The sequence below is a fragment of the Callithrix jacchus genome, chromosome 1 (assembly GCF_049354715.1).
Source record: "Callithrix jacchus isolate 240 chromosome 1, calJac240_pri, whole genome shotgun sequence".
In the NCBI taxonomy this organism is placed as follows: domain Eukaryota; kingdom Metazoa; phylum Chordata; class Mammalia; order Primates; family Cebidae; genus Callithrix; species Callithrix jacchus.
This window is the reverse complement of record NC_133502.1, coordinates 169,014,932-169,296,104: the sequence shown is the minus strand read 5'-3', so window position 1 is coordinate 169,296,104 and position 281,173 is coordinate 169,014,932. Positions and strand designations below refer to the sequence as shown.

The window sequence follows — 281,173 nt, the reverse complement described above, 5'->3', positions numbered from 1 at the left end:
GGGGCAGAAGCAGGGATACCTAACCCAGCCTCGGGAACCCAATCTTTCCCCACCCCTGCAGGAGAGTCTTGGGGTGAGTTTTGGGAGTAAGGACCATCCAGCCACATGAAGAAGGTGAAGGAAAATCCCCATCAAGGCAAAGATAGTCCAAGGCTCTGAGGATCAAATTTCGGGGAGAGGGGTAAAGGTTGTCTGGTCACACCTGGGTCAAAGGATCGGGTGGGAAGTAGGAGAAGAGGCCACACAGGTGAGAAGGTGTCAGATCACAAAGGGTTTTCTATGCCAAACTAAAGAGATTGAACTCGCCAGTGAAGCTAGGGAGACCCTCTGGAGGGTTTTCAAGCAAGGAGTCGTGCAGATGAACAAACCTGTGATGGGCTGGGGTTACCAAGGAGGGCTTCCTGGAGGAAGTCAGACTTGAGCTGGGGGAGGGATAGGATTTGGAGAGCTGACATTCGAGCTGCTTCAGTTAAAGCTGGCGAAAATCCTTCCCTCCCCCATGCCCTTTGAAGACATTTGAATCACAGATTGCGTGTGTGAAAGATGTGTTTGTTATTTGAAAGCTGTGGTTTCTTTAACAGATTCAGGGCCTCATCTTTTGACTAGGAACCAGGAAGGAATTAGGAGCGTGTCCTTCTGCCCAGAGAGCTAATTACTGAAATTCAGCAGCCTCACCAGGGTGAGTGGCGTCACTGGTCTCCATCCTCCAACAGCTCCTTATTTATAACTGGTCAGAGTTAGACATTTCAGTACATTTTTATGGGCCGCCCAAAGCCAGCTGGAAGCTTTTTTTCCATAAACTCTCCCTGAGACAAGTAGCCAGGTTTCACATATTAAAATGAAAACGTCAAAAGTATTGTTTAACAGGAAAAAAAAAAGCCATTTGTGAGGCCTTAGCTCACAAAACCTGAATCAGGGTCCAACAGCATCTGCCCGTTTTTCTTCTGCAAAGCTGATGGTCAAGTTAGAAGGATGATGATAATCACTTGTTTATCCATTCACTCAGCAAACACTTACTGGGCATTTGCTGGCTGCCAGGCCTTGAGCTGGGCACCGAGATGAGAAGCTGCCTGAGGCATGATAGTCCCATCCCCACTGCCCTCCAGGGCTCAAAATACTTTGTAGTTTACAAAGTGTTTTCACATGAAATTTTGTGAGCTGTGGGTGCCATTATTATCCACATTGCTTAATACATGGCAGAACTTGACCTTAGGTTATCCAAGTCCAGATTCCAAGTCCAAGTCCAGTCTAGACTCTAGAGCCTGTCTACTCTTTCCTTCCTTCCTCCCTTTCTTTCTCGTTCTTTCTCTCTCTTTCTTTCCTTCCTTCTTCTTTCCTCTTTCTTTCTTTCTTTCTTTCTTTTTCTTCTCACTTTCTTTCTTTCTTTCTTTCAAGACAGGGTCTTGCTCTGTCACCCAGACCAGAGTGCAGTGGCACAATCATGGCTCACCGAAGGCAGCCTTAACCTCCCAGCCTCAAGTGATCCTCCCAATTCAGCCTCCTGAGTAGCTGGGACTACAGGCGCCTGCCACCACACAAGGCTAATTTTTTCATTTTTCGTAGAGACAGGGTTTTGCCATGTTGCCCAGGCTGACCTCGAACTCCCAGGCTCAAAGGATCTTCCTGTCTTAGCCTGCTAAAGTGCTGGAATTACAGGCATGAGTCACTGTGCCCAGCCTACATATCTTGCTCCCTCCCACCTTTTTCCTTTTTTTTGAGATGGAATTCCCCCTGTCACCCAGGCTGAAGTGCAGTTGCGAAATCTCGGCTCACTACAACCTCTGCCTCCTGGGTTCAAGCGATTCTTCTGCCTCAGCCTCCTGAGTAGCTGGGACTACAGGCACATGCCACCACGCTTGGCTAATTTTTGTATTTTTGGTAGAGACAGGCTTTCACCATATTGGCCAGGCTGATCTCAATCTCCTGACCTCATGATCCACCCATCTCAGCCTCCCACCCAAAGTGCTAGGATTACAGGCGTGAGCCACCGCATCTTGCCAGCTTGCTCCCTTATTAAGCAACATCATCTAACTGTTATTGGCCTAAGTTGGACAATAGCTCCAAGAGGTTTATCTGTCACTTATGATCTGCCCAGCATCCACCCCCACCTTAAAATTCTGGTTTCCTTTTTGGAGAAGCTCCCCATTTTGAGGAAGAATAAAACTAGCACCCACCTTCCATGGCCACCATCACTGTGAAATCCTAGTGGAGCTAAATCGTTTCACAGCATCTTATCCTGCCTGGCTAGTGGACAGGCACACGGAAAATGCACCACTAGCCGATCAGATGCTCATTCTTGGGGCGAAGTATTGAGTGAGCAGTGAGGAGACTCTTGGAGATCACTTACCCTCAGTAGATGATCCTGGATCAGACGGTGCCTGCAGCCTTCTCTTGGCCAGAATTCTGCTCTTGGCCCTGCCTTTTTTCCAAGCCCATTCTCCAGCCTCTTGTTCATTCTGTGTACCCTCACTACCCTCCAGGGAGTCCCCACTTTTGCTTTGGATGGACGGAGTTGCTCATAATCAAGAATTCCAACTGATACAAAGTCCTAGGTCTCCATCCTGTTTACAGAACTGACAGGAAATAGCCACCTCCCATGGTGCCACGAACACTGACCAAGGAGTTTCTTCACTGAAAAATCATTTTTGGGTGCCATGAAAATATTGGCATAGCCTCTCTTGCCAAGGCCTGAGAATTATCACAGCAGACAGACCCAGTTATCCAGGCTGCTGCCTGCATCCTGAAAAGCAGATATAAGCTCACGGCTCACTGCTGGGTTCCACACCTCTCAGCTCTTCGAGCTACCACCAAGCTTGTTCTCCTTGCAATTCCATTCCCATCTGGGAGCTTCTAGCCTTTTAAGGGTCATCAGTATGAAGAAGGATGCTGGGCCAGGCGAGGTAGCTCATGCCTGTAATCCTAGCACTTTGGGAGACTGAGGTGGGCAGATCATTTGAGGTTAGGAGTTTAAGACCAGCCTGACCAACATAGTGAAACCCTGTCTCTACTTAAAAAAATCCAAAAATTGGCTGGCACAGTGGCTCAAGCCTGTAATTCCAGCACTTTGGGAGGCTGAGGTGGGCAGATCATGAGGTCAGGAGATCAAGACCATCCTGGCCAACATGGTGAAACTCATCTCTATGAAAGTACAAAAAATTAGTCTGGCATGGTGGTGCATGCCTGCAATCCCAGCTACTAGGGAGGCTGAGGCAGGGAATCGCTGGAACCCGGTAGGCAGATGTTGCAGTGAGCTGAGATCATGCCACTGCACTCCAGCCTGGTGACAGAGCAAGACTCTGTCTCAAAAAAAAAAAAAAAAAAAAACCCCAAAATTAGCTGGGCATGGTGGTGCATGCCTGTAGTCCCAGCTACTTGGAAGGCTGAGGCAGGAGAATTGCTTGAACCCAGGAGGCGGAGGTTGCAGTGAGCTGAGATTGCACCACTGCACTTCAACCTAGGTGACAGAATGAGACTCCATCTAAAAAAAAAAAAGAAGGCTGAAGTAAAAGCCATGAGTGTGATCTGCTGAGGAGGGCCGTGTGGGGACTTTCAGGAGGACAAGGAGTCAAGAGACCCGCACAGGTGTCATTAGGTGCTCAGGAGAGGAGCTCTGGTCTCAAGGACTATGAAGGGAGGTGGGTCCGTCAGTCTCTGGAGAACAGAACCAGTGAAAGATACAAGGGATATGTATACAGATGCTTGTTCACTTACAATGGAGTTTTGCTCTGAGAAGCCCATCTGAATTTGGAAATACCTAACCTACCAAATATCATAGTATGATTTCTACTGAATGCATACAGGTTTTGCACCATTGCAAATCCAAAAATTTGTAAGGCAAACCATCATAATTCAGAGACCATCTCTGTGTGTGTATACATGTTTGTTCATAAAGAGATGTCTTTATTTTAAGAAATTAATTCCCATGATTGCAGGAACTGGCAAGTCTGAAATCTACAGGGCAGGCCAATAGGCTGGTGACTCAGCAGAAATTAATGCGACAGTCTTGAGACAGAATTTTTTTCTCCAGGAAACTCAGTTTGTTTTTGTTTTTGTTTTTGAGACAGAGTTTCCCTCTTGTTGCCCAGACTGGAGTGCAGTGGCGTGATCTCGGCTCACTGCAACCTCCACCTCCCAGGTTCAAGCAATTCTCCTGCCTCACCCTCTCAAGTAGCTGGAATTACAGGCATGCACCACCATGCCCAGCTAATTTTGCATTTTTAGTAGAGACAGGATTTCACCATGTGGTCAGGCTGGTCTTGAACTCCTGACCTCAGGTGATCTGCCCACCTTGGCTTCCCAAAGTGCTGCGATTACACGTGTGAGCCACTTCACCCAGCCAGAAACCTCAAATTTTACTCTTAAGGCCTTCCATTGATTGGCTGTGACCCACCCACACTATCGAGGGTAATTTTCTTAAAGTCAACTGATGATAAATGTTAACCACGTCTATAAGATGCCTTGACAGTGATACCTAGATAGATGTTGGATTAAATAACTGGGTATAATAGCTTAGTCATGTGGACATATAAAATTAACCATCACAGAGGGGTCAGCCCAGAGTAGTGCCTTTTGTGACTGTCAGAGGGCGGTGACTACAGGCTGCATAGACCAGCCATTGGAGTGGGAAACACTCCAGCTGACATTGGGTCACTGGCTGTGGAAGAGAACTCCATAATCACACCAGGAGTGCATGGCCAAATGCTGGGGTTAGCTGTGAAGGATGAGTGAATACTGACTCATGGTTTGAGCCTGTGTTCTTCTTTGCTTTCCCTGTGACCTGCACAGACCAAGCTCCTTGCTGCAGAGGTCTGTTCTTTGCAATGCTTCCCCCCACCCACTTTTTGTCTAGCTGCCTTGACATCTCTCTATTTTGGTTTGATGTTCATACAAACACCAGCCTCATTTAACTCCCCAGAGCCTCTTTCCTGCACGCTGACTGTTCAGATTCCCTGCACACACATACCCGGGGCATGTCAAAGCCTTATGGGTGAGACCCAAACCCCGATGGTTAGAACCACATCTGGAATGAAAAGCTCTCAGCTCACAGGCTCCTACCCCGAGGCATCTCCTACACAGCTGGGCTCCCTCCGTGCAGCTCCAGCCCAGATGTTTCCTCTCCTCTGCAGGGGGAGGCGTTGGGACTTTGAATTGTAATCTTGGAAGAAGCAGCTATAAGACACAGATCTGAATGGTCCCAGCTAAACCTCTTGGAACTATTGCCCCAACCTAAGCCCAAAGATTAGGGAGCAGAACAGACAACAGAGAAAGACCAGGCCTGAGCGCTCCTTCTGAGAGCTATAAAAGAAGGAAGATTAGCTTTAAAGAGCCAGGGAATTCTGGCAACAGAATCTCTGCCTCTCCAAGCTGAAAGAGGTTCTGAAGGTCACTTAGACATTCCTCCACTCAGGCAGAATTACCTCTGAAATTCATAAGAAAGTCACATGCCACAGGACACTCAAACAGAAGGGTTTTTAAATAAATTTTGGCAATTAAAAAACTCAAGAGGACTTCTGGAGACCTGACCAAGTGGCATGACATACATCTCTGGGCTGGGGAGGGGGCAGAGGCCTTGACCCACTTATGGCTCATGAGCTGATTCACTACTTGACCTTGAAAAGGTCTTTCCTGCATGGTCTTGGCCAGACCTCTCCTGCTTTCTAGATACTGGTTTCTCCATCTGAAAATGAGAAGTTGGGTGACTTGACTTGGAAGGTCCCCTCCAGTGTGACTACCTGATCATGAGTCTCATGCCTGACACTTCCTAGCAGCATGGCCTTGAGAACCTCACTTAACCTCTGTAACCTCAATGTCATCATCTACAAAATGAGGGAGTTGGAAGCCTTGCCTTGCACAGCAAAATTACCGTATGGATGGGCTGAGAAATGCACTTCGTATGCACTCCAAACAGCGATTCATGTATAACATATTATTGTAACATGGAACACCATTTTGTGACATCTGGGTATCTTAAGCTGAGTAAAGATCTATGAGACCAAAGAGCTATATTCACAGGGGCAGAGGGCATGTAGTTATAGGCTGTGGAGCCAGCTGCCTGGGTCCTGGCTCAGCCCTGCCGCATTTACCAGTGTCCTCTTGTGTAAAACGGGATAATAACGAGGCATGGGAAGCTCAGGGTGGTGCCTGGCCTGCGGTGTGCTCTCTGTGCACATCATGAATGTTCTCCAATCACAAAGCAAGGAAGGCCGATTGGGGCAGTGGGATGGGCATAGACTACTGTGGGCTTTGTTTAAGACACAGGTCTCACTCTGTTGCTCAGACTGGAGTGCCGTGGTGTAATCATAGCTCACTGCATTCTCCAATTTCTGGGCTCAAGCAATCCTCCCACTTCAGCCTCCTGAGTAGCTGGGACTGCAGGTGCATGTCACCAACCCAGCTAATTTATTTTTATTTTTGGAGATATGGTCTTGCTACGTTGCCCAGGCTGGTCTTGAACTCCTGGCCTCAAATGATCCTCCTGCCTCAACCTCCCAAGTAGTTGGGATTACAAGAATGGCTGGCATTTGCTTTCTTTCTTTCTTTCTTTCTTTCTATCTTTCTTTCTTTCTTTCTTTCTTTTCTTTCGAGAGCTGAGTTCACTGGAACTTCTGCCTCTAGGGTTGAAGCGATTCTCACGCCTCAGCCTCCAGAGTAGCTGGGATCGTAGGTGTGCACCACCATACCCAGTTAACACCATACCCAGCTAATTATTTTTATTTTTTTGTAGAAATGGGGTTTTGCCATGTTGGCCAGGCTGGTCTCAAACTCCTGGCCTCCAGTGATCCACTCTCCTTGGCCTCCCAAAATTCTGGGATTACAGGTGTGAGCCACCATGCCCAGCCTGGCATTGGCTTTTGAATACACCCTATCAACTGGGTTCAAACCTCAGATCCACCAATACTAGTTGAATCATACAAAACACCCTTTTGTATCCACTCGTTTCTTATTTGGTCTCCTCTGGTTATATCTTGGGCAGCTGGTTATATCTTGTCTCCACGAAATGCTCAGCAAGAGCCTTGGCTCTCGGGAACAGCTCTCATACATTTCCTCTTTCTTCTACACACCCAGCTTGGGACCAGGAGCTCAGCCACCTCACATGGATCACTTGTGGATTGCTTGATCCCAGAAAAGATGCCTTGTAAATATTGGAGCTCACTAATAAAATAGCTCCTCTGTATTTTAATGTGGGGAAAACTTTAAAGATATCTGAAAGTATCTGCTATAAAATGGCATAGATTAATTAATTACCCAGTGTTCTTACTTTTGGCAAGAATTCTATTAACTATCTAAGTCTGTCTTTCATGATCACACTGTTTTAATCATATCAATCCAAAGCTCGAATTGAAAATAGTATGTAGACCTAATTCATAAAAAACATGAAGATAAAATATCTCTCAAATAGTCAGTGCAGCATTTGGTGGGTCAAATCTTTATATAAGATCATTTACGAAGAATGACTGGGAACAACTCATTTGTTCTCAACTTCATGTGAAGCCCTGTTAAGAGATGTGACCTATCGTAGGTTACCCAGTGAGGGAAAAACAAAGCTTAGACTGAGTTCATAGAATCAAATAATTTTGTCATCAGAGGCACCTTAGAGGTCACTGTGGTTTGCACAGAGCTGATCACGCCTTGTCCTGACTCCTTCCAACAATTATCTATCGATCTGTCTGTCCCCCTATTCTACCCCCTAGCTCTAAACCAGGAGCTTCTTCTTCCTTGTTTTTTTTTCTTTTTTTAAGACAGGGTCTTGCTCTGTCACCCAGGCTGCTGGAGTGCGGTGGTGCTATCTCAGCTCACTGCAACCCCCACCTCCAGGCGAAAGCAATCCTTCCATCTGATCCTCCCAAGTAGCTAGGATGTGCCACCTAATTATTGTATTTTTGTATTTTTGGTAGAGATGAGGCTGGTCTCGAACTCCTGAGCTCAGACAATCCACCTGCCTCAGCCTCCCAAAGTGCTGGGATTAAAGGTGTGAGGCACCGTGCCCAGCTGGACCCGGAGCTTCTTGAGGTTGAAGCCTGCATCTTACTCATCTTCATGCCACACCTGTCATTCCTAGCATGGAGACTGCCTGCAGCACAGTTCCCTACGCACATGCAGTATGTTGAAAGCATGAACAAACCTCCACTTTATCTTTAACAGATGGGGAAACTAAAATTTAGATAATGGAAGGGTTCCTTGGTTCCACAGCAAGCTGGCAAGGCAGGGAAATAGGATCTCCAGTGTCTGGTGAAGGCTCCATTTTCTCTTCTGTATCCTCTGGGCTCACAGAGAAGGCGGGCAGACTTCTCCCATTTCTCCACAAAAGCCACAGGTAAAGGTGTTTATAGCTTGGCAGCTAATCAAGGCCACAGGCACGCCAACAGGTCACAGTCTGACCCTAGCAACAGTTTTTTTAAAAACTGGTGTTAATAACCAGCTTTCTACTATAATTTGAAAACTCTCTGCACCTCCATGCTGAGGACATGATAAACCATCCTCCAAATTCAGGCCATAAAACATGGGCTCATCTAACTGGTGACCTGCATAATGATTATTTCCAAAAGTTATATAATAATAATTATTATTAATATTTGTGAAAAGCCTTTTCTGTGTAAAGCAGTAGAGCATTCTCTCTCTCTCATTTTTTTTTTTGAGATGACATTTAGTTCTTGTCGCCCAGGTTGGAAGGCACAATCTCAGCTCACTGCAACCTCCGCCTCCCAGATTCAAGAGATGCTCCTGCATCAGTCTCCCAAGTAGCTGGGATTACAGGTGCCCGCCACCACACCTGGCTAATTTTTGTATTTTCAGTAGAGACAGTGTTTCACCATGTTGGCCAGGCTTGTCTTGAACTCCTGACTTCAAGTGATCCGCTCACCTCGGCCTCCCAAAGTTCTGGGATTATAGGCATGACCCACTGTGCCCAGCTGTAGAGCACTTTCATATAGGCTAACTCGTTTGGTATTCAAACAAGTATTTATGAAAGAAAATGATGTTCTCTCAAAATAGTGACTGTACATTTAAAATAGGTGAATTTGTCATATGTGAAATGTACTTTGATACATCTGATTTTAAAAGTAACAGTGAAAATTGCAAGTGACTTTTATTTTCTTCCTCATGCTTTTTGACATTTTCCAAATTGCCCTTACTTGAAAGAAAACATAGAATACCACAGCAGAAGGAAGAGGATGGGTTACTGAAAGGCAGGAGACCTTGTCTCAAGGCTCTCTGGCCCTTTGGTGATCTCCCCGTACAGGCAGGTGCTGAGACACCGCTGAGCAAAGGGGACGAGCCCTGACTCTATTGCGTGTGATGCTGAGTAAATCATTACGCCTTTCCAAACCTCCGTTTCATCCCCTACAAAATGGACCTGATGCCTGCCACACCTGGCTCACCAAGCTGTGACAAGCCTTAAAAGAGAAGGGTGGGCCAGGTGCAGTGGTTTACGCCTGTAATCCCAGCAATCTGGGAGGCCAAAGTGGGTGGATCACGAGGTCAGGAGTTCAAGACCAGCCTGGCCAACATGGTGAAACCCTATCTCTACTAAAAATACAAAAATTAGCAGGTGTGATAGTGTGCACCTGCAATCCCAGCTATTCAGGAGGCTGAGACAGGCGAATTGCTTGAACCTGGGTGGTGGAAGTTGCAGTGAGCCAAGATTGTGCCACTGCATTCCAGCCTAGGTGACAGAGACTCCATCTCTAAATAAATGAATAGGGTGATCAGGTCCATGCATGAGGGGACACTGTACTATAACCACCCTGCACACCTAATAAGCAATGCTGTCATCAAAACCTCTGCAGCAATCTCCTCATAGCCTCCCTGCCCCTCCCATCTTTAAAATCACCAATATTTCAAACAAGGAAAAGGTTTAGACTTGAGAAGAAGGATCAGAGAGAACAATATAGATCATCCACTGTTAGTGGATGACCAAACACTTGGTCATATTTGCCTCAGGTTTTAAATTTTTTTCTAAGAAATATGACATACAAATAGAATTAAATCCCCTGTGTGTGTCCTTCTGATCTCATTCTGTCCCTCCCTTCCCAAAGTTTACTCTATTCTAAATATGGGGTCTTTCATTTCCCATGCATGTTTCAATACTTATTACTAACTGACTGGAGCCCCAGAATATCTACATACCTTATTTTATATTTCTTTTTGTGTGTGTTTTTTATGTTTTTTTGGGGGGGAGGTGGGGGAACAGTCTCTCTTTGTCACCCAGGCTGGAGTGCGGTGGCACAATTATGGCTTACAGCAGCCTTGAATTCCTAGGCTCAATCAATCTTTCCACCTCAACCTGCCAAGTAGCTGGGACTACAGGTTCATGTCATCATGCCCAGCTAATTTTTGTATTTTCAGTAGAGATAGGGTTTTGTCATGTTGCCCAGGCTGGTCTTGAACTCCCGAGCTCAAGCGATCTTCCCACTATAGCCTCCCAAAGTGCTGGGATATGGGCTTGAGCCATGGGGCCCAGGTGACTGTGGTAAGAAACATTTTGTATCATTTGTGGTACACTGTACCTAACTAACATCTTGATGTTAGTTTTTTTCCTACAGTGTATCTATGTTGAGGCTACAGACTTAGTTTATTTTTACTCCTAGCATATTATTCCATTGTATGACTAGATCACAATTAATCTATCTGGACTGCTATTTTTGTGTGTGTTTGTTTTTTGAGACGGAGTCTTGCTCTGTCTCCCAGGCTGGAGTGCAGTGGCATGATCTCGCCCACTGCAACTTCCGCCTCCTGGATTCAAGCAATTCTCCTGTCTCAGCCTCTCAAGTAGCTGGAACTACAGGTATGTGACACCGTGCCCGGCTAATTTTTGTATTTTTAGTAGAGACGGGATTTCACCATGTTGGTCAGGCTGGTCTCAAACGCCTGACCTCAAGTGATCCACCAGCCTTGGCCTCCCTAAATGCTGAGATTACAGGCGTGAGCCACAGTGCCCGGCCTATCTGGGCTGGTGTTCATGGATAATTCATTAATTTCTAAATTTTCACAACTATATGTTGAATGACTGGAGCAGAGTCATTGGATTGTAGCCGTGAGAATCTTCCACTTTCTTACATGTTGCCAAACTATTCTCGAAAATTGTTTTACCAGTTCATATCTCCATCAGTGGCATTTGAGGGTTCCAACAGTGCAACTTGCTTGCCCCCACTCCCCTATATTGACAGACTTGACTCGGTGCCGGTCTGGTGGATGTGTAATAGTGTATCACACTCTCTTTATTTGCATCTCTCACCTGCCCAATGAGGTTGAACATCTTTTCACATTTTAGGCTATTTTAGCCATTTAGGTTTCCTCTTTTGTGAATTGCCTGTTGATATCGTTAATCCATATTTTTAAAATTGGATTGTTGGCCAGCCCATTAAACTCCCTCCACCTGGCACACCCACCTCCCTATTTCCGCAGCCTAACTGAATGCCACCTTTTCAATGAAAGGTGTTCTCTTCCCTCAATTCAAAGTTAGAGTTGCCTCTAAACAACTGCTGGTCACACTGTACCTTTCTTGTGGCATTTATAATTTCCTGTTTTGTAGTGTTTTTACTTCTTATTTTGCATCCCAAACGTTTTAGTTTACAAAAGCACCTGCTCCTTCATTATCTTATTTGAACCTTTATGCAACAGCCCCATCAGATGGGTAGTATTATTGCCCCCTTTGAAACAGATAAAGACACATGGTGTAGGAGGGTCTAGCTAACCCAAGACCCCACCCTAGCTCAGAGGCAGAACTGGACTGGAAGCCAGGACACTCCAATTCCATGTCCAGCTCACAACACAATCCCCTCTTATTTATCTACGAGTCAACACTGCCTCCTCCACGAGATTGCCAGTCCCTTGTCTTCCATCCACCTGGTGTCATACATCCCCCAACTCTAGTCCCACACAGTGGGGCAATCAGGATTCTGAATACAGAATTTCCTAACAAAGTATTAAGACAATGATCACTTATTGCATACCCACTGGGCACCAGGGGCTTTGCATACATTAACTCTAACCTTCCCAAGAAATCCATTTAGGTGAGGACAAGGAAGCTTAAGAGTTGACGTCTTGGGAGCAAGAATTGTTTCAAAAAAAAAAAAAGAATTGAAGTGACACACTCAGGATCCCATGGCCAGTAATGGCTGCAGCTGGATGTAGCCTCAGAGGTGAGCTCTACCCTCTGTCAACTCTGTCCCCCAGCATCCTGAAGGCAGATCCAGCCAGCTTAGAAGCTAGTGGGAGTGTTCTGCTCACATCATCAGCCCTGCCCACATTGGACACACATTCTCTTGGCAGAACATAGATAAGTAGCACAATCCTAGGGCCCCTTTGGGACTTGAAAATGTGCTCCCCAGGATTGGGAGATTTTGTGCCATGGGGCTGCTCTCAGGCTTTCCTTCCAGGTTCAGGCAGAGGTGAGGCAGGTGGTCAGCACTGCTAGGTTTTGCTGTGGTGCCAGGATTCAGAATGGGGCAGTAAGGCAGGTGAGAGCTGGAGGATCAAGGGGCAGAAGGAAGTGAGGAAGGAGGTGAGAGGACTCCTGGATCTCTGCTGAGAAGGTGAGGCGGAGACTGCACAGATCATGCTCCAAGGCCAGGAGGCAGAGCGCCCAGAGTGAGCAACTGACCAGGAATAGGGAAGGCTCTGAAGGAAGGTGCTGTCCACTGGTCACACCCGTGAAAGCACATATCCCTGTCTGGTGGGGATGTCTGCAGAGTGGGATGGTAGCCACAGAGGTGGGCGCTGTGGATTAAGGGCAAGGATGCAGGTGAGGGTTATTGGTAAGTGTTCTTCCCCACTTCCCCCAAGAATGAGTCTGGGTGGGGCCATGTCTGTCTTTTCCCCCCAGGGCAGGGACCACATGATTGGAGCTCTGCCTACTGCCTCCATCTGCCATTCCTATGACTCTGCATGTTGTCTTTCATTGTGTGCCCTTTATTCACATGAAGTGTTATGTATGCGGTATATATTTGCGATTATATCATATATTTCTGTGCACTCTTCCTCTATGCAATTTGTTATCTAGGACTATTTCAGCCATGTAGGTTTCCTCTTTTTTGATTTACCTGTTGATATCCTTAACCCTTATTTTAAAAATTGGATTGTTAGCTCACTAAATTCCCTCCAGCTGGCACACCCACCAACCTATCTCCACAACCTATCTGAATGCCACCTTTTCCAGGAAACTTGTTTCTCTTACGTGTCTGTGTTGTTACCGTGTTGTGGCTTTATGTATTACGTCCGTCTACCTTAAATGCATGTTCTGTTGTGTGTCTCTGCTGTGTAGTGTATCTCCCCTTGTGTATCTATGCCCATGGCCGGTGTGTACAGTACTTCTCTTTGCGGTGTGTGTCCTGTACATGCTATGGTGTGTTATGACCTGTGTCTGCCCGCTGTGCACTGTGTTGTGTCTCTACATTCCGCTCGTGCTGTGTCTCCGTGCCGAACGCCTGTGCTGTGAGTGCGAGGTGTTGTGTGCTTCTGTTTTGTGGCCCGTTTGGCCGTCCTGGGTCTCTGTCTGCGTATGTCTGCGCCAAGTGTCCGCGCCGCCCTGCTGGGTGTCTGTGCCAGGGTCTGCCGGTGCCTGCGCGCAGAGCTGTTTCCTCAACAAGTGTGCGAGCCGCAGTGTGCGCCATGCGCGCTGCCTGGCGTCTCCGTGTGCGCCGCGGTGTGGCCGAGCCTCGGCTGGGGGCCCATGTCCGGGATGTGCGCGCGGTGGCCGCGGAGGATGCGCGCCAGCGGGGCGGGCGGGGTCGGGCGGGGGCTGGCGGCGCTGCGGGGCCCGGCGGCCCCGGGCTCCAATGGCGAGGCCGGCGCGGCCCCCGCTAATTACATAAGCGGGACGTCAATAATTCGCGGGAAAACGCGAAAAAGATGGCGCCCCGCGCCCGGGGGGCCCCTTCCTGAGCGCCCCGGCCCCTCCCTCCGCCGCCTCCCCCTCCTCCCTGCGGCGCCCCCGCCCCGCCCCGCCCCCGCCGAGACCCCGACCCCGGCCCCACGGGCGGACACTCGGCCGGGCAGCCGCGGGCCGAGCGCAGCCGCCTCCGCCGCCGATGCGCCTGGTGGCCAGACTCCAAGTGGGACCGGCGGACACGCAGCCTCGCGGTGAGTTCTGCTCTGCAGGGCGAACTCCCCGCCACGCTCTCCCCTCCCAGCCCTCATCCCTCTCTTTTCGAAATCTCCCTGAACTTTGGGGGCCCGAACGCCTCCGGGGGCTGAGACTCCTGCGGAGCGAGGCGCTCAGGGGTGGGGACGGGGGTGGAGGGTACCTGCGGGGCAGAGAGGCCCCGGGGGGCGTGGGTGACAGGTCATTCTTTTTCGCCCCCGATCTTTAATTTTCCTGTCGGGGTGGGGGAAGGACAGACGGGCGTTTGGCATTTCGCTCACGTCCGAAGTCAGGCTGCGGCAGGGGTTGGGATGGGCAAGGCTTGGCGTCTGAGCGACTGAGGAGAGGAGCGCTGAACGCGAAAGGGGTGCTTCTGCAAGTTTTTTCCCCCTCCTGAACACCCTTTTTAAAAAGCCAACGGCCGCCCTGGGAGAGGCCCCGGCGCATGAATCATTCTCGCTTCCTGCCCCCGCCCGGCCCCGCGCTCCCGGTGCCGCGGATTTGAACTGGACGCAGACGGGAACCCGCAAACAGGCATTTCTTTGCAAATGGGTTTGAATCAGCCAATCACAGCCCGCAGGGGCCCGCTCCGGGAGGACGGAGGCGGGGGCTGGGGGGGCGCCACCCGGGGGCCCCCGCCCGGCCAGGGTGGAGGGGGTGCGGCGACTCGGCCGGCTCCCAGAGGCTCAGCGGGGGAGGAAGTGTCAGTTTGTGAACCTGCAGCGGCCCCGGCCTGGCCCCAGGCAGGACGGGCGGGGACCTCGCAGCGCCGGGGGAGCCAGGTGGCAGGGAGAGGACAGGGGTTCAGAACGTATCCCCTGCCTGGGAGCCTGTGCGCTCTGCGCTGGAGAAAAAGGAGATGGAAGTGGGGGTGGAGAGGGTCGTGGTCACGCCACCATCTGGGGAACTGAGACCCCTGCAGTGCCCCGCTCGCCCCAGGGCCCCGCACATAAACTCGTACTTAGCTTCACACACTCCCTGGCACAATGCCTTGGACATCATCCCACCCAGTCTTACAGGAGTACACACACGCACCACACAAAAACAAGCACTGGACCCTCTCCCTGTGGACAGTCATAATACCAGGTGCCCAGCGCCGTGGCCACAGGGAGGAGACCCGAGTAGGCGCGCAGGGAAAGAGCCAGGCTGTGACTCTGTAGTGGAGAGTGTGTGGAGGGGCATGGAGCCAGGTGAGTCCAGCGGGGAAGGGAGCGTTAGGGATGGCTTTGAGCACCGGTGAGGGCAGTGGAGAGCCCCAGAAGGTTTCTGGAAGGAGATTGGTGGCCCTGAGGAAGAGTCTGGTGGAAAGGCAGGAATGCAGGAGCAGCCTATATAGCACTGGGTGCTGGTAGTACCCGTTCCCCAACCCAGGTGCCTAGTGGAGGTGAACACAAGGCCCAGGAAACTGTTATTGAGTGAATGAGTGAATGAATGAATGACCCAAGCAAAAGATGAGGCCTGAACTCAGACCAGCATGGGAGGATGGAAGCTAGAACCGGAAAGCCAGAAGTCATGGCACTTAAAATGGGCAGACTACGGCAGCTCATTGCTTGGAGGAGTTTGAGATGCATGGAGGCAATGCCACTAGCAGGGAGAGAGGAATCCATGGGCAAACTGCATGCTGCTGAAAAGGATGGTGAGAGACAGGTGTGGAGAGGTTGGCATGGAGATGACTTCACTGCTTGGAGCAAATGTATATCTAGGTGAAAGCATAAGTGAGTTTAAATGTCCCAGAATTGGTTTCCATTAAATCATCTCGTAATTGACAACAGAAGGGGGATTACAAAAGACAGATGACCCCTCTACACTAGTTACAAGCCACCCAGGAGTTTTCCTTTCTAGGTGAGTTTTCTCTGGACAGATCGCAGGGAAGGGATGGTTGCAGGGGTTGGGGTTTAAAAAAGAAGAAAGAAAAAAAACCCAGCTGCTCCCCTGGATAAGACCCTCCATCCAGAGTACATGGAGTGTGTTTGCCTAAGGAATAAAACCTCAGCCTCCTGAGACAGGGAGTATGGTTCAAGCCCGCTGGGTAGGGGACTTTGTTCTGTGTAGGTTGAGAGATCTATTCACTTTAAAAGACAGTGTGGTATGGGCCGTGGCTCTGCCTTTGGCACATCAGCCTCTTCTCCTTGCCATACCTCAGTTTCCCTGTCTGTAAGATGTGAATAATATCTTCCTCATAGGATGGCCATGAGGAACCAGTGAGATAATAAACAAGCCTGGCTTATAGCACAGGATACAGAAATGCTGATTTCCTTCCTTCCCCTGATGGGCTTTCTGAAGCAGGGAAGCAAGAAGTGAAAACTCTGTTCTTTCTCTCCCAGTGTCAGGGGAAGCTGATGGAGAATCGAGCTCTGGATCCAGGGACTCGGGACTCCTATGGTGCCACCAGCCACCTCCCCAACAAGGGGGCCCTGGCGAAGGTCAAGAACAACTTCAAAGACCTAATGTCCAAGCTGACAGAGGGCCAGTATGTGCTGTGCCGGTGGACAGATGGCCTGTACTACCTCGGGAAGATCAAGAGGGTAAACCCATCCTCTCTGGTGCCTGTTCTCAGGCTCAGCATCTCTCTGCTCATGTTCCAGCTTGGCTCTCAGACTAGGGGCGGACAGGGGGATTGCTAGGGAATTCCCTTCTTGTCCCTCATGACCAAAGCTGGTGGTGGGAGGGACCAGAGCCTGGTCTTGCAGGCACCATCCAACCAGTTCTTTAGAAAAGTACTTGGAGGCCAGGCGCAGTGGCTCACGCGTGTAATCCCAGCACTTTGGGAGGCTGAGGTGGGCAGATCATGAGGTCAAGAGATTGAGACTATCCTGGCCAACACGGTGAAACCCCATCTCTACTAAAAATACAAAAATTAGCTGGGCTTAGAGGTGCACGGGAGGCCAAGGTGGGAGAATTGCTTGAACCTGGGAGGTTGGGGTTGCAGTAAGCCAAAATCGCACCACTGCACTCCAGCCTGGCAATAGAGCAAGACTCCATCTCAAAAAAAAAAAAAAAAAAAAAAAAATGAAAAGTGCTCTGAGAACCTACAAAACCAAAAAGTCAGGTTCGAGAGGATCACAGAGGACCATCTGAATTGTGCTTTGGTCCTCAGCGTTCTGACCAAGTTGTCATCAGCCAGTAACTGGCTAGGAGCCTACCATGTCTAGGAACTGCTATCATCCTTCCCCTTCTAGCTCTGCTTTCTGGAGCATAAGGAGACAAAAATGGGGAAGGAAGACTATAATCCAGGTTGGCTTTTCCCTAGCCCTTTCTCACTTGCTTCTTCCTATCCATGCCCCAGGTCAGCAGCTCTAAGCAAAGCTGCCTCGTGACTTTCGAAGATAATTCCAAATACTGGGTCCTATGGAAGGACATACAGCATGGTAAGTTTTCTTAAAATTTCGAGTAGCCCCCAACCTCCCCAGCTTTTCTCTGCTGCCTTCATTTCTTCCTTCTTTCCTTCCATCTCTTACTCCTGGCATCTGCCCTTGTCCATGAACCCCAAGCCCACCTGAGGTGATGATCAAATCTGGTTGTACATTGACTTGGCAAGGTACTTAGGACATGAGTCGTCCCCTTGAGAGTTCATACACCAGGAAGGAGGCTGGGCAGGTGGAGAAGGTAGCTCAGGGAGGTTCTTGGAGGGCCAGGACTGGGCCTCAGGCCTGTGTTTGCTTCCTGGCTGCACTGTATCACCAGCTGCTCAAAGCTCTGAGTCCAATAATTGCTTTCCATTTAAATGTCCCAGAATTGGTTTTATTTAAATGTCCCAGTCTAGGCTAGAAAGCGAATGTGCCCAGGTAATCAGAATTGTCAGCTCTAGATGCAAGCACAGTGTCCCTGATTTAACATGGGAATAAAACTAGTGGAAGCAGCCGTCTCCACGGGGCAAGGAATTCGCGGCAAATGGGAGAAAAACCAATAAAGCAGAGATGAGCCAGGCAGAGTGAAGACAAACATGCCTGGATGGAGCTAGACCAGCTTTCAGGGCTGAAAGGAAGCTGGGTTGGGTACCATCCCTGTCCTTAGAAAGCTGACATCTCTTCCTTACAGAGATGGCAAATCAGGGCCGTGTTTGCCACCATTATCCCTTCCCATGCACACAATAGATATCAGGAGTCATTGACAACACATGTGCACATGTGCTTTCAACGTGGAGTCCGAAGCAGCTACTACCTGTCAATCAGAGTTGGCATGAGAGGAGAAACCTATTTGCCATTTATACTCTAACAGGAGAAGAGGCACGGCCCCTAGTGGGGGAAGAAGCAGGTTTTAGGGTCAGGTAGACCTTGAACCAAGTTCCAGCTTTGCCACTTACTAGCTGCATTTGCCAGAGCAAGTAATACGACCTCTCTGGGTCTTAATTTCTTTAGGTGAAGGAAGGTGATAGTGAAAGTACTGGCTTCATAGAGTGGTTGGGAGGCTTAAGTGAGCTAATCCATGTAAAATGCTTAGCTCAGTGCTATTGGTTAGAGAGAGGCTGTTAATCAAGAATTTGTTACTAGCCAGGTGTGGTGGCTTATGCCTGTAATCGCAGCACTTTGGGAGGCTGAGGTGGGTGAATCACCTGAGGTCAGGAGTTCAAAACCAGCCTGGCCAACATGGTTAAATCCTGTCTCAACTAAATATACAGCTACCCAGGAGGCTGAGGCAGGAGAATTTCTTGAACCCAGGAGGTGGAGGTTGTAGTGAGCTGAGATCGCACCACTGCATTCCAGCCTGGGCAACAGAGTGAGACTCCATCTCAAATAATGATAATAGTAATAATTTGTTACTGTAAGAGATGATTCCAAGAAGCCTGCCACGTAGAGGCCACAGAACCCAGCTGGTTAGTAAAGCTTTCAAATTGCCCCTTTCTCCAAGAAGCAGTGACCAGTGGAGACCGATTTTTCTCCAAATCCTGAAATGTATAAAGATCCAAAGCAATGAGGCTCTTCTCTCCTGGTTTACCTCCTTATTGAAAGCACAAAGAGGCGGATGGAGAAGCCCATTCACCTTAGCTAACCTATGTAGGCCCACCACATGCCAGGCTCCATGGAGGTACCACAGTGATCAGCTGAAGAATAGCTTTACTCCTAGCCAGAATTGCCCCTTCTGGGCACCCGCTGGCATCTCCCGAGGTGAGAGCATAAGGCTGAGCACAACTGTAATTATTGATCCATTGCTTCATTAGGCCAATGAGGACTTACCGAGACACACTGTGGGCACCATCTTCCTGGGAGCATGTTCAAGAATAAGAGGCAAGCTTCCTGCCTGGCCATATTTTCAACAAACTTGTCTTTGAACACCTGTTACATGCCACACTGTATGAGGTCCTAGGGATACGGAGATGAAGAGATATCATTTCTGCTCTCACAAAACATTTAACGAGCTGGGGAAATAAGTTAGAAACACACATCAAAATGTGTTTAATGTATTCATACAAACCTTTCACACATAAAAACGTAGTCTTCAACCAAAATAAAATGCAAAGAAAAAAGAGATGGAGGGGGGGCCTCTTTTAATAGATTAAAAGCAATTGTAAAAACTTCAGCCAGTCACCATGTATGGACTTTACTTGGGGATCTTGATTCAAAAGAACAGACTTAAAATTGTTATGGCATTTGTATTTAAGAGACAGTTGGAAATGTGAACGTTAACTGAATTTGTTAATGAAATTAAGCAATTATGTTAACTTTTAGGTGCAATAAAGGTGTTGTAATTATGTTTTCTAAAAAGAGAGTCTTGATCTTTCAGAAATACATATGGAAATATTTATGAAGAAACGATTGGGTATCTGGGACTCAATTTAAAATAATTACAGGAAAGAGATGTAGGTGGGAATATAGCAGAAATGAGATTGGCCATGAGTTAATAAGTGATGAGAAGATGGAGTTTCATTATAACATTCTAGACCAGGCACAGTGGCTCATGCCTGTAATCCCAGCACTTTGAGAGGCTGAGGCAGGTGGATCACTTGAGGTCCGGAGTTTGAGACCAGCCTGGCCAACATGGCGAAACCCTATCTCTACTAAAAATACAAAAATTAGCCGGGCGTGGTGGCATGTGCCTGCAATCCCAGTTAGTCAGGAGGCTGAGGCAGGAGAATTGCCTGAACCCAGAAAGTAGAGGTTGCAGTGAGCCAAGATCACACCATTGCACTCCAGCCTGGGAGACACAGTGAGACTCCATTTCAAAAAAAAAAAAAATCCCATAATAAAGTTTTAAAAAATTACTTAACCATTTAACAAAACAAGTTAAATCAAGCGGGAGAGGCAACACGATGTGGTCAAAAGAACAAAGGGTTTGATGTCAAACAGCCATGGGTTTGAATCCCCCCGCTCTCCTACTTACTAGCTAAGCAAGGGACTTAACCTCTCAGAGCCTCAATTTCCCCATCTTTAGAATGGGATAATGATGATAGGCATCTCAGAGTGGTTGGGGAGATTCAGTGAGGGGCCACGTGGGGCCCAGTGCTAGGCTTAGCAGACAGTAGAGGCTGGGCATCTGAACTGTGAGTGTAAAACTTCTCATTCCTGTGAGCTGGACCTGACCCTCGAGGGCCTCTCTTTCAGCTGGCGTTCCAGGAGAGGAGCCCAAGTGCAACATCTGCCTGGGGAAGACATCAGGGCCGCTGAATGAGATCCTCATCTGCGGAAAGTGTGGCCTGGGTGAGTGGAGCAAGCAGGGCCCTGAGAAGGCCCCAGCCTGTGGGTCCCCACACACTGGCCCCTGATGGGTACTGCTCCAGCCTGTTGGGGCCTCAACTGGCTTCCTGTTTCTCTTGGCACTCCAGGGTGAAAGGGGGCCAGTTGCTGTGAGGGTTTGGGAGGAGACCCTGGAGAAAGCTGGGAGAGTATGCTGGGGTCCTGCTAGATGGAGAGGATGGGTGGGAAAGATGGGGCTCAGGCACTGAAGCCAGACCTTTGTGTGCCACCCTCCACTGGCCAATGCTGTCATTTAGTCCCCAGCCTGGACACTGACTTGGCCACCTTGGTGGGCAACAGCAGCCAGGCTCCTGGCAGCTGGCAGGCAGAGCTCCTAGGATTTCCCTCAGCCCTCCCAGCCCTGCCTCTTTTGGGCCAACTGGCCTTGGGCCACAGTTTCCTTGTGGGCGCTCACCGCCCCCTCCTTTGCTGTAGGTTACCACCAGCAGTGCCACATCCCCATAGCGGGCAGTGCTGACCAGCCCCTGCTCACACCTTGGTTCTGCCGACGCTGCATCTTCGCACTGGCTGTGCGGGTGAGCCTTCCATCCTCCCCAGTCCCTGCCTCTCCTGCCTCCTCTAGTGGGGCAGCCCAGAGACTCGCCATCATAGAGCCTGAGCTCTAAGCAGAAGGGCCACACCTGGGCTTTAGAGACAGATGGCACCTCTGTCACTATCCTTGACCAGGATTCATAGATTCCCTGAGCCTCAGTTTCTTCAGCTGTAAAGTGGAGATGGGTTTGGTGTCGGGAATAACAGGACCAATAAGTGATGCTTTACTATTAAAAGAGAAAATCCATGTAAATACATCTTGGTAATTGCTGCCTTTATTGTGCTTATTACGCTTAATATTTTTATCAGCGGAGTTCCTTCTGGGATAGAGGGGATGGATTTGGAATTGATGAGAAAAAGCTCTTTGCTTTTCTGACTACGGTCGAATATCTGCGGGTCCCCCAAGCCCTGGCAGCACTTCCCTCGATAGATAGCTGTGTGCTGACTCGCGAGGTCCACTCGGATCTAGTGGTTGACTGGGGCCCTCGTCTCCCCACAGAAAGGCGGCGCGCTGAAGAAGGGCGCCATCGCCAGGACGCTGCAGGCCGTGAAGATGGTGCTGTCCTACCAGCCGGAGGAGCTCGAGTGGGACTCGCCTCACCGCACCAACCAGCAGCAATGCTACTGCTACTGCGGTGGGCCCGGAGAGTAAGGCGGGGGGCGGGGTCCGCCCGTAGAGAGAGAGCCTGGAGTGTCAGCGGAGCGGGAGGGACCTTGAGGGCGGACGCAGCGAGCTTTGGTGTGGGGGCGGGACCCTAAGGGGCGGGCCTGGAGTGTCAGCCGCAGGGGTGGGGCCTCGGGAGGCGGGTCTGGAGTGACAGCCTCTGCGGAGGCGGGGCCTCGAGCGGGCCCGGAAAGTTGGACCTGGGGGCGGGGCTTCGGGAGGTGAACTCGACAGGTTAGACCTGGGGGCGGAGCCTCGAGGGGCGGGCCCGGAAGGTTAGACCTTGGGGCGAGGCGTCCGGAGGCTGGCCTGGTGGGTTAGACCGCTGGAGCAGGGCTCCAGGGAGGCGGGCAGGTTGAGCAGCACCCTGTGGAGGGGTGGAGTGGGAAGGAGGAAATAGTAAGGCCTCGGGAATAGAACTTGAGGAGGCGAGGGCTCAAGGGGCGGTCCCCGAAGGGAAGGCCGAGGGGGCAGGACCTCAATGGGAGAACCTAGGGCGGTGCTTAGCGTGGCGTCTAGCACTGTGGAGCAGGGCTAGAGGGCGGAGGTGTTTCTTTGGAGCTCTGTAGGAAACGAACTATTGAAGCGTGGTTAAGAGCCTGGGGCGGACACAGTGCGGATTCTCCCAGGACGTCCACGTCCTGGCTCTGCTCCTTACCACCTGTACAGCCCCTCAGCCTCAGCTCTCTTAATAGTTTCCCCATCATGTGGTAATTATGAGCAGAGGGTGAATTACATAATTCACGTAGAGGTTCACATAGTGCCTGGCACTTGGTAAACACTTTTTGAAAATGTGAGCTGTTACTGGTGGTGGTGGTGATGCATGAAAGTCAAGATAACTTTTTCACCATCAGAGTCAGTGGAACCCGCTGCTGGTAAGATACTAAGATCCTTTTCCTGCCAGGCACGGTGACACACCCCTGTAGTCCCAGCTTCTCAAGAAGCTGAGGTGGGAGGATCACTTGAGCCTGGGAGATGGAGGCTACAGTGAGCTGTGATCCTGCCACTGTACTCCAGCCTGGGTGACAGAGCAAAGACGACTCTGTCTCCAAAAAAAAAAAAAAAGAAAGAAAAGGAAGATCTTTTTTCCTGGAGATGTGCAATCAGGCATGGGTGGGGGCGCTGGGGGGGGCAAGGCATGCTATGTTGGGGCCACTGTGAAGGGAATTCTTATATGCGGCAAGAGTCTGATTCTTCCTTGCCGACCTGGACCTCTGTGTAGCCGTGTCAGTTCTCCCTTGGGCTGAGTGCACCTGGCATCACCAGAGATGTAAGAGGTAGGGTCTCTACCCTCAGTACATTCACCCTTCAAGACCTCCTGAAGTCCTGAATCTCAGCCCCAAGCTCCAGCTGGGTAATTTGGGCAGTGATTGAACTACTTCATCTCTCAAATGGCTTAACTTCAGGCCCATCAGCTTCCCTAAGTATTCCCTAAGTATGCTTACGGGAAACCTTTCCTGCATAACGCAGTGCTTCTCAATGCATATGGGCAGAGTTACACAGGATGCTTGTTAAAAAATGCATCCCAGAGGCTTCCCTAAAGATTGAATAGGTTTGTGGTGGATCAAGGAATCTGTATTTTAATCTGGACCTCATCTGACAAGGTGTCAAGAAAGCATTGAGCATTTCGCTCTTCTTATTCCATGAATACTTGTTGGATGACCATCATAGGGCAGATACAGTTGCAGGTCAGAAAAGCCAGATGTAATCTTGCCCCCATGTAGCTTACAGAAACCATTATTCTCCCATGAAGTCTCCAAGGCAAACATTTTCCTGTCAGCAGTGTGTGTGAAGCAACAAGTCCAGAAATGGTGCCCCGTTGTGGCGTGGCAAAAAGAGCGCAGCTTTTGAAGTTAGGGAGACTAGAATTTGAATCACCATCCTCCACTTGCCTTCTGAGTGAGCTTGAGCAAGCCATTTCACCTGTGACTCATCTGTAATATGAGGACAGTGGTCTATCTTTTACCAAGTGGTGAGGTCAAATAAGATAGTACATGTCCAACTCCCAGGTCCTCCCTTGGCACAGCCTAAGTGCTCCATAACTATAAATTCTCTTCCCTTTCTGCCAGTGGAGGGCAAATTTAAGTTGGGAAAGGTTGCCAAGGCCCACACCTGGCTGGGAGTGTGGTCCTGGCTGACCTTGGCTCTTCTGTCTCTCCAGATGGTACCTGCGGATGCTGCAATGTTACCGATGCAGACAGTGGTTCCACGAGGCCTGCACCCAGTGCCTCAATGAGCCCATGATGTTTGGAGACCGGTAGGTGCTAATTTGGTCCAACTGGGCCTTGGGCGTGGTGGGGAGGGACCAGGGATGGCAGCAACAACTCCTGCAGGTTGACTGCCAGCCCCCTGATAAGAGGGAGGCTGTGACAATGTATGCTTACCTGTTTACTGGAGGCAGCTCAGGGTAGGGGATCCCTCCAGCTATGCAGGGCCAGGAGGCAATAAAGAAGTACGCTGGCTGGTCGCAGTGGCTCAAGCCTGTAATCCCAGCACTTTGGGAGGCCGAAGCAGGCAGATCATGAGGTCAAGAGATCAAGACCGTCCTGGCCAACATGGTGAAACCCCATCTCTACTAAAAACACAAAAAAATTAGCTGGGTGTGGTGGCGTGTGCCTGTAATCCCACCTACTCCAGAGGCTGAGGCAGGAGGTGGAGGTGGCAGTGAGCCGAGATCATGCCACTGCGCTCCAGCCTGGTGGCAGAGCGAGACTGTCTCAAAAAAAAAAAAAAAAAAAAAAAGAAAAGAAAGACAAGAAGTATGCTGGGCCACATCCCTAATTGCCATTGATTTGTGGAATACCTTAGAAAAAATGCCTGCCTTCCCTATTCCCCAGTCACTTAAGTATCTGGGGTAGAAGGGGTGACAGTCTTTGCACCAGACCTGCCCAGGGTTGTTGTGGGAGCCACTGGGGAAATGGACAGCTTACTGTGGCTTCTGGCCAATGGAGCTAAGCTAAAGGAGTCATTAGGGATGTCAAACCAGATGTTATGCATCTTTTGGTTGGTGTCTCATGTCATTTGTGGTGGCGTGTGTGTGTCTGTCTCAGAGGGGAAGAAGATGACCATGGGAGCCCAACCTAGCTCAACTCACTCTCTGTGAACTCAGTTATGCTTCAGGGCAAGATTTGGGAAGGAGATTTAGGGTAGGAGTTAGAAGGATTATGAGTGGTCCCTGTCCTCCCCTGCCCTTGTCCCCAAGTGGCCAGCAGCAAAGATTAATGGAAGGCGGGTGGGGAGTGAGGGGATCAGGGAGCTGGACAGGGGGGTGTCAGAGCCCCTCCCACCATAGGCCCCCCTCTCTACCCACCCACAGGTTTTACCTGTTCTTCTGCTCCGTGTGTAACCAGGGCCCAGAGTACATCGAGAGGCTGCCCCTGCGATGGTGAGAGGGTGGGGCTTGGTCCAGACCCACCACTGCTCCTCCCAGCTTCTCCCCTCCCTTTTCCCTCCTGGAACAATTCCATTTCCAGCTATTGGGTCCCAGCCCTGCCCCTGTCTCAGCCTGGACCCAGAAGGCTGTGACCTTGGCTGAGCAGGCTGCCACCTTACCTGGCCCCACTTCCTTACCCCCTTCCCCAGGGTGGACGTGGTTCACCTGGCCCTCTATAATCTGGGGGTACAGAGCAAGAAGAAGTACTTTGACTTTGAGGAGATTCTGGCCTTTGTCAACCACCACTGGGAGCTCCTGCAGCTTGGCAAGGTATGCGGGGTTGTGGGATGTCAGTGGCAGGAGGCAGAGAGGTTTGCCCAGGGCCAAACAGTGCAGTACTAGTATTGAGGTCTGTGAGCTCTCACCCTTGAGTTGCTGCATCCCTGAGTCCAGGCCTCTGAGCCTGTGTCCTTTAAGGGCTGTCCTAACCCCAGATTTTGGCAGTGGGCAGGTTGGGGCCTCTCCAGCTCAGTGGAGGGGAGCTGAGGGGCCTAGGTCAAGCCTGGCTGAAACACAGCTCTCTGCTGAGTGTTTGACCCACTCCAGATTTCCTGGCTGGGATGCAACATGGAGTGGGTCTGCCTGATGCTGATCCTGTGCTGAATAGTGGGTCATCAGGGGCCTGGGAGCCTCAGATCCATAGAGTGAAGTAACAGAGACTTTCAGGAAGTCAGAGCTAGAGAGTGACTTGCCTGTGGTCAGCAGAGCTTTTGGGGCTGAGCCAGAGCTGGAGCCAGGACCTCCCTAATCACTCCCATGAGTGCTGTGTCTTTTTTCCTAAAGACATCCTTAGAATCCTCTCCATCACATACAGAGTGAGCCATCTTCTCTACGGACTGCCCCAAATTCTTCTTTGATGAAAAGGAATTATTTTAAAAATAACCTTTATGCTTTGCAAAATACATCTTCTTTTACAGTATTTGATAATTTTTTTAAATAGATATTATAAAACCTTAAAAGATATGTAGAGTTGGTATTTTTAAATAACTTTTCTTCTGATTCTTTTTTTTAATTGTACGTATTCCTGGTGGAAAATCTTTAAAGTACCAAAAAGTATAAGGAAGTATACTTTTTAAAAGACCCATATCACACCACCCAGAAATCACTAGAACTAATGCATAGGTGCATTTCCTTTCAGACTCTCTTCTATGAATATTTTTTCTTTTTAGTGATTTAAATGATATAGTATATACAATTTTAAATAATTTTTTTTTAGTATACATTATACTTTTCCATATTATTAGAATCTTCATAAACTATTTTTTTTTTTTTTGAGATGGAGTTTCGCTCTTTCGCCCAGGCTGGACTGAAGTGGCGCCATTTCGGCCCACTGCAACCTCTGTCCCCTGGGTTCAAGCGATTATCCTGCCTCAGCCTCCCGAGTAGCTGGGATTATAGGCGCCCACCACCATGCTTGGCTAATTTAATGGCTGCATTGGTTTCTGCCATAGTTTACTTGTTTCCTTCCTGTTGGGCGGTTTCTTTCCCACTTGTCCACCATTAGAAACAATGCCACCATTTTGTATGTAAAGTTTTGTTCATATTTCATGTTATATCTGCAGATATATAGATTCCTTGATAGATTCCATAGAGTAGCATTACTGGGTCAAGGGTATGGACTTTTTAAAGCTCTCAATATAGTTAGATCAGGAAGTATTCTCTCCATTTACAGATGGGAATGAGCTTGGAGAGGTAAAAAGGCATATCTGAGATCCTGGAGTGAGTCAGTGGTCCTCACCTGGAGGACTCAGAAGCATCAGGAGATGGGAGGGGAGGGAGTAGGGGCTGGGGCCTCCCCACGCACCATGTGCCCGGGTCTGATATCCTGCCGGCCTTCTCTCCCACAGCTCACCAGCACCCCCGTGACAGATCGAGGACCGCATCTCCTCAACGCTCTGAACAGTTACAAAAGCCGGTGCGTGCAGGGAGGGAGGGTATGTGGTAGGGCCCTCTACAGGTGACATTTCTTCTTACCGCATTGCCTTTGCTCAGGCTGTGCTCCCTGCCTGTATCCTCCCCTTCTCTATGAATCATTCCTATTCTCCAAGATCCAGGGGACAACCCACCTTCTTTGCACAGCCATTCTGACCACCCCAGCAGCCTGCCACATTTTGGTACTGGGCTCAGCTCTGTAGTGGGGGGCTGTACCCCTGCTCTCTGAGGGCCCCTCCTGTTCTAGATATCTAGGGCTTGTGGGCCAGGCACTGAGGGATGAATGCATCATCCTGAGTGGGCTACAGCCTCCTGACCCATCCCTCAGCCCGTCTTCCCATCCCGGGTTCTCAGCATACACAGCTGGCCATGTCCCTCACCACACTACAGAGGCATGCCCAGGCTCCTAGGCCTGGCACCCAAGGCCTTTGAAGATCAGGCCATGCCCACGTCCTCTGCCACTGCCCCTTTACTTTCTGTATTCTGGGTGCCAGCCATCTTGAGCCCTTGGTTTCCCACCCGGAACTTTTGCTTATGCTCTGCCCTTTGTCTAGGATGTGCTTCAGTCTTTTTCACTTATTTGTTCCATCAACAAGTATTCATTCAGTTGCTGCTCTATGTTGGGCCTGTCTGGGTGCTAAGGTCATGGTGGGGAATAAAACAAGGTCCTCATCCCTGAAACTCTTCCAGACACCTCTAGGCAGAATTACCCACTCTCTTCAACATTCTCATGGTTTAGGGCCCAGACAAAGCCCTGCTCTTCATTCAGTATAAGAGGCCCCCTGCCTTCCCAATGGACAGATCCCAGATCCCCAACTCCTTTTACTTCCATTGGGAGGGCAAGGGGCTTCTTGTGCTAAAGAGGGGAGGGCTGTGTCTGAGTCACTTCTGCAGCTTCAGAGCAACTCAGCCAGTGTTGCTTTCAGTCTTCTGGGGAAACCAGAGAACAGAATGAAGTAGGTTCGTGTCTTGACCATAGGAGTTCCATTGTGAGCTGGAGGAGGCCTTGCAGGAGATGGCCTTGGGGCTGGTTGAGGCAAATAAAAGGAACAAGAGCAGCAAGAACCACACTCACTCATGCAGGAGGAAGCACAGGGAGGAGGCACCAGCTGAGTTCTCAGCTGCTACCCGGAACTCCACATCCCATGGGCTTTGAGGAAATCAAAAAAGATGTTCTCCAGAGGCCATCCAGATTTTAGCTCTGGGTCCAGTGAGGCAGAGAAGCTTGTGTCATGCTTGACCCCACCCTCCAGGAGGATGGACTGGCAGACTCCAGAGCTTCCTCCTCCCTCTGCCCGCCCCCCCCCCCCCAGGTTCCTCTGCGGCAAGGAGATCAAGAAGAAGAAGTGCATCTTCCGCCTGCGCATCCGCGTCCCACCCAACCCACCAGGGAAACTGCTGCCTGACAAGGGACTGCTGCCAAATGAGAACAGCGCCTCCTCTGAGCTGCGTAAGAGAGGAAAGAGCAAGCCTGGGTCAGTGCTCGGGGACCCAGGGGCCAGGGCTGCAGCCAAACCTGGTTTCTCTGCTTCCAATCAAGCAAGGAGGACCGGCACCCAGAGAGTCCCAACTGTAGGACCCTGAGAGGGCTAGGTAGTGGCTGAGCAAGAGCCCAGATCCCAGATCCCCAACGGCTTTCACCACCACAGCCCCCTCATTGCCTCACAGGGAGGAAAAGCCAGAGCTGAGGACCCAGCCCTGCTAGATTAGGACTTGGGCAAGGAGGTGAAGGGGAAAGCAGAGTTTGAGGGGTCCCTCACTTTCCTGGCTCAGCTGAGCCCCCTTATCCTGACACTGGGGGGCAGAGCATCTGGATGCATGTGCCTGGGGAGGCACCTTTTCTTTTTCTACCTACTATACCCACTCCACACCCTCCCACCCCTGCTGCCCCCAGGACTCTCCCTCCTCCCCAGGCCTCCCTGTGAAGGTGCAGCTGTGTTCAGAGCCTGTCTCCCCAATTGCTGTGACCCCCGCCCCTGCGGCACCTCCCTCTGGGCCACCCTAGGGCCCTCAGGCTCTGACGGGGCCACCCTCTCCCTTTTCTGTCTCCACAGTTTGTTGCCTCACGAATTCCAGCAGCAGAAAAGGCGAGTTTATAGAAGAAAAAGATCAAAGTTTTTGCTGGAAGATGCTATTCCCAGTGTTAGTTCCTTGTTTTCTTACTCTCCATTTTCACACACAGGGTCAGCACATATTAGGGCTTCCTGTGCCGAAAACTAAGTCCCCCAGGCCCAGAGGACTCTCTAATGGCCCTAAAAGGAGAAGCCAGTCCCTATTATAGCAAAGTCAGTCACTCCAAAACCACTGCGTCATCTCCCCCCAAGTTCTCCCAAGAACCCAAAGTTGGGGGGTAAGGGCAGGTAATAGTCTTGTCCCCACTGTCCAGGTAGGGACATTAAGGGAAGGGTGGGGCAGTGACTTTCCCCAAGACCACACATCAAAATGGCAGAGCCCAGCCTGGAACCAGGGTTCCAGAGCACTTTCTTTCCTCCTTCAGTAAGCATGCCTCCTCCCTGAAGCCCTCCCTGTGGGCAGGAATATTAATAATGCCTCATCTCCCAGCACTTTGTGCTTTATAAGCATTATTTAGTTGTACTGCACTTCCTGACGTCTCTAAGAGTGAAGCAAGGCAAAATGGGGAAATTGTCCCCGTTTTGCAGTTGAAGTAACTGAGGTCCAGAGAGGTGAAGGTCGTATAGTCAGCTAGAGACAAAGGCAGGGCTAGAACTGGGGTGGCTTGGCTCCCTGGTCAGGACTTGGAATAAAGGTGATGGTTTTACCCTAGGGAGGGCCCAGCCCTCAGCAGCCCTGGCTGGACAGGAGGCAGCCTGTGTGGGAGGCAGATTTCATACTCGTTGTCTGACCCTTCCTCTCTCCTTCCTGTTTCCACAGAGTGACTTCACCTCAGCCTGGAGCACCAACCACCACCTGGCTAGCATCTTTGACTTCACGCTGGATGAAATTCAAAGTTTAAAAAGGTATCCGTGTGGGACCTACTGGAGAGGTCTTCTCTGGAGACTGGGAGGGAACCAAACAGAAAGCCAAGCCCTCAGTTAAAAGGATCCCTGCTGCACAGGTCTGCCTGAAGGGGCTTTCTGCAGCAGAGCTTTCAGCATAACATCCCTGTTCCCAGAGCACCACAGCCCTCCCCACTTCTCCAACCCTCCTCTCCTGCTTCTCCCCGCCTCGAACCTTGGTATCCACATTCACCATGCGGTTTGATGCCTGCTCATCGTGGCTCATGTTGTTCCTTCTGCCTGAAATACCCTTTGCCCTGCCCTAGCCCATCTGAAAACTCAGGGCCCTGCTTCTTCCAGGAAGGCTTCACTCACCCCAGGCTGCGCTGGACGCCCTCCTTTGTAGTTCCATAGTGTCCCTATGTTTAAGTACTCCCAAGGGAGGAACTGCATCTTCCATCATTTTAGTTCCCAAATTATTAAAGGTAATTTAGTATTTTCCTGAGGACATGGAGGAGGGCTTTAGAGTCAGACCTGAGCTCCAGACCCTGCTTATCTTCCTCAGCTATTTTCCTCAAACAAGATAATGCAAATGAAAGCACTTTTGACCTGTCAAGTGTCACACAGGTGCCTCCAATCATGCTCATGGAGTTACTGGCACCAGTGCTTACGTCACTGCCAGGGGAGGGTGCTCTGGGGAGCTTTTCTTGACTTCTTGGACTTTGAAAGGTAGATTAGTAGGAAACAGACAGGTGTGATGGTGGGAAGCTCAGCTGTGGGAAGATGGGCACCCACTGGGATGGAGGATGCATGTTAGGGGCAGAGAGATAGCTACAGAGGTCCCAAGAGATCCTGCGGGCCAGGTTGGCAGGATCTTGCTGGGCCGGGTCACTGCAGGCTCACCATCTTGCCCCTCTCAGTGCCAGCTCAGGCCAGACCTTCTTCTCAGATGTCGACTCCACCGACGCTGCCAGCACCTCTGGCTCTGCCTCCACCAGCCTCTCCTATGACTCCAGGTGAGCTTCCTGGCGGTCTGACCTTCACATTTTGCAAGGACCATCATTCCTCCCAGCCCCTCCACCTCCCACTTCTGTCATGTGTGGCTCATTCTGTGTGTTCCAGTCTCCAGTGGGGGAACCTGGCCTTCTGCAATTGTGAGTCTGGCTCTCAGACCCTCTGGTTCTGAGTCATGATGGGACCTAAGTATAGGCATTCAGGCTCCTGTCGTTCCCTCCCTTTGGAATGCTTCACTTGCTGCAGAAGGTTGTACAACACCACTCACTGGGCGATTCCAGTTCTTGGGTTGTTGGATCAGAAGTTCTTTCACTTTTGGCCTCTGCATGCCATGACTTTGCATGTCTCTGCCTCTTGGACTGCAGGGTTCCCTGATTTTGATTCTTGGCTGTCTGAATAATCTGGTGTCTGTCTTCTGTGGTCTCTAAGGGAAAGAGCCATTTATTTAGAAGCCTGACAGAAGGGAAGACGGAAGATGGCATCCTGTAGGATGGAAGATTTAGGAATAGGAACAGAAATCCCTGGTAGCCTATCTTCAGTACTGCTGGTCTGTCAGCAGCTGGTCCTCAGCAGTACAGGGAGTGGTAGAGCAAAGGGATTTCCTCTGCACTCAGGCTGCACTGTATTTGGAGATACTTGACACCCTTGCAAAAGTAGAATTAAAAGTATAATGCCTGGCCGGGCACGGGGTCAAACCTGTCATCCTAGCAGTTTGGAAGATTGAGGTGGGCAGATCGCCTGAGGTCAGTAGTTTGAGACCAGCCTGGCCAGTGCGGCGAAACCCCATCTCTACTAAAAATATAAAAAAATTAGCCAGACATGGTGGCACCTACCTGTAATCCCAGTTACTTGGAAGGCTGAGGCAAGAGAATCACTTGAACTGGGGAGGTGGAGGTTGCACTGAGCTGAGATTGCATTACTGCACTCCAGCCTGGGTGATAGAGTGGGACTCCATTGCAAAAAAAAAAAAAAAAAGTATAATGGTATGACGCCTGTAGAGGTCTTAGAGTCTGTGTCTCTTGACCTCTGTTTAGGTGTCCTCTGCTGTTGCCTCTGTATTTTTATTTCTTCCTGTGTGTTGGTTGGTTGGAGACAGTCTTGCTCTGCTGCCCAGACTACAGTGCAGTGGCATGATCTCAGCTTACTGCAGCCTCCACCTGCCAGGTTCAAGTGAGTCTCATGCCTCAGCCTCCTGAGTAGCTGGAACTACAGGCATGCGCCACCACACTCAGCCAATTTCTTCCTGTTTCTTTGGCTTTCACCAGCACTTCAGGTCTTGGTTTCTGTCTCTAAGCATCTGAATGTATGCCTTGTCGTGTTTGTCTGTGTGTCCATTTCTCTAACACTTCCTCACCGAGGCTCTGGGGTACAGGCTCCTTCAGTTCCTAAACCCCAGCTGTATGTGACCTATCTAGCTCCATGAGTCTAGTGAGGGGCAAGGCAGGATAAGCAGGGCCTCTGCACTGCACGACCTCAGGAGGCTCAGTGAATGGTGCTCTCACGCTTGTGCAGTGCTGGGATCCTGGCTGTAAGATCATGTGTTTAGGAGTTGGACATTCCTAGGTTTGAATCCTGGCTCTGCCACTCCTTAGCTGGTTTTCTCCTCTGGATCCTCAGTTTCCCTCCTCACAGGACTCTCGTGAGGATCCAGTGAAATAATCTATGCCCAAGCACAGCGCCTGGTACTAGGGATGGGCTCAGGGAAAGGAATTTCTCTCTCCCACTCCTGATCATCTTCCTCTCCCGCTCCTGATACAGATGGACAGTGGGCAGCAGAAAGAGGAAGCTGGCAGCCAAGGCATATATGCCCCTGCGGGCAAAGCGGTGGGCAGCTGAGTTGGATGGACGCTGCCCCTCGGACAGCAGTGCAGAGGGCACTTCGGTTCCCGAGCGGCCAGACGAAGGCATTGACAGCCACACATTTGAGAGCATCAGTGAAGATGACTCGTCCCTATCCCACCTCAAGTCATCTATCACCAACTACTTTGGTGCAGCTGGGCGGTTGGCCTGTGGGGAGAAGTACCAGGTGTTGGCTCGGAGGGTCACACCTGAGGGCAAGGTTCAGTACCTGGTGGAGTGGGAAGGGACCACCCCTTACTGAATAGCCCCCAGGGGGTTCCAGGGGCCCTGAAAACCAAAGGAGGTGCAGCAGAAGCCATAGGCTCCCCAGCTTTCTCCAGGCTGGGATGGGAGAAGGAAGCAGGACAGAGCTGCAAGTGCCTGGCAGAAGGCCCTGCCTGCCTGCCTGCCCAGCCAAGGCCTGCGTCTCTCTTGTACCAGCTCTGCTCCAGGGCCTCCTCAGGCTCACCACCCCTACATGCTCCACACCCCCTCAGACTCTGTCTCTTCCTCTGACCTTGTGTCCCCTGCTCTGGGACCCTTCCTCCTGAGGCCCAGGTCTTTGTCCCAGTTGTGTGCCTTGACCTCTCTTGCCCCTTTTGGGTGTGTTTGCACATCTTGTGTGTGTACAGCTGGCCCACCACTGGATACCCTTCACACCTGACTCATGGGGCAGCCAGTCCTCCAGGGACCACATAACAGGTGCCTTTGGCAGAGCATAGGAGAAGATGGATGAGGATGCCGCTCAGTGCTTTTCTCTTCCACTTTCCTGCTACTCCCCACTGCCCTTGGAGAGAGGTGGCGGGGTGGGAGAAAGCCCCTTTGAAAGCCTGCAAGGATATGAAGGGTAAAGGGCTGTGTCTGCCTCAGAAGGCACCAGCTCCAGGGCCCAGGTATTAAGGCTGAGAGTGAAGGCTGCCAGTGTCAGCTTTGGAGGTTCCAGAAGTCATCTGTTCCCCACCCCCTCTCCCCTCAGTTGCCACAGAGCTGGGCCAGGCCTTGAAGGAATGGAGACATCCTTCAAAACCTGGGGGAACAGAGTGGAGGGTGGTAGTGGTGGGAGGAAAACCATGTCATGCTAAACCCGACTTTCCGGTGCCTCCCACCCCCAGACCCACCAGACACCACCCAGCAGACAATACACACCCACTCCCACAAGCTTCCACCCATGTGTGTTGTACTTTATGCCCTAAGCACACACACAGCCACTAACCACATGCCCAAGTGTACACACAGCCACACAGTCCCTCTGGGCCTGCTGGCTCCACCCTTGTCTTTCCCATGGCCCTCCATATGGAATGTGAAAGCTCTGCTCCCGCCCCTTCTTTTAGCCCATCAACCAGCTTTGGTCCCATAGGGAAGCACAGGGGACTCAACCTCTTTCATATCCCTTGCCCTTCCCTGAAACGGACAATCACTTTTTGGGATAGGTTGCGATTTTTAAAGGGCCTGCATCATTCCATTTTCCTCAAAGAGAAGCCCTTGCCAGTGGGGGTTTGAAAGAGAATTTTTAGAACCAGCATTCAAATTCTGCCTCATCTGGAGGGAAACCAAAATTGGGAGGAGGAAGAGGACCCCTCATGTTTTGCTGCTTCCAGAGATATTAGAAACTGACTCACTTGATTGGAAAATGGACAAAAGTGCCTTGAGGTGGAGGGTGGGCACCAGATGGGGACCAGCCTTGCCAACTGCTGCTGTGGCCTCCAGCTTGGCTGGTTTTGCAGGCCACCAGCAGGAAGGCGAAGGTGATAGTATAGCAAGAGGCACTGGGGGCAGCAGGCCTGTAGGGGCTGTTCTCCATTACTAGGCCTGCCCCCTCTACCTATGAGCATTCCGAGGGTCCCTGAGATAGTTTAGATGCCCATCTTAGACCTCAGCTCCCACAGTGCCTTCTAAGAGGGACCTCACCTCCTACACACAGCCCACCCACTTTACTCTGCTTCCCTGGCACAGCCCAGGCATAGACGAGCTGGCATTGGACCCAGTCTTCCCCCTTCTCAGCCCCACAGCTGCTGCTACAGGGGCCAACTGGGGCCAGGTGGAAGGGGAGCTAAGAAGCCAGCCCCTAGCCCAGTGGTGCTGTGGGACCTGGGATCCAATCTAGCTTCCTGTCTGGCTTCAGAGAGCCCAGCAACCTCCTAGGCCTGCTTTCCAGATTTCTAAGACAGCCTGGGATGAGCAATCCTGTTACAGTACATCTGGACCTTCTCTACCTGGGCTCCAGAGAGGCTCTGGGCTTGGAGAGGGAAAAGCAGGGAGGGGGTGTGTTCACCACCTGGGAGGACAGCACAAGGCCTAATGAGGTCACCCTGACTCCCCACCCCAGCATTTCATTCATACCAGATAATAGCTGCATTACTGCCAACTGACCTTATAACCCTCTGCACCTTCAAAAAGATTCATGGTTTTAAATTGCTGCTTTTAATAACATTTGTTAAAGTTATAATTAGTGTGTCTGATTTATGATTTAAAAGCTCCCTTTGAACAATCACCTTCTTCCCTGTAGTGAATTAGCTGCTGGGTAGCAGAAGGAGTTGGCTCTCATTTGCTGCTGGTTTACTGGAGGTTGAGGAGGAATAGCAGGACCCTGTCCTCTGGCCACCCGGCCACTCCTACCACTGCCAGCAACTTTCTCACCCTTACTGCCAGAGAGAATATGGAATCTTTTGTGAGTACTCAACCTTTGGGGGCAAAAAACATTAGTTGAGGGCCACTGACAGGTAAAAGATGAGAAATGAACTTAGAAATTTACCCTATTATAATACTTAGGTCCAGGCACAATAAAACTATCAGTCACACAACTCCAGACATCGTCACACAACTCCAGACATCACACAACTCCAGACATCGTCACACAACTCCAGAAATATGAAATGAGTTCTAGGCCTGACTGCTAGTTCTAACCCACGCCACTTTAGTCAGATTCCTTTCCTTCAGTTTTCTCACCCTTCAAATGCCATTAATAATCCCAGCACACCTGCTCCCCAGGTGTTGGGACAGACTTTGCTGTGTGTCACTGATTATTACTTTAAAATAAACTTCTAAATTAAGGGTGGTTTGGAGAAAAAAAAAAAACAGGATATGTGAAGGGATAGGAAAAAGTCATCTAGTAGGGAGGTAAAGGCCTTGGATTCCATTGAATTCTACAGTTTCAGGGGTAAAGTGTAGCCTGTAATCCTGAATGAAGGGCTTAGTGGTATTAATAATATCTGCCCTTAAACATCTTCATTCACTGGCTCCTGCTTCTTTCTGCCACTCCTTCGGCTTCAACCTTTTATCTGTCCTCAGAATAAAACTCCAGTGGGAGTTGGGGGTTGTTGGTAGCTATTCTCTGGACTGAAATGAATGGAATGAAAAGTGCACGACATCAGGTGTCAAAAGACCTGGGTGTAAGGTCTACAGTAAGCAGCTATATGGACCCTCCTAAGATCAATGGGCCTCCCAGGCTAGAGAGTGCCTGCTTCTCTGGAGTCTAGTATTTCCAAATTCACAACATTTATCTTTGGAATTTAGGGACAAGGAAGTAGAATTCTCAGAAATCCCCCAAATCGTAAGTTATTCTTAAAATACTTCATTCTTTATACTCTTCCTCATTATTATAGGTATCTGGAAAAACTTTATTTTCTAAGTAGACATATTAAGTTTATTTGTACTTACAAAGAACTGTGGCTTATAGAGAATATTTAAAAGGAAGATGCCAGGGAACATATATTGGATAGCATTCAAATAAATTTAACAATTGAATATCCTAGAGCAAGGTAAACAGTATATAGAATCAATTGTGTCCAGACTGTTAACTTATTTTGCTTCCGAAGTTTATTTCTCGGAACACCATTCATAAGATTTATATCAAGTATGCTAGGTTGTTTATCAAATCATTTTATTTGCAAGAAGAACTCACCATTAGCAGCCAATAGGGCCAGACATACACACTTAGTGACATCACAGCAACCAAAAGTAAGGCTAATTAGATGCTGATCATTTCCCTCGGCTTGCTCCCGTCTCTGTTCTTGTAGCCTTCAACTCAGTATGTTATATTTGATGAAGCTGGATTCTTTCAAACCAGTAATGTCTCTATAATGGTGTTAGTATTCACAGAATAACTATAATACTTCTCATTTCCTCAACTGATTTTTCTAGGGATTATGGATTCAAAAAACATACATTTCCTAAGAAATACTGGGAGGGAATTCCCACATGGAAACACTGGTCTGGGTCCTAGCCCTAGCCTCTGCAGCATCATTCTGGGAATGATAGTATGTAATAGTGGCCAAACTACATAAGTTGGAGTTAAAGGCAGACCATAGAGATCGGTGAACTGAAGATCTGTCGTGAGTAATAAACAATACTTTTTTTTTTTTTTTTTTTGAGACGGAGTTTCGCTGTTGTTACCCAGACTGGAGTGCAATGGCACGATCTCAGCTCACCTTAACCTCCGCCTTCTGGGTTCAAGCAATTCTTCTGCCTCAGCCTCCAGAGTAGCTGGGACTACAGGCGCACACCACCATGCCCAGCTAATTTTTGTATTTTTAGTAGAGATGGGGTTTCACTTTGTTGACGAGGATGGTCTCTATCTCTTGACCTCATGATCCACCCACCTCGGCCTCCCAAAGTGCCGGGATTATAGGCGTGAGCCACCGCGCCCAGACTGTAAACAATACATTTTTAAGTGCCAGACCAACTTACCACATAGATGTTTTAAGAACTAATAACTTTACTGTTGGCTGCAGCAGCTTCTCTGGATCTATGGCCTACAAAGAACTCAGTGAACCTCTGAGAAAGTAAGAGCATTAGGTTTAGAATCAGAGTTGGGTTCACATCCTAGCTCTGCCACATACTTTACGTGTTTCATGCTCTCTGATTTCAGGTTTCATCTGTAAAATGAGGATAGCAATGCATTATAAGGATTAATGTTAAGGAACCGAGGACAATGCCTGGCAGAAATGGCCCTCTCCCCTCCCATTTCCTACAACAGTCAACTTGACACCAGGGAAGAGGAAGGCCACCAGGAGTTTTCTGATAACAGAAAACCACCCAATCAAGGCCACAGACAGAAAAATCTCCTTTGGAATTAGTCTTGCTTTAAGAATATTCAAGGAAAAAAGCTGAATTTCCTAATTCCATAAATCAAAAGTGACTATGTGCTATAGAGAGAGCTTTAGTTAATTGAATACTTAAGATATCCACTTGCCAAACAGGTGCAAGAGATTAAATAGATTCAGACATGCCCCTATCCTCAAGCAGCTTACAACCTAGGAATATAAAGCTGACTGTGATGCACAAAGATGACAGAATACCACGACAGAAAAGATTCCTCCCAATCACGGAAGCCAGGCCATACAAAGGAGCAGCAACATTTCACAAGCATTCATGCAGAAGGGCATTCTGGGCAGAGGGGACAGCAGGAACACAGGAATAACACCACACAGTATAGTGGAGCCATCCATTTCCCTATGTGGGAGAGGAGATGCAGGGGGTGATGACGGAAAAGGTGAGCTGAAGCAAGGTTATAAAAACCAGACCTAGAAATTGGACTTTCTCCTGGAAGCAGTACAGGCAGTATGTCTTGGGTCCCCAGGACATTTAGGTAGGGTCTACTTTACACAGATTTGCATATATATCATGATCTGTTGTAAAAAGCAAGGGACATCACCATTATCATTCTCTTTGTTCTTCTAAGGCAGTCCCTCAAAATCTCCATTGGAACCCTCTGGAACTTTCCAAGGGCCTCAGCCTAAAGACCCTACAAGATCTTTGCAAAGGACTCTCAGAGATCCTCTTCCATTTGATATTTGGGAGCACCAAGATCCAAGAAGTACAGTAATTGTCAGAACTACAGCCTGGCATTAGCCCTCCTGCACACCCTCCCCTCAAGGAGAGACCCAGGATATAACAGCTATCTGTAGACCCCCACCCAAACTGCCCATGGTCTCCACAGAATGGAGTTACCTGATGACAGATTCAGAGGGGTTTCTGGGGCAAATCTCTCTTCTTCTTAGTCCATGGGGCTCAGCAGGCCACTGCCTTCCCTGCCCTCTTCCACCACAAACCCATGGAGCAGGTACAAGAGAGCATGAAACAGGATGAGCAGCCCAGGTTGCACCACCCTCTTTCTGGGCCTCCATGCAGTTCAGTTTCCTGAGTAATCTATAAAATGAAAACTGGCTCAGAGGGGTGGTTTACAAACCTTTAACAAAGCTTTTTAAAAAATCCCCATGCAGGGAGCCTCCAAGGTACCTTTTGTCAACCTCTGGGGCTCTGTGAAGCAAACCTGAAAGACACGGGTCTGATTCCTGGGGCTGCTTGTCTGCTCAAGGGAAAAGCTTAGTTTGGTGGGCTCAGAATCTATATCTTCACTGACAAAGCACCAGAATGACCTGATGTCTGTCATTCAGGCCAGGGAACAGCCAAGACTTACTCCCAACCCATGAGGCTGTGCCAAAGTCCTAATATTCCCTGAATTATACAAAAGCTCATGGAGCCCATTCCTAGTCCCACATTGTCAGAATTCAGAAGCAACAAAAGCTTCTTTGGCAAGGAGAAATAATCCTGCTGATCCATGAAATTGCACCATGAGCAATTTATCCTTTTGATAAAGCATTTGCCAGTCCCCCTAGGAGGAGGCATTCATCCCACACCCTTCCAGGTGAACAAGGTCACTGGGGCCACTCCTCCCCATAAGCAGCAGCAGATCAATTACATCCTAGGCACTTCAGGTAGGCCTAGTGACTCCAGAAGATGACAAATCTCACCCTCACTGCCTCTTGCCCTCAGTCTCCACACAACCATCCTCGTGCCCTCATATCCCTGATCCCCCTTAACCGTGAAGCACTCAGAGACAAGTTTCACTGGGTTCTTGCTTGGCCTGACTGGCTCAGCCTTTTCTTCCAGCTTCAGGAGCCTCAGACCTTCAGCCTCCACAGGCCATTTAGCTCCTCTGCACTGACAGGAACATGGAATCCAGAGATGCTGGGAGGTAGAAGAAGGCCTCCTCTTCCCTAGAGTGCAGCTGATGAAGGCTGGAGGCAGCTAGCAGCATGCACAAAAAGCTTCGCCCACTCAGCCCTCTTCCATGCCTTCCTCAAGCCACTTTAAATAGTACACATCTCCTTGATCTACTGGGAGACTAAAGACGGCTGAGATTTCAAAAGGATGTACAGCCTTTGGAGAGAAAGCAAAGCCATGTGAGCGACTATGATTAGAATCAACTCACGTTATAAAACCCAACTGGCCAGCCTCACTGGAGGCCCTCTGCAACCTGCTGCAGCCCACCTATCCAGGCCCATGGCCTGTCACTCTCCAGCTTATGTTCCCCATCTGTCAACAAGTGATCAGTTAGGCCAGATAGCTTTAGAGTCTCATAGACATGGGCTCAAATTCTAAGGTTGCCCCTACTAACTGTCTGACTATGGACAAGTCACTTAGTTTCCTTTAAGGCTCCTGTAAAACAACAAATAACAAAAAGGCCCTACATGACTGGACTGCTGGGTATTAACTAATACAAGGTACACAAGGACTTACCCAGTACACCAGGTGGCACTGTATGCCTTCATTAAATGCCAACTATTTTTATTGTGCCATGTACATCACTTCCCAAAACAAACTCCCCTCCCCCAATATCTCTGTATTTTCTTGCCCACCTGGAAGATTCCACCTACTCCTGCTGATCAGTCAAAAGCCTCTCTATTCTTGCTTCCAAAAAAAAAAAAGCCTCTCGATCCCTGAAGGCCCAATTCAACCACTGACCTTTTCCAAGTGATCTTCCCTGACAACCCAGGTCTACAGGAATCTCTCCTTCTCTCCCGTTTCTTTCACCTGGCCCTTGTCAAACAGTGCAAGTTCTCTTCACTTTCCAGACTGAAGAAACATGAGGACTTGAGCCTCAGTGTCCCATCTGTCAAATGGGGATTATAATCCTCTGCCTCCATTCTGCTGAATGAGGTATTTTAAAGTTCCCATAACATGCTTAATAAATCACAGTTCATCATTGGATGAACAGGGTTGTCAGAAGCAAGAGAGGGGCACAATAGTGGCCCCTCTGGAGTATCCTGTAGCTTCTTGAGCCTCCTGGGGCCACACCTAAGCCCTTTCACCATACCTGACAATGTCTCTGGCAATTTTCTCATAGGAACAGTTGACAAAGATGATGCAGTGAGTGCCAAAGACATAGCTGCAGGTCACAGGTGAGTGGAGCTGCACGATAAGGGCCTTGAGCATGAGTTTGGGGTGTGTCAGAAAAGAAGCTGCCAGGATCTACATGAGGGAAAAATAAAAGCACGGATCAGTGACATCACCAATTCAATGCCTCCCAGCTCAAGCAGATTGGAAACAAGCCTAGGGTCATTTTTAATCCCCATCCCCTTCCACAGATTAATTCCTGAGATCTGCATTGAGCTTTAGTGTTTAGACCGTTTTCATATCTATATGTTTCCCCCGGCATTTCATAGATGAAGAAAAAAATAGAGGCCCAGAAATCAAGAAACTTGCTCAATATCACATAGCTTTAATTGGTGAAGCCAGGATAAGGACAAGTCTGGATGTCTTGGAATCCATTTTTACTGCACAAAACTGCTATTAGAGGTAATATCAACTGGCATCCACTGACCTGCCATCATCCTGTGGAGATTATTATGAATGATAAACTATTACACCTACTGATGTTTTAGGAAGTAATTTCACCTGCATTCATTTGTACATGTACCAGGTACTATGTGCAGTACTGAAGAAAATGCAGCCTTGTAAACAAACTTAACACCCTAGTTTTAAGTAATCTAAAATCCCCTGAAATTGAATGCAACTTTCAGTTTATCTGTACATTTTCTTCAGATGCAAATCCACAACTTCTACAAAACTACTCAGGGAGACCTAAGATCCCCAAAAAGCTAAGGTCCACTGGTTTGTGCCAATTTTTACAGATGAGGAAATAAAGGCCAAAGAAGGGAAGAAATCACCCAAAAGGTGAGCAGCAAAGCTGAGCTAGAACCCTGGGCTTCTGATCCTCGCCTACAGTTCTTTCTACCCCCTCCACCACCTGGAGTTACTCTGTAGTCACTTCCAACCTTAACACTTTGAGATATTTCCAAGATGAGAAAAAGCCCTAAGAAAATTACAGAAAAATGAGATGGTAACTACAATAGACCTATTATGTGATGCCTGGATGAGAATTCACCAGCAGATACCTCTTCCCCTCCTCCATCAAGCAAGACACAGCCCAGTCACTCCTCCCCAAGATGCCGGGAGTGACAGTTTCCCAGTAAACCTAGAAAAACACTCCACAATCTGCAGGACACCAAGTGGTGCTTCCAGAAACCAAACTGTTCACTGCCCTTACCTGGCTGCCTCCAGCGCAAATCCCCAGGAGCCTTAAAGAGAAATTTGTCTGCCTTCTCCCTTCCTTCCCTTCCCCTCAGTCCTGAGGCTGGGAGTTTAGGGATGAAGAAGTCTGTAGTGTGCTGGCACAGGGCACTCACCAGGAGGCACATGAGGACAGAGAGCCGTGGGCAGCTTGGCAGAGGACACCATGAGCCCAGACTGTCTATAGCATCACAGGTAACATAGCCACACCATGGTAGTGAATCGCAGCCATTGACAAAGGTGCTAGTGGGAGGGCACTGAGGGCCTAAACTGACCTCTCTCCCACCACCTACCCCGGCTCCTCCCTGGCCCAGTCTGCCAAGCTTGCCAGAAGGAGACCAGGAGAGAGACAGTGGAGGAAGCAGCAAAGAGAGGGAAGAATTTCCACTGGACACCCTTCACCCTTGAAACAACGCAAGCACCATACCAGACCTACAACACCTGCAAAAATACACTATTTCACTTTCCATTCAAACAATTAAAAAAAAACATAAAATCCCCGAAGATATCCAAATACAAAGACATAAACTCTTAGAACACAAAACCTTCAGAATCTACAGCACACAAACACTAACACACATATACAAAATTCTTCCACTTTAGAGCAGCCCAACCCACCAACAAAACAAGAGAAGCACGCACATGGCTGCCTCTCTGGGTCCTTCCTCCCAGAATCTCCCTTCTAATTCTCCTTGGCTTAGAACACTCTTGTTCCCTACCTGTCTCCTTAGTGAACTCTTTCCTGGCCATCCCAAAGATTCTCCCACAGTCCCCTGCCCGTAAGGCACTTTGCACACATTTTTTTTGAGATGGAGTCTTGCTCAGTCGCCCAGGCTGGAGTGCAGTGGCACAATCTCAGCTCACTGCAACCTCCAGCTCCCCGGTTCAAGCAATTCTCCTACCCCAGCCTCCCAAGTAGCTGGAACTACAGGTGTGTGCCACCACACCTAGGTAATTTCTGTATTTTTAATAGAGATGGGATTTCACCATATTGGCCAGGCTGGTCTCAAACTCCTAACCTTATGATCCACCCACTTCCACCTCCCACAAAGCTGGGATTACAGCTGTGAGCCACCACACCTGGCCTGCACACTCTTTTGTGGTAGCATGTGACAAACTATGGGGAGCACTAACAAATAAGAAAAGCAGCAAGCTAATGATTGACTGTTGCCCTTCTGAACACAAGTTCCACTGTTGTCAGAATTAACAAATTTTTAATCCAGATTTTTAATGTGAAGTATCCTCCTTTTAAAAATGATGACAATTCTGGGGATGGGGATAGAGAGCAGAGAAGTGTAAGTACACTGTTTAAGAGAATTGTTCTATGTTTTAGTTGTGGCGGGAATAACACAAGTGTTTTAAAAATTCAATAAGCAGTACATTTAAGTTGGCAGATTTTATCGTATGTAAATAGTACCTTAAAACAGAGAGGGCAAAATGGTGGAAGCCAGTTCAAAATTGTTTTCAACTAGACAGACCAAACAAAACACATCTGTTAATCAAATCTGCCTTGCAGATTGCCAGCTGACAGTCCCTGCATTTATTGTAATTACCTGTTTACCTATCTGTTTCATTCCCTGGGATTATAAATTCTTAAAGGCCTAACACACTTCTCAGCAAAGTGTCTGACAAAATACCATAGTTAATCAGTTGTAGACGTATTCTTTTCATTTGTATTGTTAGTTGTGCAGACTCAAGGAAGTCACTTAATTTCTGTGTGCTTTCAGGGGAGATTTTTCTCATAAACGAAGGTCTAATATCCCCTTCATAGGTCTGAAGTGAGAATTAACAGAGATTAATGTTAAGAGTGCTTATAAAATATGGCCAGGCACGCTGGCTCATGCCTATAATCCCAGCACTTTGGGAGGGTGAGGTGGGCAGATCACTTGAGGTCAGGAGTTCAAGACCAGCCTAGCCAACATGGTAAAACCCCATCTCTACTAAAAGACAAAAATTAGCCAGGTGTGATGGCGCATGCCTGTAATTCCAGCTATTCAAGAGGCTGAGATAGGAGAATCGCTTGAACTCAGGAGGCGGAGGTTGCAGTAAGCTGAGATCACACCATGCACCCCAGCCTGGGCAACAGAGTGAGACTCCATCTAAAAAAAAAAAAGAGTGCTTATAAAATGTAAGACCATGTCATTCAAGAGCAAGTAGCCTCTTGTCAACTACCAAGGTAAACTCAGAAAACCGCCATTTGTGATTGAGGAACTTACTACCTATAGAAGAAATGTGGTTAGATAAAATGAGGCTGAGTGGTCCTAAGAAAAACCTTTATATTTTAAGTCACTAAAATCAAGACCATGACCTTTTATACCTATTATATTAATAAGAATGGAACTGTTAATGACCATTTACCTCAGATTCTGAGATGATTTCCTGAGCCAATGTCCGCAAGTTTAGCTCAGAGCCCTGCAGAGTTTAAGCTCAATGTTTGTTGAATGACTAAATGATACAGATGTGTGGCCGGTGATGAAAAAAGGACGATGGTAGTTATGAAAATGATGTTGGGGTAACAAGGGAAGGATGGCCTCTGGAACCTCTTTGTCCTTCAATTCAGGTACTTATACTCTCTCCAGATTCACTTCCAAGGTTACATTCCAAAGGTTCAATTTTGCATTAATGGCTTGGACAGTTTCTTCAGACATATCATGACTCAGTGCCATGCTGGAGGTTCCAGGTGTTTCTTCTGACAGCTTCTCATCCTCCATCCTCCTGCTCCTTATCGGATCCTGATTCAGAGTCAGATTTCCCCTCAGACTCAGATTCTGTATCCATCACCTTCACCTAAATGACATCCTTTTCATCACGTCTTCCCTCTCTTTCTTCAAGTCCTTTGCTTTATTTTGAAGGTTCTTTTACATCTCTTTATAAGCAATTTATTTCACGCCTGTAATCCCAGCACTTTGGGAGGCCGAGGCAGGTGGATCACGAGGTCAAGAGATCGAGACCACCCCGGTCAACATGGTGAGACCCCGTCTCTACTAAAAACACAAAAAATTAGCTGGGCATGGTGGTGCGTGCCTGTAATCCCAGCTACTCAGAAGGCTAAGGCAGGAGAATTGCCTGAACCCAGGAGGCGGAGGTTGCGGTGAGCTGAGATCGCGCCATTGCACTCCAGCCTGGGTAACAAGAGCGAAACTCTGTCTAAAAAAAAAAAAAAAAAAAAAAGCCAAGCTTCCATCGAGGAAAAGATCCATATCAATTATAGCATCAGTGAGGTCTGCCGTCTGGCATCAGACAGCATTCAATTTCTTCTGTCTGCAAATACTTTTTCCTATGGACATAGACTCTCAGTTATGACCAAACAATGAAACTTGAGTAGCTCATTAATTTTACTTTCCCTGATATCACTGAATCTTAAACTCATCTGTTTTGCAGACACTAAGATTTTTTTAAGTTCATTAGCTCTAGGGAAACATGCATAATCATTCACACATCCTCCTGAACTTTCCAGCAAGCTTAAGAGTGGCTAATTTTATATTACTCATCACCTCTTTTATCAATACTAAAGCATCAGCAATATTGTACTGTTGTCATGTTTCTTTCAGAGTAAGGTGAGGGATTTTTCAATACAGTCAGCAAAGCAGTCAAAAATATGCTTGGTGTAATACCTCCCAAATGCTTCAGTTATACCCTGACCCAAGGGCTGAAGAAAGCTAGGGGCTCCCTGAGGGATAAACACAACATCAACATTAGAAAGAACAAAGAATAATGAGGCTGGGTGATTGGGACCTCTGTCCACAACTAGCAACATTCTGATTTCCAGATTTTATTTCTCTTAAATGACTTCGGACTTGAACAATAACGAAACCAATCCAAAAAGTGGCCGTGGTGATTCTGGGTGTGATCACAAGAAAACAGGAAGGTGTTTATCTGTTTCCAAAAGACAAGTAGGGGATTAGAGCCTTTGTAAAGCAGCAGTGGTTTATCGTTGTCACCTGAGGCACTGCCACAAAAAATGAGGGAAATCCTGTCCTTAGCTTCCTCTAAGCTTTCCAGATTTTTGTTTTTTTCCCCAAAAGTAGGAAGGCATGCACTTCGAAAGATGGGTCATCTCCTTGGTGTTGAAAACCTGTTGAGGCACACAACCTCTCTCCAGTTGCTTGGAATACTCAGCGCCCACTCGGCATTTAAGGGTCCTTCTTCCCCCATCAACTTCATATGTTGCAAAACAGCAGCGATTTTTAAAGTTCTCAAGCCATCCCTTGCTCGCAAGATACTTATTTGGGTTGTCCTCCCCAGATGTTTCCCACTGGTTCCCTGTAGATGTGTTAGGCCTGGTTGCAGAATGCCTTCCGGGTCAGATGTCGCCCTCTATCATCTGGCCCTCCACCTAAAAGGTTAACTGGGTCTCCATCTTCACGATGTTTACATTATGTTTACATTATACACAGCAGCTTGGAGCAGATGGGCGATCAACTCTCCACGTTGGTCTTTCTTGGTTTTCTGGGGGAGGTGGGTAGCAGGGTCTTGCTCTGTCACCCAGGTTGGAGTGCAGTGACACAATCACAGCTCACTGCAGCCTCGACATCCCAGGCTCAAGCGAGCCTCCCGCTTCAGCCTCCCGAGTAGCTGGAACTACAGGTGCGTGCCACCACACCACACTAATATTTCCTTTTTTTTTTTTTTTTTTTTTTTTTTGGTAGAGACGGAGCTCTCACTATGTTGCCCAGGCTGGTCTCGAACTTCTGGGCTCAAGAGATCCTCCCGCCGCAACCTCCCAAAGCGCTGGGATTACAGGCACAGCCACCGCGCCCAGCTGCTTCTCCTTGGTGGACTGATCAACACCAATAAGGAAGCACACGTCCCTATTACTCACGCCTTCGTCGGATTCCTGGAGAATATTCATCCGGTCTTCCAGAAGCATAACGCTCCACTTCCTCTTGACAGGTGTCTGGCCCAGGATCAAGCTTCCCCTCCAGGCCTCCGCTCCGCTTGGGGCGGCCTCAGCTGCGGCCGTAGCCGCAGTGGCCTCCATAACGGCTGCGATCGCCGTTGCCGCGAGGCCGCCGATGAGGCCGTTTACCTTCCGGTGAGTCCCCATACTCGCCGCTGCGCTGGCCAGGACAGGGCTTTGCCCTCCGCGGTAAACACTTAAGCCGACTGGAAAACTGGCCTCCGCAATCCACTGAGCAGCAACCCCAGATGACCCCAGACTGAGGAAGCCGCAGCCACTGGCTACAGTTGACAAGGCCCTAACGGACACTTATCGCGATGCTTGGCAGCCAGGGAGGCTGTGATCAGCAGATCTCGCGAGGCTCAGGGAAGCGACCCGGGAACTAGGCTGTCGGGCCAGCCCCTGCGTTGGGGGGTAAGATGGCGGCGCAGGCTTTGGCGCTGCTGAGGGAGGTGGCGAGGCTGGAAGCGCCGCTGGAGGAGCTGCGCGCGCTTCACTCCGTGCTGCAGGCCGTGCCGCTCAATGAGCTTCGCGAGCAAGCGGCGGAGCTGCGCCTCGGCCCGCTTTTCTCTCTGCTCAACGAGAACCATAGGTGAGAGGACCCCGGGGGCTTGAGCCGAGGAGAGAGGCACCCCTAAATACGGACAGGAAAGTGGTTGGAGGCAAGAACAGCCCTTTTCCCAGTCACAGGGGAGGTGGAAAGTAACCAATATTTGCAAAGAAGGAAGGATCCTGGGTTCTGAGGCAAGAGACGGTGTTCATGTTCAGCCTGAGAGTGCCCAGGGTCAGTTTTCTCCCGTTTTCTTGATACAGGAATTAAAGGAGGAAAGCAAAGTTGTCCACTTAAAAGGAGCATTCCACATCCTTTTGTACAGGTTCTTGATTTGTTTCCTCTTCCAAAAGGATCCTGTCCTGGCAATGTGGCAAGAACCGTCAGCATTTTAAATTCACATGCCTTTTCATCCAGTCATTCTTGTTACGAAAATTTAATATAGATATACGCGCACAAAATATGTAGTTATTTTGTCCTTTCGAACCCGAGGCTGAAATTGCTCCAAAAGCAGCGGCAGGGGAGTTTCCACAAGGGAGTGCTTCAAGATGTGGCTGGTTGAGATGCCCGAGAAAGAATCACTGAATACCAAGGCGATCAGTCCAAAAGCGTTTAGGGGGAAACTTGCAGAGGGCTGCAGAAATTGCCGAGACGGACACTGGGAGAAAAGAGGTGTTCCTGGGTATGTCCGCCGCGAAGGGGGTCAGGGTCAGTTCAGATGAGAGTTTAAAGGAATTTGGCTCAGGGTTGAGGTCAGTCTCTTTGAGTGTTTTGGGCAACAACCTAGGTAACTTTATCAGGCCTGGGAATGTTCAAGGCCCAGGTTTATGGTCAAGCGTGCTAGGGAAATATGCAGCTGGCTAGGTCAGAGAGCAATCAAGGCACTCTGATTTTCATCAGGACACAGAAAGAATATTTATAGCATATCATATGTGACACCAAAACACTGGAAACAATCTAAATATCCGTTAACAGAGGAGTCCAAATTATGCACTATTACTCTGTAACACTGTGCAGTTATTTAAGATACTGAGGTAGATGTATGTATATGTATGTGGACATGAAAAGACCTCTGTTGTTGAATGAAAAAGAAAATTGCAGGATTTATGAATCTGTAATTTTAATCTGTAATTTTAAAAAATGATTACAATCCTCCCAACCCCCACAGCCTTCTATAACTTATATATAACACTGGAAATATCTGCAAAGGTACACCAGAAACTATTGATAAGGAAATGGGGCTGAAAATAGTAGGACAATTTTTACTTTTGATATTTTACACATCAGTAGTGTTTGATTAAAAAACACTTTGTAGCCGGGCGCGAAGGCTCACGCCTGTAATCCCAGCACTTTGGGAGGCCGAGGAGGGTGGATCACCTGAGGTCGGGAGACCAGTCTGACCAACACGGAGAAACCCTGTCTCTACTAAAAATACAAAATTAGTTGGGTGTGGTGGTGCAGGCCTGTAATCCCAGCTACTAGGGAGGCTGAGGCAGGAGAATCGCTTGAACCCAGGAGGCAGAGGTTGGGGTGAGCCGAGATCGTGCCATTGCACTCCAGCCAGGGCAACAAGAGTGAAACTCTGCTTCAAAAAAAAAAAACTTTGTAGAGCGGGAGCAGTGGCTCACGCTTGTAATCCTAACACTTTGGGAGGCAGAGGCTGAGCTTGAGCTCAGGAGTTCAAGACCAGCTTGAGCAACACAGTGAAAACCTGTCTCTACAAAACAAGGCAAACAATTAATTGGACGTTGCCTGTAGTCCCGCTACTTTGAGGACTGAGGCGGGCGGATGGAGGATCGCTTGAACCCAGGAGGTGGAGGTTGCAGTGAGCAGAGATTGCCCACTGCACTCCAGCCTGGGTGACAGAGTGAGGCCCCGCCTGTCTGTTTTTTTGGGGGGGGGGGGTGGATTCGTGCTTTGTAGCCCAGGCTGGAGTACAATGGTGGGATCTAAGCTCACTGCAACCTCTGCCTCCCAGGTTCAAGTGATTCTCCTGCCTCACTCAGCTTCCCAAGTAGCTGGGACTATAGTAGCTGGACCACCACCACACCTGGCTAATTTTTTAGTAGAGACAGGGTTTTACCATGTTGGCCAAGACTGATTTCGAACTCCTGACCTCAAGTGATCCTCCTGCTTTGGCCTCCCAAAGTGCTGGGATTACAGGCATGAGCTACTGTGCCCAGCAGAGACTGTCTTTAAAAAAAAAAAAAAAAAAAGAAAGAAAAACATTTTATAATTCTGTCTTAGCTGGATTCTGGGTGAAAAAAAGGAGAAAAACCCCATTTCGTATTTGATAATTTAATCATTTAAAAGAGTTTTGAAATGTTTGTGATCCAAAGACTTTAAAATGACCTTACTACTTGAAAAGATTATGAACCAGAGAGTTAACACTGGCTATCAGGGCTTTCTTGGCTATGACCTTCTGAGATTCCTTCCTTTTTTGTAAGTGTTCGCCAATCATCAAGTCTTATCAGTTAACATTTCTCAAGTCTGTCTATGAAATATCTTATTTGTCCCCTCTTTAATCCAAGCCCTCATTTTTTTCCCTCTTGCTAGGTCTGTAGTATTAATCTCACTTCTCATTACCTCTGAAATTCCTTTTCTAGCAAGTCCTTCCCACCCTGTAACCCTAGTGAGCATACATCTCAGGTCAGTTGGTGCTAACCTTTTCCATGGTTTCTCATTGCCTATAGTGAGGTTTTAGAGTGCCATTTGGGCCCTTTACAGTATATTTCCATCCTACTTTTCCCATGTCACCTTTTTCCTCCACTCCACTTTTCATCTGCTCCAGCTACCATGTGGCACCCTTATTTTTTCTGAAGTGTGACTTGCACTTTCCTAACTTTACTCATACCACCCTTCTAACTGAAATACTTCGCTGTCTATCCTGTCCATCCTTATAGGCCCACTAAAGAGCCATCCCCTCCAAAATATTTTTCTCAATTATTCCAGTTGCAAATGACTGCTCCTCAAATCTGCTAAAGGACATTATTGTTATTTCTGTAAATGATACTTGACACTATTACCTATGTTATAGTTCTCTGTGTGTCTATTTCTAGTTTGTAAATTCTTCGAAGGCAGTGACTGCATTTTGTTCATCTCTGCATCCCTCTTAGGGCCCAGCACGCAATGCAGTATATACACAAAGATGAGACTCACAGAGTTTAGAGTGACCACCTAGTCCAACCTCTTCATTCTAGAGATGAAGAGACTTTCAAAGGTCTTACCACAAGTTGATAACAGAAGCAGTAGGAACTGAAGTGAGGGAGAGTTTGAGGACAAAGGTCCATGGGAAGATAGTTTGCTAAATGAAGGAGCAGTGCTTTAGGGAACGATTATAATGGAAATTTAAAGACAGAGTAATTCGGAACTGGATACATAGTAGATACCAATTGCAATTTGTGGGAATAATTCTCTGGACAGTATCTGGCAGTCTCCAGATATATTGCTGTTATCCTGACTAAACCACATAGGTTGCTGCGTATTGGTTCACAGTCTGATCTTGTAGATGTAAATTAAAATCTTGACAGTTTTTTTTTGAGAGAGTTTAAGTTCTAAGATTACTGCTTTAGAATATGAAAATCAAACAAGACTAATTTTAAGCATTAACTCTTTGGCTTGTTAGCACAGAAGGGTCACATAGGACCTAAAACTTGTGCACTGTACAGTTTAACATACCACTATTTTTTAACAGCTTTTTAAGGATATAATTTGTATACAATGAACTGCACTTAATAAAATTTACAAGTTGGCAAGTTTTGACATACATATACACCCGTGAAGCCATCACCACAATCAAGATAGCAAATATATCTTTCACTCCCAGAAGCTCCCTCACACCCCTTGCTAATCTCTCCCTGTTTCAACCAGGCAACCACTGATCTGCTTTCTATCTCTAAAGATGAACTTGCCCCTTATTTTGGCCAAACATGGGAGGAAGGGATCATTTAAATGGAGTCACACATTATGTATTCTTTTGTTTTGTTTCCTTTACACAGCATAGTTATTTTGAGATTTATCTGTGTGGCATGAATCAATAGTTCATTTCTTTTTATTGTTGAGTAGTAGTCCATTGTATGAATGTACTACAATTTGTTTATCCATTCCCCTGTTGGTGAACATTTGAGATTTGAATTGTTTTCTGTTTGGAGATATTATAAATAACATTGCTGTGAACATTCATGTACAAGTCTTTACATAAATATATCCTTTCTTTTCTCTTGAGTAAATAGCTAGGGGTGGAATGGCTAGATGGTGTGGTAGGTGTATACTTTTTAAGCAATTACCAAACTGTTTTCCAAAGTGGTTACACTATTTTACCTTTCTACCAGCAGTGTATGAGAATGGATCATAGACCTAAAATATAAAGCCTAGCACTACAAAACTTCTAGAAGAAAACATAGGGAAAAGAATTTATGACCTTTAGTTAAAAGACTTCTTTAATATGACACCAAAAGCATGATCCATACAAGAACAAATTGAGCTGGGCATGGTGGCTCATGCCTGTGGTCCCAGATACTCAGGAGGCTGAGGTGGAGGCTACAGTGAGCTGTGATTGCTCCATTACACTCCAGCCTGAGTGACAGAGATCCTGTCTTAAAAAAAAAGAACAAAGTGATAGAAAGTAGAATTCATCAAAATTAAACATCCTGTTCTTTAAAGGTCACATACAGTTAAGAGAATGAAAAGTCACAAATGAAGAAAAATCTTTGTGAAGAATATATCTGATTAAGGACTTGTATTCAGAATATGTAAGGAGCTTTCAAAACTAAATAGCAAGAAAAGAAATAACCCAATTTAAACGTGGGCAAAAGATTTGAACAAGAAGTACAGATGGTAAATATGCATGTAAAAAGATATTCAATATTAATCAGCAGGGAAATGCAAATTAAAATTACAGTAAGATTCTACTGCACACTATTAGATTGGCTAAAATTGTAAAAGGCACAGAAGCAACGCAACCCAAGTGTGGAACCAAAGTGTCTATGAAGAGATGAATGGATAAACAAAATGGGGTATATACATATACAATGGGATATTGTACATATTGCCTTAAAAAGAAAGGAAATTCTGACAGGTGAACTTTGAAGACATTATACTAAATGAAGTAAACCAGACACAAAAGGACAAATGGTGGTTGCCAGGAGCTTGGGAGGGGAGAATAGGAAGTGTTCGGTGGGTGCAGAGTTTCTGGTTGGGAAGATGAAAACATTCTGGAGATGGATGATGGTGATGGCTGGACAACAAAGTGAATATACTTATTGCCACAGAACTGTACATTTAAGAATGGTTAAAATGGTAAATTTGACCTACGATCATGTTTTTTTAAAGAGAAAGAAAACCGTACTCATGTATCCCCATTCCTCCTCTTCCCCTTTCCCCCAGCCTCTGGCAACCAGGAATCTATTTTCTGTATGGATTTGTCTATTCTGGACATTTGATATAAATAGAATCATTCTCAAAAGGAAGCCTTTTGGTTCTGGCTTATTTAACTTAGCATAATACTTAAAAGGTTTATTCATGTTGTAATATATATCATTACTTCCTTGCTTTTTTTGACATTGTCTGCACATAACACATTTATCCATTCATCACTTGGTGGGCATTTGGGTTGTTTCCACTGCTGTGAACATTTGTGTACAAGTTTTTATGAAAATACATGTTTTCAATTATCTTGGGTGTAAAAACATTCTTAATACTACCTTAGGTTCAGTTATGCAAAGTGGAATCTTAAATTAAAAGGGTATGTTCTTTTTTTTTTTTTTTGAGACAGAGTCTCACACTGTCACCCTGGCTGTAGTGCAGAGGCACAATCTTGGCTCACTGCAGTCTCCACCTCCTGGGTTCAAGCAATTCTCCTGCCTCAGCCTTCCTAGTAGCTGGGACTATAGACATACGCCACCACGCCCAGCTAATTTTTTTGTATTTTTAGTAGAGATGAGGTTTCACCAGGTTGGCCAGGGTGGTCTCGATCTCCTGACCTTGTGATCTGTCCACCTTGGCCTCCCAAAGTGCTGGGATTACAGGATTGAGCCACCACGCCTGGCAAGGTCTGTTCATTTTTAAGGCTTTTCATTTGTATTATGTAGTTACCTTCCCGAAAGGTTGTACCAGTTGAATTGTATGCTACTATTAACAATATATTAGCCCATTTATTTGTAATGTCTATTAAGAGACAAGAAAATTGTTCTTGAAATATCTTCTGTATCTACCAGTAGTAGTCACCAGGTTCTTTTTCATAGCGCTTCCCTCTTCTCTCCATCCCCACTGCTGCTCCCCTGATTTACTCTATCATCAGCTCTCACCATTAACTGTAATTGAAAATTTTTTCCCTAACACTGGTGTGGAGTGATTTCTAGAAGTCAGATCTCATCATTTTACTTCTTTATTTAAGACCACTTTGTGGCTTGCCATTGGTTTTCTGGAAAAAGTCTAAATTCCAAGCATGATATAAAATACTGGTTAGAATCTGGCTTCTGTGCACCTTTTCAGTTTCAGTTCTTGTCCTTAACCTTACCCTTTTACCTTCTTACCACCTGTCTTCCATTCTGACCCCAATCATACCAAGCTACTTATTCCTTGAAAGTATAACACTGTGTCTCATTCCTCTCTGCCTTTTCATGCACTGCTATTGCTACTCCCTGTACGTGGAACACATTTCTTCTAGATAACTCCTACTTTTTCTTAAAATTTAGTTTAGATGTTACCCTTCTAGGAAGCCTTCTCTGTACTCTCTGTTCTTTTTTAAGCTCCTATAGTTTCTGGCCTTAGCCTATAGCATTTATTTATTTGGATTACAGTTGCCTTTTTTTTTTTCTATATCTTTCATTGGATTGAGCTCCTTAAGACTAGAGAATATATCGGGCCGGGCTCAGTGGCTCACACCTGTAATCCCAACACTTTGGGAGGCCAAGGTGGGCGGATCACAAGGTCAGGAGTTCGAGACCATCCTGGCTAACACAGTGAAACCACGTCCCTACTAAAAATACAAAAAATTAGCCGGGTGTGGTGGCAGGCACCTGCAGGCTCAGCTGCTCAGGCGGCTTAAGCAGGAGAACTGCTTCAACCCAGGAGGCAGAGGTTGCAGTGAGCTGAGATCACACCACTGCATTCCAGCCTGAGTGACAAAAGTGAGACTATGTCTCAAGAAAAAAAAAAAAGACTAGAGAATGTATCTTATTCTTCTTTGTACCCTCAGCACAGGCAATGGGCATAATAGTTACTTGGCAAATGTTTAATAGGTGAGTGAAAGCTGCTGTTTTAAAAAGAAGTCTGTGTCGAGGAGATGCTGACCCAACCTTCAGATATTATTAGGTTGTTACTTCCTACTTGGCAGGACGTGAACTAATAAGATCTATGATATCTCCTTCAGGGAAAAGACTACTTTGTGTGTATCCATTCTGGAGAGATTGCTCCAAGCTATGGAACCAGTTCACGTGGCCCGGAACCTCAGGGTTGACCTGCAGAGGGGACTAACTCACCCTGATGATTCTGTAAAAATCCTCACTCTTTCCCAGGTATGAAATTTTACTAGGAACTGACATTGACCACCTGCTCTGGGCCAGATTCTGTACTGGGACAGAAAGATGAAGAAAGCACAGTATCTCTCTCTCTCTCTCTTTCTCTCTCTCTCTCTCCCCCACTCCCCCTCCCTCTTCTCTTCCCCTTTTCTCCTCTCCTCTACTTCTTTTCTCCCCCCTAGGAAATGTGTGGCCTTTTCCAATGTGCATAGCTAACTATAACCTGGGAGATACAAGCTAAAGAAAGAAGTTCCATTAAATATCATCTGAATCATTCATTAATCAGATACTGAGTTCCTTTTACATGCCAGGCATGGTGCCATATGCTGTTAGAGTTACCAAGATAAACAAAACCTATTACTTTCCTTCAAGGAGCTCCTAGTCTAAAGAAAAAAGATTCCTGTGTGTTCAAATAGCCCTGTGCCATGTTAGATTGTGTTACACTGGATGAACCAAATGCTATTGTAAAGATCACTAAACCAACAATTATCATCCTGGTAACCAAAGCATCCTACTATTTGAGTGAAGAGCTGATGCTAAGGATTACCTTGTTGAAATGGTAGGAGCTAAACAGTTACTCAGTAGATACTGAACTACTGTTTTCCTTTTCTGTGTTTATTCAGCAAAAAAGGGGGCTAGGCATGGTGGCTCATGCCTGTAATCCCAGCACTTTGGGAGGCCGAGGCAGGCAGATCACCTGAGGTCAGGAGTTCGAGACCAATCTGACCAACATGGTGAAACCCTGTCTCTACACAAATACAGAAATTAGCTGGACATGATGGCAGGTGCTTATAATCCCAGATACTCAGGAAGCTGAGGAGGAAGAATCTCTTGAACCCAGGAGGTGGCGGTTGTAGTGAGCTGAGATCACACCTCTGCACTCCAGCTTGGGCAACAGAGCGAGACTCTGTATCAAAAAAAGAAAAAGGGGTGGGGGATGATATCAGTTTATTCACTGGCCATTATATGCCAGATACTGTAACAGGGGCTTTGCCTATTCAGTCTCATTTAATCTTTGTTACCATGCTAGAATTAAATATTGTGTTCCCATTTTATGGATAAGAAATGAGGCTATAATTTGTGGCAAGGTCAATGTAGCTAAAAATAGAGCTGGGTTTGTATTGTTTTCACTCACTGAGCTATCTTACCTCTTTACCTACTTTCTTTTTTCTTTCCTTTCACAGATGTGACTATACCATATGTGTGTGAATGAATTTAGGTCATTTTGATTTTTTCTGACTTGACATAGAGCTGTGACCGCTAACTCCTAAAATAACTGCACAGTAATGAAACTGGACGATTGCGTGTTTACCATATATTGCCCTACTTTAGAAGAGTGTTTCTGATTGTTTTTCTTTCAGGTTGGAAGAATTGTTGAAAATTCTGATGCTGTTACTGAGATTCTAAACAATGCTGAATTACTAAAACAAATTGTTTATTGCATTGGTGGAGAGAATCTATCTGTAGCAAAAGCGGTGAGTCTACTAGAATCATTGACTTAAATGTGCAGAGACATTAGTGTCCCAAAAGATAAAGAAAGGCCTTCTGAATTGAGAGGTAAAGGTTTAGAATGGATGATTTGTGTAATTGAATTTGCAATCTCATATGGATTGTATAAAATAAATGGTTGTCAAGTAAATACCAGTAAACCCCTTTCATTTTCTAGGATACACATATCTACAGTATCTATCATAATTCTATGGGGAATACCATGTGTCTTTTCCAATTATAAATAATAGCTAAGGCCAGGCACGGTGGCTCACGCCTGTAATCCCATCACTTTGGGAGGCCGAGGCGGGTGGATCACGAGGCCAACAGATTGAAACCATCCTGGTCAACATGGTGAAATCCCGTCTCTACTAAAAATACAAAAAATTAGCTGGGCATGGTGGTGCGTGCCTGTAATCCCAGCTACTCAGGAGGCTGAGGCAGGAGAATTGCCTGAACCCAGGAGGCGGAGGTTGCAGTGAGCCGAGATCGCACCATTGCACTCCAGCCTGGATAACAAGAGCAAAACCCTGTCTCAAAAAAAATAAAAATAAATAAATAAATAATAGCTAAAACATAGTGAATGCTCATTAGGTAAGGTGCATTCCATGCACTAATTTTCATATCAGTCTTATGGAGTAGATGATAATTTCTGTGTTTTGGGGACATAAGAGATATTTTCTTTCCTTATAAGGCCATCAAATCCCTGTCAAGAATATCACTAACCCAAGCTGGACTCGAGGCTTTGTTTGAAAGCAATCTGCTGGATGATTTGAAAAGTGTAATGAAAACAAATGACGTTGTTCGATACAGGGTGTATGAGGTAAGACTAAAAGCATACTTTCTCATGCTTACAAAGCAGAATGCAATTTGGCTTACACTGGGAAGCAAGATGGCTCATTGAGTATATAATCTGTGCTTGGCCCTATAGTAGGTGCTGGGAATATAGGAATGCATTTCCAGGCTAGTATGAAAGACAGTCACAAAAAATACTTACAGCCCAGCACTTTGGAAGGCAAAGGCAGGAGGATCCCTTGAGGCCAGGAGTTTCAGAACAGCCTGGATAATATTACGAGACCCCATCTTTACAGAGAATTAAAAAATTAGCTGTGCATGCTGTTGTGTTCATGTCATCCCAGCTACCTGGGAGGTTGAAGTGGGAGGATCAACTGAGCCCAGAAAGTTGACACAGCAATGAGCAAGCCTTGGTTGTGCCACTGTACTCCAGCCTGGGCAACAGAGCAAGACCCTTTCTAAATACATATACATACATTTAGAAAGATACATATTTTGAGACAGAGTCTCACTCTGTTACCCAGGTTGAAGTATAGTGGCGTGATCTCAGCTCACTGCAACCTCCGCTATATATATATCTGTATGTATATATCTATATATATATACATATTTATTATGTATACATATTTATGTATACGTATTTATATCTATATATTTATATAGATATTTAGAGTGCAGTATAAGTACTATGAGAGAGAAGATATTAAAACCAGACTTGAAAAAATTTGTAGTAGTTAGAAGAAATGGCCCTTATTTGTACCAGCTTTGTACTTACTGAGCACTGTGCTAAAATACTCACATACATTATCTTTAATTCTTACAGTAAACTTTGTATGTTCTTATCATTAACCTCATATAGATGGAGCAATAGATCCAAGGCCACAAACTTAATAGGGTACATATTTGAAATGGAATCCTCTATAGTCTAATTCCCTTTTCAGAACACTTACTTTGCATGTTATACCATACTATGCTGCTTTTCCTTCTCCCTCTCAGTTTCCTGGCTCATTATCCTCTATTAAATCTTTAATTGTTGGAGCTTATGAAAACAGTTCCACTGTACTTTATATTCATTCCTAGATAGTTGTGATTCACTTATGATTTCACTTCCCATCTCTGATGATGGCTCTCAAATGTAAAGTTCCAACTGACATCTTTCTTCTGAACTCAAATGTTCATACTCAACTGCTTCCTCGCTCTTGGCCACTTGGACATATTCTAGGCCCTTCAGATTCATTCAGAAATCAAATTCCTGATCTTCCTTATCCACCCCATCTCCATCTAATTAAAAACGAGCAACAAACTGGCCCTGTCTCACAGTCTACTTAATTGAATGTTAGATCTTGGCTCATTCTGAGGCCTGTTTTCCCTGCCACATGTTCATTCGGTCATCATATTGTGTCGATTCTATTTAAACCCATGCTTTTCTCTTCATTAGTACAGTTTCTACCACCCTAGACTAATGTACTGGTATCACTCACCTGGGCTACTATAGTTGCATCCAAACTGGACTCCACCCATCCAGTTTTGTCATCCCTAGTCTGTCTTCACATGCAGTCAGAATGGTCTTTTAAAAGTCCAAATCTGATTGTGTCATTTCTCTGCTTAAAACCCTTCAGTGTCTTCCTATATCTCCCAGTAAGACCTCAGGATATACTTGTTGAACGAGTAAGAGAATGACTGACTGACAGAATGCCTGAATGAGTGAATGGTTTTATAATCCATTTGTTGTAACTGATTCAGGCTTTTGTACCCTGATTGATGTTTGCATGTGTGGGAAAGTGCTGATACACCCTGATATAATGGAACATTTCTTGTGCCACAGTGGCCAGGCATGGTGGCTCATGCCTGTAATCTCGGCACTTTAGGAGGCCAAGGCAGGCAGGTGACTTCAGGCCAGGAGTTCAAGACGAGCATGGCAAAACCCCATCGCTAACTAAAAAATATAAAAATAAATTAGCCAGGTAGTGCGTGCCTGTAATCTCAGCTACTCAGGAGGCTATGGCACAAGGATTGCTTGAACCTGGGAGGTGGAAGTAGCAGTGAGCTGAGATCACGCCACTGTACTTCAACTTGGGTGACAGAGCGAGACTCTGTCTCAAAAAAAAAAAAAACTGTGCCAAAGTAATTTCTTATGTGTTCACTGAAGTTTTTCTACTTAAAGAGGTAGAGACAAATAATGGATTTTTTAAAACTCATTTATAAAAAGTACTTAGTCCTACGTTTAACTGCAAATGAGATCTATCAGGCCTATGGCTGTTTTGACCTTTTTCTTTTTCTGTTTTTATTTCAGCTAATTGTAGAGATTTCTTCTGTGTCACCAGAATCTTTAAACTACTGTACCACAAGTGGATTGGTAACCCAGCTCCTGAGAGAGCTGACTGGTGAAGATGTGTTAGTCAGGTATGTTGACTGAGAGTTCTTAAAGTGAAATGTCCTCTTTTGAAGGGCCGGGAAACAACCTGGGGATGTCTGTGATTTTCTTTATTAAAGACTTCACCCAGGTTGCAATCTCATGACTGATGTGTGTCCTGCAGGAGGGACCTTTAGAAAGTTGCTCAAGTTACGTTGTGACAACATACTGGAACTTGGCAAAGTCCCACATGACAATTCAGCTACTTTCAAGTGACTGTGTTCCCTGTCCCTAAGTCTGTGTGCTCTTAAAAAGTTGCAATTGCATGGTAACTGCCATTTTGTATTACTAATATTTCATCATATGCATTTTTTTGGCATTGTTAAATAGCAGTATCATGGCATGATAGAAAGAATATGGGCTAGGCCAGGCACGGTGGCTCACGTCTGTAATCCCAGTACTTTGGGAGGCCGAGGTGGGCAGATTATGATGTCAGGAGTTTGAGACCAGCCTGATTAACATGGTGAAACCCGCCTCTACTAAAAATACAAAAATTAGCCGGGCACAGTGACACACGCCTGTAGTCCCAGATACTTGGGAGGCTAAGGCAGGAGAATGGTTTGAACTCAGGAGGTGGAGGTTGTGGTGAGCCAAGATCGTGCCACTGCACTCCAGCCTGGCAACAGAGCAAGACTTCCTCTCAAAAAAAAAAAGAATATGGGCTTTTCAAAATAAGGAAGACTTGGCTTGCATGCCTTTCTACTATTTATTAGCTGTTTGGCCTTGGACAGATTATTGTAAGCTTTCTACACCTCAGTCAGTTTTCTCATCTCTCAGATAGAACAATAACTCTGTAAAAAAGATACTGTAAGTATTAAGCTAATTGACCATAAGAAGCAGTACAATGGCTGACATTAGGTTCTCCAAGAAATGTTAATTCCAGTCTCTTCCAGCCCCTATTCCCTCTACTCCCTAAATCCTTTTTAATGTCTTCCAAATGTTCTTTGTTGATATTCCACAGTTTACTAATACCTACTCATTATTAAACAGTTGATTTGTTTCAAGTATTTTGCTGTTATGATAGCATTATAGTTATCTTTGCATATGTAAGTTTTGATTTTTCTTACCTTAAATGATTTTTTGATCATCCTGTGTTCTTTAAACATGGCTGAATTTGTTAAACCTATATGAGTAAATCAGCCACTAGTTACATTGCTTCAGTGCATTTGAGTGTCTCAACCTATGAGACAATTATTTTTGTTAATTATTTGTTAGCATTGTATCAAATTTCATTAAACAGAAAAAAAAAAACCTGTAAATGGTTAGTCAAAACACTTTAGGATCAACTATAAACTGTAAAAATAAATCTTTTAGTTATTTTCTTTGATCATGGTTAGATATGAGATAATACCAAAGACATTATTAATTTCTTAATATGTGGCAATGGCATTATAACTGTGTGAGGAAACATTTGTGTTCTGTAGAGATGCATACTGAAGTATGCAGGGATAAATGGCAGGGTGACTAGGATTTGCTTTAAAATAGTTCAACAGAAAATTGGGAAAAAATGAAATAAGTAAAGCAAAATCTTCATAACCCTAAAATCAGGTTATAGGTATATAGGGGCTTATTGTATTATTCTCATTACTTTTGTGTATGTTTGATACTTCAGAATAAAATTTTTAAAAAATATTTTAGGAAGCAGCTAGGTTATAGTGGAAACAATAGTGGACTTCAAATCAGAAGGTCAAGATTTAAATCAAAACTCTGCCTATAATAACAATGTGATTCCAGATAAGTCACGGCAACTTTCTAGGCCTTAGTGCCTCATCTAAAAAGAGGAGCCAAGACTGTTGACCTTTCAAATGTGGTGGGAAGAATTAAATAAGATAATGTATATGAAAGCAGTTTATAAACTATGCAAATCATGTACAAACTCTCCTTGTTTTTGTCCTTCTGACATTTTAGAGCCACCTGTATAGAAATGGTGACGTCACTGGCATATACTCATCATGGACGACAGTACCTTGCTCAAGAAGGAGTAATTGACCAAATTTCTAATATAATTGTTGGGGCAGATTCAGACCCTTTCTCTAGCTTCTATTTGCCAGGTAAGAAATGCGGATACCTATGGAAATGATGGTGCATGTTTTATTTGTGGTAGGCTGAGGTGGGTGGATCACGAGGTCAGGAGATCAAGACCATCCTGGCTTACGCCAGGTGTGGTGGCTCACACTAGTAATCCCAGCACTTTGGGAGGCCAAGGTGGGTGGATCACAAGGTCAGGAGTTGGAGATCGGCCTGGCCAATATGGCAAAAACCTGTCTCTACTAAAAATACAAAAATTAGCTGGTGTGGTGGCAGGTGCCTGTAATCCCAGCTACTTGGGAGCCTGAGGCAGGAGAATGGCTTGAACCTGGGCAACAGAGTGGATTTTGAGACCATCCTGGCCAACATGGTGAAACCCTGTCTCTACTAGAAGTACAAAAAGTAGTCCGAAGTGGTGGTGTGTGCCTATAATCCTAGCTACTCAGTAGGCTGAGGCAGGAGAATCCCAGGAACCCAGGAAATGGAGGGTGCAGTGAGCTGAGCTCGGGAAGAGAGAGAGAGAGAAGTAAAAATGTCTGACATAATTTTATATTAATATATGTAATAAAGATTTCACAAAAAGCTGTTGAATGAATATAACATCAATAAAGCTACAAGATACAAAATCAGTGCATAAAAATCAGCATTTCTATACTCTAACAGTGAACTCTGAAACAGTAATCAAAGATACATTCCCATTTACAATAGCATTCAAAAAAATTAAATATTTATGAATAAATTTAAAGAGGTGAAAGATCTATCCACTGAGAACTATAAAAACTGATGAGAACACGGGGACACAGGGACGGGAGCATCACACACTGGGATCAGTAGAGGGGAAATAGGAAAGGGACAGCAGTGGGTGGGGAGTTGGGGAGGAATAACATGGGGAGAAATGCCAGATATAGGTGATGGGGAGGAAGGCAGCAAACCACACTGCCATGTGTGTACTTATGCAACAATCTTACATGTTCTTCACATGTACCCCAAAACCTAAAATGCAATAAATAAATAAAACTGATGAAAGAAATTGAAGAAGATGCAAATAAATGAAAGTTATCCTATATTCATAGATTGAAAGAATTAATATTATTAAAATGTCCGTGCTACCCAAAGCACTATAGATTCAGTGCATTCCCTACCAAAATTACCAAATTTAATGACATTTTTCATGAAAGCAGAAAAATCAGTTTTAAAAATATACATATTTCAGAATACATTGTTCACGATAAAGATATATGACTTTTTATTAGCTGGGTGTGGTGGCGCGTGCCTGTAATCCCAGCTACTCAGGAGGCTGAGGCAGGAGAATTGCCTGAACCCAGGAGGCGGAGGTTGCGGTGAGCCAAGATCACGCCACTGCACTCCAGCCTGGGTAACAAGAGCGAAACTCCGTCTCAAAAGTTAAAAGTTAACTTTTTTTTTTTTTTTCCCGCTTCCTGGGTTCAGGCAATTCTCCTGCCTCAGCCTCCTGAGTAGCTGGGATTACAGGCACGTGACACCATGCCCAGCTTATTTTTTGTATTTTTAGTAGAGACGGAGTTTCACCATGTTGACCAGGATGGTCTCCATCTCTTGACCTCGTGATCCACCCGCCTTGGCCTCCCAAAGTCCTGGGATTACAGGCTTGAGCCACCGCGCCCAGCAAAAGTTAACTTTTTAAAAAAGAAGATACTTATAGCCTCTTAATGAGGGGGAATCCATTGCTCTGGGAGCTGTGTAGTGTTGACTTTGGTTTTCTGGAAACATCAGTGCTATTTAGAACTATGCTATTTAGGATATTTTTCTTTTGAAGATCAACGAAAACATAAATGAAAATACTAGTAATGACATTTACAGTATGTTTCACAGATTAATCATGTCTCTGAGTGGGAATCCATATGTATGGTAGGATCTACTCTTGCCATTTGCCATTTTATTCTGGGACATGGTTGATTAGTTGTTCTTGAACACTTAGAAATTGGATATGTATGTCTTCCTTGGGTAGCCTAGCTTATTTTATTAATGAACATACCCATTTAAAAAATTCTTCCTGGTAGTGACTCTAAACTTGCCTTCCTGTAATTTGTATCTACTGATCCTTGTTCTTTGTTCTCCCTCTTGCATGTGACGGTACTTCAATAGCTATTCCCAGCTCCATTGACTCTCTCAGGATCACACATCACAGGTCCTTCAGAATCTGCTAATGGTCTCTCTGATCTCCAGGCATCACACTACTCTAACCTTTCTCCACTTTCTGGCCTGCAGTTCATTTCTGTTCCTATGAAGTCATAGGGCCCACAATTTATGCTGTCTTGCTCCCCTATTAAAATATATTTTTGTAAATCTCTTTAGGATTCGTGAAGTTTTTTGGAAACCTGGCTGTCATGGATAGTCCTCAGCAGACCTGTGAACGTTATCCTGTCTTTATGGAAAAAGTCTTTGAAATGATAGAAAGTCAGGACCCCACTATGATTGGTGTAGCTGTAGACACAGTTGGAATCTTGGGATCCAATGTTGAAGGAAAACAGGTTTTACAGAAAACAGGTTGGTATGACTTGGCTCTGTTCTGGGTTATCTTAATTTTTGATAAGGGTTCAATATGTAAGTTCATTTGCTGGTGGGTTAACTACATTGTAGAAACTATTTTATGGGTTGCAGTCTTGTTAACCATGACCTTGGACTCATGTCTAAAAGTCTAATAATTAAATAATTACTACTGCAACCCCCTCTCCCCCCCCCCCTTTTTTTTTTTTTTGACTTTTCACTGTTTAGGTTTCTACCAATCAGTTTCAACCAAATATTGTTTTCTATTTCCCCTCTACGTCTTCTTTGGCCCGATTTCATGGTACAAAGACCATGGGCTAGAGTCAGAAAGGGCTGGATTCATATCCTTGAGTTTTCTATTCCTTTCTTTTTCTTTTCTTTCTTTTTTTTTTTTTTTTTAAGAGATCAGGGGTGTCTCTCTGTTACCGAGGCTTGCCTCAAACTCCTGGGCTCAAGTAGTCGTCCTGCCTCATCCTCATGGGCTGGGACTGCAGGTGCACACCATTGACTTTGCTTTTGAACTTCATTTACTCACTTCACTTTTCTAGCCTCATTTTCTTCATTTATAAAAATAGCATAACAACTACTTCTTAGGGTTGTTGTGAATATGAAATTTTGGGGGGGTTTGTAATGTCAAGAAAGGAAAATAAAAGTTTTTTAAATAAGATTTTATGTTAAGAGAGATACTTCTGGCTGGGCACAGTGACTCATTCAGCACTTTGGGAGGCCAAGGTGGATGGATTGCCTGAGCTCAGGAATTCAAGACCACCCTGGGCAACATGGCAAAATCTTGTCTCTATTAAAGAATATAATAACTAGCCAGGCGTGGTGCTGCGCAGTGCTGGTTCCAGCTACTTAAGAGGCTGAGGCAGGAGAATCGCTTGAACCTGGCAGGTAGAGTTTGCAGTGAGCTGAGATTATGCCACTGCACTCCAGCCTGGGTGACAGAGTGAGACTCTGTCTCAAAAAATAAAATAAAATAAAAGGCCAGGCGTGGTGGCTCACCCCTGTACTCCCAACATTTTGGGAGGCCAAGGCAGGTGGATCACTTGAAGTCAGGAGTTCAAGACCAACCTGGCCAACATGGTGAAACCCCATCTCTACCTAAAATACAAAAATTAGCTGAGTGTGGTGGCACGTGCCTGTAGTCCCAGCTACTCAGGATAATGTCTTGAACCCAGGAGGCAGAGGTTGCGTTGAGCTGAAATGACACCTCTACACTCCAGCCTGGGCAACAGAATGAGACTTTATCTAAAATAAAAAGAAAGAAAAAAGAAAGATACTCCTATGGAGCATCCATACATCCATGAGGATCAATAGCACAACAAATTATACGCACAAAATAATATGCAGCCCAATTGTTAAAATTCTTGATATGCATATGTTGAAAATTATCATGCCTATACTCCCATCACTTTAGGAGGCCAGGAATTGCAGACTAACCTAGGCAACAACAACAAAAATTAGTCAGGTGTGGTGTGGTGCATGACTATAGTCCAGCTACTTGGGAGGCTAAGGTGGGAGGATCATTTGAGCCCAGGAGATCAAGGCTGCAGGGATCCATGATCACGCCATTGCACTGCAGCCTAGGTGACAGAGTGAGACCCCCATCTCAAAAAATAAAAATTTAAATAGTTTGGGCAAGGTGGCTCATGCCTATAATCCCAGCACTTTGGGAGGCCAAGGCGGGTGGATCACCTGAGGTCAGGAGTTCAAGACCAGTCTGGCCAACATGGCGAAACCCGGTCTCCACTGAAATACAAAAATCAGCTGGGTGTGGTGGCATTCGTCTATAATCCCAGCTACTTGGGAGGCTGAGGCAGGAGAATGGCTTGTACCTGGGCAGCAGAGGTTGCAGTGAGCCAAGATCAGGCCCCTGTACTCCAGCCTGGGTGACACAGTGAGACTCCATTTCAAAAAAATAAAAAATATTAAAATTAAAAAAATTAATATGCTGTTGCGTATCATAGCTAATATCCTTGTTTTATGTAGTTTTCTAAGTGTTTTTACCTATGACATAATCTTTTTACATACCTGCAAAGAACATACTACTGTCATTTTCATTTTCCAGATAAGGTAGATGAAACTTAGAGGAGTTAAGAAAATTTCTAAGTTCATACTAATTAGGGCAGCTGCTACTCAAGTCTAGGTCCTTTGATTCCAGTTTTATAACTTTGCCTTATATGTGCTGTGTTGCATGTAATTGTGTGTCTAGGCCTGTCACTTGTTCTCTAATTACATGCTTATTTTTGTATTGGTCTAGGTTGGTGGAGATCATTGTGTATGACAGCATAATTTTTAAAAATCTCATTTTTCACTTCATATCCATTAGGATGGATATTACTTAAAAAAACCATAAAATAAGTGTTTTATGTGGAGAAACCATAACCCTTGTACATTTTACATTTCCTTCATCCAACATCTCCACTTCTAGGTATATACCAAAAAAAAATTGTACAAATGTTTATACACCCATGTTCATAGCAGCATTATTCATGATAACCAAAAAAAGGTGCAAGCAATTCAATGTTCATTGATAGTGAATCAATAAACAAAATGTGGTATATACATACAATGGAATATTACTCAGCCTTTAAAAAGAATGAGATTCTGGCACATGCTACAGCATGGAGGAATTTGCACCACTGATAACATTATGCCAAGTGTAGTAAGCCAGATACATAAGGACAGTACTGTATGATTCCACTTAGATGATATACTTGGAAGAATCCAGTTCACAGGAGGTAGAATGGTGGTTGGCAGGGGATGAAGGTAGGGAAGAAAGGGAATTATTGTTTAATAGATACAGAGTTTCAGTTTGGGTTGATGAAAACGTTCTAGAGATGGATAGTTATGATGGTTGCACAACAATGTGAATGTACGTAATAGCACTGAACTATGCATTTAAACATGGTTAAAATGGTAAATTTTATGTTGTGTATATTTTACCATGATGAAGAAGAATCTCATTGTTATCCTTCAAAGGAACTCGCTTTGAACGCTTGCTCGTGAGACTAGGTCATCAAGCAAAGAATGCCTCAATGGAGCTAAAAATTAGATGTTTGGATGCAATTTCATCTCTTCTGTACTTACCAGTAAGTAGACTGGGAAATTAATAAAGGACAGTGGGTCCCAGGTGTCCTGATTTCCAAATAAGTTCTTTTCTCCAGATGAATTAACCTTGTGATGAGATTTTCCTTTTCTTTCCTATAGCCTGAGCAGCAGACTGATGACCTTCTGAGGATGACAGAATACTGGTTTTCTTCTTTATCCCGGGATCCACTGGAGCTCTTCCGTGGCATTAGCAGTCAACCCTTCCCTGAACTACACTGTGCTGCCTTAAAAGTGTTCACAGTAGGTATTCTCTTCCATAGGTCCTTCTGGAACCCTGCCAGTTCAACACTTGAGTACTTACAGTGAGCTAGAGCCTGTGCCATCTCTGGGGATGCACAAGTGCAGAGTATAGTTTCTACCTTCTGCTACCTTAGAGACTAAAGAAGGAGACAGATTTATAAACAGATTGTTTCAGTAAAAGATACTAGGTGCTGTTTGAGGTTTGAACAGGATGCTATGTGATCGCATGGTTAATTCCAGAATTTTTATCTGCCATCCTCTGTTGACCTAGTCCTGGTCTTGCTAAGCCTAATTTCCCCTGCTTCTTAACCTCTTACTCTTGTCAAGGACTAACTCAGGTATGTCTTCAGCACACTTTGCCCAGATTGACAAGGTTCAGTTAAACAATGTTGGCTTTCCTGTGTTGCATATATTTATTTCTTCAGCAAATATTTATTGAGTTTCTGTTTTTGCTCAGTGAAGGGCATACAACAGTAAACCAAATATATAAAGACCTTCCTTCCTTTCATGTAGTTTCCTGTCTATTGAAGGAGGCAGGCAGTAAATATAATTGTACAGTTACTCATGTAATTACAGCTATGGTAAGTATTATACCTTTGTGTTCTATTTGTTATATTATGTTGCAAATGTTTATTGACCTGTCTCACTTATTAAGTAGGGTTGGTTGACAGCAGGAAGCATATCTGCTTCATCTTTGTAGCCCCAGCATAGAAAGGTAGTAATCACTTTAGTAATCTTATCAATGGGATCTCAGACAGCATACATGGCCTAGACTAGGAGGGAATAAAGAGAATGGCAGGGACAAATGAGGGAAGGCTTCCTGAGGATGTGATACAGGATCTGGGTATTGAAGAATACAGGTATTCCTACAATCTTCAGAAACAATTCTTTAAGACTGCTTCAGCCGGCTGGACGTGGTGGCTCATGCCTGTAATCCCAGCACTTTGGGAGGCTGAGGCGGGTGGATCATGAGGTCGAGAGATCGAGACCATCCTGGCCAACATGGTGAAACCCTGTCTCTACTAAAAATACAAAAATTAGCTGGGCGTGGTGGCATGGTGGCACGCACCTATAGTCCCAGCTATTCGGGAGGCTGAGGCAGGAGAATTGCTTGAACCCAGGAGGCGGAGGTTGCAGTGAGCTGAGATCGCACTGCACTCCAGCCTGGTGCCTGGGGATGAAGCAAGACTCTGTCTCAAAAAAAAAAGACAGCTTCACTCTTGTATTTATAAGGGATCATTGTATGAGATGGCCATTTTGGCTCCTGCTTAGTATTTTCATTATTAGTTTATTTTGGTTTTACTCTTCTTTATCCTGTGCTTAGTTGGTTCCATTGTAGAAATAATTTTTTTTCTAGGTCAGTGCAAAAGTATGTAGAAATAATTTTTATTTACTAGTTGGGATAACTATTTTTATTCATGCCTACATTCATGCTTGGTTGTGAAGTAGGCCAAAGTTTCTCAAACATTAATCTTAGGAATCTTACTGAAATGCAGATTCTAATTCAGTACTTGTGGGGAGAGCCTGAGATCCTGAATGTCTAATAAGCTCTCAGGTGATGCTGATGCTACTTGTCTGTGGAACACATTTTGAGAGGAAAAAACTAGGCCATAAGCTAGATTGTTACTTCTTTTTCATTAAAATGTAATAGGTTTTGAAAAACTTACTCTTATAATTTGGAAAATACTTAGAATTTTTAAATATCACATAAAGTCATAGCTTTTGGTGCATTTCCTTTTAGTTTTTGTATTAGTGTTTATTTTTGAAATATTTCAAACATAGTCATATCTTCCTACCTTTGCCTAATCCTATTCCCTTTCCTCTGTTCTTAGATAAAATCACTGTCACAAAGTTAGGGTCCATACATGATTTCATATTTCTACCAAATGTTGTATATGTCCTTTAAATAAAACACAGTATTTTAGATATTCATAAACTTTGTAAATGATATCATGCTGTTTGTATCATTCTGTTAGGTTGATGCAAAAGTAATTGTGGTTTTTGCTTTTTTCCCCCTTCAATTTTTTTTTAATTTATCTATGTTAAGAGGCAGTTAGAAAGTTGGTATTTCATTGAATAGCCACAATATATCATTCTCCTTTAAATGAAGATTTAGGTAGTATCTTACAAATGATACTACAATGAACAGTCTTGAAAATATTTGTGTACAATATGAGTATGTTGAAGTTAGTCTTTTCTACTTTAGTTGTTATTTTTCCACTGTGTAATCATGCATTATTTATAATTTGCATCTGCTATTTTCATATAACAGTTTTACTTATGTCATTTCCTATCCTTTGTAAACATTATTCTTAATGTTTATTTTTTATTGCTACATACCATAATTTATGTAACCATTCCCTCATTATTATTTATATTATAACTTTCACACTATCATGAACATCTTTGTATACAAGGATTTTTTTGTATTTAAGATTATTTTATTAGGTTAGATTCTCAGAAAGGAATTTACTCAAGACAAAAGGTAATATTTTTTAAAGTTCATGTTGCCAGATTTCTTTGTAAGTATTGTGCCATCCCACTAACAAACTTAACTTCAACTCAGAGGAATTGTATTCTTTCTGCCTTCCATTACAGGCCATTGCAAACCAACCCTGGGCTCAGAAACTTATGTTTAACAGTCCAGGTTTTGTAGAATATGTGGTGGACCGGTCTGTGGAGCATGACAAAGCTTCAAAGGATGCCAAATATGAACTAGTGAAAGCGCTTGCCAATTCCAAGACAATTGCAGAAATCTTTGGGAACCCAAATTATTTGAGGCTCAGAACTTACCTGAGTGAGGGTCCATACTATGTGAAACCTATTTCCACGACCGCAGTAGAAGGAGCCGAATGATTTCTCTAGAGGCTCATGTGGAGGACCACTTTTTGACCAAAAGTTCTCCTAAGGCATTTGGCTCCATCTGTATTTCACAAAAGAGACTTCCTTCCCCCAAGAATTATCATGAAATATCTGATGTTACTTTGTCACCAACATCGTTGTGTTTCTACATTGAAATGCAAAGTGGAACTAGGGGTTTGGAATGCATTAAGAGCAGGCAAGCTTGGTCATAATAGATTCAGTGTTTTTCAGATTCCTTTCACTGCCTCAATCTTTGCAACAGGATGGAAGGTTTTTTTCTTCCCTCAGAAAATTTTCATGGACCTACAATTTTATTTAAAAGCCTACTTCAGGGGCAGGTGCAGTGTCTTATGCCTGTAATCCCAGCACTTTGGGAGGCCAAGGTGGGCAAATCACTTGAGTCCAGGAGTTCGAGACCAGCCTGGCCAATATGGTGAAACCCCATCTCTACTAAAAATATAAAAATCAGCCAGGCATGGTGGCGCATGCCTGTAATCTCAGCTACTCAGGCGGCTGAGGCATGAGAATTGCTTGAACCTGGGAAGTGGAGGTTGCAACTGAGATCGTGTTGCACATGAGCCTGGGCAACACAGCAAGACTCTGTCTCAAAAATAAATAAAATAAAAACCTGTTGCCAAATTATTTCTGGATTCTCTTCACTACCTTTTTTTCTTTTTGATCCTTTTTCCATTTCTGATTCCACTTTCAAAGTCTTGGATATATTCCTTGAAAAATGAGTAGTGTGTAATATTAAAATTATGTTCTCTGTACTCAATACTTTTTATGAGCTCCATTTTGTTTTTTTTTTGTTGTTGTTACTATTATTCCTTTGAAAAAAAGACTTAAAATCTCTAAAAAATGTTTATAGTGTTCATGTAATGCTTTTTTGCTGTTTACCAATGAATTTTACCCTCTTGTGGTTTGGGGGAGGAAAAGTGATAACATGCTATCCAGAAGGATTCCTAAACTGTCATTTCATTTATTGGTAGGTCATCATTGTTGAGGGTTTTGCTTTGGGTTTTTCCTACCCATAAAGTCAATCTTAAGTTGATCAGAAAGAGGGAAACTTACTCCTAATGAACAGAAAGGACATATGCATAAACAGGACACCATCTCATTAATTTACAAAGGATAATCTTTCTTTTCATTGACAACACCTACACCCACTTGTTTTCCAGTGTTCTTCTCTCTTAAACAGCAAACCCAAAGCACTCTGCATACCAAATCACCTATTCAGAGATTTCTGCATGAGCATATTTCTTTTAGGCCATGGTGACGTTGATAAACCATCCCTACTTTGTAACAAAATTTTTTTTAAGTGACTGGAATTATCTAGTCCCCAGATTGATCATCTCCCTTGGCAACTTGAGTCTTTTGTGTGTGTTTCCATGCCGACCAGTTCCCTACTGTTAATATCACTACTAATTAGGCTACAGCCAAGTCTTTCCTGGCCTGAGAAATATTCTCTTAAAATGACCTTTGCTTTAATCTCATTCATGATGTTGATTATTTGTTCAATGTGGTATAATATATAAAATAAAATATTGTCATAACTATTTTAAGTGTACAGTTCAATATATTAAATATGTTCATATTGTAGTACAACCATCACCACCATACATCTTCAGAATTCTTTTCATCTAATACAATTGAAACTATACTCATTAAACAATAAGTGTCTCTTCCCCCTTTTCCCCAGCCTCTGGCAACCACCATTCTGCTTCATGACATTGATTTTATTCACTAAACAGAGTTTAGGGGGATGCCCTCTCTCCTATATATGGCCTATACATTCTGATTTTTTTAGATGAAATAAAATTTGTAAATCATTTTCATTTAATAACACCTGTTGACTGCCTGTTCTTGGCGTTGGGGAAAGTGCTAGACATTGGCCTAAGTACAAAGTACATCTCATTTAATTTTTATATCTCTGCTTCACAGATGAGGAAACCAAGACTTCGAGAAGTTAAGTAACTTATCTGAAAATCACACAAGAAGCAAGTGTCTTAATAGCGGAAGAAAATAGGTCAATAGAAAATTAATATAAGAAGCACAATAACAGAGGAAACAGAAAACACGTCCCTAGACTTGAGGAAAGGTAAGCGAAGGAAACACCTGAATCTTGAACTAGTAGGAGACAGTCAAGTGAAGAATACAGTGGAGTAGCAAAGCAAAACAGCGTGATCATTTATATTTCTCAATGGGGAGGAGGCCAGGCACAGTGGCTCACGCCTGTAAGTAATCCCAGCATTTTAGGAGGCTGAGGCAGGTGTATCACCTGAGGTCAGGAGTTTCAGACCAGCCTGGCCAACATGGTGAAACCCCATCTCTACTAAACAGCTGGGCATGGTGGCACACAGCTGTAGTCCCAGCTACTCGGGGGAAGCTGAGGCAGAAATGCTTGAACCCTGGAGGCGGAGGTTGAAGTGAGCTGAGATTGCAGCACTGCACTCCAACCTGGGTGACAAAGCAAGAGTCTGTCTAAATAAATAAATAAATAATAAAATAAATAAGTAAATGAGAAGGTGGGGGCCTCTTTGCTGATGTAATCAAGTTAAGATGATGACATTAGGGTGGGCCAAGAGGGAAATTTGGACACAGAGAGATGATGTGAAGTTACAGACAGACAGCAAGCAGTCCATGTAAAGGTGAAGGTAGAGGTCAAAATGACATGTTTGCAAGCCACAGAACGGCAAAGATTGCTGACAACCAGCAGAAACTACAAGAAACAAGGAAGGATTCTCCCCAACAGGCTTCAGAGAGAACAGGGTGCCAACAGCTTGATTTCAGCCTTTTAGCCTCCAAAACGTGAGAGAATAAGGCTGGGTGCAGTGGCTCATGCCTGTAATCACAACACTTTGGGAGGCTGAGGTGGGTGGATCACGAGGTCAGGAGTTTGAGACCAGCCTTACCAATATGGATAAACCCTGTCTCTACTAAAAATACAAAAAAAAAATTAGCTGGGCCTGGTGGTGGGCACCTGTAATCCCAGATATTCAGGAGGCTGAGGCAGGAGAATCGCTTGAACCCGGGAGGTAAAGGTTGCAGTGAGCTAAGATCACACCATTGCACTCCAGCCTGAGTGATAGAGTGAGATTCCGTCTCAAAAAAAAAAGTTACAAGTCACCCAGTTTGTGATACTTTATTATAGTATCCCTAGGAAACGAATATAGGATATATTTCATGGCATGAAATGTGAATTTGTTGCACCCCATCTATGAAGTATCGCCTAAGTAGAACTTGACAAAAGTTAGAGATCCAAGTCTTTACATGAGTGAAGTTTTAAGTTAACATAAACTGGAGGGCTAATAGTTTTACTTGCTGTTCTACCTCCTAGATTACTAAAATGTTTCCTGCTTGCAGACAAGAATAATATTTTTTTTTTTGAGATGGAGTTGCTCTGTCACCCAGGATGGAGTACAGTGGTACAATCTCGGCTCACTGCAACCTCTGCCTCCTGGGTTCAAGCGATTTTCATGTCTCAGCCTCCCGGATAGCTGGGATTACAGATGTGCACTACCATGCCCAGCTAATTTTTGTATTTTTAGTAAAGATGAGGTTTCACCATGTTGGCCAGGCTGGTCTCGAACCCCCAACCTCAGGTAATACACCCACCTTGGCCTCCCAAAGTGCTGGGGCTACAGGCATGAGCCATCAGGCCTAGCTAAGAATAACATTTTATTATACAAATTCCCTTATTTAAGGGTTTTCTTTTAATTCTGAGCATTCACCACCATCACTGAATCACTACTGCTATCACTGATTCATGACAGTTCCATAGAATGATTTTTAAATATCCAAGGCTGGACATGGTGGCTCATGCCTATAATCCCAGCACTTTGGGAGGCTGAGGTGGGTGGATCAACTGAGGTCAGGAGTTTGAGACCAGCCTGGCTAAAAACCATCTCTACTAAAAATACAAAATTAGCCAGGCGTAGTGGCACATGCCTGTAATCCCAGCTACTCGGGAGGCTGAGGCAGGAGACTCACTTGAACCCAGGAGGCGGAGATTGTGGTGCACTCTAGTCTAGGCAACAAGAGTGAAACTCTGTCTCAAAAAAAAAAAAAAAAAAAGAAAAGAAACAAGAAATCTGCTAGTTATAAAGCAAAATAAGACTTGGTTACAGCACACACACACACACGGGCCCTTTCTTCCCTTAGTCCCTGTCATGCAAGTCTGATAGAAGAAGATCTACAGGGAGTATCCCTGGCAGACTGACCAACCCAGGTAGATGTATGTAGAATGACTAGGTTATCCTCAAACAATTATTGGATACTGAAATCTACTTCACTAGGGTAATAAGTTAGGCACAGAAGGTGGTTTGGACCTTTGGAATGCACCTGTAGATTTCAGGGCCTTGTGACTGGCAGAGTTAGAGCATGTTGGGAGCCTTTTTCTCCCGGTTTTTAGGGTCAAAGGGTGGGATCCTGCTGCCTCGTCACTCCAGTGTAGTGTGGGTGCCACAAATGCTTAGGGCTAGGATGCTGCTTCCCACCTATATCATGCCAATTACCAAGGGCATCTGAGGGTAAAAGACTGCAGTGTGAGGAGTTGGAAGGGAGGGGCAGAGGAGAGAGAAATATCTGGCTGATTCTCAGTGGAGGAGGGTGGGAAAAGCAAATGGGATCTGATACTATCAAGGTGTCTCTCATTCAAATTCTGTTAGTCTTCAACCTCCCTAAGCTTCAGAGAACAGAAGAGATGGCCCCTAGTGAGGAGAGTGGTAGTATCCTCCCATGGCCCAGATAGGACACACCCATCTTCTGAAGAGGAAGCCCCTAGGCAGCATATGTATCACCAAATTCATGAAGAAGCATAGCCATGAGAGGCAGAGTGGAGCTGGAGATATAAATGGCTTCCAGGTAGACACAGAGAGGAGGAATAGTGACCATATCATCATGGACACCCAGATGTTAGGGAGGTCCAGGCCCCATGTAGAACCATTTCTGGAGCTGAGGGTTTAGTTGGAATGTACACTAGTGAGAGCCTGCTGCCCACAGGTTGCTCAGCCCCTCCTGAGAGCATCCCCTGACAGAATGACCAACTTTGGTGTATATATACAGAATGATTAGAGTATCCACAAGCAGGTATCAGATACTTGAATGTACTACAGACTTCTGGGTATAGTATCTTTTGTCCTCTTTCACAGGCATCCCCAGAGGTATGGAACATTTTATATAGGATGTTTGATTAGTCCTTTTTGAAACCAACACAGAGAGTCAAGAGAAATGAAGAAACAGGAAAATACATTACAAATAAAAGAGCAAGATAATTGTATGGAAACTAACCCAAATGAATGGGAGATACTGTTTTACCTGATAGCAATTCAAAATAATGGTGATAGGCTGGGCGTAGTGGCTCATGCCTGTAATCCCAGCACTTTGAGAAGCTGAAGTGAGTGGATGAGTCGAGGCCAGGAGTTTGAGACCAGCCTGGCAAACATGATGGAACCCCATCTCTACTAAAAATACCAAAAAAAAAAAAGCCAGGGGTGGTGGCACATGCCTGTAGTCCCTCAGCCTCAGCTACTTGGGAGGCTGAGGCACAAGAATCACTTAGAACTGGGAGGTGGAGGCTGTAGTGAGCCAAGATCACACCACTGCACTCCAGCCAGGGCAACAGAGTGAACTCTTGTCTCAATAATAATAATAACAATGGTAATAAAGATGCTCACCAAAGTCAAGAGATCAGTATAAGAACTGGGAATTTCAACAAAAAGAGAAAAAGTATAAAAAGTACCGTGCCTCTTGCTGCAGCAAGGCGAGTGAGGACACTAGAAGCCCTGGCTCAAAGGGGGATAGCAGGGATTGTTTTAAGAAAATGGCAGGCAAACCAGACATGGGGGAAATCACCAGCTTCGATAAGGCCAAGCTGAATAAAACGGAGACAGAGGAGAAGAACACCCTGCCAACCAGAGACCACTGAGCAGGAGAAGCGAAGTGAAATTTCCTAGGAACTTCCTGCCCCTGTCATCTTCAAGACCCCAGTCGTGATGTGAAGGAAGAGCCACCTGCAAAATGGACATGAACCACAAGCTGCACAGTGAACCTGAGCACTCCACGCTGATGCCACTGGCTCGTGGGTCTCTGAAGGGACCCCCCCAATCAGATTGCCAAATTATCCAGTTTTCCTAGGGATATTATAGAAAATTATTTGTATGAATAATGAAAATAAAACATACCTCTTGGCAAAAAAAGTACCAAACAAATTATAAATTTGAAGAATACTATGTCTAAACTGAAAATTCAAATAGAGGGGTTTGACAGCAGACCAGATCAAGCAGAAGAAAGGACCAATGACCTTGAAGACAGGTCACTGGAAATTATTCAATCTGAGAGCAAAAAGAAAAAGTAATGAAGAGTATAAATAATTTAATAGATTTATGGAACAACAACAATTTGAAAAACTTATGCATTATTGATGTGCCAGAAGGAGAGCAAGAGAAAGAAAGGGATAGAGAATATATATAAAGAAACTAACAGAAAACTTTCCAAGGAAAGAAAATTAAAAGCCAGATCCAAGAAGCCCAAAGTACAGCAAATAATCAATCCAAAGAGACCCACACCAAGATACAGCATAATCAAATTGTCAAAAGTTAAAGACAAACTAAAGTGCTGAAAGCCGCAAGGGAAAAGCAAATTGTCACATACAATGGAACATATATAAGACTATCAGCAGATTTCTGATCAGAAACCTTGTAGTCCAGAAAGGAATGGAATGGTATATTCAATACCCTGAAGAAAAAAAAAAACAAAAACTGCCAACCAAGAATACTATACCAAATAATCCTATCTTTCAAAAAGGAAAAAAATTGAGAGTTTATCACCACTAGACCTGCCTTATAAAAAATGCTAAAGGGGGCCGGGTGCAGTGGCTCAAGCCTGTAATCCCAGCACTTTGGGAGGCCAAGGCGGGTGGATCACAAGGTCAACAGATCGAGACCATCCTGGTTAACATGATGAAACTCCGTCTCTACTAAAAATACAAAAAATTAGCTGGGCATGGTGGCACGTGCCTGTAATCCCAGCTACTCGGGAGGCTGAGGCAGGAGAATTGCCTGAACCCAGGAGGCGGAGGTTGTGGTGAGCCGAGATTGCGCCATTGCACTCCAGCCTGGGTAACAAGAGCGAAACTCCGTCCCAAAAAAAAAAAAAAATGCTAAAGGGAATTCTTCAAGCTGAAGGAAGAGACTGCCAAGCTGTAACATAAAAACATGAAAATAAGGCTGGGAGTGGTGGCTGACACCTGTAATCCCAGTACTTTGGGAGACAGAGGCTGGTGGATCATTCAGTCCAAAGATTGAGACCATCCTGGCCAACATTGTGAAACTTCATCTCTACCAAAAATACAATAATTAGCTGGGTGTGGTGGTACACACCTGTAGTCCCAGCTACTCAGGAGGCTGAGGCAGGAGAATTGCTTGAACCCAGGAGGCAGAAGCTGCAGTGAGCCAAGATCACACCACTGCACTCCAGCCTGGCAACAGAGTGAGACTTCGTCTCAAAAAAAGAAACGAATGAAAGAAAGAAAGAAGGAAGGAAGGAAAAGAAAGAAAGAATGAATGAAAGAAGGAAGGAAGGAAAAGAAAGAAAGAATAAAAGTCACTGGATTGGTTCCACCCTTGATGCAAAACTAAAAAAATAAAGTCACTGGAAACAGTAAGTACATTGTCAAATCCAAATTCTCTATTTCTGCAATGGCAGTGGGTAATGAATTATATCTCTAGTATTAAGTATAAAGATTAAAGTATATAGTATAAAGATTAAATGCAAAACTCTTAAAAACAGCTAAAGCTACAATAACTGATTAAGGGATACAAATTATAAAAAGGTATGAAGTGTGGCATCAGAGTTTAAAACATGAGAGGAGGGGCAATAAAAGCATACAGTTTGAGTATGAGATTAAAATTAAAATTAAGTTGTTGTTAACTTAAAATAGCCAGTTATAAGATGTTTTATGTAAGCCTTAGGGTAATTACACAGCAAAACCTATAATAGAGAGACTACAACACAATAATAGTAGGGGTTCGATACCTCACTTTTAACAATAGATCGTTCAAACAGAAAATCACTAAGAAAATATTGGACTTGAGCTACACTTTAGACAAAATGGACCTAACACATATATACAGAACATTACATCCAAAAGCCATAGAATACACATTCTTCTTAAGCATACACATTTCATTATCCACGATACATCATATGTTACCTCATAGTAAAGTTTTTAAAAATTTAAGAAGATTGAAATCATACTAAGTATCTTTTGTGACCATATTGGCATGAAACTAGAAATCAGTAACAGGAGGAATCAAGGAAAATGAATAAATAGGTGGAAACAAAATAATATGCTCCTGAACAAATATTGGGTCAAACGAATTAAAAGGGAAATTAAAAAATATCTTGAGGCAAATGAAGACTTGTAAGATGCACCAAAAGCAGTTCTAAAAGGGAAGTTCATGGCACTAAATGCCTACATCAAAAGGAAAGAAAGATCACAAAATACCTAACATTTCAGCTCAAGGAAACTGTAAAAGAACAAACTGGCTGGGTGCAGTGGCTTACACCTGTAATCCCAGCACTTTGGGAGACTGAGGCAGGTGGATCACTTGAGGTCAGCAGTTTGAGACCAGCCTGGCCAATATGGTGAAACCCCATCTCTACTAAAAATACATTAGCCAGGCGTAATGACGCACACCTGTAATCCCAGCTACTCGGAAGGCTGAGGCAGAAGAATCATTTGAATCTGAAAGGCAGAGGTTGCAGTGATTGTGCCACTTAGTGCACTAAGATTGTGCCGCTGGATTCCAGCCTGGGCGAAAGAGTGAGACTCCGTATCAAAAAAAAAAAAAAAAAAAATCTTAAGAGACAACTATGAACAATTATACACCAACAACATGGATAATATAGAAAAAATGGATACATTCCTGGACACATACAATTTATCAATCCTAAAATATGAGGAAATGGAACATCTGAACAGACCAGTGCAGAGTAAAGAGATTGAATCAGTAATAGAAAGTCTCCCACCAACAAAAAGCCCAGGATCTGATGGCTTCACTGCTGAAGCCATCTACCAAACATTTAAAGAATGAAAACCAATCCTTCTCAAACTCTTCCCCCAAAATATGCAAGGGAATACCTTCAAACTCATTTTGTGAGGCCAGCATTACCCCAATAGCTGAGGCAGGAGGATCACTTGAGGCTAGGAATTCAAGATAAGCCTGGGCAATATGGCAGGATCCCATCTCTAAAAAAATACAAAAATTGGCTGAACGAGGTGGTACACACCTGTAGTCTCAGCTACTTAGGGGGCTGAGGCAAGAGGATCTACTGAGCCTGGGAGGTCAAGAATGTGGTGAGCTGTGTTCATGCTATTGCACTCCAGCCTGGAGAGAGAGAGAGAATTTATATAAAAATTAAAGACATATAGTATATTTCCAAATAGGAAAGGAAGAAGTGAAACTGTCACTGTTTCTTTCTTTCTTTCTTTTTTTTGAGACAGAGTTTCACTCTTGCTGCCCAGGCTGGAGTGCAATGGTGCCATCTCACTGCAACCTTCGCCTCCTGGGTTCAAGCAATTCTCCTGCCTCAGCCTCCTGATAGCTGGAACTACAGGCATGTGCCACCATGCCGGTCTAATTTTGTAGTTTTAGTAGAAACAGAGTTTCTTCATGTTGGTCAGGCTGGTCTCGAACTCCCGACCTCAGGTGATCCACCCGCCTTGGTTCCCAAAGTGCTGGGATTACAGGCGTGAGCCACTGTGCCCTGACCAAATAACGTGATTTAGAAGTGACCAAAGGCACTAAATAGACATTTCTTAAAAGAAGAAATACAAATGGACAACAGGTATATTTAAAAAAATGCTCAATACCGCTAATCATCAGGGAAATGCAAATTAAAACCACAATATATTATGGTAAACCAATAATACAGCCATTATGGAGGTTCCTCACAAAATTAAAAATAGAACTACCATACCATCTAGCAATTCCACTACTGGACACATATCCAAAAGATATTAAATCAGTATGTCAAAGAGATGTCTGCACTCCCCACATTCAGTGCAGCATTTATTCACAAGATTAGTAGCATCAAGCTTAGGTCCACCGGTGCATGAATAAATAAAGAAAGAAAATGTTCATCCATCCATTTTATAAATCCACAATAAAATTATATTCCACTTTGTAAATGAAAGAAATCCTGTCATTTCCAACAACGGGGATGAACCTGGAGTACATTATGTTAAGGGAAATAAACCAGGCACTGAAGGACAAATAAGTGCATGAGCTCACTTATATGTGGAGTATAACAAAACTCAAATTCATACAAACTGAGAATAAATGAAGGTTACCAGAGGCTGGGGGTTAGGAAAACAGGGGAGATATGGCCAAGAGAGCCAACATTTTTGTTAGACATGAGGAGTAAGTTCAAGAGTATCATACATCATGGTCATGATGGTTAACAACAATATACGAATATACAAAAGTATGTCAGGGGAAATCACTTGATTTAGCCATTCTATAATGTACATATATCAGAACATGTTGTATGACATAAATATATATAATTTTAACTCATCAGTTCATAAAAAAGACTTAGTTATAATAAACTGTATATTGATCGGGCACAGTTCCTCACACCTGTAATCTCAACACTTTGGGAGGCTAAGGCAGGAGGATCACTTGAGCCCAGGAGTTCGAGACCAGCCTGGGCAACATAATGAAACTCCCATCTCTACAAAAAAATACAAAAATTAGGCCGGGTGTGGTAGCTCACGCCTGTAATCCCAGCACTTTGGGAGGCTGGGGCAGGTGGATCACTTAAGGCCAGGAGTTTGAGACCAGCCTGGCCAACATGGTGAAACCCCATCTCTACTAAAAATACGAAAAATAGTTGAGTGTGGTGGTGGGCACCTGTAATTTCAGCTACTTGGGAGGCTGAGGCTAGGAGAATTGCTTGAACCAGGAGGTGGAGGTTGCAGTGAGCTGAGATTGTGCCACTGCATTCCAGCCTGGGCGACAGAGGGAGACTCTTTCTCGAAGAAAAAAAAAAAAAATTAGCCAGGTGTGATGGAACATGCCTATAGTCTCAGCTACTTAGAAGGCTGAGGTGGGAGGATCCCTTGAGCCCAGCAGCGGAGGTTGCAGTGAGCCAAGATCGTGCCACTGCACTCTAGTCTGGGTGACAGAGCCAGACCCTGTCTCAAAAAAAAACAAACACCTCAAAACAATGAAACATAATGTTCTTTCTTCTGAAAGAAATGTTTTATTTTGAAAAGAATCATGCTATACCAACTTAAATTTCTTAAAATGAGATCTCAGTAATTGAGTACACCAGAGCACAGAAAAAGTTTTGTACCTTTGCAAGTAAAATTAAAGATTCAGAGAACCTACATAAAACACAGGAAGAAGGGATGCTTTCTAATAACAGGGTTGAAGGGAACTTTAAAATAATAGATTCACAAGGAAAATTAAATAAATCCTAATCACCAAAATACATGGCATTGTTTTTTATGGTCCCCAGGTGAAAACGTTTAAAGCTGTCAAGGTATGTCAGAAGTTTACAGGAAATGAGCCCATAGTATGTCTCAAACAGTGTACATTCTTTTCCATCATTAATTTCCTTCCATGCCAGGGGCATTTCATCATTTGCAATTTCTGAGGATGTAAAAATGAACTTATAGCAACATCTGTTATATCTAATGTGTCTTTTCCCAGAAAACCTTGAGCTGTGGATGGGTATAAGGCCAATGGACTTAGCACAAATTCCTACAAACACATCAGCTGGCACCATCATGGGTACTTCTTTGAAAACCACATACATCATTCGAGCCACATCTTGGGACATTATAAAGGCCTCACCACTGCAGTAATCTGGGTAGTATTTTTCTGGGTACTCACTAAGAGGGACAAAGTCTCTGTTCTGAGGATCTCTATTGGGTGTAACCTGATGAATAACTCTTCCTACATAGATATCTTCTAAGTGTTCTTTCAGATTGAGAAGATAGTCTACCAAGCTTGGTAAATTGACAAACATTTCTTCATCCACCTTGAGAATGAACAGGGCATTAGGGCAAAAAGTCACAGCCCACTGTATCATTGCAATGATCTTCAGGGTTTGGTTCTCATAACTGTCCAAGAAGATTCCTTCAATTATATCATTATTCGTATGGGACTCTTTGTTGATCTCTTTCTGAGTAGTTACTGAAACAGGCATTCCCAAAGCAAACAGTGTGAGAATGGGATGCCCTTGGAAACTGGTCACATTGCCCCAAGTTTTCCTAATGAGGTCCCGTCTTGTTCCATTTCCTGGGCTACTGAAGATTAGAGACAGCAAAAAAATGTTCTTCCCTTTACACACTTCCGACTGGCTCAAGACATAATATTTGGAGAGATTACTTCTTAGGGGTTCTGTGTTCAATTTTCTTGCCTTATTCTTAATTTCAAGAGCTTTCATATCTATATAAGGCAAAGAATGCAGAAAGTATTCCTCCACAAAGTCAGCCCCAAAAAGCAAGGCATGAAACAGGATGACATTAAATAGAATGAAACACCACTGGTGAGTCCGCAGTCTGCAGAAAGTCACCTAAATAAGAAAAGGACACGTGTTCATTCAAGCTTCATCTCCATTCCTGTTTTTGCCCTAACTGAGCCCTATATGGACCTCTCACAGCATTTAGCAGTACACTCTATTTTAAGTGTTCATTTTGGTATATTATTATTATCTATTTCTTCCACTAGATTGTGGTCTCCTGGACAGCAGGCATATGTTTCTGTCTTCTCCAGTGCTGCTGATTCCAGTATTTGGCACAAAGTGAACACTGAGTAAAGCGTGAGTTTGTTGTTTTCTTGCTTGTTTGGATAAAAGCTTACTTACTATATACAAGGCACTGACTTGGACACTGGGATTACAAAGAAGAATTGGACACAGACAAATGGATATAACTTAACAAGTGGTAGCATTGTGATAAAAATCTGTAGGAAAATACATGATGTTCTTTCTTGAATGGGAGCACTTGAATCCATTTCTTCTCCAATTACAAAAGTCAGGGGCTCTTTTTCCATGAAGTAGCTGCTTTTGTTAGCCATGGCACTCTGGCTACTATCAAACATTTATATTCTTCTAGTATGACTTTCCAATTTAATCTAATACTGAATCACAGTTTGTTTTGACAATGTCTCCTAATCTATCTGACATTTCCAGTTATATGGACAGATCACTGCTATCTGCATAGCACCTCTTTAGGGATGTAAGACAGACCTAGACCAAGCCTAGCCTACCTCATCAATGCAGATGGAAACTTTCTGTCTGAAAGGCCATGTACAGAATTTTAATATAACAGAGCCAGGGAACATTAAATGAGTTAAATCCCTATTTATTGGATCTTCGATCAATAAAGCCTCCCGTAATAACCGTTATCTCCTACTATGCACTTGCCATGTGCCAGGCATTGTGATAAGCACTTTCTGTGTCTTAACTCATTTAATCCTGGTAATATCCCTTTCAGATAGGTTATTCTCATAATTAAGCTGAACATCTGAGCAGCTTAGTAATTTGCCCAAGATCACACAGTGGGTAAGGGGTTGGATTAGGGCATGATTTGAACTCAAATCTGTCAGATTCCAAAGCTCATCCAGGCTGGAGTACAGTGACTCGATCTCAGCTCACTGCAACCTCCACTTCCCGGGTTCAAGCGATTCTCCTGCCTTAGCCTCCTGAGCAGCTGGGATTACAGGTGTCTGCCACCATGCCAAGCTAATTTTGGTATTTTTTTTTAATAGAGATGGAGTTTTGCAATGTTGGCCCGGCTGGTTTTGAACTCATGACCTCAAGTGATCCTCCCACCTGGGCCTCCCAAAGTGCTGGGATTACAGGCGTGAGCCACCACACCTGGCCCCAAAGTTGACTCTTAACCACTGGAGAATCACAACTCCTATCTTTACTTATCCATGTCCTTTATTTTATTTATTTATTTATTTTTGAGACAGAGTCTCACTCTGTGGCCCAGGCTGGCGTACAGTGGCACAGTCTTGGCTCATGCAACCTGTCTCTTGGGTTCAAGTGATTCTCATGCCTCAACCTCCAAGTAGCTGGGATTACAGGCATGCACTACCATGCCCGGCTAATTTTTGTATTTTTAGTAGAGATGGGGTTTCACCATGTTGGCCACCTTAGGTGATCCACCCACCTCAGCCTCCCAAAGAGCTGGGATTACAGGTGTGAGCCACTGCACCCGGCCCCCACGTCCTTTAAACAGTGAAAAAAACAATGAAACAAAACCCCAGCAATTATAATCTGAACTCCTTTCCATTTTCTCATTTACACATAGAAAAAATTTCAGCTTCCTCAAAGCCTGTTTTACTAGGTATCAAATGCTTCAAAGATTATAAGAAACTTACTTGCATGTTGTCTGTGAGTCAATTTCAGGGTCTTAGAAATTATTGAGTCCAGATGCCAAGTTATGCCCAAATGCATCTCAGGATCACTCCAGTCTAACAGCAATTGCAGTAAAGTACTCTGTGACTCAACCTTTAAGGATAAGGTTTCTTGCCAGTCAACCTGAGCTTTTGTCCCAGAATACCTGCTGACTGCATAGGAGAGTGGGTGCCGATCACATTACAGCTAGAGTGAATCCAGAACAATGAATAGAAAAAGCAAACCTCTTCAAATGCTTCCAAACCGGTGTACTTCATAAAACTGACCCCAAGTCTTTATGCCGAGTTCCTGGTAAAGTATGTGTGGAAATTCAAAGAACAGTTACCCAGATCACCTCTCCACAGCATCACTGCTCAAGAAGATATATCCTGTACTGTTTTTTGGAGTGCATCTCAAGAAATGAAACAGTTGGAGTAATGCCTGCTCATACAGTTTTTGCATGTGTATGTACATGCATGTGTATGTATACATACACATGCAAAAACTGTACTAGACATCAAGAAACATTTTCATCTCTAGCGGGTGCATTATTTTCTCCCAAAAAAACATCATATTGTGAGGTCTGGTGTCTGTCTCATTGTGGAGGATTCAGAATCCCTAGTATCAGCTATGCAAGCACATTACTAAATCAATTTTATGTCATTTGAACTACCTCCCTCAGGCAAGTTTATCTCAAAATGGAACAAGGCTGGGTGTGGTGGCTTACCCCTGTAATCCCAGCACTTTGGGAGGCCAAGGTGGGCAGATCACCTGAGGTCAGGAGTTCAAGACCAGCCTGGCCAACATGGTGAAAGCCCATCTCTTCTAAAAATACAAAAAATTAGCTGGGAGTGGTCATGGGCACCTGTAATCCCAGCTACTCGCAAGGCTGAGGCAGAATTGCTTGAACCCGGGAAGCGGAGGTTGCAGTGAGCTGAGATCACGCTATTGCACTCCAGCCCGGGCAACACAGTGAAACTCCACCTCACAAAAAAAAAAAAAAAAAAAAGGAAGACAACATATAGTCCATTTTAGATGGAACTGAAGAAACTAAAATTTGATGTTTTCTCTTTCCCTGGAGCATGCATGTGTGGGAATTATCCTAAACGTCATTTTTATCAGCAAGTTTATTTCAAGCAACAAAACAACATTCAGCATATTTCCATGTACCTGTCACACAAGCAATTATACTGAGGATTCTATTCTCATGCCAGGCTATATTTCATCCTTTACTTCAACATCCAACATGTTGATCTTCCTGCCTGCCATTTACAACAGCTTTTGTTATTATTTGGCTAGGAATAACTTCTTATATTTAAAGTTGGCTTTGTTTTCTCAACAATCATCACACAATCTTGAAAACTTTTACAAAGTGGGAAAGATCTAACCTAAACATTTCAAATTGTAACTGGATCTAATGCTGTACAGTTTACAGATGGCCCTGAGGAGGGCCTTTTCCATACCCAGCTTGGGCTCCAGGCTCAGGTTCTTGGCTTCCCTTGCTCGAAGAATTGAGCAGAGGGTCTTACACCCATGGTGAGTGTTCCAGCTCCAAACAAGTGTTCACCGACTGAGAGACTGAGCAGCAATGCAGTTTATTGAGCAAGTGAAAGTAAAAGCTTCCACAGCATGGAAAGGTGTAAGAGGACCTAAGAGGGTTGCCGTTGTTAGCTAAGGCTGCCTAGGCTTATATACCCAAGTAATTCTGAGTTGCTGAGTGTTTGCCCCCTAGTCCTGTGTGGGGAGAGGGCTTGTGACCATGAGTCACCTAATTTCTCCTCTTGAGTTGCTGAGCGTTTGCCCCCTAGTCCTGAGTGGGAAGAGGGCTTGTGACCATGAATCACCTAATTTTCTCTTTCTGGTGGTTGTTTCCTAGTTTCTATTGATCTTACAAGCAGTATCGGAATGTGGTTGAACAGCTAACTGATACTTTGAACACAGACTCCTGTTATGGTTGAGGTACCCATGTTGACCTTTTCCCATGCTAGGGTTTCCAAAAAGTTTCCCATTGACCCAAAAGGTTTTATTCCCTCAAAATGAAAGGGAATTTTTATATATGCTGAATTTAACAATCGAATAGGTCTTGTATTTAATTAAATATTACTTCCATTTTGCAATTAAAAAAATTTTTTATAGTCATGAATTTTCCTCCTGGATCTCCTCTGGGCTTAAATTTGCAGTTTGGTTTCCTGGTCTATGAGAGATCCAAACAATATTATCTCTAGGGAAGCTCCATCTGGACTTTTTATTTGATTCATCAAACTCAGTACTGGGGTTGAGAATATTTGCTCCAAAGAGATATGGGTGCTTGATTTTCTTGGTTACCCCGGTACTGCCTTCCCTGTCATAAAGTCTCCAATTTGTATATCCATGTCTTCCTAAAAGTCCTATAATGCTGTCATCAGTCACTCTCTGACTTAGAAGTCTAGAGTGGCATCCTGTTGCTTAACAAATCAAATGTGCTGTCTTGAGAACTTACTTTTAGGATACCATAGTTGACTTCCACCCCACACAATCAATTTTTATTTCCCATGTTTCAAGTACCCTAGATGAAGTCAGGATGCTTGGAACCTTGGCCATGCACTACCGTCTACTGGATATGTGTCTCTATTATTGTCTATGTTATATTATTGGACTGTGCTATCAAGTATGATAGCCATTAGCCACATGTGGCTATTAAAATTTAAAGTAAGTAAAATTAAGAATGTAGTTCATTTACATCAGGCACTTTTCAAGTGTTAGTAGCCACAAGAGGCTAGTGACTGCCTTATTGGACCGCACCAAGAGAACAATTCCATCATTGCTAAAAGTCTTACTGGACAGTGTTGGTATAAGATGCATGTGAATATGTGTGTATATGTATATGGTTTAGGAACCCTTACAGAGAAACAAGGATAACTTGTGGACTGGACATCGTGGCTGACCCCTGTAATCCTAGCACTTTTTTGGGAGATCCAGGCAGGTGGATTGTTTGAGCCTAGGAGTTCAAGACCAGCCTGGGCAACATAGCGAAACCCTGCCTCTACAAAAATACACACACACAGACAGCCAGACATGGTGATACGCGCCTGTGGTCCCAACTACTCTGGAGGCTGAAGTGGGAGGATCGTTTAAACCTGGAGAAGTCGAGGCTGCCGTGAGCCAAGATCGTGCCACTGTACTCACTGTATGTACTCCAGCCTGGGCGACAGAGTGATACTCTGCCTCAGCAAAAAAAAAAAAAAAGGGTGGGGGGGATAACTTGTGCTCCGAAGTCGGTTTGGGTTGACATCCTATGACAGCCATTTACTATAACCTTAGGCAAAATGCCTAAATCTTTTGATTTCAGTTTCCCCATCTCTAAAAATGGGCCTAATAATAGTAACTAGCTTGTGGGGTTGTTGTGGGAACTGAGATGGTACACAAAAAATGTTGAGAAAGTGCATGAAATTTAGCTCAGTTTTAGTTCCTGACGCTAAAAGGTTTGCATACTTCATTTCCTTAAATCCTCAGACACTTCGGGTGGGTAGCTTACTATAATTGCTATGCAGATGAAGCAATCTGAGAGGTAAAGTACCCAGGCGACAGCCAGAGTGTAAATGCTGCGATTCATTCAAATCTATGTCACCTGACTGTCTTTTTTCATTCACCAACCTCCTTACCCTGCTTTATTTTTCTCCTTAGCACATCACAGATGCCTTACTTAATTTATCGGTCTTCCTCCTCCTAATAGATGTCCCAGGCGGTCAGGAATTTTTGTGTTTTTTGTTCACTAAACTTACTCGCAAAACAGTATTCCGGATAAAAGAGGTGCTCAACGGGTTGTATGAATTTGGACACGTCTCTTAACTTCTCTGAGCCGCAGCTCCCTCTCCGTAAAGTGAAGAAAAGAAAAACTGCAGTTGGTGCAAGATTGAATTGGAGGAGGGACATAAGAGCGCTGTGCAAACCCGGATGTATGGGTACGAAGGGAAGCTCTGCTCTAGTCTGTACCCAGTCTAAGCACCCTGGGGGCCGCGCAACGCGCGCCCAGCTTCCTAGGACGCTCTTCCCCAACCCCGACTCCCGGCCTCCAGCCTCCCACAACCCACCACCTCCCACCTTCCCCCCTTGGGCCAGGGACCGGAAGCACAGCCGCTTCCGCCGGGCGCAGCGGGGCTGACGGACGCGTGGAGATGACGTAGGCAGCACCGGAAGCCGCTCCCCTGTGAGGCTGCGGACCGGGAGCGGCGGCCGCAGGTCCAGGTTTGTATGCGAGGCGGAGCCGGTCTGGGAGGGGACTCTCAGGCGCCCGCGCTTCGGCTGACCCGCCGCGCCTTGGCGGTTTGTCTTTTTCTCCCTGCAGGCGCCATGGCTGCGGAGCGGACCCGGCCGCTGCGAGGCTCTGGCGGCCCGAGCGCGCCTGGTAGCTGTGAACCCGGCGCGAGGTCCCGGGCCCCGGGGCGCTCGCTCAGGTCAGTGCCGCGCGGAACACGATTCCGGGAGCGAGGGACCTGGGAGCGACGAATGGGTTGTTGGGATCTGGATTTTAGAAATGGGAAAATAGGGTTTCGGAGTTACTGCCTCCTAGTGCTTCCATTTCCTTAGCTGCGAAATGAGTTAACTGTGATGTCCCAGGGCTACCAAGCGTTTGAAAGATGAAGTGTGATGAGGTGGTTTATGAAGTACAAAGCGCTGTACTGCGCGATAATTGTGGGTATGCCATGGAAACAGGTGTGTATGTGTGGTGCTTCTCGAATTAAAGCAAAGGTAACTATTAATGCTAAATAATAATGCTAACTGACATTTACTGAAGACTTGCAGTGTGCCAGGTACTGTGCTAAACGCTCTACGTGCACTGTCCTGTTTAACCCTCATAAAAACCCTTGTAGGTAATGCTCTTCGTGGCTATATTTTACAAGTGAGGAAACAGGGAGTGAGGCATGTAAAGTGATTTGCCCAAGGTCACCCAGCAACAAGTGGAGTTGCAGAACCCGTATTTTATAAACATTATTTGTATTCTTTCAAAGCTTTAAAAAATTCACCTTAAAACTAAAGGCTGTTTTTTGATAGTGTATTATACTTATGTGGTTCTCAGTTTTTAAAAATATACAATGAAAAGGGACCCCTCATTCCTGTTTTCCAGCTCCCCAGTTCTCTCTGGAGGCAACCAGAGTTATCAGTTTTTTGAATATTCAGATTACATTTTATGCAGATGTAAATTTATACATGTGTATACATTTCTAAAGCCTCTGTACTCTTTGTCAGGAAAAGAGGGGGGGAAAGGAAACCTCCTTCGGTATGCCACTAACAATTACGTTGCTTGCACTCTTGACTAGGCCAGGTTCTGATGGAGTAGGAGGGGAAAACGTATTTATACTTTTTTTTTTAGACGGAGTCTCGCTCTTTAGGCTGGAGTGCAGTGGCGCGATTTCGGCTCACTGCAATCTCCGCCTCCCTGGTTCCAGCGATTCTCGTGCCTCACCCTCCTGAGTAGCTGAGGTTACATGTGTGTGCCAACACGCCCGGCTAATTTTGTGTGTGTGTGTGTGTGTGTGTGTGTTTAGTAGAGACGGGGTTTTACCATGTTGATCAGGCTGGTCTCGAATTCCTGACCTCGTGACCGCCAGCCTCGGCCTCCCAGAGTGTTGGAATTACCGGCATGAGCCACCGCGCCTGGCCTACACTGTTTTATCCAGAAGGTTCTTTCTCTAATAACTCAGAGTGTAGGTTTTGAGGCTATTGTATATTGAGGCTGCTACTTCCTATGCCATTCTGGGAAAGCCATTCTACTTCTTGAGCCATAAAGTTCCTCATTATGTTAGGTAAGGGTGGGATTATTGATACCTTCCATGAGGTTATGAAGATCAAATGAGATAATGTTTACCAGTGATACTTTTTCTTTAAATAAAAGCAACATAAATATGCCAGTTGCCTAAGGTAACATAATGGCAGAACCTGAGGGAGACTAACCCCAGGCTCTCATCTTCCAATTTAGGAGTCTTTTTGTTACATGACCCACTTCCTCAGAGGTTTGTGATTATTGATACTGAAAGCAAGAGGGCAAGTTGAATGTTTTAACTCTCAGATAGGGGCTTGGGGCAAGGGGGCAAACAACAGGGAATGTGGCTAGTATAAGGCACCTGCAGGGAAACTAGAGCCTCTAATAAACAAATGAGTGCTCTTCATTATAAAATTAAACCCCTAGTAAGTTTGAGCCCTTGAGTTTTTCTTCCAGGTTTTTTTTTTTTTTTTTTAAAGACTAATCAAGTGCAGTAGTGAGAAGGAGGGAAAGAGTAGAACAAGGAGTTCGGTCTGTAACTGACTGTGAACAATCAACTGAGATAACTGACTACCTTCAGACCACCTCTTCCAGGTGTTTTTAAGGGAAACTTTGTGATGATAGGGTTGAAGAAGATGGTAGTGGTCATGTCTAGTTCAGCCTCAGTGTCACAAAAATCTTGCCTGCCAGGTAATCATAGTAATAAAACTAACAAAAAGTATCATTTGAGTTTTAATCCTCTAGAGTGTGTACACTGTGCTAAGCATGTCCCTCCTATGTTTCTGAGTTCCACCCTTCAAGTTAGATGAAAGCTTCCGTTTTACAGATGACAGAACTGAAGCTTAGAAGTTAGTTGGACATGCCCATAATCACATAGGAAGTGGCTGAATCAGTAAAGCATTTCGACCTCCAAAGCATTTTTATTTATCACATTCTGCCTGTGTGTCCAGCTGTCCTTGACTGTTTGTGGTAATGGGAAACTCACTGCTCTGGAGGCAGCTATTCTATTGTTGGAAAGCACTGAGATTTAAAAGCTTCTCATGTTAATTGAAATCCCATTTCCTGATGTTTGTGCAACCAGTATATGGTATTTCTAGAGACTGTCTAAAAGAGTCCAGTTGAGACCTGTTACCTTAGAAAGCTCCCTCCAAAGTTAGTTGATCCTTTTAGAAAAGAAACAATTGGTTTTTTTAAATAGTGCATTCTGCAGTTAGTGAGACCTCCTTTATTAAGAAAAAAAAAATGCTTTTTTCAGAATAATCAGAGGTGAACTGCTCAGTTTTACAAGAGATTGAATGGTTTTAAAGGCAATCTAAGAGTTGGGAAAAATTTTTTTATTAAGAGTTAGGAGAATATATGAATCTCAGACATGGCCGAGCTTTTTAAAGGTGCTCACTGAAAAAACTGTCCATAATCTTTAGTGGTGTCATGGACACATTAATTTAGCATGTTGTAGTATGTCTCTTAGATATCTGTGGATGATGAGAACCTGATAATATTTTAATAGGTATTCTAAATTTGCCTTGTAGCTATTTATTTATTTATTTGAGATGGAGTCTTGCCTCTCTTGCCCAGGCTGGAGTGCAGTGGCACTATCTCAACTCAATGCAACCTCCACCTCCTGGGTTCAAGCAGTTTTCCTGCCTCAGCCTCCCGAGTAGCTGGGATTACAGGCATACTTTACCACGCCTGGCTAATTTTTGTATTTTTAGTAGAGACGGGGTTTTATCATGTTGGTCAGGCTGGTCTCGAACTCCTGACCTCATAATCTGCCCTCCTCAGCCTCCCAGAGTGCTGGGATTGCAGGTGTGAACCACTGCACCTGGCCACCTTGTAGCTGTTTAAATAACAATTCAGCTCACATAAATACAACCGTTTCTACAAAATAGATGTGTGTTGGCATGTGTATGTATGTGTGTATATAGGTATGTATAGTTGTGATGGAGGAAGCCTCCCACACCACACTTTTCACTGTTCAAAATGTTTCTGGAGCAGGTGTTTTGGTGTGTGTTTTTAATTGACCAGTATTAATTAACTAGCTATTGTGACATTGTGTAGATGCCCACAGAAGGTAATTGCTTTGTTTTGTTGTGAATTGTTATTTTTTAATAGTAGATCTTTTCCAGAAATGTAATATAGATAAGAGGGTTGTTAGGATTTAGAGGAAGGAGGGGGCTTTTTATTGTGTGATAAGTTGATAAAACTTTTAGTGATCTGATTTTTTTGTCAGCTAGGTAAATTTTTAATACAAATTAATAAATCCTCTCTAGTCCAAACTCTTTGGCTTCGAAAGTATTATCTTGAAGTCTAGTCACAGTTCCAGAAGTTCAAACAATTAGCAGATGATGTGATTGCAAGATTTGGTTGCTTTTACTAATAAATCAGACTGCTTATTTGTCTAAGAATGTTTTTGCCAAATTTGATATTGGGCACTTAGGATTTTTTTCACTTTACATTAACAAAGTTGGAAGATGAGAACTTGCTTTTTGTGTATACCTGATCCAGGTGATATGTCTGGAAAGCAATTAACTTTCCTTTTCTAGGTTAATTTTGGACATATATTTTTTAAATTAGTATGACAATCTTGTGAGAAACTGAGTATTCAAATTAGAAGGAAAGTTTTTATTAAATCTTGGAACTATTTAAATATATGGAAATAAAGAGATTAATAAATCCCTATGCGCCCATCACCCAGCATTAACATATAGTCAACACACAGTCTTGAGAAAGATAGTTTTTACTGGTTTATTTTTTAATCTATCATTAATTTAATCATTATTAAGAATGAGTTAATGCCTGTTGACACTAATGCAGGACAACTTTTTAAAAATTACTTGTTAAAATTAGCTCTGGAGCAATTTGGCATTCTCCTAAGGGAGAAAATGGTCTATTGGGTAGACACACTACCCCCAGATCTTATCACCAGATCTTGGTTCTCCTGATTGTCACTCACTTTAGAGAGAGAGCTTGGTATCCTGATCTTGAGAGCACTGGCATCCAGTCTGTTCTGCAACTATTTAATAGCTCTGTGAATATAGACAAATCACATACCTTCTCTAACCTGTAGTCTCATTTGCAAAGTGAAGATGATAATGCCTATTTTCTGGTGTTTTATAAACATCAGGATTATTAATTTGCTTTATTTGTGTAGGCCTCCAGGACCCTCATGACTCTCTGGGGCCTGTGGTTAAGAGTTGTCACTAGCTCATACGAGGCTTATAAAAACAGACTACAGCCAAATAAGGTCTTCGGTAATTCATTTTCTAAATAGGCAGTGCCATAAAAAAGTTGGAAGACCCAGAATACCTGAGGCAGATAACTTACTACACCAGCTTACTTTTCTTCCCTAAACCTTTTCAGCTGAACATCTGTTGCAAAAGCAGGTAGTCAGTTCTATGATTTTGGTGACAGGTGGTGCCTGCCATGATAATCAGTGTCTCAGGTTATTGCTCAGGATACTTGTTTCTGATTGTCACATCCTGGTGCTTGCTTTTGTGATTTTAGTACCCAAATAGAATGTATTAAGGAATTAATTAAAGAAATTGGTTTTTAATGGTTTTGATGAAGGAGGGGTGTATTATAAAATATACTGTTTTGTAATGAATTGTTGGTAAATCTATTACCATGAAGATGCATGTAGCATGTGCTAGACTTCAAAAGGATTAAGTCACACATACCAGTCTGTTTCACTGACTTGTTTTGGAGATCATGATTTGATAAAGTATGTTTTCTCAAATGTGTTTTCTTTGGCGTGCATGGAAAGTGTTCAGATAAATATAGTGTATTAACTAATGTTGTAATGTAACTATGCATAAAGTTGTAATGGCAGATTTTTTTACACTAACTTTTAATACCTCATTTGTTAGCAGTCTTGCTTGAACAGTCTTTTTGAGCAGAACTAATACAATATTTTGATGTGCCACAGGTAAATTTTTCCATAACCTTATGGAGAGAAAGGACTTTGAGACATGGCTTGATAACATTTCTGTTACATTTCTTTCTCTGACGGACTTGCAGAAAAATGAAACTCTGGATCACCTGATTAGTCTGAGTGGGGCAGTCCAGCTCAGGCATCTCTCCAATAACCTAGAGACTCTCCTCAAGCGGGACTTCCTCAAACTCCTTCCCCTGGAGCTCAGTTTTTATTTGTTAAAATGGCTCGATCCTCAGACTTTACTCACATGCTGCCTCGTCTCTAAACAGTGGAATAAGGTGATAAGTGCCTGCACAGAGGTGTGGCAGACTGCATGTAAAAATTTGGGCTGGCAGATAGATGATTCTGTTCAAGACGCTTTGCACTGGAAGAAGGTTTATTTGAAGGCTATTTTGAGAATGAAGCAACTGGAGGACCATGAAGCCTTTGAGACCTCATCATTAATTGGACACAGTGCCAGAGTGTATGCACTTTACTACAAAGATGGACTTCTCTGTACAGGTAAGAGATGCTGGAACTGTTTTTTGGCTTTGTTTTGTATTTCGTAGGGTGTGATCTTAAACCAGTTCTCAGCTTTGAGAATGGCAAGTGTCAATTATATGAGATATGTACAGTGACATTTTTTTCTCTATCCCTGAGTGGATTTTCCACCCGTATCCTTTATCTTGTCTCTAGAGAACACAATCATTTTTGTAAAATTTTATGAGAAAAACACTTCAGACTGTCTTAAACATTATGTGTATTATAAAGCTATTGATTACTTTTTCTCTGTGTTTCCTCTATGTATAGTCCTCCATCTTGCTAAATTTTGTTTAATTTTCTGTCAACACTGATATTTGAGAAAAAAACAGTGGAAACATTAGTATTTAATCCTAGCAAGTAGTTAGATCATTTTGGCTGAATTGCTTATCCTCTCGGTATCTTTAAAATATGGGAAAGGAGGCCGGGTGCGGTGGCTCACGCCTGTAATCTTAGCACTTTGGGAGGCCAAGGCTGATGGATTGCCTGAGCTCAGGGGTTTGAGACCAGCCTGGACAACATGGTGAAACCCTGTCTCTACTAAAATACGAAAAAATAGCTGGGTGTGGCAGTGTGGAAAGGAGATATTTCTTCCTTGCTCTGAAGTCCTGTGATTCTAAATAGAAGAAGCAGAAGTTGGGAGTTTGGGCCGGGGAATAGAGAGTTGGATATTTTTAAACTAGGCAATTAACTTTATAAAACAATGTAATTATTAAAAATCTAAAATTATATATATTATTTTTCATTCATAATAGTCATGTGTTTCTGTATATAAGTAATGCCCATGTGTTAGATAATATGTTTTGACAGGCAATGTAAATAATTCTTAGGCAGCATTTAGAATAGCTCCAGGCAGTTCTTACTAATAATCCCGATGCCTGTTTTCTTATATTATATATAAGAAATGCTTGGTGTTTTTTTTTAATCAAAGAAAACTTCTAATAAACATTTGTGTACAGTATAAACTGTTCCTTTGTGTAAATATATCAATAGTCATCATTTAGCCATTTCCATATTGGTGCACGTATTAGTCCATTCTCAAAGTGCTTAAAAAAAAAAAAAAGCTGCCTAAGACTGAGTATTTTATGAAGAAAAGAGGTTTAATTGACTCATAGTTTCACATGGCTGTGGAGGCCTCAGGAAACTTACAGTCATGGTAGAAGGCAAAGGGGAAGCAAGCACCTTGTTCACAAAGAAGCAGGAGAGAGGGAGTGTGAGTGAAGTGGGAAGAGGCACTTATAAAACCATCAGCTCTCAAGAGAATTCACTCACTATCATGGGAACAGCATGGGGGACCACCCCTATGATCCAGTCACCTCCCACTAGGTCTCTTCCTCAACACCTGGGGATTATAATTCAAGATGAGGTTTGGGTGGGAACACAAAGCTTAACTGAATTATCTGTTTTTTTCCATTTGGGACAGAAGCCTAAATGTAGAATCACCAGATACAGAAGTATGAATTCGTTTTTAGCGCTTTTTTTTTTTTTTGAGACAGAGTCTCGCTTTATCGCCTCGGCTGGAGTGCAGTGGCAGGTTCTCACCTCACTGCAACCTCCACCTTCAGGTTTCAAGTGATTCTCCTGCCTCAGCCTCCCAAGTAGCTGGGATTACAGGTACATGCCACCATGCCTGACTAATTTTTTTTTTTTTTTTAATAGAGGTGGGGTTTTACCATGTTGGTCAGGCTGGTCTTGAACTCCTGACCTCAGGTGATCCGCCTGCCTCAGCCTCCCAAACTGCTGGGATTATAGGCCTGAGCCATCACACCCGGCCCAATTTTATAGCTCTTCTTAGAGTCCTTTTCAGATAGATTGACTTGATGCCATGCCAATATAGTGTTTTTTTTTAATCGCTCATTAACCTGTAAAAGCCAATATAGTCTTAAGTAACTTATGTCTCCCTCAAGAGTCTCACCAGACTCAGTTTTAATATTTTTAATGTTGAGATGTATCATTTCTCAAGACTGTTTTACAATTGCATTTTTTTCTTCATTAAGGGATACATTATGTGGTGCTATGTTCTCTGAAATGCTAGATACTCTGCTAACTTTAGAAAATAAACATTTGATTTAAAGCATTTCATGGTTTGGTTTGTCATCCTGAAGTTATTTCACGCTTTATTTTTCTTGTTGTTACAAGCCTGATTGCTAGAACAGCATCACCAGTTCTTCCAGGCTTTGATGTACTTCCTTTGTTGTGGTGATGGCTTTCCTATGTCTCTTTTGCCTCATATTTTTAAGGATTAAGATGCAGTTGACCAGGTGAGGTAGCGCATACCTGTAGTCCCAACACTTTGGGAGGCCAAAGCAGGCAGATTATGTGAGCCCAGGTGTTTGAGACCAGCCTGGGCAACATAGCAAAACCCTGACTCTACAAAAAATAGAAAACTTAGCTGGGTGTGCTAGCTCACTCCTGTAGTCCCAACTACTCAGAGGCTGAGGTGAGACAATCATTTGAGCCCAGGAGGTGGAGGTTGCAGTGAGCTGAGATTGTGCTGTTGCACTCTGGCCTGCCCAACAGAGCAAGACCCTGTTTCAAAAAAAAGATTAAGATCCAGTATCACCTTGGAGCTTGGAGCTTCTACTGGCAGTTGACTCACTGTTTTCACAACCACCTCTAGCATTTTTTTTCCTTTCTTCTTCTTCTTTTATTTTTTTGAGACAGGGTCTCCTGCTGTCGCCCAGGCTAGAGTGCAGTGGCGCAGTCTCAGCTCACTGCAGCCTCTTCCACCTGGGTTCAAGTGATTCTCTTGCCTCAGCCTCCTGAGTATCTGGCATTACAGGCACACACCACCACAGCCCAGCTAATTTTTGTATTTTTAGTAGATTTAGGGTTTCACCATATTGGTCAGGTTGGTCTCAAACTTCTGACCTGGTGATCTGCCCACCTCCTCCCAAAGTGCTGAGATTACAGGCATCAGGCATGAGTCATCGTGCCTAGCCACTTTTTTTTTTTGGGAGACAACGTCTCACCAGGTAGCGTATGCTGGAGTGCAATGGTGCCATCTTGGCTCACTGCAGCCTCTGCCTCCTGGGCTCAGGTGATCCTACCACCTCAGCCTCCTGAGTTTAGCTGGGACTACAAGTGAGCACGACTACTGCCTGGCTAATTTTTGTATTTTTTGTAGAGACAGGGTTTCACCATGTTTCCCAGGCTGGTCTCAGAACTCTTGGGTTCAAGCAGTCCACCCACCTCAGCCTCCCAGAATCCTGGGATTCCTGGTGTGAGCCACCACGCCTGGCTCCTCTTGCTTTAAAAAATTTTTTTTCTTCTCTCATCAAACTTTACTTTTGAAATGTAGTAAAAACTGCCGTGACTTGGAGTCAAAGTAAATGGGAAATATTCACTGAATTCTCTAACTACCTGGAAAGTTAATACCTACAATTCTGCATTTTAAAATTATTCTCTAGGTGGGTCTATATGTTAATGTGATTTTTATTCTGATTAAATTAATCAGTTTTGCATATTGAAATTTATGCTGTGCTGTGGGTATTGAAAATGATCCAAAGCATTAGTCTAATTTTTCTAACAGTAGCATCCCTGGAACCGTGAGGGAAGTATTTGTTACAGAATTATACATGTGTTTGTGTCATCTTGTTACTTAAGAGGTTGAATTTTCACTGTGGTAGAACTGGAAAAACACTGAATTTGGCAATAAACTTAGAGTGACTCTCACATTAGTTCCTTGAGTAAGCAATAGATAGTTTTATTAAAGCGACGGATGGCTAATGCTAAAAATTCACATAAAGTGAGGTACTTATCTTTCTGTTTTGCAATTTATTTCTGAAATGGTAAGAAAGGGACCTATTATGCTTGGTGCTGTTCAGTAGATACTTATGGGATGCCTGCTGTTTGAAAAATAATGTGAGGGCATACATGGATAAATTAGAACAGTTCTTTTCTTATAGAACATACACACCGCGGCCAGGAAGATGACCTGGCGAGGTAAAAGTCTCTGTGTGGACTATAGTGAATCAGGAACACTTTGTAAAGAGTGCAACTGCTGCTCCATTGTAATAAATTATTACCATGTGGGTGGGATTCAGGGTCAGAGTTATTAGATCTGAATATTCAAGAGAAGCTTGAAATCTAGAGTTCTATGAAATAGTCTGATTTTTTTTTTTAAAGTATTGTTCAGATTTTTAAGATACTGAATAGGGAGGCATTATTTTCTTTTATGTGATGTAATAGTCCACATTTATTTAGTCCTCTTTCACCTCTATGCTGCATTACTGGTGACCTCTTTGAAAACATGTTGGGTTAGACAGTGCAGCAAATGGGAGTCCAGAGGGGAGGCTTGACATAAAGTCAGAAAGGAGCAGAGAATGGTGGCTCCTGAAGGATTTTTAGAAGTAGACTTGCATCACTGTAAAATGGAACTCAACTCAACCTGATTATTTTTTTATATTTTAGCACAGTGTTTTCCTCTATGAACTAGTTTAAATAATTAGTTTGGATAATCTGTCTTTTTCCAAGTTGTGCTAAAACATACAGAGCATAAAATTTACTATTTTAACCATTTTAAAGCATGCAGTTGAGTGCCATCAAGTACATTCACATTGTTGTGCAGTCACCACCACTATCCATTTCTAGAACTTTGCGTCTTCCCAAACTAAAACGGGTATCAGTTAAACACTATACACTGTTAACTATGTAAACAGTGTATATAATACACTATATAGTTAAACCGTATCCATTTTTTTTTGTTTTTTTGGGGGGGGATCTTTTGAGATGTGGTCTCACTCTGTAGTACAGGTTGGAGAGGTTGGAGTACAGTGGCAGTATCTTGGCTGACTTTCTACCTCCTGGGCTCAAGCGATGCTCCCACTTTGGCCTCCCAAGTAGCTGGGACTACAGGTGTGTGTCACCACGCCCAGCTAATTTTTGTATGCTTTGTAGAGAGAGGGTCTCACCATGTTGCCTAGGATGGTCTTGAACTCCTGGGCTCGAATGATCTTCTTGCTTCAGCCTCCTGAAGTGTTGGAATTACAGGCATGAGCCACCATGCCCAGCCTAAACTCTTATCAGTTAAACATTTCCCATGCCTCTTCACCCACATCCTGTGGCAAAACCAGCATTCTACTTTCTTTCTTTTTCTTTGAGACAGAGTCTCGCTCTGTCACCCAGGCTGGAGTGCAGTGGCACAATCTTGGCTCACTGCAACCTCTGCCTCCCAGGTTCAAGCAATTCTCCTGCCTCAGCTTCCTGAGTAGCTGGGATGACAGGCACGTGCCACTGCATCGAGCTTGTTTTTGTATTTTTAGTAGAGATGAGGTTTTACCATGTTGGCCAGGCTGGTCTTAAACTCTTGACCTCAGGTGATCTGCCTGCCTCAGCCTCCCCAAGTGTTGGGATTACAGGCGTGAGCCACTGCTCCTGGCCTACCCTTCTACTTTCTATGAATTTGACTACTCTAGGAACCTAATATAAGTGGACTCATGCTTGTATGATTTGTTCTTTTGTGGCTGCCTTAGTTCATTTAGCATGATGTCTTCAAGCTTCCTCCATATCATAATGTGTCAGAATTTTATTCCTTTTTAAGGCTGAATAATATTCCATTACGTGTGTGTGTGTGTGTGTGTGTGTGTGTGTGTTTGTATGTGTGTGTATTCCATGTATATGTCACATTTTGTTTGCCCTCTCCCCTAATTTTTAGTTACCTTCTTGCCTCTAGTTTTCCCCCCTTCAAACCATTTTGCATGATACAGCCACAGTAATCTTTCTGAAATGCAAATAAGGTCATAGTTAAACATCTTCCTGACCCAGTTTGCAGCCAAACCTTGCCACTATTTCCCAGTCAGACTGAATTATTTTCATAATCAGTGTTCATGTTTTAAGCAGTGCTTTTTGACAAGCATTGTAAATAACTCCTAGTTTTTTGAATGATTCCGAATAGTTCTTTATGAATTGATCCCAGTGCCATTTTACTTATTTTTGTGTTGTATGTAGATATTTAATTGTTACTTTAATAGGTATATACCAGGGATTGGCAAACTATGGACTGTGGGCCAAATCCAGCAGAAGAGAGTAATTGCAACTCAATAGGTCGAAGTCTGAAATATTTACTATCAGGTTTCTTACTGAAAAAGTTTTGGCGTATACTCATTGTTTAGTTTTGTTTTGGCCTGGCTAACATTCATCCTTTAGATTTCAATGAGTTAAAACTGAAAAGGTTTTGGTTGTTTTTTTTTTTTAAAGCCATGAAATTCTTTAAACAGTCCTATACCATAGCTTAAAAACAAAAGAGGAGTGTAGTTGAAGAGCCAATCATGCCATCTCCTAAGGCATGTCCACTTACATGTTGGAGCATGGTCATAAACTCAGTGGGGCCTCGTCTGAGATGTTTTCTCTTTTTGTCTGCTCCTTGTATTTGCTATGGACTTTTTTAGTGCCTACCACCTGCTATACTGAATTATTATTGCTTGTTTAGCCTTTTTGTCTTCCCAAGTAGACTGAATGCCATGAGAGCAAGAGCCCTGCCTGACACAGAAGTTCTATAAATATGTGTTGAATGAATGAATGAGACCCTAGTTGAACACTGGTAATAAATCAGAACCAAGTTCATAAAGGACCTAAGATGATTTTCTTCCTACTCTACTCCTTAGGAATACAGTCACAACATGCCTAAACTGAAGACCTTAAAGACTATCTAGACTTATGCTCTCCGGTACAGTAGCCACTAGCCCCATGTGGCTTTTGAGCAGCTAGTCCAAATGGAAATGTAAAATACTGGGTTTCAAAGACTTACAATCTAAAAGAACATAACATATCTCCGTATTTGTATTGATTACATGTTGAAATGACATTTTTAACATATTGAATTAAATAAAATACATTTAATTATTTTAACACGTTTCCTTTTTTTTTTTTTTTTTGAGACAGTATTCTGTCACCCAGTTTGGAATGCAGTGTTGTGATCTTGGCTCACTACAACCTCTTCCTGGGTTCAAGTGATTCTCTTGCCTCAGCCTCCCAGGTAGCTGGGACTACAGGCTTGCACTGTCATCCTAGCTAATTTTTGTATTTTTTTAGTGGACACATGTTGGCCAACATTTCTTTTCTTTTCTTTTTTTTTTTTTTGAAATGGAGATTCACTCTGTAGCCCAAGCTGTGGAGTACAGTGGTGTGATCTTGGCTCACTACAACCTCTGCCTCCCGAGCTCAAGTGATTCTCATGCCTCAGCCTTCCAAGTAGCTGGAACCATAGGTGTGCATCACCATGCCCAGCTTAATTTTTGTATTTTAGAAGAGACAGGTTTCACCATGTTGCCCAGGGTGGTCTTGAACTCCTGAGCTCAGGCGAAGTGCCCATCTCCCAAAGTGCTGGGATTACAGATGTGAGCCACCAAACCCAGCCCAACATTTCTTTTTTAATGTAGCTGTTAGAACATTTTAAATTACATATGTAATTTGCATTATGTTTTCTGTTGGATAGCACCATTCTAGACCATTGGCTCTCAAAATATTGCTGATGAGTTAGAATCACCTGGCAAATATTTAAGATTATTGGACCCCACCTCAGATGTTTTCAAGTTAGACTCTCTGAAAATAGGGACCTGCCTCTGGGTTTTAATAAAGCTTCCCAGATGATTCTGCTGTCTCACATGGCCACTGAGAACCAACCAAGTCCTACCCCTCTTTTTATACAGAAGGAAACTGAGTTCTAAATAGTAAAGCAACAGTAAATACAGTCTTTATTTCAGGATGCTGTCATAGTTTTCCCAGGTTAAAATTCAAACTCTAGCTCTTTCATAAGTGATGGCCATTTTTCCATTGTCTGAAACAGTGATTCTTGACTAAAGGTGGAATTGTGGCTGGCTTTATTTAGTCATTTCAGCTTTATAAAAACTGGTCATTTGGTGCTTTCCTAGGATATTGTGCCATTATCATAGTGACTATATTTAGTGAGTTGTCGAAAATGTCTTTTTATTTGTTGAGGCTTATTAAAGGTACATTGTGAGAATGAAATAATCATTATGATTTTAAACTTAATTAAAGCAAAGTCCTGAATTGTCACCATGATTAGTATAGAATTTTCATCAGCGGCTGAAATAAACTGACGTTTTCCTGCAGAATCTTAAGAGGCTTTACAAACTCTTTGTTATGTTGTGAGAGTCTGGGGATAATTTATCCCAGGTTTTCCTTGAGGTTTATTTCTTCACATATTTCAAGATGGCTGGAGCAGTTAGCAGTTAGCTTTGGTAGACGTTAACCTACGCTCTGAGGTTTATTTTTGATTTGCCTTAGAGTGGAATATGTTTCAGCAGGCACCTTTACTATTCAGCATTCTTTGTTCAGAACTGTTGGGTAACGGACAAGCATGCAAATGTAAACATGTAGTCATGTGTAATACCCATCTATTTAATTCAAATCAGAGAGCCAAGGATTTATGAAATTTTTCAAGTGGAAGCATCAAGGGATGCTTTAGTCTAATGCCCTTCTATATGCTGGAAAGTTAAGGGAAAAGGTCTCAACTAAAAAGGTTGAATTCTGTACTAGTGCTTTTGACTCCATTTTGGTGACTGAGGAAGTTGTGTTACTCTCTCCATGCTTTGGTTTCCTCAGCTGTAAAGTAGAGTGCTTGAAGAACACCGTGATTTTGGGATTGATTTTCCTTCTTTAGTGTGTCTGTTTTCTTATTAACCTCCCTCTTTTTCTCTTGAAGGGTCAGATGACTTGTCTGCAAAGCTGTGGGATGTGAGCACAGGGCAGTGCGTTTATGGCATCCAGACCCACACTTGTGCAGCGGTGAAGTTTGATGAACAGAAGCTTGTGACAGGCTCCTTTGACAACACTGTGGCTTGCTGGGAATGGAGTTCCGGAGCCAGGACCCAGCACTTTCGGGGGCACACGGGGGCGGGTGGGTTGCCCTTTTTCAAGGGTTTTTACAGTTACTAGCCTCATCCTTTTAAGCCAGGAGCCAAGAATGTGAAATACTTTTTTTTTTTTATTTAACCTGCTTTTTTCAACCCTCTTTCTTAGTCACTGCAGTTACTTCCTTTTATTCTAGTTACTCTTATTTGGAATATTTTACCCAGTTTTGCTTTTTCTTGCTTTCTCCTATGTACCCTTCTTGTGGGAGGGATAGTTCTCATTCTTTTTCTCTTTCTCTCTCTCTCATTCTCTCTCTCCCCACTCCTGTTTCATTTATATCCTGTTGAACAGTCAGTTCCTTTGCCTTTATCAGATTCCATACCTCTAACTTGAGTAAATCCTACTTGTGTAAATTCCACTTTATTTGTAGCATTAGGGCTGAAAGGTATTTGGTGTGATGGTAGTTCCTAGATTGTGGTCTACACAGATTACATCCAGTTGGAGCTTGGTTGACAGTTGATTAAAACAAGCTACCACCTAGAGATAAGGTGAAAGAAACATACCTGAATGTTTCCTAATAAATGTATAGCAGCCTTATTTTTGCAACAACTGGTCATTTGAATATAGCCTTGAGATTTGAGCTTCTCTCTGTGTTGCTTTTTTTTTTTTGGAGCTTTGTTTAGAAATTGAGCTATTTCCCAGCCTCTTACGCAGAAGCTCCCTTCTTCGTTTCCCCCATTTACCCACTGTTTTAGCCTCCGAGATTCATAGTCTATAATATCAAATGTAACATTTATGAGCAGACTTTCAGGACTCCCTTAACAGGTTGGGTCCCTCTGTTTCCCAGTAACTTGTATTACTATAGACCACTCATGATATAAATATGATAATCTTGCTTTCACACCAGACTAAACTCCATAAGGACAGTGATCCTACCTGTCTTGTCCACCCATGTGACTTGAGTTCCTTGCACCATTCCTGGTGCTTAGTGGTTCTTTGAAGTAAAACTAGCCATTATGCTAATAAAAACGCATATTTTTGCTTCATTTTGTTTTTCCTATATACTCTTCTTCAGTCTTTGCTGCCTGCTACCACTTGTTTGTTGAGAAATTAATATTTGAAGGTGCATGTATGTATGGAAGTATATGTTAAACTGAATGTTATATTCCACAATGTTAAGATGTACCATGACTTCCAGGTGGTTTTATTCAGGATCAACTTTGAGAACCTCGCTCTAATACATTTTCTAACTGTTGCCTAGACATTGCTGAGGTTTTTCTTAACTTTATGCCTTTACTGTTCCTTCTGCCTGCAATATTCTTTTTTCTTTCCTTGATAAACTCTACTCATCCTTCAGGGCCCATCTCCAATATCGCCTCTTCCCTGAAGTCTTCCCTGATACCCCTGGGCAGAGTTAGTCATTCTCCTTGATGTTTCCCTAGCAAGAGGTAAACATTTATTTTTTCTGGGCTTCCTCCTCCACCCTCTACTTATACTGAGTTTCTTAAAGGAAGAATCAGTGTCTTCATCTCTGGGTCCCTAATGTTCCTTTAGAATTTGGCATACATTTGAAAATAAATATTTGAGGACTCACTATACTGCACACACACTGTTTTTGGCACTGGGGATACAGCCGTGAAGAAATTCAGACACTGTTTTGAGTGAATGGCTTAATCTGACCTTTGAGATCCTTGTTTTTGTTTTATTTTTTCTGTCTTTGCATTGGCTTTTCTTGAGTCTGGGTGCTGTTTTGCAGCTTCCATTCTTTACATTTGTCTTACTCTTATTGTGTATCGGAGTAGGACCATGTATGTTCTGTTTTCCTGCATAAATTAGATAAAGTATGGTGTAGTATCAGACAGGCAGTCCTAAGAAGGAATGCCATTGTCTCCAACACTTGTTTTGCGTCTCACCACATATAAAAGAGATTTTATTATTCCTGGGACTTTCCAGCTTAGAATAATCTATAATAATAATTTTGAAATACTTTTATCATAAAATTGCTAGTTGAATAGCACCATTACAGTGTCTCTGGTTGGGAAATTATGTAATTGGGCAGTGGGGAAAATAAACATTATTGAACTCTAAAAGAGCTCACTGACAGAGACATGTTTTAACTTTGTGTATATTATATGCACTAGTGTTTAGTGTGGACTACAATGATGAACTGGATATCTTGGTGAGTGGCTCTGCAGACTTCACTGTGAAAGTATGGGCTTTATCTGCTGGGACATGCCTGAACACACTCACCGGGCACACGGAATGGGTCACCAAGGTAGGAAGACTTAGAAGAAATCTTCTTGTCAGGCTTTTTGAGGGAGAGGGTGAAGGATGTTAGACACTGCCTTTTAAGTGTTAGGTGAGTCATAAGATGGAATTGATGTAACCACAAAGCATGATGGTATACAAGAGCAAGTATAAGGTACTTTATAAATAGTTTAGCAAATGCATGACTTATGGACATGGAAAGATGCCCGCAATATATTTAGGTGGATAAAGGGGGCAAATAAAACAGTTTACATAAGTTACATAATAGGTAGAGTGTGATAATCGGTTTCTGAATGTGTTCATCAAAATGTTGAAGGTGGGTATTTCTCGTGGGATTGTGGGTGCATTTTTACTTTTAGAATAAAGATGTTTTTTAATCAGAAAAGCAATTTTCATTTTGAAAAAATAATGTTTACAAGAAGTAGGACAAAGAAAACTGCACAGGATCTTTAGCAAAATATCGTAATGTTTTCTAGTTTTTAAAACAAGATTGTTGTGAGGATCAAATGCAGTATTAATAATGGATATGCCATGCAGAAGCACTTTTCTTGAGTTTGCCATTCTATGAGGGGCTGAGGAAACAAACTGTGTTAAGTTTTATGAAGGAACAGTACAGTGTTCTACAAGAAAGTCTAAGGCCAGGCACAGCGGCTCATGTCTGTAATCCCAGCACTTTAGGAGGCTGAGGCAGGTGGATCACCTGAGGCCAGGAGTTCAAGACCAGCCTGGCCAACATGGTGAAACCATGTCTCTCCTATAAGTATAAAAATTAGCCAGGCATGGTGGCAGGTAACTGTAATGCCAGCTACTCTGGAGGCTGAGGCAGGAAAATTACTTGAAACCTGGGAGGCAGAGGTTGCAGTGAGCCAAGATTGCACTACTGCACTCCAAGTGAGATTCTATTTCAAAAAAAAAAAAAAAAAAGGCAGTTTAGGAAAGTAGTTCAGAGAAAGCTTTTTGAAAAGGGGATTTAACCTGAAGAATAAATAGGAGATAGCTGTGGAAAGAGTAGCCGAAAGATTGTTTTAGAGGGTACAGTATATGCATAAGCCCAGGAGTGGGAAAGAACTTAGAACATTTGATGACCTGGACTTAAGCCAGTGGAGCCATGCTGGGGAGATGGGCAGAGAGGTGGTCATCCTGTATGATCTGTAAAGCCACAGTAAGTATGGTGGATATCATCAGAAGTATTCTGGAAAGCAATCCACAAGTTCTGAGCAAGTGTGTGGTGCAATGTGTGTTTTAAGAAAATTAATTGCTGAATGAAGAATGGACTAGTGTTGGGCACAATCAGATACAGGGTGACCATTTGGCTTTGGCAGTAGATAGTCTAACCAGAAGATACCCACCCGTAACTTAGATTTGGCTGGCAATAATGAAAAGAGCACCCATAAAGGATATATCTTTAAGATAAAGCCACCTGGCCTTGCAGATTCATCGTGGGAAACCAAGAAGAAGAAAGAATCAGAGGTGACTGGTGGGTTTTAGATTTGGTGGATGATTATATCTTTTTTTGAAATAGTTGGGGCTAAAGGGAGAGTAGTTTGTAAGACCGTAATTATGTATTGGGCACATTAAGTTTTTTCTTTTTTGTTGTTCATTTGTTGTTTTTATACAGAGTCTCACTCTGTTGCCCAGGTGGGAGTGCGGTGGCATGATCATAGCTCTCTGCAACCTCGAATCCTGAGGCTTAAGTGATCCTCCACCTCAGCCTCCTGAGTAGCTAGCACTAGAAGCGTATGCCACCACACCCAGCTAATTTTTTAAATTTAATTTTAATTTTTTTTTTTTTTTGTATTTTTTTGAGATGGAGTTTCACTCTTGTTCCCCAGGCTGGAGTATAATGGCACAATCTTGGTTTACTGCAGTCTCCACCTCCCGGGTTCAAGTGATTCTCCTGCCTCAGCCTCCCGAATAGCTGGGATTACAGGTGCCTGCCACCACTCCCAGTTAACTTTTTGTGTTTTTAGTAGAGACGAGGTTTACCGTCTTGGCCAGGCTGGTCTCGAACTTCTGACCTCAGGTGATCCACCCGTCTCAGCCTCCCAAAATGCTGGGATTAGAGGCGTGAGCCACCGCACCTGGCTGCTAATTAAAAAACAAAACAAAACAAAAAACTTAACGTTAACTTTTTACATAGAAAAGTTTTATAGTGTAAGGCAGTTTGGTGTTGTGGAAAACACAGTTGATTGGGCTAGGACACAGATGGTAATGTCGGTCTATTCCAGTTGAGTCTGCAGTCCAGCCTTCTGAATGAGTGAACCCTGCTTCCCTCTCACCTTATGCTGATTTATTACAAAAATAGTTAGAACCTAATGTTTACAGACTATCTCAAATGCTAATGGAATGTTAGCTTTTACTATATATTACTACTCTAATTTACATTGTTATAGTATATTTACTATAATTAAATGAGGGAAGGTAATAGGTGCTTGTCTCCTATTGTAAAAATCAGGAAACTGACAGTTTAAATGGTCTTGCCCAAGGTTGCAAAGTCAGCATATGGCAGATTCTGGTCCCAAGTCCAGTGCTTTCTCCTTTATGATGCACATGCTTCTGAAAGCATATCATCTGCATCTACTTGAGTGCCTGTGGGCTTTTTTCTTTTCTGTTTCTTTTCTTAAGTTACATTTTTAATTTTTTTTGAGACAGAGTCTTGCTCTGTCACTAGGTGCCAGGCTAGAGTGCAGTGGTACAGTCTTGGCTCACTGCAGTCTCTGCCTCCTGGGTTCAAGCAATTCTCCTGCCTCATCCTCTGAGTAGCTGGGACTACAGGCATGTGCCACCACGCCCAGCTAATTTTTGTATTTTTTAGTAGAGATGGGGTTTTACCATGTTGGCCAGGATGGTCTCGATCTCTTGACCTCATGATCCACCTGCCTCAGCCTCCCAAAGTGCTGGGATTACAGGCGTGAGCCACCTTGCCCGGCCAATTTTTAAAAATCAGTCCTAATGTTTGCTTCTAGACGACTGCTAAGATTAAATGCTGCCAACATTTAGACACATTTTTTTTTAATAGTCTTGCTCTGTTGCCCAGGCTGGAGTGCAGTGGCTCAATCATAGCTCACTGCATCCTCCAACTCCTGGGCTCAGGCAGTCCTCCCACCTCAGCCTTATGAGTCACTAGGATTATTGGCATTTGCCATCTCACTTGGCTAACATTAGACCCTTAGATACTGATAATAACAGAGAATATGGTAGTAAAACTTTTAGTAGAGGTTAATTTGGTAATGGAGTTATGGATTAGCTATTCTAGCATATTTTAAGCTCATTTTCGTATTTTAATTTAAAGAACAAAATCATTATAGAAACAGCATTAAATGGATCTTTCTGTAATATGGATGTTTATATTTGCAGGTAGTTTTGCAGAAATGCAAAGTCAAATCTCTCTTGCACAGTCCCGGAGACTACATCCTCTTAAGTGCAGACAAATATGAGATTAAGGTGACGTTTGTTTCTCCATTAATTTGCTTCATCAAAGAAAAACTGGGAAACATAAGAAAATTAAGATGGTATGGTAAAGGGTGAACATTCTAGGAAGAAGAATGGGAATGTCTTAGTCCAAGCCATTTTAAAGCCACTGAAAAAAGGATTCACTAGCTCTATGTTCTATGCAGTTTCTTAACTTGGATTTGTAAATGAAAAAGAAATTCACATAAATTTATGTTCAGCTCATTCTTAATATATATATTTTTTTGAGATGGAGTCTTGCTCTGTTGCCCAGGCTAGGGTGCAGTGGTGTGATCTTGACTCACTACAATCTCCGCCTCCCTGGTTCAAGCGATTCTCCTGCCTCAGCTTCCTGAGTAGCTGATACTACAGGTGCCTGCCACTACACCAGGCTAATTTTTGCATTTTAATAGAGACGGGGTTTTGCCATATTGGCCAGGCTGGTCTCGAACTCCTGACCTCATGATCTGTCTGCCTTGGCCTTGCAAAGTGCTGGAATTACACGCATGAGCCACTGCACCTGGCCCAGTCTTAATACTGTCTTACATATCTCCTACCCTCCTTAGTTCTTAGATCTAAGCTGTGAAAACATAAATATTTATTATAATGGTTTGCAAACTTTACAAAGCACTCTCATATTCTTATTGCGTCTTTTTTTTTTTTTTTTTGAGATGGATTGTTGCTCTTGTCACCCAGGCTGGAGTGCAGTGGCATAATACCAGCTCACTGCAACCTCTGTCTCCCAGGTTCAAGAGAGTCTCCTGCCTCAGCCTGTCAAGTAACTGGGATTATAGGCTTGTGCTACCACGCCTGGCTGAATTTTATATTTTTGGTAGAGATGGGGTTTCACTATGTTAGTCAAGCTGGTCTTGAACTCCTGACCTGAGGTGATCCACCTGCCTCAGCCTCCCAAAGTGCTGGGATTACAGGCGTGAGCCACCGCACCTAGCCCATTATTGCATGTTTTAAACTGTCCCATGTGATAGGTATTATCTTTATTGCAAGAACTGAGGTTAAGAAAAATTAAATAATTTACCCAAGATTGCACAGGAGAATTAAGACTTGAACCTGTGATTCTTGGCTATAAAACCTGTGGTCTTCCCAGTATACTTCGCTTTCTGTCTGACTTCAGCATATGCAGACCATTTTAAGGACAAGCTTTTCTGTAGTGATGTGATCTCTCATCTTTCCTCATTTTCTTTTTTCTGTAGATTTGGCCAATTGGGAGAGAAATCAACTGCAAGTGCTTAAAGACATTGTCTGTCTCTGAGGATAGAAGTATTTGCCTGCAGCCAAGACTTCATTTTGATGGCAAATACATTGTCTGTAGTTCAGCACTTGGTCTGTACCAGTGGGACTTTGCCAGTTACGATATTCTAAGGTAATGTTTCTTCGACCTCACGCTTTACCTTTGAAAGTCTGCTGCAGTTCAGTAGTAAAGACAAGACTAAATGTTTGGATGTACTGGTCTGTAGCTTGTTTTTAGCAAATGTTTACTACATCACTTGTAAACAGGGTTATATATACTGAACATCTCACACAGGAAAAATATTTTAGAGGAAGTAAGCAAATGAAAAAGTCATATACTGGAATGTCCCCTGCTTGGCTTGGATGAAAAGATCTTAAAGATCTCCTTCAGTTCTAGTATTTTAAGTTCTGCTTCATATTCAGTTGAAATTATGCATTGTTTTACAAACTTGGTAAACTTTATTGGTATCTAGGGATCGAATGACCTTATGTTGACTAGTAAAAAGACAGAGATACTTAGAGAAAAATATAACTTGCAGGGTTTCTCTCCAAAGAAATAAGAAGCAGCAGCAGTCTATAGACAAATAATTTTGGGATTCACTGTATAGTTTAAAATCCTCTTGGAGATTGACAGTATCTATTAGCATATTTGAGGCTGATGGAAGCCAGTGTGCCATGTGGTAATTAAGAGAACTTTGGTGATAGACAAGCCTCAGATTAAGATGTGGTGCCATCTCTTATGGGCTGTGTTATGTTGTTTAAGTTTTTAAACTAATCTATAGCTCAATGTCATCATCTATAAAGTGACTTAAATGCTGGAGTGCAGTGGCGCAATTTGACACCACCTGGCAGATCTTGATTAATAATAAGTCTGAAAGGCCCCGTATAAAGAAACCTGTTTGAATTTGTTTTACCCTGTTGTACACACACCTATTATTAATAACAACTCACAAAGTTAGCATTCCATAGCATGGTTCAGGAAATGCTGACTTGGAGGAGTACAGAAAATTGAACATTCTATTCATTGTTTTTATGCGTGATTATTTGAGGTCAGCTTGTGTGAGGTCTGATTACAGTAACCACAAACTTTGGTGGGCCTCGTCTGTCTGGTCACAAAGGTGCAACCCCATTTATGTCTTCCTGGGGTCAGACCAACATTTCTAATCATTTAGGTTTCAGAGCTGTCAGAATTAGTTATAGAAATGTTTGATATTTATGCTTTGAGGAAAAAGACTGAAACCATTCCATTTCATAAGCTTTTCCTCTTGTGGCTGGGGGAACTGAGCTGAGACAGGATAAGGGCCTTGCCCAGCATTCCACCTCTCGCCCATCATATTCCAACATTTCTCCATCCATGCATGGCTGGATTATCCAATAGGCATATATACTTATGGTACTAGAAAGCTAGGGACACCAAAAACGGGAAAAGAGAGTTTTGAAAGAATGTGATATTTTGCAAAGCAAAATATTCAATTACTATGGGAAAATCACATCTATAATATTGTTTTTATTTTGAATTAAAATTTTAGGAGGGAAGGTGCCAAGGCAAGGTGGGATAGAGATGTCATAGTTATTTTAATGCTTAGTGTCTCTAAAGGTTTCAATTTGGTCCCACATCTGCTTTCTTATGTATGCTTCTGACTCATAGTGGCATGTAGATATCCTAGAGTCCTAGATGAAAGTTTTGTTAGCTTTTAGTGTTTGAATAATAGCTTCAAGTAATAAACCTGTAAGACTGTTTGCTGGTAGGAATTGCCGGTTTCAGATTTTTCTCTGAAAAGAGTCTGTCTTGTGTCTGCTTTTTTCCTTCTAAACACAAATAAACCAACCTCTTTTGAAACTAACTACAAATCCTCTGGCCTCAATTGCTAGGACCAGGTAGGGCTACTTAGCTTTGAAGCTAATTGAAAAGAAGCAAAGCATAGATAACAGCATGTTACTCAGTAAGTCCGAGATATGATGTAGATTGCTTGAGTTAGGTTATTTCTGCATCATATAAGGTTACTTATGTTCAAGGACCCAGACTCTGCACAGCAGGGATGTCTGTTTACAGTTCTAAAGTGATCAAAATGAAAGCCACAAACCTGTCAAGACTTGTGCTCTATTCTGCAACATATTTGTGTTTCAGTCTTTGGAATCAGCTGATCTTCACAGATCTTAAGCCCTGTCCCTGTAGCCATCTACTTTTTGTGTTTTCTGTTTATACCCTGCTTTACGTTGATGATATGGGACCTACCAGACTTTCTAGCTGTTTTTCCTAGCCTCCTTAATTTTAATTTTAATTTAATTTAATTTTTTTTGAGACAGAGTCTTACTCTGTCACCCAAGCTGGAGTGCAGTGGTGTGATATCAGTTCACTGCAACCTCTACCTCCTGGGTTCAAGCGATTCTCCTGCCTCAGCCTCCCGAGCAGCTGGAATTACAGGTACCTGCCACAACGCCCAGCTAATTTTTTGTATTTTTAGTAGAAATGAGGTTTTATCCTGTTGGCCAGGCTGTTCTCAAACTCCTGACCTCAAGTGATCCACCCGCCTTGTCTTCCCAAAATGCTGGGATTACTGGCATGAGCCACTGTGCTGGGCTTCCTAGCCTCCTTTAGATTTCCTTTGTAGGAATTTGCATTTGCCTCTGTTCATTTCACCATTACTTTATTCTTTAGATATTTATTGAGCACCTACTTTTGTGTCAGGCATTTTGGCATGCATTGGGAAGCAGCAGAAGTACTTAACAAAGTACTGATTAGCAGGAGCGTCTGTAATCCCAGCTACTAGGGAGGCTGAGGCAGGAAAATCGTTTGAACCTGGGATGCAGAGGTTGCAGTGAGCTGAGATCGCACCACTGCACTCTAGTGTGAGTGACAGAGTGAGACGCTGTCTCAAAACAAACAAGCAAAAAAAAAAACAAAAAGACTTTCATCAAACACCACCTTTCCCTTACATGCCAGTGATATATGATGACTGAAGCCCTCCACCCCGGTTTTTTACAACTGGGCTGAGCTTTTTCTCCTTATGTTTTACTTTTTATCAAAAACATTTAACTAAAATTTGCTTGAATTTTATATTGCTTTTAAATGGGTCCAGGAAAGATTACAGTAGCATAAACAGAAGCACAGTTGCCTTCTTTCACAGTCCCTAACTCTTATCCTTGTAGGGTCATCAAGACTCCTGAGATAGCAAACTTGGCCTTGCTTGGCTTTGGAGATATCTTTGCTCTGCTGTTTGACAACCGATACCTGTACATCATGGACTTGCGGACAGAGAGCCTGATTAGTCGCTGGCCTCTGCCAGAGTACAGGAAATCAAAGAGAGGCTCAAGCTTCCTGGCAGGCGAAGCATCCTGGCTGAATGGACTGGATGGGCACAATGACACGGGCTTGGTCTTTGCCACCAGCATGCCTGACCACAGTATTCACTTGGTGTTGTGGAAGGAGCACGGCTGACACCATGAGCCACCACTGCTGACTGACTTTGGGTGCCAGGGCTGCAGGTTTTGGGTGCAACCTCTGGGGCAGCCGACTGCATGAACCAAAGTTCTCACCTAATGGTATCATCACGCAGTGCACAATCATTTATCTATGTTTGCCAGGGGCCAGGGCTCGGGGTGGGGGAGGGCTTGTTTTATTGACATACAATGCAGCATGCTAATGGGGTACACCATTGACTTCATTTGTACTTAGTTATGTTGGTCAGTGTAAGAGGATGCATTTTGGGTTCATCTTTCTTGAGTATTGGTTTTAAGTAAAGAAAGTTAAATGATTTGTTAATCTGCTAATTGGTTGCCTGTGAAGTCACATTGTCTGTTATTAAAGCTTTTTGCCTTTTTTTCTTTTGAAGTTGAAGCAAAGGTGCTATGATGTTGTTACAGCAACTTTTCTCACATGGGGCTTAGCTTTTATAAGAGCCAGTGTTAAAACTTCCACCAAATACCAGTTCTAAAGAAAGTCTGTCTTCCAGTGCAAATCCAATTGTATAAACTGATTGTCAGCAACTCATTCTAAACCTTAGATCTTGGCAGAGTCGAGGTTGGCCATATTTAAGATGTGAGAGGGTTCTGTAGTCTTTGCTTCCATGTCAGGGAAGCTAGTCCCCAACAGCCTGGATGACGGCACAGTGGTGCCCTGGTATAGCAGAAAGAGCACTGAGCTGGAAGATTAGAGACCCGCCCTGTTACCCAGGAACTCTGTAACCTCTCTGGGTACCACCTTCCTTGTCTGTACAGCCAGGTATTAAGCTCAGTGATTTATAAGATTCTTTCTGGTCTTCCATCTACTGAAATGTGCAAAGGTTGATAATGTGTTTTTGTCTGATCTCTGATTTGTGGTTTCTTTCAGGTTGGAGATAATATTTAAATGAAATCACTGATACCAAGTTTTCTATAAGAACATCAATGATATGAAAAGGATGAGGAAAAGGGAAATGTACCTGATTCCACTTAGACAGTTTAAGTAATTGGTTGAAGAAATGCTGATAGAAGTCATGGTTTAAGGAGAAACACAGTGTGCTATGTTAGAAGGATACCTGAACCCAACTTAACTTCCTCCTTTACCTCTAACTTAATCTGTGGCCTTAGGCAGGTTAACTTTCTCTTCTAAGACCATCATTTTCTTCCTCTTTTAAATGAGGGAATTGTCCTAGATTAGGGTTCACAAATTCAGTTGTCTAAGAGAGCCATGCAGGTAACATAAATGAGTAAAACGTTCTGGGAAGGATTGTGCTGTCTTCTGGAAAGTTTATCTAATAGGGCAGTTATTCAACTCTGTTTTATCATTAGAAGAAATAAGCCTGATGTTGGCAGGTCTTCAGATTGTTTCAGGAGGAGCTAGAAAGCCAGATTTTTATTTGAAATCCTGGATATTTAAAATGTAACAACTGATTAAAGATAATTTAAAATAAGGTGAGCCAAATAAAACCTGTCCCTGGGCTGCCAGTATGTGTCCCCCTCCCTCTCTACAGTTAGGTAATTTTGTGCTTCAGCAGTGGAAATGTTTGTTAGTGGTCACAATCAGGGAGAGAGTAGAGGGAGCAAGCAGTAGAAGAATCTCAGCCATTCTTCAGCTGTCTCCCCTTGTATTTCATTCACAGACCAACAGGAAGGTAGTTTGAAGATGAACATGCGAATTGGAACCTCAGTGAAAGCTTATGTCTGGGAACATGAGTTATTCCTTCTTGCTGACTCTAGTTTAAAGCATATCCATTTTACACGTGGGAAAAAGGGTTGCCAGCAGAGCTGAGAATGATGTAAGCTCTAGAGTGGGGACCTATCTTTTCCAGAATCTGCATTAGCATAAAGACAGACTGGACCTCTGGGTGCTGTGAAGTTAATAGAAATTACTGGTGAATTTCAAGGACAAGTATCATTAATATCCATGTTGACACTTTGTGGGGTTTAAGCAAAAGAAGACTATCTTTCTCTATCCCACGAAATCTGAGTTTAATCCATCTTGCATTGAGTTCTGTACATGAGCTCTGCTTAGTCCTTCTAGAAATAGAACTAGAATCACAGCTGAATCTATTTTTCAGAAGCCCCAGGACACTTTGGGCAATGATGAGGGTAAATGACTTTTTACTTTGTAATCAAGCCTGAACAGGTAACTGAGATTACTGATCTAATGACTGTCTCCACCCCACCTCACTTTTTAAGATCTGTCCTATAGCTTACTTGTGGGAAAAGTTTTATAAAACTGCCTGACTTGAGGCTTGTATGATATGTTCTATTTCAGTTTTTAGTGGTGAATACAGAAGTCATCAAGGTGGTACTTGATGTCTCTGGAATTTTTTTTCCCCCTAGGCAGTCTTGCTCTGTCATCCAGGCTGGAGTGCAGTGGCATGATCATGCAGCTGGATTTTGACAGCAGTTCTTCAGGCAGTAATTAGAGTCCTAATGTCAAGTCTTCCCCACAGAGGCCTTTATTTGGCCTGAGATTTTACTTAACTGCTGTATAGATGCTGGATTTATTCATACTATTGCCAGTTTTTATAAAAATGGTAAACTAGCTCATCCTTTTTGCAAAAGAAAGCAAAATGGGAAGTTAGAGTAAGAAGTGGGTAGGGAATAACTAAAGCTATTCCTTACTCTCATTGCACACACCGACCTTTGGCTTCCTTAGTGCAAAAGTGAGGGAATTGCCTTTCCCTCTTTTGTGAATATTCTCATTTCGGAAAAATTCTGTCATGAGAAGGTAAGCCCCATCGATTCTTATGAGATCTGATTTCTTGGTGACACTGTGGTGTGGAAGCAAGGGGCCTCTCAGGTTTGTAAAGGCTACCGTAACAACTTTAGGCCTCGTGATGTGGACAGGGATCCAGGAGAGCTGAGTGGATGTGTGAAGTTTCTAGTAGATTTTGTCATCATTCCAAAGGAATGGTTTCCTCCCGCTTTGAAGTAATCCACATTGCCAAATCTGACTCTAACCTGACATTTTAGACCTATTGGAGAAATAGGAAGAAAATCCTTCCAAGGACTGGACTTGGAAGTTCTGCAGGAAATGCATGCAGTTGGATATCTGCTCATGAGTGAAACATGGGGAACATTGCTATTAAATTGTAAAGTTTGCAATTCATTTTTCATAGTTTAAAAATCACTCTGTTCTGGCTGTTGAAAGCACTTGGTGAAGTTTGAGGATTTATATCATTCTAGTGTTTGTTCATAGGAAAATGATTACTGCCTTCCATTTGTAAAACAGGAAATACTTTTGGAAACAGTATTTATTTTAGACATGAAGAAATTGTTTCTATTAGGTTAGGCATTTTGTTCTAACAGAATCAGCATAGGATAGTGGATCCTGGCTTTACACATTTCTTTGACCAAACACAGCTGGCAACTTGAGGTCCTTACTGTGTGGCTTGCAGGTTGCCTAGAGGTGAATCCTACCAGCATTGCTTTTCTTTTTTTGAGACGAGTCTCACTCTGTCGCCAGCCTGTAGTGCAGTAGCACAGTCTTGAGCTCTGCCTCCAGGGTTCAAGCGATTCTCCTGCCTCAGCCTCCCAAGTAGCTGGGACTGCAGGTGTGTGTCACCATGCCCAGCTAATTTTTGTATTTTTAGTAGAAACAGAGGTTCACCATGTTGGCCAGGATGGTCTTGATCTCGTGATCCGCCTGCCTTGGTCTCCCAAAGTGCTGGGATTACAGGCGTGAGAAACCGCGCCTGGCCCCAACATCACTTTTATAGCTTTCTGCACCTCCTCCTCTGGGCCTTGGTGTCTGAAGCCACTTGCCTTTCTCTTAGGGAAGCAAGTAGCATAGATTGCTACTTATGATGCAGTTTTGTCACCTTTGCCTTTGGACACACTTGTCAGGATAGGGGAGAAGCCCTTTAGGTCTGTCTCCTTGACACAGCCTTCCTACTTGGTTATGCTGGTGCTTTTGCTTGGTTTAAGGCAACTAAGGCACTCTTGAGAATTATGCAGCATTCAGAGTATCTGATGAAAAGAACAGATTCGTTATTTTTGACAAAATACCCATTAGCCATCTTTGGCAGTGTCTCTAATCAAAGGTTCCCCCTGTGCCTGCTCTAGGAAAGTGGAAGTTTTTCAGAATAAATCCTCAGATGGATTCCTGAGTAGTCTTTGCACCATTCCCATCAGCCTAATCAGACTGAATGGTCATGCTCAGTGCAGAAAGCTGTTTAGCTGTCAGGATGTGTCAGTGTTTCCAGTCTTTCCCAGAACAGTTCAGTTGTTTAAATTTAGTAATTCAATCCTGACCAGTGTAAACCCACTTAATTATTGTAGCCTAAAGAATTCAGCTGCTTTTGCTCTTCATAAATATGCCCAAGTAAATATGTGTTCTTAATATTCAGCCCTGGAAAATTACTAATTCAGATCATAAAAGCTCATAATGTTTTGGTGTCTTTGTACTCAGATTGTGAAACAGACAGATTTCACTGATTTAGACTTAGTATACTTGATGAGAATGCTCAGGTTGAAAAGATAGTTCTGTCACCAATCCAACATCTGTAGCAATGTGGGAAAAGTAATCAACTCATGTTTCACTAATTTGATGTATGTTGTGATTTAGAGGAAGTGAGATAAAGTTTATATTTGAACTGTGTGGGTAGGGGTAAGAAGGGATTGCTTAGCAAATAGTGGAGTGATTATGGAACAAGATGTCTCTAAGATGCGAAGTTATTTTCTTGCATCATAGAAGCAGTCTTTACCAGTGAGTGATTGTGCTAACTATAAATCATTTACATCTGTACATTAAAGCAGATGCCCTCAATTAGGCGAATTTGGTTAGCCAAGCCGAAGTTGTTTATACTTGAAAGTAATAAAGCTGCATTTCCTTAAAAATATATTCTGTAGTTAAGACTTTGTTTTGCTTTTCCCCCCACCACTTCAGACATTTTACCCAACCAATTCAGGAACTTTTCAAAAGTCAGTGTGTTTTGGAAATGGAACAGCCCCTTGAGTGATCTGAAGTGGCTCTGTTCTTTTACTGTTTCTGCATCTTCTAGAAAGTAAACTCAGTATAACCATTTCTGAAGGTGATCCAAAAAGCAAATCATTAAACTTAAAATGCAGGGAAATAATTTTGTTGAATTTCATGAACAGTTGCAAATGAGGGGGTGGGGTGGGTAAAAGTCCCATTTTGCAGGTTCCAGACCTTGGAATTGTCTTCCTCTCTTTTGCCCAAAGATGTGTCTATCCAACATGTCATTGCATGAGTTCCTTCTTCCTAACTTAAACTTACAGTGCTGTTTGTCATTTGCTTACCATGGCCCTGCCCCTTTGATCCTCTGACAGTATCACTAAGGGCAGATTGTCATTTGTTTTACAGATGAGAAAGCTGTGGCTTGGTAAAGTGATTCATTGCCTAGAGGAGTTATAGTAAGTGGTAAGGCTGAAGCCCTGATTTTCATCCTCCACAGACCTGGATTTTTTTCCCACGTTTTCATGTTTCCTTGTCTATTCTTTCCATATTTTGAGTCTCTTCTAACCTGGACTCTTGCCTACTCCCTTCACCAGCTGTGTGCAGCATTTAACCTGTCTTATCCTCTGCTTCCAGAGAGTCTCCCAACCACTTCTTTGAGCACTTGCTCTTGTTCAACCTTGGTAACTCCCTGTTACCAACAGGGCACATCTAGATTCCTTAACTTAATGGAGCCCTAGATAATCTCTTCGAGCAAACAGTTCTTGTTTTTTTCTTTATTCCCACCCTTGCACTTCGGGTATTAATCTCCCATCCTCATGGAAACTTCTTCATGTTCTTTTCCACCAGTCCCCGGGCCAGGCTTTAGATCCCATTGACCTCCCACTATCTTGAAAGCCTCTGCTGACCACCATACCCGGCTCCAGCCTCACTGAGCATTTTTGCCTGAGGTTGGTGGTGCAGTTCATTTAGCAATAAATAACATATCTTTTGCAGTAGACAAACTATTAACTTTCATCCTTGATTCTCAATTTTTTTTTCAGAATACAGGTGAATACCTTGTTTCCCCAGCAACATTGTAAGATTGAGAGTAGGAACTCAGTGAGATTTTAATAAATTCCATGGATTGTCTTAAGATCGATCTAAACTTGGAAGAAAAAATAACTTCCAGAGCATCTAAAATTGAAAATAAAAGAAGCAAAATAAAAGATCAATTCCACACAGCTCTTCCTCTCTTAGATTTCCTTCTTCTGCCATATTCTGTAAACATCCCAAGTGTTCTGAGTACATTTGGACAGAATATTTAATGATCACACTGTGATTAGACATGAGTAGTCCTTGCCAGTGGGATGTTCCTGTCCTTTGCATTTTAATCACATGTTCTGTGCTCTCTGTGGTAAAGATAATCTAAGAGTAATAAAAAATTTATGGAGAAAATTACCCAGAGCTCCTTTATGATTTTTAATAGTACTCTCTTCTAATCCTTATGCATATGTATATAGGTTTATGTGATGGCAAATCATTGTTTTGTAATATGCTATCAAAAATGTGCTTTAGGTCTCTACAACTACCATAATATTTTGTAATTTTCCTTCGTTACTGTAATTTGCTAAACCATTTCTGTTTTGGTAGATGATTTGGTAGTTTCCAATTCTTCATTTTAGAAAATACTACAGAGAACTTCTTTGTGCATATTTCCTTAGAACAAGTTCCAGTGAAAGACTTACTTGCAAAAGCGGTGAAAATGTTTCCCAACGTCTTCTGTTACAGGTACAGAAGTGTGCACAAAACACAGTTTTGTCAAATAGTCATGAAGTGAACACTTGTCTAACCCAAGTCAAGAAAGAACATTTCTAAATGTGTTTGCCAATTTAATAGATGTAAAGGAAGTATCTCAAGTTGCTGTAACTGACATTTCTTTAACACATGACAACGTTTTTATGGGGGGGAACTAGAGAGAAAATGACATATTTTTATGTGTGCTTATTTGTATCTCTTGAATTCTGTCTGCATCTTTTACCCATTTATTTTCATTACACTTTCAAATACTTGTGAAAACATTGGTTGAGATAAATTATGGTTATAAATAAAATTTCACTAATCTAGTTATCACTGATTTAGAAATAATAGTTCAACCCAAGGCATGCATTGAAGTGTTCTTTCATTACACAAAAAGAATTTGTATCAAGTAAACTATACACAATCTCTTTACATATTATTGGTTTATATGATACGTCACAAGTTATGCAAACAGTAGATCTAGTAAGACTCAGTACCAAAGATTAGAGCTAGTCAGCAATACTATTTAAAGGACATGAGTCAAAAGGTTTTTCCCCAAAATAAACTATAATATGTATTGAAGTTTAAAATGAGGAATTCATTTTGGAAAGCAACTAAGCACAGATTCTAACAACGTAGTAATCCTGGTGTTTTCTTTTTACTCATTAATGCAGACGTGGGGGTGTCAGATGTGCTTTTATATCTCCAGCCTCTGTAAGTTCAGAGAGGAGATTTTCCATCTGAAAGTTTTCATAGGATAGCAAACACATTCCTGAGATTGTTAGTTCAGCAGATTTAGCCATGTAAGGCAGCTCTTGTGCTAGTTGATCATTCAAGCTTTAAGGGCACAAGGCTTAAACTCATTTGACAGAACAGAAACACAAATGAACACTTAGGAAGACTGTGTGTTGGAAAAAATGGAGAAGTGGAAGTAATAGAGTTATTTTTTTCGTTTTCCTTTTTCTCCCTTACCCAACTATGTCTTGAGAACAAGAATCACGTCTCATTCTTCTCAGTGCTTATCACCTAGAACTACAAAGTAAACTGAAGGAAGGAAGGAAGGAAGAGAGACATGGATGGATGGATGGGAGAATGGGCCTTGGGTTGGTCTACATTGACTTTCTGTTTCAGAGTTCACAAAATGTACTTTCCTTCCAGCACATCAGCATCACCTGGAAACTTGTTAGGAATGCTAATTATCAGGCCACACCCAGACCTAATGAATCAAACTTTGGGGCTGGAGGCCTACAGGTATTTGTGAGGCCCTCCAAGGTTGAGAACCCCAGCTATTATCTAGCCTTTTCTGCCACCTAGTGAAAATACTGGGAGTTGCATCTGGTAATGAGAGCCAGATTCTGTTGCATTGAAGAAGGCATTCAATTATACCAAGGACTTTCTTGCACTTAAGGTTACTGCACATTCTCAATGTGCCTTTTTTTTTTTTTTTTTTTTAATTTTTAGTCAGAGTTTTGTTCTCGTCGCTCAGGTTGGAGTGCAGTGGCGTGACCTCTGCCTCCCAGATTCAAGCAATTCTCCTGGCTTAGCCTCCCAGGTAACTGGGATTATAGGCGTGCACCACATGCCCAGCTAATTTTTGTTTTTAGTAGAGATGGGGTTTCACCATGTTGGCTAGGCTGGTCTCAAACTCCTGACCTCAGGTGATCTGCCCACCTCAGCCTCCCAAAGTGCTGGGATTAGAGGAGTGAGCCCCCACACCCAGCCTGAGTGTGTTCTAATACTGTACTTGCCTTCTGCTTTATTTCCAATTATCCTAGGGCTTGCCATGTTAAGACATCAGCAGGCAGCAAAAGAAAATGTCCACAGAGTAGTAAACAGACAATCTACAGAATGGGAGAAAATATTTGCAAACTATGTATTTGACAAAGCTCTAAAATCTAGCATCTATAAGGATCCTAAGCAAATTTACAAGTAAAACACACACACACACACACATTAAAAGGTGGGCAAAGGACATGAACAGACACTTTTCAAAAGATGACATAAATGCGGCCAAAAACAGCATATTTTTAAAAAGCTCAATATCACTAGAGAAATGCAAATCAAAAACACAGTAAGATACCATCTCGCACCAGTCAGAATAGCTATTATTAAAAAGCCAAAAAATAAAATAGCCATGTGCAGTGACTCAGGCCTGTAATCTCAGCACTTTAGGAGTCTGAAGCTGGTGAATGGTTTGAGCCCAGGAGTTTGAGACCAGCCTGGGTAACATGTGAGACCCCTCTCTACAGAAAATACAAAAATTAGCTGGGTGTGGTGGCATGCACCCATAGTCCCAGCCATTTGGGAGAATTACTTGAGCCAGGAAGGCAGAGGTTGCAGTGAGCTGTGATTATGCCACTGCACTGCAGCCTGGGTGACAGAGCAAGACTCTGTATGAAAAAAAAAAAAAAAAAAATGTTGGCGAGGTGGAGAAAAGGGAACGCACATATACTGTTGATGCGAGTGTAAATTAGTTCGACCATTGTGGAAAGCAGTGTGGTGATTCCTCAAAGAGCTTAAATACCAGAACTGCCATTCAACTCCACAGTCCCACTACTGGGTGTATGCCCAAAGGAATATAAATTGTTCTACCATAAAGATACATGCGAGTCTGCTGGGCATAGTGGCTCATGCGTGTAATCCCAGCATTTTGGGAGGCTGAGGCAGATGGATTACCTGAAGTCAGGAGTTCGAGACCAGCCTGACCAACACAGGGAACCCCATCTCTACTAAAAATACACAAATTAGCTGAGTACGATAGCACGCACCTGTAGTCCCAGCTACTCAGGAGGCTGAGACAGGAAAATCGCTTGAACTTGGGAGGCAGAGGTTGCAGTGAGCCGAGACAGAGCAAGACTCTATCTAAAAAAAAAAAACAATTTTTTTTTTTTGAGACGGAGTCTTTCACCGTTGCCTGGGCTGGTGTGCAATGGCGAGATCTTGGCTCACTGCAACCTCCGCCTCCTGGGTTCACACGATTCTCCTGCCTCAGCCTCCTGAGTAGCTGGGATTACAGGCACACACCATCACACCCAGCTAATTTTTTGTATTTTTAATTGAGATGGGGTTTCACTATATTGGCCAGACTGGTCTTGAACTCCTGACCTCGCGATCTGCCCACCTCGGCCTTCCAAAGTGCTGGAATTACAGGTGTGAGCCACTTTGCCCAGCCAAGATGAATATTTTCTCTTTGCTCTTTTTGGTATTTTCTAAGTTTCCTACAATGAGCATGAGTCATTTTTAAGATAATTAAGTTTTTTAGTTACACGATAACAACTGCAGGCTTCTTTTAGCTCAAACTCCCTCTTTTAGGAAACATTTATTAAGTGTCTACTCTGCATCAGGTGTTGGCTGGGGCCTGGGGGTACAGAGATAAATTGTGTATGGTCACTGTTTCTGGGAGCTCAGGTTCTCTGATAGCACACACACAAAACCCAAGAGGTGTAATGAAGGAAGCACAAACGAGAAAGATTCTATTAGGAATGATAACCAAGGTTCCATAGAGGAAGTAACTCTCCAAGAGTTTCGTAAGCTAGTAGCAGGATTCTAGATACAGATTGTCCGTAAAATGCTAGTCTTTGTTTGCTGGCTCTAGGTTGCTAACAAACCTAGATGTGTGGTTGGTGGAACTATCACTTATCGGGTCTTTATCGAATATAGGAACATATAAGACACTGCTAGAACTTGAAGGCAACAATCATTAAACAACTGAAATTCAACATAAAATGAGCAGGTTGGTGGTGGTGCCAGCCTGGGTTTTTAATCTCTCCAAATTCCCCCCCAAAAATAGTAACTAAATAGCAAAACCAAAGGCCCAGACAGTACTTTAACAAAGCTAGGTACAAGGTAACTTCATGAGCCCCAAAATAAAAGTGGGGAGGCAACCTACTGCCACAAGAACGTTTTTGTTAAGAGGAAAATGAAGGAAGAAACAGAGACAGTACATCATGAGGCCTGAAAACAGGAGAATACAAAATAGGCAACAGGTGATCACTGGAGAGTTGGGCTGCCAATCCGAAAATGTCAGCTGAAGCTGGGAGAGGCGCTGTCCTCTCCAACAGTGGATGAGAACAGGGACCTAAGGTAAGAACACCTGAAAGGGCTGGAGCACTGTAGCCCTTATAAACAATTGAGGCTGATCAGCTCTCTTTTAGGACAAGGGCCCATACTAGGGAAAACTCCTGGGGCGAAAGTACTAAAAATACAAAACTTAGCCAGGCATAGTGGCACATGCCTGTAGTCCCAGCTAGTCAGGTGGCTGAGGCAGGAAAGTCTTTTGAACCTGGGAGGTAGAGGTTGCAGTGAGCCAACTTCACGCCACTGCACTCCAGACTGAGCGACAGAGGGAGACTCTGTCGCAAAATAAATAAAAATAAAATGAAATAAAATTTATATGGATATGCAAATTATCTAGGATAAATAAAATACTTTTTTAAAGAATGAATAAAGTTGGAAGACTTACCCTACCTGACTTCAAAAAATACTATAAAGCCACTGTAAAAAGATTTTGGTACTAGCAAAAGACTAGTATGTATCTTTGGTACAAAGATTGATAGTCTAAATAGTCCCGAGGTAGACCCACTTATAAATGATCAATTGATTTTTTTATTGAAGTGAAATTCATGTAACATTAACCGTTTTAAAGTGTATGATTTAGTGACATTTGGTACATTCTCAGTGTTGTGTAGCCACTGCCCCATCTAGTTTCAAAACATCTCATCACCTCCAAAGGAGACCCTGAACCAACTAAGCAGTCATTGCCTAATCTCCCCTCTCTCATATCAACTGATTTTTGACAAAGTTACCAAATCATAGGGAAAGAAACGTCTTTTTAACAAATGGTGCTGGAACCAGTGAGTATCCAGTTGGGTGAAAAAATGAACATCAATTCTTACCTCACACCATACACAAAAATTAACGAAATGGATTGCAGACCTAAATGTAAAATCTAAAACTAGAAAGCTACTAGAAGAAATATTGAAGAAAATTTTTGCAATCTCAGGGTAGGCAAATCATTTAAAACTAGAACACAAAAAGCACAAACCATAAGAGAAAATATGGTTGAATTAGACTGAATCAAAATTTTAAAACTTTGCCCTTCAAAAGACATCATTAAGAAAAATAAAGAGGCGGTTCACAGACTGAGAGAAAATATTTACAGCACATATAACAGATAAAAGGGTTATATTCAGAATATATCAAGGATTGTGTAAGTCAATAATAAAGACAATTTTTAAAAAGGACCAAAGATTTGAACAAAAACACATCACAAAAGAAGAGACATGAGTAAGAACTTCAGACGATACTGAACATCGTTAGTCAACGGGGAAACAACTAAATAGAATGGCTCCTTTTTTTTGTTTTTTGAGACTACTTGGTTTGGTTAGTTTTTTAATTTTTAGCCTCTCTAGGCTGGAAGCTGTAATCCCAGCACTTTCAGAGGCTGAGGCAGGCAGATGACCTGATGTCAGGAGTTTGAGACCAGCCTGACCAATATGATGAAACCCCATCTCTACTAAAAATACAAAAATTAGCTGGGCGTGGTGGCCTTTACCTGTAGTCCCAGCTACTTGGGAGGCTGAGACAGGAGAATCACTTGAACCCAGAGGCAGGGGTTGAGTGAGCCGAGATCGCACCATTGCACTGGGTAACAAGAGCAAGTACTGGAGAGGATGTGGAGCAACAAGGGATCTCCTAAACTGCTAACGGGAATGCAAAATGACACAACCACTTTGGAAAAATATGTGGCAGTTTCTTAAAGTTGACACATACCATATGACCCAGCCATTCCATTCTTAGCTTTTTTTTAATCCAAAAGACATAGAGAAAAAAAAGAGCAAAAGAAATAGAAACATACATCCACACACAGCCTGGCCAACATGGTAAACCTCGTCTCTTCTAAAAATACAAAAATCCGCCAGGAGTGATGGTGTAATCCCAGTTACTTGGGAGGCTCAGGCACAAGAACTGCTTGAATCCAGGAAGCAGAGGTTGCCGTGAGCCGAGATTGCATCACTGCACTCCAGCCTGGGCAACATACATACATTAACACAAGGATTTGTACCTAGATATTTATAGCAGCTTCATTTGTAATAGCCCCCAAACTGGAAACACCCCCAAATGTGTATTAACAGATAAATGAATGTATAATTGAGATCTATCTGTACAATGAAATACTACTCAATAATAAAAGGAAAAATTATCAACATATACAATAATATGAGTGAACTTCAAAATTATGATGCTGAGTAAAATAAAAAATGCACACTATATGATTCTATTATACTAAATTCTATCTATGAAATTAATCTCCAGTGACAGAAAGCAGATCAGTGGTTATCTGGGATGGAGCTAGAGGAAAGGATGACTACAAAAGTGCTGTGGTCTGAGTTTTTGTCCCCCCAGAATTAATATATTGAAATGTTAACCCTCAAGGTGATGGCATTAGGAAGTGGGCCTGTGGGAGGGAATTAGGTGGTAAGGGCAGAGCCTCCATGAATAGGATTAGTGTCCTCATAAAAGAGACTCGGTGAGAAGGGTTTCCTTCCCTCTTCTGCCTGGGAGGTTACAATGAGAAGACAGACAAGTGTCTATGAAGAAGCTGGCCCTTACCAGATTTCTTAATCAAGGTCTTACAGCCTCCGGAGCAGTGAGAAATTTCTGTTGTTGGCTGGGTGTGGTGGCTCACACCTGTAATCTCAGCACTTTGGGAAGCTGAGGTGGGAGGGTCACCTGAGGTCAAGAGTTCGAGACCAGCCTGGCCAACATGGCAAAACCCGGTCTGTACTGAAAACAAAAAACAAGTTAGCCAAGAGTGGTGGTGGGCACCTGTATTCCCAACTACTTGGGAGGCTGAGACACAAGAATTGCTTGAACCCAGGAAGCAGAGGTTGCAGCGACCCAAGATCATACCACTCTTGTATTCCAGCCTGAGCAACAGAATGATGCTCCATCTCAAAAAGTAAAATAAAATATAAATACACAAATTTCTGTTGTTTATAAACCACCCCCAGTCTATAGTATTCTATTATAACACCCTGAGCAGACTAAGACAAAGGGGTGCAAGGAAGCTTTAGGGGTGATAGAGATGTTGATTATTTTGATTATAGTGACGGTTTGGTAGGTATATACTTATGTCAAAGCTCATCACATTTTAAGTAAGTGTAGTTTATTGTATGTTAATTATACTTCATGAATGTGGTACAACATGATTTATTGTTCTTGTTTTAGCTTTGTTTTCATGTTTATCATGCATGTTCTGGATTGGTCTATTCCAGTAATTTTGCTTCAGATGGTAGATGTTCGTTGTCCTCCTTTTACTGTGTTTGTACTTCTCAGGTGGCCAATTAGTTTGGTCAATGAGCTCCTGTTCCCCTAGGATATCAGCCGCTCTGCATGGCAACCTTTGGGGGAAGGGCTGAGCACCAGGCTCTAGTCTATATCTCTCCCATTGGGTTTAAGGAGGGAGGAGGAGATAAACTCCAGGCCACAGAGTGCCCCCCCACCGCAACCTTTTTTAAGAGATAGAGTCTCTGTCACCCAGGCCAGAATGCAGTGACATGATCATAATACACTGCCACCTTGAACTTCTGGGCTCAAGCAATCTTCCCACTTCAGCCACCTAAGTAGCTGGGAACACAGATGTGTCCCACCATACCAGGCTAATTATTTTATTTTATTTTGCAGAGATGGGGTCTCACTGTGTTGCCAAGGCTGGTCTCGAGTCCTAGCCTCAAATGATTCTCCCACCTCAGCTCCCAAAATGTTGGGATTACAGGCATGAACCACCACACCTGACCAGAACACCTCTTGATCCCTCTGGTCTAATCACATCTTTCTAGGGGAAAGTCATCCTCTGATCAGAGATTTGCCCTTAAATTCATGCTAAACAAGCAGCACTGACAGGAGGCATTGCTCCGGGAATGATCTCTAACTCCACTTGATTTTTCTCCTTATTAGGGCATTTTGTTTTCCTGGAAGGCTGATCCATGTGGCCTGGCTATGCTGATGGTTTCTAAGGGGAAGAAGTAGGAAGTAGGTAGTGACTGTCCCAAGACAACACCTGGGTGAGCAATAGCTGACCTTCCTGGCCTGTAGTCTCTCTATGCTGCCTCCATCAGCCCTAAACCCAGGCTGTAGGCACTTCCCTCCTTGCTCCTAAGTATAGACATCATTCCAGACAGACTTCTGTCACCCAGAGGCTTCTTTCCTCCTCCTCTTCTTCTCCTTCTCTCCTTCTCCTCTTTCTTCTTCTTTTCTTCTTTTTTTTTTCTTCTTTTGGAGGAGTCTCGCTCTGTCGTCCAGGCTGCAGTGCAGTGGTGTGATCTTGGCTCACTGGAAAACAAACATTCACATTGATAGAAACAGGATATGAATGCTTCATTCATTCATTCAGAAAATATTTGTTCCACACTCACTACCTGCTCTTTTCAACACACTAGATCCTGGTAATTAATGGTAAACAGACATGACTCTTCACTCCTCTGGTACTTACAGTATTTACATTTTGCTAATGTTTTTTGGACATCTACTATACACTATAGATTTTTTAAAAGTTTTTTCAATATAGAGATGGGGTCTCACTATGTTGGCCAAGCTACTCTCAAACTTCTGACCTCAGATGATCCGCCTGCCTGGGCCTCCCAAAGTGCTGGGATTACAGACTTGAGCCACTGTGGCTGGCCCCAAAGCAGCTTTCTTAGTCTGTAAATAGCATTACAGAAATTATCCACCTTTGCTCAGCCCAGTGCCTGGCAGCTAAAAAGCCGTCACTGTTGGTCCAGTGAATGAATGAATGTCATCAGTGATTCCAGTCTTTAACAATGTGCCACTTATCTGGACATATTGGCCTATACTGTCCCCTAGTGGAATTTGAGGATTGGTACAATCCGCCTGAGACATGGCGATACATTCTCTTATTGTATCGAATTTATATTGAAACATAGTGAGACCCCATCTCTATATTAAAGTTAGGGCAGTGGCCCCTGAACTTTGGCACAGATACAAGTTATATAGTATCTTATTAAGAATGGCAGATTCCCAGGCTCTATCCCAATAAGTTCAATAAGTCTGAAAAGGTCTAAATTCATTAAGTCCTAGGCCTTTATTCAACCTCTGTAATGAGGGAGTGCTTGAGGTTGAGGCTACAGTCATGAGAACAGGACCCTATGTTTAAGGGCAGTGAGATAAGCATTAGAAAACCTAACTATCATTTAATCTGTGTAATCTTGGGAAATCCACTTAATATATCTGATTCCAGTTCTCTCATCTGTAAAATAGAGTTAATGATACCTATCACTTAGGGCTGTTGTAAGATTAGAAATAGTGCCTAGTTTCGATGCTTAATAGTTAAACCATAACTCATCAAGTGGGGGTTAATATTATTGGTATAGTACAATGACAAAGGTTTTTTTAAAAAGTATAGTGTTGGCTAGGGTGTGGTGGCTCACCCCTGTAATCCCAGCACTTTGGGAGGCCAAGGTGGGAGGATGACTTAAGCCCAGGAGTTTGAGACCAGCCTGTGAAACATAGTGAGACCCCATCTCTATATTGAAAAAACTTAAAAAAAGATATGTTGTATATAAATAATGTTTGTCCAACAAACATTAGCAGAATTTAAATACTGTAAGCACCGGAAGAGTGAGAGTCATGGCTGTTTACCATTGATTACTAGGATCTAGTGTGTTGAAAACAGCATGTAGTAGATGTGCAACAAATGTTTTCTGAATGAATGAGTGAAGCACTCATATCCTGTTTCTATCAATGTGAATGTTTCTTTTCCCAATGTACATTTCCTTATAAGTACTGGATGTACCAGAAATTTGGTGTGTGTGTGTGTGTGTGTGTGTGTGTGTGTGTGAAGCTGTTTTGTTTTAAGTTCTCCAAGGTCTTGCAGACACTTTCTTTTTTGTGTACCTCAACACTGACTAAGCTGCTGGGAGTCAAGCTGTTTTTAGAAAAGTTATTTTAATTCAGCAGAACGTTGACTACAAGAAGAAAAAGAAAAAAATACGTTTTTTTTAGTTGTATACTGATAAGAACACCAGCCTTGAAGACAGACTACTTCAGTTCAAATCTCAGTTCTAACCAGCTGTGTTACTTTAGCAAGTCACTTACCCTCTCTGGACCTCAGTTTCCCCATTTGGAACATGAGGGAGTTTGACTGAGGATCATTTCTGCTCTAATGTGTTAGGATTCTGTTGTCTAAGTCAGTGTTTTAAATAACCCCTTTATTATAAAACTAATATATGTCTATTGCCAAATATTTGAGAAATACCAAAAGTAGTAAATAAGGAACTAAAAACCACTGGTAACAGCACTCACCCAGAAGAGCCACTGTTGACATTTGGGTGAACATTCTTCTAGTCCTCTTTATAGCTGTGGATAATTCTTACCAAAAATTATCAGGACATATATTCCATTTTGTAATGTGCTTTCTCATTTGATATATTATCAGAATCTTTACATCATCAGTGTTCTTCAAGAGCATGATTCTAATCTCTGTGGATGGTTGAATCAGAATTCACTTAAACAATCCCTGCTGGATATTTAGGTTAGTTCCATTTTTTGGCATAAGTAAGGCTTTGACGACTAGCCTTTTATGCATATCTGCATCCACATCTCTACTCTAAATTTTCCTGCTTAGGTTAAATTGTAAAACTTTTTTTTTTTTTTTTGAGACAGCACCTCCCTCTGTCACCCAGGCTAGAGTGCAGTGATGTGATCATTGCTCACTGCAGCCTCAAACTCCTGGGTTCAAACCATCCTCCAGCTTTAGCCTCCCCGCGTAGCTGGGGATACAGGTGCACACCACCACACATGGCCAACACTATGGAAATGTATCACCAAATTGCCCTCCGAGCGAAGTTACACATATGTACACTCTCATTAGTAACATTTGAGTGACTGTTTTCCCATGATCTCTCCAACATCGGTTATTGTGGTTAAAAAAAAAAAAAAGACCTTGCCAATGTCATGGGTAAAAAAAATTAGCCTATCATTTCTTGAATCTAATGTTATTTTCATTATACTGTTTTATTTCTGAGAATGCAAAATTGCATGCACACTATTTTTACATCTTTGTAAAAATACATGGAACGTGTGGAAAGAAAAATAGAAAAATGTCAGTAGTTGTATGATGGGATTGTAATATAATTCTTTTATGTTGTACATTTTTTAAATGAAAAAGAACCTCTGTAGCAGATGGCTACTTGTTCCTCCAAATTCTTCCCCTCTTCCTGGGCACAGTTGCCCAGCTAGAGACTACATTTCCTAGCCTCCTGTGCAGCTGGATGTGACCATGTGGTTAAGTGTGGACTGAATATTGAAAGGAAGTGATATGAACATTTTCTGGGTCATCTCCAGATTTAAGCTCCTTATCCTGAATGTTGGTTCTTCCTCCTTTCCCAGAGTTAGCAACCCAGCTTTGATTAAGCAAATGATGATACCGTAGGGGATGGCAGAGCAACAGGGAAACAGTACCTGTTTTGTTTGCTTGTTTTGATGGAGTCTCACTCTGTGGTCCAGTGATACCATCTTGATTCACTGCAACCTCCGCCTCTCGGGTTCAAGCAATTCTCCCTGCCTTAGCCTCCTGAGTAGCTGGATTACAGGTGTCTGCCACCATGCCCAGCTAATTTTTGTGTTTTTTAGTAGAGACAGAGTGTCACCATGTTGGCCAGGCTGGTTTTGAACTCCTGGCCTCATGTGATCCACCCCCTTGGGTTCCCAAAGTGCTGAGATTATAGGCAGGAAGCATAATTTTGAAAATGTTTCAGGCTGGGTGTGGTGGTTTACACCTGTAATTCTAGCACTTTGGGAGGCCTAGGCAGGCAGATTAATTGAAGTCAGGAGTTGGAGACCAGCCTGGCTAACACGGTGAAACCCTGTCTCTACTAAAAATACAAAAATTAGCTAAGTGTCCTGGCAGGCACCTGTAATCCCAACTACTTGGGAGGCTGAGGCAAGATAATCGCTTGAAACCCAGGTTTTAGTGAGCCAATATGGCACCACTGCATTCCAGCCTGGGCAACAGAATGAGACTCCATATTATGAATAAATAAATAAATAACAGTTTCTCATTATTGGTTCAATTGAATGTGTTCACAATAACTGCTGTTGAATGTATTTGCAATCACTACTCTGGAAAGTACAGTGCCAGGTGGCACTCTGAGAAGTCAGCGTTTGTCCCAGATACTAGATGTTGGCAAGAGACTCCAGCACCACACACAGGAAGGTACCCATCACAACAGTTCACCCTATCTTCATGAACAACTGGTTCCACGGCCACCAGGATGAGCTGGATCCATGATTCTCATCACCGTTATACAGCCCAGCTATGACCCACCCCCTGGGGACCTAGGGAATCAGGACCTTCAAAATCTAGGGAAGGTAGCAATGACTTCAGCTTCCCCTCATCACTTGCGAGGGAGCCCTCCTTTCTCCTGAGGGGCCCTCTCCTAGAACCCTCAGTAGATGTAGGATGGCAGTGATCTCTAGTTTGCTCTTTAATGAGGAAGGCTGGCTTCTGTTCCTCATTGCGACATGACAAGAGACAGGAGTTTCAAGGCCAGAGGGCATGGATGTGCCTCCTAGCCCCGCTTCTTACTATCACAAGAACCAGTGTGGGAAAGGATATCATTTTGCATTTTGTCATTCCCCCCGCCCACTTAAAATCCCCATTTGCAATTCACTTGTTGCTATATTGCCTTCATAATTATCATTTCAGTAATTGTACATTATTTAATTGAACAACAGAATTTACCTAAAAAGCTCCTTATTGTGGATTCTTGAAGTAGTTCCCAATTTTGTGTTACTACAAAGATTGCTGCAATTAATATCTTTCGCAATGCAACTTTTTGCTTCTGTTGGATAATTCTCTCAGGAAATGGGGTAAGTTTTGACTCTCTCTTACACAACCCTGTTTTGCTTAGCAAAAATTAAGGAGACCAAAATGATCCTTCAGTAGGAAATGCTTAACTAAACTATGCTGCCTCTAATTAATAGAATTCTATGCAACTATTAAAAAAAATTAGGGTTATTTTATAATAGCCAAAAATAGAAACAATTCAGATGCTCATCAACTAATAAATAAACAAAATATGGCATTATATCCACACAGTGGAATATCCGTAGCCATAAAAATGAATGAAGTTCTGGTATATGCTACAATAGGGACGAACCTTGAAAACACTATACTACATAAAACAAATTAGACACAGAAGGCCACTAGGATTCCACTTATATGAAATGTCTAGAATAGGCAAATCCATAGAGACAGAAAGTAAGATGAGCAGTCCCTGGGGACCAGGGAAAGGGGGCAATGTGGCATGATTGCTAAGGGATACAGGCTTCTTTTTGGGATGATGAAATTGTTCTGAATTAGTTAATAGTGATGATTGTAAGAAAGACCTTGTGAATACGCTAAAAACCACTGATTTGTACATTTTAAAAGAGTGAGCTTTGTACTATGTGAATAATACTATAAAGTTCTCAATTTTAAAAAATGAGAAAGGCCAGGTGGTGGCTCATGCCTGTAATCCCAGGACTTTGGGAGGCCAAGGTGGGTGGATCACAAGGTCAGGAGTTCAAGACCAGCCTGACCAACATGGTGAAACCCTGTCTCTACTAAAAATACAAAAATTAGCCAGGCTTGGTGGCGGGCACCTGTAATCCCAGCTACTCGGGAAGCCAAGGCTGGAGAATCACTTGAACCCTGGAGGCGGAGTTTGCAATGAGCCGAGATTGCACCATTGCATTCCAGCCTGGGCAACAAGAGCAAAACTCTATCTCAAAACAAAACAGAACAACACAAAAAAATGAGAAAGACCTATATGTATTCATATGATGTATTATTTGTTGAAAAAAGCGAGGTACAGAATAATATCTATCCTATGCCATTTTTGTGAAAGTCTTTTTTCAATATTTCAGGTTGAGATTGTGGGGCTTGTCCTGGAATCTGTCAGTCTTGCCTTCACTCTGCCATAAGTTCAGGCAAGAGAGTAGCTCCTTTCTCTAAAGAGTAAAGAACACCTGCCACGCACCAGGTATTGTGATAATGTATAACAATTTCTGTGTAATGTATTATTTCCAGTTTTCAGATGACAAAACTGAAAGGTAAGAGAGATGAGTGACTTGCCGAGATTAACCGGCAAGGACAGGAATGAAAACTGAAGCCTGTGTAACTCCAGAGAAGTGAGTCAGAGGCTTGGGCTCTTGGAATCTAATTCTCAGCTTCTTTTGTTCCTTGCGGATTGTCAGGACAAGGGCTTGGAGGCTGCTCCACTTCAGGAAGTGTAGCTTACAAGAATGCTGTTTTATGAATTTACACTGAGAGGTTGTTCACGATCCTTTATTTGAGAATACTAGCAAGTCTTCAGAGAGACATCTTCCCCGAGGGGTATGCCCCTATATTTTGAGGGGATATTTCAAAATATAGCTTTTGAAATATAAAAGCTATAGATAGCTTTTAACGGGTCTAATCATGTTGCCTGGGTGTTACATGCTCCTTCACAAAGCTGTCCTTGCTAAGTTACAAACTAGAAAACCCTTCCTGCCTACCAGCTAGTCAACAAACTCCTACTTACCCAACAAAACCCAGCTAATATGTTCCTTCTGTTGTTTTCTTTATAACAACACCATGTATAGATCCTCCAACTAGAGCCTTTTTAATAACGCTAGTAATATCAATACTAGTAGTTATAATTTAGTGAGCTCCCATTACATGCTAGGCAATTTTAAGTTTCAATATACTTGTTCCTTTTAATGTTTACGGTAATTACACAATACAAGTATAACTGTTTACATTTCTTCCAGATGAGGAAACAACCTTGAAACGTTAGGAAATTTGCCCAAAATCTCGTCTCACAACCAGGACATGAAGAAACAGATCTTTCTGACTCCACAGTTCATGCTTTCCCCCCTTACACCACATCCCCTTTTCCCTGCACCATTCACTTTGAATTGCAAATACTGCTGGTCACTTGTCGCCATCTTCACCATTGCACCACAAACTCTACCAGGCAGGTGGTGGCTCTGATTTCAGGACTGCCACCCCATTGTCCAGTACAAGGCCTGCTCTCAAGTGGCTGATCCTACAAGTTGCATAGCAGTGAATTGTTCCATTTGCGGGAACACTGCTTGGAAAGGAAAAGAAATATGTTCTTTCCCTGCAGTTGGGATAGGCCCACTATCTCCCCCAAAGAGGTGATAGGGGACAGGTCTTGTCTCCTTGAGGACTTGCAGATGTTTCCTGAGGCCCTGAGAGCATTTCTGCTTCTGAGCTGCCTTGGCTGCCACTGCCAGTTAATGTGAACTGCTGGGAAAGCCAGTTTCATGGCTCTGCTGAGGGTAGATGTCAACCACTGACTCCAGCCAGCTCTCTGGAAATTGCCCTGAAATATCAAGGCCAGTAGAGGCCCACCAAGGAAGGAGCCTGCATCACCAGCTTGCTGGATTCTCACTGAAGCCCAGCAGGATTTTCACTATAGAAAGTAAGCGTGTTAAGACCTCAAGTTTGGCAGTCAGCTCTAGCTATGAAAACCTCCTCTACCACTTACTAAATCTGTGGACTCTGGGCAAGTTTCTCAAACTTTCTTAGCCTCAATTCCTTCATCCATAACAGGAAGTAATTGCCTCCTTTTCTGGGTTGTGGATAAAAAGAGATAATGCACATAAAACTCTTAGCAGCGAGCCTAGCATCTTGCCTGCATACAACAACCCCACCACAAATGATGATAATAGTGGTGATAATTGTATTCAATTGTCCATGGCAAATGTTTCCTTTTTGCAGCTGAGAATCTTGATATGGCTAATATTATTAGTTGGGGGAGCAGAATAGTTTCTTTGGAAGTATAGGCAGGTTGTTTGGGCTAGATGAGTGGTTTCCCCCTAGTCCAGGACCAGTCCTGCCCGAGAAAGTGATCTTCAGCCTTTGGGTGTAAATATTTGCTCTTCTGGATCCCAAGGCAGAGGCCTGGTCAAAACAAGACCCCTACTTTCCTGAATGCCAGGAAGCAATCACTTCTGTATCCCAACCACATAACCCTAGAAGGAGCAATTAGCAATTATGAAAATTATGTATTATTTTTTGAAGAAAGTGAGTAATAATTTCATATGGAACAATATTTAAAGGTTAGAAAGTATTTTCATAGGGATTATTATATTTACATTACGCAAGCACACAAATACCCACGAAAAAGAGCATGGGCTTTATTTAAATTTTACATGATTATTTCTTGAACTCTTCAGTTTTCATCAATAGGCCTCCAGGGAGAAACCAATTGACTTGCTCAGTTTGGGTTTCCGATATTTTCCCTGGACATTCTTTCATATATACTTTTATATATTTTGACAAATTTCATTTTGTCATTTTTAAGCTTGTCATAGTATTCCTTCAAATGGGGGCCAAAGTTTGCTCATCTACCTGTCATTTGGCACCTGGGTAGGCCCCACTTTATGCAATCATGCATAGTTCTAGCAACTTTTATTTTTAAAAAGATTTATTTATTTATTTATTTATTTATTTATTGCGACGGAGTCTCTCTCTGTTGCCCAGGCTGGAGTGCAATGGCACGATCTTGGCTCACTGCAAGCTCTGCCTCCTGGGTTCAAGTGATTCTCCTGCCTCAGCCTCCCGAGTAGCTGGGATTACAGGCATGCGCCACCACACCTGGCTAATTTTTGTATTTTTAGTAGAGACAGGGTTTCACCGTGTTGGCCAGGCTGATCCTGAACCCCTGACTCACCTGCTTTGGCCTCCCAAAGTGCAGGGATTACAGGCGTGAGCCACCCACTGCACCTGGCCTAAAACAAGATTTAAAAACAATTTTGGAAATTTTTTTTTAGGACAAGTTGTTTAGATGTGGAACCAAGGAAAGGAATAGGTTTTTCTGCTTTCGTTAATAAAATTTGGATTATCCTGAAGATAGAGAAAACCAGCTTACAGAGATCCTCCATGCACTCATTTCTGGTCTGAAATAGGAAAGAAATACAGAAGCAGTGCCAGTGAGATGACAAGGCACTCTTTGCAGAGCCAGACAGCATTTGCTGGAAGGGGCTGGACTTTTCTTTTCCATGGGAACATTCTCAGCTGATAGCTCAGTCCCCTGGCTGGCAGTTTATTCACGGCTACTCCACCACCGCCTCAACTGCTTTTGCAGGAATTGTACAGTGGCAGTTGATACAGAGCCGAATGTGCTCTAGAACCTTCCATGAATTCCTGAGAGTCAAATGCCTATGGTGGGCAGGAATAAATGCTCTACTTGAACAAGGTGGCATGGCTAGGGGGAGGGAGAACCACACTGGCCAGGCAGGTCCCACCATCAACCTGGTGACTCAACAGGTACCCCCTCCCCGCCTGGATGGCAGATTTCTTAAATTACACAACTTGAGGTGTATATCTTTGGCTTAAGACTTTGATTTTTTTCTTATACAGTCTTGTTCTGTTGCCCAGGCTGGAGTGCAGTGGCGCCATCTCGGCTCACTGCAACCTCCACCTCCCAGGCTCAAGCAATGCTAGTGCCTCAGTCTCCCGAGTAGCTGGGACTACAGATGCGCACCACACATCCAGCTAATTTTTGTATTTTTAGTAGAGACAAGAGTTTCACCATATTGGCTAGGCTAGTATTGAACCCCTGACCTCAAGTGATCTACTGGCCTTGGGCTCCCAAAGTGCTGGGATTTATAGGTGTGAGCTACTACAAGTAGCCAGGGCTTTGACTCTTGATAAAATATAGGACTCCTGAGAGAGGGTTCAGTGCCATTTATATCCCAGAGTGAACTATTTCAGCAAAGCTGACTCTGAGAACAGGCCTGGTTGGGGAAGGAGGTGAAGAGCCCCCATGAAGATCCTGAAAGCAAGGCCAGACATGGTGGCTCACCCTTGTAATCCCAGCACTTTGGGATTATAGAGGCCAAGGCAGGCAGATCACTTGAGGTCAGGAGTTCAAGACTAGCCTGGCCAACATGGTGAAACCCCATCTCTACTAAAAATAGAAAAATTAGCCAGATGTGGTGGCGCACACCTGTAGTCCCAGGTTCTCAGGAGCTGAGGCAGGAGGATCACTCAAACCTGGGAGGCAGAGGTTGCAGTGAGCCAAGATCATGCCACTGCACTCCAGCCTGGGACACGGTGAGACTCTGTGACAGAAAGAAAAGAAAAGAAAGCGAAAGAAAGAGAAAGAAAGAAAGAAAGAAAAAGAGAGAAAGGAAAAGAAAAGAAAGAAGGAAAGAAGGAAGGAAGGAAGGAAAAGGAAAGGTCCTGAAATCAAGAAAACGAGCCCCATGAAGGAGGCAAAGATCATGGTCTAGCCTTCTATAGTTCATAAAAACTCTTAAAACGTAGGCTTCCTTCTCTAGTTGCCTCTGCCCTAGGGAGCTCCTCAAGAAAAACCATGTGCTTTGGGGGAGTGGCAGACAAGCCCCCCTGAGGTTGTTTGGCCTAGAAAGAAACCTGGAATGGGTGTTTCCTGTTGGATTGGAGAACTGACTGAGCTGCAGGTGCAGTGGAGTCACCCCAGTGAGACCTGGCCTTCACAGATCATGATGATGCTGTGATTTCTGCTTTGTTGTGGCTCTGGTTCTCTGGAAGAGGAATCATCACCATGATTTAACCTTTAGCCCAGCTCAGCACACAGACCAAAACCTCCTTTCAGATTTTATCTCTCTCATTTACTATATTCTACCCATTCCGGTTTTTCTCTTCCTCAAACACATTTGAAGCTTGTGTCTGTCTATGAGGCTTTGCATTCACTGTTGCCTTGCCCTGGTATTCCCAAGCTTGCCTCCTTGTTCTCATTCAGGCCTCAGCTCAGTGTGCACCTTCTCCCAGAGGGCTTCCCTGACCATGCTTGTGAAAGTGACATGCCGGCCCTGAGTCATTTTCTATCCCATTATTAGTCTGTGTTTTCTTCTTAGCTCTGTCATTTCCTGAAATTATCTGATTTATTTATGTACCCATATATCGTCCGGCTCCCACATAAACTCCGTGAGAATAGCAATAGAGCCTTTCTGTTCTCTGCTTAGAGTTGAGAACAGTGCTGGCACATACAGGGGATCCCCGAGGATTGCAGGCAGAGCCATGCTTGCTTTTCCTCATTCGGCTTTATCATTTTTCTCCTAAGTGGTATACAGACATTGGCTTGGCAGGGAACAGAGCCAGGCAGCCATCCCTGCATGTAGACCAAGGTTCCCTGCTAACTTAGCAGCTTCATGTTGGGTGTGGCCTGGACCCAGTAGATGGAAGTTCACAGAGATGGACTTCAGTGCAATAGCAAAAGGACTTTATTTATTTTTTTGAGACGGAGTCTCACACTGTCGCCAGGCTGGAGTGCAGTGGCGTGATCTCGACTCACTGCAACCTCCACCCCCCGGGTTCAAGTGATTCTTCTGCCTCAGCCTCCTGAGTAGCTGGGACTCCAGGCACGGACCATCATGCCCAGTTAATTTTTGTATGTTTAGTAGAGATGGGATTTCACCATCTTGGCCAGGATAGTCTCAACCTCTTGACCTCATGATTTACCCACCCCGGCCTCCCAAAGTGCTGGGCTTACAGGTGTGAGCCACCGTGTCTAGCCCCAAAAGGACTTTAGAACAGAGCTGACAGGAGAAAGAATGGGAATGCCACTGCTTACCTGCACCAGCTCCATGTCCGTCCATCCCCCTTTAGTCCACTCACTGCCCTCTGCTTCTGTGCAGCCCGCCCACCCACCTGCAAGCTCACTGAGCTCATTGGTCACTGGAACTACTTCCCAGCACAGTGGGTGAGGATTCAGCATCACTGGGGCAACTAAATTGGATAGTCTCTCTAGGCCATTTCATCTCCCATTTCAGGGGCTTGGCTGAGAGCAGTTTATTTCTAATCCTGAGGACTGCAGGGCCTCCAGGGAGGAGAGGGTGACAGACTGGATTAAGCTGTTAATGGTGCTCTGGGGTTAAAGCTCAATGACACACAGTGCCAGTGCACTGATTAGTGACCACGTCCACCCACCTGCTGTTTGCTTAGCAGGGAGAGCTGCTCATCTGAATCAGGAATGCAGCACCAAGAAGAAACATGTGTTCCAGACCTGGTTCTGCTGCCAATTTATCATGTGAGCTTGAATAAGTCCTTTCCTGCTCTGAATCTTGGTGTTTCTTTCTGGAAGAACATTTGGATTAGACCTAGATGCTTTTTAAGGCCCTCTCTTCTAACATTCTAGGATTCTACTGGTGAACCTCACACATGAAAAAAGTTCCACCCATGGCAAGCGCTCATGCCCAAGCTCCATTTCTCCAGCAGATCATCTTTCTTAGCTAACCTGGAAAGGAATCACGACCCCTGACCTCTGTCATCAGCAGCTCAAGTCTTCTCAGAGAGTCTGTGTTTATTCACAGCTGTGGCTGGGCAGCTGAGGAAAGTATGTGATCTGTTAGTGGACAGATCCTCAGATGTCCATCATGAGAGAGATGAACTAAGTCTGGAAGCAACCTCGGGGTTGTCTTACCAGCGCCCCCAACAGGTCTACTCATCCAAAGGGCAGGAGAGGGACTTTGTGCCTCTGCCCTTGTATAGGGGCTCCTTGGGCAACATTTATGCCAAGACTTCCCTTCAAGTGGCAGCCTTTTGGAAGCCTCCCTGTGGTCCTAAACCTGGAGCAGGAAGGGAATGTAATGACAAGGAGCCTTTTCATGAGGCTCATGACTATTTCATGATGTGATAGTTTCACTGTGCTTTCCTGAAACTCATCTTAACTCATCTTTGGCACAGCCATGTAGGAAGATCAGGGAAGCCTGACACTGTATTCTGGGGCCTTTCTCTGTCCTGAGTCAGCAGTTCTTTTCATCCTGTAGGGTTCTTGCAGGAATGGAAGATTCAGAAAGCCCAATAGTTGAGTAAACATTTCTCAAGCATCTTCTCTGAGCTAACCCCAACTTGGGAACTGGGGGTTAAAAATGAATTTATTAACTTTAATGTTCTGTGCAACATACATACCTACATAGACAGAGGGCATAGATTCTCAGAGGAATAGGCTTTTCATGAAGCATATATCTTTTAAATTACTGCTAAATGGACTGACGCACTGGCTTTAAGGAAATATACTTCTTATGTTTGAAAAAAATGCTAAGTAAAAAAAAATCAGACATAGTCCCTTAAGCAGTTTGGATAAAATTCTTTCACCCCTTTGAACTTCAGTTCTGCAAAATGGGATTGATGATCCAGTCCGGGGCTGCCAGATTTAATGGATCAAATCACAAGATGCCCAGTTAAATTTAAAATTCAAATTTAACTGGGCATCTTGTGTTTTATCTGGTATTCCTAGCCCTGCCCAAACTAGGCCTTTTATGAGGTACAGAAGGAATAATATGTGAATTAATAATGTACAACGGTGCTTTACAGTTTACAGAAGTCTGTGTCAGAAGGGTTTGTATTGAATGATTTCGATGTAAGGGGATCTCTTGCAGGCCTATGATTCTGCTCTCATGTTGGAGATCCCAAGACATGAGGAGAAAGACTCAATACTGCATGACATGAGAACACTTTTAATTCCAGGACAGTGGATACAAAACCCTCAATGACACAAGATGGAGCCTGAGGCAGAGCATGTGAGAAAGTCCCGGGGGTTCTGGTTCACAAAAGAATCCAAATAGGACCCCTTAGGATGTAAATCGCATCTGCGTCTTCTGGCCACATCCTTGTAAGGATGGTGTCCAGAATGCTGTCATTACTCAGACTCCCACTGGGGCATTAAAAGGGATAGGAATGGGCCTGATTCAAGGGGCTTAAAACCAGTGAGTGTCCTGGCAGGGACAGAAGTGATGAGAAGCGTTTGACCTGGACATCTATGGACTCAGGGGATACAAGCCATGGGCTTCCCATCCAGCATGGGTCCTGCTTTCTGGAAGTTGTCAACCACATCTGAGGTTGACACCAAGCCTCTGTTTTGGTAAAGGACCCCAAGCTGACATTCCTTTTCTGTCACTGTCCAGCTCGGAGAAACAGAACACCAATGGCAGCAGTGATTGTTTAAAATGTGGAGGCTGAAAAAGCCCTTGGAATCCCCACTTTTGGCCAAGTGCCTCACACCTGTGATCCCAGCACTTTGAGAGGCCAAGGCAGTCAGATCACTTGAGGTCAGGAGTTCAAGACCAGTCTGGCCAACATGGCAAAACCCATCTCTACTAAAAAACAATACAAAAATTAGCTGGTCATGGTGGCATGTGCCTGTAGTCCCAGCTACTTGGGAGGCTGAAACAGGAGAGTCACTTGAACCTGGGAGGCAGAGGTTGCAGTGAGGCAAGATTGTGCCACTGCACTCAAGCGTGGATGACAGAGTGAAACTCTGTCTTGGAAAAAAATTTTAAAATCCCCACTCTTTCCTCTTTCTGTCATAGTGATGGGAAAACTAAAGACAGTCTGGGGAAGTAACCCACCCAAGACCACATAATAAGTTAGGTGCAGAGCTGGGACCAGAGCTTACATCTGCTGCTTCCCAACTCAGGATCAGTTTCACATCAGCCCATCCTTTCCTGGAATTCCCTGTGTCTAAGCAGGCCTTCCAAGCAGTCACTTTTTTCCAAGGCCAATAATCCATAGATTGTACTGGGAAGCCTTCATTTTTCACGGAGAGGAAAAGCAGTTATTTATTTATTTATTTTATTATATTTTTTTGAGACAGAGTCTCACTCTGTCACCCAGGCTGAAGTGCAGTGGCAAGATCTCAGCTCATTGCAACTTCTGCCTCCTGGGTAGGTAGTTATTTATTTTAATAGTAGTGCCAATGATCTGCTTGGGGACAGTACTTTATATTTTGCAGAATACTTTCATGTCATTTATCTGACTTCCCATCAGTTCCCACCTTCCTATACCCGATACCTCCCACACTAGTTGTTAGCCCCTGAATCTGCAGTGACATCCCACAGAGAGGCAGTTTCTTGTGTTTGGAGCATGGCTTCCAGCGCCAAAATGCAGGCGATTGAAGCCTGGCTCTGTCATTATGAGTTTTGTGACCTGAGGCAAGTTATGTAACAGAGGTTAACTGTCCCTCAGCTTCCTCATCTGTAAAGTGGGGATGATAGTAATAGGATCTACCTCATAGTATTTTTTTTTTTTTTGAGACGGAGTTTCACTCTTGTTACCCAGGCTGGAGTGCAATGGAATGATCTCGGCTCACCGCAACCTCCACCTCCTGGGTTCAGGCAATTCTCCTGCCTCAGCCTCCTGAGTAGCTGGGATTACAGGCACGCGCCACCATGCCCAGCTAATTTTTTGTATTTTTAGTAGAGGCGGGGTTTCACCATGTTGACCAGGATGGTCTCCATCTCTTGACCTCGTGATCCACCCGCCTCGGCCTCCCAAAGTGCTGGGATTACAGGCGTGAGCCACCGCGCCCAGCCCCCTCATAGAATTCTTATGTGAAAAGTAAATTATTCATCTGTTCTTATTACAGGACATAGCGCATTGTTTGGGCTTAACAAATATCACCTGCCACTACTGCTGCTGCTGCTGCTGCTACTGTTGTTGTTATTTTAGAGCTCTGTTTTATAACGCCAATGCCCTTCTCCTATTCCTGTTGTTCCTTCAAGGCTTAGCTAAAACTCCCCTCCTTAGGAAGACTTTTCTTTGATTCTTTCCCCTCAGCAGAGCTGGCGTTCTTGAGTATTTACCGCACTTACTTAAATGCATTATATTGCCTATTTTCTGGTCTATTTCCCCGACAAAGCTGTGATCTTCATCTCCATCTTTATCCCCAACACTATGCACAGAGACAGGCAGATATATGTGCGTAATTGATGTTTGTTGAATGAATGAGTGAGTAGTCTCATAGATTCCAAAATCTAGGAGTAACTTTTTATTTCTGTCTTTCCTTCACCCCACACCTAATTGAACAGCCAGTCTTGACAATTCCACTTCTAAAACAGATCCTAGATCTTCCTCTAAGCCAGTCCAGACCACCAACTTCTCATACCTGGGCAACTCAGCCTTCTGGCTGCTGCCTGTGCTTCTGTCCCTGCTGCTCTATAATCTGCCCTCATCTCCCTGCTTAAAATGCTCCCTGACTTCCCTGTGCTCCTAGAATGAAGCCCAGTCTTCTTCCTTGGCTACAGAGTCCACACTATCTAGCTTGTCCCACTCTCTCCTTCACTTAGTATGTCTCACCCATTCTGGTTTCCTTTCTGTTCCTTTCCCTCTTCAAAGTCTTGCCCTTGCTGTTTCTTCCAGTTTTGGTAGAGTTGTCTCCTTTTGCTTTCAGGTTGAATGTCACATCTCAGTGAGGCTTTCCTTGATTCTGTGTTACAGCACCATTTTATCTCCCTGTAGCACTTGCTTTATCTAAAAATATCTTGATTATTTACCTATTTATTTGTTAATTGATTATCTAACTATATTGTATGCACCTTTTTTGTTGTCTTGTTCACCAGGGTATTTCTAGATCAGTGCTTAATACATTTCTGCTGAATGAATGAATGAATGAATGAATCCTCCTAGCGACACAAGAGGTAGACCAGGTATTGTATGCTTATTTTACAGATGACAAAACTGAAGTTTAAAATGTTTGATTCTTGCTCTAAGTAATATAGGCTGGACATAGTGCAGCCAGGCTGACTAGATCATGGAGTCTTCCTACTAGACCATTTTGCCTTGAAGGGAGATAGACAGTGGGCTGGGAACCCATCTTGGCTGATTCATAGACTAACTCCCTAGCATGGGACTGGATGGCAGAGATGACCAGTCCCTGCCTTTTAAAGAGGTCATGCTGCCAGTTTGTGGCTAAGGATTATATCCAGTTCCAAATTCCAGACTGCCCTTGAGGCGTTGCACACACCTGGTAAACACTCCATAATCATAAGAAAAGTGCAGTGGCTATTTGAGAAGGGAAATCAGACCCATGGACCTGAGAGGAGGACTGATCTACTAGGACCCTCTGTAGAGGCTGTTCTAATTTGGGCCTGATGAAATGGGAAAGATGTTTCTAATTCCTTTACATGAATGTGACGTAATTTGGAAGATTCTGTAATTCCTAAGATCCCGACTGCTGCCTGAGAGCAGGTCCTGATTATTGTCATTATTTAAAATCTTGCCTTGGCCATTGATAAGAAGCTGGCATCAGGGTGCCATTTCTGTGATCCTAGGAGGGAAGTTCCTGGAGAGGGAGCCTGGGGACATAAAGAAAGCCTTGGACCAGAGTCAGAGGTAGGAAGGCCCATCAGTGTCCAGCCAATAGACTCTCGGCCTCTCATTGGCTCTTAGCTGTCTCCTCTGTAAGGACTGATTTGGGTCTAATGGTGGCCTTGGAGTCAGAGGGTTTGAATATGACTCTGGCTCTCGACCATGTGGAATCTTATCAAGATGCTTTACTTCTGTGGTTCTTGGTTAATTATCTGTGCAAGGACGTATTTGAAGGGGCTGATGCCAAGTCCCCTTCTGGCTCTGATAGATGCTGTTTCTGTGGTCTTCTCAGGGAAACAGTTGCTCTCTTAGAACTGAATTTCCTTATTATCCAGCCCCTAGAAGTCAGCATAAAGTCAACACAGCTACCTCAAAATAGTTCAACAAAAGGCATCATAGTCATAAAGGCCTAAGGATTTCTCAGAAGGAGTCAAGTGCTCATTCCTGCCAAGTACTTTCTTAGTTCTAGAAGGTACCCTCTGACAGGCACACAATCCAGCAAAGGAGGCTCTTCAAAAGGACTGAGGCCACGGAATTCAGAGAGTATGACTCTTCTGAAAATCTAGAAGTTCTGTGCATTGAACCCAAGGACATTGTGCCCTCTTGACCTTGACCCACTATGTGAGAAGGCAAGGTATAGGAAAATCAGACATGTACCAAGGTCTTTTTTTTTTTTTTTTTTTTTTTAGATGGAGTCTTACTCTGTTGCCAGGCTGGAGTGCGGTGGCATGATCTGGGCTCACTGCAACCTCCACCTCCCAGGTTCAAGTGATTCTCCTGCTTCAGCCTCCCAAGTAGCTGAGACTATAGGCACCCGCCACCACACCCAGCTAATTTTTGTATTTTTCGTAGAGATGGGGCTTCATCATGTTGGCCAGGATGGTCTTGATCTCCTGACATCATGATCTGCCTGCCTCGGCCTCCCAAAGTGCTGGGATTACAGGCATGAGCCACTACGCCTGGCCCAACATCTTTTGAGTGTTCAGTATGGGGCAGAGTTTTGGCTTGATGCTTTATATTCATTTGACCTTGAGGCCAATGAGATCAATATTATGATCCCTGTTTTACAGAGAAGCAAATTGAGACACAGAGCTAAAGTAACTGGTACAAGATTATACAGCTAGAAAGACCAGATTTGAACCCAGCATTCTTTACTGCTAAACTACTGTATCCCCTAATAACAATAGCAACAAAAATATTCAAAGCTGAGGAAGTACATGAGGCAGGTGTGGAAATCTGGACCTGAGGTCTAAATAAATGACTACAAATTCTATTTTTTCATTTGTTAGCGTGGTTATCTTGGACAAGTCATTTGACTACTTTGAGTGACAACACACTGGCTTGTAAAGTGGGGGTAATCACTCTCTCTACTTCACAGATAAGACTAAAAAGATTAAAAGGGGAATGCACAGTGGTTCAAGCCTGAAATCCCAACACTTTGGGAGGCTGAGGGGAAGATTGCTTGAGGCCAGGAGTTCAAGACCTGGGCAACATAGCAAGACCCCCATCTCTACAAAAAAATTTAAAAAGATAATGTGCAACTGGAGCCCCAGCTACTCGGGAGGCTGAGGCAGGAGGATCATTTGATCCCAGGAATTTGAGGCTACAGTGAGCTATGATTACATCACTGCATTCTAGCCTGGGTGACAGAGCAAGTCCCTGTATTTGTTTTCTTTTTGATTTTTAGTTAAAAGGTATAATGTATGTGACGTGTTTAGAATTGATTCCTGGCACATAATAAGTACATAATTAGTAAATGTTAAGTCTCCATCGTTGTTGTTATTTTTGTTGTTACTACCAGCATCTTTCCTCCAGGGTTGTTGCCAAGTTCAAATGAGATGACGCCTAGGAAAGCACTGTGCTGTGCACCTGTCAGTAATCCCCTTTATTACAATTATAGCAACCTAAGGGATAGTTGTTTGTGAAGCTCCAACCCTATTCCTCCCCTAAATGGTTCAAATTCTTTGTATTGCAGCCAGCACTGATGACGAGCGAGGGTTTGACTTGGTGCCCACTGTGAATGACGTCCTTCAATAGATCTCCAAGAACTGCAGCAAATGCTTTTCTGGGCTTATTTTAGCATCAGAGGGCTTTTGAAGCAGGATTTCAACATTTAGCTTCATTGTGTGGGGATGGTGCCTTGCATTTAATGTGGGTTTACAGCTTGAGTCTTTCTTCCTCTCATCATCTCGAGACCGTGAGGGCAGGTCAGGGATGTGGTTGGCAGACATGTCCCCAGATTCAAATGAATTCTATTGTTGATTGTTAATGGTTTTGAGAGTAATAAGTGCTCACTATGAAGAAAATTGGAAAATGTAGAAAACTATGAAGGAGAAAAAGTTAAATATCCATAATGCAGTCACTCAGAAACAAAGAATGTTAACATTTTGGTGTGTTTCCTTTTGGTCTTTTATCATTTACATAATTCGGGGTCATGGTATAAATAGTTATATTAACAATTTCTTCCACAATTTTATCTTGTAAGAATTTCCTTCATAAGTATCTTTTTTTTTTTTTTTGAGACAGGGTCACCCAGGCTGGAGTGCAGTGGCACCATCTCCACACACTGCAACCTCCACTTCCCGGGTTTAAGTGATCTTCCCACCTCAGCCTCTTAGAGTAGCTGGAACTACAGGTGCAACCACCACGCTAGGCGAATTTTTTGTATTTCTGGTAGAGATGGAGTTTCGCCATTTTGCCCAGGCTGGTCTCGAACTCCTGAGCTCAAGCAATCTGCCCAGGTGGACCTCCCAAAGTGTTGGGATTACAGGCATGAGCCACTGTGCCTGGATATGAGTATCATCGTTATTTTTTTAGGCACCAAGATTTTTATTTACCCACCTTCCCACTTTCTTTTAACATTATAAACCAAATCATTCTCCTTTTGACCCAGGGTTGTGATAGGAACTGTCTTGTTACAAAGTGGTAGCTGATCTATGCCTGCTTTTATGTTTTTATGGCCCCTCTGGCTGTCAATTCTCTGTCCTTTCTCAGTTATCCCTTAACAGTCTATTGTAACCCCTGTAAACAGGGACTAAAAGTACCAACCTCATTGTTGTGAGGTTTAAGAGAAGGCCCAGCCCTAAGCCAGGCTCTCAGGAAAATTCAAACAACAGTTCCTCTTTGCCCTTCAATATAGCTCCTTCTCATCTGTCATGGGCTGAAGAACCACTGACCCTGTAAAACAAGCACACAAATCTAAGTCCACAGATCAGGAACCTTACCTGAAAGGTAAGGTACATGGGCTTTGTGACTCCACTACCAACTTCCAAACTTAGGAAGGACTGACTTAGTGAGCAGTTCCAAGACCACTCAGCTCATGGTTTCCCGTGGATGCCTCCCTTGTATTTCCATCATGACCAGGGTTTGAGGAGGGGCCTCTCAATTCCCCCTGCCACACTTGACACAGTGTGAGGGATGCTGTAGAGGCCAAAAACTGAGTGACCAGCCCCAGGAAGTCGATGGGGGACACCGACAAACCAATCGCAAAATTGGTGCCATTCGCTTTTAGGGAGGAGAGGCAGGGCCTGAACAAAGACAGCAGCTGGAAAGGTGAAGGGCAGGCCTGGCTCTCAGCAGCAGTAGTGATCTGGCTTGAAGGGGCCATCACGGGACATGCCCAGCTATCGGGCTTGCTTCTCAGTCAGCTTGGTCAATTTCACATTCAGCTTGCCCAGGGGAGCTTCAGCCACTGTGTCATCCAGCTTCTTGGGCAGGAAGTGAACCCCGATGGGGTACTTGTCTGAGTGGCTTCACAGCTCAATCTGCACCATCACCTGGGTGATGAAGGTGTTACTCACCATGAAGCTGGGGCAGCCCATGACATAACCCAGGCTGACCAGCCAACCCTCAGCCAGCAGGATGATATGACGCCCATTCTTCAGCCAGTACTGGTCGACCTGGGGCTTGATGTTCACCGTCTCCGCAACATTCTTGTTGAGCTACCTGACACTGATCTCCACGTCAAAGCATCCAGTGTTACACACGATGACATCATCTTTCATTTGCTGCAAGTGCTGGCCAAGGATGATGTCGACACAGGCTGTGGTGGTGACAAAGATGTTGCCCTCTTGACAGGCCTCATCCGTGGTGGTCACCTCATAGCCTTCCATGGGAGCTGCAGTACACTGACAGGGTCAGTCTCGGTGATGATGACGTGGGCCCCAAAACCCCACAGGGCGTGGGCACAGCCCCCACCCACATTGCCTTAGCCTGCTACCACTGCTACCTGGCTGGCAATCATTATGTCTTGGCCCACTTGATGTCATTCATCTGTGAGGGACTCCTGGCAGCCACAGAGGTTGTGAAATTTTGCTCTTGGTGACGGAGTCATTGATGTTGATGGCAGGCACCTTCAGGATTCCATTGGCCATCATCTTGTACAGGTTGTGGACCGTGGTTGTGATATCCTAAGAGATGCCTCAGATGCTCGACATGAGCTGTGGGTACTTGGTGTGGATGAGGTTAGTAAGGTCACCCCCATCATCCAGAATCACGTTGAAGGGCCCATCCTTCAAGTACAGTGTCTGTTCAATGCACCAGGGTACTCCTCATTCATTTTGCCCTTCCGGGTGAACACTGGCATGCCAGCCTTGGCAAAGGCAGCTGCTGCATGGTCCTGGGTGGAGAAGATGTTGCAACTAGACCACTGCTCCCGAACACCCAGGGAGATGAGAGTCTCAATGAGGATGGCCGTCTCCACACTCATTTGCAGGCAGCCAGCAACGCGGGTGCTCTTCAGTGGCCTGGAGGGCAAGTACAGCTCCCGAATGGCCACCAGGCCCGGCAACTCATTCCCTGCAATATCCAGGGTCTTGTGTTCCCAGGTGTCCAGGCTGATGTCACCAACTTTGTAGGGCAGTTTGTCAGACATGCTGGTGGTGCCTTTGATGGACAAGAGCAAGGGGGCTGGGCCTCAGTCTGGGGACAGGCATTGGATGGGCAGTGCCGGGCAGGCAGCACTGGGCAGGTATCATTTTTTATAGATGTATAGTATTTCTACACAGAAACATCATAGAGCACAGAGTACTCAACAAATCCTTTGTTGTCAACTATTTAGGTTTTCCTAATTTTTGTAATTATATAACACTCTGGTGAACATTTTTGTACATATTTACATCTGATTATTTATTTCCCTTGGAGAGATTATTTTTTTATCTTTTTGGGACAGTGTCTCACTTGTTGCCCAGGCTGGAGTACAGTGATGTGATCATGGCTCACTACAGCCTTGACTTCCCAAGCTCAGGTGATTCTCCCACCTCAGCCTCCCAGGTAGCTGGGACTTCAGGTGCATACCACCATGTCCAGCTAATTTTCAGTAATTTTTTTTTTAGTAAAGATGGGGTTTCCCCATGTTGCCCAGGCTGGTCTTAAACTCCTGAGTTCAAGAGATCTACCCACCTCAGTCTCCCAAAGTGTTGGGATCACCAGCATCAGCCACTGTGCCTAGCCTTTGGATAGATCCTTAAACGTGGAAATAATGGGCCAGGCATGATGACCCCTTATTTGGGCACTTTGAGAGGCTGAGGTGGGTGGATCACCTGAGATTGGGAGTTCGAGACCAGACTGACCAACATGGAGAAACCCTGTCTCTACTAAAAATACAAAATTAGCCGGGTGTGGTGGTGCATGCCTGTAATCCCAGCTACTCCAGAGGCTGAGGCAGGAGAATCGCGAACCTGGGATGTTGCTGTGAGCCGAGATCATGCCATTACACCCAGCCCGGGCAACAAGAGTGAGACTCCATCTCAAAAAAAAAAAAATATATATATATATATATAAAAGAAAAAGTGGAAATAATGAGTCAAAAAGTATAAACACTTTTAAGGCTTTCTGGAAAGGTCTTATCACTTAACATTTCTATCAACAGTGAGAGGCCATAACAAGATTTACCAGTTTGTAAACATTGTTGCCAAATCAATAGGTTAAAAAAGTGGCAACTCCTTATCTCAACTTGCAATTCTTTAATTACTCAAGTTGCATATGCAGCATTTCCTATTTCTTAGTCATTTGTACTGCCTTCTGTGACTTGTCTGTTAGTGTCCTCTGCTGGGCTGACTTTGTGAACAGTGGCCCCAATAATCCTACAGTTGTCTGCAGAAGATGCCAAACCTTGCATTTAGCCACATCTGATAGGAGGCCAGCCTCTGGCAGGATTAGAAATAGTCCATGTCAGCATTGCTGTTTCAATGAAACCAGAAAGGGAAAAGGTTTCCGTGTTTTATTGGAATTTGGGAGATGAACATATTTTGCTAAGCCATATCTATCATATTACTATGCCTTCTTTCATTTTCTCACTCTCAAGTCTTCTCTTTTTTTAAATGCTTTTCTAGCAGAAGGGTTAAATTTGGTGCATGTGTGTCCTTTATTTCACTATGTGTTCACTAACCTCCTACTATGTGCAACACATAGTTGCCACATTAATGGACCACTATGTATAGAGAATAGCCTGGACTTTGGAGTCAGAAGGGACTTGGGCAAGTCCCTTAAGCTCTTGGAGGCCCAGTTTCCTCTTCTCTCAAGTGCAGATGATAGTCCTGTTTTTGAGGAATAAATGTGTTATGAATGTAAAACTCCTGGAACAGCATCTGCCATATCATAAGACTTCACAGACAGTTTTTTTTTCGAGTTGGAGTCTTGCTCTGTCACCCAGGCTTGAGTGCAGTGACACGATCTAGGTTTACTGCAACCTCCGCCTCCCAGGTTCAAGCAATTCTCCTGCCTCAGCTTCCTAAGTGGCTGGGATTACAGGTGTCTGCTACATGCATGTCTAATTTTTTTTTTTGTTTGTTTGTATTTTTAGTAGAGACGGGGTTTCACTGTGTTGGCCAGGCTAGTTTGAACTCCTGATCTTGTGATCCACCCATCTCAGCCTCCTAAAGTGCTGGGATTATAGGCATGAGCCACCGCACCCAGCTCACGGACAATTCTTGAGCCATTTCTGTGTATTTGACACTGTGCTAGGTGCTGACTATAATAGAGAAATCAGATGGCGCCTTTTACAGCATCTCCTTTACTGAGGATAAAAGATAAGAAAGATAAGAAAACTGAGGCTCAGAGAGGTGAAAGGTTTCCTCTAAGGTCATACAGTTGGCAGTCATGACCCAAGTCTGTCTGACTCTAAAGACACAAGCTCCTCCCATGAGAAGAGAGGAGAAAAGTCAGGCTACACATTGGCTCTAAAAAGGCCCTCTCTGACCCCTGCTGTTCTGTGGTCCTTAAGCCTTTGGCTCCAGGTCTCATGGGTGGGTTGACAGCTTTCATTAGAGCCCTAGGCTTTAGCTACAGTTCTGGGGCAATAGGAAAAAGTGCCAGTCAATGTTCTGTTACACAGAGTGTGACAGCTATAATTTTTAATTTTTCTTTTCTTCTTTCCATTATAAGTATTTTCCCTTTATAGTTAAGGGTGCCAGTGGGAGCCAGCCAGCCTCAGTTTGATTTCTGGCTCTATTATTTACTAAGTGACCATGGGCAAGTTGCTTAACCTGTGTCCTAGTTTCCGTATCTGTAAAATGTAGATAATAATAGACTGTAGACTGAATGTTTGTGTCCCTTTAAAATTCATAGGTTGAAATCCAAACTCTCCATGTGAAAGTATTTGGAAGGCTTTGAGAGGTGATTAGGTCATGAAGTCTGAGCCATCATGAATAGAATTAGTGTCCTTTTAAAGAACACCAGGGAGCTCACTGAATCTGGTAGTGCCTTGATCTTGGACATCCCAGGCACCAGAACTGGGAGAGATACATTTTTGTTGTCTACAAGCCACAATCTACAGGACTTTGTTGCAGCAGCCCAAAGGGACTAAGACATAATAGTACCTACTTCCTGGGGTTCTTAGGATTCAACAAAATCATTCATATGTAGCTCTTAGTATAATGTCTAGCATAGACTATGAGCTCAATTGTTTACTATTAATATTTCCTATACTGTTTTCATAGCTACACTTACAATGACTTTATATGATTAAATTTAATGGATATAATAATACCTTCCTCTTGTGTCAGATATGTAAGGTGTTTTCAATTTTTAAACACTAAGTAAAACTAAGAAAATCATCTTGTAGTTTAGAGATTAAGGAAGATTTAAGGTTAAAGAAATTTAAGAATTAAATGTCGAATGAATTAACATTAATACATTTAAATTACTAACATCTGTCAAAAAATTTAATATTTTCTATATCTACTACAGGCTAATTATCCCATCTTAAAAGCCGCCACATGGATGATCCTTGCCTAAGGCGGAGAGCTGACCTGGATCACTTGACAAGGTCTCCTAGTCATTTGCTCTATGGTTCTCCTAGCCAAGAAGCTGCATCAGCTTTTTCCCCCTTGCCAGGGAACCTCTGATACAGCAAAGCTCAGGGCCAACCCAGCATTTTCAGATATCATTTGGAAATATCAGGTAGGGCAACTGTCAGGTCATGCCACCTGATGGGGAACTTATGGGGCAGGGGTTTCTGCCCTGGTCCTTCAGCCAACAAGGCTCCAAGTTAGCAATGGCATAACTAAAATATGAACCTACATAGATTGAGTACCATCTGTATACCAGGCTCTGCGAAAACATTCTCCTCAATCCTCAGCTCAACAAATGAGAGATGATTTACTGGCCCCATTTAATAGATGAGAAAACTGGCCTGACGCAGTGGCTCACGTCTGTAATCCCAGCACTTTGGGAGGTTGAGGAGGGAGGATCACCTGAGCTCAGGAGTTTGAGACCAGCCTGGCCAATGTGGTGAAATCCCATCTCTAGTAAAAATATAAGAATTAGCCGGGCATGGTGGCAGGTGCCTGTAATCCCAGCTACTTGGGAGGCTGAGGCAGGAGAATCGATTGAACCTGGGAAGCAGAGGTTGCAGTGAGCCGAGAAGGCACCATTGCACTCCCGCTTGGGCAACAAGGGCAAAATGCAGACTCAAAAAGAAGATAAGAAAACAGGCTCAGAGAGGTGAAAGGTTTCCTCCAAGGTCATACAGCTGGCAGTCATGACCCAAATCTGTCTGACTCTAAAGACACAAGCTCTTCCCATGAACACTACAAGACTTTAATTTAATTCCATTTAACCAGCATGGATTAGCACTTACAAGGGTTGCCCCTGCTAGGTACTGAGAACAGGGAGAACATCTGATGGAAGAGACAGACACATAAATAACAAGTTCTAGCATTAAAGAAGATGCATGCCCAGGAGAAGTAATGAAGCCATGTGGGCAATTCAATTTATCCCGTTGTATATATTTCTGAAAGCCATCCTTAATTCTTTTAGGAAAAGGCAAGGGAGAGGTAGATTGGTAGATCAGGGCTGTAATCAAAGCATAAACAAAGGGTGGTGGGGAAATGAGGAGGGAGAGATTAATTCCCACTCAAATCCAGGAATGTCTTTTAGAGAATGTGGCATTTTGGTTGGGGTTTGATGAGACAGGGACAATGGGCAAGGGAATATGGGGGACCAGCATGACGTGTCCACCCTCCCAAAGCAAAGTAAAAATAGAACTTTGGTTAGTGCTTGCTAAATATTGGTCCTGAAGCCAGAACACATTCTCCCGCATTCCCACTGTCTTATATACATAGACCTATCAAGACACACCCAAAGATAACCACAAATGTAAAAACACAGAAAATTACATAAACACACACCAGTACATATGCACAGATTATTAAGACACAATATATGAAAATAGATGTTAGCTCCCATACTCATAAACTCACACAGACAGATATGATACTCATAAACACAGACTCACAAACATATTTATGCATGCATACACAGCCTCCCCCACGCATTACTCATGCAGGAAAATAAATGCATGCTTTCATTAACATACACAGGTTCACATAGAAATCTCATCCTGCCGGTCTGGTTGAAGGCCAATGACTAATGGGAAACCATGCACAAAGGCAAACATCACGTAGGGGAGGCCGGGTTGGGTTAGCAGTGAGGCTTGGATTAAGCCCCATCAGATGACAAACCCGCCCTGCCTGGCTCCCCCTGGAAGCTGCTGAGGCGAGGCAGCAGCGCCTGACCTAGCTCTGGATCCTGGACGGATGATGCGAGGCTGCGTGCCCGAATTCCAGCTTGATCCAGGGTTTAGTGTCATCCAGGGTCAAGCTCGGCTATCAGCCCCACCCTGATCCCTGCAACCAGCAGGAGGCTCTGGGGACACTGCAGGGCTGGGGCCTGGGGCTACTTTCTAATCCTAGGCTTGCCCTGGCACAGAACGCTGAGAGTCGTTAGCATTAATGAGGGTTTACAACAGTGGGCCAGGCGCTGGGCTAAGCCCTTTACGTCCATGACTTAATTCTCTCAACAGCTCTGAGAGGGGTGAGGAGTGTCCTATCATCTTCATTTTAGTGGTGAAACACTGCGCTCAGGCCACAAAACCATTCAGCAAGAGACATCAAGTTGAGGTTAACCCCGTCTGATCCTATTCTCCCCGGGGTTTAGGTAAGTGTGCTTGCAAGCCTGTTTCCTCCTCGCAGGAAGCCTGTATCTTCTGCCCTGAAGGGTCTCCACCGCCCAGTCCCGCCCCCTCATCCAGCCTGGCACAACATCTGGCCCACAGCAGGTGTCTGGTGAGGGCGTGGGTCTCGGTTCAGGGAGGCTCTCAGCAAGGGCCTCAGTTTCCCCATCTCTGAAATGGGAATGGAGGCAGACACCTCGCAAGGCTGAGGCTAGGCTCTCTGGAGCAGCAGAGGGCATGCTAAGCTCTACATCCTCGCTGCCGCCGCCCTCTCCCATCGCGGGGTTCCCGCGCGGTCCCCGCCCGAGACCGGGTGCGGCACCAGCGCCCCATTGTTCACGAGGTCCGGGATGCTTCCAAGTGCGGATTCCATCCCCCGGTCGAGCTCGCAGCCCAGTAGAGCAGATGACTAGGCCCGATATCTGCCGCGCGGGGCGCATCCTTTGTCTGCTCCGCGGCTCCCGGTGCCCAAGGCCCGCGCCCCACTCCTAGGGCAGACAAAGCCGGGGCCGCCGCGAGCCCGGCGGGCTGGAGCTGGGCTCGCACCACCCTTCTCCCGCCTCACGGACCGCCCCCTCTCCTGGACGTCCTATGATTGGCCCACAGTGCTACAAAGAGGCCGGGAAGCGGGCGGATCACGTGGGCTAGTCTGGCCTCCCATTGGTTAGGCGTGGCTGCCAATCGAGGAGGGCGGGCGGTCCGCGCTCGGTCCGGTCGCTCCCTCCGCTCTGGGGCCCGCCCGCGGGGCCGGCCGCCTGTCAGAGGGAGGCGGCGATGGTGCGCCCGGTGGCGGCGGCGGTTGCGGAGGCTTCCTCGGTCGGATTGCAGCGAGGAGAAGATGACTGACCAACCGACTGGCTGAATGAATGAATGGCGGAGCCGAGCGCGCCATGAGGAGCCTGCCGAGCCTGGGCGGCCTCGCCCTGTTGTGCTGCGCCGCCGCCGCCGCCGCCGCCGCCTCAGCCGCCTCGGCGGGGAATGTCACCGGTGGCGGCGGGGCCGCGGGGCAGGTGGACGCGTCGCCGGGCCCCGGGCTGCGGGGAGAGCCCAGCCACCCTTTCTCTAGGGCGACGGCTCCCACGGCCCAGGCCCCGAGGACCGGGCCCCCGCGCGCCACTGTCCACCGACCCCTGGCTGCGACTTCTCCAGCCCGGTCTCCGGAGACCACCCCGCCTCGGGCAACGGCCGGACCCACCACCTTTCAGACGCCGCTCGGCCCCTCGCCGACCACCCCTCTGGCGGCTGAACACACTTCGACCACCTCTCAGGTGCGGACCGAATCCGCGCCAACCAGCCTTTCGTCGACCACTAGCCTGGCGCCGACCACCGCTGTAGCGATCACCGTCCCGGCGCCCACCGCTCCCCGGACCCCAACCCCCGTTCTCTCCGGCAGCGGCAGCAGTAGCAGCAGCAGCAGCAGCAGCATCCGCATCTTCCCCACCCCACCTGCCACCGAGGCCCACTCTTCGCCTCCTCCAGGTGAGTCCGGTGCTCCCTCTTGGGTAGGACCGGTCCTCACCCCAGCGCCAGCATCTAGGGTTGGGTTCTTGCCTATAATTGATCGTTTCTTGCTCCAAAGGCTCCCCATGTTCCGGCTCCCAAGGGGAGATCCCAGCTCCAGCTAGCCCCCCCTCCCGCCCCCAATCAATCTGGAAAGTCTTTTGTCCCCCGTGGGCCGTGCTCCCTCGGGAGGGGGTGGCTGCTGGGTGGAAGGCATCTCATCTTCTTCCCAACAGGGCTTCGGGCCTTTTTCAGAGACCCAGAATGCGCGCAAACTTTTGGGTTGGGTTCGCGCACCCAGTCTCTCTGCCTGTGTTATTTGGGGGAAGTTTGAAAGCCCGCATAGTACCTCCTTCAACCACTGGGTCAAAAGCTGAGGATAAGGGATTCCTTTCAAAGCTCCAGTTTCCCTGGTCATTTCTTCTTGTTTATGTAAATATCAGATATGTGTATGTTTCACGTGGAAGAGAGGGAGTGAGAGGATTTTGTTTACAAGCAATATAGGGACCACTTGAGGGCAAAAAAGAAAAACAAAAAAAGGCATTGTAAGCCATGTTGTCCCTGCAAATAAGTGGATTCAGTAGGTCATTTAGGACAGGTGTGTATCTAGGTTGAGCACGCTTATAAATTAGGTTAAATCTCTTTCTTGCACAGTTTTTTTCTTCCAGAAGTGTAAGCTCAACATGTTTGGACAAATACACAATTTAAACAAGGATGCCTATTTTTGTCTCCTTAAGCCAGGATATTCAACTTTGCTGATGTTGATAAATGCCAATTTCTGTTTGAGCCCACGTAGAAACGGCTTTTCTTGCCGAAGTCTTGAAGCAAAGTTAGAGATAACTCCTGTTCTTTCCCCGTTTAAATCTAGAGTGGACCTAGAACTAAAACAAAACAAAACAAAACAAAACAAAACCAAACCTACCTTGTCAAGACGTTAGGCAAAATTTTCTGAGTTCTCTTGTTTTGAGTTTGGGTGGAGATTTGTCCAAATCGTTTGTCTAGCTGGGTCTGTGACCTAAATCTTAGGCTTAGCTGAGGCAGGTATGGACTTTGCACTATAATTGAGTGTGTAGAGAATTTTCCCACATGGTTATGAGCCTTAATACAGTCTTGAGTCTTGGGTTAGCGCTTTGCAATGACATAAGTAGGATTATTCCCCCATAAAAAGCCAAAGGTGCATCTCTTCCAGCTTCAAGGATATTATTAGCTAGCTGGGTTTTACCTATAACCCCTTTTGGCTTTCATATAGAGAGATTGACATATTACTGAGTGACAGGAAGCATAGTGGTTGAGAATATGGACTCTGGAGTTTATTCCTTGGTTTGAATCCTAGCTCTTCCCTTTGTTAGTTGTGTAAGCTTAGGTGGGTCACTGAAGCTCTCTGGACTCAGTTTCTTTGACTGTGAAACAAAGATAATATTATAGTAGTATTTATCTCATAGGTTGCTATGAAGACTTTTTTGTTTTTGTTTTTTTGTTTTTTGGCACAGGGTCTGGCTCTGTTCCCGAGACTGAAGTGCAGTGGTGCAATCTTGGCTCACTGCAACCTCTGCCTCCCGGGCTCAAGCGATCCTTCCACCTCAGCCTCCTGAATAGCTGAGACTACAGGTGTGAGTCACCACACCCAGCTAATTTTTTGTAGAGATAAGATCTCATTATATTGCCTAGGCTAGTCTTGAATTCCTCAACCGAAGCAATCCTCCTGCCTCGGCCTCCCAAAGTGCTAGGATTACAGGCATGATTCACTGCACCAGGCCTGCTGGGAAGATTGAATAAGTTAATAAACTTAACTGTGTTTACAACAGTTCCTAGTGCAGAATAATCACCGTATGTGTTAGCTATGCTTATGACCAGGCCTCTGTGTGTGTGTGTGTGTGTGTGTGTGTGTGTGTGTAGAAAGTATTTGAGAAAACTAATAGGGACTTGTGGTGATTTTTATTTGTTTTAGTAAAATATAATAGAAAAAGAATGAATTTGATTCTCTGGAGTTTTAAGCATACAGAAACATTTAAGTAGCAAGATTACTGACTTTGGTTAGTATCTGATAAATAAATGTGTGTAATTCATGTTATTTTACTTTTACTATTTTTGTATTGTTATTTTTAAACCGCAAAGGTAACCCCTACAGGCAAAAAAATATAAACAACCAGAAGTCCACAAAGGAGAAAGGGAAAGTCACTCCTTCACTGCCGTCTAGTTTCAGCCAGTCCTTAGAAGTTACCGCTGTTAACAATTTGTCAGATCTTTTTTCAGCTGTTTTTGCTGGGCATATGTGAACATACACACAGGGTATTTAAAAATAGATTTTAAAAAATCAAAATTGAATAATTCACATTTCACAACTTGTGATATTCACTTAACTGTGTATCATGGACTTAAAAAAAAAGTCAGTATCTAGAGTCTACTTTATTCTTTTCAATAGTTGCATTTTCCAGGGTAAGAATGTATCATAATTTATTTAACCAAGGCCTTATTTATGGACACTTAGATTCTTCTAAGCTTCACTAAAAAAGCCCAGAGAGGAAGCAGCACAGAGTATTTTTGTTAAGTCTGTCATATATTTACTATATTCTCTAATACTTTCACTGGAGTTGCTTAGAATCCAACTCAGTTTAAACTGAAGTAAAGCTCGTTTGATTACTATTTGCCATCTGAACTGTTGTTCAGGGCTTTTAGTAATTTTCATGAACTAACATATTATGTCTATGGTGGTCTTTGGTTGAAGAAATTTTAGAAGGATGTCCAATTTCAGTAACTTTCCTGTGTTTTAAATATTAGGTAGTTTGTACTTTTCTGTGTGTTCACTCTGGATTGCCAGTGTCTCAGCAGCTGAACTGACTTTACAGTGATCTGATCAAGTATGGAACATGGGCTCCAGCCTACTTTGAACAGTAAACATCTCTTTGGCAGAAGGAAAACTTACAATTGAATTTGAGAGAACTGGTTTGGCTTGCAAAGTTGGATTCCCTGGCATTTGAGAAGATGGTTGTACAGTATTTTTTAATTTCAACATTCCTGTAAGAACTAAGTGCCATTGATAATATATTATTTGCTTGGATAGGTCTTATAGATTCGTTTTGAATTAATAATTTCTTTCATGGAGATTGAGCTGAGAGCTCTTGCCTGCTCCTCAGTTAGGGCCCTCTTTTGTTTACAGGTACACTGATCTGCAAACTGAAACTAATTGCCCAGCAAGCAGGCATTTTTTCTCCCACAAACCCAGTGAAGCATTCAGCCGATTGGTTAGCTGGGTAGGACATTTTAAGCAGGGTGAAGAGAGATGCTGTGATACCAGAAGTAGTAACAATCAGCAGTAACACACTGAGGTAATGACAGAGGTTTGATTTTTTTTTTTTTTTTTTTTGAAGTGGAGTTTCACTCTTGTTGCCCAGGCTGGAATGCAGTGGTACAATCTCGGCTCACTGCAACTTCTGCCTCCTGGGTTTCAAGCGATTCTCTTGCCTCAGCCTCCTGAGTAGCTGGGGATTGCAGGCACCTGCCACCATGCCCGGCTAATTTTTGTATTTTTAATAGAGATGAGGTTTCACCACATTGGCCAGGCTGGTCTCAAACGTCTGACCTCAGGTAATCTGCCCTTCTTGGCCTCCCAAAGTGCTGGGATTACAGATGTAAGCCACCGTGCCTGGCCCAAATGTTTGATTTTTAAAATTATGGACCCTTAGGGTAAGGCAGGACTTAACATCCTACTACCTCCTAATGTGGCTCTACATTTGAAGAAATATTTCCATAGGCTTAGCTGAAATTTCTTCTTTCAGTTAGCTGATTGATCTGGCTCTGCCAGTTGGGGCCACACAGAAAAAGTCAGCTCTCTTTGTGCCATGACAATTCTTATGGATTTGGGGACAGGGATCATGCTACCTCTCAGTCTGGGCTAAATAACTTCAGCTCCTTCATCTGGTCTTTCTGTGACATGGTTTCAGATTTTCTCACTATCTTACTTCTCTTCTAGTATTTTTTATTTTTATTTTTGAATCGAAGTCCCACTCTGTTGCCCAGGCTGGAATGCAGTGGCCGTGATCTTGGTTCACTGTAACCTCCACCTCCCAGTTTCAAGCAATTCTCCTGCCTTAGCCTCCTGAGTAGCTGGGATTACGGTGCATGCCACCAAGCCTGGCTACTTTTTGTATTTTTAGTAGAGACAGGGTTTCACCATGTTAGCCAGGCTGGTCTCAAACTCCTGACCTCAACAGACCCACCTGCCTCTCAGCCTCCGCAAGTGCTGGGATTACAGGCGTGAGCCACTGTGCCTGGCCCTCTTCTAGTCTTTTTCAGTCTTTTTGTGTCTCTCCCAAAATGTGGAACAGAGCTGAATGTAATACTCCAGATGTACTCTAACCAGCTTGTAGCAGAAAGGGGAGTTGCCTCATTCCTTCTGGATGGGATACTGATGTTGATGTGGTTAGTTCCTAATCACAGTAGCTTTTTGGCAGCCGCATTATGTTGTTGACTCATTGAGCCCATTAAGATTGCTAAGTTCTGTTAAAATTTATTTATTTTTAAGTGTGTGCTGGGTGAGTCCTCTGTTCATTTTGGACTTGGAAATTCTTGTAATTTTGTGAAGTATAATCTGAGACATTTACTGAATTTCTAAGATCGATTGTGTTAAATTCAATTATCCTTTTAGATCCCAAGTTTGTCAGTCTACTCCACCCAGTTTATTTGCATTTACCTACAGGGTGTTCCTATAGACAGAGTCTAAAGACAAGTTAGGGCAGATTATTCTTACCTCATAGGGGAGAGTAAATTTACAGATGATAAAACAATTTGGAAGGCAAGGGATAATAATTTAGGTTAGCTTTGAAGGGTCTCTTTCAGCTCTAAAGTTCTGTGATGATTTGGTCTGCATGATTCAAGGCATATTTATGCCCCCCAAAGCACCTTAATTATTTATTTGTTAGGGAAGGGATAATAATTTAGGTTAGCTTTGAAGGGTCTCTTTCAGCTCTAAAGTTCTGTGATGATTTGGTCTGCATGATTCAAGGTATATTTATGCCCCCCAAAGAACCTTAATTATTTATTTGTTACCTAAGTGATGAGAATAGACTTTGTCCCATCCAGAAGCAAGCCGTAGAATTTAGAATTTGGAAACTCTGACTACCGTGATATGTAAATAAAATATTGCAGATGTATTATATTTGTTTTGTTGTGGGGTTTTTCTTTGGTTGTTGTTGTTGTTTGTTTGTTTGAGACAAAGTCTTGCTCAGCTGCCCAGGTTGGAGTGCAGTGATACCTTCTTGGCTCACTGCAACTTCTGCCTCCCAGGTTCAAGCAATTCTCCTGTCTTAGTCTCCCGAGCAGCTGGGACTACAGGCATGTGCCACCATACCTGGCTAATTTTCTTATATTTTTAGTAGAGATGGGGTTTCACCATGTTGGTCAGGCTGGTTTTGAACTCCTGACCTCAAATGATCTGCCTGCTTGGCCACCCAAAGTGCTGGAATTACAGGTGTGAGCCACTGTGCCTGGCCAAGGTAATGTTTTCCTCACCCTAACACTCTCTAATAGTAGATTCAGGATCCTATTTGTGTTTCTTTAAGAAGATGACATTTATTTTAAGGAAATGCAAACTGTCCAAGCTTCAAAGTTAATATAGATCCATAGTCTTTTATCCAATACCTGTGGGTTGGATGTGTTTCAGAATTGAGATTTTAAAATTTTTTTCATAAATACATTCCAGTGAACTGGGGGCAGCATCCTGTAATCAGACACATTAAGATCAAACACATTAAGTAATATCTGCAGTAAAATGCACATATCTTTATACTGAGTGGGATAAATAAAGACTATCAGTAGCCTTGCATTTGCTCAGGTTAGGTTTTGTTGCCAAACATATTCAGGATAGGTCAGATATTTGCCACCAAATGAGTTTCAGGAAAATTTTTAGTTTCACAGCTTCTGGTATTTAGCATCAGGTTTGAGGGATTGCGGACTACTGTAATAGTAATTACAAACCCACTGACTATGTTCTAAGTGTCATACACACACACACACGCACACACACATACACATACATATAAATCATTTAATCTTCAAAACAGGAACTATTGAGTTATTTACTATGATTATCCTAATTTTATAGATAAGGAAATTGAGTCCTGTGGAAGACCAGCTCTGGTAGAAGCTAATTTCAAACCTAGTGGGTCTGACTCCAGAATCCATATTATTGGGATTTAAAGAAATACAGTTGCTGGCCAGGCGTGGTGGCTCATGCCTGTAATCCCAGCACTTTGAGAGGTCGAGGTGGGTGGATCACAAGGTCAGGAAATCGAGACCATCCTGGCCAACATGGTGAAACCCCATCTCTACTGAAAATACAAAAAAAAAAAAAAAAAAAAAACCTGGGCGTGGTGGTGTGCACCTGTGGTCCCAGCTACTCAGGAGGCTGAGGCAGGGGAATCCCTTGATCCTAGGAGGCAGAAATTGCAATGAGCTGAGATTGCACCATTGCACTCCAGTCTGGTGACAGAGCGAGACTCCAGGAAAAAAAAGAAAAAGAAAAAAAGAAATATAGTTGCCTAGAAGAGTAGGAAATCATTTTGCTAAAAATATTGGTTCTTGGATATTAATCTGAGAAAACTTCTACTGGTCTTTGGCATTTAATGTCTTCATTCCACTGTGTGCTATTCATTCATCTTCCTGAATTTTCTTTCTTTTTTTTTTTGAGACAGGGTCTCACTCTGTCTCCCAGGCTGGCGTGCAGCAGCACAATCATGGCTCACTGCAGCCTTGACCTCCTGGGCTCAAATGATTCTCCCTCCAGAGCAGCTGGCACTACAGGTGTGCACCACCATACCGAGCTAGTTTTTGTATTTTTAGTAGAGATGGGATTTTGCTATGTTACCCAGGCTGGTCTCGAATTCCTGAGCTCAAGCAGTCCACCCACTTGGACTTTCAAAGTACTGGAATTACAGATGCGAGACACTATGCCCAGCCACCTTCCTGAATTTTGTTTGACAATGTTTTACAATTGTCATATTAAATTATAGCTTTTATTGTTTCATAAATTGGGTTCTAAGTTTGTCTGTGATGGAGAGATTTGTTCATATTTTTTGTGGGGCCAGGCCCAGGGACTTCTAAATTTATCAGACCTTATGCCTGGCCTAATGGCCCAGGTTTCTATAGACATTACTTAGTCTGATTAGTTTCTGGCTCATCATAGGTAAACTCCAGAACATTGGTTTCAAATCTTCTGAATTATGTCCCCAGGAAGCCTTTTGGCTAGTTGGAAATTTACACATTGAAATAATCTGACTAGGTCTTTTTATCTTGATCTCTTAAAAAGACCCATAAAATTAAAGTGTGCATTACTTTTCATCTTAGCATTTCTAAGCGTGTGTATATTAACTTCCAGACGTTCTGGCACCCTTATAAAAGGAATGGAAGAAAAGTATTGTAGTGCTGTTTTTACTGATGAGTAAATTATGGGTGGAGAGAGTTCTGCTCTAGGGTATTTAATCAGAAGAAAATAGAAATGTAAGACCTTGTTTAGTTGAAAGACAGTGTTAGATGATATTTTAAGTTATAAATAGCTTTAATCCATACTTTTTGCCTTGATCTTGATTTGTGTGTGTGTGTGTGTTTTTTTTAGGTGTGATAAAAAATCTTTGTTACTAATGTTAACGTTATGTTACAGGGACCTCTTCTGTGATCACTTAGTCTTTTTTCAAGTATATGTTTTGATTTATCTGTTTTTTTACTAGAAATGACTACCCTGACTGCACTGGTAACTTTAAAGGAGGATTTCTAAAAATGTGATGAAGAAGATAAAGATTATGTCTGGATACCTATGTTTGAATCTTAGTAAAAGTTTACTAAAAATAATTATCATTTTAGATGTATCTATATGAGTACGTGATAGATTTGTGTCAAAATAATCTCTCTAATAATGTTACTGTTCTATAGATAATTATTGACAGAAAAAATCTTTATTATTTTGTCTTCATTGAAAAAAAACTTTCTTCTATGCTCCTTGTTCATTTTTTTTTTCAATTTAAAGTCTTCTCTGTGTTCCTCTCACTCATATCTTTTATTTTTAGCCCCATCCATTCTTTCCATGATCTTTAAGGAACCAAATTACCCTCTCTGTTGAACAATTTACCACTTTGTCCTCCTTCAGTGCTTCTTCAAAGCCTAATTCTTCCAAGAAGTCTTTCTAGATGAACAAAAAGTCCTTGAAGATGTTTAGCGTCAGCATGTGTGGTGTTGAACAGTTTGCACTCAAAACAGAATCCATCTTTCTCTGTGACTTTGACTTTTTTCCTATTGATTTGTTTTTAGTCTATTTCATTTAGATTATGAAGCATTCTTAATAAGCAAATGTCATCTTTTATACAATATTCAGAACATGGTAATTATTCTCTCTTTTTGAAAAAAATGGAGAAAAGATTTTCTTTTTCCACTGGTGTCTTCTTTATTGTCCAGCTTATACCCCACTCCCACACCCTCTGCCATCTTCATCTGAGGAACAATAAAGAAAAAAATTTCATAACGGAAGTTATCTGGCTCTAAAAAAAACATCAAGTACTTTGACCAAGTAGCAGATTTATTTTCCTATTTATGAATAATATGAGCTGTTTTTGTGGTTGGTGGTTTGGGATGCATACCAGTATAAAAGGCCTAATTTGATTAAGAAATAAATGTTTGATCTTTTGAATGATAGAATTTCCCCATTAGAAATACAATTAAAGTTAATAGTGAACAGAGTGCTTCTTTTTTTTTTTTTGAGGTGGAGTTTCGCTCTTGTTACCCAGGCTGGAGTGCATTGGCACGATCTTGGCTCACTGCAACCTCCGCTTTCTGGGTTCAAGCAATTCTCCTGCCTCAGCCTCTTGAGTAGCTGGGACTACAGGCTCACACCACCATGCCCAGCTAATTTTTTTGGTATTTTTAGTAGAGACGGTGTTTCACCTTGTTGACCAGGATGGTCTCGATCTCTTGACCTCGTGATCCACCCGCCTCGGCCTCCCCAGAGTGCTTCTATATTAATAATTAACAAGTGTGCAGTACATTATGACTTACAAGGTGCTCTTAGAATATCTAAAACCTTGCAATTCATATTTTGTTGATTTCTGCATATTACATGAATGAAAAAGGCTTGTCTTCTCTGTTTGTACTTTTATTGGTGAATATTGATCATACCTTTATAGGTTTTGGTGGGTTTCAGATGTGATACTTTGAATTTCAAATCATAATGTTTTAAGTTTATTTTTTAAGTATAAATCTTGGCTTGTTTAGCTGCCCATATTTATATGATGAAAAATGGTATTTGGAGAAGAGAACTGCTTACTTTATATTTTCTTTCCTAGACACTACACCTGGCTGAATGTTGTGGAAAGAGCCCAGTAGTAACTGAAAGTAAATGGTGTTGGAGATACTAAGGTGAACTACAGAACTTGACTTGGAGGGCTCAAATGATGAATTTCATTTCTTTTTTCTTTCTTTTTTTTTTTTTTGAGATGAAGTCTCGCTCTGTCATCCAGGCTGGATTGCAGTGGTGCAATCTCAGTTCACTACTATCCCCGCCTCCTGGGTTCCAGCAGTTCTCCTGCCTCAGCCTCTCGAGTAGCTGGGATTACAGGTGTCTGCCACCATGCCCAGCTAATTTATGTATTTTTAGTACAGATAGGGTTTTGCCATGTTGGCCAGGTTGGTCTGAAACTCCTGCCCTCAAGTGATCCACTTGCCTTGGCCTCCCAAAGTGCTTGGATTACAGGCATGAGCCACTGCACCTGGACTAAATTTTCTTTCTTCATATTGAAATACTTAATTCTTTCTTAGTATAAGAATCTCTTTGCAATTATATATATATATATATATATATATCTTTTTTTTTTCCAAGATAGACTCTCACTGTGTCTCCCAGGCTGGAGTGCAGTGATGCCATCTCGGCACACTGCAATCTCTACCTCTTAGGTTAAAGCGATTCTCTTGCTTCAGCCTCCCAAGTAGCTGGGATTACAGGTGCCCACCACCATGCCCAGCTAATTTTTGTATTTTTAGTAGAGACACAGTTTCACCATGTTGGCCAGGCTGGTCTCAAACTCCTGACCTCAGGTGATCCACCCGTCTGGGTCTCCCAGAGTGCTGGGATTACAGGCATGAACCACCGCACCTGGACCACAATCTCTTTGGAATTATCTTAACCTGCTATTTCAGTTGGACTGCCTCAAATCACTGTGTTAATGGCAAAGAGATTTACACTTTCACTTCTAATGTTAACTGAGCACATATTATATGCCTGATTACCTATAAGGATTTTTTTTACATACATCATGTTATTTAATTTTTAAACAATGCAGAAGTTAAATCTTATTAGCCATACTTTATGACTGGCAAACACTGAGATTCAGAAAGTTAAAGTAGTTTACTCAAGCCTATCAGGCTTACGGACCCCATGAGGGCAGGACTTCTGTTTGCTTTGTTCACCATTATACCTCTGCTGTCCAGCACAAATAGATTCTTAATAAATATTTAGTAACTGAATTAGTGAAAAGGAGGGAACCGTTTGTAGGTATACTAGACATGCAGTGTCCATTATTCTTGAGAAAAATAATGTAATCATAGCCTTTCTCTTTAGTTTAGAAATGAACTTTTCTCTCACTCATAGTAATATAAGGAATAGTATGAGAACCTGCTTAGGGCAAGTGGAACTCCTTGAGATCTATCTTATTATATTAATTATTCATTTTTTGTTACATAATTTTTTCCCTTGTATTTTTCTTAAAGGAAGAACAATAATGGATAAATGAACATTTGATGACTTTGTAGAAAGGGTAGCTAAGTTGCAAAAGCTAAGCAGTTGTCTGTAAGATGTGGGGTCCTAAGTTTTTTATTAGTTCTTTTACTAGTTCTCTATCTAGTGAAAGCAAGTAGTTTGCTTTGTTAAATGAGGTAGACTAGATTTGTCCTTTTTAAACAGTATTATTTGGGGACCTAGGATTCCTCAGATGTGTTTGGGAGCTCTTATATGGACTAGAGAGGCTAGCAGGTCTACTTCTGGACCATTTACACCCAGCTCTCACCTCTCATCCCCACATCACCACCCACACTTTCATCAGCTCTTCTCTCATTTGGCTTATCTATTGGATTTGTCCTTTCAGTAAATATTTTTGAAATAGGAATTCTCTTACTCTAACATTTTGTGATAAAGAAATTTGGTAATCTATGAGCTTACATTAAAATATTTACATTATATTAAGTAATACTATACATAAGAGGAGAGAAATATACCAAAATGTTAATTGGTTAAAGCTAAGTAATGGGATTATGGGTAATTTTAATTTCCTTCTTTGTGTTTTTCTGAATTTTTAAAGTTTTTTCAGTGACTATATCCAATTCTAATTTTATGGTCATAAAAATAAATGAATAACATTTAAAAATGAATAAAAAGTTCTGATAAGCTTGGTTAGTCTTTACTTATATAATAAGATCAAGTCAGATGATATTACGTAGGGTCACTTAACTATAATTTCTGTCATTGACTAACCAAGTTTGATCTATATCAGAGGTATTTTTTTAGTCTAAGTGAGTCAGGGTTTTGAAGAAAGGAGATTGCTGAAGATAGCACCAAAGAAAGGAAACTATTCCTGAGGCCTGACAAATCTTAAACATTGAGTAGGAATGACATATTTAAGATTTGGTACCCTTAGGGAAAGTTTAACTGAGATCTTCAGCAGAGGCTGAAAATTGAGAGCTAGTTCTTTCTCCATTTCATTCTGACTAGGTAATTTAAAGCATGCACTTAAAAATTACTTAAGGTAGCTTATTGAAATAGATCTTGTTTAGATTGTACAAAATTTGAATTCATGGCATTGTTCATAGTCTTTATCAATATAATATAGTTGATTATTTCTTCCTTAAACTTACAGAGCCCCTAAAAGTTTGGTTTCAGTCTGTCCATATGTTTTGCAATTAGATCAGATGGGATTGCTGTTATACTGGTAATATAACAGATGTTCTCTATGATACCTTGCCAGGGAGACAGCTAAGCTCTAATGGAAGGAGAAATTTATTCATTTGGAAAAAGGAATGTATTCTGCCTAGTCACAGGGAAAACGATAAGGAGTAAGAATGTTGTCAACCTGGCTGGAGAATGTTAAATAACCTTTTACTAAATTTTAGACCTGTTAGATAACTGAGTCTGAAAACTTATTTCAGTCTTGCATGCTCCCAAGAAACTGGCCTATTATCACAGATCTTATTAGACTTTTATCATTTATTTTTAAATAATCTAGTGCTTTTACTTGATATGTATGAGCAAAAGGAAGAGATTAGAAGTAGTAGCATTGTTAACTGCAAGGAAGATATAATATTTCCTACTCCCTTTTAATTTTGGATTTTTTCTTTTTTTGAGACAGGGTCACACTGTCACCAAGGTTGGAGTGCAGTGACATGATTGTGGCTCGCTGTAGTCTTGACCTCCTGGGTTCAAGTGATCCTCCCATCTCAGCCCCTCCAGTAGCTGGTACTACAGGCATGTGCCACCATGCCTGGCTAATTTTTTTAAACATTAATTTTTTTTTTTTTTTTTGTAGATACAGGGTTTCACTACGTTACCTAGGCTGGTCTCAAATTCTTGGGCTAAAGTGATCCACCCACCTCAGCTTCCCAAAGTGTTGAGATTACAGGCTTGAGCCACTGTGCCTGGCCTGGAAATGGTCTTTAAAGATGAAATTTCTTTAAAAAATATTCTAGGAAAAGTGTAGATGTTATTCATTTTGAAGGCAATTGGATAACTCGAATAGTTTTTTAGATTCTCTTCAGTCCTGTTAATCATCATAGGGATTGGGAAGGGCTATTGGAAATAATGGGGGGAAAGGACTTGCATTCCAATATATTTAACCTGTTTTGTTTGTTTATTGAGGCTTGATGAGAGGAAGGCATTGGGCTTTTTCTGCTGTAGATTTTTAATGTGATTTTATATTTATTGTAATCCTAGAGTGTGTTTTATTAGTTCTATATGAATAGCACCAGTGGTATAGTCCCACCATCTATTGATGTTGTATGGGTTAATGAATAGTTATAAAGTGTACCAAAAACTGAAAGCAATCTAGCTGTTGGTTATTATTATACTAAATTGTTGGTATACTGCCTGCAAACCTATCCTGTTCAACTGGTTTGAGTTTTTAAGTTAGTTTGTTGCTTCAACTTGGCCACAAAGGCAGGGCTGAATGGTCCAGCTAATCAGTGGAATAGAAGTCAGAAGAACTAAATTTCAATCTTGCTATTCACTTTTTGGGTTATTGACACATTTTTTTGATGACTCTGTGACTTAGTTTCCCTAACTATAAAATGAAACTTACTTCCAGACTCCCAAGGTTTTTGAGAAGTTAACATTTGTAAACTACCTTGGGCTTTCTCAGACACAAAGCCTTTATAGAATTCATGCTGTTTTCTTATATTCTTTCCAGATTACATGGTTTATATTAGCATAAAATGTAATGTGACCACGATAGCTTTGATTAAACACAACAAAGAAATAAACACATGCATTTATATATGGCTTCTTTACACAAAATATATTTTTATGCTGTTTTATAGTTGACATATTTGTATAATTTAACAATTATACCATGATATTTTCCAAAGTTTTGGGATCCTTTAGTATTATTTTTACCATGAGAACACAAACTAATCTTTATCTCATATTAAACTCACAACATATATAAGTTATGCTTTATATGATATTATTTTTGGTTGGTCTGTTTAGGATGGATTCTACTCACTTTTTTTTAAGAAACAGGGCTCACTCTTGCCTAGGTTGGAGTGTAGTAGTGTGATTGTAGCTCACTGCGGTCTCGAACTCCTGGGCTCAGGTAATCCTCCCATATCAGCCTCCTGAGTAGTCGGGACTACAGGCATGTACCACCATGCTCAGCTAATTAAAAAAAAAAATTGTAGACATGTGGTCTTGCTACATTGCCCAGGCTGGTATTGAATTCCTGGGATCAAGAAGTCTTCCCATCACAGTCTCACAAAGTATTGACATTACAGGTGTGAGCCACTGCACCTGGCCAATTTTTTTTACAATTATAAAACTAATCTATGTTGCAGAAACATAAAGAAGGGTAAAAACATTGCAGAAAACATAAAGAAGGGTAAAAGCAAAACATGAACCCAGAGATAACTAAAAGTAACTATTTAGTGATAACTGTGGACTTTTTTTACATCAATATTTTAACTCCCTCCCTGCCATTGAGATTATTCTGTATGAAAGTATTGCTTGAAAACTGCTCTTAAACATATTTCAGACATTTTAATGTTTTGAAGTGGGGCATCTTTCAAATGGAAATGAAAGTGTGAAAGTAGTACTGTTGGTACTATTACTGTTATTTAAATTATCAAACTAAGTGTCTACTATGTTCAATTTACTATATTAGATGCCTCCTAATAGAGAAAAAAGCTATCTCATAAAGCTTTTTTAAAATCACTGATTGAGTTTAATATTTTATTACTGCATATATTGCTTCATTTCTTACAGTAATAAATGAGATCACTTATTTATTATGAAAACAGAGGTGCAAGAAGGCTTTAACACTTTTCTGAAGACAAATATGACAGATCAAAATGCAAAAAAAAAAAAAATCCACCACATTTAAATTATTTGTCACGTCACCAAAAAGAATGTAAATCTATTTTGGGTAGTGATCTAAGACTCCATATGATGCTTTACTTGAGACTTGGTACTTCCTGGCAGAACCAAGCCAGTGACTGTGTTTCTTGTGTCTGCTCCAGCAGAAGCATGATTTGTCATTGGTTCACATGGTCCTTGAAAGCCGAAAGCAGTCTGGAAAAAAGCCAGGCATTTGGTATTTTTCAATACTGTGGTGAGAGAAGACAAGATGCCCATCTGCCTGGCTTGTACATTGCCAAAAAGGCCTAGGTGCTATCCTAAAGAATATACCAGAGAATGACTCTGGCCTTTAGGAAACTGGTTAATGATTACTCTTCTCTGAATTTTGGACTTTGAAATCCAAGCAGTAATGAATCATAGTGTTATTGAGAGAGGATTAAATAGATCACTGTATATAAAACACGTAATTCAGTAATGCTTAACAATCAGCACATATATTAATTAGCACATAGTAAACACTCAAAACAGTTTTTGAAAAACAGGGATTTTTTTCAAAGACAGCAGTGAGAAACGGCAGTGAAAACTTTGTTAATTCTAGATTAATTAATTTGCCAACTTTCTCGATATAATCTGTAGACTGGTAACACAGTGGTAATCAGAAAGACTTGCATTCACAAATCATCTCTGTAATAGGTAATTCTAAGGTGCAGGGTAGGAACAATATGCTTGAGGCAAAGGCTACCTTCTATTTTTCCAGAATGGCCCAGGTCAAGCTAGAATTGTGCTGTATCATGTTGCTAGATACAACAGTAATGGTACTGCTTAGAACTGGACTAAATGGAAGAGATTTTAAAAAGGTAAATGCAAAGACGGTAATCCCTGAACCAGCCATTGTCTAGTTCTGGTAGGTATATACTCCTTGGGATCTTATGTAGGCATCAGACCCTAGCTATAAATGACCTAGTAAAGTGAAAATAAAATTGGGCTTATAGAAAGATGTGACCACCCAATTTTATGTTGGTAGCACATTGATATTTTTGAAAGCATGCCAAATACAACAAGTCACATAACCTTCCTGGGCTTCTATACTATCTTCTGTAACATGAATATAATAGTAACCTAACCAAATAATGTTCTTGGGTATTGGGCCTAGAATTTAAAACTAACCCTCTGACTCAAATCCGTGCTCCTTTTTTTTCTTTGATTAAACTGTGCTGCCTTGCCAAAGCAGATGGGAGTAGCAGAAAATGAAATGAAGCATTTAGTAGCTACAGAGCACATTTTTGGTTCTGTTGTTTTTTTTTTTTTTTTCCTCCTCCCCTATCCTCCCCCAGAAAACTCATACATTTTCTCTCTCAGCACTGGTTCTGAGATGTACACAGTGATCCAGTTTGGCTTTCAGTAGCTACTGTGAAAATAAAAATTAGATCAAAGAGTGTTTCTTGAAGGCAGTTATGAATGTAGGTTGGAGGTTGGGAGAGGAGATAATGGTGGAAATTAAATGAGGATAAGCAGATAGAAAAGCATGGCAAATGTATAGCCAAGTCAATTCTAAGCAAAAAGAACAAAGCTGGAGGCATCACACTACCTGACTTCAAACTATACTACAAGGCTACAGTAATTAAAACAGCATGGTACTGGTATCAAAACAGAGATATAGACCAATGGAACAGAACAGAGGCCTTGGAGGCAACACCACACGTCTACCACCATCTGATCTTTGACAAACCTGACAAAAACAAGCAATGGGGAAAGGATTCCCTGTTTAATAAATGGTGTTGGGAAAACTGGCTAGCCATGTGCAGAAAGCAGAAACTGGACCTCTTCCTGACACCGTACACTAAAATTAACTCCAGATGGATTAAAGACTTACACATAAGACCTAACACCATCAAAACCCTAGAAGGAAACTTAGGCAAAACCATTCAGGACATAGGCATAGGCAAGGTCTTTATGACTAAAACACCAAAAGCATTGACAACAAAAGCCAAAATAGACAAATGGGATCCAGAGCTTCTGCACAGCAAAAGAAACAATTATTGGAGTGAACCGGCAACCAACAGAATGGGAAAAAATTTTTTGCAATTTACCCATCTGACAAAGGGCTAATATCCAGAATCTACAAAGAACTAAAACAGATTTACAAGAAAAAAACAAACCCATTCAAAAGTGGACAAAGGACATGAACAGACACTTTTCAACAGAAGACATATATGAGGCCAACAAGCATATGAAAAAATGCTCATCACCTCTGTCATTAGACAAATGCAAATCAAAAACCACATTGAGATACCATGTCACACCAGTTAGAATGGTGATCATTAAAAAATCTGGAGACAACAGATGCTGGAGAGGATGTGGAGAAATAGGAACACTTTTACACTGTTGGTGGGAGTGTAAATTAGTTCAACCATTGTGGAAGACAGTGTGGCAATTCCTTAAGGACCTAGAAATAGAAATTCCCTTTGACCCAGCAATCATATTACTGGTTATGTATCCAAAGGATTATGAATCATTCTATTATAAAGACACATGCACACCTATGTTCATTGTGGCACTGCTTACAATAGCAAAGACCTGGAACCAACCCAAATGCTCATTGATTATAGACTGGACAAGGAAAATTTGGCACATATACACCATGGAATGTTATGCAGCCATAAAAAACGGTGAGTTCGTGTCCTTTGTAGGGACATGGATGAATCTGGAAACCATCATTCTCAGCAAACTGACACAAGAACAGAAAATCAAACACCACATGTTCTCACTCATAGGGAGGTGTTGAACAATGAGAACACATGGATACAGGGAGGGGAGCATCACACACTGGGGTCTGTTGTGGGAACAAGGGGAGGGACAGTGGGGAGGGGTAGGGAGTTCAGAAGGGATAACGTGGGAAGAAATGCCAGATATAGGTGATGTGGGGATGGAGGCAGCAAACCATGTTGCCATGGGTGTACCTATGCAAAAATCTTGCATGTTCTGCATATGTACCCCAGAACCTAACCTGCAATTATATATATGGATAAAGAAAAGCATGGCAATGTAAAGCAGGACTGAATAGTAACTATGTGATTGTCTACTTAGCACAAAGAGGATTGGTGCTAACAAGAGACAATGTAATGCTTATTAGCATTTAGCAAGTAATACCACATACTGTGAAATGGTAGTATTGATTGTTTTTGACTTGACAATAAAACCTTTCATCTTTAACCTCATATGGACTCTAGACCAAGATGCTAATTCATAATTATATTTTGTAAAAAAAATAGATGACATTTGATTATGTAAAAGTCATAGAATAGGCTTGGTGCAATAGCTCACACCTGTAATCCCAACACCTTGGGAGGCTGAGAGGGCCAGATCACTTGAGCCCAGGAGATGGAGACCAGCCTGGAATACATGATGAAAACTCTTGTCTGCCAAAAATACAAATACTAGCTGGGTATAGTGGCTATGCCCAGGAAGCAGAGGTTGCAGTGAGCCAAGTTCGTCCCACTGCACTCCAACCTGGGTAACAGAGTGAGACCCTGTCTCCAAAAAAAAGAAAAGAAAGGTCATAGAATATCAGACTTGCAAATGTGATTCGTACTCTGCCAATCATTCAGGGTACATTTTCCTTCCCCATTTTGTAAACTTTGCTCCTTACTCAAAGGTTAGTTGTTTCTCAGATCAGACAAAGGAGCAGCTGTTATTTAACTGTAGACCCAACTTCATCTGATCTAGTTGCAAAACATATTGACAGATGATATGCAAAATTTTGGAGGATTTATATTTATTAGAAAGAATTCAATAGCTTCAGTTTGTATGGTATCTGTACTGAACAATAACAATATTATTATATCTTACAGGTACATAAGTACAGCAGTGAGATCATGCTATATAACTATAGATGTGGAGAATACATATATAATGCAAAACCTAATCCTACTTGCCTAGTTAAGAATTTAATATACTATTTATATTTCACTATAATTCTCCCATTACTCACTGTTAAAGTGAGCCATGCCCATGGAGCTCAAGTTCTTTGGTATGATTTAAACTTTCAAGATGTCAGCCATCCTCATTTCCTGTACTCCTCCCCTTGTTTTTTTCTTTTCTTTTCTTTTTTTTTTTTTTTTGAGACGGAGTTTCGCTGTTATTACCCAGGCTGGAGTGCAATGGCGTGATCTCGGCTCACTGCAACCTCTGCCTCCTGGGTTCAGGCAATTCTCCTGCCTCAGCCTCCTGAGTAGCTGGGATTACAGGCACACGCCACCATGCCCAGCTAATTTTTTGTATTTTTAGTAGAGACGGGGTTTCACCATGTTGACCAGGATGGTCTTGATCTCTTGACCTCGTGATCCACCCACCTCGGCCTCCCAAAGTGCTGGGATTACAAGCTTGAGCCACCGTGCCCAGCCTCCCCTTGTGTTTTAAACTCTAGCAGAATCAAATGGCATATATTTTCCTCCAAATATTATGCTTATTTTCATCATCATTAACAATAAAGCAATCATCTGTGAAGGTTTTACTCTTTGTCAGATACTAAGAGCGTTAAATTTTCATGGCTGCATTTAATTCTCAAAAGAACCTAATAAAAAATATGTATTATTATCCCTATTCTACCAAAGAGTAATTGAGATTTTGAGAGTTTAAATACACAAAGCAGGGTTTCATAGCTAGTACAATGTAGAACCTTAATTCAGATTCAGGTATGTTTAGCTTCAGAGCTGCCTCTCCTAATCACTAAGTTAACTAGACTCTCCTTATTTTGCATATGCTGTTCCCTCTACCTGGGATGCCCTTCTTTTCAGTTTCAATAGGGGTCTTAATTCTAAGCAACAAAAATCATTTATTGATTTAATCAGAATTGGATTTCTTAAAAGGATATTGAGGAGTTCACAGAATCTCCAGGGGTACCAAATTCAGGCCATGAAGTTAGAGACAATAGTCAATTCTGTCCATAGATTGTATGCCACTGACATGACCACTCACACTGCTAACCTTGGGTCCTGGATGTAATGACAAGTGCTACTGCCACTTGTCATACTGCATCCATTTCCCTTTTGCCACCAGAGAGAGGGCCTCCAGTTCATTCCTTTGAATCATTAGTTTCTAATTTCAAGTCAGGTAAAGGTGTATCTGATTGTTGGAACCTCAGTGACTGGCCCATGCTCTGGCTGCAGGAGAGGACAAGTAAACAAGAATCTAACATTATGAACCTATGTGATGGAGTATCAAGGTTTAAAATATGGAGAATTCCTCCAAATAGGAAGGGATTCTGAGAATAGTGAGAAATTATACTATGATACTAGGCTGTCAAAAAGAATGACACATGTCTACCACACCCTTTCTTTGACTACCTGAAACTTATTTGTCCCTTAAAAACATCCATGCAGCCTCCTATTATAACTTATACTTTCTTTTTTTTTTCTTTTTTATTGCATTTTAGGTTTTCGGGTACATGTGCAGAACGTGCAAAATAGTTGCATAGGTACACACATGGCAGTGTGTTTTGCTGCCTTCCTGCCCTTCACCCACATTTGGCATTTCTCCCCAGGCTATCCCTCCCCAGCTCCCTCCCCCCACTGTCCCTCCCCATTCCCTCCAATAGACCCCGATGTGTAGTACTCCCTTCCCTGTGTCCATGTGTTCTCATTTTTCCTCACCCGCCTATGAGTGAGAATATGTGGTATTTCATTTTCTGTTCTTGTGTGAGTTTGCTGAGAATAATGTTCTCCAGATTCATCCATGTCCCTACAAAGGACACGAACTCATCGTTTTTGATTGCTGCATAATATTCCATGGTATATATGTGCTACATTTTCCCAGTCCAGTCTATCATCGATGGGCTTTTGGGTTGGTTCCAGGTCTTTGTTATTGTAAACAGTGCTGCAATGAACATTCGTGTGCATGTGTCCTTATAGTAGAACGATTTATAGTCCTTTGGATATATACCCAGTAATGGGATTGCTGGGTCAAATGGAATTTCTATTTCTAAGGCCTTGAGGAATCGCCACACTGTCTTCCACAATGGTTGAACTAATTTACACTCCCACCAACAGTGTAAAAGTGTTCCTATTTCTCCACATCCTCTCCAGCATCTGTTGTCTCCAGATTTTTTAATGATCGCCATTCTAACTGGCATGAGATGGTATCTCAGTGTGGTTTTGATTTGCATCTCTCTAATGACCAGTGATGATGAGCATTTTTTCATATGTTTGTTGGCCTCATGTATGTCTTCTTTTGTAAAGTGTCTGTTCATGTCCTTTGCCCATTTTTGAATGGGCTTGTTTGTTTTTTTCCTGTAAATCTGTTTGAGTTCCTTGTAAATTCTGGATATCAGCCCTTTGTCAGATGGGTAAACTGCAAAATTTTTTTCCCATTCTGTTGGTTGCCGATTCACTCTAGTGACTATTTCTTTTGCCGTGCAGAAGCTGTGGAGTTTGATTAGGTCCCATTTGTTTATTTTGGCTTTTGTTGCCAATGCTTTTGGTGTTTTTGTCATGAAGTCCTTGCCTACTCCTATGTCCTGAATGGTTTTGCCTAGATTTTCTTCTAGGGTTTTTATGGTGCCAGGTCTTATGTTTAAGTCTTTAATCCATCTGGAGTTAATTTTAGTGTAAGGTGTCAGGAAGGGGTCCAGTTTCTGCTTTCTTCACATGGCTAGCCAGTTTTCCCAACACCATTTATTAAACAGGGAATCCTTTCCCCATTGCTTGTTTTTGTCAGGTTTATCACAGACTGTATGGTTGTAGATATGTTGTATTGCCTCCGATGCCTCTGTTCTGTTCCGTTGGTCTATATTTCTGTTTTGGTACCAGTACCATGCTGTTTTGATTACTGTAGCCTTGTAGTATAGTTTGAAGTCCAGTAGTGTGATGCCTCCCACTGTGTTCTTTTTGCTTAGAATTGACTTGGCTATGCGGGCTCTCTTTTGGTTCCATATGAAGTTCATGGTGGATTTTTCCAGTTCTGTGAAGAAAGTTCATGGTAGCTTGATGGGGATAGCGTTGATTCTGTAAATTACTTTGGGCAGTATAGCCATTTTCACGATATTGATTCTTCCTAACCATGAACATGGAATGTTTCTCCATCTGTTTGTGTCCTCTCTTATTTTGTTGAGCAGTGGTTTGTAGTTTTCCTTGAAGAGGTCCCTTATGTTCTTTGTAAGTTGTATTCCTAGGTATTTTATTGTAATTGTAGCAACTGTGAATGGCAGTTCGTTCTTGATTTGGCTCTCTTTAAGTCTGAATTGGTGTATAGGAATGCTTGTGATTTTTGCACATTGATTTTATATCCTGAGACTTTGCTGAAGTTGCTTATCAGTTTCAGGAGTTTTTGGGCTGAGACGATGGGGTCTTCTAGATATACTATCATGTTGTCTGCAAATAGAGACAATTTGGCTTCCTCCATTCCTATCTGAATACCCTTTATTTCTTTTTCTTGCCTGATTGCTCTGGCTAGAAGTCTCAGTACTATATTGAATAGGAGTGGTGAGAGAGGGCATTTTTGTCTTGTGCCAGATTTCAAAGGGAATGCTTCCAGTTTTTGCCCATTCAGTATGATATTGGCTGTTGGTTTGTCGTAAATAGCTTTTATTACTTTGAGATACGTTCCATCAATACCGAGTTTATTGAGGGTTTTTAGCATAAAGGGCTGTTGAATTTTGTCAAATGCCTTCTCTGCGTCAATTGAGATAATCATGTGGTTTTTGTTTTTGGTTCTGTTTATGTGGTGAATTACGTTGATAGACTTTTGTATGCTGAACCAGCCTTGCATCCCCAGGATGAATCCTACTTGATCATGATGGATAAGTTTTTTGATGTGCTGTTGCAGTCGGTTTGCCAGTATTTTATTGAAGATTTTTGCATCTATGTTCATCATGGATATTGGCCAGAAGTTTTCTTTTCTTGTTGAGTCTCTGCCGGGTTTTGGTATCAGGATGATGTTGGTCTCATAAAATGATTTGGGAAGGATTCCCTCTTTTTGATTATTTGGAATAGTTTCAGAAGGAATGGTACCAGCTTCTCTTCGTGTGTCTGGTAGAATTCAGCTGTGAACCCATCTGGACCTGGGCTTTTTTTGTGTGGTAGGCTCTTAATTGCTGCCTCGACTTCAGACCTTGTTATTGGTCTATTCATAGTTTCGGCTTCCTCCTGGTTTAGACTTGGGAGGACACAGGTGTCCAGGAATTTATCCATTTCTTCCAGGTTTACTAGTTTATGTGCATAGAGTTGTTTGTAGTATTCTCTGATGATGGTTTGAATTTCTGTGGAATCTGTGGTGATTTCCCCTTTATCATTTTTTATTGCATCTATTTGGTTGTTCTCTCTTTTCTTTTTTATCAGTCTGGCTAGTGGTCTGTCTATTTTGTTGATCTTTTCAAAAAACCAGCTCTTGGATTTATTGATTTTTTGAAGGGTTTTTCGTGTCTCTATCTCCTTCAGTTCTGCTCTGATCTTAGTTATTTCTTGTCTTCGGCTAGCTTTTGAGTTTTTTTGATCTTGCTCCTCTAGCTCTTTCAATTTTGATGATAGGGTGTCAATTTTGGATCTCTCCACTCTTCTCATATGGGCACTTATTGCTATATATTTTCCTCTAGGGACTGCTTTAAATGTGTCCCAGAGATTCTGGTATGTTGTGTCTTCATTCTCGTTGGTTTCAAAGAACTTCTTTATTTCTGCCTTCATTTCATTGTTTATCCAATCAACATTCAAGAGCCAGTTGTTCAGTTTCCATGACGCTGTGCGGTTCTGAGTTAGTTTCTGAATTCTGAGTTGTAACTTGATTGCATTATGGTCTGAGAGACTGTTATGATTTCAGTTGTTCTGCATTTGCTGAGGAGTGCTTTACTTCCAATTATGTGGTCGATTTTAGAGTAGGTGTGATGTGGTGCTGAGAAGAATGTATATTCTGTGGTTTTGGGGTGGAGAGTTCTGTGAATGTCTATCAGGTTTGCTTGTTCCAGGTCTGAGTTCAAGCCCTGGATATCCTTGTTGATTTTCTGTCTGGTTGATCTATCTAATATTGACAGTGGAGTGTTAAAGTCTCCCACTATTATTGTGTGGGAGTCTAGGTCTCTTTGTAAGTCATTAAGAACTTGCCTTATATATCTGGGTGCTCCTGTATTGGGTCCATATATATTTAGGATCGTTAGCTCTTCTTGTTGTATCGATCCTTTTACCATTATGTAATGACCTTTTTTGTCTCTTTTGATCTTTGTTGCTTTAAAGTCTATTTTATCAGAGATGAGAATTGCAACTCCTGCTTTCTTTTGCTCTTCATTTGCTTGGTAAATCTTCCTTCATCCCATTATTTTGAGCCTTTGTATATCCTTGCATGTGAGATGGGTTTCCTGGATATAGCACACCTATGGGTTTTGGATTTTTATCCATTTTGCCAGTCTGTGTCTTTTGATTGGTGCATTTAGCCCATTTACATTTAGGGTTAATATTGTTATGTGTGAATTTGATACTGCCATTTTGATGCTAGCTGGCTGTTTTGCCCGTTAGTTGATGCAGATTCTTCTTTTTGTTGATGCTCTTTAGCATTTGGTATGTTTTTAGAATGGCTGGTACTGGGTGTTTCTTTCTACGTATAGTGCCTCTTTCAGGAGCTCTTGTAAAGCAGGCCTGGTGGTGACAAAATCTCTGAGTACTTGCTTGTTTGCAAAGGATTTTATTTTTCCCCTCACTTATTAAGCTCAGTTTGGCTGGATATGAAATTCTGGGTTGAAAGTTCTTTTCTTTAAGGATGTTGAATATTGGCCCCCACTCTCTTCTGGCTTGTAGAGTTTCTGCCGAGAGATCTGCTGTGAGTCTGATGGGCTTCCCTTTGTGGGTGACCCGACCTTTCTCTCTGGCTGCTCTTAGTATTTTCTCCTTCATTTCAACCCTGGTGAATCTGACGATTATGTGCCTTGGGGTTGCTCTTCTTGCAGAATATCTTTGTGATGTTCTCTGTATTTCCTGGATTTGAGTGTTGGCCTGCCTTGCTAGGTTGGGGAAATTTTCCTGGATAATATCCTGAAGAGTATTTTCCAGCTTAGATTCATTCTCTTTGTCACCTTGTGGTACACCTATGAAACATAAGTTAGGTCTCTTCACATAGTCCCACATTTCTTGGAGACTTTGCTCATTCCTTTTTGCGCTTTTTTCTCTATCTTGGTTTCTCCTTTAATTTCATTGAGTTGATCTTCGACTTCTGATATTATTTCTTCTGCTTGGTCAATTCGGCTGTTGAAACTTGTGCATGCTTCATGAAGTTCTCGTGTTGTGTTTTTCAGCTCCTTCAATTCATTCATATTCCTCTCTAAGTTGTCCATTCTTGTTATCATTTCCTCGAATCTTTTTTCAAGCTTCTTAGTTTCTTTGCATTGATTTAGAACATGTTCTTCTAGCTCACAGAAGTTTCTCATTACCCACCTTCTAAAGTCTGATTCCGTCATTTCGTCACACTCATTCTCCGTCCAGCTTTGTTCCCTTGCTGGTGAGGAGTTTTGGTCCTTTGTAGGAGGCGAGGTGTTCTGGTTTCGGGTGTTTTCCTCCTTTTTGCGCTGGTTTCTTCCCACCTTTGTGGATTTATCCACCTGTCGTCTGAGTAGTTCCTGGCTTTTCGATTGGGTCTCTGAGTGTACGCCCAGATTGTTGATGCTGAAGTATTTCTGTTACTTAGTTTTCCTTCTAACAGTCTAGCCCCTCTGCTGTACGACTGCTGAGGTCCACTCCAGTCCCTGCTGCTGTGGGCTCCGTCCTGCTGTTGTGGGCTTTGCCCTGCTGCTGTGGACTCCGCCCTGCTGTCCTGGGCTCTGCCCTGTTGCCCGTGGGCTCTGCCCTGCTGTTGTAACTTATACTTTCTAACATTGCATAGTTTTTTATTGCTTTCTTTTTATGGACTCCTAGGTATTACTTATCTATGTAACTGACTCCTCTCTACCTCTTCTCAAGTAGCTTGTAGCCTCTTATTGATGTTGGTACTCCCTAACATCTACCATCTATTTAGTATTTACTAAATAGATGGTTGAACAGCATTGGTGCTTAAATTGTCCCTACTCACCATCAGTACTATAATGTAAGGTTCATAAGAGGCAGGGGTTTTTGTCTTTGTCTGTCTGTCTCTCTCTCTTTCAACCACCATATGGCCAGCACCTAGATTAATTCCTAGCATGTGGTAGGTCTGTGGTAAATATTTGTTAAATATTTGCTAAATAGGTAAATATTCCAGTTTTCCTTCTGCTATTATGATTTCAGTAATTTAGAATGTATTAAATCTTGCTTTCAGGCCTAATATATGATCTTTCCCAGTATGTTATTTATCTCTGGGAATAAGGCCTTTGAATGTGAATGGGAAGCTCAGAGCACCACATTATAATTTACAACTAGACTACAAACAGTGATGACAGAAACTGCCTTATTCATCTTTAGTTACCTCTTCTTTCTATCCAGAAACATAACCAGAAAAGGCAATTTGAAATTCTTTCCTAGACCTACTGTGATAGTTACTGGCCACAAAAATTGCCTCAAGTACCTACCATATACCTGCTAAACATGAAACCTTCTTTTTGGTCTCCTTTTATGTATAACCAGTTGTATCCTGAGATTGCATCTACTGTGGGAAGAAGAGACTGTTGGACAAACTGTCTTGTACTTACATTTAAAAAAGTATAATAACCTAGGGCAGTAGCATTTCACTTTGAAGAAATGAAGAAATGGAGGTCCATAATTATGAAATGATTTGTATAAATGTAAAACACTTAGAATTCCTGGTGTAAATTGGCCTTCTAAATGTTAGCTGTACTTTTTATTGTATATTGAAAACAATCCTTCAGACTTTTTACTTAACTGCTTCCAAACCTTTTAAATTCTTCATTACCTCTAATCCTCTCAATTATGATGATAAGCAGTGTTACCCTATTTTACAAATAAAAACCTGAATCTGAGATGAGGTTAAGTTGTTTGCTCAGTGGTCACACAGCTGAGAAGTCCTGGTTAGCTGGGATTCAAACCCAGATCTATCTTATTTTTGAAACTCTTTCTAGCATGGCAAAATAACATGCTAAATGTAGGTTGAATTTAATGTATTCTATTATATCCCTCTAACCACTGTTAGATTTAATGCATCTTTTGCCCCTGCCACCTTTACTTCTCTTTTCTGATTTGTAATATGTTTAGTACTTTCTTGGTTTATCTCCTGATTCTTTGGAGTAGAAAGTAAGCATTTTACCCAGAAGAACAAAGCACATCCTCACATAGTACTCTGTCCATTTTGCTTTCCCCTTTATTTTTTCCTTAGTCTAATTGATTTTTACAGTAGATTGGTTTCCAGAGAAGAAGACCTGGGTATATGTTATGAGTCAGATGAGTAAACCTATACATTACCCAGGATGAGATTTATGGGCTAATAGCATGTATCCCCAAACTAAGAGTCATTTTAGCCAGTGTAAAAGATGAAACACAAGTTGGTCAGAAATAGGGACAATAGCAAATAATGGTATTGAGTTGCTACAAATGCTTTGCAACCTAGTGATGTACTTTCATGTGTATTAATTATTTTTAACTTGTACATAAAAATTCCAAATGGATTCCAGACATTTATTGCCAACAAAAAAGTTTACTTAAACTTGCTGTTTTAGAGAATTATTTTTCTTAGCATATGTTCTTTCTTGTTAATAGCAAGCCTTTTAACAGTTACCAGAATGTAAGCATTTCTTAAGTTGATGATCTTTTGTAATAGAGCACTTATTTAGAAATACACACACTTAAAAATTAGTGATTAAACAGTCTTCAGGGACTAAAGCCACAAGTAGGAGGATGCTGTTGCTTTCTGTTTCTTTATTGCCTACCCAATCTGCAATGGTTTCATCCTCTTTTTCCTTCTTCTTCTTTTTTTTTTTTTGTTAACCAGACAAGAGTTCAGATCCTCTTTATTTTTTTCTTGCCATGCTCATATTGGTCTTTAACAATGCCTTACTAAGATGTTTCTATTTGACTTTACATTCACTTTTATTTAAGTAATAAATAAAAAGGTGTGCTTTTGTTAATAAGTTTAACTGGGCTTTCCGTTGTGCAAAATAAGGTTCTTTTACATTCATCAGATCTTTGTTAATCGCCCACTCTGCACCTAGCTGGGCTAGATAGATACTGGAAAGACAAATAAGTCCTGGTTTCTGTCCCTGAGAACATGGGGAAGGATATGGAAAATTAGACTACAGAATGGTACGTTCTGTAGTTCATGTACTACAGAAGCAAAGGAGGACTCCTCACCCAGACTTTTAGATGTTAAAGGACAATGTCAGGAAAGGCTTTCTAGAGGAAGTTTTCTCTGAGCTGAGTCTTGAGAACAAATAGGAATTATTTAGGTAGAAGAGTGGGAGGACACTCTAGGAAAAGGGAGAAGCAGCCTGTGAGAAAGTACAGAGGTAAGAGAGCACATACATGGCCCATTTAGGGAACTGAAGTCCTGAGTGGCTTGAGTAGGGGAGAAAAAGGTACATGAGGGTGGAACAGGAATGAAGACATTTGAGGCTGGGATGGTCCAAAGTTGTCAAATCATGACGTGCTTTCCGTGTTATGCTCAGAAATTTATTCTAAAAGCCATGAAGAAGTATAAGCCAGGAAGTGACATAGTGAGATTTGTGTTTGGAAAGATCAGTCTAGAAACTGCAACTTACTTCTTTAAGTGTAAATGATCCTCAGCAAAGACAATTAGAGGACACTCTTTGTCTCTTTAAATCTTTGCCATCATTAATTGTGGATTAAATGCTAAGATAACATAATAATAGTTTATGAATTAGTTTTCTGTCTTCTGTTATTAAGCAAACATTTGAAACCTATTTTGCTTGTTGGTATAACTTATAGACTTAAATAACTAAAATAGAGACTTGACAAAGCTACCAGTTGGTTCTGGACCTCCTGATGGATCTGGTGTTAGGATAAACAAACACAAGGGCCTTCGGTGTGCTAGGTACTGTGCTAGGAACTGAAGAGAGAAAGGCGAATGGCTTAGGCATTTACAATTTAGTGGAGAGACAGATTCATACACAAATGCAAGTGCTGTAGAATAATTATGTCTTAGAGTACCTTATGTACATTTTCACTTTCAGTCCTTATCTTAAGCTTAACAAAGTATGGATGAGGAAACCGAAGATAAGAGGTATTTAACTTACTCGAGTTCATCTAATAATGAGTGGTAAATAGCCACAATTCAGTATCTGAAGTACCTAACTCAATTTTTTCCCTACCACATTATACTGCTTCTCCTGAAATGCAATGCTTATATATATTTTTGAGCCTGAAGTAGTTTTCTTCCTCTCTTTTCTTAATTCTTTGTAATGCTACCCAAACTAGTAATGTTGAGCCTTGAAGTATCCAGTCGTTGGTTAAAAGTGCAGGCTCTGAAGTCAGATTGTCTGGATTCCAATCCCAGCTCCATCACTTACTCCCTGTCAGTCTACATCATAGAATTATGAGACAATGTCAGTGAAGCACTTAAAAAAGTGAAAGCACAGGGAAAGAATTCAATTGATGTTACTTAAAATTGTCATCGGAATAGCAATTCATCTACTTTCCAAACATTCAGGAAATTTTGATAAAATGTGTTTAAACTATCCAACTTTATTTAATTTTATCTTGGTGAAGAGCTTTTGCCTAGTGTGCATATTTGAAATTTGACTTCTTGTTCAGGGCATCAGTGACCTGTGGCAAAGATGCCACTAAAAAAAAAAAAAATAGGAAAATATGCCTGTGAGATAACATAAAGATACTTAAAAACTTTTTTATTGTGGAAAATTTTGAACATCTACCAAAATTAACAGAGTGGGGTTATGACCTTTATCATACCTCTCACCCACCTGGACAACCAACTATCACTCTATGGCCAATCCTGCCTTATCCACACGCCTATCCATTTATGTTGCTAATGCTAAATCTAGAGACTTGATTGATTGACTGATCATTTTTTGAGAGAAGTAATGAAAAATGGTGGCTTTTGTTGTTATTAATTCTGGCCTTGTTAAATACCTAGTAACCCAACTGATGATGAAAACTGGCAATGTAAGTACTCCTGGAATTGTGTGGGTAGGGTAGGATACAGATTAGCACCCAGGTTTTACATGTGAAGTAACTATCGCTCAAAGAAATGGTTGTCAGTTATCATATTAGCTGCAAACAACTTGTGCTAAAATTTGTCATTGGAACCATGCTCATTCCATAAATATTTATTGAGTTCAAGAAACTATTTATATTTCTTTTTAAATGTCCAGGGCCCACATTATTTTTATAACAAGGGTATTTTTATTTTGATCACCTAATTTCTTCTGTCTTTTGTTATGTTAGAATTTTAAGTACTTCCCTCCTCCTCTGTCCTATCCTAATTTTTAGCTAGTGGACTGACGTTAGGGATAATACAGAGGAAATTTTGGTCTCCAGCAAAGCGCCCGTTGCAACTATGAAAACAACTCAGGCAAATGGTCTATTGATAGTAAAACTTTTCATTATAAAAAGTTCTTTTCAAATTCCAGGATATTGGTTGCTTGGTCACTGAAGAGTCTGTACTACCATTCAATAGCACCCTGGGTGTCTGAGCAGACCTGGTTAGGAATGTACTGCTCATTTTGAATGAAATAAATAAAAAGGATAGAGAAGCAGCCCCAAGCATTGCCAAACATTTTACATCTCATGTATCGTTCATACAAAACATTAGTCTGTTACAGTATACCCTAAAATACAAATAGTTTTCATTTTGAGTGTGGCCATCTTTGACTATAGCCACATATCTTTTAATATACACACACAGACTGACCCCAGGGCATTGATGAAAGTTCATTGCTTCCTTGGTCTCTGGGTGAGTAAAGTTGTTTTAATATGTCAGGTTTGGTTTTGTCAACAAAATACCCCAGTGTACCTACTTTGTTTATTCCCATTCTTTAATTTTTAAGTCCTCGGACTTCATAATTTCCCCAAAGTTTTGTACATCATTCCCTCAACAGCAGAAGTAATAATGCTTGATGAAGTATGACTTTGATATTAGTTCAGTTATATATCTGGAATGTTTATTCCCCTGGGCTTTCTAACTGAGGGAGCCCAGCATGAACTCCTACTTTGGAAAATATCTGAGTGGGCAGACCCATTTGCCACATTACCCTCATTGTCTGTCTTTGTTTATTCAGCTGAAAAGCAAGTACTTGCCTCTTACACAGCCAGTCATTAATCTTAGAGTCTCAGAAGCTGTTGAAATGGGGAGAAAAATTGTTATGAAAAGGGAGAGGATGAAAATTTCTATCAGATATTGACATAATGAGCAAGTAAAGGTGCTCTCTTAGAGAAGAGCATAATGACTTTAGGTAGTTATAAAGCACAACTCTGGCAACGTTTTTATGGGCCTATTTTATTAGGGTCTTTGATTTTTATGCAATTTTCCTACCTTCCGAGTAAGACACAATGATAAAATTCATTGGCATATATGATTCATTTTTACTACAATAGGAAAAAACCTAGGTTTTTAGAATATGAGCATAGCATCTGGCACAGGTAATGGTAAATATTCTGTGGTCCTAATAACATGCACATACATGCTCTTGGCATTTAGTTTTCTGGCTATCTTCATGTCTCAATTGGATTATTTTAGCAGGCTGCTAAAAAGTCTCTTTGAGTTAATTCTTTCCCCAGCCCGTTTTCACACCGTAGCCAGAATTATGTTTCTAATGTAGATCTGATTATTCCTTCTCTCTTGTGTAAAATTCTTCCATGGCTATCCAATTCCTTTTAGGAAAGCCCTTCACCTGTCACCACTTATGACCTCCTGTTCTATGTCCAAGCCACAATGCACTTTTTCCAGTTCTCTATAGAATACTATGCTTTCTCTTGCCTCCATGTTGTTACACATGCTGCTCCTTGCCTTGGCTTAGCTATACCTCCTCATTCTTCTTGTCCAAGCTTAGATATTTCTTCCTCTAGAAAGTCTGGATTAGGTGGTTCTCCATGCACAAACACATGTACCATAACATTCTATTCATATTTCTGTTTTATTACTTAGCACACGATATTGCTTCTTAGTTTTTCTCTCTGCTTATAAGACATTAAGCTGTATGAGGACAATAACCGTGTCTATCTTTCTTGTTGTATCTCCCACACCTGGAGATATGTTGTACCAGAATTTGTCTATATTTGTTGATGATTGAACCAGTAATTCATGTGCTTTGCTGGGAATCTTTTCTATAGAAACCTCAGAGAAGAATTACAGTTCTCTGGTTTTGTGCTCTTCATATTTTTCTTCCTATCTTCTATTCATACTCATTCAGTTATCAACAGAGCATTGCTTTGAACCTTTTAAACCTCTATACCTTGCCCAGAAGCATGTGTAAAGAATATGTAAAATGAAAAACTCCTGCATATACTTACCATACGGTTCCTTTGTCCATCCTATCTGAAATTGCACTCCCATTACGCACCTGTAGTTACTCCCCACGTTCACCTTCCCCATCTCCCTTTCTTGCTGTTTTTCCTCCTTAGCATTTACCTCCTAACATACTAGATATTTAACTTATTTAAGCAACTAATTGTATGTCTACTTTCTAAGATGTAAGGTCTGTGAGGTCTTTGGCCTGTTTTGTTTACTGCCACACCCCTAACATCTGAAATAATGTTTAGCATGTATATTTTTGGCAATATATATTTACTGAATGAATGAATATATTCATGTCCTGGAATGTACGGCTTTTTCTTTTTCATTTGATTTTGGTGCACTTGATTCAGCCCTGCTGCTAGTACTGTACTGTTTCTTTTCTTACCTTCATTTCGCAGACTTTACATTTAGTTCTGCATAGGGATCATAATCTTGGCTACCCAAGGCAGAGATCCTGTTTTTCCATGTTGATTGGCTTAGATAACCATATCATCTTTTGAATCTGACCTTCACATCTCCTAAGTTGCCAAAAGAGAAGTCTTGTGTGTGTGTGCATGTGTGTGTGTTGGGGAGGGGAGGAGAGAGGATGCATTCATAGAAAAGTCAGATACAAAACTTGTTCTTTTAAAACCTAAATAGGACAAATAGATGTTTATTTCTATAGTAAAAGGTTGAATATGATATTTGTTCATGAGAAATGCTAATCAATGGGGAGAAACTTATTCTTCATTTTAAAAATTGTGAAATATATCAAGTTTTCTGAAAAGTATAAGAAGTAATATAGTGAACATCTCTTCCTTCTGTATACCTGCCTCCCAGCTTTGTAATATCTGAATTTTCTCCTGTATTTGCTTTGGATTGTTTTCATTTTTGAAATAATGTATTAAATGTGATCATAGTCTCCAGGTGTTCCTTTTTTAAAATCTTTTTCTTCCTTCCCTACTCAGATGTAACTATTATCCTGAATTTGGTGCCATGCATTTAAAAATGTTTACACCCCCCCCCCACACACACAGTGTTGTTTTCATGTTTCATATTTGCATAATGAACTCTTACCGTGCTTTTTTAAACTCACAATTTTTTTGAGATTTATTTATACTGTTCATGTAATTCTACTTTATCGAGTTTGCTGTATAGTTTCCTACTGTATGAATAGTCCACAGTTTTTCTTATTGATAGTCATTTGAGCTGATTTTCCTTTTTTTTTGAGACGGAGTCTCACTCTGTCGCCAGGCTGGAGGGCAGTGGCGAGATATTGGCTTACTGCAGTCTCTACCTCCCAGGTTCAAGTGATTCTCCTGCCACAGCCTCCACCTCCCAGGTTCAAGTGATTCTTCTGCCTCAGCCTCCCAAGTAGCTGGGACTACAGGCGCGCACTACCACACCCAGCTAATTTTTGTATTTTTAGTAGAGATGGTGTTTCACCATGTCAGCCAGGATGGTCTCAATCTCTTGACCTTGTGATTTGCCCACCTAGGCATCCCAAAGTGCTGAGGTTACAGGTGTGAGCCACTGTGCCTGGCCAATTCTACATTTTTTTCTTTTTCAAGTAATGCTGCAATGAACAACATTGCACATGTTTTCTTCTTCATACATTGGAGAGTTTCTCTAGAGCAATGCTTCTCAATTAATGTGCATAGAAATTACCTGAGTACCTTACTGTACTGCAGGTTCTGAATCAGTTGTTCTCAGGTGGGCCTGAGAATCTGTATTTCTCACAAATTTCCAGGTGTTGCATATCCATGGACCATACTTGGAGTTGCAAGGCACCGCTAGGTTGTAGAATATGCACATTGTTTTCTGAAGAGGTTATGCAAGTTTATATTTCAACCAGGAATGTATGAGAGATTTGGCTGTTCCAGGAGTGGCCTCTTATAGATGATTATATAAATTTAATCTGTATTCTCTCCTTAAAATTGGATCTATTTTTTTTTTTTTTGAGGGAAAGCATTGAAACATACAGTAGAATCACATCAGTGGATAGTTGGCTTAATCTCAGCATTTCTCAGGAATTGATCTAAATTAGATCTATCTATATATATATTTAACAATTTTATTAAAAATTCACCTGTTTCTCTTTTGCTCAAATAGTCACTCTGTTTACCATGCCAGTCAAGACAGGGCTTTGGCTATAAAATGAACCATCCCAGACAGTTGAAAGGGAAAGAAAACTGTGTGTCAAATACTATGCTACATTGTTTCATTTAATACCCACGTTTGTACAGGTGAGGGAGCTGAGGCTCACAGGGAAGTGTTAGAGCCAAAGTTTCGATTCTAGTCCACTTAAGTTTAAAGATTGGTATACTACTCCTAGCTTTAGTTATCTTTAAAAAGGAGGTAGTGTTGGAGCAGATAATCATATCCTTAACTTCCAGCACGTTAAGATTCACTAGCCTCTAGTTAGGGAAGTAAGGAACGCCGACCAGTTTACTGTATCATGATAGCTCCCTTTCTCCTTTTAAAATTATGGCTTAAACAAAGCTTACCATTGTAACCATTTTTAAGTGTACAGTTTGTTAAGTATATTCACACTGTTGTGAAACAGATTTCCAGAACTTTTTCATCTTGCAAATTTGAAACTCTGTATCCATTAAACAAGAATTTCTTCAATTCCCTTTCCCCCTTGTCCCAAGCCCTTGGTTACTTTACTATCATTCTATTCTGTTTCTGTGAATTTGACTACTTTAGATACTTCATAAGTGGAATCGTAGAGTATTTGTTGTTTTGTGACTAGTTTATTTCACTTAACACAGTGACCTCAGGGTTTCTCCAAGTTTGTAGCATGTGACAGAATTTCCTTCATTTTTAGGGCTGAATAATATTCCATTGTGTGTGTGTGTGTGTGTGTGTGTGTGTGTGTGCGCGCGCACGCATGCGCACACCACATTTTCTTTATCCATTTATCCATGAATAGACATTTGGGTTGCTTCCACCTCTTGAGTATTATGAAAAGTGCTGCTATGAATGTGGTTGTGCAAGTATCTCTTTGAGGCCCTACTTTTAGTTCTTTTGGATATAAACCCATAAGTGAGATTGTTGGATCATATATGGTACTTCTAGTTTTAATTTTTTGGTAAACTGCCATGCTGGTTTTCATAGTGGCTGTACCATTTTACAGTCCCACCAGCACTGTGGTGATAGCTTTTAATGGTACAGAAAGTAGTGAATGGGATGTTCGAAATCAGAAGTGAAGTAGAAAGAATTGTTAAATTCTGCTAGTATGGAAATAGATGTCACTCAGCCATAGTCTGTTTCCCTTGGATATTTTATCTAACATTGCCTGCTTCTCTAAGACTGTTACTTCAGGAGGGGAGGAGGGAGCCAATTTCTTTTTTGATATATTATTGACCACTGGTCCCTGGGAATATCTAAGATTGTTAACATCTAATAGTGCCCCGGCAATGATTAGAGGAAGTGTGAGGGTTGTGTTTTGTATTTTTCTCTGAAGGAGTGTGCAAGAGTGTGATGTCGATGTGAAACATTATGATTAGCAGGTTAGGAGTATGTCAGGAACATGGAATGCAATTCTGTATCTTTATTGCTTGCAGCCTTGAACAAAGTCTTCAACATCTTGGTGCTTCCAAAATTGCATTTAGAAAATGAAGCCTCCAAATCTGTTTTAGTATTGTGACTTCTGAACATCAGTTTTCTTTGGAGGATCTTAGAGTATGCATGACAAATATGTGTTGGCCAGGAGGTGGTTGAGTTCCACTAATGGTGTGTACAATAGCAGGAAAGATCAGTGGAGTTAGAAGAGGGATTTCTTCTCTACTATGCCCTTTTTTTGAATATGACTCAAATGCTTAGTCATGATGATAAAGCAAAGAACTTCACAGCTTGCAGTGTGGAACAGTGTTTATACTGTATAAGTGTTTGATAATAGTGAAGTGTGGCCTGTAAGTGGGAAGAATTTGTCAACAAGTTTTGAGGAGTAAGAGGATTAGATAGGGAGCACAAAGTAAGATAACCCCCTTTACTTCCAAAAGAAAAAGTAGTCATTTACAAATGTCCTTTGTAATGACTCAAGTTTCAGCTGTTTCACTTGCTTCTTAACTGCAAATCTGTTAAACTTCTAGCACTGTAGACAAATAGGCATATTTTCTACCTTAGAGTGATTATTTATTCAGAAAGCAAGCAGACTTAATTTCAGTGTATAATAACAGCTAGACCCTACTTACTGGGCCATCTGTGTGTTTGAAGAAGCAGCCTTTACTAATGACTCTGCCCAAATTCAGATTCTCCTGTCAAATTGCTACAATAATTCATCAATAAACCTATTGCCCCTAGTCTCCTTTCTCTAGTCCTTTCCTCACACTGCTCTGAAAGATGTTCATGACTATCTGGCTTTGGGAAAATTAATTTCTCTGTGCCTCTATTTTCTTGTTTTATCCTCTCTATGGCAAAGGTTGTAACTATCTTATTGGTTCCTTGTAAATTTTTATTTTTATTTGTACCTGGATTTTATTTTATTTTTAAATTTTTTTCCTTGTGCGTTTTTTGTTTGTGGTTTTTTTCGAAGCAAGGTCTCACTCCTGTTGCCCAGGCTGGAGTGCAGTGGCACAGTCATGGCTCACTGCAGCCTCAACTTTCCAGGCTTAGATGATCCTTCCCCCTCAGCCTCCCGAGTAGCTGGGACTACAGGTGTATGCTATCACACCTGGCTACTTTTTTGTATTTTTAGTAGAGAGAAGGTTTCACCATGTTGCCCAGACTTCACATTGCCAGTTTTCACACTGCTATAAATAACTGCTTGAGACTGGGTAATTTATAAAGAAATGAGGTTTAATTGACTCACAGTTCCACATGCCTGGGAGGCCTCAGGAAAGTTACAAACGTGGTGGAAGGTGAAGGGGAAGCAAAGACCTTCTTCACATGGTGGCAGGAAAGAGCTAGCAGGAGCAGGGAAAACTGTCTTATAAAACCATCAGATGTTGTGAGAACTCACTATCACTGGAACAGCATGAGGGAAACCTCTCCTATGATCCAATCACCTCCCATCTGGTCCCTCCCTCAACACATGGAGATTATGAGGATTACAATTCGAGATAAGATTTGGGTGGGGACACAGAGCCAAACCGTTTCATTCCCTTTGGCTTATGGCCAACTTTTTGGGTAAATAAGAATGAATCTTGAACTATGTAAAAATGCATATTCCTAAGATTACCTGAGACCTCCACCAGAGATTTCTTTCAGTTGGTCTAGGATGGGACCCAGGAATCAATGTGTTACTGTGCTCTCCAGGTGATTTTGAGACTGGCAGTACTGGGACCTTCTTTGGAGAATCATTCCATGTAGGATGAAATACAGACTCCTTAGACTGGAGTTCAGGGCCCTAATATACCTTTCTAATATGCATATTCTCCAGTTCCTCCCTATTAGTCTTTGCTGCAACCATAACAAGTAAATTTTCTCTACTCACTCTTCCCCATACGCCCCATGTATTTTCCCAAGATCATATGGCATAACTTGGTAAGCAAATATATATTTATTCCTAGTAATCTACAAAATACTCATTTAATAATATATGTAGGGCCAGGTGCTGTGGCTCATGCCTGTAATCCCAGAAATTTGGAAGCTGAGGTGGGAGGATCACTTGGGCCCAGGAGTTTGAGACCAGCCTGTTAACATAGCAAGATCCTGTCTCTCCAAAAAATAACATTAGCTGGGCATGGTAGCATGCTCCTGTAGTCCCAGCTACTGGAGAGGCTGAGGTGGGAGGATGGCCTGAGGCTGGGTATCTACAGTGGAACATAATCATCCCACTGTACTCCAGCCTGGGTGACAGAGCAAGACCCTGTCTCAAATATATGTGTGTGTGTGTGTGTGTGTGTGTATAAGGATTGGTTGGGGATGAATGTGAAACTACAAAATATGGAACCAGTCTTCCCTTTTTTGAGTATTGGTAAATAGTTCCTAGGTTATATTGCTACACACTTTAGGATAGCATTTTTAAATTGACCTTTCATTTTGTTATCTTTGTACTAGTATTCTCTGAATGAATTTTCCAGGCATTACAATGAACAAATAGTTCTAGCCTTTAAGTTGCTCAGCTGGCCTCTCTGTAAACAAAGACAGTAAAGCAAATCTGGTTTCAACCTCAGAAGCAATTGGCAGTGTTTGAATTGAAGTTATTTTCTTTTTATGTTTTCTGTTATATTGCCTGTAAGATTAAGCCTTAATTGGGCAGTAATGAATTATTTTGGGTATTTTGAATTAATTAATAGACCTCTGATAATCCCTTTTAGTTTTTGATTTTTGCAATTGGTAGTAACATCCAAGGATGCTACTTTGCCAAACAGATTGCTTATAATAAAAATGTTGGGTAGAGAAAGGCCACTTTCATAGGTGTTTTTTGTTGTTGTTGCTTGTTGTTGTTGTTTTGCCTTGTATCTTCTAATTCTGGAAACATCCTTATAAGATTCATTACCCTAATTTTATGAAAAGTCTTTACAAAGAGGACATGAAAGTTGAGATTGCAGAGCTATAAACAATGGATTCTTGTTTGCACCCAAGTCCCTTTTCTTCATAAGCTGATCTTCTACTGTGGCCTGGAGCCAGATTTCAGGTTATTCAAATTCAGTTTCTGTGTTCGCTCTCCTTGCCTCTACCTCCCCTTGGACTCAGGATTCTGTGATAATGCTGTAAATCAAAAAGTCCATGTCAATTCAAGAGTAGTTACCAAGATAATAGCAACTCTATATTAATAGCTATATGGTAACTAAGATAGAATATGCTTTCAAGCCTTATAGGCAATACTTGGTTAATTCCTTTAGTATTAATACATTCTAAATTTGATAATGGCCTGACAGAATCAAACGCATTCTTGTCCCGTGCCATCCCTCCCCTAACCCCAGGCAATGCATCTCGCAGCAACAAAAGTTACTTCTTCCTTTTGCTTAAGGAGAGGAGGCAAAGAGTAAAGAGGGCTTTGTCTTGATTCTTGGATACCAGCTCAACTACAGTAGTATAGGGCATCAAGCAGAGCTGTGAGGCCTCCATTCCAGGACCTAGCTCCTGGACAACATTTCTAGACACACCCTGAACAAAAAGGGAATCTGCTGCCTTCAAGGGAAGGACCCAGTCCTGGCAGCATTCATCACCCACTGGCTTCAGAGGTGACCCAGCACATTCCCAGCTATGGTGGCTATGGTGAAAGATTCCTTCTGTTTGAGAAAAGCAGAGGGAAAAGTAAAGGGGGCTTGGCACCTTAGGTACCAGCTCAGTTATGGTAGGGTAGAGCAATAAATGGGCTCTTAGGGTCCCTGACTCTAGGCCTAGGCTCTTAGATAGCATTTCTGGACCTGCCCTTGGCCATAGGGGAGCCCACCATCCTGAAAACAGAGTCCTAGGCCTGGCAGCAATCACCACAAGCTGACGGAAGAGCCCTTGGGCTTTAAGTGAACATCGGCAGTGGTCTGGCAGAACCAGTGGTGGTGGTGGCCACAGGAAGAGGCTTCTGTGCCTGTGGAAAGAGCAGGGAAGACTGAGAAGGACTTTGTATTGTGGTGCAAATGCCAGCTTAGCCACAGTAAAATATAACATCAGGTAAACTGCTAAGATTTTTAACTTCTATTCCTGACTCCCAGACAGCATCTCTGGATAACATCCAGGGTGTAGGGGAGCTTACTGCCCTGAAGGGAAGGGTCTTAGGCAAGATCCAGTGCTGTGATGGCTTCAGTTCTGACCCAGTGCAGTCCTAGTGGTGGTGGCCACAGGGCTGCATGCGTTACCACACCCCCAGTTTTAGGTGGCTCAGCACAGGAAAAGAGACTTCATTTGGGAGATAGTAAGGGTAAAGAATAAGAGTCCTCTGCCTGGTAATCCACAGGATTCTTCCAGATCTTATCCAGGACCACCAAGGTGGTGCCTGTATAAGTCTGTAAAAACCACAGCGTTACTGCATTTGGGGCCCAAGTCGCTAAGAATACCTGGAGAACCTTCCCAAGAAGGAGAGGCACACACAAGCCCAGATTGTGAAGACTACAATAAATACCTAACTCTTTAATGCCTAGACACCAGTGAACATTCACAAGCATCAACACCATTCAGGAAAACATGACCTCATCAGATGAACTAAATAAGGCACTGGGGACCAATCCTGGAGAAACAGAGATATATGACCTCTCAAACAGAGAATTCAAAATAGCTGTTTTGAGGAAACTCAAAGGAATTCAAGATAAAACAGAGAAGTAATTCAGAATTCTGTTAGAGAAATTTAACATAAATTGAAATAAGTAAAAAGAATCAACAGTAATTTTAGAGTTGGAAATGCAGCTGACATGCTTAAGAATGCATCAGAGTCTCTTGAGACAGAGTCTCACTGTTACCCAGGTTGGAGTGCTGTGGCACAATCTCAGCTCACTGAAACCTCCACCTCCCAGGTTCAGGTGATTATCCTGCTTCAGCCTCCTGAGTAGCTGGGATTACGAGCACTTGTCACCACACCTGGCTAATTTTTGTATTTTTAGTAGAGACCGGGGTTTCACCATGTTGGCCAGGCTGGTCTTGAACTTCTGACTTCAGGTGATCTGCCCGCCTCAGCCTCCCAAAGTGTTAGGATTACAGATGTGAGCCATTGCACTGGCCAGAGTCTCTTAATAGTAGAATTGATCAAGCAGAAGAACTAGTGAACATGAAGACAGACTATTTAAAAATACAAAGTCAGACTGAATGCAGTGGCTCACACCTGTAATCCCCACACTTTGGGAGGCCAAGGCAGGTGTATCACTTCAAGCCAAGAATTTGAGACCAGCCTGACCAACATGGCAAAACCCCATCTTTACTGAAATACAAAAAATTAGCCAGATATGGTGGTGCACAAATGTAATCCCAGATATTTGGGAGGCTGAGGCATGAGAATCACTTGAACCCAGGAGGTGGAGGTTGCAGTGAGCTGAGATTGTGCCACTGCACTCCAACTTAGACGACAGAGCTAGACTCTGTCTCAGAAAAACAAACAACCTCCCCCAACAAAAGTCAGACAATAGTAAATGCTGGTGAGAATGTGGAGGAAAGGGAAATTTTGTATAGTATTGATGGGAGGATAAATTAGTACAACCACTATGGAGAAGAGTTTAGAGGTTCCTCAGTAAACTAAAAATAGAGCTACAATACAATCCATCAATCTCACTGCTGGATATATTCTCAAAAGAAAGGAAATCAGTATATCGAAGGAATATTTGCACTCCCATGTTGGCTGCAGCACTGTTCATAATAGCCAAGATTTGGAAGCAACCTAAGTATCCATCAGCAGACTAATGGATAAAGAAAATGTGTTGCATATACGCAATGGAGTACTATTCATCCATTCAAAAAAAGAATAAGATGGCCAGGCGTGGTGGCTCACACCTATAATCCCAGCACTTTGGGAGGCCAAGGCGGGTGGATCATGAGGTCAAGAGATTGAGACCCTCCTGGTCAACATGGTGAAACCCTGTCTCTACTAAAAAACATACAAAAAATTAGCCAAGCATGGTGGTGCGTACTTGTAGTCCCAGCTACTTGGGAGGCTGACGCAGGGGAATCGCTTGAACCCAGGAGGCGGAGGTTGCGGGGAGCCATGATTGCGCCATTGCACTCCAGCCTGGGTAGCAAGAGCGAAACTCCATCTCCAAAAAAAAAAAGATCTTGTAATTTGTAACAACATGGATGGAACTAGAGGTTATTATGTTAAGTGAAATAAGCCAGGCACAGAAAGTCAAACATTGCATATTCTCACTTATTTGTGGGATCTAAAAATCTAAACAATTGAACTCATGGAGATAGAGAATAGAAAGATATTTACCAGAGTCTGGGAAGGGTAGTCCGGGGAGACTAGAGGGGAGGTGGAGATGGTTAATGGGTACAAAAAGTAAAATAAACTCTCAAAACATAAGCAGTTAACTCTTATCAAATGGCAAAATTAGTTTTTTCAAAACTTTGAAAAATGTATATTAATGGAAAAGTGGTGGCACAAAAAGATAGGTGTTTTGCCGCGGTTCAAATAGCAGTTTGATAGTTTGGTATAGTCCATGTCCTGCATGCTTGATCCCAAATTAGTACATTTCTTTTAGAGAGATACTTGAAATAGTAATTAGCAGTATTGTTTTAGTTATGAGAGTGCACTGGAATAAAATAGATGATAAATACTAACTCATGATTGTGTCTTTGGCTTTGAAAACATATGTTAGGTTGTACCAGCTGAAAACAAATGCAAGGTATTGCCAATTGAGAATTTAGTTTGTAGCTTGGCCAACTGCTTCCCTCCTACCATACACCATTTGGTAATCATTTGATTTTATGTCACTTGCTTATGGAAAAACCAATTGGAAAAAAAAAAGCCAGATGCAGTGGCTCTGGCCTATGAACCAGCACTTTGGAGGCTGAGGTGTGTGGATTGCTTGAGCACAGGAGTTCAAAACCAACCTGGGCAACATGATGACACCATCTCTAAAATTTTTTAAAAAAAATTAGGCCGGCATGGTGGTGCACACCTGTAGTCCTAGGTACTTGGAAAGCTGAGGTGGGAGGATAACATGAGGCAGAGCGGTTGAAGCTGTAGTAAGCTGTGATCATGCCTCTGCACTTCAGCCTGGGCGTGCATGCGCACACACACCACACACACACACACACACACACACACAAAGAAAAGAGAAAACACAACTGCATTTAATATTACTAGGTAGAATTTCTTCTTCTTTTTGCCCCTTATCTCCTCCCCTTCTTTTAAAGGAAGAAGTGGTGGTGAGGCGAAGTGAAATGAGGAAGGGTATTGACGTAAGATAAACCTGGATGTGAATGTTGTCTCAACCACTTACCTGCTAACTCCGGTCTTGGAAAAGCACTTAGCTTCTCTAAGTTTTAGTTTTCCTCTTAATAAAGTGAGACTTGCAGTCTCGTCTCTACCCTTGCAAGGTTGTTGTAAAGCTAAGTGTTGATGCAAATAAAATGTGCAACGAAGTCTGGGACATCGTAGGTCATAGCAAATGATAATTATTCTTTATTATAATTAATAGTAATAAGGCTTACCTAGGGATTAAGAGAAGCAGTTGTGTGAAACAGTTTGGTGTATTTTATCACAAGCTGTTGTGGAGGAAACCCAGAATTATATATATTATTAACCAGATAAGATATGACCTTTAATGGACAATCTCATGTAACTTAAAAATAGAAATCTTACTGAAGAGAGAATCAAAGGGAAAACCATTAGAAACAATAAGAGGATTCATCAAAATGCCTGTGTAGATATCCCAAAAAATCTAATGGAATGATTTTACTAATATTGATTAGAAGATACAATGGGGAAAAAAACATCACAGTTTTAACCACTACTACCACCACCACCACTAATGATAAAAAGTTTAGGAATAATCTTAACAAGATATGTATGAAACTCATATACATATTTTTAAGTTATAAAATTTCACTGACATAAAAGAAGACTGAGTAAGTGGAGACACATATCAGTGCTCATAGATGGGAAAATTGATTTTGTTTTTTTTGTAGAGATAGGGTTTTGTCATGTTGCCTAGGCTGAACTTGTGGACTCAAATGATCTGCCTGTCTTGGCCTCCTAAAGTGCCAGGAATGCAGGCAAGAGTCACCGTGCCTTGCTGAAAATTGAATATTGTAAAGCTGCCAGTTCTTGATACATTAATTTTTAGTACAAGTGGAATTACTGGGGAAATTACAATAGGAATATTTTTGGAGGGAATGTGACAGTAAAGTTTAGGTGGAAACATAAATAACTATGAACAACTAAAAACATGTAAAGAAGAATAATATATTAGTGGAACATATTATAAAGATGCAGATGTTAAAACTCTTTTGTAAGCTGATATAAGAATAAGTCAATTTTTTTCTTGAGACAGGATCTCAAAATGCCTGTGTGGATATCTAGAATGCCTGTGTGGATATCTCTTGCCCAGCCTGGAGTACAGTGGCATGCTCATGGCTCACTGCAGCCTTGACCTCCCAGGCATAAGCCATCCTCTCACTTTAGCCTCCTGAATATCTAGAACCACAGGTTTGAGCCACCATGCTCAAGTAATTTTTTTAATTTTTTAATTTGGAAAGATGGGGTTTCACTATGTTGCCCAGGATACTATTTAACTCCTGGGCTTAAGTGATCCTCCTGCCTTGGCCACCCAAAGTACTGGGATTACAGGTGTGACCCACTGCATCCAGCCAGACTAGATCAACTTAATAGATTATACATAGATTCTGATGTGTAAAAATATTCCCATATATGATATAAAAAGCACCACAGTTTGTTTAGCCATTCACCAGTCGAAGGACATTTGGGTTATTTCCAATGTTTGGTGATTACAAATAAAGCTGCTATAAACATTCAGTTACACCTATGAACTCAGTTTTCATTTATCATGGGTAGATACCTGGGAGCAGAGTTATTGGGTCATATGGTAGGTATACATTTAACTTTATAAGAAACTGCTGGCCCGGTGTGGTGGCTCACGCCTGTAATCCTAGCACTTTGAGAGGCTAAGGAGGGAGGATCACTTGAGGCCAGGAATTTCAGAGCAGCCTGGGCAAGATAGCAAGACCCCTGTCTCTGCACAAAATTTAAAAGTTAGCCAAGCATGATGGTGTGTGCCTGTAGCCCTAGCTTCTCAGGAGGCTGAAGCAGGAAGATTCCCTGAGCTCAGGTGTTTGAGGTTACAGTGAGCTATGGTCATACCACTGCACTCCAGCTTGGGTGACAAAGTGAGACCCTGTCTCTTTAAAAAAAAGAAAAAGAAGAAAAAAAGGAACTGCTAAATTATTTTTCAAGCATTCCCATCAACAATATACTAGAGTTCTACTTCCTCAGCATTGTGGTATTTGGTATTGCCAGTGTTTTGAAATTTACCATTCTTTATTATTATTACACTTTAAGTTCTGGGGTACATGTGCAGATTGTGCAGGATTGTTAGATAGGTATACACATGCCATGGTGGTTTGCTGCATCCATCCCCCATCATCTACGTTAGGTATTTCTCCTACACCTATGTCCTGAACAGTTTTGCCTAGGTTTTCTTCTAGGATTTTTATGGTGTTAGGTCTTATGTTTAAATTTTTAATCCATCTGGAGTTAATTTTTGGTATTTATTTATTTATTTTTTAAAGATGGGATTTCACCATGTTGGTCAGGCTGGTCTTGAACTCCTGACCTCAGATGATCCACCTGCCTTGGCCTCCAAAGTGCTTGGATTACAGGTGTGAGCCACTACACCCGGCCATGGAGTTAATTTTTGTATAAGGTGTGAGGAAGGGGTCCAGTTTCACCTTTCCGCATATGGCTAGTCAGTTTTCCCAACACCATTTATTAAATAGAGAATCCTTTCCCCTTTGCTTCTTTTTGTCAAAGATCAGATGGTTGTAGATGTGTGACATTACTTCTGAGGCCTCCGTTATGTTCCATCGGTCTATATCTCTGTTTTGGTGCCAGTACCAAGCTGTTTTGATTACTGTAGCCTTGTCGTATAGTTTGAAGTCAGGTAGCGTGCTGCCTCCAGCTTTGTTCTTTTTGCTTAGAATTGTCTGGGCTATGCAGGTTCTCTTTTGGTTCCATGTGAAGTTTAAGGTGCTTTTTTCCAGTTCTGTGAAGAAGGTCAATGGTAGCTTGATAGGGATAGCATTGAATCTGTAAATTACTTTGGACAGTATGGCCATTTTCACAATAATCATTCTTCCTAACCATGAGCATGGAATGTTTTTCCATCTGTTTGTGCCCTCTCTTATTTCCTTGAGCAGTGGTTTGTAGTTCTTCTTGAAGAGGTCCTTCATATCCCTTGCTAGTTATATTTCTGGGTATTTTATTCTCTTTGTAGCAATTGTGAATGGGAGTTTGCTCATGATTTGGCTCTCTGTTACTCTGTTATTGTTGTATAGGAATGCTTGTGATTTTTACACATTGATTTTGTATCCTGAGACTTTGCTTATCAGCTTAAGGAGATTTTGGGCTGAGACGATGGGGTCTTCTAAATATACAATCACGTCATCTGCAAATAGAGACTTCCTCTTCTCCTAATTGAATACCCTTTATTTCTTTTTCTTGCCTGATTGTTCTGGCCAGAACTTGTAATACTATGTTGAATATTAGATGTGTGGTAGTATATCATTTTGGTTTTAATTTGCATTTTCCTAATGAAAGATACTGAGTACCTTTTCAAGTGTTTATTTGTTGTATATATATATATATATATCTTTGGTGAAGTTTCCAGATCTTTTCTCCATTTTTACATGGCATTGTTTATTTCCTTATTGTTGAATTTTGAGAGTTCATTATATATTATTGATGCAAGTGCTTTGACAGAAATGTGATTTGCAAGTATTTTCTTAGCCTATGGCTGTGTTTTTATTCTCTTAGCAGTCTTTTGAAGAACAAAGTATTTCATTTTAATAAAGTCCAACTTATAAATTTTTCTTTTATGGATTTTACTTTTGGTGTTTTATTTGTAAGCTCTTTGCCTGATGCAAGGTCAATCATATTTTCTCCTGTGGTTTCTTCTAGAAGTGTCATAGGTTTACATTTTCCATTTAGGGCTATGATGCATATTGAGTCAATTTTTTTTTTTTTAAGACAGAATGTCATTCCATCATCCAGGCTGGAGTGCAGTGGCACGATCTCTGCCCACTGCAACCTCCTTCCCCTAAGTGTAAGCAATTCTCCTGTCTCAGCCTCCCAAGTAGCTGGGACTGCAGGTGCCTGCCACTTCACCTTGTTGGTCAGGCTGGTCTCCAACTCCTGACCTCAGGTGAACACCAGCTTCAGCCTCCCAAAGTGCTTGGATTACAGGTGTGAGCCACCACATCTGGTCAAGTTAATTTTTATGTAAGATGTGAGTTTATGTCAAGTTTTAATATTTTGTTTACAGATGTCCAACTGTACCAAGACCATTTATTTTTTTAAAAAGCATCCTTTCTCCATTGAATTGCCTTTTTATCTTGACAAAAATTAAATTTGTTAGGTATTTCTGAGTGTTTATTTCTGGGCTCTCTTCTGTTTGATTGGTCTTTGTGTCTGTTTTTTTCTTTTTGCCAATAATACCATGTCTTGATTACTATAGCTTTATAGTAAGTCTTGAAATCAATTACTGTGAGTCCTCCAGCTTTGTTCTTATTTGGCTATTGAGGTTTCTTTGCTTTTTCATATATATTTAAGATTGAGATTCAATTTGTTAAGATCTGCAAAAAATCCTTCTGGGATTTTGATTGGGATTTATTAAATATATAGATCTAATTGTTTACATTATATGTCTCTATATTTGAGGTCTTTTTGTTTCTTTTATTATATTTTGTAGTTTTTAACATAAATGTCATACACATGTTAATTCTGTATGTAAAATTACTCCAAAAAATATCCTCCTGGTCTCTCTTGGGCTTACTCTGGCTGTATTGGTAGATTAGCTACAGCTGGAGGATCTAAAATGGCCTCACACATATGTTTGGGGATGACTGGAGTAGCTGACACTTGCCTCTTCATAGATTCATTGGGAACCATCATGATCTGCCATGTGGAAGTGGAAGGATAAGGAGAGAACTTGATCACAGTACAATCCTCAATAAATGCTCATTGATTTATCTAATGACATGGAGATCAAACAAAGAGTTTCAGAAAGGAAGGGTATCAGTATGTCAAATGCTGCAAATGGTTAAGCAGAATATAGCCTGAGAAGGCTCTTGTTTTGTTTTGGGTTAGTAACTTTTGAGAAGGCATTTTTAATAGAGTTTAGAAAAGATGACAGAGCATTAAGAAGAAAACATGTGGTGAAGAAAAGGAGGCAGTCTGTGTTTTTGTTTGAGAAATTTTATTTAGAAAATAAATGCTAGTTAAATGGAACGGGAGACTAAACAGAATTTTGAGAGACACATTGCATATTTGAAGGTAAATTCTGTAAAAAGTGAAAGATTGAAAAGGCTGAAGGAGGTGGACAGTGGGAGTGGGCAGAGTAGAGTCCTGGAAAGAGCTCTGGGAGAGGATATGATAAAGAGCGCAATTGGAAGGATTGTTTGGTCTTGGAAGGAGCTGGCTAGCCTGAAACTGGAGGGAAGGTTAAGTTGTTGGGAAAAGGGAGGAAGAGAGAAAAAGAAAGAAGGTCTCAGGTTCATGAAGTGGAATCATTTGCTGGTTGTACAATGGGATGGAAGACCTAAAGAGCAGCTTGGAATAGCCAATGCCAGCGATGGATATGGAAACAGTAAGATAAATCTAAGAATTTAGAAGCAGTTCTAGGGACTTAGTGAAAGTAAAACCTTTAACAGGGCAGGTCTTTATATTGTAACTCTCTCTAACAACACTCTAGGAACATGGGAGAGGATACATAGTGGAAGATACAAAGAACTTTTGGAGGCTGGGCACAGTGGCTCACAGCTATAATCCCAGCACTTTGGGAGGTCGAGGCAGGCAGATCATTTGAGGTCAGGAGTTTGAGACCAGCCTGCCCAACATGGTGAAACCCTGTCTCTACTAAAAATACAAAAATTAGCCGGCATGGTGGTGCGTGCCTGTAGTCCTAGCTACTCGGGAGGCTGAGACAGGAGAATGGCTTGAATCTGGGAGGCAGGGGTTGCAGCAAGCTGAGATAGCACCATGGCACTCCAGCCTGGGTGACAAAGTGAGACTCCATCTCAAAAAAAAAACAAAAAAAAAAAACCACCCGAAAAAATCTTGAGAGAATAAGGTGTTCAGAATGATAATGAGGAAGTATTTGAGTACATGATGCTGTGTATTAAATATTTTTCTATAATCTAGACTAGACTTCTTTCTTTCTTATACCTTTTTCATGACTTCAGAAAACTTGTTGAATTATTCCAATTCTGTGTTAAATGAAGGTCCCTTCTGCCAGAAAATTGTAAAAAGCTGTAGTTTAACCAATTCTAATTCCTAATTTTCCCCACTCTGTTACTTTAGAGCATTTATTGTCATATCTCATTTCTGATATTAATTTCTGAGAACATTTTCTACATTTCAAGAAAAGCGGGACATCTGGAGAGATAACAGTTAATATCCTATTCTTGTACTGTCACATTTTTTATCTCACTTCATCCTCAGAAATAACAGTATTAAATATATTTGCTGTCATTTTACCTTATGTATTTTGAGACTATATTATTAGATATATATCTAATTTAGAACTATATATTTTAAATGAATTATACATTTTATTATTATATAGTGACCAGACCTCTTGTCCTCTTATAATGCTTTTTTTCCCCCAAACATCTATTTTATCTCATATTAATTAATATAGCTATCTATATGAGTTTTCTTTTGGTCATTATTTACCTGCTTCATCTTTTTCCATTTAGTTACTTTCAACCTTTATGTATAATTGTGTTTTATGTTTTTATAACCTGTTTGTAGCTAGATTTTGTGGGGTTTTATTGAATCTTGAAGATCTTTGTCTTTTAAATTGACCAGCTCTAATTTTATTTTATAAAATGGAATCAAAGTTGAACAGATATTTGTAGATATTTATTGATCACTACTGTGCTAAGGCACTATGAGAACTTTGGAGAACTATGAGAAAATTTTCCATCATTGAGCAATTTAAAACCCATGATTTTCCCTTAAAACATAGCATATACATTCAAAATTTTCAAAGGAAATTGCCTTTTAATTTACTTATTAGATACACCAGTGGCTCAATTAAAAAACAGTTTTTGTAAACCAAAAACAATACATATCACCATATAGAATTTGACCTTTAATTATTTTTCATGATAGATGAAAAGAATTAGCCACATTTTATACATTGAGACCCTGAAACTCCAAACAGTTAGACTCAATGAAGGTCCTAGAGCTGGTTAATTAGCAGCAAAGTTTGATTTTAAGGTGATCTGGGTCTCTGATTGTTTGGCTTCTCAGAGTGAAAAGACATGGACTTTGGAGTTAACTCAGTTTGGGTTTTAATCTCTTCTCCAGTACAGATTACTTGTATGATTTGTTTCATTTATCTGAGACTCAGATTCCTCGCTTAAGGTACTTGCATCACGGGATTGTGGTGAACACTAAAGGAGGCCATTTGTGTACAGTTCTAGTGTGATGTCTGATATATGTGAGGTATATGCTTAATAGCTGGTAGTATCATCTTTGTTATTAGTAGTAAAAACTAGCCTTTACAACCTTTTCCAGAACTTGTCATCTTGTCTCATTAATTAGATGAATTACCTTTGAATTGTGGAACACTAGCAGAGAGCCAGGGACAAGCATTAACAACATGGTTTTTAAATATGAGACGGAAAATTTTCTACAAAACCCGGGTTATGTTGCTCCGTTTATTTCATATGTCTACCATAAAGCTGAAGAAATGTTTTGCTCTAGTAAATTGTTACTGGGAATTTTAATTGATACATTTTTATTTTGAAACAAAGGTTAAAGCTTTTCTTTAAAAGTAATGGCTTTAATACTGCACATCTCTACGAAGTCTGATTTGACTAAAGAAATTCATCAGCTTTAATATTGTTTCCTAGGTTTTCAAAGATGTGTGGCCATGCCTTGGCATCACATAAATGTGAAATGTAATTTGAGTATTAATGTTACTCTAGAGTAAAACTCTCTCTCTCAAAACAAAAACTCTCGTGTTGATAATTCATTTTCCCTAGAATTAGGCTTTTCTGAGATTCCTTTTCTTCAAACCTAAAACATGAAATATGGTCCTAATAAAAAGTACATTTTGAAATACACTATATACTTAGGAAATCAGGCCTGTGTTTGTTGGTTTTTGGGGTTTGCTTGTTTATTTTGAAGACAGGGCCTTGGTCTGTCACCTGGGCTGGAGTGCAGTGGCACCATCTCATCTCACTGTAACCTCTGCCTCCCGGGTTCAAGCAGTTCTCCTGTCTCAGCTTCCAGAATAGCTAAGATGACAGGTGCATGCCACCATGCCTGACTAATTTTTATATTTTTAGTAGAGAAGGGATTTTGCCATGTTGGCCAGGCTGGTCTTGAACTCCTAACCTCCAGTGATCTGCCCGCCTTAGCCTCGCAAAGTGCTGGGATTACAGGTGTGAGCCACTGCACTCAGCCAGTTTGTTGGTTTTTAAAAAAGAATCATTTGATGTACATGCAGAGGTTTGAATTGTGTATTCCTACTCCTGATTTTGACAATCATTTTTTCTTTTCTTTTTAATTTGAAAATCAGGAAAGATGTAATTTTTGTGGATCCAGTCCTGTGCTTGTGAAAATGGGTGAAGTTCTGTGTTGGATAGATTAGATAGATTGAAAGGTATATTTACATGCATTTTCCTGGTCTCTGTTTAAACAGAGTAGGGTTTTTAATGATGACTCTCAAAAGGAAACAGACAATTGCTTATGGAAAAAGGATAGTAATCCTAGACATCTTTATCTTTCGTTTTTTTCCTCTTCTCCTTCATTGTACATAGGAGCAGTTGCAACCTAATACTTAAGTTGGAGCCAAAGGGAAAAGAAAAGATTGTACTTTTTTGAAGTGAAATAGTATTTTAAATCCTAAAATGTTCCACAACTCCTTATGCAATAATTAGCTGAAGCATTAATCACTTCCTGCTAATCCTAGCACTTCAGGAGGCTGAGACAGGTTAGGAGTTCAAGTCACTTTGAAAAAGCCTCAATCATTAGTTGGGTCCCCTGTGGACTTTAGTGCCACAGTTCAGTTGAAACAGTTGCTTATGGGACACCAAGACATCCTTTCAGCAAAATTTTAAAAATTGAATCTAGTAAAACCTCATTGCTTAAAATTTTTTTGCATATTTAAAAATTTATATATAAAGACATTTACTCATTTGATGTGCAGTAGTTCTATTAGTTTTGATGTGTATGTAATCAAGATACAAAATGGTTTCATTACCCCCTCAAAATTCCCATCTATTGCTACTATACAGCCATAAAAAAGAATGAAATCCTGCTATTTGTGGAAATATGGATGAAGCTGGAGGTTATGTTAAGTAAAATAAGGCACAGAAAGATAAATGCTGCATGTTCTTACTCATATGTGGGAGATAAAAAAAATTTTGAACTCATGAAAGTAAAGAGTAGAATCGTAGGTATTAGCAGCCATGAAGAGTAGGTGAGAAGGAAGGATGGGAAGAGATTGGTTAATGTATACAAAATTATGGCTGGATAGTACTAAATGAGTACTGGTGTTCTGTAGCACAATAGGGTGAATATGATTAGTTGTAATTTATGTTTTCAAAAAATTAGAAGAGAGAATTTTGAATATTTACGGTACAATGAAATGATCAGTGTCTGAGGTAATGGGTATGCTATTTAGTCTGATTTGATCATTACATATTGTATGCATGTATTGAACTATCACTCTGTGATGGAGTGTGGTGGCTCACACCTATAATCCTAGCACTTCGGGAGGCTGAGACAGGTGAATTGCCTGAGCTCAGGAGTTTGAGACCAGCCTGGGCAACACGGTGAAGCCCCGTCTCTACTAAAATCCAAGAAATTAGCTGGTCATGGCAGCATGCACCTGTAATCCCAGCTACTCAGGAGACTGAGGCTACTTGCTAGAACCCGGGAGGCAGAGGCTGCAGTGAACTGAGATTGCACCCCTGCACTCCAGCCTGGGCAGTAGAGTTAGACTGTCTCTTAAAAAAAAGAAATATCACTCTGTATTGCACAAATAGGTATTCTGTGTCAACTAACAATAAAAGGAGGAAAAAAACAAGAGTGAAATTGTTGTTAAATTAATGCAAAGGAGTCAGAAATTGAGTTTTGCTAACGTATTTATGCAATTTTGCAAAAGGCTATATAGATGGAATTTCAGTCTGTCTTCCTGAACCAGATTCCTGTGAGTGCTCTGTATTAGTTATAGCTACAAGTAGTTTTCCAGTATCTGTGTTTAAATGCAATAATTTTGTAATCATCTTAGTTTAGCAACAGTATTGTTGTCAGTGTAACATTTCTTTGTTCTAGGAGATTTGCATCATGACTGAGGATATAGTTTTTTCATTTTTTATGCAAATTTTCATTTTACTGTTTTTATGGTTTTTTTATCTTTAAAGTTTAACTCAGCATTACAGTTAATTTTAGCACTCAGAAAGGACTTCAAAAAGAGGCACACAGAGAGAGGACACATTCATTAGGACATACAATCACAATTAGTATTTTTCAAAAACTGCTATCATTAATGCAAACAAGCTGAATACCAGCACACACCAAATATTCTCTATGAGATGGTTAAAAGTTGGATGAAGAGAGAGTCTACCAGGTGTATGAGAGGCCTAGAAAAGGTCTTCAGTATGTTCAAGTAGATAATCTCTTACCAGGGCAAATGTTTGTGGACAAAGGGCAGGGCAGATAGGGGTAGGTGGCCCGGGAACTTAGGGGATTTGTAAAGAAAATACTCTCTTTTAGAGCTAAAAATGTTTCATCTCTTGGCTTTTGGAATGTTTGAAAAAGTTCAGCATTTTATTTTCTCTGGGACTTTATATTTCTATTTTCAAATACTTAAAGCAGTTTGGCACAGATTTTAGTTTCTTATTCTTCTTCAGGGTGAAAATCACTATACTTTATTGTTCTTCAGAAGCCAGACAACAAAAGGAAAAAAATGTTGCCAAGATTATGCTCTCTCTGAGAACATGTACATTACCCTTCTCTATTTCTCTGCAGAGTTTTCTAAAGAATTAAAGGGCATGAAAGGAAATCTGCTACTCACACGACAAAGAGTTTATTCCATATTTAGTTTTAGGCAATTGAGTGAGCTTTTTGGCATCTTATTCACTCTTGTCTGTAATTAGCTTTTGATGTCCTCTTCATATTGTTTCATTCCTATTAACACTGGTGACTTGCCATTAATCATGTTGCAGACTCCTTTGTGCTGCTCTGGTGTCTAAGATTCTGAGTCATTAAAAAGTCAGCACTTTCTCTTGTCTTTGGTCCTTCGCATTGCTTCTATCAATTAAAACTTCCTTCTTTTTTTCATATTGCCAGCTTTTTTTTTTTGAGACAGAGTCTCTCTCTGTTGCCAGGCTGGAGTGCAGTGGCGCAATCTTGGCTCACTGCAACCTCCGCCTCTTGGGTTCAAGCAATTCTCCTGACTCAGCCTCCCGAGTAGCTGGGAGTACAGGTGTGTGCCACTAAACCCAGCTAATTTTTGTATTTTTGGTAGAGATGGGGTTTCACCATGTTGGCCAGAATGATCTTGATCTCTTGATCCACCCCACTCGTCCTCCCAAAGTGCTGACTGAGATTACAGATGTGAGCCACCGTGCCTGGCCCAGTACCAAGGATGGATAATAAAGAAATGTTCATTTTTCGTCTTCTCTGAACCCACATCCTAAATCCTTCTGTTTTTACCACTGTATTTTTGGGCACATATATTGTTAATGAGTGGAGCCTAGTATAAAGAGAATATCCTCTTATTGTCTACTTGGATGACCCACAACATGGATTTATGCATAACAGGACACTAATTCTGTTTTCCAGACATTATTAAAAGCTACTATGGTACTAAGCCCATTATCAGCCTTTTAGATTTTATCCTCAGGGTATAATGAAGCTGTGGCCTGTGAATCTAACATCTGAATTGCATTTAATATTTTATCTGGTATCACTTTCTACTTTTTTCCAGCTGTTGTATTAATTATTGCAGTATTCCAAACCACTTCCAGCTTAAGTATTGGGGCTGAGTGTTATAGGTACTGTTATTATGCCCTGTTTACAGAAGAAAAAATGAAGGCACACAGAGGTTAATTAACTTGCCTAAGGTGATAAAGTTAGTGAGAGAGCAGGATTTAAATCTTAGCCATCTACCTCTACAATCTGTGCTCTAACTGCTTTGCCTTACTGCCTCGTCAAACTGTTGTCATTTGAGAGGTTTAGGTAGTAGGTATTATTATTGATTCATAATAGGGGCAGTACAGTTAGAGTTAATGGAGAAGTGAGTTTCAGTTGATTCTTAAAATAGGGAATAGGTTTAAATATGTGAAAAAGAGCATTCCAAGATACACAGAATAAGCAGATTCAGAGACAAGACTAACCAGAGTATGTTCAGGGAATAATGATGATATTAGACTGACTATAGAAATAATAACTAGTGAACTTGGTTAGTATTGAAAGTTTATCCATTAGAACTTAACTGGGAAAAAAATATTAAGTGTTTATATCTAAGTTCTTAGATTCAATTGAATTCTTTAGAAAATACTGCTGATCTTACTCTTTGGGAATACTGACTCAGTTTTCAGATGGAAATTTCTTAGTAAGGAAATAATAAAATTCATAGTCTATTATAGAAAATTTTTTAGTATTTTCATTTTTTCTTGAGCTAGTTCTGCTGACACCAACATAATTTGATTAGTTTAACTTGTGATAAAATAGGTCCAGCAGGAGGAGTTGGATATAAATTGAATTTCTGCCAGATTTCAGAAGAGAAATGTTATTTTAAGTGTTCTGGTCATTTCTGGTGGAGTGAAGGTCTTGTCATGAAGTTGTCATTGGCAGGTTTACAGACCACTGAACGTGGCTTTGTTATTTACAAAAACCACAACACATATATACAAAAATTAGATATCATGTGAAAACATGTAACTCTGTCAAAGAAATGTCATGCCTAGTGAAAATAAGAATCTTGATTGTAATGGGAAAGTGGTTCCTTTCCTAAGCTTGAGGTTGAAGAAATCTGAACTTTCCTTTGGGTTTTGTAACTAATTTACCACCGAAGTTTGAAACAGACATAAAACAAATAAGCTGTTAATATTTATTTATTTATTTATTTATTTTACTTTACTTAATTTTTTTTTTTTTTTTGAGACAGGTCTCACTCTGTCACCCAGGCTGGGGTGCAGTGGCAAGATCTTCGCTCACTGTAACCTCAGCCTCCCATGCTCAGGTGATCCTCCCACCTCAGCATCCTGAGTAAGCGGGACTATAGGTGCATGCCAGGACACCCAGCTAATTTTTGTATTTTTTTTTTTTTTTTAGAGATGGGCAACCATGTTGTCCAGGCTGATCTCAAACTCGTAAGCTCAAGCGATCTGCCTACCTTGGCCTTCCAAAGTGCTAGGATTACAGGCATGCGCCACTACACCTGGCCTATTTATTTGTTATTTGTTATCTTTACGAACTAGAAGAGCTCCGAAGAGCAGGGAAATGGTGACACCAAAGGTTAGGAACTGCAGAAGTGTGGGAGGCATAGAGTTGGCCAAGTGGGAATTTCTTTGAGCAATCTTTTATTTTGACTTGTGTGAATAAATAAGCTTCTTGTGATTATATAAAGAATTTCAAAGCTTAGTTTCCTTTTCTAGAATAGAGACGCAAACCCGTTTATAACTTTCTATGTAAGACTCTGGATTTCCACTTGTCTCATAGCTTTTTGAAGTAATCAGAAATAATATTAAAGATTTTTTTTCCAAGCTAAACTTTTATTGGTACAGTGCCATTTTATATAGTGCCTTACCTATTTAGAACTATAATTTATAGCTACCATAAATTGCTCAGAACCCTTTAAGGGTAGGATCATAGCTCTTTTGGAATGGTACCTATTCCTAGAATAAATATGTTAATACAAAGTTGTCTGTTAATACTGTATCAAACTATGTTGAAAACACTTTCCTTTTGATAGAATGAGTAGAAGCAGTACCTTTAAATGAATCTTTGCATTAGAAGGCTAAAACTAAGGGCTTCTAAATATTTTTTATCCAAAGAACTGTCTGACTGTGAAGAGTAGTAGGCAGGTGTGTGGTGGGGAGGAAGTGGGGATGATTAATGGGTACAAAAAAAAAAATGAAAAGAATGAATAAGACCTAGTATTTGGTAGCACAACAGAGTGACATTGGTGAATAATTTAATAATTAATGATAATAATTTAATTGTACTTGTTAAAACAACTGAAAGATTATAACTGGATTGTTTGTAACACAAAGGATAAATGCTTGAGGTGATGGATATCCCATTTACCCTGATGTAATTATTACACATTGCATACCAGTGTCAGAATATCTCAGGTACCCCATAAATATACACACCTTATACACCTGCTTTGTACTCACAAAAACTAAAAATCAAAACATTTCTTTTGAAAAGTGAAAAAAGTGAAGCAAACAACAGATAACTCTTTGAAATATATTTAAAAGAAAATTTTTTTTCCACATATTTTAATTTTGAAAAGACATTCAAATTGTGATTGGTTTTAACTCACAAATCAGGATGAACCTGTAAACTTTCTCCTCTGGATTTATTGTTCATCATTTCCTTAAAGTTTCAATTCTTCATTAATTTCTTTTTTTTTTTTTTTTTTAAGTTTAGGAGTGGAGGTTTAATAGGTAGAAGAGAGAGAGAAACAGCATCTTCGGTAGAGGAAGGGGTTTCTGAGAGGAAAAGACCTCTTCATGAATTTCTTCCTGGGCAGAGGATATTAGCTTATGATTCTAGCTATAGCCCAATCTTGTATGACCTTAAATAGGTTACCAAAGTTAATCATCTGAGCCTTAGGCTTTTGCTGCTCTACAATGGGATTATTTATTATTTAACATGTTGTCATTTCCAACATGTTTCCTTAGTGTTATTTAGATAAACCTGCCTTTGGTGGCCTTTAATTCAGAAAAACCAATAATACATACACACACACACACACACACACACACACGCTCTCTCTCTCTCTCCATAATTTATATTCTCTATATGTTTCTTGGTTTTAAAAAAACTGAGTGATAGAAAGTTAATTTGAACCAGAGTTAATTTTATCTATCCTTACAAAGTTGTCATGAAAATTCATTAAGAAAAATAAAATAGAGTTCATTTTATTAAGAGGACATTAAATCTTAATTGGTAATGTCTCTTTCCTTCTTTCCTTTGCAGAATATGTGTGTAACTGCTCTGTGGTTGGAAGCCTGGATGTAAATCGCTGCAACCAGACCACAGGGCAATGTGAGTGTCAGCCAGGTTATCAGGGGCTTCACTGTGAAACCTGCAAAGAGGGCTTTTACCCAGATTACACTTCTGGGCTCTGTCAGCCATGTGACTGTAGTCCACATGGAGCTCTCAGCATACTGTGCAACAGGTAAGCAACACGGTGGAATTGAAGTTTATTTTATTTTAGCAAGGGGAAAAAAGGCTCCTACTCTCAAGGACCATACTGGTTTAAACAAAGTGGAAGGAAGGTCATAGATTTACAAAGTATTTTGTATACTTTTATTCCCTTACTTTATATGTTATATTTAAAGTCAGGATTTAAAAACTTCTAATTTACTGATTTTTAGTTCTTCAAAAGCACTAGAGTCGCCAATTTCTTTTTGGGATAATTTCTATAAATCTCATGAGAAAAAATCATTGAGGAAGAAATCTGCTTTCTGGAAGGGCTTTCAGGCATGAAACCTGCTAGGAGGTTTAGAAATGTTCTTATGTTTATTAATATACCATTAGAATTTGAGGGAATTTGTTATTTGGCTTATTTTTCTCTGTAATCAAAATTCTGCATTTGTTTCTTTGGACATCTAAAGCTTAACTTGGGAATACCCTAATTTATTTAACTAGTGGTAAGTAGACTGGTTTTGTTCTACTTACCAATATATTTTTGAGACCAAAAGTAGATTAATCAGGAATTGTCTTTAAATTAGTATGTTATTTGGAGGTAATTTAATCTAGTTTGCCTTGTACCACGCTGAAAATAATTATTCTTTGACTGTATATGAGGCACTTGGATTTTTGTGGATCCCAAGTCAAAAAACTGAAGAGACAGTGTTAAATAATGAAAATAAATAATGATAGGTTATACTCAGTGTAACCTGGGTATCCCAAGATCTGCTGCCATTTAGGAGCTGTGTTCCTTGAACAAGTCATTTCATTTAACTGAGCCTGTTTCTTCTCAAGGTTGTTGTGAAGGTTAAATGAGTTGATATATATAAAATACCTAGCACATATCACTCAATAGATTCTGGTTTGTTTTAATTTCAAAGGAATATTATGGTTTTAAATGAGAGAATATGTTTTAAGAACTTTTAGCTCCTTGACAAAAAAGTGCTTTATACTTTAGCAATAGACATTTTAGATGCTTTATAAATGATATTGTACTGTTAAAGAATATTGTATCATATTGTAGTTTATAAAAATATAGAAGAGAACTTCATATAGAGAAATTTATATTTTCAAATGCAGCAATAATCAGTGCTTATGATGCTGGGAATTTTTAAATAGTTATTTGTCTTAATCCTCACAGCAACTCCTTGTATGTAGGTTACTAGGCCACAAAGTAAGTACCAGAGAAATAATTCCAAATTAGGTCTTTCAATTCCAAGTCTAGTGTCTTTACCACCATAGCATATTATAGCATATGGATTCTGTAATGAGAAAACTGATAATCACTCTGTTCTTTCAGATTGAGAATAAATTAGTTGTTTAATGTGGTTCCCTCCATTCCCTGTAAAACATGCTCATACAAGTTAGATTCAGAAGTTTCACATTGCTTACCATTTTAAAGATATTGTTAAGTTTGTTCATTCTGGTGTCTCATGAAATGTCCACTACTTTCTTTAGAATAATATTCTACAAACAGATTTATTTTGAGTACTTTTTGGAGAGATAGAAGAGTGTTTACTTCTAGGCCCAATCCTTTATTAGAAGAGAAAGAAAGAAAGGAGGGATTAAGAGAGAGTTTTATAATAGAAGCTGTAAAAGAGAAAAAAGCAGTAATACTAATATTTATTATATAATATCTTACTGTATTCATGGTTCTTCAAAGATTATTTCTGATTTATCTTTTCTCTGACTGTTAATACTATTAAGTTTAATGCTAAAATACTATCCTGAAAATAGGTGGTAACCATAAAGTAATGGAAAAGTATACTAGACTAGTAATCTAAAGGTCTAGGGCATGGGTCTGCAAACTATGGCCTATGAACCTAATCCAACCCACTGCCTATTTTTGTAAATAAGGTTTTATGGGAACATAGTTCCACCCTTTTATTTATATATTATCTATGGCTGTTTTGTGCTATAGTGGCAGCATTGACTAGCTGTGATAGAGACTATACGGGTTGCAAACCACTATTTGGCTTTTTTGGAAAAAGTTTACAAACCCCTGATTTATATGGTGGTTTATATCCAATCATAATGGGTATTTCTAGGTAATCATGTAACTTTAGGCAGTTTACTTTAACCTTTATTTTATTCTGTTTATTATTTTATTTTGAGACAGAGTCTGACTGTGTGCCCAGGCTGGTCTTGAACTCCTGGGCTCAAGTGATCCTCCTTCCTCAGCCTCCCAAAGTGCTGGGATTACAGGAATAGCCACCATGCCTGGCCGAATTCTTTCAAGTGCTTGTCTTTTTATTTGTGAAGTGGAGATAATAATCCATGTCCTGTCTCTGTCCTGCATAAAGTTGTTTTGTCTTAAGAATCAAGTAAGATAAGGCATGTGTAAATCTTATAAATTGCAATTGCTAGACAGATAATACAAATAATTACGGGAACCATTTATTGAGCATATGCTATATGCTAGGGCACTGTACTAACTACTTGATGTGCATTATCTAATTTAAATTTTACAAAAACTCCCTTGAGGAGAACATTATTATTTTCCCATTTTGACTGAAAATTCTGATGTTAAGGGTATAGTTAAGTTTATACACTCAAGCTGCCATTTAACCCATTTGAACAAATGTAATATGTATGCAGAGTCCACAGAATGACTTTGCAGTTAATGTTTTTCCTAGTAGAAAGCCTCTTGGTGTTTAACATCCAAATGTCCTAGGATTAATTATATCTCAATTCAGTGTGTTTTGGCTGATGATTATAAGATACATATTTACATTTATACATATTCACAGAAATGCAGTAAAGCCAAATACTGCATTTTAAACAAGATAATGTGTGGGAAGTCTGTGTTAAATTCCATATAGTGCCCTAGCATATAGCATATGTGCAATAAATGGTTCCCATAGTTATTTGTATTATCTGTCTAGCAATTGCAATTTATAAGATTTACGCATGCATTATCTTGGTAGACTGTCAGAATCACATGTCAACAATTTGAAAGGTGCACAAAATATCAACAAAGGCAATGTATAGCATGTTACTACCTATTGCCACTGTTTTGTTTGTTTCTTTGTTTGTTTTTGAGACAGAGTTTCACTCTTGTTACCCAGGCTGGAGTGCAATGGTGTGATCTCGGCTCACCGCAACCTCCGCCTCCTGGGTTCAGGCAATACTCCTGCCTCAGCCTCCTGAGTAGCTGGGATTACAGGTGTGCACCACCATGCCCAGCTAATTTTTTGTATTTTTAGTAGAGACGGGGTTTCACCATGTTGACCAGGATGGTCTCGATCTCTTGACCTCGTCATCCACCCGCCTCGGCCTCCCAAAGTGCTGGGATTACAGGCTTGAGCCACTGCGCCCGGCCATAGCCACTGTTAAACTTATGAATTGTTTTTGCTCAGGAAATGATGTCTTCAGCATTTTATATCCTAATATGGGAGTTTGTTACCTTTGTATAGGCGCTTTACTGTATTTTAGTTACACTTTAGGAACTTGGTTAGTTATTTGGGGTTGACATAAAATGATTTGTAATTTTTTTCATTTACAATTGATAAATAGATTTTTTGTTAGTATCTCATATAGAATATCTGATATTCAGTAATGAATGATTCATGCAGGAGGTGGAAGAGACCTACTTCCACCTATTATTACTACATTACTTAATGATGGAGACATCATGTTGTAAGAAATGTGTTATTAGACAATTTCATCGTCAGACAATCATCTTAGAATGTACTTACACAAACCTCAGTAGTATAACCTACTATATACCTAGACTGTATGATGTGGCCTGTTGCTCCTAAGCTACAAACCTATACAGCATGTTACTGAACTGAATATTGTAGGCAATTTTAATACAATGGTAAATACTTTTGATCTAAACATAGAAAAGATATAGCAAACATAATATAAAAGATAAAAATGGCACACCTGTCTAGGGTACTTACTGTGAATGTAGCTTGCAGGACTGATAGTTGGTCTGGGTGAGTCAGTGACTGCATTGTGAGTAAAAGTCAAGGCCTAGGACATTATTGTACACTACTATAAAATTTATAAAGTCTGCACATTTAGGCTGCACTAAATTAATTTTTTAAAAGTTTTCTTCAATAATAAATTAATCTTAGCTTACTGTAGCTTTTTAACATTATAATCTCTTGATTTTTTTTAACTTTTTGACTTTTTCTGTTAACACTTAGCTTGAAACACAAGCCCATTATACAGCTGTGCAAAAATATTTTCTTTTTTATATCCTTATGCTATAAGCTTTTTCTTATTTTTAAATGTTATTTATGTTTTTACTTATTAAACTTTTGTGTTAAAAACTAAGACATAAACACACACATTATTAGCCTAGGCCTACACAAAGTCAGGATCATCAATAGTACCGTCTTCCACCTCCACATCTCATCCCACTAGAAGGTCTTCCAGGGGAATAACATGCATGGAGCTGTCATCTATGATAACAGTGCCTTCTGGGATAACCCCTGAAGAAACTGTCTGAGGCTGTTTTCGTGAACTTTCTTAAATAGATAGAGGTACACGCTAACATAACAATAAAGAGTGTAGTATAGTAAGTGCATAAACCAGTAACAGTCATACATTTTCATTATCAAGTATTATGTACCATGTATAATTTTATATGATTAGCAGTGCAGTAGGTTTGTTTACGCCAACTTCCCCATGAACACATGAGTAATGTGTTGCCATGTGCTACCACAGCTATGATCTCACTAGGTGATAGGAATTTTTCAGCTCATTTTAATCTTAAGGGACCATGATGACATATTCTGTACGTGATTGACCAAAATGTCATTATGTGGCTCCTGACTGTATTATTTTTCCCTGTTCTATATGGACTATTTTCTATATATACCTACCTGATAGCTTCTGTTATCCTTAGTAGGTTTCTTCTTCTAATAAGGCAACACATGATTTTATATTATCCTGACAGCATCAGCGTATGTTGATTTCTCAAATCCTTTAGCATCTTCTTCCAAGTGAAATCTGGAAGGACCTTGCTTCCCCTGCAACCTCTGCAAGTAATGATTGTTTTCTGTCTCACACTCTTACTTTTCAAGACCTGGAGTTGGAATAGATACCTCCCTTGCTCTTCATTGTTGCTCCCAGAGTGCTCTTCACAGCCTCCTTCCTAAAAGCCCCTTTGAAGCTCGTGGCAGCAGACTATGCTGTCGTACCTCCTTGCTGCTGTTTCTACTCCTGGGCACCAGTCTTTATTTATTACATTTGGCTCACTGTTATCTCTGACACTACACTTGCCATAATTTTAGATGATTGCAATATCAATAGATGAGCCTAACAATACTTCGGCCTCTCAGTTTCTTGACCTCTCTTCTAGTAAGTTTTCCTCCGTGCTCCCTTCAGTCTTTATTTCTTTACTTGCCCTATTTCTTTTTTGTCTTGGCATGTAAAACTTTTGAGATAAATTTATACTTCTATCAGTCATAACAGAGTAATTTTTTTAGTTTTAAAAAATATTATTAAAAAATAAAGGCCAGGTACTGTGGTCCACACCTGTAATCCCAGCACTTTGGGAAGCTGAGGTGGGTGGATTACCTGAGGTCAGGTGTTCAAGACCAGCCTAGCCAACATGGTAAAACCCTGTCTCTACTAAAAATATAAAAATTAGCTGGATGTGATAGCATGCATCTGTAATCCCAGCTGCTTGGGAGGCTGAGGCGGGAAAATTGCTTATACCTGGGAGGCGGAGGTTGCAGTGAGATGAGATTGCACTACTGCACTCCAGCCTGGGCAACAGAGTGAGATCCAGTCTCAAATAAAATAAAATATAAAATAAATAAATAAAATATTATTTCAGAATGTCAGGCAATTTGTCAGAACAAGTAGTGCATCACAAAAGTAGTTTAAAGGCCTGTACTTGAAGTCTTTATAAGTAAGGCTTAGGAGCTCTAAATCCACATAGCCCTAAGCACTGAATTTCTTAGTAGGAAGTTAAATGACATGAAACTAGAGCAGAAATGGAAAGTTGTGGGACTATATGCTTTGCAAGACGACATGGATGAACTATGAGGAAATATCTCTGTGTTCTGCTTTGCTGGAAATTATACATGAATGGGTTAAGGGAGAAAGGAAATTGTAGATAAGTAGTGAGATGTGTAGTGAAAGGGAGTAGAATTTGGAATTAGTAGATTTGGATTCTGTTCTTGGTTCAGCCACTGGCTGTGTGATCTTGATTAAGCTATTTGACCTCTCTGAACCTCAGTGCTTTTATCTGTAAAATAGGATTAATATATCTAACATGAAGGATTTTTCTGAGAATTAGTACAAAAATACAGTTAGATAGAAGAATAAAGATCGAGTCAAGTGCTTGGGAACACAATAAGGTGTCTATAGTTAACTATATTTTGTATATTTCAAAACAGCTAGAAGAGTAGACTTGGAATGTTTCTAACACAAAGATCATTACCCACTGTATGCTTATATAAAAACCAGATGTGTCCTATAAATATATATGATTATTATATATCCATAAAAATGTTAAAATGTGGGGAGGATCCAAGATGGCCGATCGCTAACATCTCGGGATTGCAGCTCTCAGTTAAATCACAGAGAACTAGAGGACGCCACACTTTCAGACAAATTCAGGTCACTCACGGAGCAGGAAATCCCCAGTGAAGGAATCACACGGGTCGCCAGCACGACTCTTGTGGACAGCGCAGTGGTTTTGCCGGCATCTCGGCGCGGCAGCTCTCGGAGCAGAGTAAACAGGGCTGGCTCCCCTTCTGACCAAGGTTTGGAGGACCCACACGGGCCCCCAGCACGACTCCTGAGGCTGGCACAGTGGCTGTGATGGCACCTCGGAGCGGCAGCTCTAGGCACAGAGTTAACAAGACTGGTTCCCCTTCTGACAGAGCTTTGGAGCCCCAGGAAGGCAGAGTCGCCTATTACGGACACAAGAAGGAAGCCAGACAGGAGAATCCTGGGCAGAAAAGCACCATCAGTCTTAACGCTGTTCTGGCCCTGGGAACTAACAACTTGGACGTCCACTCAAGAGACCTAATCTAAAAGTTGGTAATTTCAAAGACGACAGGAGGATAAATTTACAATGATGGGAAGAAACCAGCGTAAAAAGGCTGAGAATACACAAAATCAGAACGCCTCTCCCTCTAAAGATGATCACAGTTCCACATCAACAATGGAACAAGGCTTGATGGAGAATGAGCGCATCCCAATAACAGAATCACGCTTCAAGGAATGGATAATAAGAAACTTCTGTGAGTTAAAAGAACATGTTGTAGCCCAACGTAAAGAAACTAAGAACTTTGAAAAAAGGTTTGATGAAATCCATTGAGAATAGACAACTTAGAGAGGAATATAACTGAATTAATGGAACTGAAGAATACAATACAGGAACTCCGAGAAGTATGCACAGGTTTAAACACTCGAATTGTTCAAGCAGAAGAAAGGATATCAGAGGTCAAAGTCAAACTTAATGAAATAAAACAAGAAGACAAGATTAGAGAACAAAGGATAAAAAGGAATGAGCAAAGTCTACAAGAAATGTGGGACTATGTGAAAAGACCAAATTTACATTTGATAGGTATACCTGAATGTGACGGAGAGAATGAATCCAAGCTGGAAAATACCCTTCAGGGTATTATTCAGGAAAATTTTTCTAAACTAGCAAAGCAGGTCAATATTCAACCCCAGGTAATACAGAGAACACCACAAAGATCTTCTCTTCTCAAGAAGAGCAACCCCAAGGCACATAATCGTTAGATTCACCAGGGTTGAAACAAAGGAGAAAATACTAAGGGCACCAGAGAGAAAGGTCTGGTTACCCACAAAGGCAAGCCTATCAGACTTAGAGCAGATCTCTCAGCAGAAACTCTACAAGCCAGAAGAGAGTGGGGCCAATATTCAACATCCTCAAAGAACAGAACCTTCAGCCCAGAACTTCATATCCAGCCAAACTAAGCTTCACAACTGAAGGAAAAATAAAATCTTTTACGAACAAGCAAGTACTCAGAGATTTTATTACCACCAGGCCTGCTTTACAAGAGCCTCTGAAAGAAGCATTACACACAGAAAGAAACAACCAGTATTAGCCTTTCTAAAAATATACCAAAAAGTAAAGAGCACCAACATAAAGAAGAATTTACACCAACGAATGGATAAAACAGCCAGTTAACATCAAATGGCAGTAACCCTAAATTTAAATTGACTAAATCCCCCAATCAAAAGACACAGCCAAAACCCAATGGCATGTTACATCCAGACCTGTTTCACATGCAAGGATACACAAAGACTCAAAACAAAGGGATGGAGAAAGATTTACCAACCAAATGGAGAGCAAAAATAAATAAATAAATAAATAAATAAATAAAAAGCAGGAGTTGCAATTCTCTTATCGGATAAAATAGATTTTAAAGCAACAAAGATATAGTGGTAAAAGGATCAATGCAACAACAAGAGCTAACAATCCTAACACCCAGATACATAGAGACTTAGATTCAATGAGACAGAAAATTAATAAGGATATCAAGGACTCGAACTCAGATCCGGAATAAGTAAACTTGATAAATATTTATAGAGCTCTCCACTTCAAATACACAAAATATACATTCTTATCAATACCACATCACACCTACTCATAGGTTTAAATGAAACATTGATTGGCCACTATTAATACCCATTTTTTTTTCAGAATAAAGCAATATTTCTGTTCATCCTCCCTCTTTCTCTTCCTCTTTCTTCCTCTCCTTTACTCATTTTTTTTCTTTCCTTCTCTCAAAAAAAAAGAAAAAATTAAAAATTAAAAAAAAAAAAAAGAAATCAACTTGTAAACCTCTAGATCCAGGTCGGCAATGTCTCTCTCATTGCTTGATTTCCTTCCTTCCCTTCCCTCCCTCCCTCCCCCTTTCCTCCCTTCCTTTCTTCCTTCATCCTCTCCTTCCTCCCTTCCTCCCTCCCGTCCTCCTTCCCTCCCTTCCTGCCTTTCTCCTTTCCTCCTTCCTTGCCTTCCTACCTTCCTCCCTTCCTCCCCCCCCAAAAAAATGTTAAAATGTTTAAAAGAAGAAAATTAAATTATGTGTGTGTGTGTCCACTTAGACTGGCACATAGATTCAGCTCAATAACTTTTTCTATTAAAAAAAAACACTTTCTTTTTGGGACAAGATCTTGCTCTGCACTCAGGCTGGAGTGTAATGTGGCTCAATCATGGCTTACTGCAGCCTCAACCTCCTGGGCTCAATGGATCCTCCCACCTCAGCCTCCTGAGTAGCTGGGACCACAGGCATGCACCACCACAGCTGCCTAATTTTTGTATTTTTCTGTAGAGACAGGGTTTTACCATGTTGCCTAGGCTGGTCTTCAGCTCCTGGGATCAAGTGATCCACCTGCCTTGGCCTCCCAAAGTTCTGGGATTATAGGCAGGAGCCACCGTGCTTGACTATTGGGGTGGTTTTTTTTTTTTTTTTTTTGTGGGCAATAGTATTAGTGTTAAATCAACCACCCTTGAGTATGAGTAGATATTGCGGTATTTGTTTTTTGTTGGTACACTAAAGAAGAAATTGTTCATTATAACAGAAGAAATTCTCTTACTTCAATGTTCATTTAAAAACTTAGTGTAGGAGGGGGGACTCAAGATGGCGCTGTGAGAACAACCCAGGATTGGAGCTCTCCTTGAATCCACGGAGAGGTGAGTCGGAGCTGCATTTCCAGACTGATCTTTGTTGCCCACAGAATGGGGAAATTCCCAAGTATAAAGGAGACACGGGACGCCTGGCAGTACCTCTGCCTGGCAAAGCCTGCAGCCGGGGTGGCGGCAGCCGGCCCTACCCAGCACTCCCCACAGGGCGCGCTTGTCCGGGTGCCCTGTTGAACCGGCAACCTGAGACTTGAGAGGGCTGGACTTGAGACTGAACAAGACTTGGACAGTGGGCCAGCCCAGGGGATTGCAGGGACAGAGCGTTGGGGCTAGCCCAGTGGGATGAACAAAACCACGATTTCAAACGATCCCCATGCAGTCGGTCTGAGACGCTCTGAGGGGGAGGGGCGTCCACCATTACCGAGGCAACCCACCCCAACTGAGATACACGCCCACTGCTGACGCAGCCAGCCGTTGCCGAGGCAACCTGTCCCTACTGAGATACCCGCCCACTGCTGAAACAGCCTGCCGTTGCCGAGGCAACCCGCTACAACAGAGAGACTCCACCTCAGGGCGTGGCGGAGTCCACAGCAGAACAACAGAGCTGGCCCCATCAGGGCGAGCCTCACAACAGCAGGGCGGAGCCTCGGCAGGCAAACAGTGACTAGTCTGCCTCCTAGCTGGGCAGGACACCTCAACGAACATCCAAAATTAAAGCCCGAACCACCCAACACAGAGCATTTGAGATAAAAAAAAAGGGTTTTTTAAAGAGCTCTGTTTCAGCAGAATCAAACATAGCAGCCTAACAGCCCTGAATGAACAACAGAGATCACAGCTCAGCAATTGAGCCCCTATAAAGTACAGACTGTCTCCTCAAGCAGCTCCCTGACCCCTCTATATCCAAAAGACTGACATTTGGCAGGCATCATCCTGGGACAAAGATAGCAGAAAAAGAAACTGGTAGCATCCCTCGCTGTGCCACAGCTGCTAGAGGTGCACCCCAGGCAAGCAGGGCCTGGAGTGGACCTCAGCAGTCGTACAGCGAAGGGGCTAGACTGGTAGAAGGAAAACCAAGTAACAGAAATACTTCATCATCAACAATCTGGGTGTCCACTCAGAGACCCAATTGAAAAGTCAGCAACTACGCAGGCGACAAGCGGATAAATCCACAAAGATGGGAAGAAACTAGCGAAAAAAGGAGGAAAACACCCGAAACCAGAACACCTCGCCTCCTAGAAAGGACCAAAACTCCTCACCAGCAAGGGAACAAAGCTGGACAGAGAATGACTGTGATGAAATGATGGAATTAGACTTCAGAAGGTGGATAATGAGAAACTTTTGTGAGCTAAAAGATCATATATTAAATCAATGCAAAGAAACTAAGGAACCTAAAAAAAGATATGAGGAAATGATAACAAGAATGGATAACTTAGAGCGGAATATGAATGAATTAAAGGAGCTGAAAAACACAATACGAGAACTTCGCGAAGCATGCACAAGTTTCAATAGCCGAATTGACCAAGCAGAAGAAAGAATATCTGAAGTCGAAGACCAACTCAATGAAATAAAACGAGAAACCAAGATTAGAGAAAAAAGCAAAAAGGAATGAACAAAGTCTCCAAGAAATGTGGGACTATGTGAAAAGACCTAACCTACGTTTGATAGGTATACCAGAAGGGGATGAAGAGAATGAATCCAAGCTGGAAAATACTCTTCAGGACATCATCCAGGAAAATTTCCCCCACCTAGCAAGACAGGCCAACACTCAAATACAGGAAATACAGAGAACACCACAAAGATATTCTGCAAGAAGAGCAATCCCAAGGCACATAATCGTCAGATTCAACAAGGTTGAAATAAAGGAGAAAATACTAAAGGCAGCCAGAGAGAAAGGTCGGGTCACCCACAAAGGGAAGCCCATCAGACTCACAGCAGATCTCTCAGCAGAAACACTACAAGCCAGAAGAGAGTGGGGGCCAATATTCAACATTCTTAAAGAAAAGAACTTTCAACCCAGAATCTCATATCCAGCCAAACTGAGCTTCAGAAGTGAAGGAAAAATAAAATCCTTTGCGAACAAGCAAGTACTCAGAGATTTTGTCACCACCAGGCCTGCTTTACAAGAGCTCCTAAAAGAGGCACTACACATAGAAAGGAACAATCAGTACCAGTCATTCCAAAATCACACTAAATGCTAAAGAGCATCAACTTAATGAAGAATCTATAACAACTAACAGGCAAAACAGCCACTCAGCACCAAAATGGCACTATCAAATTCACACATAACAATATTAACCCTAAATGTAAACGGACTAAATGCACCAATCAAAAGTCACAGACTGGCAAATTGGATAAAAATCCAAAACCCATCAGTGTGCTGTATCCAGGAAACCCATCTCACATGCAAGGATACACAAAGGCTCAAAATAAAGGGATGGAGGAAGATTTACCAAGCAAATGGAGAGCAAAAGAAAGCAGGAGTTGCAATTCTTGTCTCTGATAAAATAGACTTTAAAGCAACAAAGATCAAAAGAGACAAAGAAGGCCATTACATAATGGTAAAAGGATCGATACAACAAGAAGAGCTAACGATCCTGAACATATATGGACCCAATGCAGGAGCACCCAGATACATAAGGCAAGTTCTTAATGACTTACAAAGAGACTTAGACTCCCACACAATAATAGTGGGAGACTTTAACACTCCACTGTCAATATTAGACAGATCAACCAGACAGAAAATCAACAAGGATATCCAGGGCTTGAATTCAGACCTGGAGCAAGCAAACCTGATAGACGTTTACAGAACTCTCCACCCCAAATCCACAGAATACACATTCTTCTCAGCACCACATCACACCTACTCTAAAATTGACCACGTAATTGGAAGTAAAGCACTGCTCAACAAATGCAAAACAACTGAAATCATAACAAACAGCCTCTCAGACCATAGTGCAATCAAGTTAGAACTCAGAATACAGAAACCAACCCAGAACCACACAGCTTCATGGAAACTGAACAACTGGCTCTTGAATGTTGACTGGGTAAACAATGAAATGAAGACAGAAATAAAGAAGTTCTTCGAAACCAATGAGAACAAAGACACAACAAGCCAGAACCTGTGGGACACATTTAAAGCAGTCTCTAGAGGAAAGTACATAGCAATAAGTGCCCATATAAGGAGAATGGAGAGATCCAAAATTGACACCCTATCGTCAAAATTGAAAGAGCTAGAGGAGCAAGATCAAAAAAACTCAAAACCCAGCAGAAGACAAGAAATAACTAAGATCAGAGCTGAGCTGAAGGAGATAGAGACACGAAAAACCCTTCAAAAAATCAATAAATCCAAGAGCTGGTTTTTTGAAAAGATCAACAAAATAGACAGACCACTAGCCAGATTGATTAAAAAGAAAAGAGAGAACAACCAAATAGATGCAATAAAAAATGATAAAGGGGAAATCACCACAGACTCCACAGAAATTCAAACCATCATCAGAGAATATTACAAACAACTCTATGCACATAAACTAGTAAACCTGGAAGAAATGGATAAATTTCTGGACTCTTGTGTCCTCCCAAGCCTAAACCAGGAGGAAGCTGACACTATGAATATACCAATAACAAGGTCAGAAGTCGAGGCAGCAATTAAGAGCCTACCACTCAGAAAAAGCCCAGGTCCAGACGGATTCACAGCCGAATTCTACCAGACACACAAAGAGGAGCTGGTACCATTCCTTCTAAAACTATTTCAAACAATCCAAAAAGAGGGAATCCTTCCCAAATCATTTTACGAGACCAACATCATTCTGATACCAAAACCCGGCAGAGATCCAACAAGAAAAGAAAACTTCAGGCCAATATCCATGATGAACATAGATGCAAAAATCTTCAATAAAATATTGGCAAGCCGATTGCAACAGCAAATCAAAAAACTTATTCATCATGATCAAGTAGGATTCATCCCGGGGATGCAAGGCTGGTTCAACATAAGCAAGTCTATCAACATAATTCACCACATAAACAGAACCAAAAACAAAAACCACATGATTATCTCAATTGACGCAGAGAAGGCCTTTGACAAAATTCAACAGCCCTTTATGCTAAAAACCCTCAATAAACTCGGTATCGATGGAACATATCTCAAAGTAATAAAAGCTATTTATGACAAACCAACAGCCAATATCATACTGAATGGGCAAAAACTGGAAGCATTCCCTTTGAAATCTGGCACTAGACAAGGATGCCCTCTTTCACCACTCCTATTCAATATAGTACTGGAAGTTCTAGCCAGAGCAATCAGGCAAGAAAAAGAAATAAAGGGTATTCAAATAGGAAAGGTGGAAGCCAAATTGTCTCTATTTGCAGATGACATGATAGTATACCTAGAAGACCCCATCGCCTCAGCCCAAAAACTCCTGAAACTGATAAGCAGCTTCAGCAAAGTCTCAGTATATAAAATCAATGTGCAAAAATCACAAGCATTCATCTACACCAATAACAGACTTAAAGAAAGCCAAATCAAGAACGAACTGCCACTCAACAATTGCTACAAAAAGAATAAAATACCTTGGAATACAACTCACAAGGAACGTAAGGGACCTCTTCAAGGAGAACTACAAACCACTGCTCAACGAAATCAGACAGGACACAAACAGATGGAGAAACATTCCATGTTCATGGTTAGGAAGAATTAATATTGTGAAAATGGCTATACTGCCCAAAGTAATTTACAGAATCAATGCTATTCCCATCAAGCTACCATTGACTTCCTTCACAGAACTGGAAAAAACCACCATGAACTTCATATGGAACCAAAAGAGAGCCCGCATAGCCAAGTCAATTCTAAGCAAAAAGAACACAGCGGGGGGCATCACACTACCGGATTTCAAACTATACTACAAGGCTACAGTAATCAAAACAGCATGGTACTGGTACCAAAACAGAGATATAGACCAATGGAACAAAACAGAGACACCAGAGGCAACACAACATATCTACAACTATACAATCTTTGATAAACCTGACAAAAACAAGCAATGGGGAAAGGATTCCCTGTTTAACAAATGGTGTTGGGAAAACTGGCTAGCCATGTGCAGAAAGCAGAAACTGGACCCCTTCCTGACACCTTACACTAAAATTAACTCCAGATGGATTAAAGACTTAAACATAAGACCTGGCACGATAAAAACCCTAGAAGGAAATCTAGGCAAAACTATCCAGGACATAGGAGTAGGCAAGGACTTCATGACCAAAACACCAAAAGCATTGGCAACAAAAGCCAAAATAGACAAATGGGACCTAATCAAACTCCACAGCTTCTGCACGGCAAAAGAAACAGTCACTAGAGTGAATCGGCAACCAACAGAATGGGAAAAAAATTTTGCAGTTTACCCATCTGACAAAGGGCTGATATCCAGAATTTACAAAGAACTCAAACAGATTTACAGGAAAAAAACAAACAAGCCCATTCAAAAGTGGGCAAAGGATATGAACAGACACTTTACGAAAGAAGACATATATGAGGCCAACAATCATATGAAAAAATGCTCATCGTCACTGGTCATCAGAGAGATGCAAATCAAAACCACATTGAGATACCATCTCACACCAGTTAGATTGGCGATGATTAAAAAATCTGGAGACAACAGATGCTGGAGAGGATGTGGAGAAAAAGGAACACTTTTACACTGTTGGTGGGAGTGTAAATTAGTTCAACCATTGTGGAAGACAGTGTGGCGATTCCTCAAGGCCTTAGAAATAGAAATTCCATTTGACCCAGCAATCCCATTACTGGGTTATATATCCAAAAGACTATAAGTCGTTCTACTATAAGGACACATGTACACGAATGTTCATTGCAGCACTGTTTACAATAGCAAAGACCTGGAATCAACCCAAATGCCCATTGATAATAGACTGGATTGGAAAAATGTGGCACATATACGCCATGGAATATTATGCAGCAATCAGAAATGATGAGTTTGTGTCGTTTGTAGGGACATGGATGAATCTGGAGAACATCATCCTCAGCAAACTGACACAAGAACAGAAAATGAAACACCGCATATTCTCACTCATAGGCGGGTGATGAAAAATGAGAACACATGGACACAGAAAGGGGAGTACTAAACACTGGGGTCTATTGGGGGGAAAAGGGGAGGGCCAGTGGGAGGGGTGGTGGGGAGGGATAGCCTGGGGAGAAATGCCAAATGTGGGTGAAGGGGAGAAGCAAAGCAAAGCACACTGCCATGTGCGTACCTACGCAACTGTCTTGCACGCTCTGCTCATGTACCCCAAAACCTAAAATCCAATAAAAAATTTAAAAAAAAAAACTTAGTGTACTTTTTAAAATCGAATGTTATATATTTTAGAATAATAATAGCTTAAACTGAATACTTGCTAGGCATTATCCTAAACCCTTTACAATTATTAATTTATTTAATTCTCATAGCAACCATATAATATAGGCACTGTTATTATTTATTCTGGTTTGTACAAGAAAAAAATGCATGTTGAGTAATTTGCCTAATTTCCTGCATAACAGCCAGTAAGTAAAAGAGTTTGGATGGAAATATATGCAGTCTGGATCTAGAGTATATACTCCTATCCACTTTGCTGGTACAGCCTTTCTCAAATCTCAGATATTGAGCAAAGAGAATGAGAAATTCGATGCTGGTGCAGACTTCTTAATATTTTCTAGAAATTTCTTTTAGTTGTCTTTTGGTAATCAGACACTGACCTTTGTGTGATGTAGCTCATGTTATGTAATAACTCTTCTTTGTAAGGACTAATCCTAGTTTTGGCTTAGTAGAAATTAGAACATGAAAGGCCCAGCCCTTTGATGAACAAATACCAATTGCAATATCTATTATATTGCCTTTCCTTTTTATTAAGCACTTTAGGAGTATTCCTTTTTATTAGGCACTTTTGCTCTTTTCAAGAAATCTATAATCTAATCTGTGTAAAACTATGGAACACATACACATACAACACAAAATAATTTATAAATATATGCTTAATTTGTAAGTATAGTAGTTTAGAGTAGAAAAATAACAGGAGTAAGTAAATTGAAGTGAAATAGGAAAGGCTTTCCGTAGGAGGTCGGGGTCTTACAGGTTATGATTTAGGAAGGCAGAGAGATGAGAAGAACTATCAGGAGAAAAAAAAATGAAAATTCAAGTGAATTCCCTAGGATTACACAATGACATGAGAAATATGATGTCCTAACTCGAAATTCTCTTCTCTTGTGACCTCTCTGTTCTTTTAATAAACAAGTAACAGTAGAAAAGTGGATTCAATTCTATTCCTGATTCCCTCATATATTGAAAGTCTATGGAATTAACAATTGGCTTTTAAAAATTTGTTTCCCTATTCTTTATGTCCATATATTTCAGTGGGAGTTACCCCAGTGAGGGTAGATTTTGGCTGCAGGAGTCAGATGTGGGTTGAGCAATGTCTTTGTGTGCAAACACAAAGTTCTTTATGTACTGACAGATGTCCACCCCCTCACATCACCATTGGTGTTCCAACCTGTTTAAGTGGAAGGAGTTGGTCTACAATATCTGAACTTTTCAGTTTTACTTTTGGAGCACATTTCAAATGTTTTTCCTGATTCATATTTTGACATGGGCTTAATAAATGAATAGAGAAATCAGATAGCATTTTATCTCAAAAAGCAGTATGCTTAGTGAAAGCGTGAATCTCAATATAGCTCTTAAAATGTTATCAAGGATGACTTTATATGCAGACAGTTGCATATTGATTTGAGACTTCTCTTTTTTTGAGACAGAGTTTGCTTTGTTGCCCAGCTGGAGTGCAGTGACGTGATCTCGGCTCACTTCAATGTCTGCCTCCTAGGTTCAAACAATTCTCTGCCTCAGCCTCCCAAGTAGCTGGTATTACAGGCACCCACCAACCTGCCCAATTAATTAATTTTTTTTTTTGTATTTTTAGTAGAGATGGGGTTTCACCATCTTGGCCAGGCTGGTCTTAAATTCCTGACCTTGTGATCCACCTGTCTCAGCCTCTCAAAGTGCTTGGATTACAGGTGTGAGCCACCGTGCTTGGTCTGATTTGAGACTTTTTAATGTATTTACAGTAGGTTAGTGTACAAGGTGCATCATTTTAGACTATCTTAAATAACAAAAAAATTCTGTAGTGCTCTAATATCCTTTTCCATAAAATCTGTGGTTGCTGCTACATGTAAGTCTTTCTCCTTCTCATAGGTTCTTGGAAACTGTGACTTTAAGCAAAACAAGGTACAACAAAAGCAATTTTACCATAGGCAAATGGATATAAACAAGAGTTTAAGTTCATATGGCATATTTCTGGTCACAAAAACATCACCAAACTTCCAAAAAAAAAAAGACCAAAGACACTTCTAATAATAAATGTTGAAATAAATGTGAGCTATACATAAATGTAAACAAAATAAATAACAAGTAAGAACATTATTTAACTAGTTATTCTAGTTTAGGGTGGCTGGACCTGTCCCAGCAGATCAAGGTGCAAGACAGAACCAATCCTGGACAGGACACCATTTCGTCATAGAGTGTATTCACACACCCGTACACTCAATCATCCTGGGACAATTTCGACATGCCAGTTAGCCTGACATGAACATCTTTGGGATGCGAGAGGAAACCAGAATATCCAGAGAAAACCTAGGCCGACTTGGGAGAACATGCAAACCCCACACAGATAGTAGCCTCACTGGGAATTATTTTTCTTCAACAATGTTATACTGAAACTACATTATTTGAGGACTTGCTGTACGGTATATCTTAAAATACAGTCAGCTTTCCTTGTCTGTGAATTCCACACCTATAAATTCAACCAATGCAGGTTGAAAATATATTTTTTAAAAAACAATTAAAAATAATGATACATCAATAAAAAATAAAAATTTAAGAAAGCAATATAAAACAATAATTATTTACATAGCATTTACATTGTATTGTGTATTATAAGTAACCCTAAAGTATCTGGGAGGATGTGCATATTCAAACACTGTGCCATTTTATGGAAGGGATTTCAGCATCTGAAGATTTTGGTATAGTGGGGGAGGTCCTGGAACAAACCCCGATCCCATGCTCAGGGACAACTGTATTTACTCTTTTGCATTTTAATTGTGAGAATGTGCCCCAGGTTAGAAGGCAAACTTACTAAGTAAACTGATGCCAAAATAAATTTCAAATGGAAGGACGACAAAACACCTTGGAGGCTTACAGTCATATAGGGCTCTGAAGATCATCTCTTGTGTAATACTAGACTAACAGCTGCTTGTGCAAACTCTTATTTGCTACTTTGCCTATAATTCTTGAAGATCAAGAAAAGGTTATTTGATAACTAGAAACAATTTACAATTTAGTAAAACTTTGTCATTTCATTCATGTTTTGTTTTTAAAAAGACAATGTGTTTGCCAACTATATGTCAAAAGACATTATCTGTGTTCTTAAGGAACTTACTGGCTAGTGGAAAGATAGATTTGCAAACATTCAGGGAGGTCTTAAGAGAGGTAGTTGCATTTGGATTGATAGAAGACTGAGTAGATATTTGTATAAAAGAAAAAGACATCTTCGCTGATTACAAGTGGTTCACTATTTCTTGAAGATAAACCTTGGTAGTAGTGGGGAAGAAGGGTTGAAAGAGTGTAGGCAATGACAGGACATTTTTGTCTATTTGTCTATTCTTATATGTCCAACACCTAGAACAGTGACTGGCACATACTAGATATTCAGTAATTACTTGATGAATGAACAGAATGAATGAATGAATGAATGAGGAATAAACAGGGCCAGACCATGAAGGCCCTGATGTGCCTTGAAATATGTTTATCCATTGAAGAATATTTAACAAGAGGTGACATCAGACTTGTTTTTTGGAAAAATTACTCTGCCAGAAGTCTGATTTTTAGAAACAGCAGGCTAAGGCAAGGAAACCAGCTTGAGCAAGCTGTTGTAACAATCTAAGCAAGAGAACTTAAAGGCCTGACTTGAGTCATTCATATTGGCATTGACCATGGTGCTGGAAAGGAGAGAATTTAAGAGATATTTGGAAGATAAAATATACAGTACTAAATGGTTGCTTGTGTATGGAGAGAGAGACAGAGAGAGAAGGAGAAACAGAGAGATGAATCCCATGTTTCAGAGTTAAGCACATAAGTGAAAAGCTATTCTATTATTAATAACTAAAGAGTGCAGACAGATAAGCAAGTTGGAGGGAGGTGATGTCAGGTTTCAAACATATTGATTTTGAAGTAACTATGGAACATTCAGGTAGAGGTGTCTGGTAGATGCTTGCAAGTAAACACTTGCATATTCGTTGTGTCAAACTCAAATCTAATCTAGCATATTCTTAGGCTATTTTGTAGGAAAGCAGAACAATACTTTATTCTTTTTTAATTTTAAGATAGCTTTATTCTGTGCCCTATTTATTACTCCTGCAATTATACCAGTCTCTACTTTAAATTACCTTTCGGTGCACTTTAATATTTTTTTCCTTGAAAGTAGACTTTTTAAAGGTAATCATCTTGATAAAAAGTAGGTAACTGCTCTTAGCCTTTATCTTACTGTGATTCATTTGATTCAATAAATGCTTGTACAGAGCCAAATGTTTATGTCTTAAAAGATATAAAGTATGTTAAGTTTGTGGAAAAACAAATTAAAGTTTGAATGTTAATAAATGGTCAGAAAGGAGCTTGTTCAGAAAAAGGCACTGAGTATGTTGGAATTTAAGTGTAAATAATGCATGTCTAATGCAGTCTGGAAAGCTCTCTGTGTTTTTCAGTGCATTTTTGTCTTAAAGTTTCCATTCAATACAGGGCATAATCTGCCCTCCTAGTCTAATTATTAACTAGATATCAGCTGTAGTCAAATGAATGAAAAACCCATTTTTTTTCCAGCTCTTGATGACCTTTGTGAACATTAACATGTCACAGTGTGTTGATATGGCTGTTGATTAAACATGTTACTGTCCCTAAACCATGTTGTAGACTCCTCTACTTATTTCATTTTATTAAGTGAGTTATAGGCCAGTTTAGAATTAAAAATATATATATCTTAAAGTTTTGTTATTTATAGTGTTATTTATTTCATTTCTTCTGAGAAGCTTCCTCTAAATCTGTAGTTGAGTATATTCTAATAGTATAAATAATTAAATTCCTATAAATGCAGTATCTGTTATTATGGTTTCTGTTGAATAAAATAAGTAACTTCTACCAAATACCATATATAACCAACTGCAAGTACTTTAATACGGCTTGTGAGAGATAAAAGATAATGTGTCTCATTCCAAAGGAGCTTCTGGTCTAGTAAGGACACTATTAAATATATATATGAATAGTTATAATACAAAGTAAAAATTGACCCACGTCACAAAATACAGTATAAAAATAAAACGTTAAGGGGATTAAGAAGCTGGGAGACATCACTTATAGCTGGAAAACTCAGAGCTGAATTCATTGAGGAGGTAGCTTTTGATCCCAGCTTTGAAAGAAGGAAAGGACTTAGACATACAGAAGTGGAAAAAAGATGAGAAAGGACTTTACAGAACAGGAAACAGCACGATTAAAGTCTCAGAGATGTGCTTACTGAGGATGTCCAGTGCAAGAGGAGTGGGGTCAGGAGACAAATCTGGCAAGTCCCATTGGGGTCAGGTCACAGGGGTTTAGGGCCAGACAGATTATTTGGGTTTTATTCACAAAGCAATTTTTAAGCAGGAAAAAGATCAACACTGGATTGTAGCAGTAGGAGAATGAGTAGATGTAAATAGGGAGAGTTTAGAGGCAGAGTGAAAACTAACAAGGGCCAAAATTAGGGTAATAGTGAGAATGGGGAGAATATTGAAAGTATGGAAAGTAGTCAGAAGGGTGATACACTACAACATCAGTGTTTCTGTGCATAATTCTGTGGAAATTTCGTGATTTTTGCATTAATACATGCAAATCTAAAGGTAGTTTGTATTTCTAAGTTGAACTACGGAAACGCTTAGGCACTAGGTTTCTTCTCAGGCCCACACCTCTCCCTGTGCTTACCATTCTTCCTTTGTTGCAGGCTGCAGGAATTGAATCTGCTTTCCTATGCTCTAGCAGTTGCTACCACCCACTGTATCCCATGGGATTTTTATTCTTGCATAAGCCTTTGCTGCTGAGTGTCAAGCGGTGTCCCCATACTCACATTCTTTCTGCATTACTGAAAAAAATCCAAGGGCCCTTTACCTTGTAAGAGTTTTTAAAACTGTTAATCTTTATAAAAAGGCCTTTGAGGGTAGCAAACATAATAGATATTGGAAAGTTGAATGCTTATATAATTGACAAACTTTACTTCTTTTATTTTTCCAATTAATTGCTCTGGCCTTCCTATGCCTAAATAGCATAAAATCAAGTACTCTGTCCTCTTGAGGCAATACACTATCCAACAGGTAACTAATTGTTCAATAATTCTAGGGGTCAATCCTCCTGTGATGCTAGGTATGAAAGGAACGTGATTCTGATCAGTTCACTAATCCTTTTGTTTCTCACTGCTACATGGAATTGCTGGGGTGAAGCCTGGTCCCTGAACAACCTAATGAATGGATGATGCTTGCTCACTATTGTGATGATGCTTTAACTGGTCCAGATCCTTGCAGAGGCAGCAGTGATCTTTGAGGGAGGATGAACCCACTCCTTAATGCCACATTCTTTCAAAGATGCTCTAAATTGGATCTCCTAAGTTATAGGTCTTAACAATCAGCTCCTTCAGTTTATATGTGTAGCCACATCTCATTGTGTAAGCCAGCCCTAAGAGTACTTTTTGAGCATATTTTGTAGAGTCTTTTCACTAACAAACCTCAAACCTTCTTCCCTCCCCAAGGCCTAGACATCTTTCTTTAGTCACTCAAAATATAAGGAGTCTTGTTAAACCCTTCTCTCGGGACGGTACGGCCTGTTCACTCTGTACTGATGTAACTAAGGGAAACCTAACTTAAATGATTTTTCACATAGTCAGGAGGATCTGCTTCAAGGTTATTTTTCTACCTCTACCCAAATGGCAAAGCAGTTGCACACTTCTCTTGCTAAAGAAGAAAAGAACTACAAATTTAATCTTTATAAACATCTCTCTTATGGAGCATTTTACTGTACTTAATATGTTTTAAAACCTTATGAACATGTAGTGTTTTCTGGTCTGTAGTTTGACTTCCTTCTGAGACAAAATACCACACATTGGCTAATGCTCCTAACATTATTACTACCATTATCAACTCCAGAATGAACAGCACTAACGTTTACTGACTGTTTACTGTGTGCCAGGGTAAGTGCTTTATATTTACTGTCTTATAAGGATAAAATAACAATTGATTGAAGGTGGTATATTCTATTTTAAAGATGAAGAAACTGAGACTTAATTTGCTCCCAAACAGACAACTAATAAGTGGCAGAAACTGGGTCAAATGAACATCTGTCTGACTATCCTGCCTTCAGTAGGTCCTAGTGTTCGTTAATTGATTGGCCGAACCACTGCTTATTTTCAGTAAGCCTGATAGCCATCCTTTAAGTTTAGCTATCCGTTCAGACAGATTACTGGCATTAAAAATTATCTTCTGAATGACCAAGGTAACATCATTCGCAGTATGTCATGAATATCATGTATCCCTAGTGTGATGGGATAAGAAAGATACATTACCTCTGTGATAGTCTTTCTCAAAATTCATAACCTCATTCTAATTGCGACAAGAGATCAGACAAACCCAAATTGAGGGAAATTTCACAAAATACTTGATAAGTACCCTTAAAAAGCTTCAAGATTGTAAGAGACAACAAAAGACTGAGAACCTATCAGATTGGAAGTGGCTAAGGAGACATGATGAGTAAATGCAAGATAATATCCTAGATTAGATGCTGGAACCGAAAAAATGGATACTGGTAGAAAAATTATGGAAATCTGAATAGTTAACAGTATGATGCCATTGTTGATTTCTCCTTTTTGATAAATATGTCCTGGTTACATAAGAAGTTAAACAGGCCAGGCCCCATAGTGCATCACACCTGTTATTCCAGCACTTTGGGAAGCCAAGGTGGGAGGATAGCTTGAGCCCACGAGTTTGACACTAGCCTGGGCAACATAAAGAAACCCCATCTCTACAAAAGATTACACAATTAGTCAGGCATGCTTGTAATCCCAGCTACTTGGTGGTGCATGCTTGTAGTCCCAGCTACTTGGGAGGCTGAGGTAGGAGGATCGCTTGAGCCCAGGAGGTCAAGGTTGTAGTGAGCCATGGTGGCACCATTGCACTGGGCAACAGCTAGATCCTGTCTCAAAAAAAAAAAAAAAAGAAAAGAAAGAAAGAAAGAAACATCAGTAGAAGCTGAGTGAATGGTATATTAGAACTTTCTATGCTATCATTGCAACTCCTCTTTAAATCTAATATTATTTCAAAATAAAAAGTTAATAAAATTGTTATTTGAAGCAGTTTTTCAAGGGAATATAGATAGTATTACTTTTTGAGGGCAAAGTTGGTCCTTATGATAATTCTTAGCCTTAAGTCTGGAAGAGAAATTAGGATAAGGAAATAAACTTACTTTGTTGACCTGCCATTTCAGATGTATGATATTGTGGTTAGAATGTGCACTCAAATTCACAGCCTATTTTAATATTCTTTTTTCTGCAGTTTAAAATGAATAGCTTCTAAGACTCATGTTAGTAGACTTAGGCTAAAATAGAAGGCCTCTTGTTCCCACAGAGAAGGCTTTGTCTTCCTCTCTATTCCCTGAAAGAAAATTAAATCAGCATGACTTTTTCCATCTCAGATTTTTTTTTCATAGCAAGAAATATGTTTCCTAGAGGATGGAGAGAAATATGGAACTGTTCAGCTTATTTTCCTCCCTGGATGTGATTTCTTCTCAAAATACCTAAGTTTATCAATTCTAGAGGGAGACTTGGACTAGAAGTTTCTTTAGATTTTCTATAAAAAGGGACACAAATGCTTCAGCCATGATTATTTTTACATGGTACAGAAGACTAGTCTAAAAATTATGAATTCCATTATCATGGCTCTGTATAGATTAAGTGAATTATCTGGTATATTTCATGTGTTTCAACGATTTGGGGTTTTCAATTTAGTTTTTCAGTTTGGGGTTTTCTACATATAGTACAGAAGGAGCATAGGCATGTTTCTCACATTGCCAAAAGCAGTAAAGGAAATGTGGCTGATATTGTCAAAATCTCTTCCTTCTCTTTTACCAATTTCCAACACATATACCAGGACCATTTCTTTAATTATGTTTTACTTTTGCTGGCCTTGAATTGATTTTCAAAGGGTTCTGCAATTGAATAGAATGTCCAATAAACAGATATTGTGGGATATTTGAAGGAAACATTTTTACAGAGAAATATATTCGTTTTCTTGACTAACATGTTAACCTAAAGAAGCTGCATAACCCAGGAGAGGCAGCTGGAGGAACAGAAGGAAATTAACATTCATTGAACACTTTAAACCTCTACGCTTGCTGTTTTACACATAAAACCTCTCTGACTTCTCAAACAACTCATCCATTTTGTTCTTAGCAGCTAAGTTACTTAGTGACATGGCATAACTAATAAATGGCAGAACTTAGATTTGAGCCCAGATCTGTCTGGCTCCACGTCTCTTCCTACTGTATCCTGAAATAGAATGGGCAAGATTAGATATGGCAGTGTGAGCGTCTCAGTGTAAGTGTGCTTATGATTCATCAGTTTAGGTACTGGCCTATGTAAATACAAATCTAGAAATCAGACCTATCTTACAGTGAAAATAAATACTAAATAGAAGGCAATAATAAAACTTGTTGAGAGTATACATACAGAATCATTTAAAAGGAAAAGGCAGGAATTAGGGCATTGTAAATATTTAAAGCTAGGTCCATGGTTTGGGTGTCAGAATATCTGACTTGCTTGGGTTTAAGTTTAAAGGCAGGCATTTGATATGTGAGAAGTCTGAAATCAAGTGTCATGGGCCTAGTCTTTGGGGTGGAAAGTGGACAGGCAGGGCAACTGAGGCCAGGAGCCAGGCATTGAGAAGCTAGATAAAATAGTTGTAATTAATCATTAGGAATATAGGGGACTAAGGACAAAGGAGCCAGTAGCAAATGGGACTTGACAGACCACTGAGGTTGATTGCCTTACATACCCTTTTCTTAGGTCAGGATTGATACCAAATTCAGGTTCATCACTATGCCTAAAAGTAGAAATTAAGCAGCTTTACCAGTCAGAGATAGGGATATAAAAAAATGGAGTGAAATAAGTACAGTTAATTTAGTATAGTGGTTCTCCAGTTATGGTCCCCAGACCAGCAATATCAGTATAACCTGGAAATTACTTAGAAATGCAAATTCCTAGGCCCAACAACAGACCTATTGAATAAAAAACTCTGGGACAGGGCCCAGCAATCAGCATGCTAAAGTTTCAGAACCACTGATCTATGTTGGTGGCTCTGGGTATGTTGTTCCCAAAACCTAAGGTCAACTTACGCAGTTGCAGACTAGAACTAAGAAGGGGTTTGTTTGAGGCATTTCAACCACTAATTTTTGTTTATATGAGAATTGTATAAGCTAAAGAAGTCCTTTCAGTAGGGTCATGATGGAATATGGGGTTGAGAAAAATGGATTTTTCTTCGAGGGCAAGAGTTCTTTTTTTTTCTTTCTGCTCTTCTTTATCTTACTTTAAAGAACAAACCTGAGTTGGCCTATCATGGGATAGTCATTAAATGTTTTATTTTGCTCACCTAGAATGAATATTCTGTTTCCAATATTCTAAGAGGTTTATTTAAATGTGACAAAGGGTCAAGATTAAGTGCATATTATTCACAATCACAAAGACATGGAATTAATCCTGATGTCTATCAATGGTGGACTGGATTAAAAAAATGTGGTACATATATACCATGGAATACTATGCAGCTGTAAAAAAGAACAAAATCATGTCCTTTGCAGCAACATGGATACAGAAAGAGGCCATTGTCCTAAGCAAATTAATGCAGAACAGAAAACCAAGTATCACATGTTCTGACCTATACATGGGATCTAAACATTGAGTACACCTGGACATAAAGATGGGAACAGTAGACACTTGGGACTACTAGAAGCACAGGGGTAAATATTTGAAAAACTACCTATTGGGTACTAGGATGTGATGGGATCATTCATACACCAGACCTCAGCAACACAGTTTACTCATGTAACAAACCTGCATGAGATAAAAGTTGAAAGAATAATAATAAAATTTTTAAAAAGATTAAATACATGGAAAATGTTAAGTGGACTGAAATGAAAACAAATATTGTGCTTATAAGTCATCAAGAGTTAGTGAAGAAAGCACACATAGATTTTGGAGGCAGATTATGTAATCATTAAACAAAGTCTGCATACCTATCACAGGCCAGGCACTGTGAATATAGCAGTGGAAAAAACACATAACCACCCCCCCACACACAATTTCACAGAACTGAAATTTTAGAACTTGAAGAAAGATAATAAACAAGAAAATAAAATTTATAGTATATTAAATAGAGATATTACAATTTCAGATAGTGTGGCTAGGCAAGGTATGTTGAGAATATGACATTAGAATAAAAAAACAAAAAGAAGTAATAGAGCATGCCATGTGGATCCCCTGTGGAAGGGTATTGCCAATAGAGAGAACAGCAAGGAAAGTCCCTGATGCAGGAAGATGCCTGATGTATTTGAGCAACAGCAGTCATTGTGGCCGAAGTGGTATAAACTGGGAACAGGAGTTAGGGAGTTGTATGTAAAGCAAAATATATACATAGATATCCAGAATACCATTCTTTTGACTTATCTATATTTTCAAAAGTTTTTATACAGAAACATTGGAGAGAAGTAAAGCTTTAGTAATTTAGACAGGGTGGTATTAGTTCAGGATAAACAAATAAATAAAAAAGAGAGCCCAGAAGTAAATCCTGTGTATAAAGACATTAGATCGTGTGTATAAAGACATTTGACATATAACAGAGGAGGTACTAAAGCTTAGGGACATAAAGGGTGGACTTACCAATAAATTGTACTAGAGTTTTGACTATCTATTAGGAAGAGAATGAATTTGGTCCTTTCACTTATATGTTATGCAAAAATAAATTTCAGGTAGATCAGAGACCTAAGTGTGAAAGACAGAATGTAAAACTTATAGGAAAGCATACTAAGGATGTTGGGGTAGGGAGGGTTTTCTTCAACAATAATACTAAAATAATAACTATACTTAGGTAGTTTTTACTATGAGTCAGGCCCTGTTCTATGTATGTGCTTAACACATATTAACTAAGTTAATCTTAACAACAAACCTACGAGATAGGTTCTCTGTTTGACAAATGAGGAGCTAAGGCATAAAGAGATTAAGTAATTTATTTAAGGTCATATGATTAGTAGCCAGGATTTTAATCCAGGTATTCTAGCTCAAATTCTTACTCTTTTTTTTTTTTTTTTTGAGATGGAGTCTTGCTCTGTCACCCAGGCTGGGGTGTAGTGGCAGTGATCTCGGCTCACTGCAACCTCCACCTCCTGGGTTCAAGCGATTCTCATACCTCAGCATTCTGAGTAGCTGGGATTACAGGCACGCCTGGCTAATTTTGGTATTTTTAGTGGAGACGGGGATCTCACCATGTTGGCCAAGCTGGTCTCAAACTCCTGACCTCAAATGATCCACTTGCCTTGGCCTCGCAAAGTGCTGGGATTACAGGAATGAGCCACCATGCCTGGCCCAGAGTTCCTATTCTTATTTCACTAAAATACACTCCAAAACATCAAAAACATATGGGAAATATTTATACATTCAACTGGATTAAAAGTGAGAACTTCTGTTTGTCAAGAGACTTTATAAAGAAAATGAAAAGACAAACCACAAACTGGGAGAAGATAATTACAGCACATGAAGCTGACAGATGATTGCTTTTACAGAGATATATAAAAAATTTTTACAAATCACTGTCAAAAATACTTGAGTAAGTTGGGCATAGTGGTGCACACCTAAGCCCGAGCTGCTCAGGATACTGAGGCAGAAGGCTTGCTTGAACCCAGGATTCAAGGCTGTTCAAGGCTGCAGTGAGCTGTGATTGTGCCACTGCACTACAGCTTGGGTGACAGAGTGAGACCCCATCTCTGAAAACAAACAAAAAATACTTGGGCAGATTCCTCATGAAAGGAAACTCAAATGGCCATTAAGTGTGAAAACATGTTCCATCTCACTAATAATCAGAAGAATGCAATTTAAAACCATGTTGTGATACCACTTCAAACTGCCAAATTGGCAAAAACGTAAAAGCTGATGATGTCAAGTGTTGGCGAGGATATAGAGTAATGAGACCATTATTCCATTGCTGATGAGAATATAAATTGTTACCACCCTGTTGGAAAACAGGCATTGCCTAGTAAAATTGATCATGCCCAAATATTGGCTACTGACTGCTCAATCATCTATAGGGTTCAGAACTCTAAAGACTTAGAACTTGGATATAAAGGATTTAGGCTTCAGCACTGTCAAGTTAAGCAGGTTTTTGTTTGCTGACTTAGAAACTAAGCCACCATTTATGCAATCATTTCTCTGAGAAAATTAGTTCTAAATTACAGGTACTGCAAATTAATTCTTGGAACACAGTAGGTACAAAAATTAGGTATTAATAATTATTTTTCAGCTGGGTGTGGTGGCTCATGCCTGTAATTCTAGCACTTTGGGAGGCCAATGTGGGAGAATCACTTGAAGCCAGGAGTTCAAGACCAACCTGGGTAACATAGTGAGACCCTGTTTCTACAAAATCAAAAAATTAGCCAGGTGTGGGTGCATCTATAGTCCCAGCAAGTCAGAGGGACTGAGGTGGGAGGATTATTTGAGCTCAGGAGGTCAAGACTGCAGTGAGCTGTGATCGTATCACTGCACTTCAGTCTGGATGACAGAGCAAGCCCCTGTCTCAAAAAATAAAAATAAAAAAGATTTAAAAAACTTTATCCTTTCACTAAACAGCTCTTTTACAGTGGTTAAAGGATACAAATATTAACATATTTGAGAAGCAACTTTTTTTTAGGATACCCAGACCCTATATTTTGTCTCTACAATTTCTTTTCAAAATGACCTTTGAAATGCAGAAACTCATCAAATAATGGAGTACCATTTTTTTTTTTTGGAGACAGAGTCTCACTCTGTCGCACAGGCTGGAGTGCAGTGGTGCAATCTTGGCTCATTGCAACCTCCACCTCCCAGGTTCAAACAATTCTCCTGTCTCAGCCTCTCAAGTACCTGGAATTACAGGCACCCGCCACCACACCCAGCTAATTTTTGTATTTTTAGTAGAGATGGGATTTCAACATCTTTGCCCAGGCTGGTTTTGAACTCCTGACTTCGTGATCTACCCCCTTCGGCCTCCCAAAGTGCTGGGATTACAGGCATGAGCCACTGCACCCAGCCAGGAGTATTTTATGCTTGTAGTTTTTCTGTTAAAAAAAACAGTGAAGGAAGTGAAAAATAACTGTCCTAATTGAATTAAGTTGAATTAAGTTAACTGTTGCAAGTTGTGGCTCTGGAAATGTGACACATTTGATTTGTGCCTTTAAGTTCTTCTGAGTTTTCAAATTTTTAAATTTTATTTTGATAAGATCAGTTATCACAAAATTTTTTTGCACTTAAGCAGTACTCTTTTTGAGTATTATGAATTTCTGGCCATCACTGCCACAAATTTCTACAATCTATGCCACTGAGATGCTTACAGTTATTGCTGACATTGAATAAAGATGAAGAATCTGCATGGAGACTATACCACTGCACCCATTTGGAAACAGAGTGACCACTTCAACCAGCAAACTAAAATTCAACTGCAGATGAAAGTCTTTAGTTATGGGAACCACTCTGGAGAGTTAGGAAGAGGTAGGCTGGAAGTGGTGGCTCACGCCTGTAATCCCAGTACTTTGGGAGGCCAAGGCAGATGGATCATTTGAGGTCAGGAGTTTGAGACCAGCCTGGCAAACATGGTGAAACCCCTACTCTACAAAAATACCAAAAAAATTAGCCAGGCATGGTGGAGGCTGAGACAGGAGGATTGCTTGAACTCGGGAGGCAGAGGTTGCAGTGAGCTGAGGTCATGCCACTGTACTCCAGCCTGTGTGACAGAGTGAGACTCCATCTCAAAAAAAAAAAGTTAGGAAAAGGTAATTGTTTCACCAGGTGCACAGACATCAACACAGGCACAGACATCAACACAGGAACACCAGAAACATGAAAAGGCATGGAAATATGATGCGCCAAAGGAATGTCACTTTCTAATAACAGACCCCCATGAAAAGGAAATCAACTAATTGCCAGAAAAGGAATTCAAAATAATGGTTTTTAAGGAAATTCAATGATTTAGAAGGAAATACAGATAATTCAATCAATCAGAAAAGAATTTATGATGTGAATGACAAATTCAGTAAAGAGATAGAATTCATAAAAAAAAAGAACCACTAGAAATCCTGCAACTGAAGAATTCAGTGAACTAAATTAAAATATACAATAGAGAGATTCAACAACAGACTTGATCCAGCAAAAGAAGGAATCCCTGAACTTGAAGATAGGTCATTTGAAAAAGAGAGAAATATGAATGAAAAAGAGTGAAGAAAGTGTACAAGACTTATGGGACACCATTAAGTGAACAAGTATTTGTATTGTGAGAGTTCCAGAGAAGGGAAAGGCATAGAATACCTATTTAATGAAATAATAGCTGAGAAAATTCCCAAGTCTGGGGAGAAATATGGAAATCCAGTTTCAGGAAGCTCAGTGGTTCCCAAATAGATTTTTTTTTTTTTGAGACGGAGTTTCGCTCTTGTTACCCAGGCTGGAGTGCAATGGTGCGATCTTGGCTCACTGCAACCTCCGCCTCCTGGGATCAGGCAATTCTCCTGCCTCAGCCTCCTGAGTAGCTGGGATTACAGGCACACGCCACCATGCCCAGCTAATTTTTTTTTTGTATTTTTAGTAGAGACGGGGTTTTACCATGTTGACCAGGATGGTCTTGATCTCTTGACCTCATGATCCACCCACCTCGGCCTCCCAAAGGTCTGGAATTACAGGCGTGAGCCACTGCACCCAGCCCCTCCCAAATAGATTTAATACAAAAAGGTCCTACCCAAGGTACTTAATAGTCATATTATCAAAAGTCACAGACATAGAGAGAATGCTAAACACAGCAAGAAAAAGTGTCAAGTCATGTGTAAGGGAATCTTAACTAACCTATCAGCAGATTTCTTTGCAGGTATCTTACAGGCCAGGAAAAAAATGGTTTGATATATTCAAGGTGCTAAAAGGAAAAAATTAAAAAAAAGTGAGCCAAGAATACTATACCCAGAAAAGCTATCCTTCAGAAATAAGGGTGGAATAAAGTCTTTTTCAGAGAAGTAAAAACTGAGGGAATTTGGCCAGGTGTGGTGGCTCATGCCTGTATTCCCAGCACTTTGGAAGGCCGAGGCAGGCAGATCACCTTGAGGTTGGGAGATCAACACTAGCCTGACCAACATGGAGAAGCCCCGTCTCTGCTAAAAATACAAAGTTAGCCAGGCATGGTGGTGCATGCCTGTAATTCCAGCTTCTTGGGAGGATGAGGCAGAAGAATCACTTGAACCCAGAAGGCAGAGGTTGTAGCGAGCTGAGATTGCACTGTTGCACTCCAGCCTGGGTGACAAGAGTGAAACACTGTCTCCAAAAAAAAAAAAAAAGGGGGAATTCATCACCGCTAGACTAGCCTTACATGAAGTACTCAAGGGATTCCTATATCTGTAAGTGAAAGGATAATAATCATGCTTATGAAAAAACTTAAAAGTGTAACATTCACTGGTAGAAAAGATGGATACAGGAAAAAGAAAAGAATCAAGTCTTATCACTACAAGATAAAACCCACCAAACATCAGTCATAAACAATAAGGGCAGAAGAAAGGAACTAAGGTTATGCAAAACATAAGGTTATGCAGAACCAGAAAACAATTAACAAAATGGCAGGAGTAAATCCTCACCTATCAGTAATAACCATGAGTGTAAACAGATTAAATTCCCCACTTAAAAGATGTGGACTGGCTGAATGGATAAAAAGATATGGCCCAACTATATGCTGCCTACAAGAAACTGTCAAGAAACTGACATATGTAGACTGAAAGTAAAGTTATTAAAAAATATTCCACACATATGGAAACTAAAAGTGAGCAGAAACAGCTATGCCTAAATAAAACAAACTTTAAGTCAGAAACTGTAAAAAGAGACAAAAAGGTCATTATATGTGATAAAGGGATTAATTTAGCAAGAAGATATAATATTTGTAAATATATATGCACCCGACACTGGAGTACCCACATGTATACATATTATTAGATCTAAAGGGAGAGATAGACTCCAATACAATAATAGTTGGAGATTTCAACACGCAATATCTAATGTCTCAGCATTGGACATATCATCTAGACAGAAAATCAACAAGGAAACATTTGATATAAACTGCACCTGAGACCAAATGGACCTAACAGACATCAGCAGAACATTAATCCAAAAGCTACAAAATGTATATCCTTTCTTTTCAATAGCACATAGAACATTCTCCAGGATAGACCACATATTAGACCACAAAACAAGTCTTAACAAATTTAAAAGAGTTAAAATTATATCAGGTATTTTTTTCTAATCATAATGGGATAAAACTAGAAATCAACAATTACAGGAACTTTGGAAACTATACAAATACACAAAAACAATATACTCCTCAATGACCACTAGATCAATGAGGAAATTTTTAAATTTCTTGGAGCAAATGAAAAGAGAAACACAACATTCCATACCATGCTATGGGATAGAGCAAACACAGCATCAAAAGGGAACTTTATAGCAATAAACACTTATATTAAAAAACTAGCAAAATGTCCAATAAACAACCTAATGATCCAGCTTAAGGAACTAGAAAAGCCAGAACAAACAAACATCAAAATTAGCAGAAGGAAAGACAGAATAAAGATCAGGTCAAAGATTTAAAAATTGAGATGAAAAAGCAATACAAAAAATCAACTAAATGAAAAGTTGGCTTTGAAAAGATAAAATAGAGAAACCATTAGCTAGACTAACCAAGAAAAAAACTGAAAAGACCTAAATAAATAAAATCAGAAATGAAAAAGAGAACATTACAACTGATGCCACAGAAATACAAAGGATCATTAGAGGCTTCACCGAAAAGCTCTTAGAACTGATAAATGAATTAAGTAAAGTTGTAGAATACAAAATCAACATAAAAAATCAGTGCTGTTTTTATACAGCAACAATGAAATAGTGGAAAAAGAAAATTTAAAAACCCATCTTATTAACAATAGCTCCAAAAAAAACCAAAAACCTAAGAATAAATTTATCTAAGGATGTGAAGATTTCTACAAGGAAAAGTATAAAACACTGATGAGAGGAAATTGACCAAGACATTTAAAAAATTGAAAGCTATTCTGTGTTTATGGATTAGAAGAATTAATACTGTGAAAATAACCGTACTACCAAAAGTGATCTACAGATTCAATGCTATCCCTATCAGAACATCTATGGCATTCTTCACAGAAGTAGAAAATACAGGCCAGGCACAGTGGCTTATACCTGTAATTCCAGCACTTTGGGAGACTGAAGCTGGTCGATCACTTAAGGTCAGGAGTTCAAGAACAGCCTGGCCAACATGGCAAAACCCCATCTCTATTAAAAATACAAAAATTAGCTGGGCATGGTGGTGCACACGTGTATCCCCAGCTAGGCTGAGGCACGAGAATTGCTTGAACATGGGAGGTGGAGGTTGCAGTGAGCTGAGATTGCATGACTGTACACTAGCTTGGGCGACAGAGCAAGACTCCATCTCAGAAAAAAAAAAAAAAGAAAATACAATTCTTAAATTCATATGGAACCACAGAGAACCTCAAATAGTCAAAGCAATTCTGAGCAAAAAGAACAAAGCTGGAGGCAACATGGTACTGGACTTCAAAATATGCTAAAAAGCTATAGTAACCAAAGCAACATGGTACTGCCATAAAAACAGACACATAGACTAATGGAACAGAATAAAGAATATAGAAATGAATCCACATATTTATAGCCAACTGATTCTCAGCAGAGGTGCCAAAAACATTCATTGGGAATGCCACAGTCTCTTCAATAAGTGATGCTTACGGAAATGATATCCATATGTAGAAAAATGAAACTAGACCTTTATCTCTGACCATATACAAAAATCATTTCAAAATTGGTTAAAGAACTAAATGTAAGACCAAAAACTATGAAACTACTGGCAGAAAACATATAGAAGAAATGTTTCAGGCAGTGTTCTGGGCAAAGATTTTATGAAGACCTTATCAGCACAGGAAATAAAAGCAAAAATGCACAAATGAGATTGTATCAGGTTAAAAAACTTTTGCACAGTAAAGGCAGCAATCAACAGAGTGAAAAGACAACCTGCAGAGTGGAGAAGATATTTGCAAACTATTCTTCTGAAAGAGACTAATATCCAGATATCTTCAAAGAACAAAACAACCAGAAAACAAATAATCAAATTTTAAAATGGGCATAGAAGCGGAATTAATATTTCTCAAACAAAAACATACAAATGAAAAATGCTCAACATCACGAAACATCAGAGAAGTACAAATTAAAACTACAATGAGATGTCATCTCACCCCATTACAATGTCTGTTATCAAAAAGACAACGAAGAATAAATGCTGGCAAGGATGCAGAGAAAAGGAGACTCTTATACACTGTTCTAGAGGAAATGTAACTTAGCACAGCCATTATGGAAAGTAGTATAAAAGTTCCTCAGAAAACTAAAAATAGAACTACCATATGATCCAGCGGTCCCTCTATTGGGCATATATCTAGAGGAAAGGAAATCAGTATGCTAGAGAGATATCTGCATGCCCATGTTTATTGCAGCACTTTGCAATAGCCAAGATACAGGATCAACCTCAGTGTCCATCACCAGAAGAGTGGATAAAGAAAATGTATGCAGTGGAACATTAGTTAGCCATAAAAAAGAATGAAATTCTCATTCATGGCACCATGGATGAACTTGAACATTATCTTAAGTGAAGTAAGACAGGTGCAGAAATACTGCATGTTCTTATTCATGGGAACTAAAACTGTTGATCTCATAGAAGTAGAGAGTAGAATAGTGGTTATTAAATATAGAAAAAGTGAAAAGGGAGAGGAGGGTAGCCAAAGGTTGGTTAACAGATACAAAAGTATACATATAGGCTTTGTATTGACATACCACACTGTACCCCATAAATATGTACAATTATAATTTGTCCATTAAAACTAATAGCAAAAAAATTCACTCAGCAATGGGCTGATAGTCAAGGTGTACTGAAACGTTACATTAAAGAGTGAAAATAGCCATAGACAATATGTAAATTAATGGCTGTGTTCCAATAAAACTTTTTTTTTTCAAGTCAGAGTCTCACTCTGTTACCCCAGCTGGTGTGATCTTGGCTCACTGTAACCTCAGCCTCCTGGTTCAAGCGATTCACATGCCCTGGCCTCTCAAGTAGCTGGGACTACAGGTGTGTGCTAATTTTGTTTTGTTTTGTCTTGTTTTTGAGACAGAGTCTTGCTTTGTCTCCCAGGTTGGAGTGCAGTGGTGCAATCTCGGCTCACTGCAACCTCTGCCTCCTGGGCTCAAGAAGTTCTCCTGCCTCAGCCTCCTGAGTAGCTGGGATTACAGGCACACACCACCACGCCTACTAATTTTTGTATTTTTAGTAGAGATAGGGTTTCACTATGTTGGCCAGGCTGGTCTTGAACTTCTGACCTTAGGTGACCCACCCGCCTCAGCCTCCCAAAGTGCTGGGATTACAAGTGTCAGGCACCGCCCCCAGCCAAAAAAATTTTTTTGAGGCAGAGTTTCACTCCATCACCCAGGCTGGAGTGCAGTGGCTCAATCTCTCACCTCACTACAACAACCAGTGCCTCCCAGGTTCAAGCGAATCTCATGCCTCAGCCTCCTGAGGAGCTGGAATTACAGCCATGCACCACCATGCCCAGTTAATTTTTGTATTTTTAGTAGAGACAGGGTTTCACCATGTTGGCCAGGCTGGTCTCCAGCTCCTGGCTTCAAGTGATCTGCCTGCCTCAGCCTGCCAAAGTGTTGGGATTATAGGCATGAGCCACTGCACTCAGCCTGTGTTCCAATAAAACATTATTTAAAATGTGTTGCAGGCAGGATTTGGCTCTGTTGTTCAAATTAATCATCATGACTCGGCCACGCACAGTGGCTCACACCTGTAATCCCAGCACTTTGGGAGGCTGAGGCTGAAGGATTGCTTGAGCCCAGGAGTTTCAGACCAGCCTGGGTAACACAGTGAGACCCTGTCTCGAAAACAAACAAAAAACAAAGTCGTCATGACTGGAGTGTTGTACTCATGAGAAAAGTTTTCAGAGGCTAAGACATTGTGTCACTGAGAGGTGGTTATTGTTTCAAGACAATTCTCTAAAGATCTCTTGTGTTTTTGCAAGCAGAGGCCCTGCCTTGTTCTGGACTATTTATTCAAGGATGTTTGCCTAGCAAACTGCCTTGGAAAGTAGAAATAATATCTTCCTCTGGAGTAAAGGACAGATTTTCCACTGTCCAATATAATAAGAATAAAGTCTCTCTCCTGGGCAAAGATCAGGTAAGCTCACTGTCCATTTTAAAAGATTTGGATTCTCTGAGTTTGGGGTTCTTCTTCAGTATCAGCCCTCTTTGCATGACTGTTGGGAATTGAGGTTTGGGGACATAGTGCAAATGCTGATACTCTAGCTACTGCTTTTGTTGGGAGGAATAAACTGTCCTCTGTCTCTGAAAAAAAACAACAACAACAAGAATTTCTGTCTGAATATGGATTTCCTCTCAACATATTTTAGACTATTTGCCCTCAAAAATACAAGGAATGTTTAGCATAATAGCCCAATGTTTTCAACAATAAAGCTATCCTTTTTTCCCTCCAGAAGCTTCACTTATTCCATAATGATCTTTTCCATAACTGTAGAAAGACAGAGGAACACTAAATTCAGATAATCTTTTGCCAGAACGTCCAACTATTGAGTTTCTTTTAACAAACGAGGAGAAACTATTATATTCTTACCTCTACATGACCCAAACACGAAATTAAGATTTTTTTTTTTTTTTTTTTTTTTGAGATGGAGTTTCGCTCTTGTTACCCAGGCTGGAGTGCAATGGCGCAATCTCGGCTCACCACAACCTCCGCCTCCTGGGTTCAGGCAATTCTCCTGCCTCAGCCTCCTGAGTAGATGGGATTACAGGCACGCTCCACCATGCCCAGCTAATTTTTTGCATTTTTTTTTAGTAGAGACTCTCGATCTCTTGACCTCGTGATCCACCCACCTCGGCCTTCCAAAGTGCTGGGATTACAGGCTTGAGCCACCGCGCCCGGCCCCGAAATTAAGAATTTTTAATAACTTTTCACTTTTTTAATATGAAACCATTTTCTAGTTGGAAAAACTTTTTCTAACTCCTTTTAAAGTTTAATTTTAATATATTGAGAGAGTTCATAATCAGCAATTTGCTATTGATTTCAGGCTATTTTTTTTTTAATTAGTATTTCAGTCTCTTCCCAAACTAAATTGTTTTTTAGTTATTTAAAAATAGCTTTAAAAAGTTCTTTTTAAGTTCATTTTTAAAAGTGGAGTAAGGCCGGGCACGGTGGCTCAAGCCTGTAATCCCAGCACTTTGGGAGGCCGAGGCGGGTGGATCACGAGGTCAAGAGATCGAGACCACCCTGATCAACATGGTGAAACGCCGTCTCTACTAAAAATACAAAAAATTAGCTGGGCATGGTGGCACATGCCTGTAATCCTAGCTACTCAGGAGGCTGAGGCAGGAGAATTGCCTGAACCCAGGAGGCGGAGGTTGCGGTGAGCCGAGATCGCGCCATTGCACTCCAGCCTGGGTAAGGAGTGAAACTCTTGTCTCAAAAAAAAAAAAAAGTGGAGGAAGAAGAAAATTGATACATTTCATTATCTCTTTATTGTGTTTCTTTGTTGTGTCTTCTTTATTGTATCTGTTTATTGTGTCTCAGTATCAACATGATACTGTCTGAGGAAGAAGGAAGGGGAAAAAAGCAAAGTTCACAAATGACCACAAATGAATTGATTTTCTCCAGTTAGAACTATGGGTCAGGTGCAGTGGCTCACACCTATAATCCCAGCATGTTGAGAGGCCGAGGTGGATAGATCACTTGAAGTCGGGAGTTCGAGACCAGCCTGGCCAACATGATGAAACTCAGTCTAAAACTACTGAAAATACAAAAATTAGCCAGGCATGGTGGTGCATGCCTGTAGTCCCATCTACTCGGGAGGCTGAGGCAGGAGAATCACTTGAACTCAGGAGGTAGAGGTTGCAGTGAGCCAAGATCATGCCACTGCACCACTCCAGCCTGGGTGACAGAGCAATACTCTGTTTCAAAAACAACAAAACAAAACACTATGTATAATTTTTAATTTATTCTGTTACTGCTTGAGTTTCAATTGATAATATGATCCCTAAAAATATACATACATGCATACTTTATATCTTGTAAATCTTAGGAAGAAAATAGACTTTCTTGATAACAAAAAACATGTCAAGACATTTAAAAATTTAGAAATAAATCATTAACTAGTTGACAGAAAAGCAAGTCAGGTCCAGCTGGCTTTGATCCCACTCAATGTAGGATTTTGCAGATCCTTTCTCTTCACAATTAAAATTTTTTTCCCAAAAACTGTTTCTACCATGTGTTTATAATGTGCTCTCTTTTTCTAGCCATATTTTTGCTATAAACTAGTAATTATCCCTTAATTTTTTGCTTTTATTTTTAGTTTTATTAACAGAATTTAAAATTTTAAAATTACTTAACTAAATTTTAAAAGTAAGTAACTTAGTTTCCTCTGTCTTTGCTTACTGGGAATTCTGGCCTACTTTCCTTAGAATTCTCAGAAAATATTTAAGATATAGGATCACTGTCATTATATTCTTAGTTGCTTTCATTGTTGAGTACTGAGTATATGCCAGACACTGTGCTAAATTCATTGTGTATGCAAAATTAAATTAATAAATTAATTTAATTCTCACAATAATCCTACAAAGGTTGGTATAATTGTCTTCACTTAACAAATGAGAATACAGAAGCTGAGAGAGACTAAGTACTTTTTGCCACCTAGTCACTAGTAGAGTTGGAATATGACCCAAACTCTGTTTCCTCGGGCTGTTTTTTTTTCTTTCCATAAACCCTGATTCTCCTTTTCTATATTATACCCATCCCACTTAATCAATGTGATTGTAAAATAATGAAAATTCTGAAGCTTCTCCACCCGCTCATCTTAAACAGAACAGAATCTTTAAAAAGATAATTTGGCTTGTACTCATGTGACATAGATATGTACCATATCTTGAGACGATACACCAACAAATTTTCTTTTAAAAAGCTAATGAGTATTAATTTAGTAAAATATATTATTATTTATATACACTTAAAAATACCTTTTTTCTAAAGTATTAAAACCTTGCAGGAGTTGTTCATATCCATGAGTATGTAAATTCTATAACTGAGCATTACTACCACAAGAAAATCTGAGAATCCCATTTGGGGTAATTTAAGAAGTGTGTAGCATATGCATAGTTATATTTAATGCAGCGTAGCTCTACAATGCTTATAATTCTGTATTCTTTTTTTCTGATGCAATTTTTGTGCTATCTTAATAGTTTACTAGCAACTCGTCATTAAGAAATGAGACCAGGCTGGGCATGGTGGCTCACGCCTGTAATCACAGCACTTTAGGAGGGCAAGGTGGGCAAATCACAAGGTCAGGAGTTCAAGACCAGCCTGGCCAATATAGTGAAACCCTGTCTTTACTTAAAATACAAAAAATTAGCCAGGTGTGGTGGCATGTGCCTATAGTCCCAGCTACTTAGGAGGCTGAGGCAGGAGAATCGCTTGAATCTGGGAGGCGGAGCTTGCAGTGAGCCAAGATCATGCCATTGCACTCCAGCGTGGGTGACAGAGTGAGACTCTGTCTCAAAAAAAAAAAAAAAAAAAAAAATTGGTAATCCCAGCACTTTGGGAGGCCGAGGTAGGTGGATCACCTGAGGTCAGGAGTTTGACACCGGCCTGACCAACATGGAGAAACCTTTCTCTACTAAAAATACAAAATTAGCTGGGTGTGATGGCATGTGCCTGTAATCCCAGCTACTTGGGAGGCTGAGGCAGGAGAATCTCTTGAACTCGGTAAGTGGAAGTTGTAGTGAGCCAAGATCACACATTGAACTCCATCCTGGGCAAGAAGTGTGAAACTCCATCTAAAAACAAAACAAAACAAAAAACAGATGAGCAAATTTTATCTTAAATTCTTTGTTACCTGATCTCAACAATATAGATGTCTGATTTCTATTTAAAATCCAGTTCTACACTTTTATTCTCCAGTTATGAAGTGTGGGATTTTGTTCTTTCATTTCAAATCTATGGATTAGCATAAGTGGTCTGTTAACATCCTGTTTTTTTTTTCTCTTTTTTGGTTTTATTGCATTTATATCATTGACCTTTGCTTCAGAAAGCATTCAAGTCTTTAACAGAGAAAGACCATGAAAGAGAGTTTGTAAAGTCTTTATTCTATGAAAGAAGTCACACAGGCAAAGTTTTATATTTGCTGAGTGATTTCTTTTTTTTCTTTTCTTTTTTTTTTTTTTTTTTTTTGAGACGGAGTCTTGCTCTTTCATTCAGGCTGGAGTGCAGTGGTGCAATCTTGGCTCACCACAACCTCCTCCTCCCAGGTTCAAGTGATTCTCCTGACTCAGCCTCCCAAGTAGCTGGCACTACGGGCACACACCACCACACCCAACTAATTTTTTTGTATTTTTAGTAGAGACGGGTTTTTGCTATGTTGCAGGCTGGTCTCGAACTCCTGACCTCAGGTGATCTGCCCGCCTCGGCCTCCCAAAGTGCTGGAATAAAGGCATGAGCCACCATGCCCAGCCTATATTTTCTTTTAAAAGAGTAAAGCACCTTTTTTTCCCCCTGTTGTTTTAAAATCTGGTCATGGCGTGGTGTCTTATACCTGTAATCTTAGCACTTTGGGAGGCTGAGGCAGGCAGATCGCTTGAGCCTAGGAGTTTGAGACCAGCCTGGGCAACATAGCAAAACCCTGTCTCCACAAAAAATACAAAAATTAGCCAGATGTGGTGGTGCATACCTATAGTCCTAGCTACTTGGGGGACTGAGGCAGAAGGACCACCTGAACCCAGGAGATTAAGGCTGCAGTGAGCCGAGATCATGCCACTGCATTCTGGAGGACTAAATGAGACCCTGCCTCAAAAAAAAAAAAAAAAAAAAAAAAAAAAATCACCCAGGAAAAAAATAAAGCATGGTATGTACACTCAGACAACTACTTTATCAGGATTCATGAAGTCACTCATGTTTTTTTTTTAAATCAGCAATTAAGGAGCAGATCCTCCATAGAGAAAGTCTTTTAGTGCCCCAAGCAGAATTATGATAGGAAAACCCACTTTAGGAATAACAACTACTTTGGGAACATTGGGTATATTATGGTTATACAGTATTATTAAGTGATTTTGTGTTTGAAAGTAATACCTCTTTCTTGTAGGTTGTGGGTTGGGCAAACACCATCATTGAAAGTAACTGTTTATCCTTTTGTATACTGAATAATGTATTTAGAGGAATGAAGAGTAAGCATATTTTGATTAACATTTTAAAAGTCTTGGAAATAAGCTAATGAAGTGTTAACCATTCTTTGAAAGGTACATTATGTTCTTTATAATTTTCTGATAGTATAGAGGGGCTTCAATTGACTGGTTCCTTCTTATTGAATTATAAAATATTGCTGAATTTTATTTTTTATGAATACAGGTTTTCTTTGATAGATCTTTAAGTACCTTAGGATACTCTTGTGTAAGACTACGTATATGTATGTGGCTTCTTTTCTTTCCTTCTTTGCTTAATTACTTATGCTTCATAGATTCATGCTTGATAGCATAAATAGATAATATAAATTTTTGTTGCATTTTTAAAAACCGTGCTCATATTCTATACTATGATCAGTACAAATTTTAATTAAGTGTTAAACATCAAAATATTTGGGCTTGTATCTCTGAAAACCGTGGACTTTGTTAGGCTGCAGCTTCTCTTCAAGCAATAAGATTTCTCAGCCTTTGTTAAAAACGTGAAATTTGGCCAGGCGCAGTGGCTCACACCTGTAATCCCAGCACTTTGCTGAGGTGGGCGGATCACGAGGTCAGGAGATTGAGACCATCCTGGCTAACAAGGTGAAACCCCATCTCTACTAAAAATACAAAAAAAATTAGCCAGGCATGGTGACACACACCTGTAGTCCCAGCTACCTGGGAGGCTGAGGCAGGAGAATCACTTGAACCCGGGAGGCAGAGGTTGCGGTGAGCCGAGATCAGGCAGCTGCATTCCAGCCTGGGCGACAGAGCAAGACTCTGTCTCACCAAAAAAAAAAAAAAAAAAAACCTGAAATTTACTTGCAGTGAGAAAAGAGACCAAGATTTATTCTGAACAGCGTAGAAACACCATCACTGGAGTCAGGACCCATATCGATGGTGAATTGTAATGCTTTGGATCTACAGAATGAAACTCGATACCCAAGTGGATATCAAATTATTTGGCAGACAAATTTCTTGTACCAATTTACAGTCAATCTTAGGAGTAGGCAGTATGGTGGGAAAAAGTCTGGCTTTGTATGAATAGACTTTACTGATTAGCTAAAGACAATAACTTTATCTGAATTCTCTCAGTAGTAAAGTAAGTATTATGACCCTTACCAGGTAGAACTACCTTGAGGATTAGAGAAAAAAATGTATTTATTGACATAAGCCCTCAATAAATGATAGCTCATTGTTTTTATCATCATCATAATTATTACTCCTGTTTTCAAATGCCTCCATTTTACCTTTTCTGTAAAATTATTTGTTAGCTCAGAAATTGCATTCTGCAATACACTAGGCAGTTTTTAATAGCAATATAGAGTTTGATAGGTGATTTCTTTGGACACAAGGCTTTGAGATATGGTAAGTGTGTATGATTTACATGAACTGGGCCTTCTTTCCCTTCTGGGATGTTAGGCAGTACAGCTTTTAAACTGATTTACTTTTATTCATTGTCTTTGCTTTTATTTGCAGTTCTGGGAAATGCCAGTGCAAAGTGGGTGTCATTGGCTCTACATGTGACCGATGCCAAGATGGATACTATGGCTTTAGTAAGAATGGCTGCTTGCCCTGCCAATGCAATAATCGGTCTGCCAGTTGTGATGCCCTTACAGGTACGTACCTTCCTTAGCTTTGTCAATTATTCCACTGTTCTTTTCATTTGGAAATTTTTCAGCTACAGATTGATTCTTCTGAAATAGTTTGAAAAGGCCTTTATCTTCTAAATAGGATGGAATAGATCACAGCAAGCCAAACTCCTGCTGTGACAAACTTGAAAAAGTACATAAATTTCAAAAATCATATTGATTGGAGAGCTATGGAGGCAAGGAGAACTGTAGGAACTAAACTTCCAGAAAGGTTGGAACTCTTTCTAGGTAAACTGATGATCACCAGTCATTGTCTTTCCAGGGGACATTTGCTGATTCTGAGCATAGGCTAAGAATGAGCTAGACCCAAGCAAAGGAATTCTTCTTTAGGAAAGAGATACAAGAAGAGTTTTTGGCTGTCATTTGAGGCTTGCATGATGGTGGAAAACAAGAGGATCCCTAAACACAGGCCAGCTTTCCCACAGGATGTTAGCTGACTATGCAGAAGATGGAGGGCTGGGCCAGAAAGGTAGAAAAAAATCTCTTTCAGTCTTGTGTGGAGGAGACAAAATCCCTTTAGAGAGAGAGGGCCTGCTATGACATTCAATTATCTCCCCCTCAAGATGTTCTCAGACTCTGAAGGTGCATGCAGTAGGACCTAGGCTCAGACTACAAAAGGCCAGTACTGAATCTCTCACAGTCTTTTAGGACTAAGGAGACACAGGCTTGCTAGGCTTTCAGTCAAAAGCTTTAGAGGGCCATGACCAAGAAATGGTGATGAACCAGAAGCTGATTAACTCATACTAAAATTACAGTCCATCCTCAATCTGCCTCAACTTCTGATTGGATTGAAGTAATTCTCTCATTGTATCTACCCAGCAGATGAAAGGGGAGCCCTCTCTGGTTCTTTTATATACTGTGTCCTGTAGGCAATAAAAATACTAGACAATGCAAAGACAGAAAAATGTGACTAATACCAAAGAGAAAAAAATGAGCCATGGAAGAAGACCCTTAGGTGATCTAGATGTTAGAATTAGCATATACTTAACCAAACTTAGTATTTTAATAAAATAGAGGGAAAATCAGGCAAAACAGGTGAAGAGAGGTGAAGTTTCAATAGAAATTGGAATCTCTAAAAAATAAAATGAACAAAACTAGAACTGAAAAATACATGTGAACTATTAACTCATTGCATGAATTTAACAGTAGATTCTACAAAGTTCACTGTGAATACAGTACAATTAAAATTATCCAAACTGAAGCATTTTGAGAAAATATAATGGAAAGAACAGAGCAGGGAAGATGTGGGACACAGCCAAAAACCTTAACATAAATGTAATTGGAGATCCAGAAAGAGATGAAAGGATACTGGATCACAGCAGTATCTGAAGAGAAAATGGCCAGGAATTTTCCAAATTGATTAAAGGTGTCAACCCACAGATTCAGAAAGCTCAGCAAACCCTAAGCAATATAAAAACAGAGAAAACCACATTTAGGTTAATTTAGTCAAACCATTAAGAACTAAAGCCAATTAACTTCTGATCTTCAGTCTTTCTAAATGTAAGGATTAAGTATCCTTCCTTGGAAACTTTTTTTTTCCCCACCCACCCCCGCCCCGCCAAAAAAAATGAGGACACACTAGTCTGGTAAGTACAAATGTTTTTATGAGAATAGGGTGGCAAAATATGTGAAGTTGAAAGTACCCTGGAAAAATCTGTTGACAGTTCATTCTTCATTCAAATACTCTATTAGTGAAACAAATTGATTTAGAAGAAATTGTGGGGTTTTTTTTTCTTTTATGTGATTTTTGTTCCTGCCTATTTGCCAGTTTTGTCTTTTTCAGTGGCGTTCTTTTTCTTTACATCTGTGATCCAGTCGCACTGGCTTTTATTTCTAAAACAAGGTATGTTCCCTGGTCCCAGGGTTCTCATATATGATCTTTCTTCTGCCAAGAATGGTTTTTCTAATCCACCTCTACTTCCATCCTTGATCCCTTTGCCTTATTAAATCATATTCTTCCCTTGGGTCTTTAATTAAAGGCCACTTCATTAGAAGGCATTTCCTGATGCTGCAGGCTCAATGGCAACTTCTCTATTATATGGTCTCACATATACTTGTATTTTTTCATAGCACTTTTCACAGTTTGTAATTTGTATATTTATTTGTGGTTATGAGTCACTCATGAGGGAAAGAACAGTATCAGGGTTTTTTTCACCATTGTATACACACACAATCTCTAGCCTGGGGCTTAGCATATAATAACTGCTAACTAAATTTTTATCAAATAAATGAACAAATGAATGGAAAGACATACAGAGGAAAGATGATTTTCAATACTGGGTGACAACAGGAATGCTTCATTATACTGAGTCGATTTAAATTACTCCCTAGATCTTTTACAGTACCAAAAAGCAGTCTACATTGCTGGTTCTCAGTTTTAATTTTGCTTGCAGCAATGAGGCCGCTCTCTTTACTGTCAGGTAAGTGCTGAATTGTCCTTGCTCTGGAGATAATTTAAGGCAAAAGAACACTTTCATGGTTATGGTTTCTAAAAGCAGCTAGTAGTAAGAGAAATAAATGGTTTCTTTGTTTGGAATTATAATGATAGTGGAATCCAACATGAAGGATATCATACACTTTATTTAAAACTGCAAACTTTATATAAAACCACTCTTATCTCGAGTGAATTTATTTTCAACAGTGCTGTGATAAGGTTGCCCTCTGGTGGCCACTTACTATGGTTTCGCAGTCCTATTTTCACCCCCTCTGCTGTTTTTCTATGCCTTGTGTCTTAAAGTAGATTTTCAAAGTACTCTTTTTTTTTGTGGTAAAATATATTTGGATAAACATTTTGGAGATCAATTTGACAGTATTATAAATCTTAAAAATTCTTCTTTGAGCCAGTAATTCTATTTCCAGAAATCTATTCTAAGGAAATAATTCTAAATTCTTAAGAAGCTTATGTTCAAAGATGCTCACCAAAGTATAATTACAATTTTAAAAAGTTAGACAACCAATTTCTCACAATAGAGTATTAAGTAAATACTGTTATCTAGGCAATGTATTATTAAAAACACAGGAAACCAAATCTTGATCTTACCTTGGGCAAGTTACTTAATCTGTTTCTTCATCTATAAATTTGATATAATAGCAGTAACTGCCTAGTGGGTTGTTGTGAAGATTAAATGCAGTACATTTGTACAGCCTTCATATAGTACCTGGCCTATCACAAGTAATCAGTAAATGGTAACTATCCTTATATTCTCGATAAAATGTTTTAAAGAATGATATATAGCAATATGAGAGAGTGAAAGAAGCAAGGTATAAAATGACACATGCTACATAATTAGACTGGTTAAAAAACAAAAGCCACACCCCTATGAAGAAAGATTACAAAAAAGAAAAGTACTAAAAATCTTTTTTTTTTTTTGAGACCAAGTCTTGCTCTGTCACCCAGGCTGGTGATCTTGGCTCACTGTAACCTCCGCCTCCCTGGTTCAAATGATTCTCCTGCCTCAGCCTCCTGAGTACCTGGGATGCCCACCATCACACACCTGGCAAATTTTTGTATTTTTTGTAGAGATGGGGTTTCACCATGTTGGCCAGGCTGGTCTTGAACTCCTGACTTTAGGTGATCCACCTGACCTTAGGTGATTTGTCTTGGCCTCCCAAAGTGCTGGGATTACAGGCTTGAGCCACTGCGCCTGGCCTAAAAATCTGAATATTTCCTAGGATAATTTTTTTTCCTCCTTTCCACTCCTGTATTTTTCTAGATTTTCTTTATTAAGCACATGTTTCTTTTTAAATGGAGGTAGAGATATTATTTTTAAACTAGAACTTTATGTTCATATAATATACTTCCTTTGACAATCCAGTGTATCTTTACGTATTCATAGTGTCCCATGATGAGAAATGACTTGGGCAGCTTGACTGAGTTGACCAATCCTCTACTCCCCAATGATACTCACTTCAGAGTATCGTGCTTTCCTGGTTTTTGTGCAACTTAACCAGCATTTCCTTCTTATCACTTCTACTACATCTTCCTCAGGTCAACTACAAACACTGGAGCGCCTCTGGGCTCAGAGCTTGTCAAGTTTGTCTTCTCCATTTATGCTTTCTCACTAAGTGGTCTCATTCAGTCCCCTGGATTTAATTTGTATTTGTTTGTTTGTTTTAGCTCATTTCCCCCCTTAACCCTGAATTTCATTTAAATGTTGTCTATATATGTGCTTATTATTAGATTTTCATTTCTCCCTTGATTCCACACTCAAATATCCAACAGTCAAATATCCACTTGATGTCTTCAGTTGACTGTTTTAATTGGCATTATAAATCTAACACATCCAAAGCAACATTTTTTCCAAGTTTGTAAGCTAAGCCTGCTCTATCCAGTTAACCCAGTTGCTCAGTCCCAAAACCTAGTAGTCATATTTGATTTTTCTTCTTTTTCTTACTGCAAATATCCAGTCCATCAGTATGTTCCATTAGCCCTATCTTCAAAACATACCCTGAATCTGACCACTATTCATGACTTTATCACATCATCCTTGCCCAAACCACTGTCATCTCTTTGAACTACTTTGGTACAGTCTCATCTCATCTTTGAAACTCCTCTCTTCTCTCCCTATTCTCTGATCCCCACCCCACCACAGTTAGTCTCCATATAACAACCAGAGCAATCTTTTGCAATGTAAAACCAGATCATGTCATTTTCATGCTTAAGCTCTCCAATGGCTTCTCATCCCTTTTGAAATAAAATTCAGACATCTCTCTGTGGTCTATCTAGTTTTACATTTTCTGGGCCCTCACTTTCCCTCTGACCTTATGCCCTGTTACTTTCCCTTGTTAACCTGGGCTCCATATTGGCCTTCTTTTACTTTGACAGGTTAAAGCTTGCCTTTTGTTCTGTGAAGAGCGTAAGGCATTTCTTCCTCCAACAAAGTACATTACTGTATTTCAGACAAGTTTATTTGTAAAGGATGAAATGGTTAAATAAAGGAATAAGGAAAGGTCTTTTTGCAGGTAACAATGTATGTTTTCAAAGTTTTGTCCCTTAATTTGGCTGGAAAGGAGCCCTACATTCCTTTCTTTGACTAGTTGTTTTCTTGGTTATCTCTACAAAGATTTTTGAGATGCTTAGTCAAGGAGCATGAAAAAAACCATCTTCAGGAAACACTCATTCCTTTTTCTTCTGATCCACCCTTTGGGCATCTTTCAGCAATGGTAATGTTAGAATATGAGTTTTAGGCCAGTATTGTTATATTTTGGGGGTTCTAGGCAGAGCATAATGTACAATGTTAAACTTCAGCTTATTTTTATATATTGTTTATCATAAAAGAAAGATCCTTAGATTTTAGATGTAAAGGATACCTTAGATTCATCTAGTTCAGCTTTTAAAATTTACAGATGAGGAAATTAAGACATAAAGAGAAAACATTATGTCATGTGGAATAGTCTTTCACCCTTTGAAATGCTCACATTTTATTAAAATTATTAGCCAAAGAATTATTATCCCATTTTACAGATTCGAAAAGTGAAAATCAGAGAAGCTGTTTGCTTAAGTTAACACAGTTTGTGAGAAGTTCAGCTGGGAATGGAATACAAATTTGACATTAAATCCCATACCATTTTTTTAATGCTATGTTGCCTCTCACAGAGGAGTTGTAAGCTATTAAGCACATTCACATCATAAGTTCCTACTGCATATAGATTTTAAAAGTTATGGTCTTTATTTTTATTGTAAAAATAAATAATTCTTAAATATATATATGAAGTGTTTCAAATTGCTTGTGTTCTTGAAATAGTTTACAAAGCGTATATATTTTACAGCGTGCTATTTTACAATAAGAAAAATCAAGATAATAAAAATAAAAGTGATGCATGTATACTGGAGACAATTTGAAGACTAGATGGGTGAAAACACTGGAAGGCCTATTGCCTCTCACAACTATTGTTAACACTTTGGTTATTTATGTCTGGCCTATCTTTATTTTCTTTCTCTATAGTTGTACTTCAGGTGCATGCACCTTAAAGCAATGTAACAGTGATGAATATTTAAGAACTGATGAATTTTATTCTTTTAAATTTATTATTTTTTTCTTCTGAGACAGGTTCTTGCTCTGTCTTCCAGGCTGCAGTGCAGTAGCATAATCATAGCTCACTACAGCCTCAAGCTCCCAGACTCAAGTGATCCTCCCATCTCAGCCTCCCAAGCAGCTGGGACTATAGGCACACACCACCACGCCCAGCTAATTTTTGTATTTTCGTAGAGACAAGGTTTTGCCCTGTTGCCCAGGCTGGTCTCAAACTCTGGAGCTCAAATGATTTACCTGCCTTGATCTCCCAAAGTGCTGGGATTACAGGTGTGAGCCGCTGTGCTGGGCTGAATTTTATACTTGCTTTCATTTTTACTTTTGGGATAGCATTGTTTATCATGTGTGTGCATGTGTGTGTGTATACGTATATATATGTATATAAATGGCATTATATATATACACACACATGTGTATGTATATGTGTATATATTATATGTATACACACACATATACATACATATATATTTTTTAAAGAGTAGCAACATGGTCTTTTCTCATTACATCAGTTATGCACAAAAGACTTATTATTGGACTGCATCTTACCCCAAACATCCAAATTTTATTACAGAACTGTTAGCTTTTTTTTTCAGTATTTTTATATTAAAGTTTAGCACTTTTTTTATTGAACATTTTTAATGGGGGGAGCAAGTAGACATATTTCACACATTATGCACATTTTGACATGTCCAACCTGAGGAACAACTTAACTTTTAAAATTGTTTTATGCAAGAAGACACAGATCAAAAGAAAAAAAGCAAAACTTAAAATCGTTTTATTTTTAGAGCAAAACTCCAGTTTTCTAGTGTGTATTTTTCAGCTGTTTTTATTGTCACAAAGATACATAGCTAAAGAGAGATCACGATATAAGAAGATCTGGAAAGAAGCCAGTACCTAAAGTATCTACCACAGCATGAATATATGCTACTTTGTTATATGTGTGAAAAATATAATTAACACTATCAGGCCCTAAAAATTACATGATTTAAAGTGATGATATTTATATACAAGTTTGATTTCATTTAATGTTAAGTATTAATATAATAAACTTTTGAAGATATCTTTCATGGGAGAATTTTGCTGCAGTCAGTTAAGAATTGAGATTTATACTTTGGGAGGCCTAGTCGAGTGGATCACTTGAGGTCAGGAGTTCAAGACTAGCCTGGCCAATATAGTGAAACTCTGTCTACTAAAATACAAAAATTAGCTGGGCATGGTGACACATATCTGTAATCCCAGCTACTCGAGAGGATGAGGCAGGAGAATCACTTTTTTTAACCTCATGTTTATATCCATCTGGTTAGTGTATTCTGTGACCATTTAGTTAGTGCGCTTAGTGTGGTTTTTAAAATTTAATAAGCATTCTCTTTCTGTATGTGTTACTCTCCAATTTTCCTTTCAACCAACTCTTTTTTTTGAGACAAAGTCTCACTCTGTCATCCAGGCTGGAGTATGGTGGCGCAATCTTGGCTCACTGCAACCTCTGCCTCCCAGGTTCAAGCAATTCTCCTTCTTCAGCCTCCTGTGTAGCTGGAATTACAGGTGTGCATCACCTCGCCTGGCTAATTTTTGTATTTTTAGTAGAGACGGGCTTTCACCATTTTGGTCAGGCTGGTCTTGAACTCCCGACCTCGTGATCCGCCTGCCTCGGCCTCCCAAAGTGTTAGAATTATAGGCATGAGTCACCTTGCCTGGCCATCAACCAAAGTTCTTTTTAAGATTTAGGCTGGGTGGCTAATCTAATGGCTTACGCCAAAACTTTGGGAGGCCGACACAGGAGAATCACTCAAGGGTGGGAGTTCAAGATCAGCCTGGGCAACACAGTGAAATCCTGTCTCTAGAAAGAATTTTAAAATTAGCTGGGTGTAATGGCATGCTCCTATACTCCCAGCTACTTGGGAGGCCCCATCTCAAAAAAAAAAAAAAAAGAGAGATTTATGCATGTTCATGCATATATGATTAGTTTACTTATGAGAATGCCACAATTTATCTATTCTTCTATTAATATGCATTTGGATTGTTTTAATTTTTTTCTTGGCACATAGTTGGCCTACTTTTGGTACGTAGTCAGATCAACCAACAAGAGTTTATCGAGCCACTAATCCTGTATCCCACCTTTCCCTAAGGAGTTTACAATCTAGTAGGGGAACAATTCATAGACATGGCCAGTATAGAAATCAGGTGGGGTAGAAATCAACTCTATCCAATTTTTCTTTTTCTTATGATCTTTTTGTTGCAGGCATGATTTTTGAAAGTTACTGGGCTTTCAAGGTGAATCTTTAACTTTTAAAAATAATTTGCTTCTTTTAGGTGCTTGTTTAAACTGCCAGGAAAATAGCAAAGGAAATCACTGTGAAGAATGTAAAGAAGGATTTTATCAGAGTCCTGATGCCACTAAAGAATGTCTTCGCTGCCCTTGTTCAGCAGTGACATCTACAGGCAGTTGCTCAATAAGTAAGCTTTTCTCTAACTCTTCATTTTAGAGGAAAAAAAATCAGTGAATCAGTTATCAATAGGTATAAATTGCATTGATGAATAAAGTTCTGGATGCTATAGGTGAAAGGGAATTATAGAAACAGCAAAAGTTTTCCTTTCCAGGCATTTATAATCTAATATATATATGTATGTGTGTGTGTACGTATATATACATATATATATATGAATGAGACTTAAAGTGTCTAAAAAGCAGCATAATGAGTTAATACAGAAACTTTAAGACTGAGCAACTTTTGCTCACCCGTTTCAAGGTAACATTCACTAATTAATTCTTCCTGGACACCAATACCAAATAATGTTGACTAATTGTGTATATATGGCAGTCTTAGATATATAGTTGACTCTTTTAATCAGGATGTATTTATTAGTCATCTATTGCTACATAACCTATTATCCTAAAATTCAGTGGCTTAAAACAATAAGCATTCATTATGTCACATATTTTCTACTAGGATTTTGGAAGCAGCTTAGCTGGGTGGTGCAGGTTTGAATTCTTTCCTCCCTTCCTTCCTTTCTCCCTGCCTGTTTAAATAACAGCTTTGGCCAGGTGCAGTGACTCATGCCTGTAAGCCCAGTGCTTCGGGAGGCCAAGGCAGGTGGATCATGAGGTCAGGAGTTTGAGACCAACCTGACCAACACATGGTGAAACCTTGTCTCTACTAAAAATACAAAAATTAGTCAGGTGTGGTAGCATGTGCCTGTAATTCCAGCTACTCAGGAAGCTGAGGCAGTAGAATCGCTTGAACCCAGGAGGTGGAGGTTGCAGTGAACCGAGATCGTGCCACTGCAATACAGCCTGGGTGACAGAGCGAGACTCCATCTCAAAACAACAACAACAGAGCTATAATTCACATTTCATACAATTTATTTAAGATGCGAAATTCAGTGTTTTCTAGAACATAGTCTCAAAGTTGTGCAACCGTGATCACAATCAATTTTAGAAATTTTCATCACCTTCTTCAACAAAAAGAACCTAAAAAACAATCCTATAACTGTTAGCAATCACTCCCTTTTCCTCTGGCCTTAGGCAACCATTAACCTACTTTTTCGGCTCTATGGATTTTCCTGTTCCGAACATTTCATATAAATGAAGTCATACAATATATGGACTTGTGTGTCTGGCTTTTTTTCACTTAGCATAGTATTTTCAGTTCATTTATGTTACAACATGTCTCAATACTTCATTCCTTTTTATTACTAAATAATATTGTATTATGCCATGTTTCATTTATCTGTTTATCAATTGATAGACATTTGTGTTGTTTCTACTTTTTAGCTATTACAAATAATTTTGCTGTGAACATTTGTATATATGTGTTCGTGTGTAAATATATTTTCATTTATTTTCAGTACATACCTAGTAGTGGAATTCCTGGGTCATGTAGTAACTATGTTTATCCTTTGGAGGAACTGTCAGACTGTTTTCTAAAATAAATACACCATTTTACATTCTCATTCTCACCACCCCTGTATGTAGTTTCAAATTTTCCACAGCTTCACCAATACTTACTATCTGCCTTTTTATAATTATAGCCATCCTAGTAGATATGAAGTGGTATTCCACTGTGGTTTTAAGTTGCATGTTCCTGGTGGCTGGTTTTGCGCTTATTGGTCATTTGTATATTTAGAGAAATGTCTGTTTAGATCCTTTGACCATTTAAAAATTGGATTATTTATCTTGTTATCATTGAGTTGAAATAATTCTTTATATATTCTAATACAAGTCCCTTAGTAGATACATGATTTATAAATATTTTTTTATATTCTGTGATTTAATTTTTTGCTTTCTTGATGGTTACCTTTTCAGCAAGGCCCAATTCAAATATTACCTGCTTCATAAAGACTTTTCTATACCTCCCAGTAGGAAATTATCATCTCCCTCAAGCTCTCGTACTGCAGTGCAATATTATATATTTATATATAGTGGATCCACCAAGAGGGAATACTTACTTTACCTGGAGTTGGGGAATATCAGCAATGGCTTCAGAGGATGTGATATAAAAGCTGAGTCTTGTGATGGGAGTCTGCACTTAGCAGGTAGACAAGAGAAGGAAGGACATTTCAGATAAACAGATCAGTATGAACAATGGTACAGAAATCTTAAAACAGCTGATTTGATCAAGAAACTACTTAGGAATGACAGAAACAAAGTATAAGGCAGAAGGAGTGAAACATGAGGCACGAACATAGAGCATCGTGTCTGAGGTCCAGTTGGTCTGACCTTAAGGAGTGAAACCTTAATTTCAGTCCTTCAGTCTATTTCATCAGGACTTTTTTAGATTGGTTATTGTTGCTATAGTTGTTGAAGTACAAAAGTATTGTAAAATATGGTACTATTGTAAGCTATAACTTCATTGAGAACAAGGAATATATGCCTTTTTGCTAAGTATTTTTTTCCAGCATATTATTGTTTGCATGGGTTATGAATCATTCAGCTGCCATCTTTCATTGCTAAAAGTAACCTAAGTATTTCTGGTTTAATTCCCTTATTTGAAATATGGAATGCTGGGGCCCAGAGTTCAGTAACTTACTTGAGATTACACTACCAACTAGGATTGTAAATGGCAAGTTAAAATTATTTATCAATTGCACACTCTGGGAATATACTAAAACCAGTGAATTGTATACTTTTAATGGTTGGAGGTGATGGTATGTAAATTATATCTCAAAGCCATTTTAAAAAGTAAAAGTGAAAGATGAAAGGAATTCATTTTTCATAAAGAACATCAGAAATATGATTCATTGCCACAAGTTCCATGACCACTGTAAAGTATTCCTGCTATAATAACATTAGTATGTGTTTAGATAACAGAGTGATCCTGTTAGTGTAATTATAATAGTATATACTAAGAAAAGAACTAATCTATCTAGCAGATTAAAAACATGACTTGATGATTATTAAAAATTATTAAATATAATTAAGAATCCAGAATTGAAATCCTATGAAGAATAAAAAAAGCAGCAGGTAGGTATGAGTTGTTATGTTCCCACTGCCTAAGGTGAAATTATTCAGTTAGTAGATATATACTGAACACATGCTATATTTTAGGCACTGTGCTAAACATTGGCAATAAGGACAGAAAAATATCAAGTAGCTCATAGTTTAATGGGAGAAACACACAAATAATTAGGTAATTACAATTTCGAAAGGCATGTGTTACAGGTAAGCATACACTAACCCTATCCCAAACTGAGGGAATCAAGGAAAACTTCTGTGCTTCTCAGACGAAGCAGACATGTGAGTTAATTCTTACAGATTAAATTTGCTAAGTGAACCAGGAATGGAGAGACAAAAGGATGTCCCATGCAGAGAAAGTAGTATGTACCAAATCTCAGAGAGAAGAAAGCAGGCAGTATTTGGGAGTACTCTTAAGCCATTTAATGTGCCTGAACCTTAGGGGGTGGTGAAATGTGAAGTGAAGAGAGAAAAGTTGAGAGAAGTAGGCCAAGGTCAGATTATGAAAGGTACTAAAAATTCTACTATATTTTCACTTAATCCTGAAGGAATTAGGGAACCACTGAAGAGATTTCTCTAAAGAAGTAACATGTTCATATTTACTTTAAAGTTCAAAGTGAATGTAGGGGTGCATTGTGATAAAAAGGTCATGAGGAGGTAGCTACAATATCTAGGTGAGAAATGATGAACGCTTAATCTGAGACCACTCCAGTGGGAATGGAAAGAGACATCCGTGGATTGGCAAGATTTTAATCAGGTGTGATTGATATGAATTGATAACTGCTTAGAAGGGACATAGGGAGGAGCAGGATTGAGAGATGATTCTCAGTGTTTTGGCTTAGGCAAGCGGGTAGTTGTTGATACCATTCACTGAGATAGAGGGAACATTTGAGGAAGACTGGACTCAGGAAGGGAAGATACTGAGGACAGTGTTGTGCATGTTAAGTTTGACATGTCTGTGGATCCAGGTGTACAGGAAGTTAGTATATAGTTTGGAAATTAGGACAGAGATATAGACTAGATACGCATGTTGGAATTGTTGATGATGTCAGTGGGTGAAGCCACCCATGGAAAATGAGCAGAGAAGAGAAAGAAACCAAGAATAGAAGTCCGTGGAGTGCCAACATTTTAGTATGGGAGGGATAGAGGAAGTTTTTGTTAAAACAATATTTTATCCAATCTGTCATCTATAAAAAGGAGGGAATAACACAATTATGAGAGTGCCAACCCATCGTAATCGTTCTGTCTCCTTATGTAAGCGTATTTATTTTACTCTCTACCTAAATAGGTTCTCTGGATGGCCCCATCATTCCTACAATAAGCTGGAAAATTAGTAAATAAAGTATAGATTATTAGTTTGATTCCATATGTCTCTAGAGAGGTCACAGAAGGGAAGGTTTATAAAACTTTTTTAAAAAAATTAGAGACAGGGTTTCACTATGTTGCCTAGTCTGGGCTCAAACTCCTAGGCTCCAGCAATCCTTCCACCTTTGCCTCCAGAGTGCTGGGATTTTAAATCTCTTTAAGGACTAGTAGTCGTTTTGCATTTTTAATTGTAGTTTCAGACTATACTAAACTATTCTGGCATTCTCTCTTTTAGAATCTAACGAATCGGAACCTGAATGTGACCAGTGTAAAGATGGTTACATAGGCCCGAACTGCAATACATGTGAAAATGGCTATTACAATTTTGACAGCATCTGTAGAAAGTGCCAATGTCATGGCCACGTGGACCCAGTTAAAACTCCAAAGATTTGCAAGCCTGAGAGTGGTGAGTGCATCAACTGCCTCCATAACACCACTGGGTTTTGGTGTGAGAACTGCCTAGAAGGTTATGTTCAAGACCTCGAGGGAAATTGCATCAAGAAAGGTAAAACTTCACCTAAGTGGTTGTAAATTTAATATCTAAACCTAGCAGTGAAAATTTCAGCAGTGAAAAATGGAAGGCTTTGTAAAACCTTCCAACCCTACCAGAGGAGTTTCTGGAAATAGAGTTTGATAGATATTTGCCTAAAGAGGTTTCCTTCCATTCCTGCTGCTCTTCTGACACTCCACAGTCAACTCCAGAAATTTGAGGACCAAGACAAAGTCATTGCGACAGTGAGACAAAATGTTCTCACATGTTCTCTTCATCTATTTTTATTTTTATGTTAATGATTTAAGAATCCTATCATTTCTTTTATTCTTTGCTTCCTTTATCCTCTTCACTTCCAGTGATCACCAAAGGTCTTTTGAAGTACGGACATATAATCTGGTAAGAAGTTCCAGCTGAGAAACTGGAGTTCATTCTAGCATCTGTCCTAACTTTGGGCCTAAGTTTCCCCATGTACAATGGAGGAAATAATAATATTCCTTTTGACTTTTAAAAGCAAAAGTTATTCACATGGCAAAATATTTTCTTACAGGAAATCTCAGTAAAGATTAATTTTAAAAATTAATGATTATAAATTCAGGATGAGTTAGGGATAAGGAGGGTTTATCAAGTCACAGAGAGATTGGACCATGCTGTTCTACAAACCACTCTTCCCACTCTTTGCTATTCTAACATGCTGAACACTAGGCTGATGAACAGCTGGTCTGTGGCAAGTGTTATCTTTCTGCCATTTTCTTGATACCTTGATACTGTTGTGATCAAAACAGAAAGATTCAGATTGAACCCTCTTACTAGCTAGAGATCCCACTACTCAATTCCCTTACCTATTTGGGAGGCACACTTTGTTCATACTTAGCTGACAGGACTGATGATTCTTCTTATTAGTTATTAGGTAATATGTGTAAACTTTGCCTCTTTTTAGAATAAATTGATATGGCTTTCCATGGTGAAGAATTATAATAATAATAGTAATAATTTTATTGAGTACCTACTATATGGGAAGCACTGTAAACATTAAATGTGGTAATGCTGTATGGCACATTATTTCATTTAATCCTTCCCAAGAACTCTGCAAAGTTGGTGTTATTATTCACATTTTGCAGATAAGGAAACTGAGCTTTAAAAAAATTGACTTATCTATAGCCACACACTTCTATTTATTACAAACCCTTTAGTTCTTCCACCAAACTATGCTGCCATTAGAAATACAAAGTGTAATACCTTAATTATAAAGTAGCTGTAATCTACACAAAGGAAGAACTCCTACACATGGAGTTAAGGAAAGCTGTTTTCTCTCTTGGCTGACATCAGCCTTGGACATTTAAAATTTGTTTTTCAGACATAACTAGAGATACAGTTTTCCCTACACCTCCTTTGTAGATAATTATTTTACCTTTATGATATAGCATCAGACTTGTTAGACTTATTTTTGTTCCAATGATTGCCATATATCCCCGTCACTTTTAACTATGTGATTTAGAACTCAGTAGTGACACATTTACTGCCTTTGCAGGAATCTGTTATCATTTATCTAAGAGTAAATAAGAATGAAAAACTCCAGCACGTATTTTTCCAAAGATTTTATTATTATTTTTTTTTGAGATGAAGTCTTGCCCTATCACCCAGGCTTGAGTGCAGTGGCGCAATCTCAGCTCACTGCAACCTCTGCCTCCCTGGTTCAAGCAATTCTCTGCCTCAGCCTCCCGAGTAGCTGGAATTACAAGTGACTGCCACCACACCTGGCTAATTTTTGTATTTTTAGTAGAAGTGGGGTTTCACAATCTTGGCCAGGCTGGTCTTGAATTCCTGACCTCATGATCCACCTGCCTCAGCCTTCCAAAGTACTGGGATTGTAGGCATGAGCCACTGCGCTCAGCCCAAAGATTTTAATGTAGATATTATACATACTGGAAAAGAGCCATAGATGTAATAATCTGGCTTTCTGGACCCTGATTCTTACCCTTATCACTATATTTCTTTAAAAATTATTTTTAACTTGCATTACCTTAAAGAAAATATCATGTCAACATCCTACATCAACATTCACTCCCATGTGTATTTCTTTTACTGTTTCTCAAAACTAGATAATTTTGTCTTTTACATTTCATTCTCTGTTTTTATTTTCAGAAGTTATTGTTCCAACACCTGAAGGTTCTACCATTTTGGTTTCCAATGCCTCTTTGACCACATCAGTGCCCACCCCTGTCATAAATAGTACTTTTACCCCTACAACCCTGCAGACTATCTTTTCAGTAAGCACTTCTGAAAACAGCACTTCAGCTTTAGCTGATGTATCATGGACCCAATTTAACATCATCATTTTGACAGTCATCATCATTGTTGTGGTGCTGCTAATGGGATTTGTGGGGGCTGTATATATGTACCGTGAGTACCAAAACCGGAAACTCAATGCCCCCTTTTGGACCATCGAGCTGAAAGAAGACAATATCAGTTTCAGCAGCTACCATGACAGCATTCCCAATGCAGATGTGTCGGGATTGTTGGAAGATGATGTCAATGAAGTGGCTCCCAATGGGCAACTGACCCTGACGACTCCCATACATAACTACAAAGCCTAAGGAGCTAGAACTGTTCTGAATTGTTAAACCACAGTGCTTACTAAGACAGCATCAGCCCCTGGGCCAGACAAAGCCTGGCTAGAGTTTGCTGAGAAAGCAAAGGCAAATAGTGCATCTGAAATTTTCAGGTACAAATTTGTAATGTGCTTAGCCTATCTATTGCTCTTAGTTTTTCCATGAAGATCTGAAATGTTCACTGTCATTAGGACTTGAAGTAAAGTATATTTTTGTATGAAACCACATGGGAGTATGGAAAGGCTGATCGCCACAGTGCAGCCCAAATCCACTTTGACCTCCAGATAGACTCCTGGGGAAGTGTTCACCAAGCCAGTGGTAACAAGATGATGGATGTGGAGGGGGAAAGGACTGCTGGAAGACTTCATCTCCATTCCTGAAACTTTTTTTTTTTTAAATAGGGATGATATTCATTTTGCTATACAAAAGGACATCATTGAGGAAAAGCTGGTTTCTAGGCTGTATCACAATAATCTTGATTGTTTCTAGAATAGGGGTAGAAAAGTCCCAAGATCTTCTGAAGGGCTTGGTTTTTTCCTCCCAGGATTCTTGCTCAGTGATGAGATAAAAGCACAGGATGAGCTTCTAATGGAGGAAGGCAGCACTGGGGAGCAGGAGGCTGATGGTCCTCCTCAGGGTCTCAGTGTAAATGTTAAATTGTCTAAAAATAAGGAATATTTCTGCCTGTAGAGAAATAAGTTGTACATAGTTAATGTAGCATATCTGGTCAACGTTGTATTTGTATCTATTTGTAAAAAAAATCATGTCATATTTTATCATCTGGAATTTATTTGTACAGCAGTTAATGGTGTTGTAAAAAGAAAATATGGGGGTTGCTTAAAATACTGTAAAATAGATGGCAGTATTGCTAGAGCTGGGACTCTGGTGAGCATCAGTCATTTTTAGTCCCTCTTGAGGACATTGCTGAAATTTATAAGAGGTCAAATGTTTCCTTATTTCTTTTCTCAGTCTAAAAGTAGAGTTATATGCTCTTTGATGTACTATGATTCAAGCAATAGATTTTAAAGTCAATAGTCATTAAGCTGGGATATAGGATGCATTCTCCAAAACACTCATCTGACTAGATACTAGCCACCCTATATATTTTACATAGATTAATATAAAACATAGTCTCATTAAAACATGTTTTTCCTGAATGTAAAAGATAGTCTTCCAAAGGATAGAAATATTTTAGTTCCAAGAGAAAAGCCATCATATTACTTGGGATCTGTAGTTTTTCATGCCTGTGAAATATTTATAATCCCACCCTCACTCCAAATAAAAAGTCTCCTACATGTGAACACAGCCTGTCCCTCATTTGCCCTGAGGTATGTGCCGTCTCCCTGCAGTGCTGTAGTTTTCCCATTGTCTTCCTGTCTGGTTAGAGGGTAGCTCTGTAGATGGGTGTGTATAGTTAGTTCTTGCTTTTTGATGCAGTTTTTTCCTTGAAGCCAACTATTGTTGCTCTCGTTTATGATATTGACATTTTGGGTTAAGCAAGCTGGGTGGGAAAGGTGGTCAGATGTCAAATATAACGTATTAGGAGGAACAGTGAACTGTGAAGTGGTTAGAAAAAAAATGAAGACTTCTTATTAGATTAGGCCTAGGAAATCCAAGCTGACCCCTTTGCCTAACTTCCCTAGAGAAAAACCTAGAACTTGGTCATCCCTTTATAGGAGACCCCTAAGTTGTTCTCAGGGTTTGGAGATGATGTTCTGGAGGATAGACAGCAAATAACCTACTTCTGGTAACCTGAGGGTGCTTTGCGTATTTGGCCATTGCTCCCAAGAGTAGAGGTTACATTATACAAAAAGTACTTAGTATTTCTATAGCCCTTTGTAGTTTGCAAAGCACTTTTCCATATGTGTGTTCTCTCTTCTTCACCATAGCCCCCTGAGGAAGTAATTGCTGTCTCCATTTTATAGTCAAAAAGACTGAAGCACAAAGGAGCTAAATGTCTTGTTCAAGGCTATACAAGGTGTGTCATGATTAGGCTTGGAATCAGGACTCCTAACACTAAAGCACATGTTTTTGCAACTATATGCAGAAATTGCCTAGCCATGGACACAAGAAAGCTGGGAGGAAGAGTTCTACTTGTGGATGTTTTTAATTTTTTGTAAATGTAAGGAGCAATCCAGGGCCATACAGCTATGAAGCACTTAGTGAAAAGAACACAGGAAGATTACGATCTGAAGCTAGTATTAGTGATTAGAAAACAAAACTGACAGTTTGTGCTTCATTAAAGTAAACTCATCTCTCCAAGCAGGGAGGGAAAACTTGCTTTCCCCAGCAGTTGCTGCATATGTGAGTATAGACTCTGCACTGCACAATTCTAAGAAATTGTGCAAAATGGCATACCCAACTTTCTCCCAGATATACTGCCCCTGACCCCCACAAAATAAAGGTCAGGATTAAAGGTAGAGAGAAGAGAACATTTATTAAACAGAAGTTAAACCAATAGAGAAAGAAGGTTTATTGGAATCTAAGAGGATTTTGACCATGTAGAAATTCCTTGAAACAGACCTTAAAAGGTATTGAAAAATTGAATCACAAAGAAAATTTACCTTATACTTGTTAATGGCTCCTAGGTCATGGTTGTAATTTTTCCCAATGGAAAAAAAAAGTCTTAAAATTTGTTTTAAATAATATCCTTTAATGTCTCCAGCTTTTTGCTTCTGGAAATAATTTGCTTTAAAATGTAAATCAATTGCAAAGTGATCTACCACTGAAATCAGTCTAGGAAACTAGTATGGAATGCACTGCACAGTGTTCTTTCTGCTGAAGGCATGAGCCCCTGAAATTGTGGCATCTAGCAGCAGGATGCCATCAGTCCTTTAGAAGGCCTAACATTGGGATAATGTTTGTGTAAGGATTGAAAATGTGTTTATTTTTAAATAAGATAGCACTGATGTGAATCTTATTTGGAAATGACAGATACTGCTTTTAAGTGATACTTTTATCTTCTTTAATTTATTTTAGTAAGCGCTTGTGCATTTATGATGGTTAGGTGCCCTAGGTGTAGTGTTAAGTATGTCCTTGTCCTCCCTTACTCCTCTTTCACTCCTTCTATGCTCTTTCCCGCCAGGGTTCTTTTATTAACAGAATTTCTCCAGTTATAGAGAAAAAAATGACATTTGAAAACTAAAGCTCATTTATATTAATACTAAGGTCCTGTGGGCCTAGTGCATTACTCTTCCCAGTAATATCTGGGATTTTAAGAGTAGAGAACAGAGGACACATGGGATGAGAGGAGAGTTTTTTTAGACAAGATTTGTAGATGCCTCAAATTATATTGCTATTCTGTAGCGCCAATATTCCCAGGTAAATTGACCATTAAAGCAATACTCACTGACCTACTAGTTTATTTTGGTCAGCTAAGTGCCATCAGGATATTTAGCCCTTTAAGTGCTGTTTTGGAAGCAGAGAACTAAAGCAACAATACTTCCTCTTGACAGCTTTGATTGGAACGGGGTTATTAGATCATTCACCTTGGTCCTATACTTTTTAGGGCACTTGGTGAATATTACACCACTTATAATGAATATCCTGGTTCCTATATTTTGGGCTATGTGGATAGGAGTTGAATTTCCACATCTCAAGGCAAGCTCTCTAACAAAAAGTTCAGAAAAAAGTAACCCAGTGTAACCTATTATAGCAAGAAAAGCATTTCTGGCTTCATCCACAAAGAACCTTTGGTCTGTTTTAGTCTTCTTGATAGGAAGGAGTTTGGGAGCTAAAATGAATTTGGTGTGTGCGGGGGAATAAGGGAAGGTTAGTGCATTTTTCTGTTTAACCCTGAGCGAGTGCCTATGCCATGGGGAAGGGCAGGAAGAATACACTGATACATCTGAAGACGTCAAATAATATCAAACGGACTAAAGGTTATGGATCATTAAAATGTCAGTGGTCAGATGATGTTTGTTCAAAGGCAACTTGGGAATCTTTCTTGTTACTTATGCATACGCAATAACTGCAGCAGCAGCCCTAGAAAGTGAGCCCAGGGCTTCAGATCTAAGTTAGTCCAAAAGCTAAATGATTTAAAGTCAAGTTTTAATTCTAGGCACAAGCACTCTATAATACATTAAATTAGAGCCTGAGCAATTAGGGAATGTTTCTGAAACATTGAACTTGTATTTATGTCACTAAAATTCTAACACAAATTTTAAAAACGTGTCTCATACATATGCTGTACTAGGCTTCATCATGCATTTCTAAATTTGTGTATGATTTGAATATATGAAAGAATTTATACAAGAGTGTTATTTAAAATTATTAAAAATAAATGTATATAATTTGTACCTATTGTAGATTTGTCGTTTTACTTTTTTATATTGTCGGAGTTGTCTGATGTCTTCAAATATATGCCAAATATTTTCAGCCCACTTCATAAAAATCTTTGAACCCTTCATTCATTGGCCATGCATTTTGTTCAAGTTTATTTAAAGAATGTCTTCTACTTGGGGGAAAATAATCCATGAAGAAGATTCCCTCTTTTAAAAGAAAACAAAACAAAACCTGAGAAGAAAATGTATTAACATGTATTTTTGTTTGTGCTTTTGCCTGTTTCCTCTAGATCCATCGGGATTTCCATGAAAATTTTATAGAGAAAACTTGCTCTCGGGCTGGGCGCGGTGGCTCACACCTGTAATCCCAGCACTTTGGGAAGCCGAGGCGGGCATGGTGGCGCGTGCCTGTAATCCCACCTATTCAGGAGGCTGAGGCAGGAGAATTGCCTGAACCCAGGAGGCAGAGGTTGCAGTGAGC

General features: G+C 41.2%; 6 protein-coding genes and 2 pseudogenes across 17 annotated transcripts; 5 read left to right on the top strand and 3 right to left on the bottom strand.

Moving 5' to 3' along the window:
* Positions 1 to 12,504: 12,504 nt before the first annotated feature.
* Positions 12,505 to 35,585, top strand: PHF19 (PHD finger protein 19). 4 transcript variants are annotated; one of them, XM_054236386.2, is made up of 15 exons: positions 12,505 to 12,742; positions 16,405 to 16,605; positions 17,367 to 17,448; positions 20,620 to 20,715; positions 21,187 to 21,287; positions 21,803 to 21,951; positions 24,129 to 24,224; positions 25,284 to 25,352; positions 25,550 to 25,670; positions 27,248 to 27,315; positions 28,646 to 28,807; positions 29,387 to 29,474; positions 30,225 to 30,310; positions 31,210 to 31,305; positions 33,062 to 35,585. In XM_054236386.2, the coding sequence occupies exons 1-15, from the start codon at positions 12,680 to 12,682 to the stop codon at positions 33,402 to 33,404; spliced, it is 1,821 nt and encodes a 606-aa protein (XP_054092361.1). In that variant the 5' UTR covers positions 12,505 to 12,679; the 3' UTR covers positions 33,405 to 35,585. The 4 variants fall into 4 exon arrangements, with proteins under 4 accessions (XP_054092361.1, XP_002743304.1, XP_078231508.1 ...); XM_002743258.7 differs by lacking the exon at positions 12,505 to 12,742 and adding an exon at positions 13,832 to 14,079; XM_078375382.1 differs by lacking the exons at positions 12,505 to 12,742; positions 21,187 to 21,287 and adding an exon at positions 13,832 to 14,079.
* A 2,075-nt stretch (positions 35,586 to 37,660) lies between these two features.
* On the bottom strand, positions 37,661 to 47,699 carry LOC108593085 (uncharacterized). Of its 3 annotated transcripts, none has more exons than XR_013536258.1 (3): positions 44,855 to 47,699; positions 41,241 to 41,395; positions 37,661 to 39,289 (listed from the first exon to the last, which is right to left on the bottom strand). XR_013536258.1 is itself a non-coding variant. In XM_017975842.5 (3 exons), the coding sequence occupies exons 1-3, from the start codon at positions 47,541 to 47,543 to the stop codon at positions 39,088 to 39,090; spliced, it is 582 nt and encodes a 193-aa protein (XP_017831331.3). In that variant the 5' UTR covers positions 47,544 to 47,696; the 3' UTR covers positions 37,661 to 39,087. The 3 variants fall into 3 exon arrangements, 1 of the variants encoding a protein (XP_017831331.3); XM_017975842.5 differs by having other exon boundaries at positions 47,319 to 47,696; XR_001913447.4 differs by lacking the exon at positions 37,661 to 39,289 and having other exon boundaries at positions 40,663 to 41,395.
* A 103-nt stretch (positions 47,700 to 47,802) lies between these two features.
* Positions 47,803 to 84,578, top strand: PSMD5 (proteasome 26S subunit, non-ATPase 5). Of its 4 annotated transcripts, none has more exons than XR_013536253.1 (11): positions 47,803 to 47,988; positions 55,319 to 55,463; positions 56,828 to 56,941; positions 57,649 to 57,777; positions 60,043 to 60,152; positions 62,071 to 62,213; positions 64,525 to 64,716; positions 67,702 to 67,811; positions 67,930 to 68,070; positions 72,874 to 73,030; positions 83,676 to 84,578. XR_013536253.1 is itself a non-coding variant. In XM_078375395.1 (10 exons), exons 1-10 carry the CDS (start codon positions 47,816 to 47,818, stop codon positions 72,904 to 72,906), a joined length of 1,290 nt encoding a protein of 429 aa, XP_078231521.1. In that variant the 5' UTR covers positions 47,803 to 47,815; the 3' UTR covers positions 72,907 to 73,442. The 4 variants fall into 4 exon arrangements, 2 of the variants coding, with proteins under 2 accessions (XP_078231521.1, XP_078231518.1); XR_013536252.1 differs by lacking the exon at positions 83,676 to 84,578 and adding an exon at positions 76,083 to 76,659; XM_078375395.1 differs by lacking the exon at positions 83,676 to 84,578 and having other exon boundaries at positions 72,874 to 73,442.
* On the top strand, positions 76,754 to 77,028 carry LOC144582808 (thymosin beta-10 pseudogene; annotated as a pseudogene).
* On the bottom strand, positions 81,890 to 85,340 carry B3GALT9 (beta-1,3-galactosyltransferase 9). The gene is made up of 2 exons (XM_054256728.2): positions 85,335 to 85,340; positions 81,890 to 83,520 (listed from the first exon to the last, which is right to left on the bottom strand). Exons 1-2 carry the CDS (start codon positions 85,338 to 85,340, stop codon positions 82,417 to 82,419), a joined length of 1,110 nt encoding a protein of 369 aa, XP_054112703.1. The 3' UTR covers positions 81,890 to 82,416.
* A 4,196-nt stretch (positions 85,341 to 89,536) lies between these two features.
* Positions 89,537 to 121,800, top strand: FBXW2 (F-box and WD repeat domain containing 2). 4 transcript variants are annotated; one of them, XM_078375403.1, is made up of 8 exons: positions 89,537 to 89,574; positions 89,675 to 89,783; positions 95,108 to 95,525; positions 104,209 to 104,403; positions 106,499 to 106,632; positions 109,983 to 110,069; positions 111,287 to 111,456; positions 114,474 to 121,800. In XM_078375403.1, exons 3-8 carry the CDS (start codon positions 95,423 to 95,425, stop codon positions 114,760 to 114,762), a joined length of 978 nt encoding a protein of 325 aa, XP_078231529.1. In that variant the 5' UTR covers positions 89,537 to 89,574; positions 89,675 to 89,783; positions 95,108 to 95,422; the 3' UTR covers positions 114,763 to 121,800. The 4 variants fall into 4 exon arrangements, with proteins under 4 accessions (XP_078231529.1, XP_017831319.1, XP_078231525.1 ...); XM_017975830.5 differs by having other exon boundaries at positions 95,016 to 95,525; XM_078375399.1 differs by lacking the exon at positions 104,209 to 104,403 and having other exon boundaries at positions 95,016 to 95,525.
* A 26,447-nt stretch (positions 121,801 to 148,247) lies between these two features.
* LOC100399737 (adenosylhomocysteinase pseudogene) lies at positions 148,248 to 152,316 on the bottom strand (annotated as a pseudogene).
* A 5,508-nt stretch (positions 152,317 to 157,824) lies between these two features.
* On the top strand, positions 157,825 to 280,712 carry MEGF9 (multiple EGF like domains 9). Its single transcript, XM_035255903.3, has 6 exons — positions 157,825 to 158,546; positions 216,311 to 216,512; positions 260,286 to 260,425; positions 268,801 to 268,944; positions 273,543 to 273,812; positions 275,943 to 280,712. The coding sequence occupies exons 1-6, from the start codon at positions 157,934 to 157,936 to the stop codon at positions 276,392 to 276,394; spliced, it is 1,821 nt and encodes a 606-aa protein (XP_035111794.1). The 5' UTR covers positions 157,825 to 157,933; the 3' UTR covers positions 276,395 to 280,712.
* Positions 280,713 to 281,173: the final 461 nt, after the last annotated feature.

Excerpts from the sequence above, each read along its gene's own strand:
- PHF19 (XM_054236386.2), top strand. The coding sequence starts at position 12,680 with ATGTCTGCAGAGTGGGATGGTAGCCACAGAGGTGGGCGCTGTGGATTA. Across the intron at positions 16,606-17,366 it reads ACCTCGGGAAGATCAAGAGG|GTCAGCAGCTCTAAGCAAAG; the intron begins GTAAACCCATCC and ends TCCATGCCCCAG. Across the intron at positions 28,808-29,386 it reads AGAGGAAAGAGCAAGCCTGG|TTTGTTGCCTCACGAATTCC; the intron begins GTCAGTGCTCGG and ends CTGTCTCCACAG.
- LOC108593085 (XM_017975842.5), bottom strand. The coding sequence starts at position 47,543 with ATGGGGACTCACCGGAAGGTAAACGGCCTCATCGGCGGCCTCGCGGCA. Across the intron at positions 41,396-47,318 it reads TCCAGGAATCCGACGAAGGC|ATCCTGGCAGCTTCTTTTCT; the intron begins GTGAGTAATAGG and ends TCCCTCATGTAG. Across the intron at positions 39,290-41,240 it reads ATTGCCAGAGACATTGTCAG|ATTACTCAGGAAACTGAACT; the intron begins GTATGGTGAAAG and ends TTCATTTTATAG.
- PSMD5 (XM_078375392.1), top strand. The coding sequence starts at position 47,816 with ATGGCGGCGCAGGCTTTGGCGCTGCTGAGGGAGGTGGCGAGGCTGGAA. Across the intron at positions 57,778-60,042 it reads TTCGATACAGGGTGTATGAG|CTAATTGTAGAGATTTCTTC; the intron begins GTAAGACTAAAA and ends TTTTTATTTCAG. Across the intron at positions 67,812-67,929 it reads CATCTCTTCTGTACTTACCA|CCTGAGCAGCAGACTGATGA; the intron begins GTAAGTAGACTG and ends TCTTTCCTATAG.
- FBXW2 (XM_035255939.3), top strand. The coding sequence starts at position 89,967 with ATGAAGTGTGATGAGGTGGTTTATGAAGTACAAAGCGCTGTACTGCGC. Across the intron at positions 95,526-104,208 it reads AGATGGACTTCTCTGTACAG|GGTCAGATGACTTGTCTGCA; the intron begins GTAAGAGATGCT and ends TTTCTCTTGAAG. Across the intron at positions 110,070-111,286 it reads CAGACAAATATGAGATTAAG|ATTTGGCCAATTGGGAGAGA; the intron begins GTGACGTTTGTT and ends TTTTTTCTGTAG.
- MEGF9 (XM_035255903.3), top strand. The coding sequence starts at position 157,934 with ATGAATGGCGGAGCCGAGCGCGCCATGAGGAGCCTGCCGAGCCTGGGC. Across the intron at positions 158,547-216,310 it reads CCACTCTTCGCCTCCTCCAG|AATATGTGTGTAACTGCTCT; the intron begins GTGAGTCCGGTG and ends TTTCCTTTGCAG. Across the intron at positions 273,813-275,942 it reads GGGAAATTGCATCAAGAAAG|AAGTTATTGTTCCAACACCT; the intron begins GTAAAACTTCAC and ends TTTTATTTTCAG.